The following is a 288,358-nucleotide window of genomic DNA, read 5'->3' on the forward strand; positions in this document are numbered from 1 at the left end:
GTAACGCCTCAAATTCCCTTTTAACGCTTTCATTAAATTTTCCCTGATTTTCAACATGTTTATTTATATACTGGTACTCTTCTGTTTCTGCAAATGGCAATGGAGCTGTATCATCTGAATCTCTGTCGCCATTTAAACTAAGACTTGTCAATTTATCTGAAATCTGCTCAACTCTTTCCGATAAGTCACCTATTTGTTCTTTCTGTTTATTTACGTCCTCCGTAAGTGTCGTGACTCGGGTTTCAGCATTGACACATTTAGTAGTTAACTGTTCATATTGTTGTGTTAGGTTAGTTATTCTGTCATTTGGTACGGATTCCTCGATTCTTTCAAATATTTCTTCCTTATCGTGTGCACGTTGTAAATTTAACTCTGAAAATTTCTGTACTATCACGCGATCTCTTTCTTCCTGTTCTCTATCCTATTCCTTTTCTCTAATTTCTATTGAAATTAATCTATTATTGTGAGAATTCAAAATCGGTTGTACTTCTTCTCTAATTCCTTTCTTTAATTCATCTTTCATGTTTTGAAACATGTCCCTATTCATGAGTCTAACCGTGTTGCCAATGTTCCCATCTCTGTTTTTAATTCAGTTCTTAACTGTGTTTCCATGGTTCACATATCAGTTCCTAACCATGTTGCCACTGTTTTTAATTCAGATTCTAACTGTGATCCCAAATTTAATATTGCACTCATCAACTGCTCCATATTAACTGGTTCAAAATCCTTTTCGCCCCTAACATTTCCCGTAAAACCAACTTCCTTCGTCATAGCTGTAAAGCTATCTGTGTTCGATACTATTTCAGAATCTTCTATCGTTAATCTCATATTCTGACAATTTTCCGATTCTGAAAAATTTTGAACTGGTTCCGGACTATTTTCCCGACTTATTAAATTGTTTTCTACTTCATTATTCATCCTACTGTTCTCCTGTGTTGGCGAGTTCGCCATGTTATTCTGACTATCCATCATTTTTGCCTTTTTCATCGATCACGTAATCATTTACAAAACATACAAAACTCGTCACTATACGAAAATTACACACAATAGAACACTTTATCACCAACAATACCATTCACATGAAAGGCTTCCTGACAAACACGATTAATGAACAATTGAAATCTTTATAATTGCACAAAATTGTCAAACCCGTACACGAGACATCAAAAATTAAATTCTGCAAAAATACCATTAGAAGAATGACAAGACAAGTACAAATGTTCAATTACCAAATCAACACATGCAATATAGACTACAATTACTGAACTACAAATTACTACAACAATACTACTGTCTGCTATTTTTACTGTCAAAAGAATTCCAAGGGACGATCCTGGCAGGGTCGCCACGTGCATGGGGGCTTAATTATATAAATGAAAATACAATAATTTTAGTAGCTGTGTGTCCGGTTATGAAGTCTCGTAACGGGTTGGCCCTGACTAGTATTAGTACGCAATCTGACTGCATAAAATAACAATAAAGAATGAAGGGAAATTTCCGTTAACACAATTGATTAATTAAGTCCTCTGCAACTATAAAAGCTATGAAACAATAAAGCACAAGTGTAACTGTTCTGTGTGTGGTAGTGTGACTCAACGTACATGTATCTGGCAAGGTTCTTCCTCAATACGACAAGAAATTTTAAACACCATTTTCAATGAACTAATTGAAAAACCATAAATACTGTAATTGCACATTGAAACCAGAATTACAAGTCTAATACACGAACACGAGCCAGATGCTTTGCTGACTGAACCTGTAGCCAAGAGGCATTGTTATTTAGGAAATTTGAAATAAAACAATTTTTGTTACCTCCATATATATTGACGAAAAATACACTGTGATCATTGCAACATCTTCCATATATACATTACACCAACCGAACAGCATCTACTCTCTCGCCCAGCAGAACAATAACTGCACATGACATGCTCTCAACTAGTACTGCTCTCGACATCCTCTCAACAAGCACTGCCCACGGCAACCTCTGAACTACAACTGCCCTCGGCATTCTCTGAACAACTACTGCGCCAGTGGAGGCGGCGGAATAATACTCTTTGGCGCAATCTCTGGCGCTGTGACTCAGTGTAGCCACCTTTCACAGTATATTGCTCCCTCCTACGTATATCTCGCGAAGAGACCATGAGGATAAAATCAGAGAGATTAGAGCCCATACAGAGGCATACCGACAATCCTTCTTTCCACGAACAATACGAGACTGGAATAGAAGGGAGAACCGATAGAGGTACTCAAGGTACCCTCCACCACACACCGTCAGGTGGCTTGCGGAGTATAGATGTAGATGTAGATTGGGCGCTGTATGCAAGTGAGTAGCAGTACGAGGGCGGCGAAAAGTTTCTAGCCTAAAAAAATAAAGAATGACAGGAATTTCATAATACCAATTTATTTTTCAATGTAGTACCCGTGTTCACTAATACACTTGCGGCCACGCTCAGATAACTTCTGCAAACCATTCAAATAAAAGGTCTTCGATTTCAGTCCAACCAAGCGTTCACTGCATCATTATTATCAAATCGTCGTCTTTTGAAGTCTTTTTTTAGCTTTGGGAACAGAAAAAAGTCTTTTGGAGCCAGATCTGGAGAATATCGCGGTTGACTAATAACTCGAACCCGCAGTGACGCAGAGTTTCCAATGTTGCGAGGGCTTTGTGCATCGGTGCGTTGTCCTGATGCAAAGAACTTCTCGCGCCAGTTTTCCGCGCCTTTTTTTTTTCTTCATCTCTTCTCTCAAACGGCGTAGGAGGGTGCAATAGTATGAAGCACTGATAGTTACGCCCTTTTGCAAGCTATCCACCATAATTACCCCTTCTGCATCCCAGACGACCGATGCCATCGCCTTACCGGCTGATTTTTGCACCAGGAAGTTTTTTGTGGTAGGATATGAAGACTGTTTCCTTTGTTGTGACTGTTGTTTTGTCTCAGCATCAAAGTGATGAACACGCGTTTCGACCATTGTCACATACCTTGCAAGAAAGCCGTCTTCATCCGTTTCAAATTGGCGAACGATTTCTTCACAACACTGCACACGCTCCCGTCTCTGATCCTGAAAGACTCACCTTGATGAAGCTGTCCCCATTCCCAAAATATCTACAACAATATCATGAGAATACCCATGGGAGATTCTAAATGTGGTTTCAATGTGCTGCAACATTGTTCGACGATCCTGCAAAATCGTATCGTGGATTGCAGTCTGTTTCATCAGTGGCAATGGTTACAGGCCTTGCGCTCCTTGACGCGTCTTCCACACTTGTTCTTACACGTTTGAAGTCGGACATCCAGTTTTTCACTGTCGAATAAGACGGAGCACTGACCTCATGTATATTCCGCATGTCCTCCGCAATTTCCTTGGGCGTCATTCCCTTCAAATGAAGATATTCAATTACAGCACGGTTCTTGATTCTCTCGATATTCGCCATTTTGCGTACACTACGGTATACAACACATCCTAGCGGCAAAACTAACGAAGCTAGAGCCGCGAAATCTGACTTGCATACCCATAAAGAGTCACCATAAAAGTATGTGTTGTTGTTTGTGCGTGACATTACGGTAACTATCTCGGGCTAGAAACTTTTCGAGCACCCCTCGTATTTGTTTGGGTCGACTCCAGCAACAAAATCTGACTAAAGAAGAAGATGATATTAAGCTACGATTTGTAACTACAGTGTTTGATTCTACACAAACAAACATTAAGAAAGTGAAAGAACTGGTAAGTGATGGTTAAAAGAAAACCCTGCCGGTACCTAAGTTGATACGTTTTTCCATGACCGTTCTACTAGAATGAGGGAAAAATACCAGCCAAACCGTAATTGTACGTGAATTTCTCGAACATTTGAAGCCATAAGTAGGGCAACAAGGAGAGTACTGTCCCAAAGTGTGTCACCAATGACGTCGTCGATGAATCATGGGATTTTCTCACCCCCCCCTCCCCTCCTTCTCCCCCCTCCGACACAGGCCATTTGCCCTATGTATAAAATGACGAGAAATTCAAATTCTGGCAGGAAATTCAAATATGGTGGGAAATCAAAAAATAGCCCAATTGCCCCAGTGTGTTTCCTGTAGAAGCATGGTTGTTGCCCTAAGTATAAATTGGCTGGAAATCCAAGATGGTGTATTGTCAATCTGCCTGGCCTGGAATACTGCCCATGGCTCTCTGATGTCCCAATCATGCTCAGACTTGTTGGGTTATTTATAACAGTTTAGAATTCTGGTTCACTGGCCCAGACTTCAGATAGTGGGACAGGTTCTATAACATAAGAATCTAAGTTCTGCAATACTGGAACTGTGACGTCTGAGACAAAGGATGTTTGTACAGGTCCAGGTTCATCTGCTGGGCTACTTGACATGTTTTCACACCTTAAGCTACTTTTCATTCAGAGTGTATGATCACTGCATACACTAAGTTCGGATCTTTCCACTTGCGTCTTTATTTAAACAAACACCGAGAGAGGGCTCTCCATCCCCGCACCATCTCTGCACCACCCCTTTTTTCCCTCGCACTACCCCCGTTCGAATCTTGTGTCACCCACACCACAGCCACCGCCACTGCCACCACACCTCCCACACCACACTGACACCAAGTTGGGTCGGCTTCCTCCCCCCCCCCCGCCCCCCCCAAGACTACTTGTGCTTAAACAACTTCCTCACCTCCTCTGACAAAATGGTTTAAGAAATTCGCCCGTCCACAGCGGTTAGCATAAGTTCAAAATGTTGAGAAAATCCAGTTGTGCCAAGTTTAAAATGATAGGAAGTCTGCTGGCTGTCAAAACTATAGAGCACTCATCCTGACTTTGAAACGGATTATCCCACTGATGCAGCCTGTATGATCGTTATGTCATGTTAGTAGGAGAAGTAATGACTTGTGTCTTTATTAAAACGAACACCACACCAGGTATGGTATCTTCTGGCAAGTTCATTGCCTGCAGACAGTGTGTTACCATCCGCAAACTCACAGGGACCGCGGCAGTCACACACTGCCTTTGAGAGCAGGTTGTGTCAGGTGTTGCCACTGCCACCACTGCCAGAGACAGTGCGGTGTTGCATGACATACCATGGTTATCGTGAAACTGTTGGTAAACCCTGGCAACCCAATGCACCACTGTGAATTCAGCCATTTTGGCCAACAAGTGCAGAGCAGCAGGTGCTGTGTCACGCAGTGAGGAATGCAAGAGAGTATCTCTCACCTTCTGCCCAATGCAGTGTGCATCCCACCACATTTGGTGTGCACTGTAAGTCTTGTGTGTGTGTGTGTGTGTGTGTGTGTGTGTGTGTTTGTGTGTGGATCTTATGGACGCTCAGCATCGAGGTCATCAGCGCCCTTACACTTATCGAAACAAACGATAAACTTGAAAATTTTTGCACACTCGTGCACTCGAAACGACCACAGTCACTCCATCTCACATGTACTAAAACTAATTAGAAAGAGAGAAAGTAGCTATACAAGAAATTAAAATACAGAGAAAACAAAACACAGAAGAGCTAAAAGAAAGGCACACGGAAATACGACTGGGTGATAACTTACAAAATACTTGGGTGAGCCAGTCACCCTGTTAACAAATTAAAAACATCTCCTTAAAATCTTGTTAAAATGTTGGACAATTCATAAAACTTTAAAACTCGAACCACATTCGTTTGAACGTTACCTAATAGACTGCAAATCCGTCGGCAAATCTGCCACGACCCGCTGGTCGGAAAATAAAACGTAGTCAAATAAAATGAGGCGCACCGTGATCTGCACGCTACAAGCACCACACAATGGAGGGCCCTCTCGCTGGAGTAAAAATCCATGTGTCATAGGACTATGGCCTAAGCGAAGACAACTAAGGAGGTCCTCGTTCCGTCAACATGGCTGGAGGGGAGTACGCCAAGGCCGAGTTGTGGGCTTTACGACACAGAGCTTGTACGAGTAGTCAGTCACTTCCAGCCACTCGTCTTCCCATCGACACGTGACTTTGTACCTCAGCAGTGAGGTGATAGAGTGCAGGGGGATGGCACACTGAAATACCTGATGATCACGACACACCTACTTGGGTTGCTAGATCTGCCCTTTCGCTCTCTGCAATACCCAATTGCCCTGGTACCCAGTAGGAAGACACCTCCTTCCCTGGTCGACGTAGTTGTAGGAGGGCATTCTGGATATTCTGGGTTACTTTATCTGCTGGGTATAAACGTTGGAGAGCGTGAAGGGTTCTAAGGGAATTGGAACAGACGAGATACTTAGCTCTGGAAGAGCGTCGTATCTGCTCCAGTGCATATAATTCGCATATAATTCTGCATCAAAGACTGTAAATTCTGGAGGCATTCGGATCTTGGTGACATGACTGGGGGAAAAAACAGAGCAGCCAACGGAGTCCCCCTGCTTACACTCATCTGTAAAGACAGCTACATAGCTGTGGTGCTCATATGAAACGACAGAAAATAGCGAATTAAAAACAGAAGTGGGAGTGCAATCTCTCCTGTAATGCACTAAATCTAAAATTACGCTGGGCCTCTGTAGTAATCAGGGCGGTGAAAGGTGAAGACCCTGGATTTAAGATTGTACTTGCTCCACACCAAGCGATTCCAACACATGCTGCCCGTAGCTCCCAAATGGCACTGTGGCTTGTGGACAGTTGGAGAAAAAGCATTCCAAAGGCAAATGTGCACGAGTATGGTATGCGGGTGAAGCCGGAGCTGCAAGGAACTTCCATGCCTGCTCCACCATGAAGACCTGTCACCAGATGATGAATAGCGGTTCCCCAGCCTCAGCGTAGAGACTGAGTACGAGACTGGTCCTACAAGCACCCGTGGCCGGCCAAATCCCCTCATTGTGGACAGTGTCAGTGATCTTCAAATAGGAACGCCTCGCTGCTCCAAACATTGTGCACCCATAGTCTCCAAAACTGAGGCCCAGGAACCTCACTGAGTTTCTTAAATGTAGGATGGTGTCCCTCATAAGCAAGTCAGGCAAATTAAAAAGATGACAAGAATGTTTAAAATGAGCACATACACACTTATCTGCAGAAGACTGAAAAACCATTTTGCAGCCCACTCCTCTAACCTGTGCAATATAAGCTGCAACTGACAGCTCGCTGTTGCAGCACTGGAGAAGGAACAGGAAACATCAGAATCGTCCACAAATAAGGAACATTGTACAGGACTCCTTACCATAGACGTGACACTGTTTATGGTATTTCTTGGTATGGCAAACAGAGTAACGCTTAAAACGCTGCCCTGAGGGACACCGTTCAACTGCTTAAATCGGTCTGACAGCGTGTCACCAACTCGAGTCCTAAAAAACCGCTGAGACAAGAAATACCATATAAAGATTGTGAGGTGGCCATGAAAGCCCCATTGATGGAGTTGTGTGACAATACAGTGACGCCAATTAGTATCATATGCCTTACTCATATTAAAGAATATGCCAATATAGTGATGTTTATGTAGGAAAGCCTGCTGACTAACCACCTCTAGCACGGTCAGGTTATCGATGGTGGACCAAAACCTCCAGAATCCACACAGAGAGCAGCTAGGATGTTGTCTGGTCTCAAACAACCAGAGCAGACGGCAGTTAATCATTCGCTCCAGGGTCTTTCCGACTCAGCTCGTTTAGGCGATACTCTGATAACTACTGGGACATGTTCGGTCCTTTCCTGGTTTGGTGAGAGGTATCAAAATCGCCTTTCTCCACAAGTTGGGGAAGTTACCTGTCTACCAAACGAGATTATAGCATTCGAGGAGAATGTCCTTTGATGCCATTGACAAATGTCAAAGCATGCAGTACTGGATTTGGTTGTGACCGGATGCAGTATCACGACTCTCAGACAGAGCCGACTCCAGCTCCCACATGGAAAAAGGGTAGCTGTACGTCTCAGAATTCGTGATTATGAAGTCCAATTTCTCCTCTCTTCAGTCGCATGGTAGAGACAAAACGCTTGATCCTGGCTGGCATTGGCAGTAGCTTTAGCAAATTGCTCAGCCAGCGTCTGAGTAATGTCTCTGTGTGTTGTTTGAGGCACCCTGTTTCAGTACTGCTGCTATTGGTAAACGATTGTGTCTACTGTAAATCCTCCAGATGGCTTCTCATACTTTTGTAGAAGAAGTAGAATGGTTGATTGAGTCCAGCAGCGCTTGCCATGACCTTGCCTTCCTCTCCCTCATGACACGTTGAGCCTTGGCCCTCGTGACTCAAAAGCCCCTGAGGTTGTTTGCTGTCAGCTGGCATTTAAAATGTCGAAGAGCTGCATACCTGTTCTGGATTGCTGAATTTCACTCATCCATCCACCAGGGTACATGTCAGCCTTGTTAGATGACCAGACGACTTGGGGATGCATAAGTCAGTGGCATGATGGATCACTCATGTGATAGGGTCCACACATCATTGGACGCTGTTGTGGTGTTCGAACACAGCTAGCTGGCTGAACAGCATCCAGTTAGCCCTGCTGACCATTCATTTTGGTGGCTTCTCTTCAGTTTGTGATCCTTCCAGTAAATGCATGTAAAGTGCGAAGTGGTCACTGGAATGAAACTCACCAATGATTTCGCACTGAACGGAGTCTGCAAGGACTGGAGAGCAGAGAGAGAGATTAATGGCTGAGAATGACCCAGTTGCAGCACAGAAATGAGTGGGAGTACCAGTGTTTAGATGCACAGCTCTTGGGATACCATGAGGCCCTCCAAGACCTGACAATGAGTGCAAATGAAGGTCGAAGCCCACAAGACATGGCGAGTGTTGAAGTCTCCCAAGAGGAGAAATGGATGGAGTAGTTGTTCCAGACGATCTGTGAGAGCCTCAAAGTCTACTGCATCAGAAGGAGGTAAATACAGCGAGCAAACTGTGATCCTCTGACATGTGTGGATTTCAACTGCAACTGCCTGCAGGTCAGTAGCCAGGGGGAGAGCAGAGGAGTGGTTTGCACGATTTACAAACACAGAAACACCTCCCTTCGCCCTTTCCCAAGTCAGGTCACCCTTGTAATAGATGCTATAGCCCCATAGAGCAAGGGCATCAAACACTTTAAAATGCATTTCCTGCAAACAGATACACTCTGGGCGTTCCTGTGCTAGGAGCTTCAGTTCCTCCACATGAGTCCTGAACCCATTAACGTTCCACTGGAGGACGGGAGCCATTTTTCACGAGGGTTACAGTTTCACCCTGTCTTTCCACCTGGGAGGGGAGCCTACCGTATGAGGTGGTTGAGCTTGGAGGCAAGATGATTGCCCCAGCACAGCATCAAGTTCCATTTGCTCCGATGAAGAATCAAGAGACACATAAGAAAGGACAAGTTTGACGTCATCAGACAGTTGATTTCCTGTCTCTGTTAGAGATTGCCACTTTGACTTGCATTTTTTGCCCTGGATAGGCTTTGGGGCCACAGCCATGTTTGTGGTCGTAGCAGCAGCACTGGATGGTGCACCAGGCTGATCCTCCAGAGGGGCAGAAGGCTCCACAACACCGGCACCACAACCTTGTCTGCAGTTCTGCAGCCTTGGGTGGAGGTACGAGCTTCGAAAGAAATGAGATAGAACAAGTGCACTGGCAGAAGCAGGTACTAGTGCTGACGCTGGCAGCCTCCATTTGTGTAGCAGCATTGGTTTATGGACTGACTGATTAATAACAGACACAAAGGAGGTAGGGAACATCAGGGGCTGTATGACCTCATAGATCTTTTTGGTCTCTCTAGATCAGATCAGGTCAGGTATGCTTAGTTGTGTTTATTTCCTGTATCTTCTTTTCTTCAAGAGAGACATTGCAGTCCTCGATCCCGACAGGGTGATCCCCAGAGCAGTTGACGTACTTTACAGGAGTTGAATATCTGGCGCCTTCATGGGTAGCCTTCCCACATTTGCCACAAGTGCCTTTTTCCTTGCATCCGACAGTAGTGTGCCCAAACTCCTGGAACTTAAAACACTGCTTAGGTTTGGGAAATAAGGCCATACACTAGGCGAAGGAAACCAGCTTTAACATGTTTTGAAAGTTTCGTGCTGCTGAGCTTCACTTTAAACGATTCTGACTTCAATAGATCGCCATCTACTCTTTTCATAATGTTCTGCACATCAACAATGCCTTCCTGGAACCATTCAGCTTTCAGTTCTTCTCAGGGAATATCAACTAGATCTTTGCATCTCACAACACCTTTGTGGTAGTTCAAGGTGTGCAGTTCAGTTTCAATTGCATACTCCCCAAGGCACTGTGCTTTTGAAGATTCTTCACTTGTTAGTAACTGGATGTTTCGACCAACAGGGCCCCACTTCACAAGCGCTTGACAGATTTCAGTGATCCAGCAATATCATCCATTCCTTTTTGTATATAAAATGGTGCATTTTTTTCAAAACTGCCCTCTTTTCTTTTATTTATTAGTAACACATTCTGCAAAATAACATGTGTTCTGTTACAAACGACGGTGTCAGGAGTATTGGTTACCCGAACTTTCTCATTTGATTGGGTGTTGTTACCCACCAGTGGCCCACCCATTCCGCCGGGAAGTGGAAGAGAAAACTTTCAAGGATCTATCTAGAGCTCACGAGCAGCTAAGGAACTAAAAGTCCAGCTAGACAGAGCCCTGTGGCCTAGGTAATCATACAACTGAGGTGTGGCAGGTTCCCCAGAGGTTGCCCACTAACGACTGTTCCACCTCAACAGCCATGCATCTCATCAGCGTGCAGCACACCTTGAGATTGAGGGATTTTTTTATAGAGGTTTTTACCATCCTCACGATCTGAGCAGTCAAGCCAAGATCCCCATTCACTGTGACACACAACGCTCCACTGTCGCGCGTTAAGTGGCCGCTGAGGCATGCCCAGAGCTCATAGTGACAGGGGACTGGAGGCGCTTACCAGTCCCCAGCTCGGGAACCCCGGGGTCACCAAGCCCATACTCAGCAAACGAATGCTGAGCCCCTGAGAGGGCAATGTAAGTCGACATAGCTTTTAGACATACTCCTAAGACGATTTTTCACGTAAACATACCCTAATTTTAGAATGTTATGTTAGCAGTTGTAGCCTACGTGGCCCTGCATACTGCTCGCTCGGAGTTCACCATGCTATGCGTAATGTCACATGGCTCCATTAGCAAAAAACCACAAGCCTGCTATCATTTATGGCCACGACTGTCCCTTTTCTCCTGCATTTTGCGGGTCTGAACTGCCCAGCACTATGAGATACAGGCTGTGTGCTCTGCCAGAGTCATCATACTCTATAGTAAAAGGAAATCCATTTCCAGCACCTGGCATCTCTTGCCCAGAGCTCCGAACGCAATGCTTGCAAACTTTAGGAGGATGAAACTACTACCTTGTGCATCAAATACAATATCGGTTCAGTCTGACATAAACCATTTATAGGTTTCCAGTGGAGTATATCATTCCTGAACCACTTGTACACTGAAGTGACAAAACTCATGGGATAGCGATATGCACATATACAAATGGCGGTAGTATCGTGTACACAAGGTATAAAAGGGCAGTGCATTGGTGGAGCTGTCATTTGAACTCAGATTATTCATGTCAAAAGGTTTCTGACTGGATTATGGCTGCACGACGGGAATAGTCTATGAATGTGGAATGTTAGTTGGAGCTAGCGATGCATAATATTCCTTTTCGAAAATCGTTATGGAATTTAGTATACTGAGATCCACTGTGTCGTGAGTGTACCGATAATACCAAATTTCAAGCATTACCTCTCACCACAGACAATGCAGTGGCCGGTGGCCTTCATTCAACTACCGAGAGAAGCGGCACTAGCATAAAGTTGTCAGTGGATACACACAATCAGCACTGTGTAAAATAACAGGAAAAATCGATGTGGGGAGCACAACGAACGTGTCCATTAGTACAGTGCAGTGATATTTGGCGTTAATGGGCTATGGTGACATACGACCGATGTGAGTGCGTTTACTAGCAGAAGGACATAACCTACAATGACTCTCCTGGACTCGTGACTGCATCGGTTGGACCCTAGACGACTGGAAAACCGTGGCTGGTCAGATAAGTCCCGATTTCAGTTGATAAGCCCTGATGGTAGCGTTCTAGTCTGGCACAGACCGCATGAAGCCATGGACCCAAGTTGTCAACAAGGCATATACAAGCTGGTGTCGGCTCTATAATGGCGAGGGCTCTGTTTGTACGGAACTGAACCGATCATTGACTGAAAATGCTTATAGTCGGCTACTTGGAGACCGTTTACAGCCATTTGTAGGCTTCACGTTCCCAAACAATGATGGAATTTTCATGGATGACAGTGTGCTATGTCACTGGGCCAAAACAGTTCGCGATTGGTTTGAAGAATACTCTGGACAATTCGAGGAATGATTTGGCCACCCTGATCGCCCGACATGAATGCCATCGAACATTTATGGGATACAATCGAGAGGTCAGTTCCTGCACAAAATCCTGCACTGGCAACACTTTCACAATTATGGACAGTTATAGAGGCATTTTGAGTCCATACCATGTCGATCTGCACTAAACAGGACAAAAGGGGTTCCGACACGATATTATGAGATATCCCATGACTTTTGTCACCTCAGTGCATGATGTTTGTGAAGACGAAACACCCACAGCCCAATGTGACCGAAGTTAAAATGATGGTAAACGTGAAACTTATAACCCACAAATATGTTCTACCGAGCGAGGTGGCGCAGTGGTTAGCACACTGGAGTCGCATTCGGGAGGACGACGGTTCAATCCCGCTTCCGGCCATCCTGATTTAGGTTTTCCGTGATTTCCCTAAATCGCTCCACGCAAATGCCAGGATAGTTCCTTTGAAAGGGCACGGCCGATTTCCTCCCCTATCCTTCCCTAATCCGACGAGACCGATGACCTCGCTGTCTGGTCTCCTTCCCCAAACAACCCAACCCAAATATGTTCTGCTTGGTACCTGAAAGTCAAGGGATGCACAGTCGTCCTCTTGTGTGATGGATAATTATGATGTGGTTCAAAGCCAAAAAGCAGACTGAGGTACTTTGCTTGTAAAATCACCATACATTTGTGTGGAACAGATCGTGGCTACTTCACTGCCAATAACAAAGCCAGCCACCACAGATCTGTCATGAGCTCCTCATTCTTATATGCAACCATGTGTCAAACACATTTGAGAATGAAACGTTCTTATACTTATTTACAAGTCGCATCATAGCCATAAAACCGTAGCAGATACATACGACCGGAATGTGTGATATTTTGTATGAGATTGTATCCACGATATTTCAACACGAAAAAACTGTTACCAGTATCAGAGGCCAGACCACAGCACATCACATCGACATGGGCTACCGAGTGCAGGCGAATAACACTCCCAAGCATCTTTATAACAGGGGATGCTGCTGTCATCATAGTGGAGCCATGAATCACACGAGTCTGTCGCCAGCAGCACTAAGCGGCTCATCACCAAACTGTCACGTACCACCGCTCCTGTTGCGAAATCCAGCATATATCTAGCCAATTTGTGCTTAAATGTGTGAGAATTGCACCAAAAGAAGTGAATTTTGCTTTATGCCGCTTTGTCTGGACCATACACAAATTTTATGATCCTGCCAGAATGACTGATTTCGCGCGGTATCTGTGTGATGCACTATAAAATTGACCGTACAAGCGTCTTCCTTTACACAGCATCTCCTTACCGATGTGTATGTATGCGTGTTTGTCGTAGGATAGAATAGGGTTGGAGCGTTTATTTATCTGAACAAACACTGCGTCTTGAGATCGCTACTCCGTGCACGCTGACCGTTGCAGAGTCCAACATCATAGCCGAAATTTTCGTAATGTGTGCAGTAGAGTACGAACGTTTATTTGCAGATATTTAAACAGCTGTAGGTGTAGTGACGGACGCTGCTGGCTACGACCCCTCAGCTGGTGCACGAGAGACATGCAAACATCAGATACATCTCCTCCATCCAGCGAACGAAATGCGCTCCATAATTACAATCCAGTGCCGTGACTGTCATTCCCCGCAGCCTGTCGGTGAACTCCAACACAGAAATAATCGTGTGCAGGACAGCAGTGTTTGACATTCGATCTTGAAACAATATGCTACAATAACGTCTAGGACAATAACAGAACTCTAGGTCACCACAATATCTTTCTCACACACAGTACCTGTCATACAAATGGCTCGAGAAACATATGCACAAAACTGTCAGAACCTCTACAAAACTATTTTAATTTGTACATAGACAGCAGATTCCTTGTGTTACTTTCACCTTAGTGTAACGTTGAACCAATTTTGATGGAAATGGAGGACTGGGTATTAATTGTCGAGGCTGAATTGAATGAAATTCTTTACTTCTTTAAACAGTTCCAAATAATAAAGAGATCACGTTCTCCAGGATGACCGGCGACCGACACCCGCTGGATGATGGGAAGATGGAAGGCGCCCTTTAGATCCTGCTGGTGGAATTCTGAACCTCGGTCGAACCTTGGGAGGCATCCCGCAGGACCGGCCGAAACTCCACTATGCTGCAGCAAGACCCCCGAAATTACTCCCTCAATTGCTACTTTTGTCCTGCAAGTGATTTAGTACAGAAAAAATATCTGGTGCCAACAGCAACGACGACAATAATAACAACATTTAAAGTTTCTTTAACATAAAGATAAGCTCTTAAAGTTTACTAAACAGATAAACATTATTCGACCTGCCCTCCTTTAAATAGCACGAGTATGCGCTTCAAGGCTTCTGCTGTGCGACGTCAAGGCCAGGAACCCAACAACTTGACACTGTTGCGTGTTTATGTACCACAGACACCAAGGGCAGCAGGCATCTTAAATACCAGGGCTTCATTTTATCAAACACTTTAAATGGTAGGAGAAGCAGAACTAAAGTTTTAGCAACAAGACTTTGAAAACTTACTACACTTCAAAAAAGGCTTCAGGCTGCCCACGCTCATAACCACTCTGCTCAAATACAAATAAGGCTCCCCAATACGCCTTCAGAATGACAAAATCAGCTACAGATGCCGATAAACTTAACCATAACTGGCCGTGGCCACACAAGCAAGGCAAACACCGGACACGCTTTAGCACAACTGGCCATAGGGTGCTGTGCAGACCAAGTCAAGTAAGGCAGCGCGACCGTATTTAAGACTAAGCACCCATAAATAAAATAACTAACTACTGTGGCGCGCCACTTCGCTGTTCTACATAAGCGAAGCTCCCTACCAATTGAAGACAAAGTCTGTAAATGAGTCCACGACCAATCATGTTTTCATGTTTATGACCTTTATTTGTAAAGATCCGTCTTGATCACACAAGGACGGACATTTAAAAATGAAGCGCCCCACTTCACACAATCGTGCTCTGCAATAATGACTGCCACAAAAGACGAAAAAACAACACTATAAAAACTTTTGAAAATCAAATCAACGAAACCAACACAAGTTGTAAACATGACAACTTACGTCAAAACATGCTGCACTGTCAGCGGCAGTCTGACCATGGCAACACACTCCAGGGACAAGTCAACGTTCCACACGCCAAATTTCGACGTTTTGGAAACCTTACCAAGACGGCAGCTCACCAGTTCTTTCCTTTTTGATTACTGCGGTAACAACAACAAGACAGAGAAAATCGACGCTTACCACACTCTTGAGAGTTTCAAAATGGCTCTGAGCACTATGGGACTTAACTTCTGAGGTCATCAGTCCCCTAGAACTTAGAACTACTTAAACATAACTAACCTACGGACATCACACACCCCCATGCCCGAGGCAGGATTCGAACCTGCGACCGTAACGGTCGCGCGGTTCCAGACTGTAGCGCGTAGAACCGCTCGGTCACCCCGGCCGGCGCTCTTGAGAGGTGACCATTGATTCAGTAACTGACGTTTCCGTCACTTTACGACGGCAGGTACGCATTATAACACCAATTTGCAAATAATAGACTCAAAAAACCAACTTTGCTGTCATAGCCAATCCTTACAGTAAACCACAATGGCAGCGTGCTATATTAATGTTTCCTTCTCACAACTGTAAGTAAACGATTTCGGATCATCTGTCACCGCTTTAAGGCACCGCTAACCACCTATCTGACGAAGAGGAAGCTACATACAACAGAGAGAGATCAACCACTGAACAACCTCCACTCTTGACTACAAATTAAGCGAGACTGTACCCGACTGTGGCCAATGCAATAACCAGAAACAGTGAGCAACAACTTTAGGACTCCGCATACAACGACGTGCTTAATAACAACAGACCGCAGGGCTTATCACCAGACTACAGCCGAGCTATAGAAACCCAGAACCCTGACTACCAACAACTTTGCTTCGTTACCGTAGCGCTCTATTCAACGCTGCGCTCGTAAACACGGGCGGTCAGGAACGGAGGGCCGGTCCAAGCGCGTACCACACCTCGCCGCTACCGCAACGCAGTGCGCGCACATAGGATGTCAAACATTCCGTGGAGTACAGAGGAACTACACAAGGTGGCGCGATGGTGCGAATTCCAAACTGTCGGGGCGGAGATCAACCGCCACAACCTGTTGATGATGTAAACAGGCAGAATACGGCTCTGCGGTCGGCAACGCCTATATAAGACATTAAGTGTCTGGCGCAGTTGTTAGATCGGTTACTGCTCTTACAATGGCAGGTTAACAAGATTTAAGTGAGTTTGAAAGTGGCGTTATAGTCAGTGCACAAGCGATGGGACATAGCATCTCCGTGGTAGCAACGAAGTGGGATTTTCCCGTACGACCACTTCACGAGTGTACCGTATCAGGAACCTGGTAAAACATCAAATCTCCGAAATCGCTGCGGCCGGAGAAAGATCCTCCAAGAATGGGACCAACGATGACTGAAGAGAATCGTTCAGCGTGACAGAAGTGCAACCCTTCCGCCAATCGCTGCAGATTTCAAAGCTGGGCCATCAACAAGTGTCAGCGTGCAAACCATTCAACGAAATATCATCGATATGGGCCTTCGAAGCCGAAGGCCCACTCGTGTACCCTTGATGACTGCACGACACAAAGCTTTACGCCTCACCTGAGCCCGTCGACACAGACATTGGACTGTTGACGACTGGAAACATGTTGCCTGGTCGGGAGAGTCTCGTTCCAAATTGTTTCAAGTAAATGGGCGTGTACGGGTATGGAGACTACCCCTTGAATCCATGGACCCTACAAGTCAGCAAGGTACTGTTCAAGCTGGTGGAGGTTCTCTAATTGTGTGGGGTGTGTGCAGTTGTAGTTATATGGGACCCCTGATACATTTAGATACGATTCTGACAGGTGACACGTACGTAAGCATTCTGTCTGATCACATGCATCCAGTCATGTTCATTGAGCATTTCCACGGACTTGGCAATTCTAACAGGACAATGCGACACACCACAAGTCCAGAATTGCTACAGAGTGGCTCCAGGAACACTCTTCTGAGTTAAAACACTTCCGCTGGCCACCAAACTCCCCAGACATGAACATTATTGAGCATATCTGGGATGCCTTGCAACGTGCTGTTCAGAAGAGATCTCCACCCCCTCATACTCTTACGTATTTATGGACAGCTCTGTAGTACTCATGGTCTCAATTCCCTCCAGCACTACTTCGGACATTAGTCGAGTCCATTCCATGTCATGTTGCGACACTTCTTCGTGGTCGCGGGGACCCTACACTATATTAGGCATGTGTACCAGTTTCTTTGGCTCTTCAGTGTAGTACACATGTGGTGTGCAGAAAACAGTTTAACTCCCACACATGTCGCATACAATACCTGGACTGTATAGCGTGCGGTGAGAGAAGAAAGAAGCAATACCCGAACTCGGGGCAGACCAGTGTGGCGCGGGGTACCGCACTATACATGTGTACAACCTGGAATCCGCTTGCGTTACTGGGCGCTTCGCGGAACAAGGTGGCACACACGAGTCGAGCAGCCTCCCTCCCACACACACAAATGTAAATTTTTTGAGCAATCGCAATCCACACGCGTTTGCACGGACAACTATTCGCTTAAACTTTAGCTATAGTTGTTCTACGTGGCAGATCTGGAAGTGAAAGGTGTATGAAAGTGCCGAACTGCACATTTGCTCATTTCTTCTGTTTGTTTCTGTTTCAATAGTCATACATTCAGTTTTTTGTGTAAATTCACAACCTGCCTTATTACTCTGTGGCATAGATGTATTTGTCTATTATCCAAAATATGTTCTCATTTTGGTGCGATCCCCGATATTCGTAAGTGCGTGTCATTTACGACGGCGGCCGAGTTTAGGTTCGTTCTGTGCATCTGACGTCACAAAACACAGTCAGCCAATGAACAAAGAACGACGTTGCCAGAGCTCGACTGCAGTGCAGAGCATGGACGAGTGTCTTCAGTTTTAGAAACGTTCAGTCATAAATAAAGTAATTGAACAAAAGCAATGTCTTGATAGCAGACTTTCTTTTGTAGAAAGTTTGGAAAAAGCATTCTTTATACCAATTGCTTCATACTCTATTAATTAATTAAACCAAACAAGCAATAAGCCTCCTAATTCAGGCGATAGCAAGGAAAGGTGTTTGTATCATTCTCACTAACCACTTTTTTGCAATAAAGAACAGCGGTAATTGTTTATTTCCTGTTGTACTTCGACGAAACGTAAGTAATTCATAGTCATACCAACAGTGTTTGTCGGTATTTCACGTGATATTTTAAAGTCCTCCAGGAGATCTATTAAAGTGTGTTGAAGCAGTCGAAACACCATGTGTCTGCACAGGCGAGCAGTGCAGTGATGACAAAATCGCGCACAGCACGGAATGCGGGCAGCACGTCTCTGTAGCGGCGAAAGGGTTAATGTGGCCGTGGTGGCTTTGCTGCATAAACTGCGCGCTCCCCCCCCCCTCTAAACGTAAGTTTGTGAACTATACTATGGCGCTGCTTCTCTTGGCGTGTACAACTGGCAACACAGCAATCTCCCGTGTCTGGGCGGGCATGCGCGAACCGCCAAGATAAAAGAATTGAACTATAGTTGTGTATGACCCAACACCAGACGTAGATATAGTTCATGTGAGGTCAACAGTGCGTAGTGTCAGAGCGGACGCACACGAGAGACTTAACTGCAGCGCAGTCATTTCATTCGGTTTTTGAGAGCTTGCATACGATGGGCAACTGTTTCCTGACAGCGGAGCCATTTTCAAGGGTTTTTGTAGTGCAGTCGACCAGTACACAGAGATGGATTGTTTTGAGACTGCAGTGATTTGTGCTCTTATCATTCGACAAACGACAAAATAATGGAAAAGGAAGTACTGGATTCACCCACTTATGTCTGAAAGACAAAATAAAGGGAAATTCACTTTAATATTTCAAGAGCTAGAATGTTATCCTGAGAAATTGTTCAGCTATTTCCCCATGAGTGTAACGTCATTTGACGAGTTTGTCACAATTCTGGGATCTGCCGTCGCCTACTAAAATACAAATGTGCGACTGGCGATTCCAACAGAAGAGAGACTCTGTGTTACATTATGGTAAGTTGCATGAAATTACACATTTTTCATTTAGTTTGATATTATTCATTATTCGAGAAAACAAGTTAATAACAGTAATCGTTACATTTTGTATAAAATACGTCCAAAGCAACTCAGTGAAACGGCAGTAAATAAGTGCAGGTAAGAGCTTAAACACTGTTGCGTGTAGTGACATCGTACATAGTTTCTGATCCATCTGACGGCACAGAAAAATTAGTCAGGTATGAGTTTACTCTGTTGCAATCATGAGGAGAAGCTGTTTCCAGCGGTAGGTTGATTATCAGACATAGATTTTGCAGTAAACACTCGCTCAGGGTTGGAGAAGCTAGAATACCGAACGCCACCACTGAAACTATCACATGTGTCATCTGGTAGACACGTGTTCTGGAAACGTCTTATTACCTGAAGAATCTCAATTTGTGAATCGATAATTCGGTGTGTGGATATTGCTTTCAGCATAGGTGCAAGAAACAATGCAAAATGTGTTGCAGGGTAATCCATTGATGCAGCAGTTTCTTTCTTCTCTCGAAGTATGTCGAGTAAAGTTTCTTCGTAACTCTTCTTCTTCGTATTTGGATTGTAAGAGGTATGCAGAGAACGAACAATGGGTGGCCTTCGAACGTCCTCTGTTTCTTCATGTTCCTCCTTGCTTACTACTGGTTCAGCATTTCCATTTGAATCACATACTTCTACGGTTTGTAGAAGAAATAAAAGTTGATGGAAAAATTTGTACTTTCGGCGCTTTCCGGCTGGTTGTCCTGACTTGACCGATTTTTGCTCACCTAATTCTCTTGCAAAGCATGTCCTTAGATTTTTCCGTCTTCGTTTCACCATGGTTCCTAGCAAACAAAGACAATAAATTGAAACGTTTGACATTGTTGTAGATTTTAATTTATTTTCCTGAAGTAAAAATGAAAACTATTATAATTCAATTACTTTAAATCATTTATGGAGCGTCATAAATTATTATAGCTTCTTTTCAGATATCTAGCAACAGGATCAATTTCAACGATCTTTCATACAACTACTTGCTTGGTGCTAGCACAATCCGCAAAATAGTGAAAGCAACATGCAATGAAATATGGAATGTTTTGCAACTTATGGTTATGCCAGAGAAATGTGTGGAAGAGTGGTTTGCACATTGCTGAACTGTTCTATAAAAGTACCCATTTCCCCAACATAATAGGTACTATAGACAGAAAACATATTCGAATAATACAACCTCAAAGTTCTGGCTCAGAAGTTTTTCAATTATAAAAAACTCTTTTATATGGTGTTGATGGCATGGGGCCATGCAATTCGTCTTCATAGATGTTGGTGCAAATGTAACAGCAGGTGATTCCTCAGTTTTTAGTAATTCGGGCAAAAAGCTGCAGCGTAACCCTCTGAACATACCGAACGACCGAACATTGCCTCACGATCCAGAAAGCAAACCAATGTCTTTTTGTTTGGTTGGTGATGAAACTTTTGGTTTATCGCAGCACATTTTGCGCTCATTTGCTAAAAAAACGATAACCCCATCAAAGAAAATTTCCAGCTGTAGGCAAACAACTGCTCGTCTCATGGTTGAATGCACATTTGGCATATTGGTGAACAAATGGCGTATTTTCCATAGACTTCTTGATGTTACCATCGAATTCTACGACAGAATAATCAAAGCATGTTGCGTGCTCCACAATTTTGTGCGCAGAAGAGATGGAATCAACTTTACAATATGGCTTATGAATGTCCACTGCAGAGTATAGACATTGAACATCAGGCTAGGACTATATCTGCTGTCAATAAACGCAATTATATTTCAACCTATTTTACGTCCCCTGTAGGATCTGTCGCCTGGACTCTGATTTCACTATGACTCAACAACACTGAAAAACTTATTTGTTCTATCCACAAAAACTTATTAAGAAGTGTAATATAATAACAATGTTAAAAATATGTGAATAAAAGCAACTTCGTAAAATAAAAACTTACTTGCTTGTTTCTTTTTTTGTTGTTGTTCTGTAGAATTGTCCCCAGATCATACTCCACATGTTAGTATTGAGACAATGGGGATTCTGCCCCACAGGGTGCCCCAAAAGTTCCGTCACGATGACGTCATCCAAGATAGCGGCGATGACGTCACCCCCACCCCAGGGAGACACCACCTCACAGGCGCCCCCAAAAGTACTATCATGATGACGTCTTCCAAGAGGTGGGTTTTGGTAGGAAGTTTGGTTTTGGTGGGAAGATAGGTCAATTGGGCTACCTCCAATAATCTAACCCTGTCCCCCAGATAATGGCAGGAAGTTTAAATTCCATCAGGATAAGGCAGCCTCTACTAACATAAGAAAAATGGCGGGAACGAAAGGGCAGTTGGGCTACCTCCACTAACTCAGGTCATCCGACTGCCGCCTCTTCCTAGGGATTGGCGTGAAGTTTGAATTTAGGCAGTAAATAAAGGTCACTTGGGCTGTCTCTAATAACTTAAGAAAATGGCGGGAAAGAAAGGGCACTTGGGCTACCTCCACTAACCTAATTCACCCGACCACCACCTTCTCCTAGGAAATGGCGGGGAGAGGACCCAGCCTGTGCTGTACATAAGTCTTCATTTTGCATGCACCAGTCTTCATTTAAACAATTTGATGCAGTACAGCTATCCAGTGTGTTCACCATGAGGTCTGGAGTCCAACTGACCTAGTACAAGTACTCCCACGAGAGGGCGCTCTCATTCATGACGTAATCCAAGATGGCGGTCATGACATCAGCTGATGATGCAAGTACCATTAACCTAGATGGTGGGAAACAGTGCATTTGCCACGAGGTCTGGAGTCCAACTGACCTAGCACACAGTACTGCCACCAGAGTGCGCTGTCATCTGTTCCCTGTTGTAATCCAAGATGGCGGTGTTGGGTGGGGAAAATGGCGGGAAACAATGTGTTCTCCACCAGGTCTGGGCCTAGTACACAGTATCGCCACCAGAAGGCGCTGTCATCCCTTCCATGACATAATCCAAAATGGCGGTCTGGTTGTGGAGAGGAAGGGCATCGTGACAGGAAATTCAAGGTATATTGTTTATTTCTAAAAAATCAGTTTGTGGGGGTTGGATTTCTCTTGCTCATCAATCTCTGCTGTTTGGAAACATGTAGGTCCTGTAAGTAGTAATTACATGGAGGAAACATGTTGCATAACCTAGTGTTCGGCACTGTACTCTGGGTCTCTGAACCTAATGTTTCATCCTTTGTCAGAACTTAACCTGTTGTTGTTGTTGTTGTTGTTGTGGTCTTCAGTCCTGAAACTGGTTTGATGCAGCTCTCCATGCTACTCTATCCTGTGCAAGCTTCTTCATCTCCGAGTATTTACTGCAACCTACATCCTTCTGAATCTGCTTAGTGTATTCATCTCTTGGTCTCCCTCCACCATTTTTACCCTCCACACTCCCCTCCAATACTAAATTGATGATCCCTTGATGCCTCAGAACATGTCCTACCAACTGGTCCCTTCTTCTTGTCAAGTTGTGCCACAAACTCCTCTTCTCCCCAATTCTATTCAATACCTCCTCATTAGTTATGTGATCTACCCATCTAATCTTCAGCATTCTTCTGTAGCACCACATTTCAAAAGCTTCTATTCTCTTCTTGTCCAAAATATTTATCGTCCATGTTTCACTTCCATACATGGCTACACTCCATACAAATACTTTCAGAAACGACTTCCTGACATTTAAATCTATACTCGATGTTAACAAATTTTTATTCTTCAGAAACGCGTTCTTTGCCATTGCCAGTCTACATGTTATATCCTCTCTACTTCGAACATCATCAGTTATTTTGCTCCCCAAATAGCAAAACTCCTTTACTACTTTAAGTGTCTCATTTCCTAATCTAATTCCCTCAGCATCACCCGACTTAATTCGACTACATTCCATCATCCTCATTTTGCTTTTGTTGATGTTCATCTTATATCCTCCCTTCAAGACACTGTCCATTCTGTTCAGCTGCTCTTCCAAGTCCTTTGCTATCTCTGACAGAATTACAATGTCATCGGCGAACCTCAAAGTTTTTATTTCTTTTCCATGGATTTTAATACCTACTCCAAATTTTTCTTTTGTTCCCTTTACTGCTTGCTCAATACACAGATTGAATAACATCAGGGAGAGGCTACAACCCTGTCTCACTCCCTTCCCAACCACTGCTTCCCTTTTATGTCCCTCGACTCTTATAACTGCCATCTGGTTCCTGTACAAATTGTAAATAGCCTTTTGCTCCCTGTATTTTACCCCTGCCACCTTCAGAATTTGAAAGAGAGTATTCCAGTCAACATTGTCAAAAGCTTTCTCTAAGTCTACAAATGCTAGAACCGTGGGTTTGCCTTTCCTTAATCTTTCTTCTAAGATAAGTCGTAAGGTCAATATTGCCCCACGTGTTCCAACATTTCTACGGAATCCAAACTGGTCTTCCTCAAGATCGGCTTCTACCAGTTTTTCCATTCGTCTGTAAATAATTTGCGTTAGTATTTTGCAGCTGTGACTTATTAAACTGATATTTCGGTAACTTTCACATCTGTCAACACCTGCTTTCTTTGGGATTGGAATTATTATATTCCTCTTGAAGTCTGAGGGTATTTCGCCTGTCTCATACATCTTGCTCACTATTTGGTAGAGTTTTGTCAGGACTGGCTCTCCCAAGGCCGCCAGTAGTTCTAATGGAATGTTGTCTACTCCTGGGACCTTGTATCGACTCTGGTCTTTCAGTCCTCTGTCAAACTCTTCAGGCAGTATCGTATCTCCCATTTCATCTTCATCTACATCCTCTTCCATTTCCATTATATTGTCCTCAAGTACATCGCCCTTATATAGACCCTCTATATACTCCTTCCACCTTTCTGCTTTGCTTTATTTGTTTAGAAATGGGTTTCAATCTGAGCTTTTGATATTCATACAAGTGGTTCTCTTTACTCCAAAGGTCTCTTTAATTTTCCTGTATGCAGTATCTCTCTTACCCCTAGTGAAATAAGCCTCTACATCCTTACATTTGTCCTCTAGCCATCTCTGCTTAGCCATTTTGCGCTTTCTGTCGATCTCATTATTCTATTAAGTGATTTTCCATGTCACCCCCTTTTCCTTGAACTATTCTACCGCCTTTGATACCATATTAAGTAACTAATTATGCCCTCTCACCATTTTCTGGTACACTTTCGAATTTCACATGCTTTTGAACGTCACTTCTGGTGAATTCTTTCTCTCCCACACCCTTAAACTATTGTACTGCGTTTTACATAAAAATTATGCAAATTAACATAGTGTTATGCACTTAACCTGCTGTTCTGCTCCATGTCACCCACTCATGTGCACTCTCCCCTTAACTACTGTACCGCTAACAACTCGTTGATATAAAAAATTTATACAAATTAATTAAATCAGTATTTTTCACATGTATGGGTAGCTTTTTAATTTGCAGCATCCTATTGGTCGGTGAAATCGATGGAATACAGTTTAAACTAAAGATCACTAATAAAAAAACACATCCTGCCACTCGACACCCAACGCCACCGCCGCCCCCACTGCAGCCGCCGCCGCTGCTGCCCCTGGCCCCAACCCCACCCCGGTCGCAGCCGCCACAGCATCGCTCTGTCATCCATGGGCCAACCTCCCTCAGGCTAGTGAGCTAAGGCTGCAGCAACCAGGCTGCTTGCAGTGGGCCGATTCTACAGCGTCTCCTCCTCTGCCGTCACGTCCTCACCGATCACGCGAGGTACAGCACACACCCCTATCCACCTCGCCACAGATCTCCAAGGCGCACTCACACCGATCCCATACATGAAACGCCTCTGGGTAGCAAGTGTATTTACCGTTGCTGACGCTATACCTATGGATACTGATGTCACAGATCGCGCTACAGAAATCTGTTCCAGAATATCACAGGCTGTTTTCTCCCTAGCGATCCTAACAGAACATACGAGCTGTGTCCAGCTGTGCTTACCTGCTCCAACGTGAAGGACACCTCGCCGCAAAACGTCTGCATGACCACTCACCATCTAAAAGGTTCTCAATGTTATTCTGACGCCACATGGCTATATAAAATAAGAGCCAAGTCGACCTCTCGGAAATTTTATAGTGTCCCAGAAATAGTTAACGGTCGCTTTTGCAGGAGCTTTTATGATGTCTCAGCTTGTCCACATGGAAATTCTTGTCCTAACAGAACCTGTTTACGAAAATAGCGCGGAACAACGCCTAATGCATTCCTCCTGATGATCCTAACGTGGCACCCGGTCCATCACATCTTACCCTTCCTGCTTTCAACATACACAAACGTTATTACCGCTATGCGGAGACTCCTATATACCAGCACAAAGGATGTCTTGTGAAATGAATGGGGCAGTATAATAAGCTCTTATCGAATTTACCCTCTGAATTACTGATGCCGCCGGTGTAGAAGCACCGTCCACCTTTTTTTTCTTTCTGCGGACCAGACTTTAAGCGGTTATTTTAGACAGATCGCCATACTGCACCGGCAATTAAACCTTACAAACTACGCTACATATCGCCAAAAACGGAAAGACTCTAACTCAATTACACTGCTCTCCCACCGAGAACATGAGATTGAATATTAGAACATGAAACCAACTCCAACCCATCAATATATCACTGCGTACTGTATCGATCTAGTAAACATGCAATTCGTATCCAGAGCCATAAAAAGTCAGCCCTTTTACATCATTCATACATATAACACGAAAACAGACAGCACAGTACATATACTCACCGCAGTAGATACTTACCGTAAGGTCAGGCTGGCATCCATCCCCAACATGTGACCAGAGTGCCCTCAGTGAATCGAAGTCACTCTCAGAACTGTTCTACAAATTTGGCCTCGTTTCCCCCCTCAGCACAAACATGTTACTGTTTCTGGTCCGGACCTGCTTGCTTGCTGCTCGCTTTTCTACACCCATCTCCAGACTCAGGGATTACAAGAACATATCTAATTTTGCATTGCTTGCTAGAATATCATACCATTTTCGCGGTACCTCTCAATATCAAACATATATCAATATCGCTAGCAAAGAAGTACCACTCATGCGATGTAATTATGAGGATATAGACTGGAAATTATTTCAAGATTTTAAACATGGCTGAAACAGCAACTGTTGAAATTCTTCACGGTAAATAATGACAGCCAAAACAGTTGCAGGATAAAGATTTATTAAAAGATAAAGATTTATTAAAATTCTTGACCAAACTTTAAATACCTTAATCAGAAGTACTTCTGTCAAGGGAATCGGCAAACATGTCTTCCACATGCTAGATGCACACACCACAATCGATCTTCTCTCAACTAAATAAAAGCGCGAAATGTGCAGAATCAGTCAACCGAACAATTTACATGGGAGGGAATAATGGTCCAGCGCAAATTCACCTCCATATTCAATCCTCTCAAATTTCCACGCGATCACGAAAGCTATCCAACACATACTAAGTATTAGTTCGCTATTCGGTCATCTAGAGGACAACACTGTTAATTCATCTACATTCCTACACTCCAACAGGCCTCCCCATTCTGACAGCTCCTGTCATTAATGGGAAATGTGAATCACCACCTCAAAGGTCACTGGTGCTGCAGGCCGAGCACGCACAAGTAGAATCATCATCCTAAGAAATCGGTCGCATATATATTTTATCTCTGTACTTACAACTAAATGTTACGATCATGGTCTCAGTTGAACGACATTCAACAATGAGCGAAGTATCGGAAATACACCCTGTTGATGGCTGTGGCTCTGGAAATAGTAATATCAGTACCATTCTTACAACTTAACGTACTCTTCCCTTTGCTGTCACAGTGCTCGATGACAAATCCATACCTTCCTTTCGAATGGACATATGTCAGAACATAAACACATACTTTATAAGCCTGATGCTCAAGGCGAACTTGTCACGCATCCCCTATTACTACTACGCACCTAAGGAAAAATCGATGTGAACCATTCGTTACGTCATTATAACCTACGAAAATAAGTACATACCATACAATGGACATTTCTCTACATAATCCAATCGTCTGTAAATAGTTATAAACAGTACCTTAATTTTGAACATTAAAATAGAAAAAAGTGCAAATGCGTGGTATTCCCCACCCCTGAGGGTAATGACACGCAAAGTACTGGGTAATACAGCGAAGATCGCACTTGTAACCTTTTGGAGTGTTCCAGCCACTACATTCTTCATGACTCCATCTGCTACAAGAAATACATCGGTACCATAGTTCTCCATCTTTCCCAAACTCTCCACAAACTAAACAGACATCTTCTGAAATCGCCAATGGATCAATATCATCCATTTCATTGTCATCACAAATGTTCTGCAAGTCCAGATTTAGTTCATCCTCACTGCTACTTCCACTTTCTTGGTGGTGTTTCTTCTTATATAATGTCTGTTTCTACTTCGAGACTTTTTTAAATTGCAGATTTCTGCACTTATCTGCTTTATCTTTAAGATTTCTTTTCATGTTTCCTTTAGCTTTCTTTTTCATGGCTTCTTTTTGTTTCTTTATTGATAGCTCCATTAGCAGTTTTTCTTCTCTGGAGTTGCTGTAAGGATCACTGATTTTCCCTTAGGCTTTCCCTTGGCTTGTTTCATCTTAGGAAGAACTTGTTTTTGTTTTGGAACAGGAGATATGTCAAATACACTAATGTGCTTGACACATGCACTTTTAGTTGATGTTGTTGTGACCTCTTCTAGGCCTATTAGAAGTAGAACATCTTCTGCTGAAGATCCAGGAATCTGTTCTTGACTGCTTTTGGGGATATGTGGCTCATTTGTAGATTTAACCAGTTCATTTCCATTTGTTGCATTTGAAACCTCTTCATATTCAAGGACAACATCTCTGAAGATTTCACGTTGTTGTAAGTCATCATGCTGAAATTTGCTTGGATTGAAAGCGCAAATCCCACATGCCTTAAACCCTTACTACCCTTTAACCCTGACAACCCTTTGTCCATGGTAGCGACCTTAATATATGCCTTATTAATCAGTTCAGCTAACTCACATGACGTAATTTTTTGATACACCTGTGACTTCATATATATATCACATTCATGATTGAAGGCTGATTTCAAAGAAGAAAAGAATGTAACATCTAGTGGTTGAAGCTTGTGAGAAGTGTGTGTAGGTATGGTTACCATGACAATAGAATGTTTTTTTACAAAATTCAAAAATATCAAGTGGAATGTGGCTGCTGTGATTGTCTAAACTCAGCAGCACAGGGTCATCAATAGTTGATTTTACATTGTTCTGAAAATGTTGGATCCATTCGAAAAATAATGACTCATTGAACCAGTCATTGACAGAACAACCATATACTGCTCCAACTGGTCCACCTTTACTTAAGAGATTTGACATACTCTTCCTGGGGAAGATAAACATAGGGGGATGTAGGTACCAGCAGCGCTGAAACAACATACCACAGTCACGTTTTTCCCCCTTCCCCAAGACGTGGCCCCACCTATTTGTTCAACACCTTTGGGAGCCAAAATTCTCTCGGGCTTTTGTACAGTATTTATGCCCGTTTCATCGACGTTGAACACTCGCCCCTCTTTAAATTTATATTTTTCAAAGACATGTTCTAAGTTTTCAAAATATGCATTAACTTCTTCTTCATTAAATGCCTGTATTCTGTTAAATGCTAGTTGCCTCAGGTTTTCTCATGGTAATACTTGGGTTTCTTTTTAAAAATAGAGCTAGCAAATCCTTTCCAGATAACTTAGATGACTTATCAAAATTGTTTGCAATGTTGTTAGCCTCTGCATACTCAAATGCAATCTTTCGCAGCTGGATGCATGTAACACCATTGAACAGCTTGGCCATTGTAATAACATGATCCCTAATCTCATTGTCCTGTTCTGTCGAAAGTGTTGGGTTTCTTCCAAGTTTTGGACCCTCAGTATTTTTAACGTTCATTCTCGTACGCAGAGTAGCTTCATGAATCCCGAAAGCTCTTTATACTTCACTTATTTTTCTTCCAGATTTGATGGCATCAAGAGCCTTACAAAGTTCCTCTTGCGTCCATATTGCTTTCTGAGTTTTTCTTTTAAAAAATCTACCCATCTGAAATTTAAAAAAAAAACCTCGTTAGTATTGAAAATATAACCTGCAAGGGGGAACACCACGCACTTCAACAGTTGCGTGGCATTACCCCACTGTAAGTTCGATGACTAACCTAAGCATAACTCGGCACCTAATTCAAATAGCGGGACAAATCTACAATTAAATTAAAGGTTTCATCTAGGGTTAGTAGTTGATACGCAGGAATTACATTAAAGCAACTTATATTAGCACTTACCTTGCAAAATACAGCTGACCAACATTACATGAGGCACGCCGAAAATAAACAATACTTCACTGCTTCAACAACGCCACTGGAAAATGGCTGGCGTAAGCCTGGTAGTAGTTGTTACTCCTGCCAGCAGGGTGTAGCACCAACTGGGAACAGCTTGCGCCATTCAAACTCCGCAAATCAGCCTGCGTGGGATTACCCACATGCGTGTAATTCCCCCACCTTCCCCTAAGTATAATACTTTGTCAATCACTGATTGCCTGTGATACGAAATAATACTGACCGAAAATCAACTATGGGTGGACATGTCTCATAAGTTTTTCTTGAGAGTGATACCATTGTGTCTTAGAAAGATAGGCATAACCGTCTCATATGTTAAAAAACCCGATCCCAACAACTACTGTATGTCACTGTCACAAGCTATACCGGCTTTATAAATCCACATATGGCATTACCTACGAATGACGTGGTTTTTCCAGACAAATACCATGACACTGAATATAGTCGGTGATCGCCAGAGTGTATATTATCACACCAGCAGTGCGGTTACAAGTTGCCGACGGTGCACGCTCGTAATAAAATTATCCAATTTTGAAAGTGATTCAGCTAAGGAGCATGGTATGAAACAGGTATTTGCAACCCTCTCACGCCGGCGCCACTACATATTTCTCCAGTATTTGCAACTCATTCTGTCTCGATGCCATATCATATTTCTGGCACTCTCATATCTCGAAACGAGCCACTTTACTCGAATCTATCTGCTACAGTAAAATTCCAACATGGTTTTAGGTAGCCCCTAGGTATCTTGCAACTTCCCCACAGACTCTGTGCTACCGTCCCTACATCTTTGTGCATGTGATTGTTCCAGTGTCAGAACTGAGTAGAAGTTGGAGAAAGCTGCGTCTACCACCATCGGCAACCCATGTAGAAACAAGTGAAGCTCAGTTACTGTTACAGAACTGTGTCTGGACCATTCGACAGAAACGAAGCCTGCTCCTGCAACATGAGGTAGCATAAAAGACGGTACAGGAACTGGGGGAAGGACGTGGATTTTGCTACTGCATTGTGGTGCTTCTCCAAACTACAAGCAGGTACTACAGACACGCGTCCCTCAGGGTCCATTCACGTCTATCACCCCAACATTCTATCATCGTTATTCTGTTCCATCCACCAGAGAAAAATTACGAACTATTAAAGCTCCACTAACATCATACGCTAGAGAACTCGATAAGATTTTTACCGTATCTCTCTCCTTCCATATAACAAAAACAAACACCACATGCATGCCAGCACCGAGCACATGTGATGATCCTTTTAAATATACAGGTATTGATCCACTGCACAGACCAGTTTAAAGTTTCATCACCTGTACTGTAGGAGGATGACCGTAGCCCACAGACTATACAGTAACTCGCAAGAAACGCTCCCTGTGACCATGTGTCGTTGTTTGAAACATTGTTTTTTCTGCTGTAACACACTTTGTACACTGTCATATATTTTGCTTGTCCGCCACGGCTTCGAGGTCTGTGTGAGGTTCTAACCTGACATTAACATGCACTGATCCATTGCCTCTCGGAGAAAACTAGATGTCGCACATTGTAAATCATGTTGTAATGCACCGACCATAACATGACGCACACAATGGATGATTTTAAATAAAAGATAGTTACAACATAAGGAAACTGAAAGAGTTTTACGGCTTTGGCGTGGGTTTCCAAACTACATTTAAACTCATCTGTCACATTGACCGAATAGGTGATGGCTCGGCATTCAGTTTCGACTGATTCCCCATACTGCAGTCATGTACATGATCACTGTTTCGGTGCTGTCCATCCCCAGAAGGTGTTGTGCCTCCACCAAAATTCTTTCTCCAACTCAAACAAGCGATGTCAATCAATCATTATGTGCTAACCAATATCGTACCAGCGGGTGGATGGGATGGAAAAGACATCCCCAATGTACTGAAATAATAAGAATTACAGTTGATTGTGTGAACAATTTTACCAATTTTACAGTAATTTCAACACAGACCAATGATGTGACAGCATGTTTCTCAATTTCAGTATCATAGCTAAACCACCCCCTACCCCGCTTGGCAAGTATCATTGCAAATGTGGATAGATGACTGTACAGTACGCCCATGCATTGTTAATTCTCGAACACATCCATCATCAAAGTATATCAGACAGCGCTCTACATATTTCTAACACTTTGAGCATAGTGCTTAATCTACTATCTATCTCTACGCTGATGGGAGTCACAGAGCATTCTCTCAGTCTTAGGATAAAATTAGAGACTGAAAGACCCCCCCCCCCCCCCTCACACTGTCACAGACCAATCCACGCTGCAGCACCGTTACCGATTTAATCTGCAAACGACCAGAAGTAGGACGCTACATTCCACGTCTCGTAAGTGAATGGAGCTTGCCGAGTCATCGCCCATCCAAGTGCGCAAGATTTCTTGAGATGCATCCATGTCAAGGAGGTTAGCACTCCTTATCGATGTACAGTAACAGATTTGAAAGTGTTGTGACGTAATAGTAGATGGTTAAGAAGAACAAGAAACAGGTGATTTTTATGCTTGATATAGCTCCAGACGGATGGAGTTCGAAGCATTTTTACGTAAATCAACCAAGCTACCAATTTTAAAGTATTATTCCAGAGTCTAGTATCAGTACCTGGAAGGTACTGGTAAGAGAGAACATAAACAAATGCACTCCTAAGGCTACAACGTTCCACACTTAAAACAGGCTATAACGTTAGAGCGCTTGCGTTTCCGACCTTTTAGTCATATAGAATGTGGCGCTGTTAATATTCCAATGTAAGAAATATATTTCAAGTGCAAGACACACACCCTTCTTCCTGGGTTCTTTACGATAAACTATGTTATCGAACTGTAAAACGGAAAAACTACTGCTTTAAAGCGTCAGCACAATATAGCTTTCTGGAGATGTATAGCATCCACGTTCACATCCGATCACGGTTCAGAAATTATACTATGTCTGCCTCAGACCTATATAAAATGATAGTTAGTAACGAGGAATACCTCTTACAAGGAAACAGATAAACACATACCAGCAGCGTCAGACATATGAAAATTACAAGTCATTCTGCCACTAACTCTGTAAACAGCACATCTGTCAGGTAAATGTATACCTTGAGATTGCAGTGCCTCACAAGCACCTATCGCTAACTTAGTTATGAAGCTGAAGTCTTGATTTTACACCCAAGATGCGACAGGGAGATGGAGTACATCGCATAAATCATAGTTTCGTTTAGAGGAATGAGTCACGATTCATCACTCATGAGATGGAAGTCCTCTGATGACCGACAGGTTTATCATTAACGATCGCAAGTAGACAGTGCGTTAAACCACATACAGGACACGTGGCTGTATATGCGTTGAACGCAGGCTTTGTCAAGCGACTGATGCATCCTAACAGAACAGTGGGAAAATGGACCTGCAGCAACTTCTCCCTCTCTAGAATGCATAATCAGTTTACCATTAAATGGTACCTCGTTACAGCTCCACCTCAATCGATCACCTCGTCCATTCCCTGTTATCCTTTAATGCAGATGGTTGTAAGTTTAGAGGCGAATGGTTCTCTGCCTTCCTGAAAAGCCTCAAATACAGTAGTCACCACACAGAATACAGACATTTACGTTGGCGTCATTTCCAGGAAAATACGAATACCCCAATTAGTAAAGACGGCAACTGGAGGTCGGTGACGCAGGCAGAACTCTGCAACAATTTCTGCTGATTTAACAATTCGGCAACTGATAAATTCCTATCACGGTATCTACATCTACATCTACATTTATACTCCGCAAGCCACCCAACGGTGTGTGGCGGAGGGCACTTTACGTGCCACTGTCATTACCTCCCTTTCCTGTTCCAGTCGCGTATGGTTCGCAGGAAGAACGACTGTCTGAAAGCCTCCGTGCGCGCTCTAATCTCTCTAATTTTACATTCGTGATCTCCTCGGGAGGTATAAGTAGGGGGAAGCAATATATTCGATACCTCATCCAGAAACGCACCCTCTCGAAACCTGGACAGCAAGCTACACCGCGATGCAGAGCGCCTCTCTTGCAGAGTCTGCCACTTGAGTTTGTTAAACGTCTCCGTAACGCTATCACGGTTACCAAATAACCCTGTGACGAAACGCGCCGCTCTTCTTTGAATCTTCTCTATCTCCTCCGTCAACCCGATCTGGTATGGATCCCACACTGATGAGCAATACTCAAGTATAGGTCGAACGAGTGTTTTGTAACCCACCTCCTTTGTTGATGGACTACATTTTCTAAGGGCTCTCCCAATGAATCTCAACCTGGTACCTGCCTTACCAACAATTAATTTTATATGATCATTCCACTTCAAATCATTCCGCACGCATACTCCTAGATATTTTACAGAAGTAACTGCTACCAGTGTTTGTTCCGCTATCATATAATCATACAATAAAGGATCCTTCTTTCTATGTATTCGCAATACATTACATTTGTCTATGTTACGGGTCAGTTGCCACTCCCTGCACCAAGTGCCTATCCGCTGCAGATCTTCCTGCATTTCGCAACAATTTTCTAATGCTGCAACTTCTCTGTATACTACAGCATCATCCGCGAAAAGCCGCATGGGACTTCCGACACTATCTACTAGGTCATTTATATATATTGTGAAAAGCAATGGTCCCATAACACTCCCCTGTGGCACGCCAGAGGTTACTTTAACATCTGTAGACGTCTCTCCATTGAGAACAACATGCTGTGTTCTGTTTGCTAAAAACTCTTCAATCCAGCCACACAGCTGGTCTGATATTCCGTAGGCTCTTACTTTGTTTATCAGGCGACAGTGCGGAACTGTATCGAACGCCTTCCGGAAGTCAAGAAAAATAGCATCTATCTGGGAGCCTGTATCTAATATTTTCTGGGTCTCATGAACAAATAAAGCGAGTTGGGTCTCACACGATCGCTGTTTCCGGAATCCATGTTGATTCCTACATAGTAGATTCTGGGTTTCCAAAAACGACATGATACTCGAGCAAAAAACATGTTCTAAAATTCTACAACATATCGACGCCAGAGATATAGGTCTATAGTTTTGCGCATCTGCTCGACGACCCTTCTTGAAGACTGGGACTACCTGTGCTCTTTTCCAATCATTTGGAACCTTCCGTTCCTCTAGAGACTTGCGGTACACGGCTGTTAGAAGGGGGGGCAAGTTCTTTCGCGTACTCTGTGTAGAATCGAATTGGTATCCCGTCAGGTCCAGTGGACTTTCCTCTGTTGAATGATTCCAGTTGCTTTTCTGTTCCTTGGACACTTATTTCGATGTCAGCCATTTTTTCGTTTGTGCGAGGATTTAGAGAAGGAACTGCAGTGCGGTCTTCCTCTGTGAAACAGCTTTGGAAAAAGGTGTTTAGTATTTCAGATTTACGCGTGTCATCCTCTGTTTCAATGTCATCATCATCCCGGAGTGTCTGGATATGCTGTTTCCAGCCACTTACTGATTTAACGTAAGACCAGAACTTCCTAGGATTTTCTGTCAAGTCGGTACATAGAATTTTACTTTCGAATTCACTGAACGCTTCACGCATAGCCCTCCTTACGCTAACTTTGACAACGTTTAGCTTCTGTTTGTCTGAGAGGTTTTGGCTGCGTTTAAACTTAGAGTGAAGCTCTCTTTGCTTTCGCAGTAGTTTCCTAACTTTGTTGTTGTACCACGGTGGGTTTTTCCCGTCCCTCACAGTTTTACTCGGCACGTACCTGTCTAAAACGCATTTTACGATTGCCTTGAACTTTTTCCATAAACACTCAACATTGTCAGTGTCGGAACAGAAATTTTCGTTTTGATCTGTTAAGTAGTCTGAAATCTGCCTTCTATTACTCTTGCTAAACAAATAAACCTTCCTCCCTTTTTTTATATTCCTACTAACTTCCATATCCAGGGATGCTGCAACGGCCTTATGATCACTGATTCCCTGTTCTGTACATACAGAGTCGAAAAGTTCGGGTCTGTTTGTTATCAGTAGGTCCAAGATGTTATCTCCACGAGTCGGTTCTCTGTTTAATTGCTCGAGGTAATTTTCGGATAGTGCACTCAGTATAATGTCACTCGATGCTCTGTCCCTACCACCCGTCCTAAACATCTGAGTGTCCCAGTCTATATCTGGTAAATTGAAATCTCCACCTAAGACTATAACATGCTGAGAAAATTTATGTGAAATGTATTCCAAATTTTCTCTCAGTTGTTCTGCCACTAATGCTGCTGAGTCGGGAGGTCGGTAAAAGGAGCCAATTATTAACCTAGCTCGGTTGTTGAGTGTAACCTCCACCCATAATAATTCACAGGAACTATCCACTTCTATTTCACTACAGGATAAACTACTACTAACAGCGACGAACACTCCACCACTGGTTGCATGCAATCTATCCTTTCTAAACACCGTCTGTACCTTTGTAAAAATTTCGGCAGAATTTATCTCTGGCTTCAACCAGCTTTCTGTACCTATAACGATTTCGGCTTCGGTGCTTTCTATCAGCGCTTGAAGTTCCGGTACTTTACCAACGCAGCTTCGACAGTTTACAATTACAATACCGATTGCTGCTTGGTCCCCGCATGTCCTGACTTTGCCCTGCATCCGTTGAGGCTGTTGCCCTTTCTGTACTTGCCCAAGGCCATCTAACCTAAAAAACCGCCCAGCCCACGCCATACAACCCCTGCTACCCGTGTAGCCGCTTGTTGCGTGTAGTGGACTCCTGACCTATCCAGCGGAACCCGAAACCCCACCACCCTATGGCGCAAGTCGAGGAATCTGCAGCCCACACGGTCGCAGAACCGTCTCAGCCTCTGATTCAGACCCTCCACTCGGCTCTGTACCAAAGGTCCGCAGTCAGTCCTGTCGACGATGCTGCAGATGGTGAGCTCTGCTTTCATCCCGCTAGCGAGACTGGCAGTCTTCACCAAATCAGATAGCCGCCGGAAGCCAGAGAGGATTTCCTCGGATCCACAGCAACACACATCATTGGTGCTGACATGAGCGACCACCTGCAGATGGGTGCACCCTGTACCCTTCATGGCATCCGGAAGGACCCTTTCCACATCTGGAATGACTCCCCCCCAGTATGCACACGGAGTGCACATTGGTTTTCTTCCCCTCTCTTGCTGCCATATCCCTAAGGGGCCCCATTACGCGCCTGACGTTGGAGCTTCCAACTACCAGTAAGCCTACCCTCTGCGACCGCCTGGATCTTGCAGACTGAGGGGCAACCTCTGGAACAGGACAAGCAGCCATGTCAGGCCGAAGATCAGTATCAGCCTGAGACAGAGCCTGAAACTGGTTCGTCAGACAAACTGGAGAGGCCTTCCGTTCAGCCCTCCAGAATGTCTTTCACCCCCTGCCACACCTTGAGACGACCTTCCACTCTACCACAGGTGAGGGATCAGCCTCAATGCGGGCAGTATCCCGGGCAACCACAGTCGTAGTCCGATCGGGGGATGCGTGGGACGAGCTGGCCGTCCCCGCCAAACCCCCATCCGGAACCCCACAGTGATGCCCAATGGCAACAGCCTCAAGCTGTGTGACCGAAGCCAACACTGCCTGAAGCTGGGAGCGAAGGGATGCCAACTCAGCCTGCATCCGAACACAGCAGCTGCAGTCTCTATCCATGCTAAAAACTGTTGTGCAAAGAACGTCTGAACTAATCTACAGAAAGCGCAAACAAATCGACACAAAATTTAAACTGTTATTAAAATACAAGATTGCCTAGTAAATGCAGTAATGCTGCTACTTGCGCACTGCTGACACACTGCTCGGCGGCGGAAGGAGACTACGCGATTTTACACTATTCAGGTACTAAAACGCGATGCTACAACTCTCAAATACTATAATACGCCAGAAATTTATGAATTAGACAATGCAAGTACCAAAAACACGCAAAGAAATTAAGAATTAAACTATGTAACAAATGAGTGAGCTAGGAGTATACGACTTGCTGCTGCAGCTGCTTATCCAACGACGGCACGGAGTATATCACTCAGCAAACGACTATGTAGTATGGACTGTGCCACTGCTGCAGTTTGCCACCATAATTTACCACTGGCTCACCTGCTGGTCATAGTGTTACAACTTTAAATGGAAAGTTATGTTTGATAATTTTGTTCTGCTGCTATTCGAATGAGATATGCAAATGGACAAATTTGGGTTTGGTCTTGCTCTGATTTACAAAACTACGCAGAATAATATGGACATTCTGGGTAATGAAGTGCATGGCACTCGATTTCGAATACATTTCGTAAGCCTTCTGGCTACTTTGATCCAATCCTTTGTGGGAGCAGGCATGGTGGTCTGCTTTACTGGTACCAACCAACAACAAACGAAAAAGCTGCTAGAAAGATTCGAAGGGACCACCAGTGACATGGATTTGGATTCGTTTCGTCATTTAGGGACCAAACAAAAAGAGAACATTACGAAAGCAATGAAAAAGCTATTTAGTATGCATTACATGGAAGCTGAAAAACATATACGAAGGCGCAGAATTTTTTGTGTGTTAATGAACATAGTTTTCAGTTTCTTCTTTTCTGAATCAACAAATGAATTGATTACTGTGTGGCACTGAAGTATTAGTTAACTGCGTTTCTTCTTGCTTCCATTCCCACCAACATACTTCTGCGTTTTCTCCCTAGTAGTCATGAAGTTCTGTTTGTATGTGGCACAAGTCTGCACAGTCGATCGAGGTGCCAAGTGTTTGAGACTAAAATACACGGTAGGGGGCATTGTTATTGTTATTATTATGAAGCTTTTTATTAGTTAAACAATTTTTTTCTATGGTAGTGTATGGTCCCTGAAGAACGTCAACCTCTTTCACCATCTTGGAGCACGCAGTTTTTTTTTCTGGGGAAGAAGCCCACATAGATCTGTAGTACGGAAAAACTTCCTACAATTCATTTTAAACTCTTTTAATTGTATTAACAGGTTTTCTATTCTGGAAAGTTATGTTACAGCTCATTTATTTTTTTCAGCTTTTGTCTTTGTCCACTCTCAGTTCGCGTAGTGCCTTTGCACTTTTTCTGTCTTGTTGGTGGCTTTCTTTCTGATGAAAGATCGTATCACACCAAAAGTCCTCCATTCCTGGTTATGATCAATGGAATTGCCGTGGAACTGTTGGAATTATCTTTACGTTTTCAGAGCGAATTCCTGAAACTTCGTGATCTGTTCGTTTACCATAGAAATGTGCTAACTGGGATTGTGTGCGTTTAACTCTATTAAGTAAAATATCCTACAATCATTTCTAAGAGTGCAACATATTCCTCCATATCTGGAACATTTTCCTCTTCGCATTCGGTTCAATTCTCAAAAAATTCTCCCACCTCTGAAACTTCCTTGTTGTCGCATTCACTTTCCTGTAGATAATGTGTCTTGCTTCTCAGAAGTTGACCGTTCTTCAGTCGTATCTCCAGTTTCCACCTATTTTTTAGCACTTAAAGTAACAAATTGTTTATTCTCTCATGTGCTATGCGATAGAATGTCGCTCGCGTTCACAGCAGTGTTTGTTCACAGCAGTGTTTGTTTTCATGCTAAACGTTTTGTCTAGCAGTAATTTCTTCATTAGTTGGTAGTATATTTACCTGTAAAATATCTTATATTTCTTTTGGTGGCTTCGTTTTTGGGTCCAAATACTTCCCTCATTATTAGGCTCATTACCACGCCATAAATCAGAGTCGGAGGTTGGTAGGGAACAGCAAGAGTCCTCAGCTTGAATTTCGAGGATTATTCAACGGTTCACTTTTCAAATCCCTTTCATAATACGAATCAGTAAGCCATATTGCGCAGACACGAGCATTTTCAACTGAATACGAATCTGCACATTTACAAGCACTTATCTGTTTTAGTTTCGTCTGAGTTTTTAAGATATGAAACTTAACTTACTTACATGGCTGCTGTGGTTAGCATACTGGTGATTGTGCTGCAAACCATTATTTTTCACTTAAAACTTACTCTAAAAATCCCCCAGTACACTGATAATTACAGCGAAACTCTGTACTCAATTGCCAGTTACTAATGAAAATTTACACTGCAGTAAACAACGAGCAGCGGCGAGGCTCGCTACTGCGCATGCGCCTCGTGGTCCTTACCGAGTATTCTAGTATCCATTGTTTGAAATCTTACTGTTCTGTGACGTGTCAAGGAAGGTTGATTTCCAGTTGCCTTTTCCATTGCAAACTATCAAAGAGGGTGTTTTATTCCTTTGTATTTTGGGAAAGTTGTAATCGTGATGGAAAACGATATACTTCAATATTTCACAAGCCGCATGCTGCATGGGTGGAAACTAATATCACTAGCTTTTCTATCTCTGCGTTGACACGGTATAACAACTGCGATAACAGCCCCCTTCTACACCAGAAAGCTTCAAAAATGAGTAATTATACATTAAGTCTAACTGAATGCCTTAAATACAGATAGCTTGAAAGGCTCTGTTGGAAAGTATCAGGAGATAACGCTGCATAGAAACCAAACACGCTCGCGCCTCACTTCGCAAATGCCGTATAACAGGGCTGGCCATGGCGTATCAAACTATGTTGGCCAAGGCTCAGCCTGTTGCAGATGTGTTCATTCCTTCTGTGAAGTACTCGGTACAGCGTGATATTTCAACTAGCATTGCTATACTGTATCGAACACTCTGCACGAAGAATACAAGCGCCAAAACCCATGTGGAAGGAGGCGTAGACAAGCACAAACAACACAACATGGGAGAACACAAACACGACCACAGATTCCGGAACCGAGGAAGGAACACTAAGTGAACATGGCTCAGAAGGGATCAACATGTGAGGGACCAAACCAACAATGCATGACACTGCATGCCAGAACAGTAACAAACAACACAACAATCAAAACAAACAAACACCCGCACCACATATTGAGACTGTAGTAATAAGGTAATGTCGCTTGGGAGGAGAAGGCTCGAAGAACTTTTATTTTGAGGCTCCTCCTCCCCAATGACATACTGCATAGTGTTTAAAGTATACTGCACACAAGCAGTAACGTATTGCTCGTCTTATTGTGTGCAGACAGAAGTATATTCTCTTCTCTATTCAAAGCTACAATCAATGAATTTTATTTATCAGTAATGTATTAAGTTATTTAAGGAATAATGCATTCAAGTAGCAATGAACTATATTCTATTTCTACTAACAAATTACAAACATAAGTGTATTTCTCGTGTACAGCTAAAATACATGTATTCCTTGTATGAAGTGCTCAATCAGTATTTAACCTGTATAATCTGTGTAAACATACATTAGCACAAACCATTTCAGATGAGAATAGCTCGAGGTTGTACCGACACCCTCTCATCTGAAACAGGTAGAAACAGGCCATTATCAACCAACATGCTACTTAGACTATATTACACATCCAAATACAGCATATCACTTCCCTCTACATACTGTAAATTATTTTCACCACACTCATTGTCTTACATTTTTTTAAAATTTTTCTTTGACATTTATATTATATAAATTATAATCTCATCAACTAGGTTGTAACAAATTATATGGAATCATTTTAACAATTGTTAAGCATTCAATTCCTTGTAATCTTAGAGAAATCATATACATAGTTCTTTATATTATTTTTAAAAAAGCATTAACAATTGTATACCAATAAGATTGAAACAATGAGAAGTCTTTGCTGTTAGATTCAGAAGCATCCGACTCACCTTACATTTCAAGACTCTGTACTGTTAGCGAAATAAATAAATTGTGGTGCGCCATTTTTCGGCCAGCACGACTCTCTTCGATTCGGCAGAACCGTGATTTCAGCGCTGGGTGCCACTCGCTATTTGTTCGTGGAATGACGGACATTCACACGTCCAGGGGCAGTTTGCACAAAACGAGGCAGTCTAGCAGTCTATCGCCATAAACCTTTACAAATGAACGCGAAGGACAGAAGAGAGGGAAATTCTCAGTATCACTACGCAGTTGCGTAATCGAAGTGTACTGCAAATCTGCTATGAAACGATAATACAGTACCGTGCAGAATAAAATAAAACAAATATTTGTTAACCATACAGCAAATAGTTACAATGATCGACGGCCACGTTTCATTGCTCTGTACATCAAGAAGCACTTTCTGCTAAATTTGCGAGCATTGAGCAAGCGAAGAAATTGAGCTGAATCTCTGAGTTGCACGCATTATTCCACTGTCTGTTGCAACAGTTTCCGATGGAAGCGGACGAAGATTCTGGACCAGACGTCCAGTATTTTACGGTATCGTCCCTTATTCAGCTCAAGTGTCCCGTTGTCCCGACAGAATAACGTACGGGACGCATATTGTCCCGTTTTTAATTTATCGTCCAGTGTATTTTGAAATAGCGGGCTTTGAAGTAACGTGTGGCATAACCAAATGAAGAGTAAAAGTGGTCATACCCAAAGAATAACGAAAATACATTCTTCGATTAAATAAAATTGAACGAGATCTACGAGGGTAAGTCAATTATTATCCGCAAAGTAGTTATAACATTTTATTGTAATCAAAAAGGAAACTCACAAGAACATAATTTTTCGGCATAGTCTCCTTGCGTTTCAACACACTTGGTCCATCGTTGTACAAGCTTCCTGATGCTCTCATAAAAGAAGGTTCTCGACTGAGCAGCGAGCCAGGAATGCACCGCTTCTTTCACTGCTTCGTCCGAGGCAAATCGACGGCCCCTTCATGCCTGTTTGAGTGGACCAAACAAGTGATATTCAGAAGGGGCAAGATCGGTACTATATGGAGGATGATCCAGCACTTCAAATTTGAGTTTCTAGAGCGTTTCACCAGTGTGGGCAGCAGTATGCGGACGGGCATTGTCGTGCAACACACCTTTTGACAGCAATCCTCGGCGTTTACTTCGAATTGCAGGCTTTAGCCTGGCAGTAAGCATCTCACTATAACGTACACTGTTTATTGTTGTGCCCATTTCCCCATAATGTTCCAGTACTGGGCCTTGTGCGTCCCAAAAATCCGTAAGCGTCAGTTTTCCTGCGGACCGTTGGGTCTTGAACTTTTTTTGCACGGCGAATTTGGATGTTTCCATTCCATACTCTGCCGTTTACTCTCCGGCACGTAATGATGGATCCATGATTCGTCACCAGTAATGATCCTGTCTAAGAAGCTTTCCCCTTCGTTTCCATAGCGATCCAAATGTTTTTTTGCAGATGTCCAAGTGTGCTTGTTTATGCAACTGTGTGAGTTGTTTTGGGACCCATCTTGCACAAACTTTATGAAACCCAAGTCTGTTGTGGATGATTTCGTAGGCAGAACCGTCACTAATTTGTAGGCGATGTGCGACTTCGTCAATAGTTAATCATCTGTCTAAGAGAATCATTTCACATGAACGCTCAATGGTTTCTTCATTTGTAGCGGTAAATAGTCATCCGGCTCCTTCATCGTGTGTAACACTTGTGCGATCATTTCTGAATTTTTCAATCCATTCTTAGACACTGCGTTGTGGTAAAATACTATTCCCGTACTGTACCTTAAGTCTTCGATAAATTTCGGCCCCTGATACGCCTTCGGACCACAAAAAACGGATCACTGAACGTTGCTCTTCTTTGGTGCAAATAGACTGCGAAGCAGCCATGATTAACAGCATGCCACCGATAACTAAACTAACCTAGCAGCTTGAAAATTGCAAAGATATAACAACAAATAAATAAAGCATACGTCATCAACCTAAAACGACAGTACTACCAAAATAAACAAAAATATAACTAAATTGCGGATAATAATTGACTGATCCTCGTATCATCATCAAATTCCTTACATGTCAAGACAGCCGCTGCAAGAATCTGCAGCTCGTTACTGACCTTGTGCTAGCTCAACCTTGCACTAAAGCTAACGTAGAAATAGTGTTCTGGATCACGTACGATTTATGATGGAAATAAGAGATTTATTGTCACAGCCGTTAATAAAATTCATTTTCAGGATACTTCATGTGTTGATTTTCATAAAACTCCGTTTGAAAATGTCATTCTCCTTAATAACATATATTCTTCATCAAAATATAACAAAAAAAGATTTTTCCAGAAGCTACCCACGGCGAAACTTCCAGGCCAGCTAAGAATGAAAAATAAGTAACTTATGTAAATAATATCATTTTCCTCACTAGTTAAAGACATCACTATATCAAAGTGATATCTTGAGTTTGCATATGACGACAATTAAACAATAAAATACTTACTCGGTTAGTAATGCAAGTTATTTTGATACTTTTTTTCATGTGAATTACAAGATATTGGTACGATGATCTACTGTATGTACTTCTAGCACAAACCAAATAGTTCAGCACAAATCTACAATATAGATATAGTATTAATAAAAGTTTCCACGAAGTATCAATTCATTTCAACTTCTAATTTGGGTCCCATATTTTGATTTCACAAATCTGGCCACCTGAAAATCGCATTGAAGAAGGCATGAATTCTGACAAAAAACACAGTCCATGTCCCTAACCAAATAGGCGTAGAGGAAATGTGAGGTTAGAAGAATCCATTGTAGCCTTGAAAGAATTACAAAGATGGTTTTCTAAACGATTCTGAGGACACTGTCAGTCTTACATATGTTTTCGAACTGTTTTCGAGACCGACCGTTTCAGTTGAAAGGGCCCCTGAGCATATGCATATGTAACGAATTGACCTGCAATGTAATTTCCCTTTTAAAGACAAATCCTTTTACGTTAAAATTGTCCAAGTTGTATACATTGTTTAGCTCAGGGAAAGCTTCCACAATGAATTAGCAAATCTGATAAAATATTTCGGCCAGAATATGTGTGACAGGCTTTTTTTCGATTATGAAACAAAGTAAGTCAATATTATGTGGGAACCTTACTGCGAAAGTATGTAAAATGTCTGTTGGTTTGTATGCCGATAATTTGTGCCACGTAAAAATTGTATTACGTCTTCAGAGTGCCAAAAATTATTCAGTGATGCTGAACGTTTGTGATCTGTGTTGTCGAGAAATATGAAACCAAGACGTATGCAGTACGATTGCTTTGCCCCTCTTAAACACGGCGCGTTCGCTTTTAACCCCTCTTCTCTCTCCGACAACACGGCGTGGTGGTGGGGGAAATGTGCATTCTCACTGAGCACAATGGAACGTGGGTTAAGGTTTGGCAATATGGTTACAAATATTTGGCAAACCCTGTAACTGTGTGCTTACTTTCCATCTGGACCTGAACTGTTCCGCTAAATTCGCTTGGCATTCTCTTTCTACTCTGATGAGTTATGCTATACAGTCCTTTCGTAAGATGAGACACAAGCACCGAAAATTTAATTTTTGGACACATGGAATGCCATATTTCACATAAGTAAGAACTGTTCTTATCTTTAACGTTGTGTTAAGAGGCTCCCAGCAGTGGATCGTTAGCTCTGTGGTTCCACATATGTATTGTGATGCAAGTTCTCAGTTCTTATTGCAGTGCAGACAGTTGCACTCTTGGGTCTTATTTTCCGTTTTATTTAATAGAGCTGCAAATTGTTAGAAGAAATTCTTTGACAAAATCTGAAGGAAACCTTTACACATTGAGTCTTCTCACAAGCTCGACTCAGTAAACTGTGTTCTTGGTCACAGGCGTCTGCTTTGTGAACACCAGACTTCTTCACTTCACAAACGTCTGTGAAGAACTTCGACTCGACCGTCAACGACATGAATTTCTTTTGTTCATCACATGGGACACACACGTCAGGGGAATAGTTATGAAGCGAATATAGTTCCTCTGTGCTAAATCTGTGCAACAGCAGTTAAGCACCCCTGCAGACGGTTGCTAACAACGTTACTAACTTCCTTCACCCCTGGGCAGATTCAAAAATTGACAGTTTTGCTGATTTAAAACTAATTAAATACTTAAATATCACTTTCCATCAGAGTTAAGTTCTCCATGGTTCCATACACGGACCTCAAAATGTGCAGTGTGTCTGCGTTGCTACAGAACATGCACCACAAGGTACTCACAAAGTTTATCGCGTACTTTTAGCGCAAGAAATCAAACGACAGTAAAACTCATTACATCACAGTTACGATAAAACAAGAATTCATGACGAAAAAATTGCACGATTAATCGCTTCTAAAGGAAAAGGAAACAAGATACAAAGCATTAATCCTTCCGCCGCTACAGAAGAGCTCTTTGCATTTCGCGCAGAAGCTGCTTTTTGTTCCAGCTACACTGCTCGCCAGTTGTTGGGGCCTATACTGAGAGGCAGCGTTCCGGCCGATATGAAATACTTACCCGATTTTTGAAAACTATTAAGCGAAAATATTTGATTTTTGCACATCGTACAGTCTGATATAATCATTCGATAAAGAACTGAATTTCTTTGCCGACCGTTGTGGCCGAGCGGTTCTAGGCGCTTCAGTCTGGAACCGTGCGACCACTACGGTCGCAGGTTCGAATCTTGCCTCGGGCATGGATGTGTTCAAATGGCTCTGTGCACTATGCGACTTAACATTTGAGGTCATCAGTCCCCTAGACTTAGAACTACTGAAACCTAACTAACCTAAGGACATCACACACATCCATACCCAAGGCAGGATTCGAACCTGCGACCGTAGCGGTCGCGCGGTTTCAGACTCAAGCGCCTAGAACAGCTCGGCCACAGGGCCGGCCATGGATGTGTGTGAAAGTAGTTCTAAGTTCTAGGGGACTGATGACCTCATATGTTAAGTCCCATAGCGCTCAGAGCCATTTGAATTTCTTTTCGCTATTCATCATACTTACTGCGTTGCATCAAGTTAAGTAAAACATTCCACGAAACTTTAAGCGGTTCACATAGGTAAAAACGCATTACATAACCTTTGCTCATGGCTATTTGAGCTCATACACTACAACAGTAGCGGATTCAGGGGGAAGGGGTCTAAGAGACCCCGCACCCTGAAACAAAAAGCATCTGGGTCCACCGATGACAAATCTCAAATTAAACTTCATGTTATCCTACTGTCTTAGTACTGTACTACCTACAGTACAATTTCCATCACTTGTTACGTAATCCATTTTAATGAGGTGTAGTATATTTTCAAATTTTACATTTCTCTAAGAATGGTCTTATGTGACTAGTTTTTAAATCGCGAGCCACCCATTCGGAACGCTGCTACATACACTCACACCACTGCCACCGCCACCCGCCCGCCCGAGTGTACGTTTACACTTCCTGTGACGCGATGCGACGCGACGCGATGCGATGCGAGCCATAATGGCCAAAGCGATGCAATGCGATGCAGCGTTCACATTGCACACGATACAGCGCGCGCGCAATCTGGCCAGCAATTGAGCAGTCTCGGCACTATGTCGTCTTTCCTCGACCCAGTAAATTCTTTTTTATTAGAAAACAGTGCTCTGAGAATTCAACGCAGTCGTGAATGGGTGTATAAAATCAACAAGGAGAGGAGGTCTTTAGGAGAATTTCATCATTTGTACAGTGACTTGAGAAAAGATGAGGATAAATTTTGGAATTATTTCAGAATGAGTACAGAGACATTTGATTATATAGTGTCGCCTGTTTCAAATAGATTACAGAAGCAAAACACAAATTTCAGAATGGCTATTACCCCTGAAGAGAAAGTTATGATCACCATCAGGTAAGTACACAATATTAAGTTTACAGTAATCATTTTATTATGAAAAATTTGCAAATTGTGATAGATTCAAACTTTCTTTTAATACATTTTGACGTAGTTGACAATGAGAAGTTAAACACATCACAGCTCACTCACTTAACTATCAAAGTTTTCAGAATCTTGGTGGCTTGAAATAACAATGTCATCAGGTTGAATTTCAGAAATGACTATTTCATTTTGCGGATTTCCAGCAATTACGATTTCAAATGGATTTTCAGGTGCATAAGGTGACATCAACGAATGTGCAGTGGATGTGGTTGATTGTTCCAATTCTTCCAAAAGAACCTGCTGAATTTTTATCCTGGCTCTCAACTGAGCTGCTGGTGACAGTTTTCGCATTGCTGGCAACAAACTCACTACAAAATGATAGCTGTCATCTTGCGTTTCTGATTTCGACATTTGTTGCTCAATTACCTTCAACTTTTGCTTCTCTATATTTAGCAATTCAGAGTTTGTCGATTTCTTGGATCTTTTGTTTTGGTTTGTGTGTAGGGTGGGTGAGGGAGGAGGCATCGAAACGCTACCCTCTGAACTTACAGACAGTCTGTAAGAGCTGGCTTGGTTGGTTTCATCAGGTGAAACACTCTCTCTCTCTGTAAGAGCTGGTGAAAATGGTACGTCGTCGGGTGCGTCGTCGTGTTGCGATGCTGTTCTTTTACTGTGTCTTCGTCTTCCGTGGCGTCATTATGTCAGTCAGGAAGGTCATTAGCTCGTACCACGGCCAATTGGATTGGAAAGGCGACATGCCACCTTCGTCTCCTGAACGTTCAGCACGAGTTTTTTTGAGTTCAGAACGGAAAGTGTCACGTAGGTTCTTCCATTTATTCTTCAGTACCTCGCCTGAAAATTTAGACGTGAAAATATGCGTAAATAATTAAGTACACTGTATACTTAACACATTTTTGTCCTTAGCACATTAACTGCAAATCCTACACATCCTTCAATTACGCTCATTTCATTCTTTTTCAGATATTTGACGGTAGGGGTGTCTTTCCATGCACTGTCACAGTCGTTTCGGATGGGTCTAACTACAGTCGCACAATGTGTGCATGAAACGTGCGCCACAATATGTGAAATTCTGAGCCCTGTACACCTGCCTTCTCCAACTATACCACTGCTTCAAACCGCTGCAAAACGCATGTATACCAACTGGAATTTTCCGAATTGTGTGGGGGCCATTGATGGTAAGCATGTTCGGGTTAAATGTCCACCTCATTCTGGGACAATGTATTACAAATACAAAAAAATATTTTTCGCTTCCAGAATGAGATTTTTACTCTGCAGCGGAGTGTGCGCTGATATGAAACTTCCTGGCAGATTAAAACTGTGTGCCCGACCGAGACTCGAACTCGGGACCTTTGCCTTTCGCGGGCAAGTGCTCTACCAACTGAGCTACCGAAGCACGACTCACGCCCGGTACTCACAGCTTCACTTCTGCCAGTACCTCGTCTCCTACCTTCCAAACTTTACAGAAGCTCTCCTGCGAACCGTGCAGTACTAGCACTCCTGAAAGAAAGGATATTGCGGAGACATGGCTTAGCCACAGCCTGGGGGATGTTTCCAGAATGAGATTTTCACTCTGCAGCGGAGTGTGCGCTGATATGAAACTTCCTGGCAGATTAAAACTGTGTGCCCGACCGAGACTCGAACTCGGGACCTTTGCCTTTCGCGGGCAAGTGCTCTACCAACTGAGCTACCGAAGCACGACTCACGCCCGGTACTCACAGCTTTACTTCTGCCAGTACCTCGTCTCCTACCTTCCAAACTTTACAGAAGCTCTCCTGCGAACCTTGCAGAACTAGCACTCCTGAAAGCGCGAAAGGCAAAGGTCCCGAGTTCGAGTCTCGGTCGGGCACACAGTTTTAATCTGCCAGGAAGTTTCATATTTTTCGCTTGCTTTACTAGCTGTAGCCGATGCTAATTGCAGATTAATAGCAGTTGACATTGGAGGCTATGGCAAGCAATCAGATGGTGGCACATTTAGAGCAAGTAACTTGTACAATAATATTTTGAACGAAACTGAAAACTGGCCTCCACCGACAGAACTACCAGGTACTTCAGTAAAAGCCCCATTAGTGTTGGTTGGAGATGAAGCCTTTCCACTACTGGAAAACTTAATGCGCCCTTTCCCTGGACTATCACTGACTGAGGAAGAGAGGTTATTTAACAGGAGGCTATCGAGGGCTAGAACGGTGGTGGAATGCACTTTCGGAATTATGGCCAGAAAGTGGCGTCTTCTCCGAAAGGAAATTGAATCTTCTGTAGAACATGCAGACATTATTATTCAGTTGCACAATACAATAATCGATAAAGATGGGCCTCACATTTCCCTTCAATTGTCTATTGACCAGGACATAACAGAACACAGTGCTTGAGTAGCATGCTTCCAAAATGACAGAGCAAACAGTAATGCTTCAAGAAGAGCGAGGAGTGTCAGAGAGGCCTTCAAAAACTATTTCAACAGTCATTAATGCAAAAATATTTCATGTCAAAATTATCAAATACTGTAACTATTGTGAACGTCATTTCATTATCAAAATACTGTAATAGTATCTATACACAATTAAAATTAGAAAATAAACGAAGTTGTTTGTGTTACTTATTTCTTGGAGTCTTGTAGCTATTTATTTTACTTTTTTGTACTTATTGTCTGTTCCACAATCTTCAGCTATTTCGTTCCATGCTTGACGACCAAAATCCCTATTGTGGTAATATTTATTTTTCTGGTCCCATAACACGGGGCCTTCACGCACATTGTTAATTAGTCTTTCGACGTCCATCGCAAGCAAGCAATTACTCCAGACGCAAGCGCAAACGAGCAATCGCTCCAAGCACTCGCGCGAAACGCAAACTCGGTTGCGACTACAGCGGAGTCATCGCATCGCACCGCATCGCATCGCTCAGCCCAGCCTGCAGTCTAAACGATCATCGCTCTGTTGCCACTGTTAAACCAAGCCTGCCCATTGTCACGCGATTTCAGCCCTTCATCGCTCCGCTCGGCTCGGCATCGAATCGCATCGCATCGCGGGCAGTGTAAATTTAGCCCGATACGAGTGTGCGATTTGCGAGTGCGCGCGCCGCGCTGCTGTACACATAGGGCATTGTCGTATGGTTTGTCGAATAAGACACGATAGAATGCCTGTTTAAGTGGTTTTTAATTGTAATCAAGGAGTGCTTTTGTTTGTATGTGTCAGATTTGAACCAGTATTACCTGGAAACAATGTCGGTGACTTATCATTGTCGACTCAACGTTCAGCAGGTACACCTTTCTGATTGTTTTGTATGCACGTAGAGAAATTCGTACAAACACGATTAGTCGAGATTGTGACTTTTTATTGGGTTGAGTTCGTTGATATTTCGGTCGATGTGGTGTGGGTGGCTGTGGACTTGACTTTGGATCAGTATTGCGATGTTAATGATTTTTCCCACTAAATTTGGTGGTTTTGAGTAACCTGTCTATGGTGCAGATATTGCAGTTATTGGCTGGTGTGAATTATGGTGGATTTTAAAAAGATTTGGGTGGTTCATGGTAAAATTATTTTTTAAAATAACTTGATCCATTCTACATACAACAAACAGCACTATCTAATTTGTTAACGTCTAGTAGCTCTTAAATTTATTTCACCTAAACATTTATAATACCACACGGTATTTTGTCTTCGTTTCCGTGTTGTTTTGTGACCCTATTGTTCGGCACGCGTTTTGTTATGTGCTCTAGTAATAATAGATCTGCAATTGCATGCACAGTGCATATCTGTAGTGCCGGTGGTAATGTGGTGTTTCTTAAATCACTTGCTGTTGTTTTAATGCTAAACATATGTAAAGCAGAGGGACATTATATTCAGAAATTTCATGCAGAATCGCTACGTGATTGTAAATTTGCAGACTGGCTAGAAGGAATTCAAGGCGATGACACAGAGCGTATTGTACATTTTGCCGTAGTATTTTGTTAGCAGGTTCTGTCGCAATAAGCCACAGTGACGTAAAATAAAAAAAAAAAAGACTCAAGACAGCGGCAGCACCATTGTCAACAAACAAAAGTACCTTTCAAAACCGTGAAAGAGTATTCAGAAGTGAATCAAGCTGAGGGTTCCCTTGCATTATTTGTTTCCACCATTGCCCGATCATGGCATGTCATCACTTAACTGATTTGTGCAAGAGTAAATTCACAGACAGTAATATTGCCAGAAAACTTAAAATACATATGTAGAACAAAATGTAGTGCACCTATAAAACATGTAATAAGGCGATATATTGTGGAAAATCTGCGGCAATATTTTAGTGACAGCATGTATGTCATTATAATTAATGAATCTACAGACATTAACGTGACCAAATTTTTAGTGCTGTGCACAGAGTCAATGCTTCTAACCTGTTACACATATCATGGATATGATGATGTTGCAAGGTAATGTAGAGAGTCTAGATGGCTCATTATGTGAGATAAGTACAAACTTGTGATGATCCCTTGAAGTTGTAATTTTTTTGTATTATTGTGTGTTAATGAAGAGTAAATTAAGCGCAATGATAGTCAGAGACAGAAGGTGTGTCAGAGCTGGAAGCAGTATGGATATTGTTAGAAAAGATAGCACAGCTGACAGTGGATATTGTGCAGCTACATGGACAGTTGACAGCTAGGGATGAACAACTGGCAATCCTTTAGGTACCTCAGAATGAGGTGGATCTACAAGCCACAGGATTGATTGTCCCCTTTTCTGGATAATCATATGAGGATATGCAGTCATTCTTAAAGAACCTTCCTTCAGATGTCAGTGAAGATGGGTGGTTGGACTGATAGTCAATTGTTACACGATGCAAAATTATGACTAGTGGGAGAAGGGAAAATGTACTTGAGATGTATAGAAGCATTAAAGAATGCAACAAGCTTCGAAAAGTTGGAGAAGGGGCTGATGATAAGATACAACAGAGTAGTGCGAGGTATTTAAGGGAGCAGTTAACTCTTTGGAGCACGGTGGTATACATAGTATACCACCTTTTGAAAATTTTCTTGGCTCTTTGCACAGTGGTTTAACTGCACGACCACCACTCTAATATGCTCACCTAGTTCTCTACTTATCAGACAGATGGCACTCACTGCCTATAAGGAATCAGTTCCCGCCAAGAATTGCATAGATTACAACTGTGAAAGCTGCGTGCTGAGTTGTGCATGGTTTTTGCGTGTGAATAGTGGTTTATAACGAATTTCTTGTTGCGCCTGTGTTTTTTCCATATCTTGGACGTCACAGCTACGGTATGAACCCATGTATACATTCATATGCACAATCTTCCGTTATTTATATACAATTTATTTTGGTGGTATATTATTTGTACCACCGTGCATGTAGCAGTATTCTATTGCATTTCGTTTCCTAGTATAAAATTCGAAATCCTCCGCTACAAAGTTTAGTTTTTAATTGTGTTGTGACTTATTTTAGCTCTTTCTCCATTTTGTTTTGCTTACGTATTCTTTACTTGGATTCAGGCTGTTGTTTGAAAATGAAAATGTCAAGAAGAGGCTTACGAGATGAAGAAATCGAACGATTATTGTGTGAAATTCCATCAGACGAGGATTCCACTGTTGACACCACAGATGACGAATCTGATTATGAAGCAAGCATTGTTGCGGAGGCTATTGTGTCGTCTGAAGGCGAAGTTTCAGAGAGCGAGGAAGAAAGTGAGTCCACTCCGCCAAAACGCGCTGCTGACACAGCGCCAACTTGGGGACAACAATTCAATGCTACCTCAGGAATGCAGTTCGACAGTGAATCAGGACCAAGTGCTTTTATTAGGGACATTGATGATCCAGAACCTATCGATATATTCGAAAAAATATTTCCAAAAGAGCTAGTTGAGCTAATCGTTTTCCAAACAAATTTATATGCGACGCAATCTGGCAAGTCTTTCACTCCAACAACTGACAATGAAATACGAACTTTCCTGGGAATCAACATTTTGATGGGTATAAAGCGTATGCCAGCATACAGAGACTACTGGTCTAGTGCCCCAGAACTTCATGATCGTTATATTGCATCTCTGATGGCAGTAAATCGGTTTGGATGGTTACTGAGGAACATTCATCTGAATGATAACACATTGCATCCAGAAAAAGGACACCCAGGTTATGACAAACTGTACAAGCTGCGACCAGTGATCAAGATACTATCTGAATCTTTTTCCAAGTGTTACCAACCCAGCAAACACCTAGCAATTGATGAGTCAATGATCAAATTCAAAGGCCGCAACAGTATGAAACAATACATGAGAGATAAACCCATAAAGCGTGGTTACAAAGTGTGGATGCTGTGTGACAAGACCTCTTACAACTTGAAATTTGATATTTACACCGGAAAAGTAGGTGACACAGTGCAAACAGGCCTTGGGGAGCATGTAGTGCTGAGTTTGTCCTCTGAACTCGTAAATAAAGGCCATTATCTTTATTTCGACAACTATTTCAATAGCTATAACTTGTTGGCTGGTTTACAGCAGAGAAACATATATGCCTGTGGGACAGTTCAACCAACAAGGAAACATTTACCCAAATTAAAAACAGACAAAGAATTAAGCAGAGGTGAATTTGACTGGAGGGTCAGCAACTGTGGCATCCTCTACTTGAAGTGGAAAGATAAGAGAGCTGTTCATCTCCTTTCAAATTTTCACAGTCCTGAAGTTACTACAGTGACTCGCCGTGAAAGAGATGGTTCACGCATAGAGCTACCTTGTCCTCAAGCAGTGATGGATTACAATGCACACATGAACAATGTCGACAAGTTCGACCAACTGAAAAAATCATATGAAATAAGCCGGAGAAGTAAAAAGTGGTGGCACCGAATATTCTTTCACCTGCTTGATGTCAGTATCGTCAACAGCTATATAATTTGGAAGGAACTAGGCGATAGAGAAAAAATGACTGCCAAAGTCTTCAGGATGAGTATCCTGCAAAGCTTAGTAACCCAGAAAACACCATTGAGGCCATCTAGACTTCATGAGAGTCAAGTCCACGTAAAGAAAAACAAGCCATATGTTTCCTCACGCCAGCGTCTCGACAATTCATCCCACCAGCCAGAGCGTACTACCGCCAGACGTTGTGCGAAATGCAGTACAAAAAAGAAGCAAGTGCGCACTTTCTGGATGTGCGCTGAATGCAAAGTGCCTTTGTGCCTTAGCAAAACAAAAAGGTGCTTTCAAGATTTTCACAAAAAGGAATAAGAAACATATTTTATTTGTAAGGTTTGTAATTTGATTTTGTATTGTAAATGACCAATTGCCAGAAATAAAATTATTTTACATTAATTATACTAATTATTACTGCTTAGAGTAGAATTTAAAGGTGAGTTACAAGCACAAACCAAGATATCTCAAAAACTTTAGGTACGGCCCTAAGTGGCATGGTGGTATATTATATATACCACCATCTAAAACCAAAATCAATACAATAAAAAATTTTAATTCATGTTTTCCTTTATTAGCAACCCCACCAGACATAGAAAATGCATGTTTTATTAAAAAATTAATTAAACATAAAATCTGTGCATCAAAGAGTTAAGCATTGTTGTGAAGAGGCATTTAGCAATGGAATGCAAAGACATTGACATATCAGTGGGGGTATGAGGTAGATGTGAGATATTTTCTGCAAACATTAAGTGTTGCAGGAGTGGACAGAAAGGGCACTTGCAGAGGCAGTGTCACCAGCCACAGGGAAACAGACGGAATGGAAGATATCAGCAGCAGAATTTTGGTAATCAACATAGGGGTGGATGAGGAAGTGGTAAGCAGCTGTTTAACAGAAGGGGGAACACAACGTCCACTTAAAAGCATTCCAGCTAAAATTATATGCAACGAATATGCACACAAAGGTGGACTGTGTGGTAATACAGGGTGTCCCACTCAAATCTCCCTGATTTCAAGGACCCAGGAGAGAAAAACCACAGTAGATACGACAGTGAAAAATGCACCATATTGTAGAGCATCTCAAAGAATTTATATTCCCGCACCAGAAGTGCCAAGTATCATCGCCAGTGTGCAGCATGGTCGCATAAAGTGAAAATGGTGACTCCACGGCACTGTGCGCATGCAGTAGTGTGGTTTGCAGAAACAAAATCGCCGATTACTGTGCAAAGAAATTATCGTCGTGTGTATGAATGTGATCCACCTGATGTCAAAACAATTAAGGAATGGTATAGGAAGTTTCTGGCAGCAGCAAGTGTTCTGAAACATGCTGGCAGCGCACGTTATGGAGTTTCAGAAGACACAGTGGAGGACATCAGACAAATGTTTCTCAGAAGCCAACGTATGTCAATTCGTCAAGCATCTACGCAACTTGATGTACCTCGATCAACATTGCATTGTGTAGTTCACCAGCATTTTCGTATGTGTGCTTACAGAGTGCAAATTCTGCTACATCTGACACCAAACGACAAACCACATCGACAACAATTTGTTGCGGATATGCTGCAGTGTATTGATATGGATGCCAAGTTCCTTGAAAGATGTTGATTCTCAGATGAGATTGTTTTCATATCAGGTGTATCACGTTCATACATATGACAATAATTTCTTTGCACAGTAATTGGCAATTTTGTTTCTGCAAACCACAATATTGCTTGTGCAAGCTGCTGTCGAGTCACCATTTTCATTTCATGCGACCATGCTGCACTCTGGTAACGATACTTGGCAATTCTGATGCGTGAATATAAATTCATTGAGATGCTCTACAATGTGGTTCATTTTCCATTGTCGTATCTACTGTGGCTTTTCTCTCCTGGGTCCTCGAAATCAGGGAGGTTTTAGTGGGACACACTGTATGTGTTGTAAGAAGTAAAGAGTATAGGGTTTTGCTGGAAACAGGAGCACATGGTTCAGTCATCAGTAAAGACTTAGCAATGGAACCTGCCATGCTATAGGTTACATAAGGTCGGGAATAATGAGGTAAGGTCATTGGGGTTGATAGATGTAGCTTTGCATAGAGGGGCTGTTCCATTTAAGCGGTGTGTAGAGGTAGTACCGTATGTAAGCAAGGGCTACGGCATGACCCTGTGGTTAAACATTTTGATCAACATTGTGCAGATATTAAGTCCCATAGTGCTTAGAGCCATTTGAACATTGTGCTAAAACTGACCTTTGGCAATGTACAACAGAACTTAGTGGAGCGACATTCCAGCTAGGGGAAGAACTCTTGCAAGAAGTGTCTAGCACATTGGACAAACCAGTTGAGCTCCATACAATTGCAATAAGGCTTGATTTGCATGACTGTGTGCCAGTTGGCATAGGGAAGTTGGTTTTAGTGAATGTGGAGCCAGAGCTGCCTGTAGGTAAGTTATGTGTTGCAGAACCTCTGGAAGAGAACGATACACTGGATCCAGCAAGGGTTTTCTTTTCTTTTTTTTTAAAAAAAAGAAGTATTGTATGGGTAGAAGAGGGAAATGTTAGGAGAGGTGTACGGAAAAATACAGATGATTTCGGCACTGAGGAAGGGAAGTTGAGGAAGGGGATGCTGACAGTGAGTTTGGACATGCCGGATGAGGATGAGTGGTGCACAGGGAGTGTGAACCACAAGCAGCCATCATCCATCATTAAGACTGCATTACATAGGAAAGTGGAGCATAAAATGGGAGGGGGGGCGGGGAGGGGGGGAGAGAGAGAGAGAGAGAGAGAGAGAGAGAGAGAGAGAGAGAGAGAGAGAGAGAGAGAGGGGGGGGGGGGGGGGTGGGAGGTTGGATGAATTGTTGTTCAAATTTAACGATTTATTTGTTCTATGGGGTCTCTTGCCAGCAATGCCCTTGACTCACAGTGAATACCAACAGGGAATAAAATACCAGTGTGTAGGAAATCATATCATATTCCTACGTGTTTGCAACTGATTATGGTAGATTTAATAAGACAAGCAGTTTGCTGACAGGATAATAGAAGAGTAGTAGTCCAAGGGGTGCAGGAATTGTGGTTGCACCAAAAAAGCCTACGGATCATTCTAGACTATACAGGTTCTGCTGTGATTATCGTCACCTGAACAGCAAGACTATTGATAATTTGGGACGATGTTGGTACTTTTCAGCCATGGATTTGAGGAATAGTTACCATCAATTTGAGGTTGTTCCCTATGATCGGCCAAAGACAGCATTTTTGAAACCGTGGGAACTCTATCAGTTCAAGAGAATGCTGTCTGGACTGAAAAACGAACCTGCAAAGTTTCAGAGGTTATTAGAAAGTGTGTCGAGAGACTGAAACTGTGTCAGGGTCCAGTTTAGATAGATTACACCTTCTTATTCTATAAGGACATTGAGCACCATTGACATCTGATGGAAGTGATTAAGAGATTGAGAGCTGCATGTCTGATGTTGAGCACATAGAAGTGCCAATTTATATTAGAAGAGGTAGAACTCATAGGCCATATAATTAGTAAGATGGAGTAAGGACACACCTGAGGCTAGTACAAGCTGTACAGGAATTCCCAATACCTAAGACATTAAGGAACGGCAATCTTTTTATGAGGATCTAAAATTACTAGAGAAAATTTGTGGAACAGTTTACTGACATAGCATGACTACTCACAAAGCTGCTAAGGAAATGTGTCAAATTCATATGAACAAAGGACTGTTAGGGTGCACCTGAAGAATTAAAGAGATTTCTGACATCCAGCCTGGTTCTAGTATTTCCAGAGTTCCAGAAGGAGTGTGTCCTTTCATGTGACACATCTAATCTTGCTTTGGGATGTTTTAAGCCAGGAGATTAACAGATGCATGTGACATAGAACAACTATTCAACAACAGTGAAAGAGATGTTGAGTCTCACCTTCGGTGTCACATGTTTTGTGTGTTATGTTTACAGAAAAAAATTTTAGTTAGTGACCAACCTTGCTGCTTAACTGATTATTGAGACTGAAGCACCCGTCTCGCAGGCTGACGTGATGGGCCCTGAAATTTAGTGAATTTGACTATGAATTAGTACATAAGCCAGTGAAGAAGCGTGGGAATGCACACACATTAAGCAGGACGGTAGCAGTGGTGAAAATTCTGAGTCATGGTCTTGTGGAGTGGCAATCAAGTGTAGAGTGCTGACAGCGACTTTAAAACAGAACAGGATGCAACAAGCAGATATAGTACTTTTTGCAGACAATACTAGTATTGTAGTCAGTTTACACATACATACAGAAATGGTAACCAATGTTCTTGAAAGTATCGTTGAACGGTTTTCTGTGAATGGTCTCACCTTCAGTTTTAAAAAGACACAACACATTCAGTTCTACACACTTAGGGGTACTACACCAATGATAAGTATAACACATGGTGAGCAAATAATAGAGTGAAACTTGAAATTCTTAGGTGTCCCTACAGATAAGAATTTAAACTGGAAAATGCTTGTTTTGGGACTTCTAAAACAACTTAGTTTAGCCACATTTGCACTTAGAATCATTGCAAATTTTGGTGAAGACAAATCAGTAAGTGGGCGTATTTTGTGCAGATATCTATTTACAGAGTATACTGACAACTGCCTCCCCATGAACCATGGACCTTGCCGTTGGTGGGGAGGCTTGTGTGCCTCAGCGATACAGATAGCCACACCGTAGGTGCAACCACAACTGAGGGGTATCTGTTGAGAGGCCAAACAAATGTGTGGTTCCTGAAGAGGGGCAACAGCCTTTTCAGTAGTTGCAGGATGATTGACTGATCTGGCCTTGTAACACTAACCGAAACGGGCTTTCTGTGGTGGTACTGCAAACGGCTGAAAGCAAGGGGAAACTACAGTCGTAATTTTTCCCGAGGGCATGCAGCTTTACTGTATGGTTAAATGATGGTGGCGTCCTCTTGGGTAAAATATTCCAGAGGTAAAATAGTTCCCCATTTGGATCTCCGGTCGGGGACTACTCAGGAGGTCGTTGCTATCAGGAGAAAGAAAACTGGTGTTCTACGGGTTGGAGCGTGGAATGTCAGATCCCTTAATCGGGCAGGTAGGTTAGAAAATTTAAAAGGGGAATGGATAGGTTAAAGTTAGATATAGAGGGAATTAGTGAAGTTTGGTGGCAGGATGAACAAGACCTCTGGTCAGGTGAATACAGGGTTATAAATACAAAATCAATGAATAAAAAAGTAGGAATGTGGGTAAGCTACTACAAACAGCATAGTTAACGCATTATTGTAGCCAAAATACACTCCTGGAAATGGAAAAAAGAACACATTGACACCGGTGTGTCAGACCCACCATACTTGCTCCGGACACTGCGAGAGGGCTGTACAAGCAATGATCACACGCACGGCACAGCGGACACACCAGGAACCGCGGTGTTGGCCGTCGAATGGCGCTAGCTGCGCAGCATTTGTGCACCGCCGCCGTCAGTGTCAGCCAGTTTGCCGTGGCATACGGAGCTCCATCGCAGTCTTTAACACCGGTAGCATGCTGCGACAGCGTGGACGTGAACCGTATGTGCAGTTGACGGACTTTGAGCGAGGGCGTATAGTGGGCATGCGGGAGGCCGGGTGGACGTACCGCCGAATTGCTCAACACGTGGGGCGTGAGGTCTCCACAGTACATCGATGTTGTCGCCAGTGGTCGGCGGAAGGTGCACGTGCCCGTCGACCTGGGACCGAACGGCAGCGACGCACGGATGCACGCCAAGGCCGTAGGATCCTACGCAGTGCCGTAGGGGACCGCACCGCCACTTCCCAGCAAATTAGGGACACTGTTGCTCCTGGGGTATTGGCGAGGACCATTCGCAACCGTCTCCATGAAGCTGGGCTACGGTCCCGCACACCGTTAGGCCGTCTTCCGCTCACGCCCCAACATCGTGCAGCCCGCCTCCAGTGGTGTCGCGACAGGCGTGAATGGAGGGACGAATGGAGACGTGTCGTCTTCAGCGATGAGAGTCGCTTCTGCCTTGGTGCCAATGATGGTCGTATGCGTGTTTGGCGCCGTGCAGGTGAGCGCCACAATCAGGACTGCATACGACCGAGGCACACAGGGCCAACACCCGGCATCATGGTGTGGGGAGCGATCTCCTACACTGGCCGTACACCACTGGTGATCGTCGAGGGGACACTGAATAGTGCACGGTACATCCAAACCGTCATCGAACCCATCGTTCTACCATTCCTAGACCGGCAAGGGAACTTGCTGTTCCAACAGGACAATGCACGTCCGCATGTATCCCGTGCCACCCAACGTGCTCTAGAAGGTGTAAGTCAACTACCCTGGCCAGCAAGATCTCCGGATCTGTCCCCCATTGAGCATGTTTGGGACTGGATGAAGCGGCGTCTCACGCGGTCTGCACGTCCAGCACGAACGCTGGTCCAACTGAGGCGCCAGGTGGAAATGGCATGGCAAGCCGTTCCACAGGACTACATCCAGCATCTCTACGATCGTCTCCATGGGAGAATAGCAGCCTGCATTGCTGCGAAAGGTGGATATACACTGTACTAGTGCCGACATTGTGCATGCTCTGTTGCCTGTGTCTATGTGCCTGTGGTTCTGTCAGTGTGATCATGTGATGTATCTGACCCCAGGAATGTGTCAATAAAGTTTCCCCTTCCTGGGACAATGAATTCACGGTGTTCTTATTTCAATTTCCAGGAGTGTAGATACGAAGCCCATGCCTACCACAGTAGTACAAGTTTATATGCCATCTAGCTCCGTAACTGATGAAGTTTCAAAATGTGTTTTTTCCCATTTAAATTCTCATCAATATGGACATCTAAGAATTTTGAAGTTTCCACTCTCTGTATTATTTCATCACTATGTGTTACACTTATCACTGGTGCAGAACTGAATATGATGTGTCTTTATGAAATTCATGGCGAGACCATTTGCAGAAAACCAGTCAACGATACTTTTGAGAACTCTTCACCATTTCTGTATGTATACTGGGAGTGATTACAATACAGATGGCATATGCAAAAAGAACTAATTCTGCTTGTACATTAGATGGTATATCATTTACATATATGAGAAACAGTAGTGGACCTAAGTTTGAGCCTTAGGGGACCCCATACATGATTTCTCCCCCGTCAGAATTATGTCCTTGGATTCTGTTGATTGAATTACTACCAACTACAGCTTCCTGCATTCTTTTGGTTAGATATGACATGATCCATTGTTAGGCTATACCATCAATCCCATAAAACTTCAATTTATCTAGGAGTATACTTAATGCTCGTAATATCTGGTGTATGAACATGTAAATGGCATTCTCGGTAGAGCAACCCTTCTGAAACCCAAACTGTGATTTGCTGAGGATATTATTGTTGCCAAGGTGAGATACTATTATAGAACACATCACCTTCTTAAAAATTTTGGAAACTGATGTCAGCAGTGAAATAGGTCAGTAGTTACAGACGTCTCTCTTATCACCTTTCTTAAAGAGGGGTTTAACAATGGCATATTTTAGTCTCTCTGGAAAAATGCCTTGAGTTAGTGATGCATTACATATTTCGGACAATACCGGGCTTATTATATGGGAACAAATCTTTAATACTCGATTGGAAACACCATCGGAACCAGAAAGCTTGTATTCTAGTGAGAATGTATGACCCTCTTAATTTCAGATGTAGAAGTAGCCAGTACATTCACATGATGTAATTTTATGAAAGTTACTTCTTCAACATATTGCTGTGATCTCTCTGTAAAACTGTTGGTCCCTATGCTTTTTACTATGTGTAAGAAATTTTTATTAAACACATTGCTACTTGTGACTCGTCATTTATAACCCTTCCATTCAATTCAATACTAACGTTATCCTCTTCTGTGGTTGGTTGTCCCATCTCTTGCTTCGCTGTATTCCATACTGCCTTAACTCTGTTGTCAGACGTGCTCAAATTTCACAGAAGGCAGCAACAAAGTAAAATATTACACCAATCTACCTGTAATTTTGAGAATGGGGAGGCTTTTCTGTGACACAGCCAGACACAGAAACTATGCAGATGACTGACACAATCCAAGACTGAAACTATATATCAGTGGCCATAAACACAGTAGTGAGTGAATGTTATGACTGCAATTAATGTGCTCTCAAATCAGTACCAATGAATAAAGTCAAAATCATCTTAAACAGTAACACAAACACATAGATATCCAATCAAAGGACTTGTTCAAAAAGTGAGGGAACAGTTTTATTCAAAAATTGGTGTATAGGAGCTTCAGTAATAAGGTATGAACTGCTGATCCACCTGCAGAGCTGGGGCTTTGTTTCCTGTAGAGAGCCATGGCAATCCCCATGTGACATGTTTGACATTATATCAGGAGTTGTGGCAGTTTAAAGCGAAATTATGTGCCATACAAATAACGTCACCACCACTCTTCTTGTTGGCCTCCATACTGCTGGAATGGGGGGATATTAGATCCTTATTCCCTTGAACTGGATGACATTTCTTCTTTTGGTGGATATAGGGGCAGTAGTTTGATCTGTAGAAGCCCCTTCCCCCATTGTCCACTGTTTGTGGTTACGGCCTGGTAGGCTTATTGGGGCAGGCAGAGGTCACATATCCATGCCTCACTGGGGGAGGGGGAGAGATCAGATGCAAAGGAATGTTAGCACGTAACACATGTAAATCTGGCAGGTGGTAGTTAGTTTGCACCTGGGCCAAGTGGGAGGTATAACTGACAAAAATGGTAGTCTTGGATGGTTACTTGGGCTCTGAAGAGGTACTGTCGAGTATATAATATTGTTTAGTGGTCACAGCAGGAGGTGCTCTTGTCCGGCAGTTACTCTGATACTTGATGGCCCCCAACTTTCAACTCCAATGTATGACTGTATACGCAAGCACAGACTAAAGCCTGATTCATGAACTATAGTGGTCTGTGCAGGTTGAGACATGGACAGGCTTTGCATTGTCATCGGTTCCAAGTGACAGTAGAGATAGGTCCATACGCTTGCTTTTCGCTTTAAGAAAGAGTGTATTCTGCAAATTATGTTTTCCACTTCTATTAAATTTGTCACTTACCACTATCATCAGGAATGATAACTCACTACAATAAGAATAAAAATTCACTAAGTATAACTCACATTTAATCGTAGCAGAGCGCTCACCTTCCAAACGCTCCTTGGCTGTTGGAGAATGTGTGATGTAGGTGCGCAGAACAAGCCTAAATTAAACTGCCATTGTTATGACTGAAACTATAATGTACCTGTACATTAGTATGAGAGAGGTTGTGAGAACTGTGGGCTTTCCAGGTGTAGTAGATAAAGATGGGTGGGGTAAATGTGCATCTTGGTTGGGCAATAGGTGTGTGCAGGAGCTGCTCCGTAAGAAGTGAGAAAGCATGTCAGGGCTTCCTCATCACAATTTTGTTAATTTGAGCCCTGAAATTTTAGGCCAGACCTTCCACTTTATAGTTTGATACAGGATAAAAGGAGCAGTCGTCAGACCCTCTGACAAAGGAATGGAATTCACCCAATGTAAAATGTGGACCATTGTTCGATATGTTCGGCACTGCTGTTCTGGTTGTAGCCCCTAATGCTCTGCAACAAGGAAAACTAGCAGCTTGTGATCCTTGACCATAGACACCTTATTCCTCCTGAATACAAATCAGTGCATTAAACCCTGTGCCTGGTTACAGTCACAAAAATGTTGAGTAATATCTTGCAATTTATCTACAAATAAAGTAGGGAAAAGAAATTTTTAATTTATCCCCAAGAAAGGAAGTAATTTATTTTCAGCAAAATAGTTCCTGAATATGTCAAGATATTGTCAGGGAAAATTTTTCAATAGGTTTAAGAGAATAAAAAACATTCCTGTAGAATATTTTATTTATGTACTGTGTTACACAATGTGTTCTCTGCTTGTAACACAATAACAAATAATTTGTTATTGGCATAATTTGTACACCTAGCTTATTGCGCAGAGGTGAGAGTAAAATATTCCTTTTCAACACAAAATATGCCATTAAAGCTTTTTAATGCCAAAAAATTATAACTAAAACTGGATGTATCTCATTTGCAATACAACATGTTGAATAAACTTTCTTCATAAACAAAATTCTGAAGTTACTTGTTATCAACAGAATAGTGATGTTACTTGAGGGAAAAGATGGGAAGGGAGACTACATTACGATATATCCAAGTTCCTGCTTTCTTGAAATGAATGGAAAAAAACTGTGATTACTTACAATGCCAAACCGTTTCATACATTCCACTGTAGCTTTCAGTCAACAGAATCAAATTGCACACTAACAATACTGACCTTGTACTTACATATTAGTTTTTAACGTACAGTGCAAAAATAGTTCATCTCAATAATAATAAGATACAGAACTATTAAGCATTCCAATTTAACTATTCCAGTTCTGAGCAATGTCTTAAGGAATACTTCTCCAGCTGTATTAACACATTTCCTTTCAGTTCAAACCAACTCCACTTCCTTAAAAATTAATTTAAAACTATAAAATATTTCCTTGTCTTTTCTTTTATTTACAAATAATGCATATGCATGCAATAATCTATATTTACAATTTCACTTTGCAACAGTCTCTTCAATATTCATATACACACATTAGACAAGTGAGATACAAGTTATAACAATGAAGTAAATATAGATCTTTGTAACAAAAAACATATACAACAGTTTCAATCAGGAATACATTACACATGTATTAGCACACAATATAAATACCTGTACAACAGCATTTCAGTATATCTTCTTTTAATAATAAAAAAGCTGTTCACTTTATAAACTACACAACTGGTTTTTTGAGGACTGTCAATGAAGTGTATAAAAGTACTTCATGATTTAAGTGCAATCACATCTGTGCTGAGAAAAACCAGCTCTTTGCTATTCACATATTAATGCCTACACTAATTAAGAACTCTTCAGTTGCAATGCACTTTCAGTGTCCACAATGAGGTTAACAATTTGATTTCAAAGCTAACAGAATGAAATTAAACACGTCTTTTCATCTGTTAGGCTGTGTAATCAATACAATTTCTACATAGATTTCTTGTAAATGCATTCACATATACCAGTGTTCACGCAAACAAGTGTGGAAACAAACACACACACACACACACACACACACACACACACACACACAATGTACAAAGTAAGTGGTTTGAATTGGCTTCACATTTTTGTACACAAGACACCATGCAGTAAACTCTTTCATTTTGCTGTCTCCCTGTGGTAAGTTTGTGCTAGAAATAAGACTTCTGAGGAAAGGTGAACGCCTTTTTCTGTATCAACATGAAGATTAGCATGGACTATTGCTTACCCATTTAGAAAGTTATTAGTTCCACTAATTTACAAAGTATACATACACGGACACGGAAACTTGTCTTCACTTTCACTGCAATTCAATTTACATATCAGCCTTCTGAAACAGATGAAAGACTGCTTCGTGTTGAACCAATATTTGAAAGATCTGGAAGATCATTTGGCAGAGAAATGGCAGGTCCATACAGCTGGCACTGTTCTTCAAGCTGCTGTGCAAATTGTTCCTCCAGTCGCTGAAAGCAATCAACACACACTGTGAACATGGCTAATATTTTCAGAATAAATAGGATTGAGGGTATCTGTCCCATTTATAAAGCCTGTATAGTCTCAAACAAAGCATAACTTGTATCTCAATAAATATTGAGTGAATTGGAAACCCCTAAAATGGTGTACACATTATCAATAGTTTCATATACACACTGGCGAAACAAATGGAAACACCAAAAAATTAATGTAGAGTAATGAAATTTTGGGAATATATTTGTCTAGGTAACATATTTAAGTGATTAACATCACAAAACCAAGGTTAATGTAAGCACTACATAAGCCATTGCAAAGATGAAATGCTGACCCATTAATAGCCTGTGTAACTTCCAGAATGTTGATGCAAGCACCCAAACGTGCATGTTTTGTGTTGCACAGGTGCCAGATGCCATTTTGTGGGGGTGGAGTTCTATGCCTTTTGCACTTTGTCTGTCAGGACACTTATGGTTGATGCTGCTTGTGGATGACACTGGAGTTGTCATCTGCTGATGTTCCATATCTGCTCAATTGGAGACAGATCTGGTGACTCAGCAGGCCAAGACAACATGTCGACACACTGTAGAGCATGTTGAGTTAAAACGGTGGTATGTGGGCGAATGTTAACCTGACGGAAAACACCCCATGGAATGCTGTTCATGAATGGCAGCACAACAGGCTGCATCACCAGACTGGCGTATAGTTTTGCAGTCAGGGTACATGGGATAACAAGAGTACTCCTGCTGCTATACAAAATTGCACCCCAGACCATAACCACAGCTGTAGGTCCAGTGTGCCTAGCATGCAGACAAGTAGGTTGTAGGCTCTCAAATGGCTTCCTCCTTGCCAACATATGCTCACCATTGGCACCGAGACATAATCAGCTTTCATCAGAACACACAACAGACCTCCACCCTGCCCTCCAATGAGCACTGAAGTTGCAAACGGCAGTGATTTGGCGTCAGTGAAATGCACATTACAAGGATTCTGTCTCAGAGCTGTCTTTGAAGTAACAGATTTGTAACAGCTTGTTATGTCACATTGGAGCCAACTGCTGCTTGAATTGCTGCTGCAGATGCATTATGATGTGATAGAGCCATACACCAATTGCAATGGTCTTCCCTCTCGATAGTGCCATGTGACCTTCTAAAGTCCAGTCATCTTGCGACCATACATTCTCGTGACCACCACTGCCAGCAATCATGTACAGTGGCTCCATTCCCACCAAGTTTTTTCTGCAATATCACAGAAGGAACATTCAGCTTCTCATCGCTCTATTACATGACCACATTCAAACTCGGAGCCGTGTTGATAATGGCATCTTTGTCACTTTAAAGGCGCTCTTGACTAACACTAATTCACTACATTCAATCTCATAGGTAACTAATACTCATGACCATTACAGAGTGTATTTAAAGCAAACCTGATTTACATCCTTATAGTGGCACTACTAGTGTCACTCTTGTGTGACCAGCATGAAATCTGAACAGACATCATCTTTAGTTGTAAAAACATGCCAACCAACTTTCATTTTGTCGCACAACTCCTCTTTGGTATTGTGATATTTTTCTCGTCAGTATATCTCTATTTAATATTATTCTGCAAAACTCTCACTTAAATAAATCATCAGAATCATTTCAGATGTTAAACAATAATTACTTAGCTCACATTTGAACTTTGGTGTTATTCTCTGCATCTCCTATATTAGGCCAGGGTGTATACATGGACAAGGAAATAAAATTCCCTGATTTCCTGATTGAAAATACACTTTCTCCCGGGTGAAAATATTGTTTTTCTGTGATAAGTGACAGTATACTTTTCCTCGGCATTGTAAAACTTATCAATCCTTTGAATGTTTATGGTTTTATACACCAACGTAGAATTTCCGAGCACTTTAGAAAACTAAACTCAGGGGGGGAAAAACACGTCTTTGAAAGATCTTTAATGTGCAGCAGCATGTACGCTGCTTATTTTCGTGTTACAGAGGTATAAATTCGAAATCCACTAAACAATGCATGTTACTTTATGAAGCATAGAAATCGAGATTGTGACGCAATTTGTAAGCCAATCATAGCTCATGTCATGTGATCTTGCCAGCTGATGACAGCATAGTACACATGACGCAGTCAGCCAATAGCAAGATCATTCTTAAGAAGTGCGAACACACAAAAACACACAAATACAAAAAGTTAATGATTTAAATTAATATACATAGTGTTGCTACAAGAAAAACAAAGCTTTCACATATAATGTTGATCTTTTTTGCGCGTGTTACACTTTAATATACATCACACAAATGTGCCAGTAAAATTTTTAATAACAACGTAAATGTCTGATCTTCTGAGCTCGAAATTCTTCTAGATGCTCGTTCTCAAAGAGTTGATTTTTAAATGAATCAAATGCTCTGTGATTTAATAAATTCATCGTACATTCTTGCACACAGTTCATCTTGCGTAAAAGGAAATTTACTTTGAAAGTATCGCTTTTCAAACCATCATTAGCAATGTTTTCCCGTGACCTGTTAGAAATAGGTTCGTTTCAGCAGTTGCCGGAGAGCACCAGGTAACAGGCATCACTGCGCTTACGCAGCTATGATGACGCAGAAAGCCTGCGCATGTTCGTACGTGTAGAACATTAAAAGATCTTGCATTATGTCGTAAAAGAAACAAGACATCAGAGGATACTTCAAGAGCATCGGAATTTCGTGAACCATACTAAAATGCATAACTCGGCTTGAAGTGCACATTCGTATAACCAGAGTCGGATGCACATTTTCTGGAGTACCAGTACGGTATTATCTCATGTTTTGTTCTTTATTATGGCATAATGCCACACGAGCTAGAAGATGAAAATCGTACACTTGAAATGCACAGTTGAAACAAACCAACAGTGTGAAATTAAACACTTCGTTTCAAATAAATTGACTGCCTCAGAGCAAAAGATTAATAAAAGCCTAATCTCTTTAGCAAACCGACAAAAATAACTTCATTGTTCTGCAAGGCGATTAATGCTTGACTGTCAGAAAGGTGGAATTAAATCCTGAAACTAATAACATATCTTAGCCTTCCGTAATTATGCGAACGTATTTTAATTCATTTGATAGCTCCCGATCACAGAAATCCATTTTGTTTTCATTTAATGAGAGAGCAATAAAAATGAAGAGGAAACAGCAAAATCACTAAACGTAAACACGGGTCACGTGGAGACTACCCACCTCAATTCAGACTGCTCTGTGCATCAGCCCCGGATCTATGATATTTCCGAACGGCAGCAATACTAGATAGTAGCGCCCAGCCACACCTCTGCAGCCAGAAGTGGGAGAAGGTAGTAGTCATACACGACCCAACTGCGCATGCGCATGAACCTGCCCGCAACTGCTCAAATGAATCTAATATAAACAGCTGTCACATCAGGCTCATCAGAGGCAATTTGTTGTTAGGAAGCATTGTAGTCTTCCTAAAGCCTTTGACACACTTTGCTTTTGGCAGACACTTGTATGAGCACTGTATTTTATTGTTGTATATGGCGTATTTCTTTTTTGTTTTTTTTTTTTCTGTCGTTCATGTTTTGTTGCTGCAGCATTATTCTGCATTTGCGGGATACAGTAATATCCTTTGTTAGAGTATTGGTTCTTACCAGTCAAAATCACAAAAATTTAACTGAAAACTAAAACAATGAAAAATTCCCGGAATTCAAAAAAATTCCTGGGTTTTTCCCGGTTTTCTCCTGGATGACAAAAATTCCCAGGTTTTTCCCGGATCTCCCGGTTGTCCCAGGTCGTGTACACCCTGTAGGCGAACTGTGGACTATAATTAATAGTATTGTACAAATGAGAAAGTGTTATCTTTCACTCTTGAACATCAGACATTCTGATAAGGTCCTGAGATGACTTTTGTTGATCATTGAGTTATTCTGAAAGGTCATAACTCGGATAGTAACATTCTGCCAACCATACTAGCCAGTTATGCTCCACTGACTGCAGCGTCAGCCGGTCAAAACTTGTCACCTACTGTTATTAACTTCAACACTACTCATTTCCTGTGATGGGAGTGGTCATACTAAGCACCACACAATATTATCCACATTGAAAAAAAAAAAAAAAAATAATAATAATAATAATATGAGATGCTGGCAATACTAAGGAATTTGTCAGTCATTACATTATGTAACTGTTTTTCAGCCATCCACAGTGACAAGTTTCATCAAAACTGACCAATGCAGTGGCAGAGGACAAACAGTCTGATAATGTCTTGTGTAATGCTGGAAGGGTCAAATGTGGAGCTCTTTGATGCTTCACTAAAAGCAGTATGCAGAAGGAACCACTGAAGATGTGTGAATTGAAATTGGCCATACTTTGAAGGCTAACACCATAAGGCTACACATCAGTTCATGAAGACACATTTCAAGGTTGAAAAAAAGTTGTACACTGATTCTCTGTCTGTGACAAATAAATCCTTAGTAACAAGAGGAACATTATTTCTTTTCTTAACAGACCTCATATTGGCAAAACTTTAATACCTGTTAGTTTCTTTCCAGTATTCTTCCACGTACCTGGTAAGAACAATTTTCTCCATTTAATCTCTTTTTCAGGAGAGTGGACAGCAGGTAGATAAGGGAAAATGAACAGGGATGTATAATGAGAATAAATGGAAGACGAGGTTAATTCAACCAACACCAACAGATTAAAGAAAATACACCCTTCAGCCATTTATGTGAATGTTTACACACCATTAATTGATTAAAATGCTCAAAATAATGACAAGAAAGGCTCCAAGAATACATATGGTTAGGCAGTGAATCTTCCTATGACCACATTAGTTGCAATACAACAATTTTACACAGGTGTTAAGGAATAACAAATATAATTATTCTGATTAGTTAATTACCAAGTGAATCAGTGTGATCAGCTAAATGTCTGATTCTTTTTCTCCATTGCAAAGAGATGCTGAACACCCCAAAGCTGTGTTGGATAACACACAGAAATCAGAGCGAGCACAAGGTTTCCTAATGAATAGCCATCTCTTACCTTTTAATCATCAAGGTGTGTTCTGATCAGTGTTACACAAATTTTACAAAATGTTTTGTAAATGCCTAATAAAAAAATTTCATAGCGATTCCATTATGCCACTGGAGAGCTCGTGAAAAACTTAAGAAGAGAACAGTATTGGATAATTGAATCATCAGAAATCTTTAACATTTGTTTCCCCAAAATAAACTTTGTTCATAGTTCAAATTAGAAACAAATAATTAAATGCAGACTAACACAAACTATGACCAAATAAGCTAGATGATACTAACTTGCTCCAGAATATTTACAGTATCAAATAGTTAAAATCTTTGGCAGCAATGCAATAATGTTTGGCAAGTCTGAATGAGGTAAGTGATGAAATTTAAAAATGTACCAACAGAGCTTACACTTCAGCACCAGCTATGGTGCTAGACAGCTGTAAAAATCCAGAAGTAACATTGATAAAACTTCTTACATGTCTTTATTTTATCACTCAATAAAGCAAAATAAATGTGAGACAAATTATTGAAAGATAAACAGGTTAATAGGAAGAAAGTAACTGGCACAAAAAATGTCTTAGCCATAACAAGGACTTAAAATGTTCTAAAAATATATTTTTCATCACAAATATGGCACCTACAATATTACATGTTCTATGGAAGCTGACTATGCCAACAGCAAAAATAATGCAGAAAGCATATTTCAACAGGTCTTCCTGTGTACAGTAGCAGACTAATTACATGTTCTTGACTATGACATATATACAGAGGAAGTGAAAGCTGATGAATAATTATTTGACATCACTATGTCAAATGAACAATCACAAATTATGAAAAAAAATTCCAAATTGCAGAATACAATGGGGTGAAAATTGAATTTTAAGCACAATAAAGCAGATAGCAACCCCCCCCTCCCCCCCCCCCCCCCCCCCCACACACACACGAACAACATGCACATACAAGGCAGTTTAAAAAGCAAAGGATAGAAGACAAACAAGAAGGGAATTACACCTACATATGAGAAGCATTAAAACACATTACATGATAAAAAGTGTAATTTGGGTATAATTTGAGATATGTTACTGAACTATATTTTGTGAAGCTGTGGGGTGCTAGCACTTAAAGATCGTAGAGATGCTGATGATGATCTACTAAGCATTGGGAACAAACGTGGAAGCAAAAAAGGGGATGATGGTGCAGACACAGGATCTTTTTGGTCAAAGGTTGGTAAGGAAATAGGTGATAAGAGGGTGGTTGTGTTGCTGGTTGCACCGTACTTCAGCTCATGCTCGGCCATCGCATTAGCAAATTCTTGCTCCAGTTTCTATAACATGCAAGTACAAACACAAAACTTCAGTTGGTAATCTCACCACTGAGAAGAAAGAAAGTTCATGCAAGTTTATGTCTGGACAGGATGTTGTAAACTATAGAACATATCTACATTTACTACTTACTAACACTCTACAATCATTTTACATAAGTTATTTTGTATTTAGACAGAGCAACTGATACATTAAAAAATTAGTACTAGTACAATAGTTGTCTAGCAAGAGATCCCTCTAGTACAGGTCAACAAGGCAGTCAATATATATAAGACAGAATACAGAGCTTAATAATATTTATGAATTTTAGTTTATGTGAATAAGGAAAACTTAGAATAAATATACATGTAAACATGCTTTCAGCAACTGATCACCAGGGCATGCTTTGGTCAATTATTAACAATTTATACAAGAAACATTAAAGGAAGGGCAATATCTATCTCCAGACTTAGGACTCAGTTGCCATTCGGATATGTTATTTCAATGTGACAACAGGAATAATACACTTGCTGATAAGACGTAAGAAGACTTCCCTTTAATAAGGAAAACAATTCTTTGAAATTTGTATTGATTCTGTTTTTGGTACATTTTTCTCTCTTTTGTTGCTTGTTTACTGACTATATTTTATCTCATTACGAATTAACCTAGATTCTGAAGTCCAACTGGAGAAACATTGCGACAGGTTGTCTAGCAGTTCACTGAACCATTTAAAAGTTAACATACTGAGTAATATGAAATTGTCACTATAGTTAAGTCTGTCTATAAAATATTGTCTTCTTAGGATGGAAACATACTCTATGTCAATAAGCTCCTGTAGATCTTACAAATACGGAAAGATGAGTGAAAATGTGAATAAATGACCGAAGGAAAAATGTTAGGTTTCTCAACATTAAAAAAGCCGAATCTACAGTTATGTAACAATATTTTTTGTTCAGAATATAACTTTCTGTTAAGTGTACTGTTATATTGTACAAGCAAATAACACAGAATACAAAGATCATCATTTACATAATGATCCTGTGTGAATAATGTGTTTTATTACAAAACTCATAAAATTAAACATTTATCTCCAACATTTTCGACTCCTCTGTCAATAGACTGTTGTATGTGTGTCTTCCACAGTTCGAAGCAATGTTATGGTTCAGTGTCTGCCAACCACAGTGACAAAGCTGCCACTTTCCAGTGCATTAGATGGCATTTAGTTTCCACGTTGTAGTGAAATTCCTATGTTTCATTAACTACATGAGCATCTTGCAGCAACTGCAAGTTTTTAGTTATAATTTGATGATATCAGCGGATATTTTTTTCTTTAGCTGACAATGCGAGGTAGTGATCACTCAGGTTTTCTCATTGTCACTGATTAATGGGGTGCTTTGGGTGTTCAGCAACATTCTTATTTCCATTCTTGACAATACGTCAACACCCAAGTCAGTAATCATCTTCAGGTGAGTTGTTCTGTTACGTGAACTCGCTGCTTGGACTCACACCAAGCGTTAGTGTATATGAGTGTATGATCATATGAGACACATGAAACACTCTCCAACTTCAACAAAAATGCAGTACTCTCAATACTAAAGAATGAAGGAATTAACAAATGTCAGCGTCACCAAACCATCAGTTACATAAAGTATGGTTACAAATATTAACACCAATATAGTAACAATGCTTAATCTCAATTTCGGCACCCAGGGGTACCTATGATGTACTGCACTCAGAAATAGGAGGTTAGGGTTTTATACTGCACACAAATCATTAGTGGTTGGGACAAGGTCAGTTAAACAAAATGAAAAATGAAACCAGCAAATTTTTTGGACATGCGTTGAATAGAATATGTGTACCTAGTGCCACATATTAGTCACTCGTGTGTGATATTCGGTGTAGGTTATTTTGCAGCATTTCGTGTTGTTTATTTTGTCAAATTCAACGGTTTTTTTTTGTCAAAGTTTGTAGTTTTCCATGCTTTTTTTTTTGATAATTTCGTTGCTATTTTTGTCGTCATACTGAAGTTTGTTATATGGGAAATTAGTTGACAGTTTAAGATTATACACAAACATTAGCCTTGAGAAGATTAGAAGTCAAAAGACATTTTTAACATTCAGTAACTATCAGCTACACACACTAGTAAACTGCTGTCCTCAGATTTATAAAATTTTTATATGGCAATATTAAAAATTTCACAATCTTATAAAAACTGCCGATTTCATGTTATTTCACCAAAACTACTAATTTTCATAGTTGTTTTAATGAAATTTTATTTGTGCTATGTGTGACAAAGTACATCTTTGATGCAATTTTGTTTCTTAGTGTTATGCACCATTTTTTCTTCCCCAATGTTAGAGAGTTTCTAAGAGCACCTACAATTTTTGAACATATTAAAAAAAAAAAAAAAAAAAAACAACACTTTCAGAAAATACTGTGTTGGGAAGAAGTGGTTCATTGCTCATGTTAGTACCCAATCTAAAAGCATTACAGCATGATTCTAAGTATTAAAATACACTCTGCAGATAACATTTAGTACTGTAAAGGAGAAATCAGTGTCTGCATTAGCTGATGGATCAGATTGTACATATTATTGATGTAGTAAAATAGGAGAGCTGGCATTTTGTTTGCATCACGTCAAACAATGGCCAAATATAATTTGGTTTCCAACACACACAGCAGTTGAGTTGTAGAACAAGCGGGTAATTGCTAGTCAGTTTATGTTATTAATAGGCAACAAGTCGTGGGCTGTACTTAAATGTAACTTCTAGGTTATGAATGTATTTTACTAACAATACTCCATCTCCAATCACAACACTTACATTTTCTAATTACTATGCAATGCGCTTCAGAGCTGTAACTTCATTTATAAGGACTGTACAGACATTATGGTTGTTGCATTTGCTTCAGTTTTTCACCTAACAGTAACAAAATAGCTGTGTGATTGCTAGCAGATGGCATAATTAAAATTTGTTAAGAGTAGTGAAAATGATACCACCCACAAAACTAAATTACAAGTACTCCTACTCCCCTCCCCCTTTATAAACACGTGTCTTCTGTGAAAAGTATTCACTGTATACATGTCATAAACATGACTTGGTGGCTCAGTAGTAAAGTGCCAGACTAGGGATCTGAAGGTCTCGGGGGTCGATCCCTGGTTAGTCACTTTCTCTGTCACAATTTCCTTCACCTCTGATAGTGCTAGTTAATAAGAAAATGACCAAGTTGTACCTTGATTCAGAGATCAAGTCCATGTTAAACTGTACATCTCCTATAACTACCTAGCTAAGTCAATTTAGAAGTCACTGCCAATAGGACCATGCTTAGTAAAGCACTGAAGTGTTCAAACCAGCTATCTAGTTGATGACAGCTTTACTTGTCAGAAATATGAAACAAGGTTTTTTATTTTGTTCCAACTTATTTATACTTATTTCTGAGCAATTTTTGATAATTATGTCACTTCAGTGGTTTGTGCTGCCTGTGGAACTTATCTACCACAAACAAGAAAATTAATGGCAACTGCTTTCTAACTTCACAGGTTTTCTGCTGGATCAGCCAACCGCAGTGCTAACACAACGGTAAATTAAAATACAAATCGGAAAATGTAGCCTGACAATCAACCAGCAGGAGGAGGGCAAGTAAACAACAAACAGAATTATGGATATTATGATCATGAATGTCATATTCCTCTCTGAAACAGAAAGACTTGAGCATGTACACTTGGTGGCTTGTGCACAGAAAGTTAACAAATGCATCACTCTGCATTGTTATGAGAACTGTATTGCCTCCGTGTGTAATGTGTGTATGCCTGTTGTGTGCATCAGGTGGAAAGCATCAAAAGGAATTCAGTGGCACCTCGCCCTCCTCCACTTTTCCATTATCACAACAATGGAGTACCTTCTTGCAAGCCAAGAAGAGCATATTAAAATAAATCATACCTGTGCAATGATCAGTATCTGCAAAAACCAGCAGAAATAGCTATCTATAAACAAAGATAAGAATAATATACAAGAGATGCCACAGGACAAAATTTTAATTACCCTTTTTCGTGGTTGCAGTTGACCTTTCCATTCTTTCAGTTCACGACTATGACCTTCTTCCTGTTCTTTCAATTTCATTGTCTCATGCTCCATCAACATTTTACCTGTTCACATAAAAATATTAACATCTAGATTAATATGACATAAAGACAGTCATTCATTTATTTGAATATTGGTTTCACCCACTGATTTCATAAATAACTGACTGAAATAGCAATTAACAGCAATATGTGGTACTAATGTTCGAAAGAGGTGGCGGCTTACGCTAAGTTTACATAATTATGTTCTTACAAATAACACATTTATACACACAAAATAAAGTGAGTTTGTGTGTGTGTGTGTGTGTTTTGTGTGTGTGTGTGTGTGTGTGTGTGTACAAAGCAGAAGCACTGACTGATTTCTGACATGGACTTCACCATGGCCATGTACGATGAATAATTTCAGCATTTGCTTGGTTGAGAAAGCAGAGATTAATGTGGTTTGATCATGCACTGATTACTGCTTTTTAAGTGAACTTCATAATTGGTGTAATCTTCTTAAAGGTGAAGATCCCAGTTGGGTATAGTGGTTCAATTACGTATTTTATGTTGAGTTAACAAGTGCACTAGAACACTACACCCAAAACAGTTTTATGAGCAAAATTCATAGCCACAGGCCCTTGGCTATAATTTCAGGAGTTCAATTTTGTGTTGTGAACACACACATTCAAGCTATTACTCTCCTTGTTTTTGCCATATATGCAAATGACTATCTCTTGAGTTCAGGCAGTGCCTAGGCACTGAAGCTGTGGTGTGTCATTCTACCCTCCAGTTCAGCCTCCAGAAGAACCACAGGAGATATAGTCAAAATGCCATATTGTGAATGTGAGTCCAGCAATGACATGCTTTCCTGTAGCCCCGTGACAAGTATTCTAATTGCTATAGCCCATGTGGACCCTCCAGGCATACACACGGCTCACATCTGTGCGGAGGAGGCCTTGCACTCTACCATTAATATCCTCATAACAACTCGAATAGGCATGTGGCTGTGTCAAGATATCTTGGTCTATAGCTATGAGAAATATCCTCTATCACTGCCAGTGCTACTATCCAAGTAGTGCAATAATTCTCTGGAGGAATGATTCAGTCTCTCAAAAGGCCCAAAATATGACTTCTCCTCTCCTACCCCAAAGTGTCCAGTCGGCTGAAAGAAGTTAATGTACACTGTCTGAACAAGATGCCTGTTCGCCCCTTTACTGCCGCAAGGGCAGATCTCTTTGCAGTACGTGTTGACATTTAAAGCTCATTTATAGATAGCATACTTCATTTCACTATCACTGTATCATTGTGACAGCAGTGTCATAACACTTTTAACACCATGCTTGTCCTGGTGTTCCCAACAGCACCTGTCTCCCATTTAGGCGAATGTCTACTGGACAGCTGAATGCAGTCTAAACATCCATCCTCTGTTCAGGCAATGTTACACAACACCAGTCAGCATGTGCAGTTACTTGGTTGTGTACAAGGAGAGTTTGATTATTCTCTAAGAAAGCCGAGTGAAATTTGTCAATGTTAGTTGCTGTCACAACTGCTGCCAATATTCCAGCAAAAACCGGGTGTAGCCTTTCAGTTTTCAGATGCCAATGGGAGTTCAATAATCTACATCTATACTTTGTAAGCCATCTTACAGTGTGTGATGGAGGGTCCTTTGTGAACCAGTGTCCTTTCACACCAATGGCACACTGCTGCTAGAAGAGAGGTAAGTCCTTTCACATGTTCTATGTAGAATCGAATTGGTGTCCTGTCAGGCACAGTTGGCTTTCTTCTGTTGAATGATTTCAGTTGTTTTTGTATCCTCTGGTCATTTATTTTTATATCTGTCATTCTGTCACTCTTGTGAAGATTTAAAGGAGGAACTACAGTGCACACTTCCTCTGTGTAACAGTTTTGGCGAAAGATGCTTAGTATTTTGGCCTTCACTGTTTTTTCTCGGTTTCAGTGCCATTATCATCATTGAGTGTCTGGACAGATGCTTTTGAAACTTCTTAGGATTTTCTGTCATGTTAGTATTTTATTCATTTCTTTGATGTCTGCATGATCTGACTCACCAAAAGTGAAATGATTCATAAGCTGGTAACACTACTGCAACAAAGAAAATTTTAAAATGAACTCTGTATGGCATAAATAGTTTGTAGTTAAGTTACATGAAAGTTACTGATTTTACAACATTATTTTGCATATGTGCAGCCTCATATTGCTAAAAGTCAGTTATTATTAAGCAACACTGTCATTTTTGCAGAGTACTTGTGAATAAATTGCTGGTTCATGATTGATTTTGAGCCATATCATCCACTGACCTATGCATTTCCAGTGCTTCCAGGATTACCATACCAAAAGTAATTACATTTGAATTATATAAGATACTCTCAGTTACATGTACAGGGAAACCCCATGTTTTATGTTTTCATGCGGTCCAGACTTAAAAAACGCAAAATTGGGGAAAATGTTAGAACTCCCCAAAATACTAGCAAAAACAGATGTAATTGCATATACGATTAAAAATCACAATCCTCTACAATACTTTGCATAATATCTCTCTAAGTGTATGAAATTAAACGTACAATACAATGTTTATACAATAACTCGTGGTAATGAATTTCATCAGTTCTTAAAAAATCACAATGTGTAACAGCAAGTAAAAACTCGTGAAAAAATTGAAACTGGTATCTGAGTACAAGGTAATCGAGCTATTTTGCTACAAGCTATAACCACAAATTGTATGTTCAAAACAAGCATTTTTGAGAGATTATCCTTTGTGCTCACCCAGAAAATAGCAAAAATTGATGAACATGTTGAATTAAACATAAACATTACAGTGGCTTAAGTGGTCAAGCCATAAGCATATCTGCTTGATGACAAACTTCATCACCATTGCTGTTATTGTTTAATGCTTTTCTTACCAGCCGCACTTCACTTCATATGCTCACCACCATTAAAGTGCTATTTTAGGCTTGATGACAGAAACAGAGACATGAAAAAATGAGTTTATTTCCCCAGTTGGTGTTACAGGCTTATTAGAAGTTACCTCACTGAATTTCTGTACACTGTGTAAAATATAAATTTGAAAGAAAGCTCAAGTGCTATTTTCACTTCATGCCCTCTATCACTGCTGCCAACCTTTATGACCTACAGTGTGTAGTGTGTGAGTGGTGCAAAGTATGTACGGGAGCAGTGTGTGTACTTGTTGCAATTGTATTGTGTCAGATTTGAACACAAAGGTCCTTAAAATGTGCTATCACAAAATCCTTGTTCTATTTCCATGTGACATCTCTGTCATAGCACATCATCTGCATGAAAAGTATATTTTCGGCACTTCACAAAATGCTTTCACCCCCACTTGCACTCCCATGATTGAAGGGCCATTCCCTGTCTCCACACATCCAGTGTGTTGGCGTGGTGTGGCGTGGTGGCTGCCCGGCTGTTGGGTGACTTAACAAGTTGCCAGCCAATAAGAGTTCACTAACCGGAAATGGGCGACATTTCCTCAATTATGACCAAGCATATTCCTTGAGACTTGTGTTTGAATTTAAAAGTTGACAACTGATATCGGAAATACAAGCACAAAGATGAGACTGTGTCACAAGTGGCACAAGAAAAGCTAGTGGCTGGGCCCCTTTGTCAAGAATTTGCTCATTCCGGAACACTTCACGCCAACTGTCTCGTTTTCCCATTACTGCTACTATGTAGCAGTAGCTGTATCATAATTGTGCGGTGGAGCTAAACGCTGCAAGCTGTGTTGGCTACACTGATCGTGGATTATGTCAGCATTTCCTCTCTCACGCCTCCCATATCCACAACAGCCTAAAATATTCCCTTAACTCCCCCACCACCCGTGATGCGAACCATCTGCCTTTTTTGCCACTTCTAACTCATTCAGTCACATCAAATTTCAAATAGGAAGGAAACAGGACGATGTCCAAGTATGAACTTCCAATCATGGCAAACCTTACTAGGAAGAAATGTAAAACCGGGGAATTTTTAGCATTGATCTTATGGGTTTTTCACAAGGGTTATGAATTTATGGTATAGAATGCAAGAAACGTAAAATTGGAGAATGTAAAATCGAAGTTCCATTATACTTATTTTCAACCATTCCTGTACTATTTTTGTGAATGCAGCCAGAAAAATAATTGTGTCACACACACACACACACACACACACACACACACACACACACACACAGAGAGAGAGAGAGAGAGAGAGAGAGAGAGAGAGAGAGAGAGAGAGAGAGAGAGAGAGAGAGCATGTAAATCTTTTTTCACAATTTTCATGTGTTTCTTGTTCTAATTATATTGTCAATATGAATTGAGTATTATAAAATAAACTTATATTCCTATAATGTAAAGTGGAATCTCATTAGTGCCTCCCTCATTACTGCATTTTCCTGCAAAGTGCATCCAGTTTTGGAAGTACCGGTCCTTATTGCATTAAGCATATGTTAAAATGACTCATTTATACATTCTTGCCCACTGTTTAGTACGTTTAAATTTGGAGGATAGGTGATGTTTGGCTCATGACTTTTGCCACCAAGAGTTCTGGTAGTAGGACGATTACGGCCATGGGGTGAGGAAATACGCAAGTAAACAGTGCTGTTCGGTGCCAAAACTTTAAGACTTCTACCATCAAGTACAGATTGGAAGCAGGGAAGAAATTGAGCCAAACAATAAATCGAATATTTATCAGAGTGTAACTCAGTCTCTGATGTTCTGTGTGTTTAGCATTTAACTGACTCTGTGTCCATGTTTACTTATTTATTTTGATGTCAAATGGGTTTACTTATACATCTTGGAGAAAGACAGTGAGACAGTTAACACATGAAGAAAAGTGGCCAAAAATTCACACATGAAGCCTGTTTAATATTACACGAGGATTGAACATTCCTCCATCAGCATTAAATGCAACAGTGAGCAAATGAAAAATAATTGAAACAGCATGTTTGGAAGGAGGAAATGGCAAAAGAAACTGAGCGTGCGACAGTTAGTTTCCACAACTGGAAAACATACTACTGAAGCATATAAGACCAGCCCATGCTTTGAAGATTTCAGTGGATGGTACTGTGATTTGTGCTAAAGCAACATATATAGCACGAAAGATGGGACTCTCAGATTTCAAAAGCAGCCAATGGTTGGAGCAAAAGGTTCAAGAAACATCATCATTTACTGTATAAATATGTTCAAAGTGAGGCCGGAAGTGTAAACATTAACACCATTCAGTCACAGAAAAATACTCTTTCATCAATCATAGAAAGATGCAGGCCAATTTTTTTTTAGGGAGATGAAAGCAGCTTATTTTTTCCACCTTACAGCTGAAAAACTCTTGAGTTTAGAGGAGAAATCCCACAGCAGAAAATTTAGCAAAGAGAGGCTAACTGCCTTATTATGTTGTAATGAAAGTGAAACAGAAAAGGTAGTGCAACTAACAACTGGAAAGGTGAAACATTCACAAAATGTGCGGACATATCCTTGTAAAAATATGCCTAATATGAAGACTTGGGTAACAACTATGTTCAAACAATTCTTGTGCATCTGGGATTCAAGGCTAGGTTGTTAGAAACAAGAAAATCATCCTGTTTACCAATCAGTAAGCAGCAGCCCCCCCCCCCCCCTCCAAGATAAGTCATATCTATGTAATATACATGTAATTTTTGTTCCTTGCAAACTGTACAATCCACCTTCAGCTACTTGACCAAGGCATTATAAAAATGTGTGAAGATTCTTGTAGAGAATTGGCTTCCCTCAAGTTAATTCAAAGAAGGTTGGCTTTCATTAAATACTTACAGAGAGCATCACACCAGAAAACAAAGGAACTGCAACTAATAGCTAGAGAAGGCACCACACAAGAAAACAAAGGAATTGCAACTGGGCAATGGCAGCAAATAATGGTGCAAGAAGAAAACACCTTAGTTCCAAAACATATACTGAATGTGATAAAGGCATTGCTGTCTGTCAGCCCACAACTATTGCTGAAGCCTTCTGGGAACAGATGGCAGAGAAACAAGAAGAAAGTGAAAACGAGGATGACCCAGAACCTCTGCCAGTTCTTACAATATCAAAAGCTATTGAAGCACTGGGCACAGTTAAGCACTATGTTTTGAGTTTTGAAGTCGATGAAGAAATGATAAACATACTAACTAAAATGGACAATACAATATTACAATTAAGCCAAATAAAACAGCCAACTATTTCTATGCTTCTCCAATCTCTCTGGAGACATGATTACCTACTATATCGTATTGTATAGTGTAGTTCAGCTAAGGTGTATGATATACCAGTTAGCTTGCTGAAATGACAACCCCTACCCTATTCAATTACCAGCAGTAATTCACTAACAGAGAGGCGCTGAACGAGTAGTGTTTCATTAATGAATATAAAAACCTACCCGGTTTGTATTTTGGATGCTAGAGGCTATGTCTCACATCACATGATTTTCCTGCATTCCTATTGGCTGATGGAAGAAATGTACTTGCCTGGCATATTGGACTAACCAGTATCACTGTGTTCAAAAAGTATTTGCTTCTTGCATACTAACACACAATTCTGAGAGTTTCTGGGTGTGATATCCCAAATGCGTTCTTGAAATGCGCACTTCGAATTATAATTTATAGCGACAGCATGTGAGAAAGTATGGTGTACAGAGATAACATATTACCCCAAACTGCCAAATATGGTACCCTTAATTCTGCATTTTCAATGATGAAAAAAATCAAATTGTTACCAAAGTATGTATATTTTGGTAATACATTTTCCTGCTTTCAATCTTTGTCCCTCCAAAAATGTGCTAACGAGATGCCACTGTACTTAATTTTCCCTTTTAAATAGCGCAAGAATCTATTTCTGCCACATGCATGTGTTTTGCAATGTTATTTAAAACTAACTCAAATTATGCTTGTTCACAACCAAGTACCAGGTGTGAAGAGGCAAGTGTTGAATGTGCTGGACATTTGTTAGCCTGTTTATTCCTTTCAGCCAAACAAATCCTGTAGGCTGATCAAAATTAGTCTTGTCCTTCAAAGTATTGCACTGTAAGCACACTTCACAATATAGAATCTCATTAATATAAAAGCTTTTCTGCTTTAAATGCCTTTTCTGCCCAATTCTGCTCTTCTTCCAAACTGTTACCAAAAATATAGTTTCTGAACATATTAGTCATCCAAACAAGGGTCCATACTTCATATTAACTGTTATAATACTTTTCAGGTCTGTATATCCAATGCACATTTTTACATTTTACAAAGAACATAACGAAAAAAATTCTTACAATGGTACGATATGTCTCTAGCATCAACGTTATGTTGGGTTTACACAAATATCAAAATCGCGCATGTAGGTGACGTTACTTGGAATTATGTTATTGTTTTTGCTATGTGAAAATACTACTAAAGTTTCATTATGTTCTTGTTACTTCATAAAGTAAATAGTTTTCTAGAGGCATCAACTATTATTTTTACATCAAACAATCATGCAAAACAGATACTAACGTTTTTCATTTTGCAGTTGTTCCAGCTCACGAATTGTTGCTTCAGATGTAGCACGTAGCTCTTCCAACTGTCGCTGATGTTTAATCTCAGCTCTCTGCTGTTCAGCACGATATCTTTTTTTTTCATCTTCTTGGAACTGCAGGAAGATTAGTATAATTGTAAGAGAAACACTCTGTATTGAAGTTAACTTAAATGGGAGGGGGGATGAGGGGGGGGGGGGGGAGGGGGAGAGAGGGAGAGGGAGAGAGAGAGAGAATATCAATTGCAACTGGAGCTGTCATACTCATCATTAGTAGATTATGCTTGTGGATTAACTCTCTATTCTTATTGTGGAGGCACTGATTAAATCAAACATTTACTTATGTTTTATAAGAATGCTGGAAATTTAATAGGGTGATATATAAATATAAACTTGATCCTGCCCACAAATAGATTTTTGTCAAACACTGTTCTGGCCTGTCAAAACAATGGTTTTTACCCCCACACAATTTGGAACTGTGAACAAGGGCAGATTAGATTACAGTTTGCATATTCACATTTAACATATTGAAAACAATTTTTAAAACATAAAATACAGGGTTATTCTAAATGATGGTCCCATTTTCAGAAATGCGTATGTATTCAAGCACAAATCCAAAATGAACAAGCTCAATACCAATGAAAAGAAGAAGTTTCAAAGTTTTTGGCGGGTGGTGGTGGGCAGGCGGTGATGGTTTCAGAAGCAGCTGGTGGAGTTCGTGCGGCAATAGGACTGTCATTCCATTTCACAGTCATCTGTGAGTGAGATGGCGACTGTGGAACATAAGGTTTTCTGCATTCTTGAGTTCGCAAAAAGTGAGTTGCAAATTGCAGTGCAGCGGGCATTTCGTACCAAATTCAGTACTCAAATGCCAACTCACAAAAGCATTAGCTGTTGGTTTAAGCAATTTAAACAGACTGCGGAATGTGTGCAAAGGAAAAAGCACAGGCCAACTGCATGTGTCAGAGCATCATGTCTGACGGATTCAAGAAAGTTTTGTGGGCAGTCCCAGTCAATCTACCAACAGAGCCAATCGAGAACTTTGAACACCCCAACCAACTATATGAAAAGTTCTGAGACGGCTTTTGCTGTACAAGGCCTACCGATTACAACTTGTGCAGGCTCTCACCCCCAATGACAAAGAGAAACGTTAAATTATAAAGAATGTAGCAACCAGTCGCGGAAACATAATTTATTTATCTTGTTGCAAATCGATTTCGACTGATATGTCATCATGTACTGTCCTTGGCAGATTTCTATCATGATAGAAATAAGCATCGACATATCACTCGAAATCGATTTGCAACAAGATAAATAAATTATGTTTCCACGACTGGTTGCTACATTCTTTATAATTTTATATTCCATGGTCGCTGCACAGAAAGGGATGCATTTTTATAGCGTGCAATTTTCGGTGATGAAGTGACATTCCACCTTAGTGGAAAAGTCTACAGACACAATGTTTTCATATGGGGTTTGGAAAATCCACATTCACCATTGCAACATGAAAGAGACTCACCGAAGATCAATCTGTGCTGTATACTGTACAAAGGTTTATAGACCAGTTTTCTTCGCGGAAAGAACTGTAACGGAAATCATGTACCTGGACATGATGGAACAATGGCTGATCCCTCAAGTTATGGAAGATTCCCAGGAGTTCATTTTCCAACAGGATGGAGCTCCGCCTCACTGGTACCTTGATGTAAGAGGCTTTTTCAATGACTCCCTTCCTGAGCACTGGATCAGTCACAGTGGACTTGAGGACCTGGCTCTGCACTTTTGGCCACCTTGATCTCCTGATCTCACACCCTGCAACTATTTCTTATGGGGTTATGTGAAGGAAGCTGTTTACTCCCACCTCTACCAATCTCTCTGAATGATCTGCGCAACCAGATCACTGCTGCCATGCACTCAGTAACAGCAGATATGCTTTTGCATGTGCAGGACAAGTTTGGCTACCGCATTGATGTTTGCTGTGCAGCCAATGGTGGCCACATTTAACATTTATCACATTTCTGATTATTAAATTAACTAATTAACTAGTTAATTACAAATCATTAAATTTATTAAATTCATATCACACAGTATGAAAAAAACTTTGAAACTTCCTCTTTTCACTGGTACAAAGCTTGTTCATTTTGGATTTGTACTTGAATAAATACGAAGTTTTGAAAATGGGTCCATCATTTAGAATAACCCTGTATAATGAACAAAAATGATTATTGTATTACTTTTAAATCACTTTGGTAGAAATAATTGTATCTTATTTTGCATATTATTTTCCTATAGGCAAAAAGATCCCCTGTGTTGACAAACTTAAGAGGAAACAAGACCACTGGTCTATCAATGTGAAGCAAACACTTTTAAACAGTATACATGAACAACAGAATTAGTCTGCATACTGCTGGATATTGATGTTTGGACAAACCTTAAATATAATACCCAACCTTCAGAAACACATAATGACAGCTGACATACATCTCACATTAAAAAATTACTTACAGCCTCAAGCTTTATGGGAAACAGATCATTCCAATAACTGTAACCCAAAACATATGGAGATAATGGGTTAAATGTTTTCTTGAGAATGGCTAAACAGTCGAAATGTCTTAGAACACAAAATAAAAATAAAATGGAAATTAATAATGATGCATGAAACTCATTTCTTTCAAGAAGACAAATCTGTTCAAACTTTCATTATTCTTATAATGCACAATTAACTCTTTCTGTGGAGTCTCTTTCTGTAGTAGGGCTGTCAAATTATCTTTGAGTGCTGGAGGAACAGCAATCAATTACTCACTGTTCTCAGTACTCACCTTTCCATTTCCCATGGCATTCCTAAATTAATTTCTCACCCATATAGTCCACTTTAATGTAACTGCTCTGGGAGAAACCTTACTGTAATTATAGTTACTGATTTTTTACATTAAAATAAATTACATTTCTCTACATACTTGCATAGCTTCATTACCTTCAGTGTTAAATATGAATACTTTATCTAATACTGGGCAACTGATACTTTAACCAACATTAAAAATGCAACATGGGAAAATAATCAACCAAACAAACATATTTAGAAACATAACACAAGTCAAATTCTTAAATAATAAGCATACCAATGTCACAATATCTGTATAAAACACGTAACCCTCACAACCTGATTTAACAGCATTGATTTATATAAACTTTTGAAGTAAACACTGAAAGCTTGCACTTACCTTCTTAAGCTTCTCTCTCTCATCTTCAGGGCTGGGCTGAATAGTCATACTAATGCGCATTGATTCACGGAACATCATTTCCCTGGCTTTCATCTCTGCTCGAATGCGTTTTGGTAATGCACGTTTCTCAATGGCTTGACGTTTTAATAGTTCCTCTTCTTTCCTTTGATTCATACGCTTTATTTGTTCCAATTCTTTTTCATGTCGAATCAGCATCTACAAAAAAAATTGTCACATTGTAAATTGTAACCACACTACAGACCAAATCCAAAAACAGAATGCTAGTATTTACATAAACATTGGATATTTGATATTGCACAAGATACAAAGCCTTACAAACATATTTCAAGAATCTTTCAGAAATGAGAAATGATAAACACAAAGTGACAGGTAATTGCTTGCTACCGGGTTTGAACTGTTGACCCACAACTCATCAGTCAACAAAGCTAATCACTATGCAGATATCTTGTTTTTTAAAAAACTGCAATTAGTTTTGATCTTATCATAACTATTAGGTAGTAAATGACATCACCATCTGCAAACACTCTGAAACTTGGTTCCACCCATGTGAACCCAGTTTTTGTTTGAGATTTTTGATTATAAATGGAGATGATTTGCCTGAGATCATGTTATCTGCTCTCTAACAAACTACGCAACAGATTTTATCAAGTAGCCGGTGCAACATGTCAAACATATATTTCACATTTCATTATTTTACTGCACCATACTTGCATGTCACTGCAGATATCAGAAACCATCCGAGACAAAACAATCACTAATATAAATGTCTCCAGTTGTTAATAACCAGCGTGTAGCCTTTCCTTAGGTTATGTTAGTCATTGGCAATTAGTGTTTTACTTTTGTAAAAAGAAGCCAGCAAAAAAGCATCAACAAACATACATTACTGGCCATTAAAATTGCTACACCAAGAACAAATGCAGATGATAAACGGGTATTCATTGGATAAATATAATATACTAGAACTGACATGTGATTACATTTTCACGCAATTTGGGTGCATAGATCCTGAGAAATAAGTACCCAGAACAACCACCTCTGGCCATAATAATGGCCTTGATATGCCTGGGCGTTGAGTGAACAGAGCTTGGATGGCGTGTACAGGTACAGTTGCCCATGCAGCTTCAACACGGTACCACAGTTCATCAAGAGTAGTGACTGGCGTATTGTGAGGAGCCAGTTGCTCGGCCACCATTGCCAAGACGTTTTCAATCGGTGAGAGATCTGGAGAACGTGCTGGCCAGGGCAGCAGTAGAACATTTTCTGTATCCAGAAAGGCCTGTACAGGACCTGCAACATGCGGTCGTGCATTATCCTGCTGAACTGTAGGGTTTCGCAGGGATTGAATGAAGGGTAGAGCCATGGGTCGTAACACATCTGAAATGTAACGTCCACTGTTCAAAGTGCCATCAATGTGAACAAGAGGTGACCGAGACGTGTAACCAATGCCACCCCATACCATCACGCCGGGTGATATGCCAGTATGGCGATGACCAATACACGCTTCCAATGTGCGTTCACCGCTATGTCTCGCCAAACACGCATGCGACCATCATAATGCCGTAAACAGAACCTGGATTCATCCGAAAAAATGACGTTTTGCCATTCGTGCACCCAGGTTCATCGTTGAGTACACCATCGCAGGCGCTCCTGTCTGTGTTGCAGCGTCAAGGGTAACCGCAGCCATGGTCTCTGAGCTGATAGTCCATGCTGCTGAAAATGTCGTTGAACTGTTCGTGCGGATGGTTGTTGTCTTACAAATGTCTCCATCTGTTGACTCAGGGATCGAGACATGGCTGCACAATCCGTTACAGCTATGCGGATAAGATGACTGTCATCTCGACTGCTAGTGATACGAGACCGTTGTGATCCAGCACAGCATTACGTATTATCCTCCTGAACCCACCAATTCCATATTCTGCTAACAGTCATTGGATCTCAACCAACGGGAGCAGCAATGTTGCGATACAATAAACCGCAATCGCGACAGGCTACAATCTGACCTTTCTCAAAGTCGGAAACGAGATGGTGCATTTCTCCTCCTTACACGAGGGCATCACAACAACGATTCACCAGGCAACACTGGTCAACTGCTGTTTGTGTATGAGAAATCGGTTGGAAACCTTCCTAATGTCAGCACGTTGTGGGTGTCGCCACCGGCGCCAACCTTGTGTGAATGCTCTGAGAAGCTAATCATTTGCATATCACAGCATCTTCTTCCTGTCGGTTAAATTTTGCGTCTGTAGCACGTCATCTTTGTTGTGTAGCAATTTTAATGGCCAGTAGTGTATGTGCAATGTTTGGTGATAATACTAAGGAAAAGTGGAGCTGCAGCTGAATTTCATTTGTACTACCTCCAAGCTTTTCACACTTATGTACAAAATTTAGACATTTAACTACTACTTTCCCTATGCGATTTTGCTTCCTTCATCAGAAACAGTGTGCTTGTATGAAGAAAAATCCTCTCTGAATACTAAAATTGCACTGTGGCCCTAACTATATATTGTTATTTCCTGTGAGTCAAAAAACAATAATACAGCTTTCATAGGCTGTGCTCATTATCTCTCATTCTCTTTCATTGCTTCTAGCGTAGATGTTTGTTCACAGATACAAGTGAAGGGTAGTGAACACTGAAACTCTCTGCAAACGCTCGTTCTCTTGTGTTTGCTTCCACTTGCTCTAGTGTAAACTAGGCTTAAGAGAACTGTTCCAATTGTCTCCTAAATTGTTGATGTACATTAAGTTCCACAGAGGGTCTATAAACTTCCAAGGAGAACCCCAGTTGTCACTGCAGTTTCACCAGATGACTTCCCTTCAATTACTGTGTCTTTTCTGGCAGGAAATCATGTATCCAGTCACACAACTGAAATGATAATTCATATGGATGCAATTTTATTAGGAGCTGCTTGTGGGAAATGGTATCAAAAGCCTTTTGGAAATCTAGGAATATGGAATCAACTTGAAAATCCCTGTCAGCAGTACTCATTTATTTGTGCGAATAAAGAGCCAGTTGTGTTTCACAAGAATATTTTCTGAACCCACACTGGTTTGTGTGAACATATTGTTTCTTCAAGGTATTTCATAAGGATGGAACACAGAATATTTTCCAAAAACCTTCTACAAATTCATGTCAATGATATGGGTATATAATGCAGAAGACTACTACTATTTTCTTTTTTTGTAATAATGTGACACAATATTTGGTGTTCCTACAATTTGGTTCATATTATGAGAACACACAAATTAAATACCAAAAACAGTTTCTCCATGTCGAAAATTCAGTGACTCTGTCAAGAAATATATTTTCATAAACTTTTCATTTGTTATTATGAATAAAAAATACCATGAAAACATAGTGCAGCCCTTCCAGGAGACACTGATGCTAGTTCCATCTTTATACATCCAACAGTTTCCAAGTTTGAGTGAGTAAAAATTAAATGTGTTATCATGTCTGTGTTCTGTGCAGGAGGACATGGCAAGTCTGTTTTGTACCACCAGGTGGCTCCTGCCAAAGTGTCAATCCTAAAGCAGTTTTGAAGAGATTATAGTAATGGGAAGCATGGAGAGATTAACATGGGAGAGAAACGAATTGAGGATAACATCAAACACTTGCGATACTATTTACAAGCATGACTAAAAGAGCAGGTACTGTTGATCATCCGCAGCTGTATGAGTTGAGATACTAATAATGGATACAAAAAAGTATTGATTCTGTATTAATTTCTACTAATTTGCTAACTGAAAGAAAACTTTTAGAAGATAATCAAGCTACTACAATCCATGTAAATGGATTTTCTGGGCATTATGAAACAGCATAAAGTTGAGAGGGAGAAATGTATAAACATTGTGTATTTGGAACACATTATTTTGATGTGGATGTGGTGACTTCAGAAATTGTCCCCTTCTATCAATTTTTAACATGAAATTTAGGATGACGGAAGCCCTTCTTGTCACTAATACAAGACAAAACCATGAAGTGAACATTTGTACAAATAGTGCACAATTTGGTCCTTAGCTAAACTGGCAGATATGTAGTGTATCAAAAAGAATCATCCGTATTTCTGAAACTAGTAAACATATACAATTAATTTTGTTTTTTGATGAATGGGAAAACTCAAAAAAGTTTTTTCATACCTTTCCACAGGTGTTTAAAATGACCCCCCTTGAGATGTACAGCATACGTCAATGCGGTATTCAAATTGTTCCCACAGTCCAGTGAGCTTGTTTTGAGTAACACAATCCAGTGAACTTGTCTTGAGTAACAGCTTTCACCGAAGCTGTTATGCTATGTCTCAGTTCATTCATTGTTGCTGGTAATGGAGTCACATAAACACAGTCTTCTATAAACTTCCACAAGAAATAACCACATACAATCAGGTCCGGAGACCTTGGAGGCCAGTAATGTAAGGCTGAATCATTTGGCCCGCTTTGCAACTGATCCATTGTTCAGTAATCCTTTGATATAAAAATTCCCGCACTTCCAGATGCCACTGTGGCAGTGCCCTATCTTGTTGTTAAATGAAGTAGTTCGAATCAGTCTCCAACTGTGGGAAAAGAAAACTCTCAAGCGTATCGAGATATGTGCTTCCTGTAACAGTATTCTCAGCAAAGAAAAAGGGACTATACACCTTTCCGCATGAAACTGCACAAAACACATTAAATTTTGGAGAGTCCCTCTCATGTTGTACAACTTCATGTGGTTGCTCCGTACCCCATATTCTCATATTATGACAGTTCACCTTTCCATTTAAATGAGATGTTGCCTCGTCACTAAATACTAAGCGTGGAAGAAAACTGTCATCCTCCATCTTGGCAAAACTGAAATTACAGAACTCCACATGTTGTTTGTCACATTCACGGAGAGCTTGCAGTAGCTGAATTTTGTATGGTTTCACGTGTAAACGTCGATGCAACACACACCTGACAGACATCGGGGGCATGTTGAGCTGCAAGGCAAATGGATTTCTGCAGACTCCTTGTGAAACTGTGGTGGATACGTTTGATGCTTGTGTCAGATACTCAACGACGGCCCAGTGATTTGCCTTTACACAAACAACCTGTTTCCCGGAATTGTTCATGCCATCATCTAATGCTCTGTGCTGTATGAGGATCCACACCATACCTAGTATGAAAGTCCAGCTGAACAGTTGTTACTGACCACTACTGCATAAAACATAGAACACAAAACACTTTCTGTTGTCCCAACACCATTTTTACTAGAACTGAAGAGGGTGCACAGCGGGGACCCTGTAAAACTTGAGAGTTTGCTCCTTCAAACAGTATGTTGTTCATGCACATATCTCAAATAACATATTAGTTATGATTTTATTAATCAGATGATTCTTTTTGATACACCATATTTTTTAAACTCTTGATATATGTGTGGTCATACCTGATGCCTCTGTAAGAAGAAAACATCCTTAAGTTGTCGTTTGGCAAGCTGCTGTTTCTCAAGTATTTGTCTCTCTTCCATGTCCCAAAGTGCTGATTCACGAGCACGCATTAACTGGAAAGAATTTTTACACACTTACAGCATGAGATACACAAGCTATTTTAAATGTACTGAGAATTAATACATAACCTAGGATTATAAAACTTGATGGCTGCATGCCGAAGAAAGAAGATACGGAGCAAATTTAATAATAGTCACCATTTTCACCCCATTTTTCTTTCTTTACCTCTGTCATGTTATCAGAACCTGGAAACAGTTTTATTGGGAATTTCATATTTTCAATGTTAATAGGATGCAAGTGAACAATTGTGTGTTAACTTGACTGTTGTGATTTGCAGAGTAACATTTGTCTCTCCCTAGCCATACAGTAACCTTTAGTTCAGTTCTAACATTCCAAATACCTTTAGCCAGTCATATGCATTTGAATGCTGTCATTTTGTTAATTACAATGTGAAGACTGTCAGAGTGTGATAAATATTTATGCAGCCAAACACATTTTAACACCAAGGACACAAAATTATAGTTTACTTTCCTCAGATGTCCATCTTGTATTGCATTAACTAACAGGGATTGACCCACTCTTTCTTCTCTCATAGCCTTCATGCTTGCAAGCATACTAGTAATTAAGTCGCAAAACATGTTTGGAGAAGACACCATTCTTCATTGTTCAAACGAGGGCAGGCATCAGCAGGAGTCTGCTAGATCTAACACCTCTCATACTTCCTGTATTTTTTTCATATACAGGGTGGACCATTTTAATGCATAATGGGGAGTAATTCAGGATAGAGATGAACATAGCAAAATGTTTTAGGTAAAAGTTGTAGGTGGCAAAAAAAGTCATGCATTGCTGTAGATGGCCGTGACCTTGAATGTGACTCATGATAATTTGGATGTTAAAGTGATTTTTTAAAATGGAAATCCTAATACTTGATTTATGATTTGGAAAGCATGGCAAATTTTACATGCAAAATGATGCATTATACATGGCAAGCCCCAACAGAGGTCAAATAAGCAAATATGTTTTCAGTACTACTAGGGATTAACTCATAATACAGGAGGCATACAGAAAATACAATGTTAGATACAAATTGGAAGGGGCAACACGAGTCACTTTTGACTGCCAATTACCATAACCTTAAAGTTAATTACAGAAGGTCATTCGAAGGCTGAGTCTTGTTTCACGAGAACCTCTATTTCCGACTCGGTTTTTAAAGGAGGGAAGATAGATTTGAATTTTAAGTTTCAGTTAATGTACTTATTAGTAAAAATAATTACATTGAAATGTGTAAACATTATTTTGTCATTTTCAAGAAAAACAACATAATAAAAATGTAGATCATTGATTTACAAGTCACACAACGAGTTCCCACACCTCTCATTCCTCGCAATGTCCCTTGCAATTTGTATCTAACATTGCATTTTATGGTATTCTTCCTCTATTCTGTGTTAATCCCTACTAGAACTAAAAACATACACTCCTGGAAATGGAAAAAAGAACACATTGACACCGGTGTGTCAGACCCACCATACTTGCTCCGGACACTGCGAGAGGGCTGTACAAGCAACGATCACACGCACGGCACAGCGGACACACCAGGAACCGCGGTGTTGGCCGTCGAATGGCGCTAGCTGCGCAGCATTTGTGCACCGCTGCCGTCAGTGTCAGCCAGTTTGCCGTGGCATACGGAGCTCCATCGCAGTCTTTAACACTGGTAGCATGCCGCGACAGCGTGGACGTGAACCGTATGTGCAGTTGACGGACTTTGAGCGAGGGCGTATAGTGGGCATGCGGGAGGCCGGGTGGACGTACCGCCGAATTGCTCAACACGTGGGGCGTGAGGTCTCCACAGTACATCGATGTTGTCGCCAGTGGTCGGCGGAAGGTGCACGTGCCAGTCGACCTGGGACGGACCGCAGTGACGCACGGATGCACGCCAAGACCGTAGGATCCTACGCAGTGCCGTAGGGGACCGCACCGCCACTTCCCAGCAAATTAGGGACACTGTTGCTCCTGGGGTATCGGCGAGGACCATTCGCAACCGTCTCCATGAAGCTGGGCTACGGTCCCGCACACCGTTAGGCCGTCTTCCGCTCACGCCCCAACATCGTGCAGCCCGCCTCCAGTGGTGTCGCGACAGGCGTGAATGGAGGGACGAATGAAGACGTGTCGTCTTCAGCGATGAGAGTCGCTTCTGCCTTGGTGCCAATGATGGTCGTATGCGTGTTTGGCGCCGTGCAGGTGAGCGCCACAATCAGGACTGCATACGACCGAGGCACACAGGGCCAGCACCTGGCATCATGGTGTGGGGAGCGATCTCCTACACTGGCCGTACACCACTGGTGATCGTCGAGGGGACGCTGAATAGTGCACGGTACATCCAAACCGTCATCGAACCCATCGTTCTACCATTCCTAGACCGGCAAGGGAACTTGCTGTTCCAACAGGACAATGCACGTCCGCATGTATCCCGTGCCACCCAACGTGCTCTAGAAGGTGTAAGTCAACTACCCTGGCCAGCAAGATCTCCGGATCTGTCCCCCATTGAGCATGTTTGGGACTGGATGAAGCGGCGTCTCACGCGGTCTGCACGTCCAGCACGAACGCTGGTCCAACTGAGGCGCCAGGTGGAAATGGCATGGCAAGCCGTTCCACAGGACTACATCCAGCATCTGTACGATCGTCTCCATGGGAGAATAGCAGCCTGCATTGCTGCGAAAGGTGGATATACACTGTACTAGTGCCGACATTGAGCATGCTCTGTTGCCTGTGTCTATGTGCCTGTGGTTCTGTCAGTGTGATCATGTGATGTATCTGACCCCAAGAATGTGTCAATAAAGTTTCCCCTTCCTGGGACAATGAATTCATGGTGTTCTTATTTCAATTTCCAGGAGTGTATTTGCTTATTTGACCTTCATTGAACCTTGCCATGACTTTAAATAATGTATCATTTTACACATAAAATTTGCTACTTTTTTTCAAATTTTAAATGAAATATTGGGATTCCTATCTTTAAAAAATCATATTGATCTCCAAATCACCATGAGAGTCACGTTCAAAGTCATGGCCGTTTGTAGCATTGGGTGACCCACTTTGCCTCATTCTACTCTTAGATAAAACATTTTGCTGTATCTCACCTCTATCCCGAATTATTCCCCATTATGGATTAAAATGGTCCACTTAATTTGGCTTGAAATTTGGATGTTGACCAAACCAGATAATAACTTTCACATTTTTTACTGCGGAATCAATATTTTAAAAATTATGCATATTAGTGGGTGCTCACTCACGAACTGTTCTTCAATGACTGACAAAAACACACACACACACACACACACACACACACACACACACACATATATGCACGCACGCCTGTTCCTCACAAACCAAAGATGATTGATGTCACAAGTTCTTGATAGTGAAATTAATAATTAATGAAAATCTGGCCCTCTGCTTTTTGACAAGGGAGAGAGCAGGATTCCTTGCAGTATTTAAACAAAAACCGTCATCACTATTTATAAGGATTCTTGCTAATTTAATTTCAACAGTGTCCTTAATAACACTATCACAATAACTACTAGTGCATGCCAGAATCTCCGTATTGTTACATTCCATTGGATGACCGGTGTTGAGACAATGTTGTGCAATGGTGGATTTGCTTGGCTGTTGTAAGTACGTGTTCTGCTTATGCTCAGTACACCAGTCTTCCACAGTCCTGATAGTCTGACATGCCACAAGTGCAAGGAATACGATTGACGCCAGCCTTAAGCAAACCGAGATCGTCCATTACAGAACCTAAAAGGACCCTATGGTGATTGAGAAACACACTTCACACCATATTTTTGCAAAATATGACCAACCCTGTTCAAGATGCTTCCTGCATATGGCAAAAAGGCCAGAGAATTTGGTACCACCTCAGTATTATCGTCACTCACCCACTGCACAGTTGGTTGTTAGTACAACATGCACCTGATCTGTCTTTCACTATAACCATTCTGACAAAAGGTGACTTCAAGGTGGGCTGGCTCAGCTGATGAACTACAGGGTCCGAGATGACGCGTGCCCTGTGAATAAAGGTACAAAGTACCTTTTCACTTTGAGTCAGATGATGACAACTATCAGCTGCATGTACAAGTCACTGGGAGTAGGCTTCCTATAAATGGCATGTCTTTATGTACCATCTGCCTCACCTTCCTCCTGACCATCACACCAAGGAAGGGAATACAGACATCCTTTTCCACCTCCATTGTGAAAGAAATATTCAGGTGGATTGAATTTAGGTGCTCTAAAGTCTTTCAAATTCTTGCAAAAATAAACAAAAACCACCATACAGGTTTCAATGCAGCCAACTCCAAGGTGCTTCCTCAAAATTTCCCATAAACAAATTGACAATCATAGGTGACAACAGGCTTCCCATCACAACTCCATCTGTCTGCTCAGAGTGCTGGTCGTTGTTTATTCAATGACCAGTACTATGAGCAGACAAATGGAATTGCGACGGGATGCTCACTGTTAACTACTATTATCTATTTATGAACAATTTTGAGGAATGTGCCTCGGAGTCAGTGGCTTTGAAGCCTGTGTATCTTTCAGATGTTTAGATGATATGTTTTTTGTTTGACCTCAAAACAGTGAGAATTTGAAAGACTTTTAAAACACTTGAATTCAATCCACCCAAATATATATTTGACAATGGAAGTGAAAAAGGATGGCTGTATTACCTTCCTTGATGTGTTGGTCAGGAGGAAGGTGGATGGTACACTGGAGTAAGCTGTTTGTATGAACCTTGTACCTGAAACCTACTCCCAGTGACTTATACCTGCAGGCTGTTAGCTGTCACCATCTGGCTCAACATGAAGATGTACTTCATACGCTGGTTCACATGGTCCATGTCTTCTCTGACCCTGGGAGTTTGTCAGCTGAGTTATCTTGAAGTCACCTTTTGTCAGAAGGGTTATAGTGACAGAGATATCAGATAGTCAGATGTGCGTTGTGCTATCGACCAAATGCGCACAGGTTGAGTGCAGACAATACCACACAGGTTGAGCGCAGACAATATCAAGGTGGCACCGAAGTCCATGAACTTTTGGCCTTACGCAGGGGAGCATTTTGGACAGGATTGGTTGTATTTTGCGAAAATATGATGTGAAGTGTGTTTTTCAATCACTGTCTAACGTTAGAGTTCTTTTAGGTTCTGCAAAGGATAATCTTGGCTTGTGTAAGGCAAGTACCTACCGTATTCCTTGCTCTTCTGGTACATTATACATTTTTCAGACTATCAGGACTGTGGAGGACTGGTGTACTGGGCGTAAGTGGTACACACATTTGCAACAGCCAAGCAAATTCACCATTGCAGAACATTGTCTTGGCACGGGTCATCCTATGGAATATAACAACACGAAGATTATGGCAAGCACTTCCAGTTATTGGATATTATTTGCAAGGAACCTCTTTAAATTGAAACTTATACACAGAGATCCCCCCCCCCCCCCCTCCCCAAGAACCATGGACCTTGCCGTTGGTGGGGAGGCTTGCGTGCCTCAGCGATACAGATAGCCGTACCGTAGGTGCAACCACAACAGAGGGGTATCTGTTGAGAGGTCAGACAAGCGTGTGGTTCCTGAAGAGGGGCAGCAGTCTGGATGATTGACTGATCTGGCCTTGTAACACTAACCAAGACAGCCTTGCTGTGCTGGTACTGCGAACGGCTGAAAGCAAGGTGAAACTACGGCCGTAATTTTTTCCGAGGGCATGCAGCTTTACTGTATGGTTAATGATGATGGCGTCCTCTTGGGTAAAATATTCCGGAGGTAAAATAGTCCCCCATTTGGATCTCCGGGCGGGGACTACTCAAGAGGATGTCGTTATCAGGAGAAAGAAAACTGGCATTCTACGGATCGGAGCGTAGAATGTCAGATCCCTTAATCGGGCAGCTAGGTTAGAAAATTGAAAAAGGGAAATGGATAGGTGAAAGTTAGATATAGTGGGAATTAGTGAAGTTCGGTGGCAGCAGGAACAAGACTTCTGGTCAGGTGAATACAGGGTTATAAATACAAAATCAAATAGGGGTAATGCAGGAGTCGGTTTAATAATGAATAAAAAAAATAGAAGTGCGGGTAAGCTACTTCAAACAGCATAGTGAACGCATTATTGTGGCCAAGATAGACAGGAAGCCCACGCCTACTACAGTAGAACAAGTTTATATGCCAACTAGCTCTGCAGATGATGAAGTAATTGAAGAAATGTATGATGAAATAAAAGAAATTATTCAGATAGTGAAGAGAGATGAAAATTTAATAGTCATGGGTGACTGGAATTCGGTAGTAGGAAAAGGGAGAGAAGGAAACGTAGTAGGTGAATATGGATTGGGGCTAAGAAATGAAAGAGGAAGCCGCCTGATAGAATTTTGCACAGAACACAACTTAATCATAGCTAACATTTGGTTCAAGAATCATAAAAGAAGGTTGTATGCATGGAAGAACCCTGGAGATACTGACAGGTTTCAGATAGATTACATAATGGTAAGACAGAGATTTCGGAACCAGGTTTTAAATTGTAAGACATTTCCAGGGGCAGATGTGGACTCTGATCACAATTTATTGGTTATGATCTGTAGATTAAAACTGAAGAAACTGCAAAAAGGTGGGAATTTAAGGAGATGGGACCTGGATAAACAGAAAGAACCAGAGGTTGTACAGAGCTTCAGGGAGAGCATAAGGGAACAATTGACAGGAATGGGGGAAAGAAATACAGTAGAAGAAGAATGGGTAGCTTTGAGAGATGAAGTAGTGAAGGCAGCAGAGGACCTAGTAGGTAAAAAGATGAGGGCTAGTAGAAATCCTTGCGTAACAGAAGAAATACTGAATTTAATTGATGAAAGGAGAAAATATAAAAATGCAGTAAATGAAGCAGGCAAAAAGGAATACAAACATCTCAAAAACAAGATCGACAGGAAGTGCAAAATGGCTAAGCAGGGATGGCTAGAGGACAAATGTAAGGATGTAGAGGGTTATCTCAGTAGGGGTAAGATAGATACCGCCTACAGGAAAATTAAAGAGACCTTTGGAGAACAGAGAACCACTTGTATGAATATCAAGAGCTCAGATGGAAACCCAGTTCTAAGCAAAGAAGGGAAAGCAGAAAGATGGAGGAAGTATATAGAGGGCCTATAAAAGGGCGATGTACTTGAGGACAATATTATGGAAATGGAAGAGGATGTAGATGAAGATGAAATGGGAGATACGATACTGCGTGAAGAGTTTGACAGAGCACTGAAAGACCTGAGTTGAAACAAGGTCCCGGGAGTAGACGACATTCCATTAGAACTACTGACGGCCTTGGGACAGCCAGTCCTGACAAAACTCTACCAACTGGTGAGCAAGATGTATGAAACAGGCGAAATACCCTCAGACTTCAAGAAGAATATAATAATTCCGATCCCAAAGAAAGCAGGTGCTAACAGATGTGAAAATTATCGAACAATCAGTTTAATAAGTCACAGATGCAAAATACTAACGCGTATTCTCTACAGATGAATGGAAAAACTGGTAGAAGCTGGCCTCGGGGAAGATCAGTTTGGATTCCGTAGAAATGTTGGAACACGTGAGGCAATACTGACCCTATGACTTATCTTAGAAGCTAGGTTAAGGAAAGGCAAACCTAAGTTTCTAGCAGTTGTAGACTTAGAGAAAGCTTTTGACAATGTTGACTGGAATACTCTCTTTCAAATTCTGAAGGTGGCAGGGGTAAAATACAGAGAGCGAAAGGCTATTTACAATTTGTACAGAAACCAGATGGCAGTTATAAGAGGCGAGGGGCACGAAAGGGAAGCAGTGGTTGGGAAGGGTGTGAGATAGGGTTGTAGCCTCTCCCCGATGTTATTCAATCTGTATATTGAGCAAGCAGGGAAGGAAACAAAAGAAAAATTCGGAGTAGGTATTAAAATCCATGGAGAAGAAATAAAAACTTTACAGTTCGCCAATGACATTGTAATTCTGTCAGAGACAGCAAAGGACTTGGAAGAGCAGTTGAACGGAATGGACAGTGTCATGAAAGGAGGGTATAAGATGAACATCAACAAAAGCAAAACAAGGGTAATGGAATGTAGTCGAATTAAGTCGGGTGATGCTGAGGGAATTAGATTAGGAAATGAGACACTTAAAGTAGTAAAGGAGTTTTGCTATTTGGGGAGCAAAATAACTGATGATGGTCGAAGTAGAGAGGATATCAAATGTAGACTGGCAATGGCAAGGAAAGCGTTTCTGAAGAAGAGAAATTTGTTAACATCGAGTTCTGATTTAAGTGTCAGGAAGTTGTTTCTGAAAGTATTTGTATGGAGCGTTGCCATGTATGGAAGTGAAACATGGACGATAACTAGTTTGGACAAGAAGAGAATAGAAGCTTTCGAAATGTGGTGCTACAGAAGAATGCTGAAGATTAGATGGGTAGATCATATAACTAATGAGGAGGTACTGAATAGGATTGTGGAGAAGAGAAGTTTGTGGCACAACTTAACTAGAAGAAGGGATCGGTTGGTAGGACATGTTCTGAGGCATCAAGGGGTTACCAATTTAGTATTGGAGGGCAGCATGGAGGGTAAAAATCGTAGAGGGAGACCAAGAGATGAATACACTAAGCAGATTCAGAAGGATGTAGGTTGCAGTAAGAACTGGGAGATGAAGAACCTTGCACAGGATAGAGTAGCATGGAGAGCTGCACCAAATCAGTCTCAGGACTGAAGACCACAACAACAACACAGAGATAGTAGTTTCTGTTTAAATTCTGCATGGAATCCTGTTCTATTCCTTGTCAAAAAAACAGAGGGCCAGAGTTTATGCCACATCACCTGCTGATTATTAATTTCACTGTGACGTCGGTTATCTTTAGTTTGTGATGGCGCTAGTGTTTATAGTGGTGTGTGTGTGTGTGTGTGTGTGTGTGTGTGTGTGTGTGTGTGTGAGAGAGAGAGAGAGAGAGAGAGAGAGAGAGATCTATAAACTCCCTTGCACAGCACCTACTTGCAGCCAATGACCCTTGAAAATGGCAGGGCGTCCTCCTGTCGAAATATTGACAGTTATCGACAATGTCACCCGACTGCATTCCAGTATATTATTTGAATACTGCATATGCCACGAGAAACTTGGATATCACATAACTACACTTAATTATTTAGTCAATATATATGGGGAGGGGAACGCTGGACCACACTGTTTGCAGGATGTAAGTATTTACTTTTAGGCACAGCATTCAACTAAGACTATAATTACCTGTTGCTTTTGCTGCAGGAACTGTCTTTCCATTAATGCTATCTTTTCCCTATGGGTTTCACTCAGTCTTCTCAATGACGACTCATGATTTTCATTCAGTTTTTCAAGGAACAATTTCTCCTGTGGCACAGAAATTGCTTGGATAAACAAACCTGATATTAAATCTAGATAAAAATATACATAATTGTAATGAATTAAATTAGATTAATACTAGTTCCATGGATCATGAATACGATATTTCATAATGATGTGGAAAGAGTCAAATTTTCCAATACATGACATAATTAAGTTAATTTAACAACATAATTAAGTTAATTTAACAACATAATTAAGTTAATGTAAAAAGTTTTTAAAAATTTTTTTTATAATTTTTTTGTTTGTTTGTTTTTTTTCCCTTTTTTTCTTAATTTATATCTAAAAATTCCTCTATGGAGTAGTAGTAGTAGTTGTCATTCAGAAATTCTTTTAATTTCTTCTTAAATACTTGTTGGTTATCTGTCAGACTTTTGATACTATTTGGTATGTGACCAAAGACTTAAGTGACAGTATAATTCACCCCTTTTGGTGCCAAAGTTAGATTTAATCTTGAATAGTGAAGATCATCCTTTCTCCTAGTATTGTAGTTATGCACACTGCTATTACTTTTGAATTGGGTTTGGTTGTTAATAACAAATTTCATAAGAGAGTATATTACTGAGAAACTACTGTGAATATCCCTAGATCCTTAAATGAATGTCTGCAGGATGATCTTGGGTGGACTCCAGCTATTATTCTGATTACACGCTTTTGTGCAATAAATACTTTATTCCTCAGTGATGAATTACCCCAAAATATGATTCCATATGCAAGCAATGAGTGAAAATAGGTGTAGTAAGCTAATTTACTAAGATGTTTATCACCAAAATTTGCAATGACCCTTATTGCATAAGTAGCTGAACACAAACATTTCAGCAGATCATCAATGTGTTTCTTCCCATTTAATCTCTCATCAATAGACACACCTAAAATTTTTGAATATTCTACCTTTGCTATATGCTTCTGATTAAGGTCTATATTTATTAATGGCGTCATACCATTTACTGTACGGAATTGTATGTACTGTGTCTTATCAAAATTCAGTGAGAGTCCGTTTACAAGGAACCACTTAGTAATTTTCTGAAAGACATTATTGACAATTTCATCAGTTAATTCTTGTTTGTCAGGTGTGATTACTATACTTGTATCATCAGCAAAGAGAACTAACTTTGCCTCTTCATGAATATAGAATGGTAAGTCATTAATATATATTAATGAACAACAAAGGACCCAAGACCGACCCTTGTGGAACCCCATTCTTGATAGTTCCCCAGTTTGAGGAATGTGCTGATCTTTGCATATTATGAGAACTGCTTATTTCAACTTTCTGCACTCTTCCAGAGGTAAAAATTAAACCATTTGTGCACTGTCCCACTCATGCCACAATACTTGAGCTTGTCTAGCAGAATTTCATGATTTACACAATCAAAAGCCTTTGAGAGATCACAACAAATCCCAGTGGGTGGTGTTCAGTTATTCAGATCATTCAAAATTTGATTGGTGAAAGCATATATGGCATTTTCTGTTGAAAAACCTTTCTGGAAACCAAACTGACATTTTGTTAGTACTTCATTTGTACAGATATGTGAAGCTACTCTTGAATACATTACTTTCTCAAAAATTTTGGATAAGACTATGAATGAAAGACTATATTAATCATTTTGAGGACAACACAATAAGTGTATAAAAGTGGGCATTACAATAAAGTGTTTGAAATTTTATTGCTCTTTGTAGCAGAGAACTTGATATATAGAGGTAAATTACCCACACTACATATGTGTATTATTATCAGATGAAACGTCTGGTGAAAAATCAGTAACTAGACATTTAAATACTTTAAAGTATTCAAAAGTATAGTGATGACAGATAAATATGTTATGAGGGAATGTGAGAAAGGATTAACAGTAAAAAAAGGTAGTATACTAAATGCAATGTATTGCTAACCTTTTCTTCCTGTTCTGCTTCAAGGCGTTCTTTTTTAACACGGAATGCATTCTTACGTTGTTCCTTAGGCATCAAGTCTACTTCTTGTTTCAACAGTCTCAGCTCTTGTTTCAGTCCCTCTCTAAACTGTTTCAGATCCCTCTCCTGAAAGCAACATTTTTAAATAATCATGTTCCTCCATTTCACATACTGATTAAAAGAAAAAGAATAACATGGAAAGAGACAAAAAGGAATAGTATGTAAAGTAACTCATGAAAAGTTCCAGGTTTTTCTTCTAACAATAAACAAAAGCTTGCAAATTAAGTTTTGTATGATCATTCTAAAGACAGATGGAAGAAGATAAACACTTTGGCAATAATACACATACTTCTATTAGGTCCTTTTGTTAGTATCTTACAACAACTTTCCCTCGAAGTGGTAGAAGAATATGAGTAATTAATATTACAGCTATTAACCTGCTCAGCACGAATCTTCTTTGAAGCAATTCGAAGATCTGCCTCCTGCTGTGCTTCTGCTCTTTCTACTTGCTGTTTCTGTGCTCTCACCAATGCTTCATAGTCAGCTTCATAGTTCCGAACAAGTGTCAGCCGTTCTTGTTCAAAGCGTTTATCCTGTAACGAAATGTGTAAGTCACAGAGTGATTCTACAGCCACTGCTGTCAAATCTGTCACCTCTTCGTATCAACAGTATGTACAGCTACAATTATTTTAGAGGTTTCCCATCTTCACAACTTTTATATGTGAAGCATTTTTCAGGTCTTGTGTTCAAAAGGTGCCAGTTACTTATTAAACAAATATGAATATACAGTTCTCATCTCTGCCATTGGAACACACTGTGTAAATCTTGCAATATTTTATTAAAGCAACTGCCTGACATGCTGCTAGTGTCTAGGAACTGACATCAATCACCTTAAGAAACTTGGCAGCTGCCTCAATGAAATATCATGGTGCACACACAATCTCACCTGACATCAAACCTGACATACATATATCCTAAATAACTCCCAGAAAAGCCAGAAGTATCACATAAAGTACACCCTACTGAGCATAGATTGTGGCAGTTTTGTTTTGGATGTAGAACACTGCCGTCAAATAAAAAGGGAGGTTGGATTCTTCTGATGGAGGAGTATCAGAAGACATGAGAGCGTTATGAGGAATCAACAGAGTTTTAAGTGTGGGCTCTTTCCCTTCTTCAGCCACTTGGGCCTGTATTACACTGTCAAAGATATTTGATAAGTCTTTTATGAAAGCTACCACCACACTCCAACTTTCATAAAAGGTATCATACAACCAATGCAGCACACTGTCAGAGACTTTATATGACATCTTTCATTAAACATCTTTGACAAAGCTATTTCACACTGTAATATGGACCTTGAGCTGCTCACTGAAATCATAATTTCTATAGCTGCTTGTCACAGGGAAGTCTTAATGTTTAAAGTACGTTTCATGTAAAATGTAAGTACATAGTCTTCCCAGTACTCAATCGTTTCAGTTTCTCCATTACTCCTTAATCTCTGATGGTCATCTTACAGCTGGAATATGTTGGTAGCTCATCTTTACCCATATAATGAGATGATCACATGAATGAGCCAGTGCTGATTTTTGTTTCTTTGGTTGATTATCTGGAGCAGATGTCAGACAGCTTGACTACTACATTTATGTCATAGAGATGTACTAATCTCTCAGGTTGTCTTTTGGATCAATGATGCAGAAGGTATCATGAAAGTTGTAAGTAATGGGATTTGGAAATAAATCTTCATATCAATTCAAACAACGGATAACTGTCAACAAAAATGGGGCACAAAGGACATGAACACAATATAAAAACATCAGTTTCCAGAATTAAGTTTCTGTGCTTCCAAAAGATTTAATCTCACTGTCTGCTTCATTGCACCACTGCTCTATTAGAGTCGGTACTATCTGACTGCAGCACTGTGTTATTCACTGCCCCAGGTTTTACTTTTCTGTTGGATCTAAAAATCAAACCAGCTACTTACCTAACAGTTACAATAAAAAACATGTGGCAGTTATAAACAAACATCTAGTGGTAAAGCGCATGTCTGGAAACTGAAAGGTAATGGGATCGAATCCTGGTTGGACCACAGAATATTTCAGTCTGCCTTTAAACACATCTTCACCTTTCAATTATGTGAAGATTCACCAAGAAAAAATGTGGTTCAGATTCCACATTAAACTGTCGGTGTCCTTTCCCAAATATGATTACCAGGGCCATGCAGGTTGCTGAAGTGATGTCCATTTGAATTGCTTGCACCAGGCTACTGAGCCACACAGAATAATAATAATAATAATAATTTAATATCTTTCATTTCTCAATGATTTTATACGCAATTCTGTCACTAGGAAATAAGAAACTTAATATGAGGAGAAGAAAGGGGGGGGGGGGAGGGATGGAGAGGGGGGAGGAGAACAACAACCAGCTGTAATTCTGCAAAAGACTTCTGGTAATTGAAGCACGAGACAAAATTCTGGACGTTTCCATATTTACTGTAACTTTCAAATTATTCTGCATGTGGGAAGGCACACCAAGTCTTGAGTTTTCTGACTTCAGCATACTGACAACAAATGCATCGCATAATGGGTATATTGTACTACAGGAAACCTAACATAAATACGAATGCCCAGTTATGACAACATTCACAGAGTTCAAATTTCCTTAGAGACCAGACTGAGAAGAAACCAATTATTGTGAGGATGACAGGAGAAAATGATCATCAACAATTATCTTAATAACAACAGGCAGATGCCTCTCACCAATTAACATTCTATATTCTCTTCCTTGCAAAAGTTGAGTCCTCTCAACTTGACTGCAAGCAGTGGGCACCTCCTTTCAAACCTATTCCTTTTTTGACCATAATAGTTTCAAAAGCTAGTTATTGTACTGGTACTAGAAGGAATTTCGTCTCTTGAAGGTAAGTACTGGTCAGGCATTCCTTATGATTTTAAAGATTTCTGAACTGAATTTTCCTTCTGATACATCAAATAGTAAGACAAAGTCAAATACCAACCTGCTGTTCCCTAGCAAATTGTGCCTTGAAGGATAGATCTTGAAACTGTTTCTGCTCCTGTTTTTGCAACATCTTCAGTTCACGCAACTCTTGCTTCCTTTAGAGAAACAAAACAATAATATTAATACACAAACAGTACACAGATTCATGTTACTGTACTACTATCATGCCACTAATAGAAAACAAACCTGAAAATGTGATCATCATAAACCCTTCCATTTTCTTCATCACCATATATAACTTTACTAGTTGTTGTTGTCACAACAACTCCATCAATCTCAAATTTGCGTGTTCTTTTTCTAGTTTTCTTTCGCAAATTCATTATTTGGATATCTTCTTTTGTTCGATTTGCCCGGTTCATTTCCTGGAATTATATGTACAACGTAATTGAATGCTCTGTATCAAAACACTTGAGCAAACAGTACTAATGTTTTTTTTACAGGCAAAATCAAAATTTAAAATCTAACATCTCTGAGATACTGTAGCATTGCTCACCTGTTAACTACGAAAACGGTGTAGGGAGTTAAAAACAACCAGGACAACACATCTCATCTTCAGTTCTTTAAAAAACTAAATGTACCTATTTAAAGATAAAGGCAAAGGTAAAGATAATAAAGGTTGAAATGTATCAGTATAGGAAAGGGATGAAAGAGGAGGGGGGCAGGGAGAGGGAGAGGGGGAGGGGGAGGAGAGAGGGGGAGGAGAGGGGGGGAGAGAGGGAGAGAGGGAGAGAGAGGGGGAGAGAGAGAGAGAGAGAGAGAGAGAGAGAGAGAGAGAGAGAGAGAGAGAGAGAGAGAGAGAGAGGGGGGGGGAGGGCTTCAGCAGTTCCTCCTCCTCCTCCTCACAATTATGCAATTTTTTCCCACACGAACAAAAGATTTCTAATATCGTACAACGTCACTGATAAATACAATGTTGTTAGAGGAAGTCAAAAGGATGATGATAAATTTCACTTCAGCACTCTATATTAGAAATTACAGTATCATCCTTTCCATACTACATAATGATGGCAAACAATGTGAGATAAGTTACGCTGTCAAGATATAGGTGGAACACTAAATTGAAATGAACTTGGGTGGAGAAAAAGTTTGTAAAGGAATCATCACAGCTTAACTGAAGTTTCAATATACACATTTGTCATTCTAGGCAGCATGAAGTCATAAATGCACAGAAAAGACTTATTTCTGATCTCTATATTGCCACTCAGATTAAGAATTTCAGATTAGGAAAGTTCTCACAACACAATGCATGAAAGTTTACTTTTGTCTTATTACAATTCACCTATTTCTTGGAGCTAACTAGGGTTTTTGTATATACGTTCATCACTCGTGTTTTAATTCCAGCAATTAAAATAGCAAGAAATGGATTTTTTTTCTTCTGACCACAGCAGAAGAAAGCCATGCACAGCACAGCTTCTCAGTGTGTAGAACCTGTGTTACTTCTTTAATGGTGACAGCAGGTGTAATAGTGATGTTTTAAAAAGTTTGTCTGGAGTAATATGAAAGTTACTGCCTGTTACCAAATTCCACACATTTATTTTCAAACAACCTTTCACTGGATGCATTAACAGAGGTAACAAAGTCAGTGTAGTTAATCTGTTGTCACTTATTCTACATGATGACCAAAGATTATCAAACAGCTTTTGAACATTGCTACAGAAACCACCTAAAAGAGATTGATCTGCATTGTCACATTCACTGGACTTTCTGAAAATATAGCAAAAGCACCATTAAAGGCTAGAAAACTAGAATTAATCATTTGTTCTTTTTACAACACTAGTGAATTTTTATGTTCAGGTAATTTTTAATTCACGATATGTCCACTTTTCACCAAAATATAGTTAAGTACAATTTAGGATTATTGGAGGGTGTCTTATCTAACGCTGGTACTAAATTTTAAAAGTGCTGCCACGCCGTATTACTAATATGTTTCAGTGTTTAAAGATAAAACTTCATTATACCTAAAAGCATGAACTGGCCAACAATATTACACACAGTTACTCTGGCTTCTCTGCTGCCTTTCTAACCTGAGAGTATCTACCAAGAGTTACTCAACTCCCAGTGCAGCCCTCACAATCATTTTATCACATTAAAGGTATGGGCTATTTATGGTTGACATTGAGGTAATCAAGACACTGAACTATCATTTAGTTACACAAGGATGAGAAAAGCTGTCTACTGTGGCTCTCTTTTATGAATCACCTCATGTAATTTCCTGGCAGCACACAAATCTAATATTGGGTAGACTGAAAAGATCCCTCATAGAATTTAGATTCTTAAAATTACTAACCCTCATATAATCTGGCTTCCGCCTCAGTACTACTTCCTCCAAGTCATCCAAGTTTGTGGAATCACGGTTTGGCTGGTTTTCCTTGTTACTACCATGGCTGTCCTGGCTTGCAGTAGTTGTTACACTGTCAGCATCCGACCTGGAACAAAAATCTTACTGAAAATGATGGCTTTGTCCACCTCCCTCTTCTTTATTTTTAAAAGAAAGAATGTATTATATTATGTACACAGCAGACAAAAAAAAAAAAAATTAAGCGTCCAGAAGACATGGTCGCATGTCAATGTAACTTCAGTGGACGTGTAAATGATTTAGTCGCAATTTTTTGTGACAAAAATAATGCCCACCACGGTGCATTAGTGTTGTTACCATGCCTGGTAAGTTACATAAGGGGTGTGAACAGCTTCAGATGTTAAGTGACCATTGTGGAGGACACAGAGGCTGAACACTTGTGTGAGACACCATTAACAGCACCTGACAGAATTTGGAACGGGCCCCATTGTGGTCTTCATTTGGTTGGCTGGTCGAATTCTACAACACACAGATTTGTGGGGCATTCGGAAGTGACAGAGATCTAATGTTCAACTGTACAGGAACGTGAAGGCAGGTACTCGCCATCAATGTTCTGGTCGGCCACGTCTAACCATCACAAGGGAGGATCATCATATTGCACACCATGCACATTATAACCCCTTCACATCTTCATCTGCACCTGCCATCGAGAACAAGTAATGGACTCTCTGAACACTGCACATCATCCTGCACCATTGGTTGGACAACAGCAGCCAGACTAGAGAATTACCATCCCATGCATAGGCTGCCGTAACCATCCCAATACAAACAGCTGCGTTTGGAATTGTGCCATGACCAGGAAGCATGAACTGCTGGTGAATGGCATCATGCTGCGTACAGCGATGAATTGCGGTTCTGCTCTGCTCTGGATGACCACTGTCAGTGATTACTGCAGAGACCTGGGGAGAGGTCCCATTCTTATAATGTTTTGGAGAAGGCCAGCAGTGTTACTCCTTTGCGCAGGGAGCCATTGGATGTGATTTCAGATTACAGCTGATAGTGATCGAGGGGTCTCTGGTGGCACAATAGCATGTCACTATCATCCAGTGTCTTCATGTGTTACCTCTCATGCAACAGTATCATGATGCCGTTTTTCAACAGAACAGGGTTTTTTCCACACAAGGCACATGTCTCTGTGAACTGTTTGCATAATGTTGAAGAACTCTTGTGACCAGCAAGATTCCGAGCACTGTCCCTGATAGATCATGGATATGACCAGCTTGGACATAAATTCCATCACAGTGAAAGTATCTGAGATACCACAGACCAGTTACAACAGTTGTGGGCCAGAGTGCCTAAGGAGAGGATACAGTGGTTTTGCGACACCCTTCCAACTGAATTAGTGCATGCAACCAGACCAGACAGAGTGCAACGTGACACCTCCCCTTGTAGGTGCTTCAGACTTTTTGTCAGGCTGTGTGTGTGTGTGTGTGTGTGTGTGTGTGTGTGTGTGTGTCTCATCAATATGCATGTAAACAAGACTGATAATATTACTGAGTTTTCACACTATGTCCTGCTTCACAGTTGACTACAGAATTCAAGCACACCGACAAAGACATGCAAGGCTACACTGTCACAGCCAGCTATATGGTAGTGACACAACAGCACATACTGTGCGAAGGGTCATAATGGGCAGGACATGTAAACAATGAGGTGAGAAGTGAAGGGAGGGGGAAGGGGAGGAGGAGAAGGGGGGTTGGAGGCAATGGTGGCTGATGACTGGGAGGGAGACGCAGCAACTGCTCAGTATAGGAACATGGCACTAGGGGGGCAATAGGAGGGCATGAGAGCAGCCCAAAGTAATTTGAACAGAATGGATACAGGAGGTGGGTGTGGGACAGGAGACAGTGGAATTGAAGCTAGGACGACTATGAGTTTGAAGGCTGAGTTGTAGGGACAATACCCATATCCAAAGTTCAGAGAAGATAGTATTGGTGGGGGGGATCTAGGCGAGTCAGGCTGCGATGCACGCTTTTATGTCGAACATGTTGTGTTCAGTGCATGTTCTGCCAGTTTGTGCTCAACACTGCTCTTACCCATCACAGTCGCAGTAGTCATTCATAAAGGTGGACAAATTGTTGGTGATTGTACTCATACAGAAGGCTGAGCCAAAGTTACAGCAGAGTTGGTTTATGATATGGCTGGTTTCACAGGTGGTCCTGCCTTGGATAGCAAAGAATATGTTTGTGATGGGACTGGGGTATGATGTGCTGGATGTGTGCACAGGACAATCTTGCATTTCACCTTCCACATTCATTTGCTATCCTACTCCCAAACCCTTGCCACATGACTAACACACTACGGAAGAAAGCATTCTGTGGAGAAATCACTTAGCCCTAGTCAAAGGGACTGTTTCCACTTCACATTCTCCTGCAGAGTGAAAGATTAATTCCAGAAACAGTTCCTATGCTTTGAGGAGCCCAAAATTTAGGCAAGACAACATCTGTGAAGTTTTGGAAGTAGGAGAGAGATTCTAGCAAAAGTGAAGTTGTGAGGGGAGGTTGTGGTTCATGCTAGTTCCACTCATTCACTAAGAGCACTGCCCATGAAAGGCAGTGTTCTGTGGTTGAGTCCTGGTACAGCAGATATTTCAGTTCTTCAGGAAGTTTAAACAGAGTCCACAATCCACTGCAGAGTTAAAAATTCATTTTGCAAATTGTCATATTTGGTGACTCTCTATTTCTGCTATCCACTAGCTCTGTGTCACTGAAGATCTGTTTCTTGCGTTGTTTCTTAGTAGTGGTGTTCATGTTTCACACCATTTGTATGACAATATGTGATATTTTTCGATCTCTACAGTTTCCCTTCCAGTTGAATGTGTTGTCTCCAGAACATATACTATCTTTACCATGTTTGAAACTGTGTTCCACAAGAGTTAACTGTTCATAAATAATAGTCTTTGGGTGATTTCTGCAACTTGTTCACACACCTTTTATTATTATTGTTATATGCGCTGTACTACTAAAAGCAGCTCTTTACATTTTAGGAGTTGGTAATGTGTCACGTGCTTCCTTGGCAGTCCTTAACATTCACACTTTCTCTTCATTTATCTTTTACTATTGGCTTTGCAACATAATTTTTGAGGGTGATCCTCATACAGTCTGTCATATGATTTAAAAAGAATGAAGGACATTTTTCTATGATTTCTCATTGCTGGATGCAGAAGCATTAGAATTTCTGTAGTACAGTGCTCTTGTGAATCCCATATTTGTGTAGCTCGGATGATCATTCATCACTTTGCTGTAGGAACTCCTATTCTGAAGATCTGTGTTTATTAAATCATTGAGGGATAAATTATCTGTTATAACAGAGTAATAATGCCACCCACTATACAATGCAGGCAATTGTTACAAACCTCACATATTCAAATTTATTGATAAATTCATTGATGTGTAAACTTACCTGTCAATAAGCTTTCCTGTGCTGGAAAGTGGTGTTACTGGCTCACTGCTTTGGGTTGAGCTAGTATCAGAATGTGATCTAGAAACTGAATGGAAGCTGTCGTCTACATCATTAAGTGAAGCAGGGACTTTCTTTTCCTTTATTACCTAAGGAAAAGAACATTTTGTTACAGTTTTAACTGCAAACCTAAGGACAAACACTCTACAAAAATAGTGAAAAGACAATAATGTGCCAGCGAGTAACAAAGTAGGCAACTTAAACCATATTCTTAATATTCCTAATTTCACAATACAGTTCAGTTAGATAACAAGAAAGAAAATTATACCTTTTGTATGTTGGTTGAATTATTAACAACAATGAGGACTTCTTCACTGGTGCTTCTTTCTTTCAGAACTTCTCCATTAACTTTCGCACTCCTTGAGGCACTGTCTCCAATTTTGTCAACATCTGTTGACTCTACAGTAGTACCTTTGACTAGAATTGATGTGTGGCCTATATCTTTTTCTTGACCTGTGAGAATTACAAAGCCATCAACATAGCTTGTGAAATTTGAGGTATGCTTTCAAAGTATATCTTGTTCAATGCTAGTATAATGAAGTGTCTCAATTCAGGCCACATCCAAAATTCAGCTTCATAAATGGTATAGATTATTCATCAGCCCTTTACAAAATTCTATACAACACCTAACAAAAAAAACAGCACCTCTATCTAAAAAAATTACAGTATGAAAAATGTTCAAGTCAAGTAGCTCACCGTACAACTGAGATGTAGCATCATGTATTGCACTGTGTAATTTACTTAATTTTTCCTTGTTTTTTAATAGAAAAAGGTCTTACATCATATCAATGTTTAAGCATTTGTTCATATGTTAATTACAACACTATCCAATAAGCATGACTAAAAACTGTTTTGCCTCTCGTAACTACCACCATTCCCACTACACTCACTATCAGAAGTATCATCACACTGTCAGTACCACTTATAACAAAGCCAGTCCACAGTTCATATATTTATTGCCGCAGTGTTTCCTATTTTAAAAGAAGCATGGAAAACAGAAATTTGCTGCCTACTGTTCTGAGCATCACCCTGACATTTGATCAGATATGTAAACGTATGATGTACAGAACAAGACTATTAATTCATTGGCTGATGTGAGATATCCTACTCAGTCCCACGGTCAAAAGCCATTGTTAATATCTTCCACAGCACATGAAAAGGAATTGGGAAAACTCATAACATATTGCAAAGATTTTCTTCAACTGTCTTGAGGGTTTGCCTTCAGTGCTTAACTTCGAAAGAATTCCAGCCTTATCTGAAGTATCAATGTGGCCTGAAGAAGACCAATCTTATTTTAACATTTGTCATCAGACAGCAGTAGAAGAACTTATTAGCGCCATTAAAGCACCTTATATGGTTCTTCTCCATTGCAGGGGTGATATAGTATAACGATTTGGGACTATTCTTACTTGTCGTTGTTTGGAGGCAGCTTTATTAGTATATAGTTGTTTTTTCAACATCAACGGTATACTGGATTTTTTGAGCACTTCTATACTTTAATACATTACTCCAACAGTAAACTAACACAAAATAACAAATCATATATAAAAATTAGATACAAGAAATGCAGAGGTTTTATTAAGAGTCAATGCAAAAATTATTCTAATGTCACAATATTAATCAAAGTTGAGAGGAAACAAACTATTAGGTGGTGTGATTTTCATGAACAAGAACAACCTCAAAAGTTACAGACAGTTCAAACTAAGATCAGAATGATCTTTAAAAAAACATGCTGCCTCTTACACATAAAACTGTAAATGATGAAATGACTGCCTTTCTGCACTCACCTGAAATGTTTCTATTCTCCATTTGCAATGTAGAATCATGAACTTGTTCATCATCCCCCACTGTTACTACTGAAACATGGCTTGTATCACCTAAATTATCTCCTTCATCTACACCACCGACATGACTTGTTGGGCTCACTATTAGCACTTCACTTTCATCAAGACGTACTGGTTTCTCTGTGACAATACTAATGGGCAAATTCTCTGAGCCTGTCTCTAAAGAATCTAACGAATGGTAAAGATCTTCATCTGTCGAGGATTCATTTATGAGAGTCTTGTTTGTTTCATTAGACACTATTACAACCTCCCCATCATCTGTTGTCCTGCCTGCATATGGTATGTAAGGGCCTTCCAAAGGAGGTAACAACACAGGGGGATGGGTGGTAACAACAGTAACTTGTGTAACATTTCCTGAGGCTGTACTCATATCTTCACGCATGTCTGTTGTTATAGTCACTGTTGATTTGTTTAGCTTAACTTCTGGTTGGCTGGATGGCTCAACAACAGTGCTGGGCCCTGAAAAAAAAAAGTACCTAAATATACAAGGTAAGTAGTAAAATAATGTTGTGCTATTTAAAAGAAGAGAGACGAAGTAAAATATCCAAACAACTATTATCGACTACAAATTATCAAATCAGCTGATGGTGCAACAGTATATTCATTTCTCACAACAGACTGTTCTTATGTCAGGATATGACCGAACACTGTCACATTTAATGTAATTAACAATCACAATAGGACTGGAGAGCTCGTAGCAACAGATTAAGTAGTGAGATTACAGAATGATGTAAAATGACAGGTTGCTATTTTATCACATTTTCAGAGAAATTCTGCACGGAGGATGATGGCAGAGTGGTCTGCCTCTAGGTTACTGACAGCTTGGAACAAGTCTGAGTAAAGTGAATTTTCTTAACTGTACCCCTTTCCCTAAGCCTCTGCAGTCCTTTTCCTTCACCCCTTTTCCTTCCCCTTCAACTCTTCTGCTGAAGGAGCCACTAGTTCTGGAAGCTTGTAAACATAAAATCCTTGTGTGTGTGTGTGTGTGTGTGTGTGTGTGTGTGTGTGTGTGTGTGTGTTCCCCTGCTGCTGATTGGTGAGTAGATTTTTTTATCTATCCATTTACATTATGTTAATACTACTAGCAACACAAAATCCTTGTATCTAACTGCTTACAAATTACCTGACAATGGCAACCCCAGTACCTAAACTATCATTATAAAAATACTCTGAAAATTTTGTGGTACACTGATCTACTTCTTACTATCACTTTTAACCTTACAGTAAGAAACATATGTAAGTGTTTGACAATCATTAGAATGTTGGAACTAACAATGAATTGTGGGGACCATCACTTTTCTGTGCTCAGCACTGTGACATACAATGCTTGCACCAGCTTGAAAACGACGCTCATCAGTTATCACATATGTTGGTATGGGACTAATCCTGTAGCTATCTGCTCTTAATCTGTTGCTGCTGCAATCCAGAGGTGGTTTTAAATGAGGCAGTAATATGGAAAAAGTACACTACTAGCTATTACAATTGCTACACCAAGAACATGATGTGCTACAGATGCGAAATTTAACCAATAGGAAGAAGATGCTGTGATGTGCAAATGATTAGTTTTTCAGAGCATTCACACAAGGTTGGCGGCAACACTCACAACGTGCTGACATGAGGAAAGTTTCCAACCAATTTCTCATACACAAACAGCAGTTGACCGGCGTTGCCTGTTGAAACGTTGACGTGATGCCTCGTGTAAGGAGGAGAAATGCGTACCATGACGTTTCCCACTTTGATAAAGGTCGGCTTGTAGCCTATCACGATTGCGGTTTATCGTATCACGACATTGCTGCTCGCGTTGGTCAAGATCCAATGACTGTTAGCAGGATATGGAATTGGTGAGTTCAGGAGGATAATATGGATTGCCGTGCTGGATCCCAACTGCCACGTATAACTAGCAGTCAGATGACAGGCATCTTCTCCGCATGGCTGTAACGGATCGTGCAGCCATGTCTCAATCCCTGAGTCAACACATGGGGACGTTTGCAAGACAACAAGGATCTTCACGAACAGTTTGACGACGTTTGCAGCAGCATGGACTATCAGCTCGGAGGCCGTGGCCACGGTTACCCTTGACGCTGCATCGGAGCGCCTGCGATGGTGTGGGTGCACGAATGGCAAAACGTCATTTTTTCGGATGAATCCAGTTTCTGTTTGCAGCATCATGACAGTCGCATCCTTGTTCGGCAACACCGCGGTGAACACACATTGGAAGTGTGTATTCGTCATCGCCATACTGGCGTATCACACGGCGTGATGGGATGAAGTGCCATTGGTTACACGTCTTTGTCACCTCTTGTTCGCATTGACGGCACTTTGAACAGTGGACGTTACATTTCAAATGTGTTACTACCCATGGCTCTACCGTTCATTCGATCCCTGCGAAACCCTACATTTCAGCAGGATAATGCACGAGTGCATGTTGCAGGTCCTGTATGGGCCTTTCTGGATACAGAAAATGTTTGACTGCTGCCCTCGCCAGTACATTCTCCAGACCTCTCACCAACTGAAAACATCTGGTCAATGGTGGCCGAGCAACTGGCTCGTCACAATATGCCAGTCACTACTCTTGATGAACTATGGTGTGTTGAAGCTGCATGGGCAGCTGTACCTATACACGCCATCCAAGCTCTCTTTGACTCAATGCCCAGGCGTATCGAGGCCGTTAATACGGCCAGAGGCGGTTGTTCTGGGTACTTATTTCTCAGGATCTATGCACCAAAATTGCGTGAAAATGTAATCACATGTCAGTTCTAGTATAATATATTTGTCCAATGAATATCCGTTTATCATCTGCATTTCTCCTTGGTGTAGCAATTTTAATGGCCAGTAGTGTACAATTCCATAAATAGCAGGAAAGACAAAACTTCTTGTTATAGTCCTACAAAACTTTCCCTGAGAACTATATAGAATAAATGTTTTAATAACCCAGTGTGTATGGAAATATAATCAACATTTAGTGATAAATGGACTTTACTTCCTTATGGATGTCAGTGGAGACTGAAAAATCTCAACTGGCACGCTTTTGAAGAATATTTTATATCTTGTGAAAATCCACTTCACAACTTACCTGACTCATCCACGAACAGAATAGGAAGAAACTTCAATATGTTTTGCCACACACCTTCTTATGATTTGCTAATGGTAAATTTATTGCAAAGGGAAAATGAACAGAGGCATCCATACTTTGATAGTCAATAATAACAGAACAAAGTGACATACCATTACAATTCTTGCTCGGGGGAAGGTTATTTTGCGTGTTCAAAATGACCCCCCCCCCCCCATTAGAACTCAAACAACGTCGATGCCGTTGAACTGTTGACCGACCTATAGCTGCCTACTGTTGCCGGAGGGATAGCCACACAGGACATCTCAAAATTGCAATATGTGTCATTTTGTTCCAAAGATATTAACTATCAACAAGTGCCTACATTTTTCTGGACCCTTCTGTATGTATGTGCAGGATTTCTTTAAACACTATTAAGTTATTGTCAAAACTCAGTCTGCTAACAAAACTTAAATAATTATGACTTATATGCATTTCATTTCAAGTCAAGCCAAGCCAACAAAGAATTTACCATAAAGAGCATGTACTTGTTTTGGGCTCCTAATAGAGTCCTTAAGGACGTCTCTCATCAAATGCATGATTTGAATATGAGTAAACAGAGTTTACATTAAGGAGAACGCAAATAAAACTCCAATATACTATTACAATATACTCACACAATTTTATACACTATTACAAAATACTCACATAACTCTCTCTTATCTCTAGTTAAAGCTTCAATGAAATTAATTTAAAAAATCCAAAATATACTGGACAGGGCTAATTACTGAAGTGCTACAATGTGTGTCCCATGCTCAAGTGAAAAATTGCTTTATACTCCATATTTCAATGCTCTATACAAATATGAAGACCATACTGAAAGTAAATTGTACACTGTGAAACACAGTTAACCACAAACCCAATTTTAAGCAATGCTCCAAATTTTTACCAGTAAAAAAACACCACCACAAACTCCTGAGAGTTTCGAACACACAAATCAGGCCTGTAACCACTGGCAAGACAGTCAGTTCTTTCTTGTGGTGAAGCACATATAGAAAAATCCTCTAATGAATTTTTTTGCACTCTTCAAATCTCGTACTCCATCCTGAAGCACCATGTGACTACTCTACACCAGCCTTTAACTCAGCTTACAAACCTATTACACAGTACAAAGTGCAAATATTTGTTTCCATTCTACTTGTAACTGTTTCATGAACTACCATTTGCAAAAATGGCAATGTAAAGAAAAGAGAAAGATTCTTTACATAATTCAGTTATCAATCATGCTGTATCAAATACAAACAGGCAGCTAAGGTGTTGAGCACGTTCAACTCAAGACATAGAGCAGGTTGCCCACTCCCATAGCTCTAGTAGTATCTTACCTAAGGATGTTCACATACAGGATACAGAGAAGAGGATTTATGCAACCTTTCATAAGTTGGCACACTGAATCTTCAGCAATTAATAATATTCAAGTAACCACAAATCTCATTCTATGCTAGTTTTAGTGATATTACTTGTCCAAAAATTGTCATATTAACAAAAGCATACATGATGTATAATTAATATTTTGAAAAGATGATTTGTCTTATCCAGCAGATGGTAGGCTAAAGGTAAATGGCAGCAAATAAATGAAATATACGAAGGCTGTTTGTAAATTAAGGTCTCCAGTGCTTTTTCACATAGTAAACATCATTACAGATTCAGAAAGCTTGGACTTTTAGCTATTTTTCAACATACTCCCCATCATGATAAATGCATTTTTTGAGATGCTCCGTAAGCTTTTTCACACCCATGTTGAGCCCCTCTCCCGCTGACTCATGCAGTGTTGTTTCAAGTTGGGAAAAAAAATATTTGTCACTGGGAGCCAATTTGGGCTGTACGTAGGTTTGTCAATGATTTCCCACATGAATTTGGCAATTAGATCTGTTGTCGTGCTGGTGATGTGAGGGTGGCTATTGTCATGGTGCAAACAAACTGCCTTTGTCAACCAACCCCTCCTTTTGTTCTATATAGCCTGGTGTAGCTTTGTTAGTAGTGTCTTGCAGCCCCTTGCTGTGCTGACTGTAGTACTTCCCTATCCCAGAATACCGAAGCCATCACCTTCCTCGCTGATGGCGTTTGCTTGAACTTCTTGACATTTCGAGAACTGGAATGCTGTCATTTTTTGATTGTTCCTTAGTCTCTGGTGTAAAGTATTGGACCCAAGTCGCGTCCCTGGTTACAACTGAATCCAGAAATTTCTCACTCTCTTCCCGATAATGGCACAGAAACTTTCAAGCACTTCTGATGAGCTTCTTTTTGTGTTCATCAGTGAGCATCTGTGGCACCCGCCTGGTGAACACCTTGCAATACTTCAAAAGTCCATCAAAATCTTGTCCACAGTAGTTTCAGAGATGTCACCAATCAGTTCAGCAATCTCTTGCATAGTCACACACCAATCTGCAAGCAAAACTACTTTGACTTGTGTCACTGTCTCGTCAGAAACTGATGGACGCCTGTGACCAGCCTTGTCGCACATTTGTTCGGCTGTCTGCGAACTGCCTACACCATTTATGCACATTTTTATATCCATCGACTTTTCTTGATACACATTGGTCAACTGGCGGTGATGGATTTCAATAGGGACAGACCCCTTAATCCACAGAAATCTAATCACAGAATGCAATTAACATTTGGCGAGAGTGTCAATTTTCCCTTCCATCGTTAATGGCTACTATGCCAAGAATGACTTCACAGAGAGATGGGGACTGGCAAGAATAGTGGTGTGGGAAGCAAGGAAAATGGTGCTGTTGTCAGATTTACGCTAGATCACTCTGTCCCGGTGGGAGCTTGTTGGAGACCTTACTTTATCGACAACCCTCGTAAGTAAGTAGTTTGTACCAAAAGCTCTCATGGGGAAAGAAAGTGAGAGCTTGCATTCTTTGGCATGGCTGTTTTAATTTGCAACAAACCAGCATCTTTTACTGGCTGACTGAATTATTACAAATTCAGACTCACCTGAAAGTATAACAATATCTCCTAAAGAACTTCGTGAGGATCTACGTTTTTCTTTTTCCAAGTTGTCATCCTGCACAGCCCTCACTTGGGCTATGTTTTCTTCAACTTTGTCTTTGACACTGACATCACTAGAATGATCTATAGTTTCTTCCCTAGTGGAATCCCTGTTAACAGTAGGACGGACTGGGGTTGGGGCCAAATCACTTTTGTCATTTGGCACTGGAATATCTGACTGAGGCAGTAACTCCTTGTCTAGCTGTTCTGGGACTTCTGGCTCAGATGGGGAGAGAACTTCAGAAGAAACTTTAGCACTAGGTGTTACTGGCAGAACGTCGTCGGCATCCTCTGATTCATCCTGTGTCACACCACTGATGAGAGACATTGGAGGCATTGGTGGAGGGGGTGGAGGCTCATTTTTTGTTTTGGCTTGCTGAGCTGTTGTAACAGGTGGTCTTGGGGCAGGACCTTTATCATGCGATGCCCTCCGTTCGCTGCCTTCACTATTTTGTCTCTTGGGCACCTAAAACACACCATTTACACATCACTGGTAGATTATACGGCTAAACTAGCTTAACATAAATAAAGTTTATGATATAAATACAGATATGAAAAGTCCTTGGTGCAACATAAATGATAGGAGTAAAGGTAACAACTCACTATTCAGCTGACACACTGATAGGAATAGAAGCAAAAGTGACAACACTGCTAACTTTTAGAAGAAGCCTTCAGAACAATAGAAAACACATTCATGCATACAAGCACACAAGCTCACACGCGCGCGCACGCGCGCACACACACACACACACACACACACACACACACACACACACACACACACACACACACACACACACACACACAGAGAGAGAGAGAGAGAGAGAGAGAGAGAGAGCAGTGCAACAACCCTCAAATGTGATGTTGCTGTCTCTACGGGAACAGCTCGGCATAGTGCCATCATGCCTCTCTGCTATTGTATTCAGTAAACCCATACAAGATGTGCGTATCAAATAACTCTTGATCAGTAAACCAATCCATGCTACTGTACTAACCTTGAGACAGAACCAAGCAGTACCAAGTTTGTCAAGTTTGAGGGTGGGGAGGAAAATAGGCATTATTGTTCCCTTTAGCAAGCACCATGAATGAATGGAATAAGTTTGTTTCCAAACAAGACACAAAATGTACACTGTCAACATTTGTACTGTTGTGCAATATTTTTGGTGCAATACAGATACAAAGATAAATGGGTGTGACAAATCAAAGGAAATGCAATTACTCTATTATAGGCCACCAGAGACCATGGCAAGAACCTCGTATATCAATGTATTCACAAAATTTCCCTTGAACAAACTTTGAAATTTTGTTGATGGTGTTCAGATTCAACCTAAAAAGTAAGACTGCAATACTTCTGTTGTGACAGGGCTGCTGCCACTAACTGAATGGCCTCTAATGGGATAGGATGTATCAAGGACTATAACAATATTCATATTTTAACCTTAATGTTGATTATGGTCCTGCAGTCGTTTGATGTTGTCAATGAGTAGCCAATAATAAAGAGCTTCTCACCTCATACTGAATTTTTGTGTGTTAAGAGTAACTATAGGTTAGTTCTTTCCTGTGTTTGTATGAAACAGGAAGGTGGTATAGACTTTCACTACGTTTTACTGACAAAGCTATCGTCTTTCAATTTTAAACTGCCTTTGGAGAGAGATTATTCTCATGGGAAAACAAACACTTGATTCTGCTTGGAGGACAATGTAGTCAAATAGAAATGGGGTCAGAGCCTATTGCAGCACTCCAAAATCAAACATGGCCATGAAATATCAAAGTGGCTCCCCACTCCCCAGTGACTGGACCAACTGTTGCCATTTTCTTGACGTTACGTTGATAACCACCAGTATGGGGGATTAGCTCCACTTTTGATATCTTTGGGTGTGGTAACACGTTCTTCATAAACCCCCTCCAACACAATAAAAAAGCACAAACAAGATGGTGTCCACACAGCTCATTACATGGAATTAGAAAATAGTAGAATATCTTAGGTCACTGCTACTAGTTCAAATCATAATATTCAATAGACTGCTGCAAAGTAGCATTACAATGAGTGCAAGAGCATGAATGCAACATACATGCTTCCTGATACACTGTCCATCAATGAGCAATCATCGTGGAAAGGTTTTCAGTGCGAGTGCCTGTAGGATGACAAATGTGTGTGTTTTTGACAATAGGGTAACAATCTGACCTGTTTCAATATCTTCCACAAACCAATTTGAATATATCTTGTATATCACGTGATGCTTACAGGCTTTTTATCAGGGATGTCTCTCTCCTCTTCCTTTTTAAACTTCTTTCGTTCGTTTTCATCATTTTCCTTCTCAAATTCTCTCTTCGGCCCTTCTGTATCTTTGTTCTCAGATATCACAGCTGTGTCTTTGTCTTCAGGAATTGTTACAGTCTCTCTGTCCTCAGGAGTCACAACGTCAGGCAGCACTGTAACAAGAACACACTTCATCAGATTTTTCCGTTTCTCACAACCACCATCCCATTTTCACACTTATGTTAAGTTTCAATCAAATAACTGCTGGGCTCTAACAGTGCTGGTATATTCTCAAAACAAAAATGTGTGAACAGCAAGTAAAAACAGAGGAAGTAATTATGAATGTTTAGTTCATCAAAAGTTATTAGAATATCAGTCTTTACACTGTAACACCAATATTACACAGCATTAATCATTAACAATAAAGGTTTGTGCTATTGCTTCATACTGATAAATTACCTACTTTTCTTGCTTAACTCATGGGTTTGTAATGCTGTACTTACTTTTTACATCAGTGTCACTCTTGTGGGAGGAAGAATCATCTTCGTTTGTTTCCAGGCCCATTGGCGGCAGGGAGATGGGCCGCTCCTGCAACAATAAATGAAGTTTGTAGTTGCACTATAAGTGAATTTATTTTCTTGTGTAAATGGCTAGTAATATTTCTGTCAATATTTTTAAGCAATGTCATATCAAATACCTATCAATTAAGAAATAATAAGCTAGTCTATCCATAATACCTAATCAAGACATCATCTTAAAATTAATATAACATTTATAAAATTAATACTGTTTACTACTTTTTTTTATTTATAATCAGTGTCAACACACGGCATAGCAAGCCAATACTGGCCAAACTTGTTCTCGAACACTAGAATCCATTATTCTTGAAGTGAGGCCAGTGACAAGCATAATTAAGATGCACCTATAAAGAAGGAAACCAAAGCAGCAGACACAATTTTTTCTTAACCAACTACAGCACTGAAAGATTATGAACTCGCAGCCTTATTTTAGTTGCATATGGCCAACTATGTGTTTCACATGCCCACAGTATGTTGAGACCACAATTTCTAAATCTAGGGCTTAACACCGCAAGATTATCCGTGTACAGAACATATCACATATTGCAATTGATCATGTTTGAAAAAATATTTTAAGAGTGGAAAAATTTCACAGTTTGGTGGGCCACACTTCAAACTGCACCACTACCAAAAACTACTTACTTCTAGTGAGAATGGGCTTGGGGATTCAAATAATGCCTGTATTTCTGAATCAATGTGTGCATTTATGACCTGTCCTGTTGGAGATTAAACCAGTAGCCAACATTGTGGTCAAAACAACTAACAGCAATTTAAAAGTATGATGAGAAGCATGGTGCAATAACTTGTAAAGAAGCATTACTAAAGTATGAGGCACAAATCTCTAAGCACAGCAACACTTCCACAAGGGTGCCTGCATACAAATGACCCACATCCTTGTTCAGACATCCTACCTATTTACAAGGAAATGTTAAATTGTGTCACACAATGTATCCATGATTGTTAAAATTTTATGTACTACTTTCATAATAATTTCAGTATACAATGAAGTCTATTCATGCGTATTACATGATAAACATTTTCTATGTAACTTTTTACCTGTATAAAGTTTTAATAGGGAACATATTTGTACTTTCAGGTGCCATGACTTGAAAATGGATGTATTCTGTCACTGTAATGTATTTGAAACTGTGACAGAAAATAATTTATGAGGTGAGTCAATAAATTCTTACAAAATCCAAGAGATGGCACTCATAGTAGCAAAATGTTTTGCCGGCAGTAAGTGTCATCTGTTGCTAGAGGGCAGGTAAAGTTGCCACAGTATCCATCACATGGTTTCATTGTCCCAGTTGATTTAAGCAACAAGCTCATGTTTATTTCGCAACATGGAAAAATGCAAGTTTCAAGTGTGATTAAACACCTCTGCTTAAAAAAAGAAAAACATTATCTATTTAAAAAGAAAACACTGAAGAGAGACCAAAGCTGATTTGAATCAAGTTCAGGGCACATCTACATCTGTCTCTGCAACTTTTTACAATTGGTTAAATGAGATTAAATGTGGCTGTACATGCACAAAAGATGAACAGTGTTCAGGACGACCAGTGAAAGTGAGCATCCCCAAGTAATTAACAAAATCCGAGATATGGTCTTAAGTGATCGATGAATCAAAGTGAGCAAAATAGTTGAGGACAAAGTCATAGTGCAAGATACAGTTTTCAATTTTGCAAGAGAAAGAGGGTGTACAAAAAAAAATCTCAGCAATATGGGTGCTCTGTTTGCTCCTAGTGGAGAATAAACTCAACTGTGTGGCCAATTCTGATGCTGTTTTGGCACTTTTCCATCAAAACCCTGCTAGGTTTCAGTGTCAGTACATAACTGTGGATGAAACATGGCTACACTCCTTACACTGCAGAGACTAAGAAACAATCAAATCAGTGGGTTTCAGGGGCAAACTGGCTCCAAACATCATGAAGATGGTGAAATTGACCAGTCCTTTGGGATGCATGCAGAATCACCTATGTGGTGTGTCTAAAAAGTTCAGTGAATGCTACCAGACAACAAACAAAATGAAAGATACAAACAAATGTTCTTTATTGCCCTTTAAAATAGTCGCCATCTGCTACAACACACTTTTGAGAACGTTCGTACAGACACTGTCATTGCTTTAACACACGGCCTAATTGTGTAACATTTATTTCACTGTTAAGTTGAGGCAATGTTGTTGTTCTAACCAACACAGGTTCCTCATCTGAAACTCAGCAGTGGACTGACTGTCTTGTGACCAAAAATTGGGCCCTTATATATCCTCACAATAATAGGTACTGAACTTACACAATCATTAAATTAACATATATAGATATGCAAACAATACTTTTGATAAATCTGTTAATTACTTTGGAATTAATTAAGGGCTGACTTTGCTAACATGTTTTCGAATAGGGCCAAATAAATACTTAAAGAATGCTCGTGTTTCGTTTTCCAAATGTTTATAATTAGTACAGAATTTATGTTTGTTTATGCATCAACAATAGAATTTAAGTTACAAAAAAATTCCTGATTCACCCTATAATGAAAGATACTAACTAGTAATAGTCAAAATACATTAGAAAATCAATTACATACATGAAACTAAGCACAACATTAGATCTGGTGTTATATTTTTTAAAAACAAGGGCCAACCTTTCTTTATAAAAATACAGATTATACTCATGTATGTTAATGGTAATTAGTTCTAAAATGAAAAAACAAATTTAAGTAGGCAGATGGAAAATCAAGAGGAGAAGAAAAATATCTCAGCTTGCTTTGTCACAAAGCTCTCCAAAACAATTTTTTCTGGTTGCTGTAGTCTTTATGAGCAATAATTATCTTCCACTGCATGATTAAACTTCTTTTATAATTACAGGAACAAACTCTTTTGCACATGCCTCACTCTATGAAGAATTCCACAGATAATGACGGTACACCACTCTCAATTACGTCCCTTCATAACAGTTATGATTTACACAAATCACATTGCTTCCACAGAAGGTGCACAGCAAACTGGCCCTAACACGGCACAAATATTTACAATGAACATCTTTTGGATTGTATCTTCATTTATTAGAGAACAACTATGTCATGAGGAAATTTGATTCTGTGTTTAACGGCCTCTACTACATTGTGGCTTGTCATGTTTTCATTTTATTGTTAATAATGTACAATGTTGTTTTCAGTTTTTTTTGTGTAAGCACAACATATCACTTTTTTGTTCTTAACTGATATGAAACATCTGTTAATAGGATGGAAATGATTTTTTTTAATTAAATGGTCTGTATAACAGCGTAGATAACTTACTGCACAGGCAGTATCCACAGTACCCATGTATGTGGTGATCTGCGTATGTGGTGAAATGGTACAAGATGCATTTTTGATACAAAGAAACATTCTGTGAATTTTATCACAACTATTTGAAAGACAATATGTAAACTGTAATGGCAAAACGTCAGATCATTAGGACATGAGACATGGGCTGCAGTGCCCTATTTATTCATTGTTTGGAATGCTGTTAACACACTGCTGAACTTCCACAGAGTATTAGTCGTGTATACAGGGCAGTTTTTTATCTCACTGCACACAGTGCTCACACTATTTAGTTTCATGCAGTAAGATGTGGGTCATCCTGTGCCAAATTCTGAGTGCTTACTGTGATAATCTTGTCTTCAAATTTTTTTTTCTCTATTTCTTGGTAAGTCGAATAATGTTAGAAGCAAAAGATATTTAAGATTTTTAGAAAATATTTGTATAAAAAATTCTGTACTTTTAAATCCCCTCAGGACTATAGCTTCATGTTTTTGCATGACAGGACATGGCAAGAATGTTGTAAGATAAGGAGATACTGGAGTTACTCTGGAGGATTTTCCATCTGACACTGATACACCAAATGATGAAAGAAGTGATTTTGCAATAAAATATGTTCTTGAAGAATTCTAACTCAACAATTTATACACCAAACAAAGAAGAAATAACACCATCAACAGAATACTACGAAATTATATTTGAAGTAACCAGAGACAAAAAGAAATATCTCCCAACTCTTCTCAGAATGAAAGAAGGGATTTTCACTTTCAAAGGAAATTTGAACTCAAAATCTTTACGATCATGGCTATTTTTATTGCTAGTCATGGGACATGTGGAAAGTCTGATTTTTACTATATACAGTGTGGTTTACAAGTCACGTCCCATGGAACAAAGTCTGCATTGGAGTAAGAACATACGCTTCCGCGGCCAGTGTCATAGTGACTAAAATTCTTCTGGGTATTATGCCGCATCATTGCTAAAAAACTAACAACAATAATAAACTAAAACTGACGTTTCCGCCGAATTGCAACAGCCTTCCTCAGGGCATGACTGGTTTTGCAAGGGGATAGGTGCTTCTATTTATTACAGACTATAGATGTCTGACATCACTGTTGTAAAACTTTTAAGTGGCCCTCTAATATGACTGGCTAGTCATAACGTAAGGGAAAATGGAAGGAAAGAGGCTATTCATGGATGTCCATGTCGTCAACGATTAGTAGCTGTCCGCCAATCAGCATTCGGCTTCTGGTCTGCAAGTTTTCCTCCTGGTGTGTGCGGAAGTGGACCTCTACAAGTGTTTGTGCTGATACGTCTGAGTCCCGTGTAGCTTCTGCCCCGCGACCGCTCATGGCCCATTGGACTGGGATGGCCAGCAGCCAGGACGCCGGGAGTTTGTAGCCATCTTCTCTGTTGATGTTGTCAGGCTGCTTAATAATTTCGATCGCCTCCCGTATTTTGTGTTCTCGCATCCACAATTCTTTAGTTAGTACTCGGACTTCCTGGAACCTGATAGGTTGTCCACAGTCACAGTGGTGTTCCGCTATTGCCGATTTATTATGTTGTTGTAATTGTACATAGCGTTCGTGTTCTGCTACTCGTAAGCTGACAGGTCTCCCTGTTTCTCCTATGTAGGCAGCTCCACACACACACCGTAGTTCGTAAACACCTGCAGTGTTAAGATTGTTGACTACATCCTTGGTGGAACCTACCATTTCGTGGATCCTGTGACTGCTTCGAAAAATCTGTTTGAAATCTCGTCGGCGGAGGGCATTGCCTAGCCGTTCACTGAAGCCTTTTATGTCACAGGACGCGGACATACCTGCACAAATACTTGTAGAACAACTGTCAGTCCACTTCTGCGCACACCAGGAGGAAAACTTTCCGTCCAGAAGCCGAATGCTGATTGGTGGACAGCTACTAATTGTTGACGACATGGGCATCCATGAATAGCCTCTTTCCTTCCATCTTCCCCTACGTCATGACAAACCAACCATATTAGAGGGCCAATTAAAAGTTTTACAGCAGTGATGTCAGACACTGATAGTCTGTAATAAATAGAAGCACCTATCCCCATGCAAAACCAGTCGTGACCTGAGGAAGGACATTTCAAGTTGGCGGAAACATCGGTTTTAGTTTATTAATGTTGTTAGTTTTTTAGCAATGATGCAGCATAACATCCAGAAGAATTTTAATCACTCTGCATTGGAGATTCAATAGCCTCGGCCCATGGAACACAGACGTATTCAGGGATATGACAGTAAAAATTGTTGTTGTTGTGGTCTTTAGTCCTGAGACTGGTTTGATGCAGCCTACATCCTTCTGAATCTGCTTAGTGTATTCATCTCTTGGTCTCCTTCTACGATTTTTACCCTCCACACTGCCCTCCAGTACTAAATTGGTGATCCCCTGATGCCTCAGACCCAGTCCTACCAACCGATCCCTTCTTCTGGTCAAGTTGTGCCACAAACTTCTCTTCTCCCCAATCCTATTCAATACTTCCTCATTAGTTATGTGATCTACCCATCTAATCTTCAGCATTCTTCTGTAGCACCACATTTTGAAAGCTTCTATTCTCTTCTTGTCTAAACTATTTATCGTCCATGTTTCACTTCCATAGATGGCTACACTCCATGCAAATACTTTCAGAAACGAGTTCCTGACACTTAAATCAATACTCGATGTTAACAAATTTCTCTTCTTCAGAAACGCTTTCCTTGCCATTGCCAGTCTACATTTTATATCCTCTCTACTTCAACCATCATCAGTTATTTTGCTCCCCAAATAGCAAAACTCTTTTACTACTTTAAGTCTCTCATTTCCTAATCTAATACCCTCAGCATCACCCGACTTAATTCGACTACATTCCATTATCCTCGTTTTGCTTTTGTTGATGTTCATCTTATACCCTCCTTTCATGACACTGTCCATTCCATTCAACTGCTCTTCCAAGTCCTTTGCTGTCTCTGACAGAATTACAATGTCATCGGTGAACCTTAAAGTTTTTATTTCTTCTCCATGGATTTTAATACCTACTCCAAATTTTTCTTTCGTTTCCTTTACTGCTTGCTCAATATACAGATTGAATAGCATCAGGGAGAGGCTACAACCCTGTCTCACTCCCTTCCCAACCACTGCTTCCCTTTCACATCCCTCGACTCTTATAACTGCTGTCTGGTTTCTGTACAAATCGTAAATAGCCTTTCGCTCTCTGTATTTTACCCCTGCCACCTTCAGAATTTGAAAGAGAGTATTCCAGTCAAGATTGTCAAAAGCTTTCTCTAAGTCTACAAATGCTAGAAACGTAAGTTTGCCTTTCCTTAATCTTTCTTCTAAGATAAATCGTAGGGTCAGTATTGACTCACGTGTTCCAACATTTCTACGGAATACAAACTGATCTTCCCTGAGGTCAGCTTCTACCAGTTTTTCCATTCGCCTGTAAAGAATTCGTGTTAGTATTTTGCAGCTGTGACTTATTAAACTGATAGTTTGGTAATTTTCACATCTGTCAACACCTGCTTTCTTTGGGATTGGAATTATTATAGTTCTAATGAAATATTGTCTACTCCCGGGGCCTTGTTTTGACTTAGGTCTTTCAGTGCTCTGTCAAACTCTTCACACAGTATCATATCTCCCATTTCATCTTCATGTACCTCCTCTTCCATTTCCATAATATTGTCCTCAAGAACATCGCCCCTGTATAGAACCTCTATATACTCCTTCAACCTTTCTGCTTTCCCTTCTTTGCTTAGAACTAGGTTTCCATCTGAGCTCTTGATATTAATGCAAGTGGTTCTCTTTTCTCCAAAGGTCTCTTTAATTTTCCTGTCGGCAGTATCTATCTTACCCCTCGTGAGATAAGCCTCTACATCTTTACATTTGTCCTCTAGCCATCCCTGCTTAGCCATTTTGCATTTCCTGTCGATCTCATTTTTGAGACGTTTGTATTCCTTTTTGCCTGCTTCACTTACTGCATTTTTGTATTTTCTCCTTTCATCAATTAAATTTAATATTTCTTCTGCAGTAAAAATTAATTGAAGCAAAAAATTCTAGAAAACATGGGCTCTAAAATGCATAACTTCAAGAGGTGTGAGCAGTGCTTTATCTCTTCTACAGCAAACTCCTTGCTTTCTGTATTTTGAGAGGTGGTAGTATGGACCAAAACTAGAAAAGGAAGTCCAGTAAACACAAGAGTCTAGAGTGCACACTTTAAGAGCTATGAGCACATGTTCATTTTCACTTCCATGAAACACATCTCTTCTACTGCATAAGTACTCATAGTTCTTAACATATGCGCTTTACAACCCATCTTTACTAGAGTTTTTTCTTATTATGATCCATATCTTTTCCTCTCTAAAAAAGGAAAGCAAGAGATTTGTTTCACAATACCGAAGATGATGAAGTGCTCACAGCTCTAGCCAATGTTTACAAGACTTTTTGCTTCAATAGGTCATTCCTGTCACACCCCTGAATATAACTTTCTTCTATGGGCCAAGACTACTGAATCATCAACATAGACTTTGCCCTGTAGGACATGTCTTTAGGTTCACTCATCAGAATCAAGACCTCACTGAAAGTGTTCCCAATGTTTTTGCGTGTGAATTACGGCAAATTTTTTTTTATCTATACCACTTCTTGTGAAGTACCATTGTCAATGACTATAACATTATAACTTGACGGGACTCTCAAACCCTTTTGAAAAAATGAAATTAAGGCCCAAAAACCGCATTTCTCTGGTTTTCTTTCTACTAAATCAATTTCCAACTTACTATGGCAACGTAAAAAGAAATGAGAATTGTCGAAGTCAAAGAATAAAAACTGAGGCCTTAAAGGGTTAATAAGGCATGTATGTAATTTTTGTGTACGATTTTTGGGTAACATGCGCCACTGTCTGGTAGCAGGCGACAGAAACAGAACAATGTTTGAAACAAAAAAGCTCAAAATCCTCCACATTACATTGAGCCCTGTACTAAAACAGAGGCGCCTTCTTTCCCTGCTAACAGACAATGCCGCAGGTTACCCAGCAGTTGCATATAAAACACATATGTGCCTTATTAAATGACATAAATCCACCCAATGACGGAGGTTTAACTCTTCAAATTGTTCAGTGGGAACAAAAACAAATTGTAACTGGCTACAATAGCTCGGGTTTCGACTAACAAATAATTAATGAGCTATATCTACATTGACAGAAAAAAAATCACAACACCAAGGAGGAGTTGGGCAACTTAAATGAAATTTGGGATCTGACAGATGTATCTATTCAAATTTCAAGCCAGTTGCATAAGAGAGGCACTAGTAGTGGCACTATGAGGATGCAGATCAGGTTTGCTATAAATACATGCTGTAACAGTCATGATCATTAGTGGCTTTTGAGACTGGAATTGGTCAGTTATGTTAGACAACAATTCCTTTATCAACACCTCACTGAGTTTGAACAAGGTCATGTAATAGGACTACAAGAAGCTAGATGTTTCTTCCGCGATACTGCAGAAAAGCCTGGCAGGAAAGTAGCCACAGTAACATGACTGTTGGTGGCGGTGGTCTAGGCTCTGGATGACCACTTGGCACTACCCAGAGAGAAAACCATGTTCGGCTTATGGCTCTGGCACATTGTACTAAATTTGCAGCAGCATTTTGAGCACCAGTTAGCACCACAATGACACAACAAACTGTCACAAATCAGTTACTTCATGGATAGCTCACGGCCAGATGCCCTGTAGCATGCACTCCACTTACTCCAAACCACTGCCATTTGCGATTTCAGTGGTGTCAAGCGAGAGCTCATTGGAGGGCAAGGTGGAGATCTGTTGTGTTTTATGATAAAAGCTGGTTCTGTCTTGGTGCCAGTGATGGCTGTGTGTTGTTTAGGAGGCCAGATGCGGGCCTGAAACCAACCTGTCTGTGTACTAGACACACTGGACCTACACCTGGAGTTATGGTCTGGGGTGCAAATTTTGTAGGACGGCAGGAGTACTCTTGTGGTAATCCCACTCACCGTGACTGCAAATTTGTACGTCAGTCTGGTGATCTGACCTGTTGTGCTGACATTCATGAACAGATTTCCAGGGGATGTTTTCCAACAAGGTAATGCTCGCCCACATACTGCTGTTGTAAATCACCATGCTCTACAGAGTGTCTACTTGATGTCTTGGCCTGTTCAGTCGCCAGATCTGTCTCCAACTGGTCACATATGGGACATCACTGGACAACTCCAGTGTCATACACAAACAGCATTCATTGCCCCTACACTGATCGACCAAGTGAAACAGGCACAGCTCTCCAATACACAAACTGGCATCCGGCATCTGTATGCTTGCATTCAACATTCTGGCAGTTACACTGGTTATTAATGTACCAGCATTTCACATTTGCAATGTCTTATCTCACACTTTACATTAACCTGTGATCTTGCAATGTTAAATCAATGAAATATGCTACCTAGACAAATGTATTCCTGAAATTTTATCACTCTGCATTAGTTATTTTACAGTGTTGTTTCTTCCTGTCACTGTACATAAAGCAATGAGTATGGAAGATATCACTGTATATATTAAGATGAGCTACATTTTGTATCTCTCTTCTCAGTAAGATATAAATTCAGCAAGAAAATGCAAAACAGTTTTGTTCACAAAACTGGATTTTGTTTTGTATCTCATTGAATACAAGCTCTCTAACTGTTAGTCATGTGACAAACTGCCTGCCTGATTATATGCCACCATTAATTGACAACTTCGACTGCGTGCAAACAAGTGAGTTCACTTATATTGTGGAGAGAAACCTTGTGTATTGTACTGTAAATAAAGGCATATTCCACACTATCAGTGTCAATTTCCCTTTCTTTTATTACATACACAATGGCAACTGATGCAAAATGAATGGTAAAATCTATTCAAAATGTGAACTAAACTGTTGGCACTGAGAATGTTACGCCACCAGTTGTCAAATGTGCAATTTTTTTACCACAATATGTTTCAGGACTATGTTATCCCTTTCTCAAATGCTATAAAACAAGGAAAACCAATCAATAAATCATAATACTACATGTACTGACGACCATATAAAAATATTTTTTTCATCCTGTAGTACAACCTTCCTTAAAGCTTGTATGCCATTAGCAAAAAGTAAAAATCCGGAAGCAAACATGCATTATCAAATAAAAAACTCTCCTTAGAACAACTCATGCTGGTGTGTTATACTCTCAAGGTAAAGCTCTGACTAAAGGCAAAAACTGTTTTCACTTACTGAAGCTAGTACCTTCCTGCACGGCATATGTCACAGCCCCTAAAGATCTATAAACACTGTATGTCAAGTCCTGGTAAATTCTAAAATCCAGTACTACGTGTAATGTGGGCAGCCACATAGGATGTCCAACAGAAAACATGAAACCTAATGCCATTAACTTGAATAAATTGATGGCTACTTCTCAAGGACATCACTAAAGTGGGCTCAGAAATGGCCCTCAGACACTTCTGTCTTCTCATTTAATGCATTGATGCATTCATTTCTTAAAGTGCAAAAAACTCATCGCCTCTGCAAAATCTGACAACCACCACCCTTTATCCTCAAAGTGCAATACTCTCGTGCTGTCTGTGATGTCACTCAATGAATGCTACTCACTCTTGCACTCTTGAGGTGCTTCATCACCACCAATGAGCCATTTTCTATCTTATTATGTTCTTTAAATCTTAGTTCAAAGTTTCTTCCTGTTAGCCCTACAGTGCTACAAATACCACACATTTGACAACTGGTGGCATAATATTCTCAGTACTGATTCATGAGACAGTTGTAATACAGCTTCACGACAGATGTCATAAACCCCTACAGGAGAACAAGAGAGAGTTTACTTGAATCCACATCGACATTCAACAAGTATGTTACTGGTTGATTCATATTTTATATATTACTACTCGAAAATTCTAATTAACACATGGTTGACATCTCTTATTTGTAATCAGAAGACATTTCATGATTAACAAACTGCAACGTGTGTGAACACAGTATTAAGCCATACTGAATGCATGAGTTATAATCAAACCAATTTCCAATTCAAATTTTTACTCCATCTGTAAACAACACCATATGTTACATTAGTTTAAACATACCCACAAAATTTACGTGAAATGAAACTGAGTCACCACGTACAACATGGAAGATTGGTCAAAAAATTATTGTGGTAATCCAAGGCTTTGCACTAGCATACCCCACTGAAGTTATAAGGTTCACCAGTCACTTGAAATCCACTATTAATTGGGTGGTTCCTTAAATGCAGGAAGCATGTTCTCCCTTAACATTCCAAGTGAGGCAGAACGTCGTCATCTATGTGACCTCTCTGAAAAGTTTAACTGTTCAAATAGAATAAACACTATTTTTTTGCTACTAGGTCTTCTTTTTATTAAATGGGTTCTACAAGATATTGTGAATTAAGTCCCTCTCTAGCTGGCCCAATCTCAATACATTTATTGATAATACCAAAAATGTGTGAATTCCTACATAATAATAAATATCCTTCACACTCTATTCTGTGACAAAAAATGAAACCGAATGAATGGATAAATAAATAAATATGTTACACTCACATATTCAGATTGCTAATGACTGAAATTCAAACATTATTTATGAGTTTTCATCTTCAAATATTATATGGAAAATAACTGACATAGTGTAAGTAACAAAAGCAAACAATTATTTACACAGAAAAATAAAGAACAGTTTACGTCTTCCCCAGAAATCTTAGCCCACAAATTAAAAAACTAACAATAATTTCACACGAGCTACAATATGCATCAAAGTACAGGAGGAGCCTGGCAGTACTTAAGAGCGCAAGGATATAAATACTTGTACCTGTGACCTGAGTGAATTAATGGTGATGAATCTGTTGGAATGTGGTACATTTATATTGATAGTATCAAGATGGCTCTCAACAATAAGTGTAAATGTACTACATTAAAATCAGTCAGCTCCATGTGTTCACTGTATAAGATAGTTATGCACTGTATTTATCTTGCCATTAATAAATATTCTTAATATGGTAGCAGTTTGCATTTTTTAAGTAAAAACATATTTTTTTTTTTTTTTTTTTTTTGAAAAGTATTGGTTGGTTGTGAACTAAAAAGAAAATTGTTAATCGAAAAAGTGCTGTGTGAAACTGGACATCTCTGACATTAAGATACTGGTGTTTGATGGAGAAGACTATGGGAAATGGATATGGGGATTAGAAATGTAAATGAAAATGATGAAATGCTGCACAGTTGCTTCACGAACAAAAACGAGCATGGACAAGGCAGGCACTTGGGATGAAAAGAACCTGACCACAACAAACTATAGAGCAATTTTGAACAAGAAACTGGATTTTATGAGTTTTAAGGAAACTGCATTTGAGATAGTGAAAATATTCAAAGAATTATTATACTCCAAAGAATAAACAGCACCGAAAATTGTGGGCACAAACATTTTGGATAAACCCACGTTAAAGGACTACAGTGACACAGAAACATACTTCAGTATTTTTGAAACAACAAATCCTTGCCTGAATCTCAGAGATATACTGGGGACTCAATCAGGATTTTGAAAGAAGAAGATCAGAAGTCGAATACATTAAAAGTATAATTCAAATGATGGATTTAAAAGAGATGGATGAAAGTGGAGGTGAAAAAAATTTAGCTTACTTCATAGTGAAAAGAAAATCAATATGAGCTACCAGGAGCATTTATGTTACGGATGTGGCGAACCAGGTCATTTTAAGAGGGACTGATCAGTCAGGAACAAGCAGAGATTCATAGATACACAACGGACATTTTTGAGGAGATGGTCAGGCAGTTGGAAACCCTAAAAATGTAGCAGCATAGCAATGATATCAACTGGCAAGAAGCAGTCATCATGAAGGGTGCCGAGGATATTAACAGAACGAAAATGGTATTAGCAGTTTCGTAACAGAGGTATAACTAATGATGGCACGTAATAATGTTGACTCAGGTAATAATGTACAGACTGATTGGTTATTGGAGAATGATTGCACCGATCGTGTTTTTAATAATGAAAACTATTTTTCTGGATGCTTAACTTTAAATGGACCTATAAATGTAAAAATTGCAGATGGTAAAGTTTTGCAAGTTAAAAAAAAAAAAAGAAATATGATCAGTTATTTTCCAGTTTATGACGACATGACTCCAAATGAAACGAAAATGTGTTTTATGACAAAGATATGAAAAGAAATTCAATTATCTATGCTAAAAAAATCTATTTGTAGGCAATAGCTCAATAGCTTTTGAAAATTACAATAACTTACTTGTGATTGGTTTGAAAGAAGATAAGCTGTACAAAATGCAAAGTTGTATTTTATGGAAGTGATTACTGTAAATAGTCTAAGTAGTGAAGACAGTATTTAGTACAGAAGAAAAGGCATCACATAGTTGGACTGTAAATTGTAATGATTAAATGTGTTACATAAACATCAGTTTGCAGTTGGATTTACAGCAAATTTGGAATCAGAATTTATGAAGTATAAAATTTGTATTCAAAATAAAACGCACAAACTGTATTTTGAAAACAACAGAAGCAAAGCAAAAGAAACGGAAATTATTCATACTGATTTGCATCAGGCATGCACAACTCATGATTTGCATAGGGAAAGATACTTTTCGCTTTTATTGATGGTTGTCGTGATGTTAACTAGAGTCTATGCTATCAAATCTAAAAATGAAATTTATGATTGTTTTGTAGAATATGTTAATGAAATTGAAAATTTAACTGATAAAATTATAAAAAAAATTGAGATGTGACAAGGGAATGGAATATTTAAATTCAGCTGTTTATCAACTAGTAAGGCAGATGGAATCATTTTAAATGGGCGTCCAACTTTTGGCTAATACTACTGAGAGCAAATCTCCTTATGAGATAGTGTTTACAGAGAAGGCTTATGTTACACATTTCAAGTTGTATGGATCACAAACTTTTGTACCGGTACCAGAATAACGGAGAAAGTAAAAGAAATTGTGGATGATATTTATTCACCTGTTGCTCTGATGCAATCATTGAAATTTCTACTGCCATATTGCTGTCAAAAGGACTAAATTGTAGATGAAATAGATAGATGTACAGACTGCATTTCTAAACTGAAAAGTTTTCTCAGAATATTTATGTGAGGCAACCTCTGGAACATGAGGATTAAAAAGTCAGGGTTTGTAAGTTATTTAAGGCATTACATGGCTTGAGAGGAAGTCTTCGACCATTGTATGAATGTTAAAAAGAGTTTTAAAAAAGTATATGCTTTAAAAGAAATTAATATCATTATATGATTTATATAATGAAGTTTGTTGATGAATTGATAATTTGTGATAAAAGTAGAGGGAAAATACAACCAAAATCAAGAATCTTTTGTCCAAGTCATTTTAAATGAAGGACTGAGATGAAGGAAAGAATTATCTTCCGGAAAAATATTAACAATAATTATGCAAACAATGTACTGAATCTCAGTAAGGAAAGCTATATTGAAACTCTACATATAAACTATCAGATTTAACATTCAAAGCATACAGTACACCAATGGAGGTCATGATATTTAGTGCAGGAGCTTGACAGGTGCTCTGTTATTTATAAGCTCTGATATGAGTTTCAGTTTGAACTATTTGAATCGATTTCAAAATTATTACAATGATACTCACTATGCAATGAGTACTGAAGTATTAGAACTAAACAAATGTTTGAAGTTAACACGTGGAAGGACTGAAAATATTAATCCCTTAGATTGTTTTGCAGATGCAGATTGGGCAGGTGATTGTGTTTGGTAGGTTTGGAGATATACATAAAATAAGGGAAAGGCAACCACTCACCTACAGCAGATTGATGGGTTGAGCACAGAAACATGTAACAGAAAACTGCATTGTTCACTCCAGCTTCTTTTTCTAGAAAAAGTACACACACACACACACACACACACACACACACACACACACACACACACACACACATGGCCATGCAGAAAGGATGTAAGGAGGGGTAGAAGGAATGAGGCAGGTCTTTGGGCAGATAACTCCACAGCCGCACAACAAGACAGAAAGAGTACAGAGAATACAGCAAAAAGATGTGTAGGAAGAGGGAGATTGGGGAAAACGGAAGGGGGAAAGGAGAGAAAGGTGAAGATGAAGAAAGAGGAGAGAGAGAGAGAGAGAGAGAGAGAGAGAGAGAGAGAGAGAGTGAGAGAGTGAGTGAGTGAGTGAGTGAGTGGGGGTGGAGGAGTGGTGTGGACAGAAGAGAGATGGGAAAAGGTAAGGTGAGGCAGTGAGGAAAAGATCAGTAGAGATTTCTCTCCAGCATATCTTACACCGACCTCATCTCACCGCCTCACCTTACCTTTTTGCTTCTCTTTTCTGTCCACACCACTACTTCTCCATCCACACTGTGCCCTGTCTTCTCCCAACACTCTTCCTTTCCAACCCTCATCCCCTGTGCTGGCACTCACCCCCTCTCTCCCTCTCCTCCCACCTCTTTAATCTTTACTTATCTATCCTCCCCCCCCCTTCCTCCCCCCTCAGTTTTATTCTCATCTCCCTACATCTATTTTTGCTGTATCCTCTGTATTCTTTTTGTCTTCTTGTGCAGCCATGGAGTCATCTGTAAAAAAACTGCCTCTATCCTGCTACCCCTTGTTGTGTCTTTCCCTAACCCCTTCCCACCTTCATCAGCTTAGGCAACTGCTTTCAATAAACAGTGTTGCCGTGACCACAGGTGTGTGTGTGTGTGTGTGTGAGAGAGAGAGAGAGAGAGAGAGAGAGAGAGAGAGAGAGAGAGAGAGAGAATGCTGTTTTCTGTTACATGTACCTGTGCTCCATGCATCAATCTGCTACAGGTGAGTGGTTGCCTTTCCCTTACTTTATGTATTGCTTCATCCAGAAATTTCCATTTTGTTATTGCTTGGGAGAATGACATTTTGGAAATCTAAGGACTTTTGATGATTATGTAGCATTGTCAGATGCTGTCACCGAGGTCAAGTTAATTCTGGATATTTTGATGCAAAGTCTGAGTGTCTGTTAAAGTATATGAAGACAACTGAGGGCCAAGTCAATATTGCTATATATGGGAACTCTCCTAAAAATAAAAATATAATGAAATACATTACCATTCTGTGAACGATGTTATATCAATGGAGTTTGTAATGTAGATTCAGAAAACAATGCAGTAGACATTTTTACCAAATCTTTGAGCAAGAATAAATTTGTAAAATTTCAAGCAATACTGAATGTAATTCAACTGTGATATAAATGTAAGGAAGCATGTTGGAATGTGGAATATTTATACCCACAGCATTGAGTGTCGAGAGGTCTCTCAACAATGAGCGTACATGCTTATTGGTCAGTCAGTTCCGTGCCGTTTGTTCATTGTGTAAAGACAGATAAACATTGTATTTATCTTGTCATTAATAAATGTTTTTTACAGTGTCAATGGCTCTCTAGAACATTTTAATCACTCTTACACAACACTCTTATACATTTAAAAAATGTAATACTGTCTCACTAACTAAAAGTATCTTCTAGCCCAAGAGACTTAACTATCTAACAATGCAGCCACTAATCCAAAAGGGAAGCAGGAAATAGTACTTCACAGTCCAACAGTACAGTTTTTACACATGTCAACCAGTGCCAAAAGTAAAAGTTCCACTTGCAGTGCCTTTTGATTAATCTGAGATAAACTGAAAGGACAAAGTATATAAGTGCAGATCAAAATTTAAATCAACCAACCGACTAATCTGGTCGGAATAATGATCAAAAATTGCATCCAGTTTTAAGGAACAAAAAGTATGTAACTACCTCATGGGCAACCTCTGTGCATTTTTAACATTTCATAGCCACTGCTGGGATTTGAATATCACGCATTGACAAATATGAAAGTAATACCTTCCTCTCCTGAAAGGGCTTTTGAAAAATCCAGATAAACTCTCAAATTGGTGTGACATTACCCAGGGATTTAACATAACATTCCAGCTAATATTAAACTAAAATAGAAATGTTACAATTCTCTCAACTTGCAGTCCTTTGGCTTTAATGATTTCCTCTGCAACAGCTTCTAATTTATTAGAAAATATATGGAACACATGGGGTACAATGGAGGTCAGGAATGGTATTTCTCATATAATTGTCGTACACAGCAATGCACCACATAAAAATGAATAGCATTTGGTACAAGAGGCCTTACAAATAACAAGGAAGAACTTGGTTATTTTTATAACATCCAACACACATATGCTTTACTTCATTGTTCTATAATACATTACTGGAAAGTTCTGGGTGGAACACAAATGGTGAGAGGGCTCACTATATAACTGAGGCACTAAGCGACTGACAGGCAAATAAACAAGACAGAAAATATTGTTAAGCTGTAGGGCATCGGCTGAAGGCTTAGCAATGTTTTCAGTCCTGTTAATGTATTTGCTGACTGCTCAGTGCCTCAACTATATGATGAGTTTATTGCTTCCACTATGTACTATTACTTAACATGAAGATGACGGAAAGTTCAGAAAAGCAAACATATTTTGTACTGTACATACAAAGTGGTATCTCCATGCATTGTGGCTTATGATCCGTGTAATAAATTTTTTACTAGATCATAGAGGCACACAGACAGACAATTCTCAGCATGCGTTACAAAGAGTAATGCTAGTAAGACCAAAAATTAAACAAATACCAACATAAAAAATAAGACTATATATGCCTTAATGTCATAGTCACAACTGGGCTAACAAAAACGCGATATCGCAAATTCATTCACACTTTTTAGAAACCAAGGTAATTCTCTAAAGGTCAAATCATAGTGCCAATAAAAGTTGAAAACCAGCATCAATGACAATTATGCAATTCCAATGAATAGAAGAATTAAGGAAGTACTATGTGATAACAATTCTAGTAAGATGATAATTCTAGTAAGAGTAAGAATGGGTCATCTCTGAAAGTGGCTAACTATTATGTATTGTTATCCAAATTCATTTTCTCTTCCCTACCACACAGAGTACATATTAAACAAGAATTTTATTTTCATTATTTTCTCTCTCGATTCTTTTATGTCCTGAATGCAACTTTTCCCTGTGAAAGTTTCAATAATTTTTTACAATCAATCAGTTTGCCAACAGTCAAGTTTCCTTTTAACATAAGAAGTAAAATGTATCCAACAGTGCAGCAATTTCGTTACATATTGTGACACTAAGTTCATCAGTAACATAACCTGTTCTGTTCTGCAATATATCCTACATTCCCGAAACACTCGTTAACCTTTGCTAGTCCCTTTCCTTCACTTACTTAACCCCTTCCTGCTCCCACTCCAGCACTTCATGGCCTTCTATTCTACCAACAACCCACTAGTTTTCTTTCCCCTCCTCCTCTTTCCTACTTTTCCACTTCCTCCCCCCCCCCTCCCCCCACTACATACCTGACTGCACACAGCGACTGTGCCCTGTCTCGAGGCATGTCCTTGCATGCGCACACAAGCAGCACTAAACCTTTCTTCACACCTACCCTGCTATTCCTCCATCTGCCCCTCCCCCTCCTCATTATCCCCACCACCTACAGATTGCTTTCACATCAAGCATGGATGCTATATGCAGTCTGGTCTCAGTGGCCCAAGACAGTCATCGTGTGTGTTAGTTATGCTTTTGTGTGTGTGTGTGTGTGTGTGTGTGTGTGTGTGTACTTTATAAGAAGGTGTTCTGGGAAAAGCTCAAATGTATAGCTGTCTTTTTGTTGTGTGTGTCTGCAACTCAACGTCCCAATCATAAAAGTGAGGAGCAATGTATCCATGATCCATGGTTCATGGTGGGCAGGGAGGGGGGGGGGGGGGGGGATATGTTTTCCATAATATTGTCATTATTCATCCTGGATTTCCCATTTTTTAAGACTAACAGTTACTTACTAATACTTACTGAATAAAAGATGAACTGAACATCATGTCATGTATAATATGGTGAGAAAAATGGAAGATGTTCCATGACAGATGTTGTAGAAGCAGTATAAATAGGATTAAATGTTCATACTTACAGGAAAGCTACTTCATCAATGTTATGAACTGATACCTTACTCATATCAAAATTGTTTCAGGATCATTCTTCCTTCAAGTGAAATTGCATGGGTCCCCCAGAATTCATGTACAAATTCTTGCTCTACCACATGACTTGAATTTATTAATGTAGATTTTCTGTACCATCGCTATCAGTTTTCATAGATATTTTTATCATACAAGTGTTTACATTATTTATGTTAAGTATTGACATCAGAGTGCACTTAATGAACAATTGCTAAAATGTGAACATCTCTGTGTAAATCAAATTATATGGTAGTGTTTATTAGTTGGCTGCTTGTTCCCGAATTGTCTTTACCTAGTGTGCTTAAATTCCCTAAGCAATGTGCAGACCAAGTGAGAACGTCATTCATTAGTTATGTTACTAACACTGTTAACTTGTGGCAGCAACACAGATTAAGCCAGAAAATTACCTATCCCATAAAATGGTTAACACACCAATCTGTTTGGAATTTCCATGTATGTAATCACAGAATGACATGGGTATGCAATAAATGGATGGAACAAGTGCAGCAAAGCTATCAACTACATAAGGTTTTATATCACTTAAAGTCTTCCTATACAATGGAATCTACAGAAGACTAACCAAATGTGAGTTGAGATCCTACACAAAGTGGAAATAACATTGAATGTTTATTTTCTGAAAACTCTGGCTGTAAAGTTATATAAACAAATACAGAGTAATGTCATATGGCATGGTTGAAAAATTCTTTATCTCAATGTCTACATGTGAATGGTCCAAGTCAAATTAGCAATAGTGGCCTCCACATTTGTTACCACACTCTTCAAATTTTGTATCGGAAGGGTTCTATTAATTGTTATCAAAATAATATAATATTGATAAATATGTGTTCATTGGTTTCTCAGCCATGCTCTGATCTACCAGTATACCTGTCTTTTCTAACTTCTTAAATTTACCATCAAAATTTCAGATTTTATTTCATACCAGAGACACTAAATGGAAGATGACATCTGTGTCAGCAAATTCATGACACAATTTATATGTTTAAACACAGACTAAGCATACTGGCTTAGGAAAACATCGGGATTGTCTTGTAATCCTTTTGTTATAAAATGTGTTGGACAGTCACTGTGCACTGGGCTACGGATGGAGATCATGTTCGAAACAAAGCTGGCAGAGCACAAGATAGCAGAACATTTTTTCACAGATACGTAATTTTTTTTAATTCGAGCTACTGTTGCATAACATTTAACTATTTGGTTCAGGTGATCAAAACTATCAAATTCAATGTGTAGTATTTAGATGTTTAGTTTGTTTTAAATCAGGGTGTTTTCAGTTGAGGAAAGTATGGTTTTTTGTTGAACATGTTTTGATAATGCTATAAATACACAGATTTGGTGCAGAAGGCATTTGCCGAAAAATTTCCAGAAACAGCTGTACCTCTCATCACAATGCAGTTTGTCGACTTAACTTAATGAAAAGCAGTTGGATATTTTTTACTTTATGCAGCATATGCCAGCAAAATCACTGAGCAACAAGTTGCAACAAGTAAAAAAATATTGGGCCTGCAGCCGTGCATAAATCGGTTAGGCAAACATTGAAATTGTTCCCACATAAAGTGACAATAGTGAAAGAATCGAAAGATGCAGATCATGAAAGCCGAATTTGTTACTGCAAGCAGTTTACATATTTTATTGAGAGAAATACAACTGATATTCTTGATGTCGCCTTCTATACAAGCAAGGCCTCGTTCCACCTCTTCAATCATGTTAACACACAAAACAGAGGGTCCTAGTGCTGTGCTTTAAATGCCAATGCCTGAGAAGAAAACTGGAGTGTAGGGAACAATATCCAGACAGTACATTATGGGACTCTCTATTTTTCTGAATCATCCATGAACAGTGAACATTATTGTTTAGTGATCCACCATTCCACTGACCAGCTAAAGAAAGACAAAATCAACGACTCATTGTTTCAGTAGGATGGCAGTACTGCACACATCACTAAGAACACTATGCATCTTCTGGGAGAGTTTTTTGGGGAACACGTAATACCAAAAACTGTTTGAGCCCCTTGCTCACCGGACACCACCCCGTAACTTTTTTTCTTTGGGGAGCATCAGAACCTGTAGTGTATTGCAATTGCCCTCAATCACTTTGTGACTTAAAAACTGAAATAACTGCATACGTTAGAAGCATATCACTATCAAATCTGCAGGAAGTGTTTTCCAATAAAATTTAGCAAGTTTGGATTTGTATAGCCACCCATGGACATAATTTCCAATATATAATTGCACAGCAACTTTCTGAACATCCTGTATGTTTCATCCTCAGGTCACATAAGTGGTATCATTACTGGTTTCAGCTGCTTCTCAAGTCGTCATCGTATGATCTGGATATGTACATAGTAATCGTTGGAAGTCAAACTGATCATGTTGGGAAAGGCAATCGCGTGAGCACGAGATTTAGAAATCAGCACTGGTAATGATGCCATTTGTGTGTCCTGTGGCTGAAATGTATAATAAAAACTATATGGTTTTCATGTCAGTGAGCAGTTTAACTTAAGGTGGTTCAAAAGAATGTTTAGAAGAAAACAACTGTAAATTACTGTCGACATCATCTACAAATCTACAAAAGCGGTAGAAAATTTGGTTCGGGGGGTGGGGGGGAAGTTTATATGAAATATTATACAAGCCTCTTCAAGTGGCATATCAGATTAAGGTCAAACCATTAGACCGCATTATGATCAAATAAGAGAGATTTCATATGCACAGTTCTCATTACTCAAACAAGGACAAAGTGAAAACCTCACGTAAAAAAATAATATATATTATTTATTTACCACCTTATTTCATGACGAAACTAGGTTTCACAGGTGTTCAGGCAGAAATAGTGTGTCCATTTTTTAATTGTTTTACATTACTGAACTGCTTTCCTCCTCTGCACTACTCAGACCAAGACACACAAAATAAACTGAAGTAAGAAAAAAATGTCTGTGTTTCCGTTCAGTTACGCTCTTTCCATCAACATGTAGCCATGCATGAATGAGCAATTACACACATGCATACTTGCTATTACACATGCATATATATTATATATATATTATAGACACATATATAAAAATACAAGACTATGAAATGAGAACACGCTGAGTGTGTCTGTTCTGTAAGGTTAAATGGAGACGCCAAACTGTGAGAACTGTCAATCATCTTTGCTAAACCTAGCTCTCTTCATTAACAACAATGTAACATCAGGCAGAGATAATGACGAGACATTTTTCTCCTCGTCAGTGATAATATTTCATCCCCTAATATCCCCTAATTACATACATACAAATAATAACAAAGGATGCATGTTTATTTTTTAATCATTTAGATACTGAAATACACAAACAATAAGTTAAAAATAGACTCAAATACGAAGAAAAGAAGATGAATGTTTTTGTGGGAGTGCCTGAATAACCCACGGCAATGTGTATCTGTAAATTCATTAAGACCTACCGATATTTTAACGGATAACCCTGTCATTTTTAAGATTCTGCAGAGCATCTACAGGTTAGACTGCAGTTATATCTTGAATCTGATGGTGGGGGTTGCATATCGAAAAATCAGTAGTTTCTTTAAGAAGTAATCCAGCTGCTTTCCCATGAGTTATTCAGACTTTGGTAAGCTAGGAAAAGCTTACATGTACTCTATTCTTAACAACAAATGGGGGTCACAAAAATAATAATAAAATGATCACAGAGAACACTAGTAATAAATATGGATGATTTTACATAAACACAATAAGGCATGCACTTCGTTAAAAATGAATGAGGGAACTGTGAATAGCAGAAATAAAAATGAAATGTCTGTACACAGATCATTATCTAAAGCTACTGATGTCTTACAAAAACAACAACTGTACCATGTAAACATTTATTAAAAATTTATAATAAGCTGAACTTTTAATATATTTCTGTCAGCAACTACTTTAGTCTTTCACATTGTTCTGGAGCAGTTTCTCAAACTAGGAGAACAGACGTCAACTACAGCTGCAAATTTTGAGACGAAATAGCCAAAATGTTTCATCTTCGATGAGGAATATTAAGTTCTTTGAAAACAAAATTTGGGCAGTCTCTCTGAATAGGGCATTGAATTTTATTCAATAATGATTGAAACAAGAATGAAGCAATGCAAAGAAGAATGGGGATAGCTTTATTTCAACAGATATAACATTGCATATGTTTTTTTTGTGAGCACATGTGTATCATTATCTATTGGGATTACTCCATTTCACTAAATTAAAGTCATAAGTTGTAATTAAGTGCTGTGTGTTATATGCACCTTCTAAAACCTTACTACAAAAATGTTTTCTTAAACTGAGAGACATATTGTCACCCCTCATCAAGCACAACATAGGCATCTAATAGCTAACTGAGGTGAATGTTTCCAGCACATATTTATGCTTCTAAAAATTAATTAAACAAGAATAGAAGGGTGCTAGTATCAAATCCATTTTTAATTTAATGTACTGGGTGATGTTGTTGTTGTGGTCTTTAGTCCTGAGACTGGTTTGATGCAGCTCTCCATGCTACTCTATCCTGTACAAGCTTCTTCATCTCCCAGTACCTACTGCAACCTACATCCTTCTGAATCTGCTTAGTGTATTCATCTCTTGGTCTCCCTCTACGATTTTTACCCTCCACGCTGCCCTCCAATACTAAATTGGTGATCCCTTGATGCCTCAGACCATGTCCTACCAACCGATCCCTTCTTCTGGTCAAGTTGTGCCACAAACTTCTCTTCTCCCCAATCCTATTCAATACTTCCTCATTAGTTATGTGATCCACCCATCTAATCTTCAGCATTCTTCTGTAGCACATTTCGAAAGCTTCTATTCTCTTCTTGTCCAAACTATTTATCGTCCATGTTTCTCTTCCATACATGGCTATACTCCATACAAATACTTTCAGAAATGACTTCCTGACACTTAAATCTATACTCAATGTTAACAAATTTCTCTTCTTCAGAAACGCTTTCCTTGCCATTGCCAGTCTACATTTTATATTGTCTCTACTTCGACCATCATCAGTTATTTTGCTCCCCAAATAGCAAAACTCCTTTACTACTTTAAGGGTCTCATTTCCTAATCTAATTCCCTCAGCATCACCCGACTTAATTCGACTACATTCCATTATCCTCGTTTTGCTTTTGTTGATTATCATCTTATATCCTCCTTTCAAGACACTGTCCATTCCATTCAACTGCTCTTCCAAATCCTTTGCTGTCTCTGACAGAATTACAATGTCATCGGCGAACCTCAAAGTTTTTGTTTCTTCTCCATGGATTTTAATACCTACTCCGAATTTTTCTTTTGTTTCCTTTACTGCTTGCTCAATATACAGACTGAACAACATCGGGGAGAGGCTACAACCCTGTCTTACTCCCTTCCCAACCACCGCTTCCCTTTCATATCCCTCGACTCTTATAACTGCCATTTGGTTTCTGTACAAATTGTAAATAGCCTTTCGCTCCCTGTATTTTACCCCTGCTACCTTCAGAATTTGAAAGAGAGTATTCCAGTCAACATTGTCAAAAGCTTTCTCCAAGTCTACAAATGCTAGAAACGTAGGTTAGCCTTTCCTTAATCTTTCTTCTAAGACAAGTCATAAGGTCAGTATTGCCTCACGTGTTCCAGTGTTTCTATGGAATCCGAACTGATCTTCCCCGAGGTTGGCTTCTACTAGTTTTTCCATTCGTCTATAAAGAATTCGTGTTAGTATTTTGCGGCTGTGACTTATTAAACTGATAGTTCGGTAATTTTCACATCTGTCAGCACCTGCTTTCTTTGGGATCGGAATTATTATATTCTTCTTGAAGTCTGAGGGTATTTCGCCTGTTTCATACATCTTGCTCACCAGTTGGTAGAGTTTTGTCAAGACTGGCTCTCCCAGGGCCATCAGTAGTTCCAATGGAATGTTGTCTACTCCGGGGGCCTTGTTTCGACTCAGGTCTTTCAGTGCTCTGTCAAACTCTTCACGCAGTATCGTATCTCCTATTTCATCTTCATCTACATCCTCTTCCATTTCCATAATATTGTCCTCAAGAACATCGTCCTTGTATAGACCCTCTATATACTCCTTCCACCTTTCTGCTTTCCCTTCTTTGCTTAAAACTGGGTTTCCATCTGAGCTCTTGATATTCATACAAGTCATTCTCTTATCTCCAAAGGTCTCTTTAATTTTCCTGTAGGCAGTATCTATCTTACCCCTACTGAGACAACCCTCTACATCCTTACATTTGTCCTCTAGCCATCCCTGCTTACCCATTTTGCACTTCCTGTTGATCTCATTTTTGAGACGTTTGTATTCCTTTTTGCCTGCTTCATTTACTGCATTTTTATATTTTCTCCTTTCATCAATTAAATTCAATATTTCTTCTGTTACCCAAGGATTTCTACTAGCCCTCGTCTCTTTACCTACTTGATCCTCTGCTGCCTTCACTATTTCATACCTCAAAGCTACCCATTCTTCTTCTACTGTATTTCTTTCCCACATTCCTGTCAATTGTTCCCTTATGCTCTCCCTGAAACTCTGAACAACCTCTGGTTCTTTCAGTTTATCCAGGTCCCATCTCCTTAAATTCCCACCTTTTTGCAGTTTCTTCAGTTCTAATCTACAGGTCATAACCAATAGATTGTGGTCAGAGTCCACATCTGCCCCTGGAAATGTCTTACAATTTAAAATCTGGTTCCTAAATCTCTGTCTTACCATTATATAATCTATCTGAAAACTGTCAGTATCTCCAGGGTTCTTCCATGTATACAACCTTCTTTCATGATTCTTAAACCAAGTGTTAGCTATGATTAAGTTGTGCTCTGTGCAAAATTCTACCAGGCGGCTTCCTCTTTCATTTCTTAGCCCCAATCCATATTCACCTACTATGTTTCCTTCTCTCCCTTTTCCTACACTCGAATTCCAGTCACCCATGACTATTAAATTTTCATCTCTCTTCACTATCTGAATAATTTCTTTTATTTCATCATACATTTCTTCAATTTCTTCGTCATCTGCAGAGCTAGTTGGCATATAAACTTGTACTACTGTAGTAGGTGTGGGCTTCGTATCTATCTTGGCCACAATAATGCGTTCACTATGCTGTTTGTAGTAGCTTATCCGCATTCCTATTTTCCTATTCATTATTAAACCTACTCCTGCTTTACCCCTATTTGATTTTGTGTTTATAACCCTGTAGTCACCTGACCAGAAGTCTTGTTCCTCCTACCACCGAACTTCACTAATTCCCACTATATCTAACTTTAACCTATCCATTTCCCTTTTTAAATTTTCTAACCTAGCTGCCCGATTAAGGGATCTGACATTCCACGCTCCGATCCGTAGAATGCCAGTTTTCTTTCTCCTGATAACGACATCCTCTTGAGTAGTCCCCGCCCGGAGATCCGAATGGGGGACTATTTTACCTCCAGAATATTTTACCCAAGAGGACGCCATCATCATTTAATCATACAGTAAAGCTGCATGCCCTCGGGAAAAATTACGGCTGTAGTTTCCCCTTTCTTTCAGCCGTTCGCAGTACCAGCACAGGAAGGCCGTTTTGGTTATTGTTACAAGGCCAGATCAGTCAATCATCCAGACTGTTGCCCTTGCAACTACTGAAAAGGCTGCTGCCCTTCTTCAGGAACCACATGTTTGTCTGGCCTCTCAACAGATACCCCTCCGTTGTGGTTGCACCTGCGGTACGGCTATCTGTATCGCTGAGGCACGCAAGCCTCCCCACCAACGGCAAGGTCCATGGTTCATGGGGGGGACTGGGTGATAAGGAAAGAATATTACAAATTTTCAATTTAAAAAAAAAAAAAAAAAAAAAAAAACGAGAAGTTATGATTACTGAAATTCGAATTTTTGAAGTCCATAATGAAGCAAGATCTCACATAAAATTGATTTTCCGTTATATCACATCTCTGCCTTGGCACAGTACGCTAATGAGATTACACGCATTAAAAAACATAGCATCAAAATGTAGTTACATGGTGAAGGAAGAGAAAAATAAATGGGAGGAATGAGACAGATGTGAGAGGGACAGAAGAGAAGGTAAGGAAAATAGGACAGCGATATGGGAAAAAATATAACACATAAAGAGAATCTCAAGTTTAGACTCAAGCCACTCCCAGTTTAAGTCAGGATGAGCAACATTAGTGCTACAGTGTCCTGTTTGTGCAATTAGACTTCCTCTATCCTTTATTAATGCTTCACCACTATTTTTTGAAAATGTCTACAAAAGCTACTGTGGTGTATCTATGTTAACTAATTCTTGTTTTTATGCAGTTGTGTGTGTCCAGCTGCCTTATGCCATATGCACAACACAACATCTTTGCTTTTTAGCACTTATGAAAAATAACCTGCGAAACACTGTTCACAGAAACTGTCATTCTATCATAGTCAATACACTGAGCGTAAAACTGTATGATTTAATAATATATATGATTTTAACCTCATCACATGCTGCCATACTACTGGTGTTAGCTGTACAGTTTTAATTATACATATCATATCTTCACTCACAAGGTACCATGCAAAAGGTATGATTTATATAGGTCATGTGCAAAATACCATTATGACAATATTTTTGATCATTGTTTGATGACTTAACAGTCAACAAAAGTACTTAGGTATTTGAAAACTTCTACAGCTGAAATTATATCTTAGTATAGAAAATGAACCAAAACTGAAAGTTGCAATTGAGAAGGTATCATTAAAAAAAATTCTTAGAACCTGTGGCGATAGGTTCAAAGAAAGTCAGAGATAGTAAGGAGCTGCACATCTCTGGTGGAGCAGTCCATGACACGACTGATTCCAATGAACAATACGTTAGACAGCTGTGACTGTTATATCATAGTGATGTAGTTTTTTTTCCTCTTTCAATCTACTATCTAATTTATAACATTACTTGGGCATGCCTAATGCCAGTGTAGTTCACGGAAGGAAAAAGTACATAGCTACAGCATTACTGAGCTAAGAAATGTTTACTCAGAATATCATCCAGTGAAGAATAGCGCAGGTCAGAAGAATTTAATTGTCAATTAGCCTTCAGACATTTAAGGAAAATGATCTGAGTTTTTCACTGCACATGGAAAATCTGATACACAACTAACTGTATCCCAAGTGGGAATATTGTGCCAAATTTCTATAAATGGTTCAGTAGTAATTGTGGCCACAAATTAGTTATCAAAAAGCAATAGTCTATCGAGTCCAGGTTTTTCATATTTTATAGGTCAGCGACATGTAGCAACAGTCTAGCAGGTGAGCCTTTACAGAACAAAAACTTTACCCTGAATAAAATCTATGGATACAGATAAAAACAATGTGGAATATTAATTATAAAAACAATTATGGCCATCTCTGTGTCACCAAACTATGGTCTTCAAGATAGCTACCAACCTGACTGACTGGCACTTCATCTTCCTGATGTGTGAAGCATTCTCAAGCCCATTGCTTTAGAGTATGCCTGTTCCCTAATTTTATCCTTATTATTATAGCCTTGCTTTTTTGTTCTTTGACAGCTAAATCATGACACAAATGTTTCATTACTTTAACTGTTACATATCTACATCATGCTCTTTTTACAAAATTTAACATTTATTGTTGAATTAAGAACGTCTAGGGCAACAGGTAATAGTAACACTAAAGATAAAAATTGTGCAGTGTAGGCAGTCACGTGCACTAAAAAACTTAAATCAGCATAACGACATAATACAATAAGTTTTTAAAAACTGAAACTGAAATTTCTTCCTTAGCTATGGAAGGGACAATACAAGTAACCCTACAAAAATTTGTGACCGATGCAAATGCAATTGTGATATAAACAATCCTATACATTCTTAGGCATAAAAGGGCATAACTAAATGCCATGCTGAGCATCAGCAGCTACACACTGAACAAAGAAATACCTTCCAGAGAAGAAACTTACCAATTCGCTGGTACTGTTCCCTGTGCTTTTTCTGTTTCCTACCCCGCTAGACATAATGCAAGCATGAAATTAATTTACAACAGTTACACCATTTTTTCTCCACATGTTTTCACAAATATAATGGTAGGAAGGTTAGTTAAGAGAGCACAAGAATGAAGAATTAGTGTGGATTTAAAATGGAAACGAAAAGGGAAAAGATAATCCAATTTTTCTTGAAGTCCACGAATGGTAACAATCGGAAATCTCAATACAAACTTTAATTTTTGTACTATCTATTGTGTATTAAACAGAACAGAAGAATCTACTAACAGTGTGCTATGCAGGACTTTAGTAAATCAATGAGACAGAACACGAAAAATATAACTTCTGTTCTGAATATGAAAATACACTTGTAAAACATTTCGCAGTCAGAATAAATTTGATCCCTTCCATCAATTTCTGATATTTTCTTGGACAGTAAAGAAAATTTAAATCTATAAAATGAAAGATATATCGAAGGCTATTTATGAAGAAAAAATAAATAATTAAATAAATAAATAAAAAAGGAAGCAAGAAAGAGCTAAATGAAAGCTCTGCAACATTTAGTCAATTGATTTGGTGATACAGATTTTGAATTTAGCCTGAGAAATCTGCTTTTTCTATGTGTCTCTTTTATGCAGATATAAGAGAAAGGGTGATAAGGAAGTAACAATGGGAATAGTAACGGGTTTTACCACAATACCTGGTTCACATAAACTATAGTAACTGGCAGTGCAAAAATCACAATGAGCTATGTACAAGGCTGCAGCATGTATCAAGAATGCAAGAAAACTGACTAATACCTAAAAGCATATTCTAATTTTATTCTGACAGTGTTACATTTACAAAAGTTTTCAATGAAAAAAAGAGCTTTTATGTACTTCCTGACTAAACAGGAAAGAAAAAAATAAAAAATATCCAACATTCACACATTTAAATTTTTGTGGTTCATATGGAGATACCATTTTGATAGCAATCTGTTAATACAGTCTTATCTTTCTGAAAAATGGCAAATATGTATTATGTTATTGTAAGAAAAAGCAAACATCACTGTAATTAACCATCACATATTCTGAGTGTGTGGTGCAAATACCCTCTGATTTGTTCCTATATGACTTAGAACTGTTTCATTCTATAAAATTCTACTGGTAGTCTGAACATATATGAATACAAATTTTTCTCCAGCTACATGTAATGCACAAGATTTCCACGAAACCTCTCTTCTGGAGTCAAATACTAAATAAACTATTAGTTTAATCTGTATCAATTTCTGTACATTGGTGTATGATTTGAACATTACTTCTACCAAATGTAGAATGAATCAACCATAGATAGAACTTTTGAAAGAAAAACTCTATGCAACAGCAATCAATAAACTCAGGAAACGCACATTTTGTGGTTATTACACACATTCTTCAAAATTATCTCTCAATGGTTTTCATGAGGCTATTTCAAATCCTTTACGCTACAGATTACCTAATTCATTTTGACATACGCTAATCTAAAACAAACATATAAGACACCTCTACAGATGAACCAAAGACCTAAGAACATCTGACATATAAGGGTATTTCTTATGCTGTCTTCGAAATGTGAGACTGCTTCACATTCAAAAACTGAGTGTTCAGTAGTATCTTCCAAAAACCATATGCCTCTACAGTGTAAAACAATGATAAAATGATATGCATGATTACAGAGAATGCTGCAGTTCATTCCAGTCAGTGCTTGTTAGTGTGATGGCAGTTATTTTGATATATGGGCTGCACGAGTGAGCAGTACTGTCATTAAGAAACCATGTTCTAATTGATCATGCAAGAGATGGTTTTCACAGTGTGTTTAAAGATTTGACGCAGTAGAGCGCAAAAATCAAATGAAGCAAGCACTGTCATCATGAACAAACCTTCACATTAACCCCTCCCCTCTCTCTCTCTCTCTCTCTACACACACACACACACACACACACACACACACACACACACAGAGAGAGAGAGAGAGAGAGAGAGAGAGAGAGAGAGAGATAATTTTGGAAATGGAGGGGGGGGGCAATTACAGTTTTACATTTCATCATTTGTGACAGGACATTAAATTTGACTGGTCACATATGGAGAAATGTCGTGTGGCTAGGGCCTTCCATCAGGTAGACCGTTCGCCGGGTGCAAGTCTTTCGATTTGACACCACTTTGGCGACTTGGGCGTCGATGAGGATGAAATGATGATGATTAAGACAACATAACACCCAGTTTCTGAGCAGAGAAAAATCTCTGGCCCAGCCAGGAATTGAACCTGGGCCCTTAGAATTGACATTCTACCACGCTGAACACTCAGCTACCAGAGGCGGACATGGAGAAATGATAAAGCTGTTGGAGAAATTATTGTGTCACTTATTTGAAGTAGTGGAGCAAATCAGTGAAAAAATTAAAACAAGATGACCAGATGGGGATTTGAACTGCACTCCTCCAAGACTCTAGCCCATATACTGCACCAACTAACTATTTGGAAATGGTGATAATTTGCAAGAATTTAAAAAGGAAACAGGACAAAAAGAGAAAGTACAAAGTTGGTATAATGAGGTGAGAAACTGGAAGGTTATTTATTACATGTAACAACAGTGCCGAGTTCTCTCTTCTCTAACATTTGCGTCCACAAGCTTTATCATTTTGCAGTATCAGTCACCCCTACGTGCAATTCTGTTTTATACTCGTGTATTCAAGGGGAGGGTAAGGGAGGAGAAAGAGAGAGAATTGGTGCACAATTCTGTTTTATACTCGTGGATTCAAGGGGAGGGTAAGGGAGGAGGAACAGAGAGAATTGGTATTCTGGAAGCTCGGGAGTCACTGTTGTCTACTGTGTTGCTGTTGGATGAATCAGAATTCCATCAGTTTCACCAGAGCATTGCTGTTTTTTCAAGTTATTGGGCATTTTATTACTTTTTATCTTTGAACTCACTTATACTAATTAGCACAGACAGCAATGATTGTAAAGAGCAATGACCAATATTAACTTTCACTAACACTGAACAAGCATGCATACCACATCATAATACATAAACCAAGTACACATTAAAATCTGAACATTTAATTTAAAATATTTTATAAATGTGATATTATGGCTAAAGATTTCTGAGGAAAACAATGTGGGGAAAAATCTAAAAGTAAATGGTTTGAAGCAATACACACTGAACATTTACTAAGGTAACTGTGTTACGTAAATAATATGTAGCTCCTTCAACTAATCATTATATGTCCCCCCCCGGTGTGTGTGTGTGTGTGTGTGTGTGTGTCACAGACAGAATCTAACCAAAAATCTAGTCTTTTTGAAGAGACTGGAAAATTATATACATAGCTTTAGGAGTAATCATAACAACAAACTATTGACCAACTGCTTCTACTATTTTACAGAGGACTATTTCCCAGTGGTTTGTAACAACTATCCACTGAAATGGAATACTGGCTTCCCTAGTTACACTGCAGTGTTTTCATTGCCCCCACTCATGCCACACAATATGTTACTGGAAGTAAATGAACAGAAATCAACATAGGACAACAAGGGACTCCAATGACTGATAATGAAGTTTAACAACAGGAGTGGGCAGCAGTAACAACATACTTGCATCTTGAAAAGCAACACAGGCTCTCTCTCTTGTACTGGTGAGGTCTGTTGGTGTCCTTTAAAACTTGCTCCTCAACTTCGGTGCAGACCACACAACCTAAAGTACAGCTGAAAGTTTTGAAAACAGCTAATGGAGACTATTTGGACCAGTACCTTATTTTCCAAATGTCTGATTTAGTAAAATTACAAGATGAATTCCTTCAGCAGTAAAAAAATTGTGTTACTGCTCCATATTACATGACCAAGAAAAATAGATGTAAGTTCAGAAGAACATTTGATTCAGACAAAAGCATCAGCACTTTAATTAGACTGGAGACAATATATGCCTATACACACAACATAACAAAGTTATGTGCAGTAAAAATTGGTCTCTTGAGTTTCTTAGTAGGTAAGTTGAATTGTTTAGTATTTGGACACACACTGGCATTAAATATTTTTTTAAAATGTACGTTTCAATGTTTTCTGGCATACAAGTTATTTCCGGTAACAAAAACCTGTTCTTTTATTATGTAATAGTCTCCAATAAAGTGAATGGTGCAACAATGTCAATGAACTTGTATCAGATGAACAATAGGAATGATGATCATTACATTTCATTTAAATGTTATCACACATATTATCAAGAACCCATCCACTGATTTTAAAAAATCAATAAAGTTATACTGTTTGGACGTCACTATGTACTGGATGGATGAGCCTTGCTGTGTTGGTACTGGAATGGCTGAAGGCAAGGGGAAACTCCAGTTGTAATTTTTCCTGAGAGTATGCAGCTTTACTGTATGGTTAAATGATGATGGCATCTTGGATAAAACATTCTGGAGGTAAAATAGTCCCCCATTCGGATCTCTGGGCGAGGACTTCTCAGGAGGACGTTGTTATCAGGAGAAAGAAAACTGGCGTTCTGCGGATTGAAGTGTGAAATGTCAGATCCCTTAATCTGGCAGGTAGGTTAGAAAATTTAACAAGGGAAATGGATAGGTTAAAGTTAGGTATAGTGGGAATTAGTGAAGTTCGGTGGCAACAGGAACAAGACTTCTGGTCAGGTGAATACAGGGTTATAATACAAAATCAAATAAGGATAATGCAAGAGTACATTTAATAATGCATAAAAAGATAGGAATGCAGATAAGCTACTACTAGCAGCATAGTAAATGCATTGTTGAAGCCAAGATAGACATGAAAGCTCACATTCACTACAGTAGTACAAATTTATGTGCAAACTAGCTCCGCAGATGAGGAGATTGCGGGAATGTATGATGAGACAGAAAATATTCAGATAGTTAAGAGAGACGAAAATTTAATAGTCGTGGGGGACTGGAATTCGACAGCAGCAAAAGGAAGAGAAAGAAAAGTAGTAGCTGAATATGGACCGCGGGTAAAGAATGAAAGAGGAAGCTGCCTGGTAGAATTCTGCACAGAGCATAACTTAATCATAGCTAACACTAGGTTTAAGAATCATGAAAGAAGGTTGTATACGTGGAAGAGGCCTGGAAGGTTTCAGAGAGATTATATAATGGCAAGACATAGATTTAGAAACAAAGTTTTAAATTGTAAGACATTTCCAGGGGCTGATGTGGACTCTGACCACAGCCTATTGGTTATGAACTATAAATTACAACTGAAGAAACTACAAAAAGGCAGGAATTTAAGGAGATGTGACCTGGATAAACTGAAAGAACTAGATATTGTAAAGTGTTTCAGAGAGAGCATTAGGGAACGATTGACAAGAATGGGGGAAAGAAATACAGTAGAAAAAGAATGGGCAGCTTTGATAGATGAAATAGTGAAGGCAGCAGAGGATCAAGTAGGTAAAATGATGAGGGCTAATAGAAATCCTTAGATAACAGAAGAGATATTGAATTTGACTGATGAAACGAGAAAATATAAAAATGTAGTAAATGAAGCAGGCAAAAAGGAATATAAACGTCTCGAAAATGAGATCGACAGGAAATGCAAAATGGCTAAGCAGGAATGGCTAGAGGACAAATGCAAGGAATGTAAAAGTATATATCACTAGGGGGTAAGATAGATAGTACCTACAGGAAAATTAAAGAGACCTTTGGAGAAAAGAGAACAGCTTGTATGAATATCAACAGCTCAGATGGAAAACCAGTTCTAAGCAAAGAAGGGAAGGCAGAAAGGTGGAAGAAGTTCATAGAGGGTCTATACGAGGGTGATGTACTTGAGGGCAATATTATGGAGATGAAAGAAGACATAAATGAAGATGAAATGGGAGATATGATAGTGCATGAACAGTCTGACAGAGCACTGGAAGACCTAAGTCGAAATACGGTCCTGGGAGTAGACAACATTCCATTAGAACTACTGACAGCCTTGGGAGAGCCAGTTCTGACAAAACTCTACCATCTGGTGAGCAGTGTCACATTGTTAATTTGCTCTTATTTTTTGGTCAGATTCAATGTTTCTTTTGCCAAATTCGGTGGAATCTTTTGAGAGATTCAACACTTCTTTTGCCAAATTAGGAGTTCTTTGCCAAGCTTTTTCTTTCCTCTTCCCCCCCCCCCCCCCCCCTCAATGTCACTTTTTTTTTGGCAATTTTGATGCTATTTTTGGTGTCACATCATAACTCCTTACACAGGACATGAACACTCATGGATTATACACGTACCAAAGCTGCGGGAGTGTGAAAGTAAAATGTAATTTCAACCATCAGCAAATATTAGTTTCGAATATTGGTAAACTGTTCTCACAAATTTCACAGTATTTCGTAAAAACTACTGATTTCCCGTTTGTTTAAAAACCAACAATCTTGCATTATCATTTTTATGAAAATTTCCTGTCTCTAACTATAAAAAATTCAATCTATTACTGTCCCTTGGCTACATTTATAACAATGCTTTAAGAACTTTTGCTGTATGGTGTTCGCTTCCCATAATAAGTACTTTATCTGTATACTGCTACAATATGATAAATTCTTTCTAGTTTGAAACAAATAGCTCAAATTTCATATGCCACAAATATTGTATTGTCAACAAAACAGAGAGAAATTAAAGGGTTAAAAAGAGTCATCCACAAGGAGATGTTAGAAGAAAACATAAATGGATAGATGAAAACGTGCAATGACAGTGTTATATATGGAGAGGGAAAAGAAAAAGCCAACAAGAATTTAATTCCACAAAGATAATGTAGAATGTGCCAATGCATTAACAAAAAATACGTTTTAGCATAAGACGAGTACATGGAGGTGTACTACATATGTCAGGATTCTGAGTTTAAAATGTAATCTCAATTTTCTATTCACTTCCTCACTGACCGATTTTGGATAGGGTAAGGTGGTACAATATCGATATAGGTAAAATTCAGATCAACACAAGGTTCCACACCATTTTTCTGTTTCGTAGTGTTGGTAACACTTGCCTTTGTGCGGCGTTGCAGTTAGGAAGATTTCTGCAGCTCCTCCCTGTCTTTTCCCTGAATACACCTGTTTGTGATACAGAGAGAACTTTTTTCCTTGTTGAGAGGTAAGTGAAGTTACTTATGTTTGATGCACTCTTATTAACTGACTATACTTCATTCCTCATAAGAATAAACCTGATGTAAACAAACACAACATGATGATTGGTCAGCAGCCATAACTCTTATACACTGGTGTTGTTCCGCTCTTAGAAGTAGGTCAAACTTATGTATTAGATGTCTTATTACAATGTCATTGTAAATGAAACTTTGAGACGTTGTGAATTAACAGCCATCAATGTTTTTCTTAATCATACTTTAGCTACGTAATTTTTATTTAAAAAGCCATGTGCAGTCACAGTCACAGTCTCCGTAAATGCTACTTGTGCTCCGATTGTCTCGCTGTTAATACATACTGTGAAAATGGATGACACTGCTTTCTGCTTCTTAGTGAAATACGTGCACAGATCACCGTTAATGACAAGAAACAAGTTGTTCTTACTGTTTTTCACATGCTTACACAGAAAAGTCAGCTCTGATGTTTTATTGAGAAACACATGTAATAACTAGGAGATCAAATTCAAAATCATATGCGGGGCACAATCAGTAGGTCATAGGATGATAATTATGTATCCTTTGTAGTGGCAGTTTGAATCTCTTTGTGGTCTATAATTTTTTCGGTTTGAATACTTAGACCATTTAAACATGAAATTCATCAAATATATGTTAATTAACTCGTACTTAACAATCATTTCCCAGAAAAATGCACGTCTTCTAGTTTATAATTACACATCGCATGCAAAATTTTGGTTTTCACTGCAAATATAAATGATTAAACATTGATATTTTATAAAAGCTGTTAAAGATTGCTGAAGTTAAAGAAACATTACACAATCAATTTGTTTTGGAGGAACATGAAAAATCAAATACTCTTTATATGAATATGTCCACTGGTTTGTAGGACAGATATGGCCTCACATGAGCTAGAGTGATAAGCCTCGTAGAAACATGAAAACAATAATTTTCACAGTGTCGCGCACAGCGTACAAACACTGCATTTTTACAGTTGTCACCGTACCACTGCTATCTGAACCCACTAGAACTGATCTAGACCCAAGTTAAGGAATTTTTCGTGAGAAGTAACAAGACATTCAAGCTGCCAAACATACTGGAACTAATTCACAAAGCTTTGTGACATATCACTGCCGAATGATGGCAAAATACAGAACAGCACGTCATAAAAGAGGTGGAGGAAATGTGGACTTTTTGGTGGCTTGGAATTCTGTTGCTAATCACTTTGTTATCACTGTAGCAGTACTGAAACGTGTTCCTCGGAGTCCAATATGAAAGTAGTTCAGAGATTACCAGATGACTGACTGCAATACCTTCAGCGGCTTCAATAGTTAACTACATGGGAAAGCAGCAGTGCGCTTTTACGCTGTTCATAGCTTATGCAGAAAAATTACTATGGTTAAAGTCAGAAATTTTCATCACTCTTGTTTTTAATCGCAACGCTATGTTAACTACGACCAAGGACATGTTATGTTTCAGTCAGGTCGCCTAAGAAGCATATTGCTTTTGCCATGTGTAACTTACTTCTGTTTAAAAATTAAATGATATTCAAAGCTGCACTGTTCTCTGCTCATCCCTTTTTATGTCTTTATTGCACGTCATTATTGCAACTGTTCCCATCACTGCATGTTAGTTTGATCATTTGCCTGGCCAGTGCTGTCCAAGTTAAATGTTCCAGTAAAGCTGTTGTCCCGTTTTATCACTGAGTCGATGAATGCATAATGCACAGTGTAAAACATATCCTCATTATCGTACTTGAGATGGATTGGCTTCTGCTCCATGTGAAATGAAATCCAATGATGTTCCAGAAAACGCAGGAGAATACACAGTGTACTGTTTACATGAGGTTTATTCTTATGATGAACAGAGTATAGTTTCCGTGTACTTGTAAATTCTATATTAGTGAGGTTACAGACTTTTTTTCCACTCCCACGTGTTCTGAGGAATCTATACAGAAAGACTGTGTGACATGCGCTGCCATTTCTTGGTACAGTTCAGTACTATTTACTTGTGATTTCACTCTCACTAACTGTACATTTTTGATCAGAAAAAAAGTACAATTTTGATACCCTAGTGCAATTTCGATCAATGCAGTTCTTTAGTTTAGTCCATCAAGACTGGTTACTGTACACATATTATACTCAATTACTACAAATAAGTTCTGTACATTTAAACATATTTTCTCTCTTGAATTTTTAAAGCCTTATTTTTTCTCTTAGATGCCCCAAAAAGACCAGAAAAGAAAACCTACAATAAATGGAGTCCAACTGGATTATATGAGGCAATAAAGAGTGTAAATTCTATATTAGTGAGGTTACAGACCTTTTTTCCACTCCCACGTGTTCTGAGGAATCCATACAGAAAGACTGTGTGACATGCGCTGCCATTTCTTGGTACAGTTCAGTACTATTTACTTGTGATTTCACTCTCACTAACTGTACATTTTTGATCAGAAAAAAGTACAATTTTGATACCCTAGTGCAATTTCGATCAATGCAGTTCTTTAGTTTAGTCCATCAAGACTGGTTACTGTACACATATTATACTCAATTACTACAAATAAGTTCTGTACATTTAAACATATTTTCTCTCTTGAATTTTTAAAGCCTTATTTTTTCTCTTAGATGCCCCAAAAAGACCAGAAAAGAAAACCTACAATAAATGGAGTCCAACTGGATTATATGAGGCAATAAAGAGTGTAATGGATGGAGGTTTGAGCCTTTGAGGTGCATCAGAATTTTACGACACTCCTTTCAGCGCTCTGCATGGTAACGTACAAATAAAAAAGAAAATGTAGCCCAGATTAGCTGCGATTATAGAAAGGAGAACTGGTCACCCAATGCTACTCAATTCTGAAATGGAGGATGGTATGGTCCAGATAGCTGTATTTCTAGAACAGTGAGGATTGAATCTGTTGCTATTCCAGTTAAGAAGAGCTGCACTTCGTTTGGCCGAGAAAAATAATTTGGAACATCCATGGAACTTAGAAAGCAAGTTTGCTGGGATCAATTGGTTTAGAGTATTTATCAAGAGACATGCTAACCTTAGCCTGCGAAAACCCAAGCGCCTTTCTTGAGCCATATCTGAAGGCTTAAATAAAGCGAAAATATGGACATATGTGCAGAATTTAGAAGAAATCTGCAAGGAATATAAACCATAGTGTATTTATAGTATAGACGAGTCCAGTTTTCCTCTTAACAACAGACCCCCCCCCCCCCCCCCCCCAAAATAGCTAGTTGTAAAGGTACACCTTCACTGTTAACAAAGGCTCGTGCTCTTTCAGTACCTACCGATCAAGCTACTAGTAGCATCCTGTACCATTTCTCAGTATGATGCTGTCAATGACATTCTGTCAATTCTAGAGAAAAAAATATTATCTCGGAAAAGGAAACACAGACATCAGTTCGGCTCACTTCCGATGAAAACCTGGAAAACCTCTGCAACAAGAGAAATCTTTGCTGTCCCTAATGTAATGTTTGACACCACAAAGTTTGCGTTGGTGCCAAAGGAAAAAACTGCTTTTTATGTGGAAGATGTCAATGATCAGAATTGTACCAAGAAGTGATCACACAATTGTACCTAGTGTGGTACATTTTCAAACAGTTTTACTCAATTCTGTAACCTCTTCTTGTGTTTAAACCAACACTTGTAATGGTGTAATATTTGTGTTACACATTCATCAAACATCAAAGAAAGTACCGTCATTTAAATTATTTCTTTCCTCAATATGTTTGCAGTTACAATAGCATTTGTCTGAAATGATCAAAATTGTGCCACCATACCCTACACAGCACAAAATGAATCAGTTCAGTTTTAGGAAGACACTCTTTAAGGAAATTCATACTTAACAAAGTTTACCACCACATTCTTCATCACTCTATACTGTGCCAATGCACATTCACTCAGTTTCTCCTTTTACTGCACACAGGCAATTCTGTTATTAACATATGTAACAGTTTTGTACTATCTGCACAGAAACATTATTAAAGATTACATCTCAGAAGCAGACTGAACTGTAGTGTAGCATGAGGTCTAGGTTAGCTAAAGAGGTCACAGTTGGTTGAGAGTTGGTGAAGCCAATGAATGTGAATACTAAATATAGGTTGTGGTGAGAATCTAATCTGCAATGTAGCTAAAGGTCTATGTTAGCTTGGAAACTCACAGTTTCATTATCAATTATTTCAGTTTACTAGTGTCCAAAGCCCTGCAGTATGTTAGAAATGACAGATTTTTGTCTTGAGAGTTTTACATTTATTTATTTATTTGTTTATTTATAACCAAAATTTCAATATAAAATTTCTGAAAAAGCTCTATGTATCAATAACAGACTGTGGCAAAAGCGGAAGTGTAGTGATCCACAATGCAAGCAATTCATAAGTGTTTCTGGGTAGTAACAAAATTCCGTAGATTTCACAAATTACTTTATATGAGTAGGTCCTGGCAACCAAAATTCTGTGTTTCAAATAAATTCACGAATAACTATTTAAATTTAAGAAGTGCAAAAATGCTATAAATGTATTAATAACTGAAATGTCAACATGAGACAAAAGCAGGAAATGAAAGCTTTAAGTTACTTCATTTATTTGTGTGTATGTTTTTACCCTTGTAAATGAAATGCTTTTTATCCAAAAATTTAGTCTTACCACATGCTAGGACATGGTATGTTAAATTGGTTGTTATGTTAAATACTTATGATTTCTCTCATGATCAGTACAAAAGCATATCATTACATTATTGGCTACACAAATCAGTTGTCTTGCTTTTATAACTTCCCATGATCACTCATGACAGGCACTACCAAAATACACGTCAAGGTTACAGCATGAAGAGCCTCTCAGATTTTTACTGAGAAATTTTCTACTGAAGTTTTATATAGAAAAATTACCTAACACCACCTTCTGATATGTTTCTTATAGTATGATGAATAACAACTTTGCCAGATTAGTCAATGATGGATGTGATCCTGTTACACTGTCAGTTCCAACACCAGATGTGATGCTGATTGACTTTCTTACAGCTTGGTGGACTGAACAACTGCTGAGAATATGTTACACAGTGATACAATGCTGCACACTTTTGTTACAATCACATGCCTTAACGATGTTTCAAAGAAAGTAGTACACAAGTCAATGTTAACTCTGTCACAGTTTTCTTTGATAAGTGATGAAGTTTTTTCCCTTCCTTGTTACCTGTTTGTAATGGAGTAAGATGGAACTGTTCCACTTGTTCTTGTTGCACACTGGATAACAATATATAAGAGGCATTCAAAAAGAAACAAGCTGGAGGCATAATTACAGAAACCAGTACCTGTATGTTAGAAGTATTGACCCTGGCTGTTGAGACACTTGTCCCACTGTGTGATCACTGGGAGAGAGGTCCGGACTGTATGGAGGGTGGCCGAGAACCTCCCATTTGAATTTCTGCAGGAGTGCTGCGACTGTGTTGGCTGTAAAAGGCTTTGCATTGCCATGGAGAAGAATGACCCCACGTGTGTGATTGCCTGGATGTTTTGATTTTATTGGTTGGCGAAGTGTGGTCGAGGTTTGCAAGTAATGCTGGGCATTCACTGTTGTCCCTGTGATTACGATATTTTTGGTCCCATTAAAAAGGCTCTGAGGGTCAAATTATTCACCTCGGACGACGAGTCCAGCTGTATGTGCAGAACTGGTTAACAGCGCAGACCCAGGAATTTTATATTCACTGCCTTGTGTCATAGGGAACAAGTGTCTCAACAGCCAGGGTCAACACATCTAACATACAGCCACTGGTTTCTGTAATTATGCCTCCGGCTCGTTTCTTTTTGAACACCCCTTACAATATTTTTTTTTTATTTGATCTAGTTTTATGAATGGATACATATATGACAGTTATACAAATTAGTTACTTTCTTATCCAAGCAGGAATTCTGTGTAGTTTACCAATTACTAATAACAATCTAGTTAGTTTATATGGAAATAATTTAGTAGATAGATATCAATAATTGAAGATTCATAAGGAACATGTGGAATTGAATTTTTTTGTGAAGAAGTAGTTGTATGTTTATAAATTGATATAACCTCATATGAAAATCATTCTCCTTTTCTCTGCAAAGAGCTTACTTTCTTCAAACATGTTCTACTTCAAAAATTATTTGTAATCAAAGTTCTAGTGTTCCAAAACATTTGAGTCTTAAGAAATGATTATTTCCAAAAAGAGTATCATAGTTTTGCAGCTCCGATTTTTCTTATTCCACAAATTGTGTACTTTCACTATGAAAGGTTTGTTTGCCAATTATTCAATTTTGAAAGTCTAATTTTTTAGCAACTTTTGGTGGGCTTTGTGAAACTCAGCACACATATAAATTATGTTCACAAGATAGTTCCCATAATTTTTCCTCTTTTGTTTGAACAAACAGTTTACAGTTAAATAATGTGTTGTATGGTGTACTATGATTTTATGTCCTCTTACTTTGCTTCCTTCTGTGGTACTATTAAAAATATAACAACAAATTCTGATTTTTAGTCTTACGGATGTCAGTAAGGAGTTGTACAGGACAATGATCTACGCAGTCTACAGTAGTCATTCATATCATCATCATCATCATATAGTCAGTTTAGTGTTAACAAGTACAGAGCTTACTACCCATCCTCACAGCTTTACTTCCACACCAGTAACCTTTATCCTACCTTCCAATCTTACAGAAGTTCTCCTGCCTACATTTCGAGACTTGTACTCCTGAAAGAAAGGATATTCCAAAGGTCTCCGGTTTGAGTCCCAGTCCAGCACTCAGTTTTAATCTCTCAGGGGGCCTCAACTCAGTGCATACCCTGATGCAAGGTGAAAATTCATTCCGTGTAGTGTCCATAGCCAACTTGATACCATCTTTAGTTCACTACCAGACAAACTGTACAATTATGTTGTGAATCACTCTGCAGTTAGCTAGCAAACAGTAAACATCATTTATTGAGTATTTTGTACTAAGATATGCTATGTGCCATGACTAAGTAACTAAAATCAATTTCAATGTTGTTAGTTCATCAGAATTCGACAATGGAAGTGTGCTGTAAGTAAGTTGCCACACTGCCAAATCAATTGCAGTGGAGTTTAGGTCCTGGTCTGTGATGTGTGAACTATATAAATCTATAAATACAAGAAGATCATCTTAATATTTATGGTGTCAATAAAGTAAAAAGATTTCAAGCTAACTTCTACATTGCTTTGACCATCCTTTAACAAACTGGTCAATAAAACAAACAAATGCAGGAAGAGTGATGCCAAAAAAGCACCTACCAAGGGCAGAAAATCCAGGTCAGTAACCTAGCAGATTCCAGGGCACTGTTTGGCTATTCACTGTGTAAAATTATGTTTATCTGAAGTATTTTCTCCCTCCTTATGAGAGAACCTTCAAAATTTACTAGAGAATTGTAGTTCACTTCTTCTGGAACAAAGTTTATTTTTCCCCTCAGTTACTGCTCACACATTTATATATTAAATAGAGGACCACTTCTGTATCTTCAGGCTTAATTATTGCTGCTTTTATGTTTACTGTGATATGATGCTTATTAATATATGGGTCAAGTGCTAAATTCTATGTGCTGAGGATACAAAACAGAAGAACATTCTCAAACTAAAGAAAAGAATCCTCGTATCTCTTTCCTATTGCAGGAGACCATTGCAGATGAGAGAAGGATTAAAAGAAGCTGCTGAGTGAAGGATTAAATGTAGCTGTCCAGCATGGTAGAAACACCAACTGCTATAGCACAAAAGCACAGTGTGTCATGTATACAATTTTTTCTACCTAGGTGATACCAGGGAAATATTTTGTGGAATAATTTAGTCTACACTTACCTCTGGTTCTTCATCCATAACTTCTTCTTCAACAACTTCTGCTTTATACTCCAGCAACAGATCACGTATAGGCTTTGAGTCCAGAGTGCAGTTGATGAAGGGATGCTAATGAAAGAAACATCGTCAATTCATAGAGCTGAAATCGAGGTATGTTTACACCGCATAATTAGAGAAAATGGTTGGGTCTGAATGACAGCATGGGATGTAATTTTAAATATATGAATTATTATTCCTTATTTATATAAATGACTTGGCATCTCACAATGTTCACATAGAAACAATTATTTTTGCTTATGATGCAAGTATCACAATTAAGTCCTTCAGCGTTGCACAATCATGAGGGCAGTGAAGCAATCAGTAAAATAAATGATGGCTTCTCTATCAATGGATCACCACTTCACTTTTATAAAACCATATTTCATACAGTGTTGTACAAGGCAGAGCATGACTTTGATGTGAAAAGGGCAATTTGTAAAAATTATGTTAAAACTTTCTGTGCTGCGCATGTAAATCCCGTATAATACATCAAAAGTTCAGCTCTTTTGCTCTGCGTGTTAGTGTAAATTCTGGTGATCAGAAAGTTAGTTTTATTGGCATATTTAATTAGTAACATCACACGGAATATAATTCTGGGGCAAATCTACACTTACAATTCCATATTCATTGAATAGAAATGTTGAGAAAGGATAGTGTGCATCATATATCATGAAGTATTTTGTAGACATATTTACAGCAGTTATGTGTACTACCATCGTCTTCAAAATACATTTAATCCCTTGCTATGTTTGTTGTCTACACATATTCAGTACGTGAAAACAACAGTAGGGTTCATAAACATAACGGTTGGATCAAAGTAAGGAAACAAATATACAAGGAAAGAATTAGACATGAGATAAACGAGGGTAAGTCAATTTTTATCCGCAAAGCAATTATAAAATTGTATTGTAATCAAAGAGGAAACTTACAAGAACATCATTTTTTGACATAATCTACTTGCGTTTCAACGCATCTGGTCCATTGTTGTACAAGCTTCCTGATGCCCTCATAAAGGAAGGTTCTTGGATGGGCTGCGAGCCAGGAATGCACCGCTTTTCTCATTGCTTCGTACGAGGCAAATCAACGGCACCTTAATGTCACTTTGAGTGGACCAAACACGTGATAACCAGAAGGGGCAAGGTCAGGACTATATGGAGGGCGACCCAGTACTTCAAATTTGAGTTTCTGGTGCGTTTCAGCAGTGTGGGCCAACAGTATGCATATGCTCATTGTCGTGCAACAACACAACACCTTTTGACAAGAATCCTCGGCGTTTGCTTCGAATTGCAGACTATAGCCCGGCAGCAGCATCTCGCTGTAACATACACTATTTATTGTTGCGCTCCTTTCCCCATAATGTGCCAGTACTGGACCTTGTGCGTCGCAAAAAACCGTAAGCTTCAGTTTTTCCTGTGGGCCGTAGGGTCTTGAACTTTTTCTTGCACGGCAAATTTGGATGTTTCCATTCCATACTCTGCTGTTTACTCTCCAGCTCGTAATGATGGACCCGTGTTTTGTCACCAGTAATGATCCAGTCTAAGAAGTTGTCAACTTCATTACCACAGTGATCCAAATGTTTTTCGCAGATGTACAAGTGCGTTTGTTTATACAACTGTGTGAGTGTTTTGGGATGCATCTTGCACAAACTTTATGAAACCCAAGTCTGTTGCGGATGATTTCGTAGGCAGAACCATGACTAATTTGCAGATAATGTTCCACTTCGTCAATAGTAAGTCGTCAGTCTAAGAGGATCATTTCATGTGAAAGCTCAATGGTTTCTTCATTTGTGGCGGTAAACGGTCGTCCAGCTCCTTCATGTGCATAACACGTATGTAATCATTTTGGAATTTTTCAATCCATTCGTAGACACTCTTTGTGACAAAACACTGTTCCCATACTGTACTGAAAGTCTTTGATGAATTTCGGCCCCTGATCACAAAAAATGGATCACTGAACGTTGCTGCTCTTTGGTGCAAATAGACAGCGGAGCAGCGATGATTAACAGCATGGCAGCAATAATGAAACTAACCTAGCAGCTTGAAAATTGCAAATATATAACAACAAATAAAAAGCATGCATCATCAAGGTAAAATGACAGTACTACCAAGCTACACAAAAATATAACTAAATTGCGGATAATAATTGACTTACCCCTGTATTACAGATATAACTACATAGAGCACAAAGACGTAAGGAACAAGTTCTGTGAAATGTCAGAAAATGTTCCCAAAGCTAGCCTTATATGAACAACCTTCATGGAGAAGATCAGCAGGGCAGACTGGAGACAAAATAGTGAAACTGGAAAAGGCCAGTCTTGACCTAAACCTTGAGAAGAAGAAAATAATGCACACACACGCACAGCCTAAACCTTGAGAAGAAGAAAATAATGGGCCCAAGTGCGCGCGCACTCGTGGGTGGGGGTCGGGGCGGCGACGTAAGCACATATGACCACTACACAAATTTCACTTGCATGTAATGTGATACCACTATCTAGTGATGCAGTGGTCTGAAAAGAGGAGGAGGAGCTGGAATAGAAGGAAGAAGAAAAGATTAAAAGGAAGTAATAGAAAGGATGAGTTGTACCTTTATAAGGTCACCAGCTGTTGGCCTCTGAGTAGGATCCTTAATAAGACACCTTGCAATAAATTCATTAAAGTCCTTTGACCACTTGGAAGGTTGGTCTAACTTTGGAGGGTCGGACTTTTGAATTTTCAGTAACACTCTCATTGGTGACATCTCATGATTTGGTGGTTCCATTTGTGCAAATTCAATTAATGTTATTCCAAGTGACCAAATATCCACCTGCAAAAGAATGAAGCAAGAATATAAAATGAATTACGCTGTGGGAATATCATCTGACTGTCCTGACTAATATCATCTGACTGCCAAGACTACATTACAATACCATAAAATTATGAGACAATGAATGGCCGGTATACTTACTTTCACCAGGTGAGATAAATTAAAGGTAAAAACAATGTCCTATCTTTTGGAACTGTTAACATTCCCTCCCACCACCACACAGAACCCAGAACCGTAACGGACACAAAACTCAGTCATAAACATTTCCTCCAAAAGTCTTAGACCCACAGAAGTATCAGTCCTTTCCAAAGGCCTCACCTTTTGACCCACTCCCAAATTCAACCATGCAGGGCTTCTTAAAGACCTTCTCTCCTTCTCCTGGTCCCTATAATGAAAACACTTTTTTGCCACCAACCCTACCAATCAGACTCAACCAAAGACCAATGTTGAATCCTGCCTGACTCAGTTCACTCCTATATCCAACTGTGATCCACCCCCACCGCCCCCTAATCACCCCCTGTTAAATTTGCAAAATTTCTTAACCTTGAACCTTGCCTCATCATCATTTCCCAGATCCCTCACCATGGAAACTAACCTTACATCTGGAGAAAGAATTGCAAACCACCACCTAAAAATTGACCCTGACCTCATAATCATACCTGCTGACTGTTGTTTTGAACTGCAAGGATTATCTGACAGTAGGACTCCCTCGACATCTCCCCCATTTGCTTCACCTGGACCTACTCAACCCAACAAGTCACATTCCTCAATGTTGATCTCCATCTCAAAGATGGCTACATCAGTACCTCTGTCCATATCAAACCTAGCAACTACCAGCAACTCCTCCACTTCAACAGCTACATACCAAGAAGTTCCTTCCATACAGCCTAGCAACCCGTGGCCATCACATCTGCAGTGACGAGCAGTCACTCTCAAAACATATCGAGGGTCTCAATGAGGCCTTCACAGACTGTAATTGCCCTTCCAAACTAATGTAAAAACAGATTTCCTGTGCCTTATCTTTCCAGTCACTCACCACCTTCCAAAGTCACACTGTCCGGCCAAAGAGGGGAATTCCCCTCGTGACTCAGAACCACCCTGAACTGGAGCAACTGAATTACATTGTCCACCAGGATTTCAGCTACCTCTTGTCATGCCCTGAAATGAGAGATGTCCCACCCACTGTCCTACCCACCCCTCCTACAGTGGTATTCCGCCTACACAATGTCCTCGTCCATCCCTACACAACCCCTGCTCCCAACCCTTTACCTCATGGCTCATATCCCTGTAATAGATCTAGACGCAAGACCTGTCCCATACATCCTCCCACCACCACCTACTCCAGTTCAGTCACAAACATCATCTATCCCATCAAAGGCCGAGCTATCTGTGAAACCAGTTATTGGATTTACAAGTTAAGCTACAAACACTGTGCTGCATTCTATGTGGGTATGACAACCAACAAGCTATTTGTCTGTATGAATGGCCACCGACAAACTGTGGCAAGGAAACAGCTGGACACCCAGTTGCCGAGCACGCCGCCCAACGTGATGTTCTTCATTTCAATGACTGCTTCACAGCCTGTGCCATCTGGATCCTTCCCACCAACATTAGCTTTTCCGAATTGCACAGTGGGAACTCTCCCTGCAATATATACTACATTCCCATCACCCTCCAGGTCTCAACCTTTATCAGTCATTGTCCTTGCCGATCTAGCCCCTTCCGTGGTCCCATTTCAGCACTACACAGCCCTTTATTTCGCCAAGGCACCCAGTCTTTTTACTTCCCCCCTCCCCCTCCCCCTCCCATGCTTTCCGTCTAACCTCCCAACTGCACATAGCTGCCCACTCTCTCTCCACCTCGTCCCTGCTTGCTCTCGCAAGCAGCACTTTACCAGCCCCCACTCCTTCCTTGCTGTCCCTCCCCCTCACCACCCCAGCCTCCTCCTGCCCCACCACCTGGTTGCCTCTCTGGGTGCGGTTTGGCTTCAGCTGCCGCAAACTGTGGCGTGTGGCGTGTGTGTATGTGTGTGTGTGTGTGTGTGTGATCTATTTTCTACATAATAGTCTTATTATGTGCCTATCTGCAACTCAGCATCTCCGCTTTGTGGTGAGAAGCAACTATTCTTTTCATAATATTATTACATTCCGTCCTGGATTTTTCATTGTCTGATCTGTTTGTTCTTTCCTTAGAAATACGTCTGAAGGTTGGGATAAAGTGAGTGGTTACTCAGATCCCAGGTTGTTACTTACTCACAAAAGAAATTTATCTGACTAAGTCAGATGCATATGACATGTAGGAACAGCATTACAGTTTTAAAAAGTTTTATAAAAGTGACTGTTTTTATAACAAATAATTTAACAATATATAATGACAAAACTAATGACACAAAGGAATTAAAAGAAAGGAAAACATATCCAATTATTGTTTTAAGTGTTTCCCCACTTCAATATTTGAAGTGGCTACTTTTACTTGAGGGATTTCACACATTTTCTTTCATATGCTATAAAATTTTATAATGGTAAATGCACTTCAATTAGCCATCCAAGATTGAAATTTTGATTTCTCAGCAGTGTTAATGCATTCTTGTGGATGTCTGGTAAAACAAATGAGTTTATATATAATAGTCTATTTTTTAGAAAGTACATAGCACACACATTCTAAATTAGTGGAATGAATTCCACAAAACTGTTGTGTTCTGAAATACTAAACTAACAAGGGGCCTTACAGACTGGTCCTTTTAGATGTGCTTCCTACTAGTATGATTTTAATGCATGTCCAGAATGTGAAAACTTTTAAGGCCTGTTAACTACAAAATATTTTGAGCATACCAATAGAGTCACTGGGAGCCAAGAGCATAGCATTTAGGTCTTAATAGCAAAGACTCTAGTTCTGTTCTCACTAGTAGCAATTTTTTTTTTTTTTACATTTACATGAATAATTCATTAATTATAAAATGAAAATGTTAATAACGAGTATGGAATCATAATTTTCAATAAAAATAAAATCTGTCTACCTTTAAATATTCATCTCATGAAATTAAATTAAAATTTGAGGCAAAAATGTGAAGCACCATTTTGTTAAATGATATGCTGTTCAATATCTAGAAATAAAAAGGTGTTTTATTTTCTATTCATTTCTTTTTTCTGTATTGCATTTTAATTAATTGTGAATATTTGTATATTCCTGCAATTACTATTTAAAAGCAAAAAGATTTATGATTCAATATTGCTATGTAAGGACTTGTAGTCAGCAACAGAACAGACCAGTGAAATGGGTGGCTGAAGTGTGGCCTAGTAGGTGCCTTGGCAAGTCAAAGCAAATAGTTCCAACAGTCGACAACAAGAACAGTTTGTTATCATGAGAAATTCTGGCAGCTGCCACTACAACCTGGGGTAGGGGTGCCTGCTTCATCAACAGGCGACGTACACTTCATCATTAGGAGGTGCGATTATTGTGGCCCTACTTGCGCCTGCTGCGACATTATGTGGGCACAACTGGGGAATTAGTTCAAGTCATATCATTCCACTACGCCTCTATTTAGGATGTCACCTGAATGATGCCAGTTAGTTGCAACCAACACACTATCCTGAATGCCTTTGCCAATGAGCCACCAGCAGTCCTCCATGAGCTACACTCTGCAACAGTGGTCTCAGTGGACTCCAACCCCAAATCGATGCAGGATCCGTTACTGCTACAATTAACTTGACCACTTATAGGGAGCTAGTCTCACTGACACTACAATCTTTTGTAAATCAACTGAAGAGCTACAGTAATGATAACATTGATGTGCTGGGACAGTTTTGCTCTACGTTAAAAAAATCAGGAAAATTCCCTAATGGATTGCGAATTAGTTGTAGCCATCAAGGGCGCTACTAACATTTTAGGTTTAGAGCTTTTTAATTCACTCAGTTTACAGGTTCATGGTTCTACCAAGCAAATTCAACCACTCCTACCCAGTGCACATCACAAGGACCTCTTGGGAAAGCATGACCCAATATTTTCCAGACAATCTACTTGTGTACCAGTCATGAGGTACATATCACATTGAAGTCATCAACAGTGCCCAAATTTTGTGAAGTACAAAACATGCCTTTCTGCCTTATGGGAAACACTATAAGCGGAAATTCAATAGTTGCACAGTGAGGGAGTCCCGACTTTGGTCACAAATAATTATGACACAACCAAATTACTAATTATGGCAGCTTACGCATCAGTTACAGCCTCGAGTTGGTCCTCTCTTGCAAAGTAAATGGTGGAGAGCGCCCTAATGCTTTCACATAAAGAACATTGATGCCTGCACAGTGCAAACATAGCCACATCAAAAAGAAGGCATTGGCCATTTTATTCACTTGGAAAAAGTAACTCAATTATGTGCAAGGACTCTAATTTTTTTGTTCTTACAGATCATAAACCACTGCTGCCCTCGTTCAATGCAACCGTGGGCATATGTACCAAACAGCTAGGTGACTCTAGCACTCGGCCATGTGCTATCAGAATACACTTAACAATTTTTAGTATTGATCCATGACTCAAAATCCAAATACGGCCACACTTCTGCGACTTGCACTGGAGCAAGAGCCAGACTTCGACAACATTCTAGAGATTTGCTTCCGTATGGACTGTGAATCAAAACAAACATTCCAAGATTCCCTATCAATGCCAAAATGATCACCAAACTGATGCCAGAAAATGTCGCCGTCCACGACATCATGCTGTATGGGCAACATGGTTGACCAGCAGATAAAACACTCTTGTGAAACCCAGAAGTGCTTGCCTAGTGGCACTGTCACCATGAAGTGTCATTGCTTAATGGGTTTCTTGTCCTCCACAATGAAAATGTAAAAGGCAAGAGTCATCTCCTGAAAGTCTAGCAGTACCATATTTTAATCTTGCTATGCCAAGGCCATTGGGGTACAGTAATCACCAATCAGATGGTCCGAGAGGGCATGTTCTGGAGTAGTATCGAAAAAGATACTGAACATATAATCACAACCTGCCAAAGTGCCAGCACAATTATACAGCTCCAGCACACAAATACTTCCAATAGCCTCGAGCAGTGAAACCATGGTTCAGGCTCTTTCTTTACTTGTCAGGTCCGTTCCTGGCATCTCATTGGATCATACTAGTCAATTCAGTGAGCAAATTCCCTTACGTTTCTCCCATGCATTCAGCAATGATGACCATAACCATTCAAACATAAGCAAAGATCTTTGCTATTAAAGTCCTCCCAGAAACTGTTGTGGCTGACAATGGCCCGCAGTTTACGTCCCTGGCATTGCACCAATTTTGTAACTCAAACAACATTTAATTTGTGCAAATGGCCCCTTTTCGTCTAGCATCCAACGGTAGAGCAGAATGCTTTGTTATGACTTTCAAATCTCAAATGGTGAACTTACTTATTACCCAAAGTGTTGTTGATGCTCTCACACTCCTTTTGGCATAATATTGTTCTACTCACAGAATCGGGCGAGCACAGAAGAGAGTGTACATGGGTGCCCTCAGCACTTTCATCTTTCTACTCTGAAAACTGTGGCCCATGACCCTCTCAGAGGCCATGCCATTATTCCTGTAAGATTCGCAATGAAGTGTGGACAATGTTTTCTTTATGGGGCATAAGCACCTCTGGGCACCAGTGTGCATTATCAACATTCTCAGCAGCACTATGGTGGAAATCCAGCTGCAGGATCAATCCTGGCCCCACAAATGCATCAATCCACCATACAGCTATCTAAACAGTTTGACAATTTTCTGACTGACCCAAGTAGTCTAACTGTGTTATTGTGACTTTATAAATTGCAGCCCTTGTGGCTTAATTTGAAGTGTCTTTTATGTTATTATCAATAAAGTGTTTGTTTTTTCTTTACCTGAGATCTTTTGCTTGCATAGCGAGTTCTTATCTGGTCACTTCACATATCCATCAACTAACATTTCCATTTCATACCAAATACAGAAATCAAATGACAGTAAAAATAAAATAAAGTTGTTACTAACAAGAATTGAACTAGCAACTTTGCAATTACAAATATTTGCTTAACAGAGACCAGGACTCTACAAAGTAGTAGTGTATTTTTTTTTTTTTTTTGCTGTGTATTACTTTATGGCATTGATATCAAGCCATGGACCTTCACTCTGAAGAAAGCCAAGAAAGCCAAAGAGGGCAGTTCGTAAGGCCCCCTGGTGTGTGTGTGTGTGTGTGTGTGTGTGTGTGTGTGCGTGTGTGTGTGTGTGTGTGAGGGAGGGAGGGAAGGGGGAGGGAGGAGGGAGGAGGGGGAGGGGGGGAGAGGGGAGGGGGGAGGGAGGAGGGGGAGGGGGAGAGAGAGAGAGAGAGAGAGAGAGAGAGAGAGAGAGAGAGAGATGGCAGAAATGGCGGAAATCAAGAGTACAATCACCATTCACAGTTCAGAAAATAGGGGCCCAGAGCACAATTCCAGTAATGAGATGATACTTTTAAATACGATGAACAATGATGTGATTGATAAGATTACAGACACTGAACTCACCTTAAAATCATAGGGGTTGTCTCTAAACGTTTCGCACAGTACAACTTCAGGGGCCATCCAATATGGAGTTCCAATAAAAGTATCGTGCTTCTGTAATGTATATTTATTTTTTGCAGATACTCCAAAATCCGCTGCAAAAACATTTACTGGGTTACATATAATACTGTAGCAACAACAACAATTAAATATAATGTGAATCAATGAATCTGGTTCTTAATAAAAGCTTTGACTGGATAGTATACTTTTGATGACATTATCAGTTATGTTACTGAAGGTCATATACAATGAGCACATACCTAGTTTCACACCACCAGCCATTGTTAGCAGAACATTTCCAGCTTTGAGATCACGATGAATAACCTTTGATTCATGCAGAAAGTCTAGGCCTTTGCACATTTGCTGGCACACATAAGCAATTTGTGGTTCTGTAAGTGGTTTCTCTAATTCTACCATAATTGAATCTAGTGCACCACCATCACAATATTCAATAAGCATCTGTGATAAAGAAAAGATCCAACAGAATTTAGTTCTTGAGGCTGATTACAAAACAAAGTATAGTTGAATTAATCTTTTCACACACACACGCACACTCACTCAAAGACGAGGGAGGGAGGGAGTAGATGACATACAGCAAAATTAGCCCCTAACCAGTAAAATTAATAAAAAGTTTGGACCTCTGTAAAACAGAAGTTTACACATTGGAATCATGGCTCAAATTCATATGAAAAATAGAAGAAACCATCATAATGGGACATAGCAGTATGATAGAACTACATGGTGATTATGGCTCATTAAAAAAACTGAAGAACAACTCCCAAGAATGGATGTCTGACAATAATTCAATGAGCTACAGAACCAAATGAAATTACTATTCCCATTATGGGATATAAGATGAGCTTCCAGAACATTCCACACCTACAATAGCTAAGATGATAATGGGATGAGATCACATGAAGACAGCTTTCCACTCATTCGTATTTTATGCTTAGAAGGATATACAGGAATATACTTGCAATAGTTGACAAATGACAACACAGGTGACAATAATTTTTGCACCAGAGGAAATGAAAACTGGATCAAGCATCCACAATTGCAGTCCTCTAATATTCTGTGTGCCCATCATTAACAGTCATTGTTGCTTTACATAGTGTGGTATGAATTTGGTAATTACTGGCAGATTTCACAGTAATTCTGTCACTCTTCAATGAGGAAAATATTCAGATGTGACATGTGATGGTCTACCTTTCAAACTTCTTTCAATCAAATGTGGGATATGTCAAATATGACAAGTCAAACAACACACTAGTCACAGCATTTGAATGATAATTTCATCTTGTGGGATGCTACACACCAGACACACTACGTGGACAGCATAGTACTCAAAAAAAAAAAAAAAACAGAAGTGTAAATAGCTCCAGCACACTGCCCAACAAAAGGCAAGACAGTATATCTATACTATAAGGTCACTGAAGAATCATTATGGATTATGCGAAAATGAATATATCTGCCAGTGCTGAGACTGGTGCACAGCATTTATTAGCCGCCACAATAATAGGTAAACAAATATGAGTGGCTCTACATTCCATGCTACAATCACATTTAATTGCATCGGTTGTTAGGTTTGACAAATAACAACACATCAAATAAAAAAAACACAGCTTTATACAGTATTCCATCTTCCACAGTATACCTACACCTAAAGTCTACATAAATTACAATTTTGTATTATTTGTGGTACACAAGGTCTGCTCAAAAAAATTCTGGAACTTTCTCCACAAAATTTTTCTACAGTTATCTTTCACTTATTGTGCTTGGTCTTCTTCGAAATACTCTCTTCCACAATTTATAAACTGCTCCCAATGCCATTTTCACTTCTGGAAACAGTCTTTATATGCCTCTTGCTGGATTGCGCGAAACATAGTCTGCAAATTTTCTTTTATTTTGTCTATCATTGCAAATCTTTGTCCTTTCAATGTTTCAACATCATAGCCACAGACCCACACCTAACCATCAGTTATGATTTCCTTAAGGAACATCTTGTTCTCATTTGTGCGATCCAAAAGCTCTTCACAGATTGCGAGGCGAAGGACTGTCTGATTTTGACTGGGGCGAACTTCGCAGCAACACGATGCGTTCCACGATGTTGTGTTAGGATTTCATGATATGATCCAATGAAAATGTTACATTCTTCAGCAATCCCTCAGACAGTCCGTCTTCATGTAATACGCACAATTTTGTTGACGTTCCTGACATGAGCATTGTTGGTAAACATCGAAGGGCGTCCTCAATGAGAGCTGTCTTAAACTTCCGCCCGGTCATTATTATACCATATGAACAATTCGTAATACTGAGTACGGCTTAATTACTCATCACCGTAGGCTTCCTGCATCACTTAGTGTGTCATGTATAGGTTTTCTTGAGTTTCATACAAAATTTAATGCAGATGCATTGTTTCTCTAACTGTGCCATCTCGAAATTCGCAAACTGTGCAACACAATGTTCTACTCAATACAGCACTGAACAATAACTAACATACATACAACAATGAAACTTCTGGCAGTTACACATTAACACACATGTGTGCAGGGATGCCACCAGCGTTTCACTCCAACTCACCGTTGGTGCAAAATTACGGTTGTTCTGGAATTTTTTGAACAGGCCTCATACACAACATGGACCCTTAGATACAGAGGTCATCTTCATGAAGAAGACTGTAAGTAGTTTACATTGAATTCTAATGGTATTTGTAAGGCTTTTTGCAGATGACCTGCATCCTAACAAGATAAAGAAAGTATGTCGCCTGTGTCAGACAAAAAATTGAGTGGAATCAGTTCTGAAATTTATTCATTAAGAGATGCAAATGCAGATATTTGAAGTATATTTTAATGACACCTCTGAATCTACCTTTTGTCTTTTTTCTCCATTATGAATTACATTTTAATGTCTGCAATTAGGGGACAACTACAAAAGTTATGCACCCTGAATGCCAATGATTGCTTCTCTTCCACAGCTTGTCAGCAGAATCTGAAGTGGAAGAAGTTATTGTTGGTCTTACTGTGTTTTAATTATTATAAAAATGTTACATTTTGTTGCTGATGTTGTTTTATTGTTGGTCATTGGATGAGAAGATCTGGTTAATGCTCTTTCTTTTTGTATATTACAGCATTTCTGAAAAAATCATTCCAAACATTTACATAACAACTTATGTTGGAGAGAACAATCAATTATTGATAAAATTATTTAATTGTATCTAAAAACAAAGATGATGTGACTTACCAAACAAAAGTGCTGGCAGGTCGATAGACAAACAAACAAACACAAACATACACACAACATTCAAGCTTTCGTAACCAATGGTTGCTTCATCAGGAAAGAGGGAAGGAGAGGGAAAGACGAAAGGATGTGGGTTTTAAGGGAGAGGGTAAGGAGTTACTCCAATCCCGGGAGCGGAAAGACTTACCTTAGGAAGAAAAAAGGTCTTCCCACTAACACCAACCTGTCAGAACTCCGGAGATGGGAACTTGCCCTTCAGTATATCCTCTCTTCTCGTTATCCGCCAGGCCTCAATCTCCGCTAATTTCAATTTGCCGCCGCTCATACCTCACCTGTCTTTCAACAACATCTTTGCCTCTGTACTTCTGCCTCGTCTGACATCTCTGCCCAAACTTTTTGCCTTTACAAATGTCTGCTTGTGTCTGTATACGTGCGGATGGATATGTGTGTGTGTGTGTGTGTGTGTGTGTGTGTGTGTGCGCGCGCGCGAGAGTGTATACCTGTCCTTTTTTCCCCCTAAGGTAAGTCTTTCTGCTCCGGGGATTGGAATGACTCCTTACCCTCTCCCTTAAAACCCACATCCTTTCGTCTTTCCCTCTCCTTCCCTCTTTCCTGATGAAGCAACCGTTGGTTGTGAAAGCTTGAATTTTGTGTGTATGTTTGTGTGTCTATCGACCTGCCAGCACTTTTGTTTGGTAAGTCACATCATCTTTGTTTTTAGATATATTTTTCCCATGTGGAATGTTTCCCTCTATTATATTCATATCACAAATTATTTAATTGGATAGTGGCTCCTTCTTCAGGCAGAAGGGTTGAAGGGGAAGGAAGAATGGTGAAGGAGAAGGACTAGAGAGGTCTAGGAAAAGGGGTAGATTTTGGGAAAGTCATCCAGAACGGTAAATCTTTCCTGACCCACAGTTCTAGGCGACTTTCCCAAAATCTACCCCTTTTCCTAGACCTCTCTAGTCCTTTTCCTTCACCCTTCTTCCTTCCCTTTCAACCCTTCTGCCTGAAGAAGGAGCCACTGGTTCCAAAAGCTTGCCAATCACAACAGTCTTTTATGTCAGTGTTCTGCCGCCACTTGGTGAGTAGATTTTTTACCTATATAATAAAATAATTTTATGTTGAAGAGAGAATTATTCTGGCAATAGTTGATCACCAAATGGTACAGTTTCAGCAGTGGCAGTACTTTTACATTATATCGTTAGAAACATACACAAAAAAAACTTATTATGAATAAGTGATCACTGATTCTCTATGAAAACAACAGTTATCTGTTTGATAATAGCAAACTTCATTTTTAATTTTTTTTATTTCAATGAGACACATGTTCACATATTAATGAACATTGTGGTGTGCAGAGTAAACTGCTACGTTCTTGTGTCTAACATTTCCCTTCTCCACAACTATTTATTTAAAAATGTGAACACTTCACAGCTTCTTTACCCTAATCTTTTTTCAAAAACTGATCTCTCACCAATGCCCTCTCCCCCTCGTTAGACAGTAACCTAGGCTCAGTAAGAAGTTTTTTTGAAGGGCTCTGTTTTATGACACAGCTGCTAGGGCTATGCCTCAAATGTCCTAGTCACAGTGTGGTAGGAGTCCAAACACTGACCGACATCTGATGCAGGCAACTAGGGGGTTAGTTGAAATACTATGTATAGAAAATAAACTTTGATGAAAATTCACAAATTTGTAAGCTGTGGGTCTAATAGAAACTGATGCCATTCCTGAAGTGCTATCTAGCAATGGTGCACTTTAGTTTGTCTGGAAAACTCTCTCATATATCCGAGTATGACTGCTGCAACAGAAGAACATTTTTTATTATTACTATTATTATAAACTCCATAAGAAACTTTGTTTTTAAGAGTGTAATTTATTTTCATAATCTTTCTTGTAGAAGTTGGAGTGGACTCTAAATTCATTGTATGCTTTTGATACTGACAGTAGCATATACCAAAATGCTTTTTATACAGAGCTTACTACACAGTTTCTGCTACATGTACAAAGAAATTGTTAAAAAAGCTTGCCACATGTCTGCTGTCATAGATCATTTGGTCATCTAATTCCTTGAGAGCCCTCCAGGATATGCAATAGCTGGGACAATATAGCCAGGTATATGTGTGTGTTTTTTTATACTAGTTAGGTCAGAAAAGGGGCACTGTCAGAAACCTCAATAATTAAACTTCCTGACAAATTAAAAATGTGAGCCAGACTGACTAACTCAGGACCTTTGCTTTTCATGGGCGACTGCTCAACCGACTGAGCTACCCAAGCATGATTCTCGAGCCGGCCTCACAGCTTTACCTTCCCCATTACCTCATCTACTTTCCACACTTCACAGACGTTCTGCAAAACTTGCAGGAAAGCAAGTCAAAGGTCCTGAGTTTCAGTCTTGGTCTGGCACTCAGTTTTAATCTGCCAGGAAGTTTCATATCAGTGTACACAATGCTGTAGAGTGAAAAAATCATTCTGGAGGTCATAATGTTTTCAATCTTATTTATGTGTCTGTCAATAACTCAGTGTCTCAACTATTAGCAGTGAGTGGTTATCCTTAGCTTTTATAATACACAAAAAAATGCAGATAGTCCTACCATATTACTCCCCCCCCCCCCCCCCCCAGTCATATTATTAATGAGAAGCATAGCATGTGATGTCTCCAAGTAACATTTTTTCCAAATATGTCTAGCGGCAACTGTGCACGAGAGTACATTTTTCTTGAGTTGTTCACTAGTATGAGCTTACCTAAGCATATTGTAGGTTCTTGTACTTAGTACTTACTTCCATTCCTGATGTTACATTATCTGATGACGATAAATTGAAACGCATTACAAATAACGTTTTTAGCAATCAAGAGATTTCCATGGAATTAATACATGCCAGATCTATGAAGTTTAATAGTTATGACTGTACTGTTAAGCAGTACGACAGGTGACACACTACTGTTATCAATGTTTTCTAAACAAAATCTGAAAATTTCACAGTGAGAATCTATAATTATGATTGTACTGTTAAATATTTAAAACTTCAAATGCCCATCCTTCTACATGCTTTTCTGTGCAAAAACTACTTTGTCTGCAGTACTGAATTTGTGATGTTTCTCATAGAAGAAACTTCTTCCTCCTCCTCCATGTTGGTTGTGGAATAGAAAGCTGCTAATTTATAACCTCCACATTTCTATTTCTGCATTTAAATAGTGCTAAGTCATGCACAGTACATGGACTAATTTTCCATTTCCTGATTCACTTAACATAACAATTTGATTATTAATTCTGTTTTTCATTCCTGTAATATTATTTCTGTACATGACATCAAATGTACTGTCCAATTCAGAAGGTTAGAGGAACAGAACTTCCAAAACAAAGTTGTGGAAACCAAAGTATAAAGGGAAGCAGAGATAAATTTGTTAAGTAGTCAAAATTCTCATATGATAAAACACACTGCATATAAATTAGGGGAATGTATTCATCCAATACATATTTACCAATGTTGGTGGCTTTGAGGTGGGGGTGGGTGGGTGGTTGGTTGGTTGGTTGATTTGGGGAGGAGGGGGGCGGGGGGGGGGGGGGGGGGGGAACCAAGCAGCAATGTCATCGACCCCATCAGATTATGGGAGGATGGGGAAGGAAGTTGGCCGTGCTCTTTCAAGGGAACTGCGGAGTGAGAGGGAGGGGGGGAGTGAGAGGGAGGGGGGGAGTGAGAGGGAGGGGGGGAGTGAGAGGGAGGGGGGGAGTGAGAGGGAGGGGGGGAGTGAGAGGGAGGGGGGGAGTGAGAGGGAGGGGGGGAGTGAGAGGGAGGGGGGGAGTGAGAGGGAGGGGGGGAGTGAGAGGGAGGGGGGGAGTGAGAGGGAGGGGGGAGTGAGAGGGAACGGGGGAGAATGAGGGAGGGGGGGATAGCAGACTAAACAGTGAGGTCATCAGTCCCTCATTCAAGAGTTACTTCACTTGGAGTTAGTGATGTCGGCCAAAAATTTGATGGAATAATGGCAGTTTGAAAGAGTGGTAAAAATCAAGGAACTGAAAACAATATTGACATCAAAGTTGAGGAAAAAAAGAAAGAACTGTAAGTACATGGGCTGGGTCGGAATTAAGGTCAGAGTGGATGAGGGCCCTCCAAGGCTCACCTGTGTCAAGAGAAACTTCACATACATCTGATCCCCCACTCCCACAACCCCATGAAGGGCTAAGAAAGTAACAGAATAAATACTGTAATACTGTCTAGCCAGGAAATTCATAACAGCAAAAGTTAGAAGGCTAAAAATGTAATGAATAGCAGTTGGACTAATAATAGTAAAAATAATGCATGAGAAACAATCAGGTCAGTAGGTGTATGGGCACAGCTGAGTGTCCATTGGGACTCAGCACGCAACAGGGGACATTCCTCTCACCACTGTCCTATACCTGATTCATTATAGGTAAAGTGTCAAAGATGGGAATTAAGCATATACTCTCAGAAGAAGCATAAAAATCTGTTCAACTACTCCTTCGTCATCAGGTAATACCAAGGATGTTTTCATCAGAGCGCTACTCCTTAAAAAAAGTAAAATGTGGTAAAGAAACTGGAAGACCAAGCTTGGTGTGGAAAGACAGAAGGCAGGGGCTTTTCACTAGGGCGTGAGCTACTGTCTGTAAGGCTCAACAACCACAACAAGGGTTAAGCTGGTATGACCGATTTGGAGAAAACGTAGGATGGTGGATTCTTTTCGGCAGGAAAGGAAGGAGGAGTCTCAAGCTGCCATAGGCTCCTGGGTAGTGTGGAGTTTGTTACAGAGGGAGAAGCCCACATAATGCTCCATCTCCAAGTGAGAACAGGTCTTATTGTACTCACAAAACCGCATTACACACACTCACAAAACTGCACCTGGGATTGTCAAGGCAAATGATAGCAAGAAAGCTTTAATACATTAGCAAGTAGGCAACAAATGCAATAATAACCAGAGTAACAGTAAATTACTATTGTTCTTCTGAGGAGTAGATGCAGGGGAGTAATTTTTTTTTTACAACTAGCAGGAAATAGTACGCTACTGGACATTGGCTTTATTCAAATGAATATCTACCCAGCACCTTTACATGTGTAAGGAACTTGTACAGGGAACTACAAAAAACTCTGTATATGGTAGAAGCAAACATATCCCACTAGTCTTAATAATCTGCTTTAAGTCAAAATTTCAAGAAGTTTTAAGAATGGATCCTCTATTGCTTACTGGTTTGGCGGGCAGGTACAGGCAGGGTGCGGAGTGAGTCATTGCCTTTTCCTTGAACACCCTCTGACAGGAAACTGGATTTTCTTTATTCAATTCTTTGTGGCAGCTGGTTGAGTGAGGGTCTGTTAGGGCTTGCTGCTGGATTCAGTTTGCGTGAAAATGAACGTAAAAACGGAGCAACGAGTTTGTGTGAAGTTTTGTTTTAAAACCGGGAAATCGGCTTCTGAGACTTATGAACTATTAAAAACAGCTTTTGGAGATAATTGTACGAGTCAGTCAAATGTTTTTGTCCGGTTCAATAGATTTAAAAACGGTCATGAATCATCTGAAGATGAACCACATTCCGACCGTCCTTCCACCTCAAAAACGAACAAAAATGTTGTGAAAGTTCGCGACTTAGTGCGCTCTGATCGTAGACGTAAAATTATAGAGATAGCTGATGAAATCAATTTAAGTTTCTATGCAGTTCAGTCAATTTTAACTGAAGATCTGAAAATGCATTGAGTGTCTGCAAAATTCATTCCAAAAGTGTTGTCAAGTGACCAGAGACAATACCGACTTGAAGTGTGACAATAACTGATTAATCAGACTAAAAATGACCCATATTTGTTAAATAGGGTAATAACAGGTGACGAATCATGGGTATATGGATATGATCCTGAATCGAAAGTGCAGTTTTCGCAGTGGAAGACTCCAGATTCACCAGGACCGAAAAAAGCACGGCTAAGTCAATCGAAGGTGAAGATAATGTTGATGACTCTTTTCGATTCTGCCGGTATTCTGCATCATTAATTTACCCCTGGAGGACAGACAATTAACCAGGAATACTACAAATGTTTCCTTGAGCGTTTGCACAAAAAGGTGTGGAAGAAAAGGCCTGCATTGTGGAAAGACAGGAGTTGAGTGCTACACCATGACAATGCTCCAGCTGATTGTGCCTTCTCCATCATTGAATTTTTGACCAAATTCAAATTCCTGTCCTTCCACAACTGCCATATTCCCTTGATTTGGCCCCTGTGTTCTTCTACCTGTTTCCTAAACCGAAATTTTCACTGAAAGGGAAGCAATTTGACTCGATTGAAGGCATCCATGCAAATACAGAGAGCGTCCTTAACACACTTCAGTAAAAAAATTTCCAGGAATGTTTCTAAAACTGCAAACACCTTTGGAGTCGGTGCGTTCAGTCAGAAGGGGACTATTTTGAAGGACATGCATCACAGTAGCATGTAAGTACCACCACTGTACAATTACAAACCCATTCTTAAAACTTTCCAATAGCACCTCGTATATTTCAATTGAGCTTTCTGGAAGTACACTATGGCAGAAACAACTTTCTGTACCATTCTCCAATGTTGTTTGAATGAATGAAATCCTCACACATAAAGCCTAACAGCAAAGAGACAGAGAGTACAAAAAGCAACAACTGAGTTGTAAGTGGGTTGCTCAGATACAAGATTTTAAGCATAATTCTGATTTCCTTTACACTGCAGGTATAAGATAAAAGCACCAAGGCAACTTCTGATAATATTGTAAGTGTACAATCTAAAAGTAATCAATATATGGCTGCCCAATTAGATTTCACATTGGAATTGAAAATTGGTACTGTACCTTGTGTGTGTGTGTGTGTGTGTGTGTGTGTGTGTGTGTGTGGTGTGTGTGTGTGAGAGAGAGAGAGAGAGAGAGAGAGAGAGAGAGAGAGAGAGAGAGAGCATAAAAAAATGTTTTGCATCAATGGCAAGAATCATATTATATTACTCATTTAGTTTCATAAGTAACAGGTAATTTCAGTTAAATAAATACATAAAAGCATACCTAACCAAAACATATTTTTTGTCTCTTATCACAAGCTGTTTCCTAATATGAAGAACATTATTCTAAAATACATACATACCATAATTACTTACAGGTTGTCACTGAAAAAGAAGTACTTGAAAAGTGAAAAACTCACCCATAGCTTTCCTTCATAGAAAAATGCTTCATGCAGATCAACAATATTAGGGTGTTTGCACTCTGATAGAATGTCTATTTCAATCATAAAATCAGACAGATCATCTTCTCCTTCAAGAGCACACATTTTGGCAGCAGCAAAGATATTTTTTTCTTGTGAGTGAGCCTGGAAACAAAATATTCAAACAATTCATTCATAACTTTACAGTCTGTGTGTGTGTGTGTGTGTGTGTGTGTGTGTGTGTGCGCGTGCGTGGGGGGGGGGGGGGGGGGGCGTGTGTGCGTGCGAGCTTGTGTCTGTCTATTGTTGGCAAGGCCTTAATGGCCAAAAACTATAATTGTGAGAGTCGTTTTTGTTGTGCCTATCTGCGACTCATCATCTCCGCTATATGGCGAGTAACAACTTTCCTTCTCAATATTGTCACCTGAAGCAATTTAGGAAAAACAGAGACAACTTATATAAGGATGATTATATGGACCAATAACTACAAATATTTTATTTACACTTTATAAGAAAATAGCAATTTAAAGTCTTTTAAACATTACCTTCACAAACCTCTGTATTTTTGTAACATGAATGGGATGAAGCTTTGATGAAATCTTAACCAATTCAAATTTTGGTAATTTTTTTTATAATGTACGCAAAAGACCTAGACTGTCACTAAAAAAAAAACATGATGCTGATTCCAACATTCTTCTTTCTTTGAACAAAGTCATTGGCATTTTCCAAGTTCAGGGAAGGAAATAATAGTTCATCTTACAAGCAAAGAAAACTATGTTTAATGATTTTGCACTACTTTAAGATTACAAATACTACTTTTCAGAGACAATGAGAAGTTAGACATGTACGGTTTACAAGATTAACAAAAATTTCTGCCACTCTTGTGTATTTACACAATATGCTCAAAAAAGAAATTTTGGATGATATTACCTTCTACAAGCAGTGCCAATCTCTTGACATAAGAAATAAATACATGACAAAATCAAGAAGACATGTGCAATGTGTAAGTGTTTTCTCTATGGTAATGTTTAACCTTTGGTGATAGCAGTCAGTCTTCATAAGACAATGCCTCACTAACTGAAAGCCAGTGAGCAAATTCAGGGTTACCAGAAGTTTCTCCAAGTGAAATTCCCTGATTTCCAGACAAGTTTTACCATTTTTCCCTGATAAATTTTCAGGTCTCACAAATATTTAAGGACTTGTGTATTTCTCAAGTGTGAGCAAAAAACTTAAGTATTAACATCAACATATTTTGTAATGAACTGTGTTTGGATGGAGAAAGCAAGCCAAATGGTGCATGTGTTTCATTAAGACCACTCTGTTATTTTATTTCAATATGAAGAAACAAATTTGGTGACCAAAATAAGCATTTCCTTGGAGTCGCAAGACAGGTCTACAATACCTTCAATGTTTTCAGAAATAACCTCAGACAAAAGTAGGCCTCTTGAAAGAAGCATATAAGGCAGGGAAGAGTTGTGTAAACCAACACTATGGGTGACCGCCAATAAAACGTTGGTTCTACTAAGTTCGTTATTGCTGGTTATTACCCACAGTGTCATGTCTATTATTCTACAGGTATTGTGTGATTTTTCTTTCGAGAAATATATGGGTGCATAGGGTACAAACTGCCAGTGACTGCCACAATTTTCTTCTTCTTACTGTTCATACTTTCAAAGTGCCAAAATGTACTACAATAAGTAAAATCTCTATAAAATACAGCACTGTACAATGTTAGTGTGGTGAGACAGTTGCAATACTTGAAATCCATTGCCCACGGTCTCTGGCTGTTGAAGAGCACCGCAGTCCTGGATCTACGGATAAACCACGAAAATCCGCCACATTACACCACACACAGGCAGACCCGGTCTGTGGACAGATCAGTGAGACTAGATCAGACTGGCAGGGCTTGCACATTAGTGGGAAATGATGGGCTTCAGATTGGCAGGCCTGACCCTTTAGAGATACCTGCAGAAATGGCCTGCAGTTTTTGCCCATTGCGAAAATCTACATGTGTAGATTCACGAGTCACAAACAGCATGTTGATGAAATGAGGCTGCGGTGATCAATCCATGCAACAGATAACTTGTGCAATAACTCTGAGAATCAGTAATAATGAGGATAGGTAGCAACTCATTGTAAAGATGATCGCTGAGCTGCTGGTAGGCACGTAGAAAAGACATTCCCACTCTCTCAACTAAATTTTCGGCCACAGCCTTTGTCATAAAATGAGAGCATGTACACATTCACACAATCACTGAGACACAACTCATGCACACATAACTGCTGTCTCCGGCCACTGCATCTACAGTATCTGAGAATCAGATCCAAACACACCACTCTTCATGCCTTCCTGCCTCTTGTTGGCAACTGATAGGTTAGCTGCAAGAAGTGGTGGCATCCCTGACTGCAAGCTGAGGGGAGTAGCAGGAAGGGGAGAAGCAGTAGGAATGAGGGAACAGGGAAGCAACACACATACTAAGCTGTGCCCAGCCAGCAATCATGCGTGACATCTCAGTAAACAAACCACTTCATCTATGAGACAAAACCTAGATTTTTTCAGCATTTTTTTTCCAAATTTCCTGATTTCCCCGACGTGTTTGAAATTCCCTGCTTTAAAGAACTTCAGGCAATCCTGAAATTAATAAATGGCACAGGAATATTCACAATATCATGTTTTTCATCTGGAAATATGAAATTTTTCTATGAAGCAATGACAGCTAAATTTATTAACATTTTAATTAACAAATGGGGAGGGTCTAGGAATGTGCATAATCACATTACAAGGATTTTAACTGCCTTCTTAACAAAGAATTTAAGTTAGTTTATTTTGTCATTTCGGAGTAATAACACTGCCTCCAAATTTTCAAGAGAAACGAGCTCAATGCCATGCAATTTGGGGAGGGAGGGAGGGATGGGGGAGGCAGATCACAGGGTGGGGGGAAGATGGTTGGTTAAAAAGAAAGTAGAAATAACATGAATATTTTCAGGACAAAGCATGTTTCTTGAGTTGTTGGGGAGTAAAGTGGAGAGCAGCGCAAAGAGGCAACAGGTGTACAGAAAATGCCAGACTTTGAAAATATTGCAAAACTATTGGATAAAAAAGTTGAGGGAAAAGTTCTGTTGCTAGATGATACTTATGGATATTGTGCGACTGGAAGAAACAGGAAAGGTATAAAATCAGTACCAGATCACTATAGAGGTGTGTGCACATAAAGAGGTGTGGGGTGATACATAGTGGCAAGCCAATAGCAACATTCTGTCATGCCCCTCTGTAGTGAGCGCTTACGGTGCAGGGTGCCTGAAGAACATTCAGTGTTAATTTTTGTGTTATTTTAAGTATTCTGAGATTATTTAACCGTTATAGTGTTCGTAATGGATGGCACTCTTTTTATTTTATTTTTATTTATCTTTAATCATCGAAGGATCATCTCTCAATGATACAGAATTTGTCCAGGTAATACAATACTAATCAACAGGTTAAAGTATATGATGTCCTGGGGGAATGAATGATAGTCAGGGATAATATAGGAACGATCGTTGGAAGCAAAATACTTCGTATGGAGTTATACTCTATTCCAAATGGTTTCCAAAGTAGAACATGTTTATCGCACACTGTATTATTCAGTGCAATGTTAGGTTTACACATGTACAACAGTCAATAGACATTACAAAAGTCTCAACTGAAAAATACATATTTTTAACACATTCACCTCTAAGAATTATTTTACAAATCACATTACAGCTGTTGCACAGTTGACAATAAATGTTCGAATAACCACCATTAACTTCAGTGCATTTGTGCACTGCTGGGAAAACATGTTAGGTTGGCTTGTCCGAGTGTCTCTGCTCATTTCCTAAGGAGAGCAGCAGTATCCACGATGCGACTTGGCAGTTTTTCTCACATAGGCACCGTGCACTTGTATGCCACAGACTTCATCCAACCCAATAAACGAATATCTAATGGTGTAAGGTCTTATGATCTTGGTGGCTTGTTAATTGCACTATCACAACCAATCTAGTGGTTACAGTAAGTGTGGTTCACGTGTTCCCTCACATGTCAGGTAAAATGCAGGAAATATTGGCTTGGTGCATAAGTTGTCACACTTTTGTTTTGTATGTTGGTATTCTGGTTGCTATGGGTTTCTGTGTCGACTATAATTTTTTATTGTAGTTCACTGTTGCTACTTGACTTCACATAATGTCATTTGGAGACAGTGAGTGGAGCTGTGGATGCTAGAAAAATGGAATGCCGAGAAATTGGAACATTTCCCACCATATTCTTCTGTTACAAGTTCAACAGAGGTGTGACAGTATTGGAGGCAGCCGGAAACATTTGTGCCATATATGGGGATAATGCCACTGCACAGAGCACACCAAGAAAATGGTTTTATCATTTTTTGGAGAATCGTTACTATTCATGTTCATGAAGATCTTCAGGGTTTGATGAAGAAGATCATTTAAACGCATTAATTCACAACGATTGTATCAGTGTACTCAAGAATGGGCAAATGTGATGAACTGTGATCATTCCACCACCGTGCAACATTTTCCTGCAATGGGTACTGCACGCTCAAAGCCAAAATCACAAAAAATATACATGTAGCAACAAGTTCATCTCTGCTTGCTTGTTATCAACTGGCTCGTGAACAAGATTAACCATTCCTACTATGTATCATTACTGGTGACAAGAAATGGTGTCTTTATGGTAATGTAAGGAAAGCAAGCAAAGGTTGAGCCTAAACAAAGCACCAACTTCCCGTAAAAAGATATAAGCAGATCCACAAAAGATAATGCTATGCATCTGGTGGAACTGATGGTGTGGTGTATTATGAATTGCTTCCCCCAGAGTGTGACCATCACTTCTGATGTTTACTGTGAACAACTGAGACCCCTTGCAGACACAATTCAAGAACAACAACCAGGAAGACTGCGTGAAATGATCCTACTTCACACTAAAATCTGCCAGCATTCTGCTAGATTGACAAAAAACACTACCAGAGTTGGTTTGGAAAGTTATTCTGCATTCACCTTATTCACCTGGCCTTACGCTCTTAGATTTTCACCTTCTTCACTTTATATCGAACAACCCTCAAGGGACATTCTTTCTTGGTGAAAATGCACTTCAAACATCGCTTGACATGTTCTTCTCCTCAAACCCATGTGATTTCTACAGTCTCGGAACGGGAAAGTTACCCCCAGCATTGGCAGACTGTTGCAAATAGTGAATGAGAATATATTATTGATGACTGAAGTCTCTGATACGTGTATATGCTGTGTTTATTAAACTTATGGAAAAAGTCTATGAACTTACACACCAACCCAATATGTTGCAGTCCACATGGGCAAAGGAATATCCTCAGGGTGTCCAATTGGTTTCTGTAGACTACTACTCAGTAGATGTGGACCCTTCACACATCTATTGATAACTCTTTGTCCGTCTCCTCCTCCTCCTGCCCTCTCTGTCTGTCTCCTCCTCCCTCCCTCTCCCTGTCCATTTCCTCCACCTCTTTGCCTATCTCCTCCTCCCCTCTCTGCTTAGCCATTCCGACCACACCTATAATGATAAGATGCATTCTAATACTACTCACACTACCTCAGTCATGCAGGGAAGCCTAAATGTCATGTGTTACCAACATTTTTCATCTCCATTCATTTCGGAGCCATTTTTAAAATTTCAAGTCTCTACCTCATCGGAAAGCTAGTTTAAAATAAATTACAAAATCTGTAGCAAACAGACACAGACAAAAAGCGACCTAATAGAAACATGGCAAAAATGTGTAAATGCCAATAAGAAGTAAAAGAACATCTGTGGTGCATGTAAATTCCCAATATTTGAATGTATAAAATAAGGTAATGGAAGCCTTGTGTACTTTAGCAAAAATTATCTTACTTTGTATCGTATGCCCTTGCTGCCTTCACGTAGCATCTATGGAACCGGTTAAGGGGAAGGTGGGGTGGAGGGGACAATTTTAAGTCAAAACCAAACTATAGTGCAACACAGCATTTTTCTCCACATACATTTAACAATCCCCATACAATACTTTTAAAAAATTCTAGAACCAACCAAAAATGTAATTAAAATCTTTTGGGATCTGTTTGACATAAATTAATACCGGAAATAAAATATTAATCATTTTAGTAATGAATATGAGTGGTTGACAAAAAAATTAAAATTATCTAGCCATGCAAGACTGTAAAATTACACAGCATTAATGTTACATTGATCATCCAATATCATGCACTGCATCTTGCAAGGATCATGTTATTTTTAGATTAATGTAAAAGTATGGAAACTAACTGTCTTCTGTGTCACTGTTCAAACATTTAAAAAGTCCTGCAGACACAAGACAGAAAATTCACATATTTTAAGGGTTTAAAAGTTAAAATAACCATTAATATATCAAACAATTAACTATCTGCAAAGCTGGATTTTGTGGCTGGGAAACCTAGAGAACAGAAACATACCTTCACTGACATTAGTTTTAATACTTAAATTTCCTCCGCTTCAGTTCAGTAGCTCTTCATAAGGTACTCATTCAACCCATATAATATTCAACATTCTTCAGTAGAACCAAATTTCAAACGCTTCTATTCTTCAATTGTCCAACCTGTCACCCTTTTTTACTTCTGTCCAAGACTCCACTCCAGACGAGTATCTTCAGAAAAGACTTCATAACACTTTAACTTCTTTAGCCTTTTTCTTACTAAGTCAAGAGCGGCCCATAATACTTCTATTGGTGACTAGTTTAGAAAATTTTTGTACATTCTCGAACCATTACCTGCACATGTAATGTTTGACTGTACATAATAAATTTGTTTTTACATCAGATCATAAACGTTTTTGACTGTATTACAATTGTCTTGGTAGAGTCAACATGAAATACTTTTCTTGCAACTGAAAGTCTGTGTTGTATATCCTCTCTAATTTGGCCATCATCAGTCATTTTGTTCTCCAAAGAGCAAAACTCATCTACTACTTTTAGTGCCTCATTTCCTAACCTAATCGCCTAAGCATCACATGATTTAATTTGGCTATATTTCAATTATGTATGTTTTACTATTGTTGACGGTCATCTTGTAATCCCTTTTCAAGACGCTATCCATTCTGTTCAATGCTCTTCAAAGTCTATTGCAATATATGACAATTACAATGTTATCAGCAAGTCTCAAAGTATTTATGTATTTTCCTTGAATTTTAATTTTGTTTCCAAATTTCTCCTTGGTTTCCTTTACAGCTTGCTCAGTGTACAGATTGAATAACATCAGGAATAGGTTACAATTATGTAACATCCCCTTCTCAATTACTGGTTCCCTTTCATGCCGCTCGACTCTTATAACAGCAGTTTTGTATCTGTACAAGCTGTGAATAACACTGCAAAAAGCTTCCTATAACTCTACAAATGCCATAAACGTATGTTTGCTCTTCTTTAACCTATCCTCTAGGATAAATCTTAGGGTCAGTATTAGCTCGGGTGTTGTTACACTTCTTTAAAACCGAAACTGATCTCGCTAAAGTCAGCCATTACAAATAATGTTACTGAAACATCATGGAATACAGTAAATAAGGAATAGGGGGAAGAGAGGATAGGCAAGCTACTGTGATACAGTAATAAGAGAAAATGGAAAATTGGTGAGCTAGCTGAAGACAGTATGTGAGAGGTTTGCAAGACTTACATAGTTTACACCCCCCCCCCCCTCCCCCTCACACTTCATATATACAGGGTGGAGAAAAACTGTCACAAAATTTTAACCCTGGACAGCTGACGCTAGTACGAACCAAAATTACTAATGTTGTGTAGGTCGACAATGCACCATTTTTAAACTATGGAAACTTAGCGCCACGTGCTCTGATTGGCCATGGGATTGCCCTGGTGCCATTCGTTGGTTGATGGGCAGTGCTACGGTTGTCAGTTCACACATACAAACATCCCTTGCCCCGTCACTGCCCTAACATGATACGTACATGTGTCGAAAAGGTCTTGCTGTTTGTCTCCACCACACGTCAGAGGTATTCACACTTAAGCTTCACTTCGGAGCACACAAACGTCAACTGTGATTTAGTCACACAGTAAGCATGGTGGCACAGTATTCGTTGAAGAACGAGATATGGTTTTTGTTTAAGGACTATCTGTAAAGTAGTAGATGAGTTCCGCTCTATGGAGAACAAAATGACTGATGATGGCAAAATTAGAGAGAATATACAACGCTTGAAGTTCAACAGTTGTTTAAGGAACAGTACCTAGCACCTTCCATCAGGCTGGCCTTTGCAACACTCTAAACGTTCATTACTGGGCATCGGGAAATCCTCAAGTCATGCATGTCCACGGACACCAGCAACAATTTTCGCTCAACATTTGGGCAGGCATTGTGGGTGACCATCTGATTGGGCCGGTCCATCTACCTCCTCGACTTAATGAGGCAAATTACCTTCACTTTTTGCAAGAAACTCAACCCAGCCTGCTGGAAGATATTCCCTGGGCATAGCAGTCATGCTGTGTGCAGATATTTAAATGAACTCTTCGATGGCCGGGTAACTGGCAGACGTGCCCGTAGGACACGGCCCCCACGATCACCAGACCTCATGCCACCAGACCTCATGCCACCAGACCTCATGCCACCAGACCTCATGCCACCAGACCTCATGCCACCAGACCTCATGCCACCAGACCTCATGCCACCAGACCTCATGCCACCAGACCTCATGCCACCAGACCTCATGCCACCAGACCTCATGCCACCAGACCTCATGCCACCAGACCTCATGCCACCAGACCTCATGCCACCAGACCTCATGCCACCAGACTTTTTCCCGTGGGGACACTTTAAGGTTCTAGTTTACCTACCCAGGCGCGAACCACCTAGAAATGAAGAGGAACTAATGGATCACATTCAACACGCCGCCAATCACATCAGGACAATGTCAGGAATCTTTCAAAGAGTTCGGCAAAACACCGATAGACGTTACCAAGCTTGTGAAACATCAGAGGGTCGCCAGTCCGAGCACCTGCTTTAAGTAAACAATGTCTTAGCTACAAAAGAGGCCCTTTTCAGGACCAACACAATTTCTAAAAGACTTTCTGTATGCGAACTAACAGTTACTGACAGGTTTGTTCCCAGTACGTCTTATCTTGAAACTACAATGGATGTGTCGGGACCCCGGATTCACCCCCAGGCCCCCAGAGTGAAAGGCTGGTGTGCTACCACCGCATGTGGATGCATCGCAATCTCTGACAGGCAAAGCATTCGCGGTCATGCATTGTTCAGAGCATGTGGCAACAGGACAATCCCGCAGCCAATATGAGCACACAGTGCCAAGTTTCCGTGGTTTAAAAATTGTGTGTTGCTGACCTACAAAACATTAGTAATTTTGGTTCCTAATGGCATCAGCTGTCCATAGTTAAAATTTGGTGACACAATTTTTCTCCATCCTGTCGAAGTATATCATAACTCAAGGGCAAAAACAGTCGCAATACATACGTCTATAACATATTTTAGGATGCAATTTTGGTTTTTACCGTGAGATGTATGACAAATATTGTGTGACTATACACTGAAGAGCAATCTGTTACCACAATCTTTAATTCACATTGGTTGGCTAGATGAACACGCTGCCTTCCAACAAAATTTAGACCTTCAGCTACATTATAGATTAGTCTATCACCACAACCAAGACTACAGAGGGAGAATGTAGCACAGTCAATGAAGGGGAGGGGGAGGGGTGGGAGCTGGGAAGCTAGAATAGGGGGAAAAATTGTGTAGTCACAAATCTTTGTGCAGTGGTAGGAGGGAGTGTCATGAACAACATACTAAAAATCTCCACTGGCGCAAAACTCCTATGGTCATTAGCGCCCGGTCCATGACTTAGGAAACAGTAAAAAGCCGAAATTGAAAACCAGCAGCAATGGGAACGAAAGTCATAAAATTGGAGAAACTAAAAGCAGGAGGAGGGCTTAAAAATCCACTACAGAAAGGGGTTGGTTGTCCCCAAAAAAAAGCTTCAAATGACTGATGTCACTTCACTGGCACTAATAAACTTGAGAACGCGGTCGGCTGAGCGCGTGTCATCTGCTAAAATTGACGATATATCAGGCGATAGCCGTAGACGGGAGCGTAACGGATTAAAATAGGGGCACTCAATTAAAAGGTGTCTTACCGTCCACAGCTGAGAGCAGTGGGGACAGAGTGGGGGAGGATCGCCGCTTAAAAGATGTCGATGGCTAAAAAGACAGTGCCCTATCCGGAGTCTAGTTAAAATTACCTCCTCCCGACGACGCGTTCGGGAGGAAGAGGTCCAAGCACAAGGAAGAGCTTTCATGTCCTGCAATGTATTATGGGTAAGTGTCGACCAATGCGTGTGCCATAAATGAACAACACATCGACATAGAACGCTACGTAGATCGGCGAAGGGAATCGATTGAATAGCTGGCCGAGGAAGAGAGACTGCAGCCTTGGCTGCAATATCGGCCACCTCATTTCCACAGATACCAACGTGTCCCGGGAGCCAGAGGAACGCCACTGAGACGCCCCCCAGGTGGAGCAAGCGCAGACAGTCCTGAATCCGGTGGACCAGAGGGTGCACAGGATAAAGAGCTTGGAGACTGAGGAGAGAGCTGAGAGAATCTGAGCAGATAACGTACTGTATCCGCTGATCGCGGCGGATGTAGTGGATAGCCTGGAGAACAGCGTAAAGCTACGCAGTATAAACCGAACACTGGTCGGGAAGCCGAAAGTGATTTGGGGTGTCGCCAACAATATGGGCAGTCCCTACACCTAACGATGTTTTCGAGCCGTTGGTGTAAATAAATGTGGCGTCCGTCATTTGTGCACATAGAGCAGCAAATGCCCGACGATAAACAAGTGAAGGGGTACTATCCTTGGGAAATTGACAAAGGTCACGGAGCAGGCAGATCCGGGGACAGAGCCAAGGTGGTGCTGTACCCCAAGTTGTCAAGAAGGTTTTAGGAAAGCGGAAGGAAAGAGAATGGAGCAGTTGACGGAAGCGGACTCCCGGTGGTAGTAGGGAGGAGGTACGGCCTACATACCCTACATCAAAGGAGGCGTTGAAAAAAATGTCATGGGCTGGATTAGCAGGCATGGAAGACAGATGGCTAGCATAACGACTCAGAAGGACTGCTCGCCGATTGGACAGCAGAGGTTCAGCAGTCTCAGCATAAAGGCTTTCCACAGGGCTGGTGTAAAAAGCTCCAGACACTAAACGTAATCCACGGTGGTGGATAGAGTCGAGACGCCGAAGAATAGACGGCCGAGCAGAGGAGTAGACTATGCTTCCATAGTCCAATTTCGAGCGCACTAAGGCGCGATAGAGGCGGAGAAGGACCACTCGGTCCGCTCCCCAGGAGGTACCATTCAGGACACGGAGGGTGTTGAGGGATCGCAGACAGCAAGCCGAAAGATAGGAAACGTGGGAGGACCAGCACAGTTTTCTGTCAAACATAAGACCCAAGAATTTAGCGACGTCTGAAAACGGAAGGTTGACAGGACCTAGATGTAAGGAGGGCGGAAGAAACTCCTTACGTCGTCAAAAATTAACACAAACGGTCTTACTGGGAGAAAAACGGAAGCCGGTTTCGATGCTCCAAGAGTGGAGGCGATCGAGACATCCTTGAAGACGTCGTTCAAGAAGGCTGGTCCATTGAGAGCTGTAGTAGATCGCAAAATTGTCCACAAAGAGGGAGCCCGAGACATCAGGAAGGAGACAATCCATAATTGGATTGATGGCAATGGCAAACAGTACAACACTCAGCACTGAGCCCTGGGGTACCCCGTTTTCTTGGGAGAAAGTACGGGAGAGAGTAGTGTTCACCCGCACCCTAAATGTGCGCTCTGCCATAAATTCGCGAAGAAAAAGGGGCAGCCGACCTCGAAAGCCCCAAGAGAACAGTGTGCGGAGGATGCCTGTCCTCCAACAGGTATCGTATGCTCTCTCCAGATCAAAAAATATTGCTAATGTTTGGCGTTTCCGGAGAAAATTGTTCATGATATAAGTGGAGAGAGCAACAAGATGGTCAACTGCAGAACGATGCTTTCGGAATCCGCATTGGGCAGGTGTTAAAAGACTGCGGGGTTCCAGCCACCACGCTAAACGTTAATTCACCATACGCTCCAAAACCTTACAGACACTACTCGTGAGAGAAATGGGGCGATAGCTAGAGGGGAGATGTTTGTCCTTTCCAGGTATCGGAACAGGAACGACGATAGCTTCCCGCCATCGTCTGGGAAAAGTACTGTCGGTCCAAATTCGATTATAAAGGCGAAGGAGGTAACGCAGACTACAGGTTGATAAATGCAGCAACATTTGGACGTGGATACCATCCGGTCCTGTGGCGGAGGAGCGAGAAGAAGAGAGTGCATGTTGGAGTTCCCGCAAGGAGAAAACAGTATTGTAGCTTTCGCGATTTTGAGAGGAGAAAGCAAGAGGTCGCACTTCCGCTGCACGTTTCTTCGGGAGAAACGCTGGCGGGTAATTTGAAGAGCTCGAAATCTCAGCAAAGTGCTGACCCAATGAGTTAGAAATTGCGACGGGGTCCACTAATGTGTCATGCGTGACAGTGAGCCCAGAGACCGAGGAGAAACTAGGCGCGCCTGAGAACCGTCGAAGCCGACTCCAAACTTCCGAGGAGGGAGTGAAGGTGTTAAATGAGCTAATAAAGAATTTCCAGCTTGCCTTCTTGCTATCGCGGATGACACAACGGCATCGCGCTCGGAACTGCTTATAGCGGATACAGTTGGCCATAGTAGGATGGTGGCGGAAAACGCGGAGAGCACGTCGCCGCTCACGTATTGCATCACGGCATGCCTCGTTCCACCAAGGAACTGGGGGGCGCCGGGGCAATTCGGAGGTGCGTGGTATTCAATGTTCCGCAGCTGTAGGAATAACGTCGGTAATATGTGTGACCTCATCGTCGACGCTGGGAAAGTGACGGTCCTCGAAAGTCGCTAGAGACGAAAAAAGTCTCCAATCGGCTTGGGCAAACTTCCAGTGTCGCGGGCGCATGTAGGGCAGTTGAGGCTGCAGTCTAAGGACACATGGAAAGTGGTCACTCGAGTGTGTATCATCAAGGGCGAACCATTCGAAGCACCGAGCTAGCGGAACAGTACCGACTGCAAGGTCCAAATGAGATAAATTTGTCGTGGAGGCAGACAAAAATGTAGGGACCCCAGTGTTGAGGCAAACTAGATCTGCTTGGTGGAAGACATCTAGCAATAGTGAGCCACGTGGACAAGGATGAGAAGATCCCCAAAGCGGGTGGTGGGCATTGAAGTCCCCAACCAGCAAATATGGGGGTGGAAGCTGACCAAGAAGATGAAGGAGATCAGCTCTTGCCATTGGTGTGGACGATGGAATGTATACAGTACAAAGAGAGAACGTGTATCCGGAAAGGGAAAGACGGACAGCGACAGCTTGGAAGGAAGTGTTTAAATGGATTGGGTGATAATGGAGAGTTTCATGGAGAAGAATCATGAGTCCTCCATGTGCTGGAGTGCCTTCAACAGAGGGGAGATCATATCGGATGGACTGAAAATGAGGGAGAACAAAGCGGTCATGGGGACGCAGCTTTGTTTCCTGAAGACAGAAGATGACCGGCGAGTAGGATCGTATGAGGACCGACAATTCATCCCGATTGGCTCGAATGCCGCGGATATTCCAGTGGATAATGGACATAGGGTGAACAGAAAATGGAGGAATGTGACCAAGGTTGCTGTCAACTCAACGACTGCTCACAGCTTGCGACCGACAGCATGGAATGGCATTCAGCCGAAGGCAGAAGATCCTGATCCATAGGTTGGTCAGGAGCAGCTCCTGCCACCAGCGATCGGCCGGTTGATTGGCCGCCAGCAGTGCGCCTCGGCGACACAGAAGATGGCCGAGGGCGATTTCCGCCAGGTGGTGCTGTAGATGGGACACGCCTTGGCGGAGAAGAAGAGGAACTGGGTTTCTTTGTAGCCTTCTTGGAAGTATGATGTTTAGAGGAAGGAGGAACCGATGGTTGTGAAGTTGGGGTACGTAAACACTCTTCACGAGTATGCTCTTTTTTCGAAGTCTTGGTGTCTGACTTTTGGGCTCGAGATTTAGCAGAACTCGACGAAGGGTGAGCCAGAGAGTGGGCAGGCGAAAGTGGTGAGGTTGAACGGGCGATCTTTGCGCTGGCCGATCTGACGACCGTCGCACTAAAGGTGAGGTCGCAAGTCTGCATGGCCGCCTCCTTTGTTGGCCGAGGAGAAGCAAGGACAGTGCTGTATTTTCCTTTCTGAGGCACGGTGGGCTGTCGACTGGCGAATAATTTTCGAGCAGCAAAGGTCGACACCTTTTCCTTTACTCTAATTTCCTGGATGAGCTTTTCGTCTTTAAAAATGGGGCAATCTCGAGAGGAAGCAGCATGGTCACCCATACAGTTGATGCAGCGAGGGGATGGAGGTGGACAAGCACCCTCATGGGCATCCTTGCCACACGTAACACATTTGGCCGGATTGGAACAGGACTGGCTGGTGTGATTGAACCGCTGACACCGATAGCAACGCGTAAGGTTTGGGACATAAGGGCGAACGGAAATTATCTCATAGCCTGCTTTGATTTTCGATGGGAGTTGAACTTTGTCAAATGTCAAGAAGACAGTGCAGGTTGGAATGATGTTTGTGTCAACCCTTTTCATAACCCTATGAACAGCCGTTACGCCCTGGTCAGACAGGTAGTGCTGAATTTCTTCGTCAGACAATCCACCGAGGGAGCGTGTATAAACGACTCCACGTGAGGAATTTAAAGTACGGTGCGGTTCCACCCGGACAGGGAAGGTGTGTAGTAGTGAGGTACGCAGCAATTTTTGTGCCTGGAGGGCACTGACTGTTTCTAACAACAGGGTGCCATTCCGTAATCTGGAACAAGACTTTACAGGACCTGCAATTGCGTCGACACCTTTCTGAATAATGAAAGGGTTGATCGTGGAGAAGTCGTGACCTTCGTCAGAACGAGAAACAACAAGGAACTGTGGCAACAATGGAAGAACTGACTGTGGCTGAGACTCAGTGAACTTACGTTTGTGAGCAGACATAGTGGAAGGTGAGGAAACCATTGCGGAAGAATCCCCCATGATTACCGGCGTCTCCGATGGCGCGCTCCTCCCTTGTGGGGGCCCTCTCTGAGGGCACTCCTGCCTTAGGTGATTGTTCACACCTCAGGTCACACCTCCCGACAAACGGACGGAGGGACCAATCGGCACTTTCGGAAGGTATCAGCTCGGGTAATCACCCCTCCCTGGGCCTGGCCGTTACCAGGGGGTACGTACGTGTCCTACCTGTCTACCCGGGGCGGGGAATTACGCATTACCCCGTCACCGGCTACGCATGGAAGTGCGTGGGTCGGCCTTCAGACACGCACAGGGAGGAAGAAAGAGAAAGGGAAAGGAAAGAAGAGAGGTCTCAAACGCCGCAGCGGAGAAAAGGGTAAAGAGAAGAGGTAAGGAAAAGAGAAGGATGAAGACATACAAGCAAGGAAGGCGAAGAATGCGGTACATTTACAAGCGTCCGTCTCCGGACGTAGGCACAAACCATACTCCCAGAGGGGGAGAAAGGGAAGGAAAGTGCCAGTGGGGGGGGGGGGGGGGGGGGGGGGGGGGGGCGAAGATGGGGGATGGGGAAGGATGCAGAAAGGGAAGGTATGCAGCCCGGAAAGGAAGGAAGGCCACATTAGCTCGGGGTCCCGTGCTCGCTACGCACGTATCCACGAAAGAGTTGTGGATCCCTGGGGGGTCCACTGGTCAGTTGTACATGTGGGGGAGTGGGGGTCATTTATTTATATTTTTCTTGAATAACTCAGAAACTGCAGCTTCTAATGAAAATGTTTCCCAGTACAAAATTAAATTACATTAAATTTCCTAAAGAAAAGGTTCCTATTCATTTCATATTAAATGTGTGTACCGCGCCCAACAGCAGTAGAGCCATATTAAGGGATTAACTATTCTCTGTGGTCTTAGCATGGTGGAAGGGGTTGGTTGGTTGGTTGGTCATGGGGAAGGGGGGAAAGACCAAATAATGAGGTCATCAGTCCCCCGCTCCAAGGGTAGTGCATCCAGAAGTACACACATCCACTGAGAACATTTTCTGGTCTAGTTGGGAGATTCACAACGGTAAATGTGAGAATGCTAAAAATGTATTGGATATCTTCTATAGCGTAAACAATAAAAGCAAGAAGAAGGAAATACGGAAGCAGCAGCTGGGCATCCCCTGGGCTCTGCATGTGAAAGGAAACTTCTCATTCACAGCTGTCCCACCTCTGATTCATTACATATAAGAGTACACACTGTTCAACAAAGTGCAACACCCAGAACAGAAAACTGTGAGTGGCAGAAAGGTGGCAAACCAAATCTAGAAGCAATTAAAACAGAGTAAAAGAGGGATGAAAGAGTAGCCTGGTCATGAAAGTAGGGCTTGGGCATCCCCCAGACCTAGCATACAGTGAGATGTGCCCCATACCCAACCACCTTGGCCCTGCTCTGGAGGTAGATTAAAACTTCATAACTGAGAATAACACTCACTTTCATGGAAAAAACTGAGAACTGGTTCAACCATCTGTGAGTCTTTTGAGGAAGTCCATACTTTGAATGGAGGCCAAAAAGAGGGTGTGTTCTACCATGATATAAGCTATGGCCGGCAAGGTTCCACAACCACAATGTGGTGTGACTCACTACACAAAAGAAGACCATGGGTTAACCTGATATGACCAATGCGGAGATGACACAGGACTGTGGATTCCTTCTGGAGAAAGTGGAAGGACGAGTGCCATGCTGCAGTGGTCTCCCTCGTTGTGCAGAGTTTATTAAATCGGGCAGTAACCCACCGGATACTGTTCCATTTCCGTGCGAGCAGATGTCTCTTGTGCACCTACAAATCTGCGCCTGGAGTCAGCAAAGCGAATGGGGAGCTAGTAAGTGCTCCTCTACCCAAACAGTCGGCCAGTTCATTCCCCAGTATACCTGCACGACTTCTGATCCACAGAACGCCAACTGTGCACACAGTGCGACAACTGTCAGTGAGAAGGCCATGAACAAAGGAGCCCAAAGGGTGGCAAGAATAGCATCGATCAACAATCTGGAGGCTGCTCATTGAATCAGTACATGTCAAAACATGTCACCGGAGGCCCATGTAATAACATGGAGATCTCTGCCAATGGCTGTCAGCCCTGCCATAATCACACCATATGTTCCGGCAGTAAACGGTTTTGCATACCAGCAGGAGATGCAAAAGCATATCCCATCCCATATACAGTTTTAGAGCAGTCAGCGTAGAAGATAGTAGCACCCTGGAATTCTTGAAGAACTAGACATAACAAATGCTGAAAGGTCATGGGAGAAGCTGAGGCTTCAGGACTTTGGAAGAGAGTGGTTTTAATATGTGACCTGGGCACCATCCAAGGTTGAGTCCACAAGACAATATAGGAAGAAAAATCCAGGGAGGGGAGATGGAGATCTCAGAAGAGGGAAATGAGGCACATTCCAACTGGTAGTCCCACCCAAAGAAGGGTATCAGGATGACAACACCCCTCCTGTGTAACAGAGAATTGGATATGATGGATGATCAGAGAATTGTCAAATTGTGATTTCGTAGGAGATCCAGAGTTATTATCATCGAATCTGAAGGGGGAAGTTCCCACTTTGGCAAGCAGATTGCCTATCGGACAAGTCCAAAAGGTAGGAGGGGTTACAAGTGATGGAGAGAAGTGCAAAGGAAGTAGGTCACCCTATTGTTGCCAATCAAATCCCTTCCTTCACAGATTTGCAAACTAAAGAGTGAGCGGGTGATTCCTCACTCTATCTACCCCACTACGTCACAAGAAGCATATTGACCCTCTGCAGAGCACCTTATGAAACACTGACGATCCAGTGTGCAGCCATGCAAAGGGGGTGCTTATTTCCACAAAGTGCATTAATAATGTGTAGAATATAGCTATGAGTTACTAACGATACAGTGCAAGAAATGCATATGTACAGAATATATGTAAATCTCTACTCTATTCTACACTGCTAGAGGGGAAATAGATTCTTAGTCATCCTGTACGGCAGCTACAGCATTCCTCCCAGAAAGGAAACTTCCCTGGCTATGAGCACTGCTCACTTTTAATTTTGCAGACAAACTATAGCTCCCAGCATTTTCTGCCCAGTTCTCTTATGTGAGTAGACAAAATAACTTCACCGAGTTCGCGTTTATACAGTAGAGATATTTTCAGTTCACTAAATAAGTTGTTAAGAGACTTGTTTTGCAAAAACGCTTATCAGCTGGACATGTCAGCTGTCTACTATACTGAAGAGCCTTTCCCAAGTGTAACATGCTATTACTATGTGTTCGGCAAAGTAGCTTTCATTGTCTCCACTATCACTGGATGGAACACTTTTCACAACATGACAAGTCTCAAATCCATCACCCCAACCTAGCCTCTCCCAACATCCGAAGATGCGCAGAGACAAACTGTCTCCCTCCGCAACAGAAGTAGGTCACCTAGGTGTTTTGGAACTTCAGATATTTCAAAATAAGCCAAGCAATGCATTACAGCACATTGCTGTTCTAGACTTGAACACATTAGACCCGTTCCATTAGATATATTCGCAACAGTCTTGGGTGGCATACTGTGAATGGTGGTAAGTGGTTCCACTCAGTGCAGCCCACTCTAAAAGTGTCAGCAGTTCCTGAATGGAAGAGATTTATGCAGTCTATCAATAACACAATTAATGCTGAGAGAAGTTCAGTAACTCTTTAGTCATTCATTAATGCAGCAGCAAGTGACTACAATATGGTTACACAGCTTTACAATACACTGTCAATGACCGACAACAGCAAAGTGCCACATTTACCAATCCAATCACTTTCTCACGATCGCACCTACAAATTACAGATTTCTCAGTCATTGCTTATAGGAACGGATTTTACATAAAAATTCACTTAACAACTGCAAGTACTCATTTAATAAACTGAAAATAACTCCATTATATAAACACAACATCAGTGAAGTTGTTTTGTCTATTCACATAAGAGAACTGAACATGAAATGCTGGGGAGGTATAGTCTATCTGCAAAATGAAAGGCAAGCAAAACTCAAGGTGAAGGAAGTTGCCTTTCCAGGAAGAATGTTACAGCTGCCATACATGATGACTACAGATCAATTTCCCCTCAAGCAGTGTAGAAAAATGCACAGAGATTTATGTAGATTACGTGCAGATACTTTTATTCCATGTAGTGTTAATTCCCTTTGTGGAAAATAAACACTCCCTGTGCACTGCATTTCCAGTGATCCATAAGGTGCACTGCAGGCTACCAGTATACCTTTGTGAAACATCCTGTATTTGCTTCTTGTGGCATAGTGAAGTAGACAGAATGGGGAATCGCCTGCTCGCTCTTCAGTTTGCAGACCTTTGAAGGAAAGGATCTGCATAAGAAAAATTGGGAAACTAACCTTCCTTCACGCTTATACCCCACCACCTGTTAACCCGAAGAGCACAGTTTACCACTTAATACAGCTCCGTTGCCGTTAGATGTGGTACATCATATAATGTTTGTTCTTAACCAATTTCATTTAACAGTAAACATTAATTTTGTATCATTAAAATACTATTTTTAATAATATGCAATTTTGCCATCCCACACACCGAGGAAACTATTAGTCCCTGAGAAAATATTAACAGGACCTTTTCCGTAGGAAATATAATGTATTTTATTTTTGTACTGGGTAACATTTTCACTTGAAGCAGCGGTTTTCGAGTTATTCAAGAAAACATTGATAAAGTGACCTGTAAATGACCACCACACTTCAGCAATGGGGGATTTTTAGTATGATGTTCATGACACTCCCTCCTAGCACTGTAAAAAGTTTTGAACTACAAGATTTTTCCCCCTAACTGTCCTTCATTGACTGGACTAAGGAACATCATCATACTCAGTCAAGACGTTCAATTCCTCCTATCCTAAAACAAATCTACTGTGGATTAATCTACTCATCTGCAATGTGGGACTCACTTTGGTGTGGGGCACTGCAATAAACATGGGTAACATATTTAGATTTCAGAAGAGTGAAGTTAAAAAAACTGCTAATATAAGTACACACCGACCTTGTAGAGCTAACGCTTGGTTCAAGAATCATGAAAGAAGGTTGTATACATGGAAGAACCCTGGAGATACTGACAGTTTTCAGATAGATTATATAATGGTAAGACAGAGATTTAGGAACCAGGTTTTAAATTGTAAGACATTTCCAGGGGCAGATGTGGACTCTGACCACAATCTATTGGTTATGACCTGTAGATTAAAATTGAAGAAACTGCAAAAAGGTGGGAATTTAAGGAGATGGGACCTGGATAAACTGAAAGAACCAGAGGTTGTACAGAGCTTCAGGGAGAGCATAAGGGAACAATTGACAGGAATGGGGGAAAGAAATACAGTAGAAGAAGAATGGGTAGCTTTGAGGTATGAAGTAGTGAAGGCAGCAGAGGATCAAGTAGGTAAAGAGACGAGGGCTAGTAGAAATCCTTGGGTAACAGAAGAAATATTGAATTTAATTGATGAAAGGAGAAACTATAAAAATGCAGTAAATGAAGCAGGCAAAAAGGAATACAAACGTCTCAAAAATGAGATCAACAGGAAGTGCAAAATGGGTAAGCAGGGATGGCTAGAGGACAAATGTAAGGATGTAGAGGGTTGTCTCAGTAGGGGTAAGATAGATACTGCCTACAGGAAAATTAAAGAGACCTTTGGAGATAAGAGAAGGCAATACTGACCTTACGACTTATCTTAGAAGAAAGATTAAGGAAAGGCAAACCTACGTTTCTAGCATTTGTAGACTTGGAGAAAGCTTTTGACGATGTTGACTGGAATACTCTCTTTCAAATTCTGAAGGTGGCAGGGGTAAAATACAGGGAGCGAAAGGCTATTTACAATTTGTACAGAAACCAAATGGCAGTTATAAGAGTTGAGGGACATGAAAGGGAAGCGGTGGTTGAGAAGGGAGTGAGACAGGGTTGTAGCCTATACCCGATGTTATTCAATCTGTATATTGAGCAAGCAATAAAGGAACCAAAAGAAAAGTTCGGAGTACGTATTAAAATCCATGGAGAAGAAATAAAAACTTTGAGGTTCGCCAATGACATTGCAATTGTCAGACACAGCAAAGGACTTGGAAGAGCAGTTGAACGGAATGGTCAGTGTCTTGAAAGGAGGGTATAAGATGAACATCAACAAAAGTAAAACGAGGATAATGGAATGTAGTCGAATTAAGTCGGGTGATGCTGAGGGTATTAGATTAGGAAATGAGACACTTGAAGTAGTAAAGGAGTTTTGCTATTTAGGGAGCAAAATAACTGATGATGGTCGAAGTAGAGAGGATATAAAATGTAGACTGGCAATGGCAAGGAAAGTATTTCTGAAGAAGAAAAATTTGTTAACATCGAGTATAGATTTAAATGTGAGGAAGTCGTTTCTGAAAGTATTTGTATGGAGTATAGCCATGTATGGAAGTGAAACATAGACGATAAATAGTTTAGACAAAAAGAGAATAGAAGCTTTTGATATGTGATGCTACAGAAGACTGCTGAAGATTAGATGGGTAGATCACATAACTAATGAGGAGGTATTGAATAGAGTTGGGGAGAAGAGGAGCTTGTGGAACAACTTGACTAGAAGAAGGGATCGGTTGGTAGGACATGTTCTGAGACATCGAGGGATCACCAATTTAGTATTGGAGGGCAGCGTGGAGGATAAAAATCGTAGAGGGAGACCAAGAGATGAATACACTAAGCAGATTCAGAAGGATGTAGGCTGCAGTAGGTACTGGGAGATGGAGAAGCTTGCACAGGATAGAGTAGCATGGAGAGCTGCATCAAACCAGTCTCAGGACTGAAGACCACAACAACAACATAATTTACTAAAGTGTGCTCCATGTATGTTCTACAAAGAACTGTTTGTAAAGGAAGTAAAAATAAAAATAATGAACGGAGGAATTGTGAATAACATTTGACGCAGGGATTGGCATTTCACCCTCACATAAATAGGTGTAAAGAGCTGTTATTCTATAATTACGTGATTGCTGAATGATCAATTGAAGCAGGCATACTATTTATACTATTTAAATATATGGAAGTACGCGTGTGGATAAATTTCAAGTGGAACAGCCACATGTAACTAACTGTAGGAAAGACTAAGATTCGTCGTAACTATCCTCAGGAAGTGCACAGTCCCACTCATGGAGTAGGCAGCTTACGCAATCATTGTTTGACTGACACTCGATATACAGTTCATTCATTCACTTACATGACTGTTCTGTAAAACCCGTAAAGAAGGGGAGCCTTTAGGGATGTTGACCAAGTCTTGACTACACATTACCAGCCAGAAGCAACCACTGCTGTATACTTCAGGGAGGTATACTATCAAAAATTAATACAAGTACTAATCTATTAGAACTGACAAATATGGTAATTACTTCCAGATTATTTTCTATATGTAGGTTGGCACAAAAATAACTAGTTTTGGAAAAACCCACTGATTCTATTCCAACACTACTCAGATGCTGTTATTATCTAATACTTCAAACAAAGCATTTATGTAATTTTACACTAATCTCTATGAGCTGTATATCATCTGACAAAATGAGGCTTTATCTAATACAAATATTAGAGTTTGGCAGAATTTATACTTTTGGGAACAAATAGCCTGAGAAATTGTAAGAGGAGCAGAAAATAAAGTATTCTTTTAAATATCTTACTTTGTTTTAATTTAGTTGGAGATTTTCAATTTCCTGCCTTATACCCATTGGTAATTTGTTACAGACTTCTGCATCAGAATACAGAACTTCATTCTGAAGTCTAGAACAGAATGCATGGTCTAAATGTTATTTCTACTTCCAGCAATGTGGTTGTGGATTGCTGATTTTACAAGAAATTCGCTCTTGTTATTAAGAACACATACCATTGGGGAGTACTTGTATAGCCATGTATGTGTAAGAGTCCCAGAGTCCTTGAAGACACTTCTGCAAGACAGTCAGTTGACAACTTCACATAAGTCTTATTGCACACTTCTGTAGAATAAATATATTTTTCAAATTAGCTGGCTTGCACCAAAAGATTGTGCTACAGGATAGAACTGATTGAAAGTATGCAAAGTATACTAGCCATCATGTCTCCAGGTGACAACAGTGAAAGAGATTTCTGAGTGCAAAAGCAGACAGAACTGGGCTTTTTGGTGCCACCTGAGTTTATTATCTGTCTGAATGTCAGTGGGGCCTCATACTGGGTATGCTCATTGATCTCTACTTCTAGTGCCTCTATGTCATTTTTACTTGTTTGGCTCTCAATAATATGAACTTTCACAAGATTAAGGATTAAGCTGTTGGCTATAAGGCAGTTGTAAGCATGTTAAATTATTGTCCTGGTTGTGTCTGGTATAGATGTGTTTGGATCCTTTATCAATATACTTGTGTCATTAGCAAAAATTTTCAAAACTCCTCCAATGTCCCCAGTAAATCATTTATATATACCAAGAACGGGAGCGAGTCAAGCACTGAACCTTGCACCATACCATAGTTAATGTTTACCCACTTTGAATGTAATCTGATTGCTGTTGTATCATCTGCTAATGTGATCCTCTGTTATCTGTTGTTAACAGAGGACTCTCTCCAGGAAAGTGGAAGACCTTTAATGCCATATCATTTTAGTTTTCCAAGGAGAGTTTTATGATCTCTACAGAGGCCAATGCCAACAGGATAATTTTTGGTGTTTAATTCTACAAAAAATGAGTTTAAGAGATTATGTATATTACATTCTCAGTGCAGAAGCCTTTACGGAAGCGAGACTAAGCTTCTGTCAAATGGTTACTCTCAAAAAGATGGTACAGTAATTTATTGTAAGCTATTCTCCTAAAAGTTTTTTGAGAACACAAGAAGATGGGCGATTGGTCTATAATTAGAGGTTAGTCACTTATCATCACTTCTGTGCATAGGTGTTACTAGTGCTTACTTCAGCCTTGCAGGAAATACTTCTCAAGACAGTGATTTGTTACAAAGGGAACTTAAGGGTAGCACACAAGATTTTAGTAGTTTGGCTGAAATATCAATTTAGTGGCCAACGCTTTGAGTTTCACATCATCTACCTTGCCGCTACTTTCACTGAGAGTTCAATATAATTTGTTTTGCCAGTTTATTTGTTTCATGACTAATAATGCTTTAAACTGCCCTTACCTTGTTACTGGAAATTTGAATTCTTGTGCACATGGTTTTGCCCCTTTGATGATATGATAAACAATTCTGCAGTATTACACGTAGTGCACTTTAAGTCCTATTTAAACAATGGAAACTCCAGGCAGGAATATCAACAATGTAGGAAAAAGACAAATTGCTACTTGCTGTAAAGAAGATAAGTTAAGCTGCAGACAGGCACAATTAAAATACACTTACATAAAGCTTTCAGCCACAGCCTTCATCAGCAAAAGAAAAACACACTCCATTCATACACACAAGCAAGCATACCTCATGCACACACGACCACCAACTCCAGCAGCAGCCCAAGCTGCTGGAGATGGCAGTCGTGTGCGTGAGGCGTGCTTGCTTGTGTGTATGAATGGTGTGTGCTTATCTTTTGCTGATGAAGGTTGTGGCCGAACGCTACATGTGAGTGTCTTAATTGTGTCTGTCTGCAACTTAACTTATCTTCTTCACAGTGAGTAGTGATCTATTTTTTCCTATGTTGTTAAGACCTTATTAGTCACAGGCATTAAATAAAGCTCTACTTTACATCTCTCCCTTCCTTGCACAAGTTATTTTGATGTCACATGTTAATCAACAATTTTTTAGAAGTAAGGGGAAAAAAACCTGTAAATGTCTTTGACCAGTTTTGAGAGAAAAGTCGAATATTGATTTTAGAAAATTTTTGGGAAAGAATTAAATTTCTTGTCTTCTATACATTCTTGTTAAACTTCTTCCCATTTTCCACTACGTAACTTTTCTCTGAACTGAGTGTAACCAAGTCAGCATTTACAATACTGTGAAATTTTCCTTTTCCTTTCTTAATTAAACACGACAAAGTGCAATGTAACACACACTTCAATGGAATACCATGTTCCACTTTTATTCTCTTAAGTCAACAAAACATGCTCATGGAAACCCAAAACGATGTTTAGGTACACTATGTGTACCAAAAGTATCTGGACACCCCCAAAAACATACGTTTTTCATATCAGGTGCATTGTGCTGCTACCTACTGCCAGGTACTCTATATCAGCGACCTCAGTAGTCATTAGACATCGAGAGAGAGCAGAATGGGGCACTCTGCGGAACTCACATACTTAAAACATGGTCACGTGATTGGGTGTCACTTGTATCATACGTCTGTACATGAGATTTCCACATTCCTAGGTCCACCTTTTCTTATGTGGTAGTGAAGTGGAAACATGAACGGACACGTACAGCACAAAAGCGTACAGGCCGACCTCGTCTGTTGACTGACAGAGACGGCCGACAGTTGAAGAGGGTCATAATGTGTAATAGGCAGACATCTGTCCAGACCATCACACAGGAATTCCAAACTGCATCAGAATCCACAGCAAGTATTATGACAGTTAGGCGGGAGGTGAGAAAACTTTGATTTCACAGTCGAGTAGCTGCTCATAAGACACACATCACGACGGTAAATGCCAAACAACACTTCGCTTGGTGTAAGGAGTGTAAACATTGGCCGACTGGATACTGCAAAAACATTGTGTGGAGTCACGAATCACGGTACACAATGTGGCGATCCGATGGCATGGTGTGGGTATGGCAAATGCCTGGTTAACATCATCTGCCAGCATGTGTAGTGCCAACAGTAAAATTCGGAGGTGGTGGTGTTATGCTGTGATCGTGTTTTTCATGGAGGGGAGCCTGCATCCCTTGTTGTTTTGCTTGGCACTTTCACAGCACAGGCCTACATTGATGTTTTAAGCACCTTCTTGCTTCCCACTGTTGAAGAGCAATTCATGGATGGCAACTGCACCTTTCACCACGATCAAGCACCTGTTCACAAAGCACGGCCTGTGGCAGAGTGATTACGCTACAATAACATCCCTGTAATGGACTGGCTTGCACAGAGTCCTAACCTGAATCCTATAGAACACCTTTGGGATGTTTTGGAAAGCCAACTTCGTGCCAGGCCTCACCTACCGACATCGATACCTCTCCTCAGTGCAGCACTCCGAGAAGAATGGGCCGACATTCCCCAAGAAACCTTCCAGCACCTGACGTAACGTATGCCTGCGAGAGTGGAAGCTGTCATCAAGGCTAAGGGTGGGCCAACACCTTATTGAATTCCAGAATTACCAATGGAGGGTGCCACGAACTTTTAAGTCATTTTCAGCCAGGTGTCCGGATACTTTTGATCACATAGTGTAGTTTTAAGTATGGGACGTTCCAATGTATGCACTTTGGCTTAACATATGTGCAGATTGGGTTTGAAAGCCATTAGCTCAGGACACTGACAAGCTATGACAATACGTGTGTCTCCAACTGCTACGAAGGCCTGCTAATGCTTTGGCATCACAGCTTGATGGCACAGACAACAAGCCATGGGCACAAATATCGACACCAAAACAAATGAAGAAGACTTGAGAACTGTCATTCGGTCTCTGATGTCAAAGCACTATATATACATGTTACAATCTATTGTGAGCAACACGTTATGAGCAATTTGCATAACCCACAATTGAAAAAGTAATTTTACAAAGGAAACATTGCTGTTGTAATACAGAAGAATTATTGCAAACCTGATTACATCATTTCAGTAGCTTAAATAGAACTGGGCTCTCTTTCAGTACCCACCCCAACAGCAAAGAAGAAGTCACACGGCACAGTTTAGTGGCACTACATCGCAGGCTCATTCATGTAATTAACTTTAAGAACAGTGACTGCAAATTATTTGCAAGGTAAAGTTGGCACACACAAGCAATCAGGTCACAGACTGTACATTGTGTGCAAGGCAACACCTCTACTTGCACTCTAATGGGAACCTTTATAGCTGCCATTTGACCATCATAGTCAGATAAACCGTTTATTATGAGGCTGAGACATTTTTCATGAAAGGCAGATAGATGCAGAAATAAATTATCAATTACTATTGCAATTGTCATTCTGTACCTGCTGGGACTGTTACTGTGGGGGTCAGTCAAAAGCAGGACATATTTAACTCTAGGTGTCCTTGATCAGAATTATCCAAGATGAAACTGATATTAAAATCTCCACATACAATCACTTCCTAGTTACTTCTACTCTTATTAATACCCCCTCTAACTGCTTAACGAAGTTCATAACATTTCTTGTTGGGGGCCTATAAACTCAGAAAGCTGCTATTTGTGACCCTTACTGACAGGACTGATAGAGGAAGTAGAGAAGATCAAAGAATGGCAGCATGCTGCATCACAGTCTATTTAGCAAGTGCAAACATGTCCCGGGGATGCTCATCCAACTAGAAAATAGGTGATGTTTATTACAGCATTGAAGTTTACTGTTAAAATTCCAAGAATGTACATTCCAAAAAAATCAACCAATATACTGTGTCACCCTACATAAACCTCATGAAACAACAATGAGGAAAAAAATAAAGATAACTGAGCTCAGTCTAGGCTTACCAACAAAATTTCTTCCCAGGCACCATTCGCAACTAGAAAAATGGGCGAAGTCACAGTGGACACAAAGTACACCTCCCCGTACACTATCTGATGGTTTGTGGAGTATAAATATACATAGTGTTAACTTTTAAATGGTAGAGTTCTGAGGAGGGGAGCAGGGAGTGGAGGAAGAAAACCTGCCCCACCCATAGACCAATGAAGGGTGAGGAACCACTGGGATGAACAAGGCACATCTTCCTCCTGCAGTGTACACTCCACTAACTGCACATCCGCAAAAGCACAGGTCACATATGAAAGTAAAAATTGCTTTAAATGTAAACTGAAATAATGTAATGAATTTACGTAGTTAATGAAGATCCTAACTGCAGCAACAGCCTCATCACTCATTTTGGCAACATACTGCACAATAAAGACCTCAGAACAGGGTCATTCCATGTCAAGGGGACCAGGGGTCCCCACTCGACCATCTCCAAATCTAATGAAATTTGGTGTAGAGGTTGTACAGGGTCTTTGGTGGCCACATACCAAGTATCAGTTCAGTATCTTCAGTGGTTGAATTCTTAGGGGATTTTAAAGAGAGGCTATTCACCTCTGCATTACGTATGATGGTGCAAATGTGTCAACTTTGCTAGGCTTTTTTAGAAGTTCTAGCAAACATTTGGTCATTTGCTTCAATATACAAACACACAACTTTTTATGCCAAATCAGGCCATGAAAAAATTAGGGATTTAGCCTTACCTAAATATAGATACAAGCCTCTAAAGTGGCTAAAAAATTCGTTGTGCTATTCTGAGAGCCATGGTTTGACCGACCACTGCTACTTTTCATATGAACCAATCACACCAAAACTTCAGAGGGTTATTCATATCTGTGATGTCTATATATTGACCAGATTTAATTAACATTGGATGCCCAGATTGAAAGATATGCGTCTGCAAAGTTGACCAAAATTTTCTAATTGAAAATTTTAGGGTAGTTTTGGGGAGCAATATCTCAACTGTGTCTTCTTCAATCCTCTTTTTCTTGCTACAGCTGGAAAAGGCATGCTTTACGCTTTCAAAGAAATGTTTAATTTCTGGATCTTTCAATTTGATGAGTAAGAGTACATTTCAAAAGTTATTATCTTAGCACTTCGAGAAGATTGAAAAGTCAAATATTTTACTCATTAAGTTCCATAATTCATTATTTTTATTCGAGTGTCTAAGTCAGTTTCAAACATTAATTTGACACATGACATAATAATAACAACTGTAGTACAAAACACAGCAAATTTGCAGAACAAAAATACTAAAGAGCCAGTTTCATTTTTGGTTAAGCACTTCTACAATTTTGTCAATGACAGATTGTGGATAACTGTATTGTCTTCCTGGTGATGATGTTGATGGGGCTTCTAACGTCATGAAAATATGTTGCTCAGGAATCCAGAAAGTATCTTTAGCAGTCAGTCAATGAAAGGAATGAGCATGACCATGTGGGTGCATAAAGCTGATGAGGAAGTCTTGTTGTTAAGGTAAAACTTCACATGTTTCCAATCCACCAAAAACTGCCATACATACAAGTAACATACTGTCCTGGTTGTAAACTTGGAATTGAGACTGCTGGAATTTCTTCATCTGCTTCGAAGGTGTTAACTGTGAATGCTGTAGCACCATTGGAAATTCTGCTTACTTTGAACTGATTACAATTAATTGATTTTCTCTTGTTCCAGGTACTGTATATCTCATGGCAAACCTTTTTTCTTGATCTGGGTGGATTTTTTCAATTTCTTCTTTTGGTTAATAAAAAAGCTTTATGCCTGGAATACTACCACCACAGAATTTGAATATATCATATAGAGTCAATACTTGGTTATTTAAGGCCCTCTGCAGACTAGCACGGGCTGCAAGTATTTTTGCTGTTCCCTCATTGCCATCACAAGGCAATTTACCCTGGCTTCTTCCAAAAAAATCCATTTGGCAGTGACAGCAAAATCCTTTTCGTGCTGGCATAAATTAATGAATTTCTTATATTGAGCAGCTGAATAATCACTAAAGTAGTAAATGTTCTTAATGTTTTCAGTCCTTGTCTTTAGATATGCTATCAACTTTATTTGAAAGGCATGGACAGCAATGGTATCGTAATAGAACAATGGCTGACCATACGAATGCTAATACTCTGACATTCTTTGCCATCAAAATAAGACATCAGACAGATGTATTGTAGCCAGACTATTCTCCCAATGGAATCCTTGCACAGTATTCTGAACAACAAATGAATAATTCTCAGTAAAAATCTACCAATATATATAATTCATTTTCTGCAAGATTTCTTTTTAGTTGCTTAAGATATAAACATTGGTGTTCTGACACAAAGCGATGGCTTCTTAAACCAGTAATTTTCAAAATCAATGCCTCCATGAAATCTTCAACAGTTCTCTGGCAAGTCTCCAATGTGTATCTGCCAGTATGGACCCATTGCTTGTATTCCATTGTTTCTTCAGGGTCATAGTCTTTAAAAGAGTTTTCAAGAAAAGCCTCCAGTCGCACTTTTCATGGACATTCCACACAATATTGGAGCATACAATTTTTTTGATTCCAAACTGCATACAGTTTTCTTTTTCATCAAATCCTTGTAGTCATCTTGAATGGATGTTGCTGAAGCCAACTTTAATTTGACATTTTGATGAATTGCACATACACATACTGAATGTGATCCAGAAGCACCAGCTGTACTACACCATTTCGGCCTGAGCTCACAAAATTTTGAGAAGCTTAGTTCATTTCCATATTGCTTACAATAAGCAATGAACATTTCTTTAAGGTTACAAATGAGCACGAATTTCTCCTTTTGAATCTTTCCCCATTTATTCTTACTGCAATGCAATCCATTTTGCCTGGGCATAAACACGAAAACTCATAATCTCCAAAGAAAGTGAGGAAATTTTTTTTTTATTTCATCAATGAGCTTTTTCCCCTTTTCGGTTTGCAGGTGTTGCCAAAGTTCCATCTACTATCTTTAGTTTCCTAGCCTTCTTCACCATCTTAGTTGAAACAGCAAATTATTTTGCCATTTTTTTCAATAGTGCAGCTATTTGGGGCCTGGGTCAAAATTTGAACTTTACTGCTATTTCTTGAAGTCTGAAGTTTAATTTTAAGTTGTGCAATTAAGATGCCCATACCTTTACATTTATGGCACTCTTCCATTTGTATCTGAGCAATAACTACTTGGCTCACACCAGCAGCTGTGGCAATTACCTTAGTAATGCTGCATTGGGCTTTTAGACATTTGCACTTTATGTACCCTATTGAATCCCTTTTGCTAATCCGTTGAAGCTTTAGTAGTGATTCTCCAAGTGATAATAATGAAGTGTTAGCAGTAAAACAAGCATCAACAATACCCATGTCTTCCCAGTGGATGGTGATTCTTGCGTATCCTGGCGGGACAGTCATTTTTGGGTATTTCATGTCTAGATTTGGTACAAATTTTAGGACCTGGTTTAAAAACTTCGTTAGTCAGTAACTTCAACATATCAGACATTGCAGTGTTTATTGGTGTTCAAGCCTTCTTGGTTAGACTATATGTTTTTCTGTACCAAATGGGTTGCAGAAATTCTGCAGGAATTGAAATTTTGTCATCAACGAGGCATTCTGGTATGAACAAATTTGGGCGTCTTCGGTAAAACCAAGAATACACCTACAATGAAGAAGCTCGTTGTCAATTGGTGACATTTCCTTAACTGATTGTAGTTCCCTCTTGCCATGATAGAATGGTGATGACTTCAGACAATTTTCAGTGTTGTTTTTATATAAAATATACAAATAAGGCTATCAAAACATATTGTTTTACTGCTTACCTTCAGCTACAATAATAATTACTGATTACTGCAACACTTAGTACTCAACACTAAGATTGTACAGTGCAACATCAAAGATTACACCACACAAATAACTGAAAGTGTGAAAACTGCCAATAATGAAAGCAGCAACTGAAAGTGGTGATTCAGCAATGTATATCACTGCTGTGATGATACAGCCTTAAAAAAACTATTGCTGCTTTAAAATACCAATGGAAACCGAGTGACAATGCATTGTAGGGTTACAACCTTCTAAAGCAACATAGCAGTCCATCATGATCTTCTAGATTTTATAATCTTCAAGGCACTTTCTGAGGTTTTATCAGATTTATAGTCTACACTGTAAAATAATGTAAAAACACTTATTAACATAGTTACTTTCCCTAAACCACAGGAAAATCTTATACTATTAAAAGACACTGCACTTACACATTTTTTGATTTACAACTTCAAATTGTATTAATTTTTGCATTTATTAGTAATCCATGTTCCTTACTTTTGAGAGACGTATTTTTACTCATCAATATGCAAAATCCAGAAATTAAACAATATAGCTCTGAAAGCTTAAAGGTTGCTCTATCTAGCTGTGGTAAAAAAAAAAAAGGATCGAATAAGACACAGTTGAGATATTCCTCCCCAAAAATACTGTAAAATTTGCAAGTAGAAAATTTTGGCCACTTTGTAGATCTTTTCATCTGGGCATCCAGTACTAATCAAATTTGATTGATATATAGACATCGTAGGTAGGAATAGCCATCTGAAGTTTTCGCATGATTGGCTCATACAAAAAAGTTGCAGTGGTCGGTCAAACCGTGGCTCTCAGAATAGCATGACGAATTTTTTAGTCACTTTAGAGGCTTGTATCTATATTTAGGTATGGCTAAATCCCAAATTTTTGCCATGGTGTGATTCAGCATAAAAAATTGTCTATGTATATTGAAACAAATGACCAAATGTTTGCTAGAACTTTTAAAAAAGTCTAGCAAAGTTGGCACATTTGCACCTTCGTACATCAGGTGGAGGTGAGAAGCCGCTCTTTAAAATCCCTTAAGAACTCAACCATTGAAAATAATGGTCTGAAATTTGGTATATAACCATCAAAGACCATGTAGAACCTTCACACCAAATTTCATTAGATTTGGAGATGGTCGAGTGAGGACACTTTTTAATATTAGTCCCTCTGCTGTGGAATGACCCAACAGTGAAGTGCAAAACAATAACAAAGCAGATGACAATGGCTACTTCATACGATGTGGTCAGCTACCTTACACTGGCTGCAGCCAAAAAAACAAATGAGTGCTGGTTGAAGGCTTCTGATGTCTACTAACTTCTATTGACTAAGGAATAGGGAGTGATCTGGCAACTAAAAGTTAACACCCTGGGAGTAGATATAAAATAAAAAAAGAAAAAACTATCTGATCACAATTGGCAGACATTTTTTTAACAGGTTTTCCATTTTTCTAGAGCATCTCTGTGGAAATATTTTTAAAAACTAATTAGCAATTGTTAAATGAAAGACATTTATACTCACTTAAAGATTTCTGAACTCTTATTATCTAATCTGCTTTTTGTGTGTGTGTGTGTGTGTGTGTGTGTGTGTGTGTGTGTATTTCATTCCAGCGTATTAATGGCAGTACATATTTACTTAAAAATGTCTCAACAATAATATCTAACAAGCTAAATTAAATCAGGTGATGCCAAGGGCTTTGCTACTAGGAAATTAGCCACTAGAAGTAATAGAGGAGTTTTGTTACTTGGTCAGCAACATAATTGTTGGTGGCAAAATCAAACTGCGATATGAAACATAGATGAACAAATAATGACAGCAGAGTGTCTGAAGAAGAGGAATATAAATTACATGTTAATAACATTTTTTTTCTGAAAATACTGCCCTTCGTGTTGCTTTGTGGAAGTGAACAACAAGTAGCACAGACAAATAAATTAGTAGCTTCTGAAATGTAATACTAAAGAAGAATGGACAATTAGACAGGTGGGGCACATAATTAAAATTTTCTAATTTGGCTTAGGCTTACGCAGTAAATCAAAAAACATTAGGGAACTTTACCTAGACATAAATGGGTATAGGAAGGGGTTCAAAGCTAGGACAAATGCAATTCGAGGGTATGCCGGGGGAATACTGACAGATCCCAATGCTATATTAAGTTACTGGAGGGTGTATTTTGAGCATCTATTAAATGTACACCAGGAAGCAGGGAATGAGCAGGTGTACGAAATACATACAGCAGAACCCCAGATACCTGAGCCAATGTTAAAGGAAGTAAGAGATGCAATCAACAAATTGAAAAACCATAAAGCACCAGGATCAGATTGCATAACTGCAGAATTAGTTAAAATGGGGGACAGAAATTGGTGGAAGTAGTTCACAAAGTGATAACTAAAGTATGGAACTCAGAGATGACAGCTGAAGAGTGGCAGGAGTCGATTCTGATCCCAATTTTTAAGTAGGGTGACAAAATGGATTGTAGTAATTATAGACGAATATCGCTATTACCAGTATGTTCCAAAATTTTCTCGAATATTCTGCTAAGCAGGCTTACACCATATGCAGATGAAATTGTGGGGGATTAGCAAGCTGGCTTTCGGAGGAACAGATCAACTATAGACCAAATATTCACCCTGTGTCAAATTTTGGAAAAGAAATGGGAATACGATAAACCAGTTCATAATCTTTTCATAGATTTTACAAAAGCATATGATTCAGTATTGCAATCAAAATTGTACAGAATTCTTTTGGAACTTGGAATACCAAAGAAGTATGTTAGACTTATAGAAGCGAGTTTGAAAAACATGAAAGGTAGAGTACACGTGGGGAAATTGGAGTCAGAAGAATTTGTAATAAAGAATGGACTTAAGCAGGGAGATGCCCTGTCTCCGCTACTTTTTAATTTAGTCCTAGAATATATTGCACGAATGGCAGCAGGTAATTCAGAGGGTATGGAGTTAAATGGAAATATTAAGATATTAGGGTATGCAGATGATCTAAACATCATTAGCGATAGGAAAGAATATGTAACAGCAAATGCAAATGAGTTAATCAAGGCTAGTGAAGGTGCAGGTCTAAGGATAAGTGAAGACAAAACTAAATACCTGGCTACTACTAGAATGCCAACAGAAGTAGATCAGGAAATGTTAAGAGTTGGAGACATGCTGTTTGAAAAAGTGAACACACTTAAGTATCTAGGCGTGGACATCACTTTGAGAAATGAGATTGAACGAGCTAAAGAAGAGATTATGGGCAGGAAACACATGCTACTTCTTACTGAATAGATTACACCCATCACAGATATTGTCTAGGAATTTAAAGATTAGAATATACAAAACTATTATTCTACCAGTTGCATGTATGGGTGTGAGACTTGGTCACTCACTGTGCAAAATGAAAAGCCGTTTTGAGTATTTGAAAACAAAATTTTGAGGAAAATTTTTGGAGCAAAAAGGCATGACATTAGCAGAGTGGCAAAAACTGCATAACGAAGAGGTTCACAAACTCTATTCAAGCCCTCACATAATCAGTATTATTAAATCACGTAGTCTGCGATGGGCGGGTCATGTAGCTCGGTAGCTTGAATGGATGAGGGCAGGGCAGCGCACAGAGTACTGGTAGGGCACTTAGAGGGAAAACGTTCTGTGGGGAGACCGAGGCGTAGATGGGAGGACAATGTGAAGGCTGATTTGAGGAGCCTAGGTATTGGAGGTGAATGGAAGGAAATAGCCCAAGACAGGGACAGATGGCGAAAATATGTTGCTGCGGTAATGGGCCTCTCGAGTCCGGTATGACCAGTGAGTGAGTGAGTGAGTGTGAGTGGGCTTAGGCACTAAGCAGTACACAATTTGGCAATGAAGAATGATGGACAGATGAAACTTGTAGAGGGAGACCAACACTTGAATACAGTAAGCAAGTTAAAGTGAATGTAGGTTGCAGTAGTTATGCTGAGATGAAGAGGTTCACAAAAGATAGACTAGGAAGGAGAGCTGCGTCATCAAAACTAGAAGCTTTTGGTAGTGTTTGAAGTTTGTTCATTGCTTATAGTTATTTGTTGGAAAAGCAAAACCAGAAGTATTTGTTATGTTGAGACATCAGGGTTTAATAATATTTGAAAGGGTGGTATCAAACAATAATGGGTGGTCAGAATACATGCACCACAGTCTTATCTGCAGAGTAAAACATCAGTGTGGTGAAACTTTATATTAATCCTAAGAGCAATTAATTTAAATTCCAACCAACAAGATGAGTATGTTTAATAGACCTAAGGGTGTCACATGTTGCTGACAGCTCTGCTTTCAAATATTTTGCATATCATGAAGCTTAATCACTTTGGGACTATACATACTGTAATTAGCACATGAGATACTGGTATTGGCATAAAGCATTAGCTGTCTGTTATTCTTCCATCGGCTACTAAGAACCATCTCTTAAAACACCCTTAGCTTTCTTATGACACTTCACTGTGTGCAGCACCAACACAGCTCCACAAAATGTGTAACAGAAATTCTCTTACTCTTAAATTTTGATCTATTTTAATGCTAGTGGCTTACTTATTTTTCCAAAGATCATCTTACAATGGTATAGGGTTTGTGGTGGCAATCAATGGACCAAAATATAACACGCAGCACAAGTAAGGGCTTTCAGATGGTAGGACATGTAGCCTATGTGAACAGGACAGATGGTCGGCTGTAGCGCCCAGGAAAACCAAGGACAACCCAAATCAGGATGGCTGCACAGAGCAATTCCATCCTTCCGAATACGTCAGTGTCCTAACAGCTGCACTGCCTCCTCTGGTAGTTCTTTAATGAATAATTTTTCTTCATTTACATTTTTTTAAAATATTCATTATAATGCCACCCTACACCCCACTGAAGCATTAAAGAGTAAATCAAAAGAATATCACTGATATCATGAAGTAATAACTAATTAATATTCATTAGTAACTACTGCACATTTCTGGCCATTAAAACTGCAACACCAGGAGGAATAGCATATAACAAAATTTTATTTATTGTGCATATACCTTAGGACTATAATAGGAAGAATGTAAGAGGTGGCATTCTATTCTCTTGTAAACACTTGGGCAGATGTTTTTAATGGACAAAAGATATGGGGAATATGTTGGCTATGGCAACAAACATCCTTCCACACTAAGGTGGGTCAGGGCAGTACGGACAGAAGCAGTTTTGGTGAAAGAGAACACCAAGAAGATCTTAAAGGCAGGTACAGCCATCAGCCTTAAGGCATCGAAAATGCAACGCCTGCTGTCTAAATTATCAGCCATGCAAACCACAGGTTTGTTGCGCATCCAATGGTACCTATACCATCACACCAGGAGCTCAGCCCTTATGACAATAAATGCATTCTGACAATGTTCACTCTCATCAGAGCTTACACACACACACACACACACACACACACACACACACACAGTGAGGCTATACGCCGAACTGGGACTCGTTCGAAAAGAAGATGTGGTTGAGCCTAGTGTCATACCTGAGTGCACCACTGTCAGTGTGCCTCTCTGCAGCAGTGCCAATGGAATACATTACAGTGCTTTAAGTGCTGACAATTGTGCTCCAAACATCATTGCACTGTTCGTGTGGATCTTCAACTTACTGCAAACATGCTTATTTCCTAAATCAGGGGGAAATGACATGACGGTATAAGTCTGCATGGCCAAACAAATAATCTGACCATTCTCTCAGGTGCTAGTACTGGGGGCATTGAGATCCTGTCCGGTGTTGAGTATGACCTCTCGTAAACTCAGCAATTCCATATTCACATAACTCATTGAATCCCAATCAATATGAGTAGAAATACTGCTGAAAGATACAGCACAATCTCAATCGGTCACAATCATGCCACTGTCTAATAGAGACATGTGCTACAGTTGAGTCGGCAAAAGTTGATCCCTAACAGTCGCAGTGGGCTGGGTGCGGCAGCTTCGTGGACCAACCTGCACCAGTATGTGACACAATTCTGAAAATGTCTCTACAGCAACACCTCAGTCTGTAGGTAGCTACTGTTTCCACCTGCATCCATTAGTGTTTCGCATTTAAAAGCTGGCGATAGCATTGCGAGCCATCAGGAATCTTCTTATGCCGTCTCTACCATGGCAGATGTTTCTCTTTCACACATGAGCCATAACACAATCTTCCCACAAACAAACATCATTAAAATGTTGTTTCTTATTAAGAGACCTGTTGTATAATGTTCTCTTATCTACCTATCTATTGTGTATGGTTGTAATGAAATTCTAGTCATTTGCAAATCCAAGCATGTAGTACAGCTCATGGAAATTTGAAGTTTGTTACATGTGGTCTTCATGTCTTGCCATTTTAATGGGTAGCTGCGTACTATACAAAACAACTGTACTTCTAATCAGGTGCTAACTCATTCCATTTCCATCAAGCTTTCTTTTATAATGAGTGAGAATAAATGTGCACAATACAGAAATTAGTGCAGAACCCACATTGAACTGTGAATGTTGATGATACTAGCCCTAAAAGCCTACATCACAAATGTACATTAACTTGTTACCATCTAGGAAGGTGATCTAACATCGGGGTCATTTGAAAATACATAAAAAAAAGTAAATTTCACGACACACGCCCATGTATGGCTACTGGCCTGGTTGCATGCAGAGTGCAGCCATTCTTTGCCTTGGCAGGAGGAAGGGGAGGGTGGTAGGTCCATCACCCCAGCTAACTCCTGAAAAAGAACTCCGATATTCATCTGATAGCAGCCTGTGGCAGCTCTACAGAAACTGGAACAAGAACAAATCCCCACCCCTATCTAGAACTGAACCTGGGATCTCCAGAGCTGAAGTCTAGTGCTCTGCTCACTAGACCACCATGGCCACCTCAGGTGTACACAGCATTTCCAAAGGGGAAATACTGTTGGTTAAAGGAACTTCTAAGGTGACACATTAACAAAGTAGATACAAATAAAGTGTAGCAATAACTTAGACGTAACGGTAATAAATTAATTACATCTAACAAACATGGAACAAACTTATTACATGGTTAATGTGAGTACTGACCTTATATACTTTGCCAAAAGCACCATCTCCCAATTCTCCAACCATTTCCCAAAAGTCTTCTGGATTGCAATCCATTCTTATGTTGTTAAATACTTTCTTCTTCTTTGCCTCATTTCCACCTCCCAGGTGGAGAACTTTTTTCAAGTTACTTAGAAACGACATTGTGATAGGGTCTTAGAAGTCACACTATTTTCAGCAGCACCACATTACACTAGTCCAAGACACACTACGATCAAACGCCACAGATGTATGCACATAAAAGAAAAAAGATTTAGTAACTATCCACAGACTACAAAAAAATGGAATTTTCTCCATTTGCTTCACTCTACATGAGTTTTTATTGTTTTATAAGAATAAATCAGTTTTTTGTTTGATCACATCACTACCATTCTTGCATTCATGTACACGGTGGTTTCATCCTCCTGCAAACAGAAAGGAGAGAGAATGTGAGCGGGCACTTGACAGACTTCAGCAACATTTTCATGGCTTCCCTAGAGGATATAACTCCATTCACGACAAACCCATACAAACTATATAAAAAAATGTGTTTACTTGTTGTATAACATACAAAAGCTCTGTTCACTCTAATATGATGTTATCCGGAAATGGCTAATAACGATCTGTTGACAATTGATGGAGAAAACTCATGTTATTGATCTTACTAGAACACTTCCGGTTTTTCTGGTGCTTCCAATTCTTACAACTACACAATTTAAATCATGAAATGGAAACACAGATGGGAACTAATTTATTATAAAATATTTAAATGCTTATAAAAATACCAAGCTGAACTGATAAATGATAGTGTGGTAGCCGAGAGATTACAGCTTTTTTTTCATTAAAAAAAATCTATAATGATGATTGAATGGCTTACAAAATGATTAACAATATACATAAATTGTTTTAACACTGCAGTTTAGATTACTCCAAAATTCTCACATAGTATACACTGTAAAATTATATTAGACATGCAGTAGGGTTGAATCACACATATTTATCTCGTAGATTTGTTTCTGAAAAGTGGGTTGTTTATTTGGAAAGCCATTTGCTAGTTCCAGGAAATTCAGGATATTAAAATACCAACTTTATAAAAACCACACACACACACACACACACACACACACACACACACACACACACACCCCGAAAGGGACTGCATGCCACATTTTAATTTGGATGGTAAACACTGCTAAGACTTTTACGTCAATTTACAGCATTTTAAGGAATTTTGAAGTGGAAAAAAACTTCTTCCACCACGACCCTAATTTTTTATGTTGTTTTATGACCCTTACAGCAAGTATAACACAGATAAGGCAGAATTTTTTCAAACCTTTTTTTTATTTTAAAAAAAAAAAAAAATATTTCTGGGATAGGCCTACTTGTATAAATGAAAATTTAGGTGTCTTTAGCAGTGAACTACTGATCTCTACATTCAATTTACCCAGGTTCCAGATCTCTAACTGCATTTGAGACTAAATGGAAGATAGAATGTTGTGTGTTCCCTAGTTCCTCAAATCTCATGACATTGTTTTATAAACAGTAATAAACAATATGAGACTAGGTCCAATACTTCTTTACAAATTCTATAGGTAGCTGCTAAATACTGCTGGTGGGTTTATTGGGCACTGGCATCAACGAAGGTCAGGACCCTACAGTAATGGATCACAGACACAGTCACAAAACTCAATTTCCAGAAAGGATGTTTGGCAGGGTCAACTGAAGTTTGGAGTAGGCTACCACTTGCTGGCTTTGGCCCCGATGAAGATAAGTTGTGGTATATGATGTCATGTTTCCACAGAAGGTGACAACCTGGTTGCAAGTCAGCAAAAACAACAAGTTTGAATTTAACAGTTATGGTAGCCTGATATTTATATTCATATTGTATAAATCTCATATGAGCTTTTTGTTTCATATTATGTGCATATATTGTACTATGAAAAATGAATGGGGGGCACCACTATGTAGCTCTAAGTACGTCCTTCATGTATTTATTTATTTATTCATAAGTTGACCATGACTTTGTAAGCAATGAAAAGTCTCGCACTTCTCACTTAAGTAGATAAAATAACTGATTATTCGTGGATTCATCCTGTGGTTTACTGCCATCTTCCCGAGTTTCTTTTAATTTTTTTCTTTTCTATAATTGGTTACACAATTCTTATTAGATCTTCAATTTGGTATCGTTATCAGAACACTGCCAAATTCTTTTAAATCTGCACCAGTAATGCATTAGGGTGGCCTATTAAGAAAAACTCTTATACAATTAATTCAATAATCTATTTCAGCATTACAATGCACATTATCATACACAACTTAATAATATATAAGTAACTTGCATAATATTACTTGAAAGATTTTTTGAATGATGAAACTTCATTGCTGACATTGCAAAATTAAAATCTTATAATAGCTTTGTACATATTTCATGTACTGTACTAACTGCATTCAGTTTTCAAATGAGCTTTTCTTTTTCGACACACTGACTAGCTTAGTGGAGAAGTAGGGACTGTAAACCACTTGCTAAACGAATATAAACATTGGCCTGGTCCCTAATATGAAATGCCCTTGAAAAATCATGAGTACCCACAGCCCTAATACTGCGTGGGCGTGTGCAGTACTTTCTGTACTTGATACGTGACTGCACTATTTATCGCGTTCATAACAAAAATAAATTTAGAAGCCCATGATAAAAAAATATGCAAACACCTTCTGTACTGCAGCATAAACGTAACGGTGAGCATGTCTTGTATGGCATAGCGCACTGTCAATCTAATTTTCATCTCACTTTACTGCTAGAGGAGTGCCAGGCCCAATGAACTAAAGAAGATTTTTATATTCCTTAAGACATGGAATCTCTCTTGACTTTAAGCGCTGATGGTGGAATCTGCATTGAATAGATAATGAAGTAAGCACTAAATGGCCTCCAACATAGCGTAATTTAACAAAATACTTTTAGACTACTGCAAAACCTGTAAAGCAGGTAGATTATGTTTTTTTACGTGTGAGCATAAACTGACACACTGCTTTCAAATGTTTATTCATACGTCGCTCCTTCACCTTAATTATGTTTTCATGTTACTCACTTTCATGTAAAGTTGTGTTGTGAAGCGTCACATAGAAAAACATATTGACAGGCATATGTACACAGATTTTATCAGCCATATCAACTGAATAAACCTACGATAGCACCATATCTCGGCAAATATATTTAATCTCTCACGAAAAGTCAAAGAGGAAATAGCACAGCCATCTTCACCACGCCTGGAAATGACGTCACCAAAGAAAGCGGCGGTAGTACCAAATGGCGAAACTACGGGAGATGATCATGGATTTAAACTGTAATGGTAGATTATGGATGTACGGTGACTGATTTTAAGGAGATACACCGCAGCTCATCCTTCGTTTAGTTATAGTTGTCTTAATTTTTTATGCGTGAATCAAAAGAATTTTAGTATTTTGGGATTATTTCCTTTGTGTTATCAGTGAGCTAGTTGCGCGATAGTGTTTTGCGAATAGAACTAGCTCACACTGTCAATTCTAATTGTACTTATGTGTGAAACCCCTGATACCGAAAAAAATAATCAGAAATTGGAGTGTGCGATACGACAGATTTTTTCGTATTTGTTTTAGTAATAGAGTTTGAGAAACTGTCGTAAGCTGTGTTGTCACGATAAAATATTTTATTACAGGCAAACTGACATTCCTGCGCTTCAGTAAAGCTCTAATCGGAGTTTAGATCACTTACTGTCGTTTCCTTTAATTTATTTGCGCGGAGATATGTTGTGAGATAATGTATTGGCGGAAATAGTTGAAAACATGGACCATTTTTTCGCGGTGGGGCGTTAAAAGTGTTGTCTCAGTACTGCTCTCATATGTATATATACTGGAATCGTGACTAGAAGTTTACGTCGCATAGCGTCGAAGGATTTTAGGTTTTGAAACGATGACACACATTGAAATGAACGTAACTTTTGTATTCAATTTGAAAACAAGCGTAGTTGGATCAGTATATTGTTTGATGATTTTAAGCGTCGTCTAACTTAACAAAAAAAACTAGGAAACCAAGAAGATGGCTTGGTAGACTGTATCATTCAAATCTGTTGAGTCGTGTACACACGTTACAAATAACTGTTAAGGATGGCACGCAGATTTTAATTTGACACATATTGTGTAAGACTACATATGTATTATGTAGTATAGTTTTTGTGAGTTCTCAGGAACATAAATTAAAGGCCTGATGCATCTATTCATCACTCATATTGGCAAAAGACGTGTATTTTATATATATATATATATATATATATAAAATTTTTTTTTTTTTTTTTTTTTTTTTTTTTTTTTAATGAAATTGCATTACCTGACTTGAGTGCCTTTCAGGCAACCAACAAATTGCTTGAAGACTGAGAACAGGATCTAAATAGCTACATCTCGAAAAAAATTTACAGTGTTACACAACTGATATCTTCAACACTTCATTGATACATACACCCAAGAGACAGTTCAAAATGTACCTGGAGGTATCACTTAAGAAGTAGTAATAATCAAACTTACTGGAACTACATCATCATTAAATGAATTGCAACAAATGCCATGTATTATAAAATATAACAGAAAATCACAGTAGTATCACTACATTACTGTATGCAGTTACTTGGGTAGCTATCCCGTGCTGTGTTAAAGGGTACGAAACTGAATCAAAGTACACTGCTGTAACTTGGAGCTGATAATCAACACGTCTCTACATGACAATAACCAGAAGAAATATTTGATATGATGCTACAAAGACAAGGTTTGCAGTAAATTCAGTTATATCAGCTGACACCATGGTTTTCAAAATTTTTGGGCCAACAGCTGCTTTTACCTGAACAGAACGACCTGTACCTCCTTTCACACATGACATCCTGCTGGAAACATGAGTTAAATAAACTTATGTTTCGAAGAACATTAATAGTGATAATAATTTCTTCTGCAAGTAAGGCATAACACATTTTAATGAACCTTTTATGTTATTACTTATTATTCTTGCAGTGAAATCAATGGGAGGGATGAACTTGCTTCATCATCATCATCATTATTATTATCATTTCAAATCTTGGCACAAGACTGGACGTTGTGACTTTAGTCTCTTTCTCCACATTCATTTAAGATCTATATTTCATGTTGATGACTGCCAATACTGAAAAACCTATCTCATATAAGTTGGTGGTTTTAAAATGTATCAAAACTTCTAAAGCTTTGCTACCTACCTGAGGATCTCCTACTTCATTAAGTTCCGAAACTCAAGCAGTAATGATGAAATGAACTTTGATTTCAGTGTAGAGTCCAAAGAAATATCACTGAATTACTGTTGTTCTTCAGTCGTAAGTGTGGATGTAAGTTAGGTACTGAAAGGATCTATGATCAATTTGTGTTGAACTTCATCTCCTGGAAAACACATCAGAAAGTAATCACTGAGTTCATTTAAACGGTCTACAAACACACATTTTAATTCTTCACTGAACTAAGTCATTGTCTTCTACACAGAAGAGCCAAAGAAATTGGTACACCTGCCTAATAAAGTATAGGGCCTCTGTGAGCATGCAGAAGTGCCACAGCACGACATTGCATGGACTCGACTAATATCTGAAATAGTGCTGGAGAGAACTGACACCATGAAACCTGCAGGGCTGTCTGTAAATCCCTAAGGGTATGAGTTGGTGGTAATCTCTTACAAACAGCACGATGCAAGGCATCCCACATATGCTCCATAAAGTTCCTGGGGAGTTTGGTGGCCAGCATAATTGTTTAAACTCAGAAGTGTGTTCCTGGAGTAATTCTGGACATGTGGTGTGTCACATTGTCCTGCTGGAATTTCCCATGTCTGTCAGAATGCACAACGAGTATGAATGGATGCAGGGGATCAGATAGGATGCTTATGCACATGTCACCTGTCAGAGTCATATCTAGACATATCAGGAGTCCCATATTGTTCCAACTGCGTCCAGCCCACGGCACTACAGAGTCTCCACCAGCTTGAACAGTCACTTACTGACACGCAGGGTCCATGTATTTATGAAGTTGTCTCCATACCCATACATGCCCATCCACTTGATACAGTTTGAAATGAGACTCGTCTGACTAGGCAACATGTTCCAGTCATCAACAGTCCAATGTCGGTTTTGACGCGCCCAGGCGAGTCATAAAGCTTTGTGTCATGCTGTCATCAAGGGTACACGAATGGGCCTTCGGCTCCAAAAGCCTATATCGATGATCTTTTGTTGAATGGTTCACACACTGACACTTGTTGATAGCCCAGCATTGAAATCTACAGCAATTTGTGGAAGGGTTGCACTTCTGTCACATTGAATGATTCTCTTCAGCTGTCATTTGTCTCATTCTTGCAGGATCTTTTTCCAGCCACAGCTATGTTGGAGATTTGATGTGTAACCAGATTTCTGGTATTTATGGTACACTCGTGAAATGGTCATAGAGGAAAATCCCCACTTCATCACTGCCTTGGAGATACTATGTGTGCCATCTCGTGTGCTGACTATAACACCTAGTTCAAGCTCACTTAAATCTTGATAACCTGCTACTGTAGCAGCAGTAACTGATCTGACAATTGTGCCATACACTTGTCGTCTTATATATGCGTTGCCGACTGCAGCGCCGTGTTCTGCCTGTTTGCATATATCTGTATTTGAATACGCACGCCTATACCAGTTTCTTTGGCACTTCAGTGTAAAACCATGTGAAGAGAAAGAAATGTGCAATGTAAGTCTTTATTATTGAACTTTTCCTTCCACAATGCTAGACTGCAACTTACATTTTTGCCATAACAATAACACGATGCCCCTATGAGAGACAATGCAGTTTGAAAACCCTTGAGCTAACTTAAAATTGTCCACAGTTGCTTGCATACTGGGCTAGCTTTCAGCAAGTGTGTGTGTTTCAAATCCTCATGCAGTCATCTAGATTTAATGTTTCAATGGTTTCTTGAAATTTGTCAAAGCAAATGCTAGGATTGGTTCTTTGAAATGATCACAGAAAAATTCCTTCCCTGCTCTTGTTCAATTTGTATTCCACCACTAATGACACTTATCTTGTCAAGGTGCTATTTACCATCATTACTTTCATGATTTAAAACAGTCCAATTATAAGCCCCTAAAACAGGACAAGGATATCCACAACAAAATTAAGTACAAAATAAAGTGTATGTCATACACTCTGTATGTTTTTCAAATTTTAGTGTCATTGTATGGCATACTTAAGAGCTTTTGTAACACAAGAACAGCTATACTTATTCAAAGATTACTGAACTACTTCATATAAGCACTTCAACACAGCTCTCAAACATAATAAAGTAAAAATGACAATAGGTACAGGACATAAACAACACTGGAGCAAAAACTGTCAAGCAACTGTCAAAACATACTACATAAAATCACTAAAAGTCCAATACAAAAGAAACTACATGAATTATAATGACAACATATTACAAGACAAGAAACTCACTCTAAAATGCATTATGGACGTCATTCCCCCTAGATGTAAGTACAATATAGTGAATATTGTGTAGAAAATACATAGACTTAAGAATATTATTGCATCTCAACAGGAATACAAGAATGGCATTTCCTCTTAAACGAGTTCATTGTGAGTCAAAGTAATCATCACAAATTAAAAAAAAACAATTTACATTTAACATTGTACCAGTTGAAAGACAAAGTCATCTTTTATACAGTTTTGTCACACCACTCGTCACTGTAAGGAAGTCCTTGAAAGATCCCAATAGGCACACGCAGGAAATGTTGATACATGAGCAAATGTGTGTCATTCAACACTCAGTCACAAGATTGTGATGAAGATTTGCCCCACTTGAGAGTACTTGCACATCTTCCACTGCCTGTTCGGATGTGATTCGGAGTAGTTCAAATACCCGGGGACTGATCAAACCCAGGGGGCTTCTCCTACATGCAGGGCAGTTTCAGGCATTACGGAGAATATTTTTGCTGTTAACAGTGTTTCCAGTTATCAATGACATTGAATTCATTTTCAGTAAGAATCCTGACTGTTTCATTTTCAATAAGAATTTTGACTGTGATAAGAGTGGGATGTCTTGACCTCAATCATTTTTGCTCCACAATGAACGCATCATTCAGTATTGGAAGATTGGGGTTATCAGCAATCTTCTGGTATTCACATAGTAGTGTACTCTTCCATCTGATATCAGGAGGTGGAATGTGACTCAAGTAAACCTGTGTGCGGGAATAAATCATATTGACTTGTTGACACTGCATGTGGCTGTTGAGTATACCATCCAAGTGCCAGCACTCAAAGAGTGCTTTGTGTTGTTCCCAACAAGTGCCCCGGGCAATATGAATGATGTAATTTCTGCTTTAGAGCTTAGCAGATGTTTGTGTCCATTACTCCTTAAAAGAAGTATCCTGTCTAACATGATCCCAATGTATTTTGGATGCATGTTACGGTGAAGTTTGTCTACCTCAAAATGAACTCTGTGTGCCAATCTATCGGACTGTAGAACATGTGCAACTTCTGCTATGTTTGAGTTAGGTTGTAACCTCCATTTATACCAATAATGATTTTGGGTCTGTAGATCATTAGTTAGGATTTTTTCAATTGTTTTGAAAGTTTTGTGTTGTGTAGCTGTTGACCAGTCATCTGCATAGCCAAACTTTCTAGACTCTGTTGCAGTAAGTCATTATTCAATACTGTTTGACAGCTAGAGTCTTTTCCTGTAGTTACAGGAAATGTCTTTCCAGCTAACATGTTGTCAATTAGAATGAAATTTTCACTCTGCCATGGAGCGTGCACTGATACAAAACTTCCTGGCAGATTAAAATTGTGTGCCAGACCGAGACTCAAACTCAGGACCTTTACCTCTCATGGGCAAGTGCTCTACTGACTGAGCTACCCAAGCACCACTCATGATCCGACCTCACAGCTTTAGTTTTCCGAGTAGCTCATCTCCTACCTTCCAAACTTCACAGAAGATCTCCTGCGAACCTTGCAGAACTAGCACTCCTGGAAGAAAGGATATTGCGGAGACGTGGCTTAGCCACAGCCTGAGGGATATTTCCAGAATGAAATTTTCTCTCTGCAGCACAGTGTGCGCTGATACAAAACGTCCTGGAAGATTAAAACTGTGTGCCACACCGAGACTCGAACTCGGGACCTTTGCCTTTTGCGGGCAAGTGCTCTAGAGCATTTACCCATGAAAGGCAACTGATCCTGAGTTTGAGTCTTGTCTGGCATACAGTTTTAATTTGGCAGGAAGTTTCATGTTGTTAGTTTCGTTGCTTGTCTGCATTGAAGAAGTTGTAATAATTTATAAAGCAACTCCTGCCTCCAAACTGTATCATGTGCTGCACATAGATCAGTGAAAGTAACTGATGTTTTCTGCTTCATTTGGTATCCTGCCTCATTAAGTATTAATGATGAAAGCAGACAAAAGAAACTCTAGGGAGAAATATCAACAATGTCGGTAAAGAAGACATTAAGTTGCAGACAGGTACAATTAAAAGGACTTACATAAAGCTTTCAGCGAAGGAGAAGCACATTCCATTTGTACATGCAAGCAAGCACTCCTCATGCACACATGACTGCTAACCATGGCAGCTCGGGCTGCCGGAGTTAGCAGTCGTGTGTGCATGAAGTGTGCTTGTGTGTGTGTATGAATGGTGTGTCTTTCTCTTTTGCTGAGGAAATCTGTGGCCAAAAGCTCTATATAAGTGTCTTTTACTTGTGCCTGTCTGCAACCTGACATGTCTTCCTTACGGTAAGAAGCAATCTCTCTTTCCCTATATTGTTGTTATTAACGATAAGATTTGAACACTGCAACTCTGTCCGAGTATGAATCCAGCTTGCTCAAAAGGAAGGTTGTGAAAGATCACTCAACTTGTCTGACTGTATAGAATTCTTTCATGAAATTTGAAAATGGAGTGTCTGGGCAATAGTTCTTTGGCTAGTCTGATGAATCGCCAATTTTGAGTTAATTTCTATGATTTTTGATTGCTTCATCTTTTGTAGGATTGAATCAGACATCATAATGTCAGAGAAGAAAACCACTACCTATTTTCTTTTGCATAGTTCACAGCATGCAGAAGAAATTCGAGACGGAGTCCATCCTTGCCAGTACATTTCTAGGGTTTAAAGTTTTCAACAGAAATTTCAGATACGGAGAAAGTTCTGGAGAACTGCAGTTTGTTCAGCAGCATTCTTTTTGAGCAATAGAAGTTTACATCTGATGTGCCTTGTACGAGCTTTATCCCTTGGTATTCTGGATGTTGACAGTACATGTGACACAGGCCTATTAGTTGATACACAAGTGTCGTCCTTACTTTTATTTTTTTCCACCCAACTTCCTAAATAATGACCACGCATCTCTTCTTGATGTTTGGAAATTGGATGGCTCAACAGTGTCTATCCACCTAATAAGTCTGACTGTATATCAGTGTTATAAAGTAGGTTATCCGCTATTTATGGGTCACCACTTTTTAGAAATTTGTCATACTGTTTCTCATTAGTTCCATTCCAGCTTGGAATATGTTACTTGTGATAGCCCCTATAGTCAAGTTGGTGTATGAAGATACCTGACAATTGCAGAGGGCTGGATCTGGTTGCTTGTGCACTTACTTCAACCAATCACGTAACACAGTTTTGTAACTGTGTCTATGGCAATGTCTCAGTGTTGCTGGAGCTCTATAAATGGCTGTTGCTTTCACCTGGAGCTTTTTGCACGCTGTAGTTGAAAGCTGGCAACAGCACTGTCAGCTGCTAGGGATCATCTTATAGTGACTTGATTACAGGGATTGACGTATTTTCTGCAGTTACTATACCTCTAACAAGCATCTAATATTTATTTGCTTTTGGGGAAATCGATCCAAGACATTTATTCACATTGTTAGCTCATATATTCTACTTAGCTTTTATGAAGTCCTATCTAAGTCTTGAAAAGGATATATGAGTGGGGTACTTGTCCCAATTTCAGTCAAAATTGGACAGTGTTGGCTGTTGGGAAGTCTTGTAATATAAACCTGGAACTTTCAAGATGAAGTTTATCCTCAGTAGTTGTTGTAAAGCATAGATCAGGATTATACTACTGTCTCCATGCCACTGATACAGAAGTTCCTTCATCCTTTGCACCAAACACTACATATAAGTTGTGTTCTTCTGTTCAATTTATAACAACTTCGCCATTTTCATCATACTTCTTTTGAGTATGGTGACAGTTAAAATCTCCAAGATATATGGCGGGACATTGTGATAATGGAATGACATGCAGACATGAAGAGATAGCTAGAGGTTTGTATGTATTAATTGATTTTAGTTCTGTGACATTATTATGAAAAGGATAGATTGCTACTCACCATATAGAGGGGATGTCAAGTTGCAGACATGCACAATGAAAAGACTGCTATACATTAAGCTTTCAGCCAAAAGGCCTTCTTCTGAAGTAGAAAACCCACACACAAGCACGACACACACACACACACACACACACACACACACACACACACACACACACACACACACGACCCCTATCTCTGGCAGATGTGGCTAGATGGTGGACTGCAACTGCACTTGGTGGGAGAAGCAGTTTGGTATGGGTGGTGGCGGTAGGAGGAAGCTGGGATAGAGAGGGCGAGGGATAGCAAAATAGGGGTGGGGGAAGGTGTAATGCTTCTTGGGGGAGCATGCAGGATGTGGTGGGATCAGGGTAGGTTTGCTAGTTACAGTCAGATGGTCCGGTGGTGGTGGTGAGGGGGAGAGCAGCATCTTCAGTAACTGGGTGGTCTAGTTGTCTCCTGATCACAGTTTTTCACTGCCCATTCGTGTGAACAGACAACTTGTTAGTCCCACACAGAAAGCAGGACAGTGGTTGCATTTTAGTCTGTAGATCACACAACTGCTTTTCACAGGTAGCTTTGCCTTTGATGACACAGGAGATGCCTGTGACCAGACTGGAGTCAGTGGTGGTGGGAGGGCAAATGTTGCAAGTCTGGCCTCTAGGTCTACTGAAGGGTTATGAGTCATCAGACAAGGAGATGGGAGCAGGGGTGGAGTAGGGATGGCCAAGAATATTACGTAGGTTCAGTGGGTGGCATAATAGCACAGTGGGAGGGGTGGGAAGGTTAGTGGGGAGGACATTCTTCATTTCAGGCCACAACAAAAGGTAGTAAAAACACTGGCAGAGAATATGATTCAGTTACTCCATTCCTGGATGGTACTGAGTCACAAAGACGGTGCACCTTTGTGGCCATATGGTAGATATGTAGGAGATGGTAGATGACTGGAGAGAGAGGGCATGGGAGATCTGTACCTCTACAAGTTTGAGAGGGTAATTACATTCTGTGAAAGTCTCAGTGAGGCCCTTGATATATTTTCGGAGGGACTGCTCATCATTATAAATGTGCCAACTATGAATGTCTAGGCTGGAAGGGACTTCTTGGTACGGAATTGATGGGACTGAGGTGGAGGTCAACATCAAGGAGGATTAGGTAAAGAGAATAGGGGAGAATGTGTTGAGATCCTGGAGGAATGTGGATTGTGTGCCCTCACCCTTGGTTCAGACCACAAAGGTGTCATCAGTGAATCTGTACCAGGTGAGGGGTTTGGGTTTCTGGGTGGTTAGGAAGGATTCCTCTAGATGGCCCATGAATAGGTTGGTGTAAGATGGGGCCATGTGGGTGCCCATTGCTGTACCATGGATTTGTTTGTAGGTGATGCCTTCAAAGGAGAAATCATTGTTGGAGAGGATGTAGTTGGTAATTGCAACCAGGAAGGAGGTTGTAGGTTTGGAGTCAGTCAAGCATTGCGAAAGAATGGGCACTGGGGATATTAGTGTAGAGGAAGGTGGCACCAGTAGTGACAAGCAGGGTGCTGTGTAGTAAAGGAACAATAATTGTGGAGAGTCAGTGATGGAAATGGTTGGTGTCTTTTATATAGGAGGGTAGGCTATGGGTAACATGCTGAAGGTGTTGGTCCACAAAAACAGAGATTCTCTCAGGCTCACATCTCTTTCTGACTATGTCCTTGCCCTGCCCTTGGAGCACTACTTCCCTTTCCGTGCTGCAAGTCCATCCTTCTACTATTCTTTCTTCCTCTCTGCCATTAAATTGGATGACCATCTTGGTGCCCAATGTGCTTGGATCTGGTTTGTGATTTTGGACACTCATTTTCTTCCCTCCCAGCATTCTACAACTTTTTATTCTTAATTATATGGTTCCCTTGTTGGCTTTGACTTGCTACTCCTTTTCCAAATTTTACACAAGTGTGGATTGTGCAGGGAAAGTCACCAGTGCATCATATATTCCACTTTTTGGGCCATTACCTCTTTGTATCCTTTCTTTCTTCTGAAAGTACTATTCAAAAACCAGCACAATGGCTATTCAATTGTAGGGAGGTTGTCAAGTACCTGCACGATGGTAGCACCCTGACCATTCAGGAATCGCAATGTTGATGCTTGAGCTGGAAACCCCACACAAGCCAGGGAATATGTGCTCATCATGACTGGGGTGCAGGGCCTCCGCGTAACAGTTTACTGGCCAGATAACCATTGCTGTGGCTGGGTGGCATCCGTGGAGAGAGCCGCCATTCAGTGTGGGTGATACCATGGCGGAAGATTTGGACATGAAGTGAATTAAACTTTCTCCTGCTGGTGGCCATAAGGCTACAGCAATCTCTTGAAATGGGAGAGATTATTATAATGCAGGTAGATACAATCCCATGACAATTCCTTCCCTGGCTACACTATGGGAAGAGGGACAAGCCAGATGTGTGGGTGTAAAAGACTTCACTCAATACTTGGTTTATCATCAGACTGATGGAGATACTTTTTGTTGCAGAAAATAATTATTTTTTGTCGAACATGTTGGAGACAAATTTGGGGAAGTGAAGTCTCTGGGAAAAATGCCAATTGGTTTGTTAGTAATTAAAACTTCCTCTGCTGCTCAATCTACAGTTCTCCAGGCATGTGATTGTCTAGATAACATCACAGTGACCATTGCCCCACACAAAACCTAGAACATGGTCCAAGGAATCATCTTCCACAGAGATTTTGCACTTGAAACATTCACATTCACTGGAATTGTAATGGGTACGTCTGTCACCTGCTGGAACTACAACACTTTATTTCCTCTTCTTCTGTAGTTTGCATTGCCCTCCAATGAACACACTTCACTGACGACCATCTTCCAATGCTCTGTGGTTATAATGCATTCATTCAGAGCTAAGCTGGTTTGGAGAATGCATCTGGAGGGGTCTGTATGTTGGTTTGCACAGATGTCAGTGAATGGTTTCCGCTTCATACCAGATTGGTGCAGGTACAAATGACCTCAGCAATCACCATTTGCTATTTCTACTTACATCCAGGCAGATCAGTTACATATTTTAAATTGACCACCTTACTCTAACAACCCCCCCCCCCCCCCTCTTTCCCTTTTCTCCTACTTGAGGACATCAACACACACCACCCCCTGTGAGGGAGTAACACTTTGTCTTGTAGGGTGCTTCTAATTGATCAGTTTCTCACAGACCCTAAACTGTGCCTCCTCAATGATGGTACTCTTACCCAATTCAGTAACACATTTTCAGCTATCAATCTAATGGTCTCTCTCCCTAATCTTGTGGCTTTGCAACATTGGTTACTGCATGACAAATTTTGTGACAGTGACCACTTTGCAGTGATACTGTCATTTCCTTGTCACTGCCACACAGGCAGACTGCCACATTGGGTGTTTCACAGAGCCAACTGGCCTTTGTATGCCTCTGCTGTTACATTTGCCACCTTTCTGTCAGATTGTGTTGATGAGGTTATGCAAGTTGTCTCAGACATGATCATCCACACTGCTGGAACTCTTATCCTCCTTTCTAAAGGCCCCCTGCCCCACCCCCACATCCCATCATCGGCTGGTGCCATGGTGGTCCAAAGACAAGTGCAGTAGCTATTCAGGATAATTGACGAGCCCTGCAATGATTCAAACAGCATCCTAGCAGAGGCTCACTATTTAATCAAACACAGTAAGAAGGAATGTTGAGAGTACTGTCTCCTCCATAGGGACATACTCGGTATGCCTCTTCATCTCAGGTGTACATCAAGGTCCATCACCTTATGGGCCACCAACTATCACCTTGTTACCTACTTTGTGACAGCATAAGCATGTTCTTCCTACCCGTTCTACCATATCTGCTGCAGAAGCAACAGGTTGAAGACATGTCCTTATGTATCACTCACCATCAATCTGAATGCTACAATGAACGCTTTACTGACTGGGAACTGCTTTAGGCTTATGTCTCATTCCACAACACAGCATCAGGCCCTGATTCAATTCACAATCAAATGATCCAAAACCTGAATGTTCCCCAAAGGCAGTACCTCCTCAGGGTCTTCAACTGTATTTGGCTCCAAGGTGCCTTCCCCTTGCAACAGTGAAATAGCATACTTATCCCAATCCTTAAGCCAGGCAAGAACAGAAATACTATCGGCAGTTACCAGCTGATTGGTCTGACCAACATACTCTATAAGCTGCTTGAGAGGATGGTTGCCCACAGATTATTCTGGGTTTTACAATCTCCATGCCTTTTGTCCCCATATCAGTGTGGTTTACAGGAGAGATGGTCCACAGCCAACCATCTGCTTCAGTTGGAAGCAGCAATCTGACAGGTAATGCCAACACCTTATGACATTCAATTTTGACCTGCATAAGGCATACAACACCGTTTGGAATCTTCTCATTTTACTTAGCCCCCATGACTGGGTCTTTTGAGGCTGCCTACTGCTTTTTTTGTTAGTTTTTATCCCACTGGTTGTTATGAGTTAGACTGGCACTTCACTCATCTGCCTATGGGCCCAAGAGAACTACATCCCACAGGGATATGTGTTGAGTGTCACACTCTTCCTCATCACCATCAATGTGCTAGCGACCTCTGTTTGGCTACTGATCACCGCTGTGTTGTATGCTGATGATTTTTGTGTTTGGTACAGCTGCCCATTTTGTAGCCTCTGTTGAACGCCAGCTCCAAAGTGCTGTCCAGCGGGCCTCTGCATGGGCTCTTTCCCATGGTTTCCAATGTCTCGTAGAAAAAAGCAGGTAATGCATTTCTGTCATCATGCCACGGTCTATCCTGACCCAGAACTCTACTCAGCACCTGGAAGTTGTAGCACAGTCCCATTTCTTGGGCCTCCTTTCTGATAAAAAGCTGACCTGGCTGCCCCATTTTCGTCATCTGAAGACTAGCTGCATACGAAAGCTCAACACTCTCTGCTTCCTTGCCCACACATCTTGTGGTGTGGGTCACGCTACTCTCGTCAGTATTTACAAGACTCTGGTTTTGTCGTGACTGGACTATGGTTGCCAGGTTTTTGGTTCGGTGGCACCCTCAGCCTTAAAATTGAGGGACCCAGTCCACTGTTGTGGCGTGCATCTGGCCCCTGGTGCCTTTCAGACTAAAGTGCGCGTCATTTATGAAACTGTTAAAAAGAATCAATCTTCAGCTGTATTCAGTTAATTGAATGAGTTAAGTTTTAATTGTAATTTCTGTAAATTTAACTTTAAACAATGTGTAGTTTCAGTACCTATTATTGTAATGATATATAAGGGCCCAATTTTTGGTCAAGAGACAGTCAGGCCACGGCTGAGTTTCAGATGAGGAACCTGTGTTTGTTAGAACGACAACAATGCTTCGAATTAACTGTGGAATAAGTGTTAAACAATTAGGCCATGTGTTAAAACACTGACAGTGTCTGCTCCATGCGTACATGATTATTCTTTAAGAACTGTAAACTTCGTGGTTAGGCTTTTACTGCTCGTAGATGTTCAACAGTAAACTATTGTAGCAGTATGTGGAGGTTCGTCTGCTAACTATTAATGAGGCTTATCAAAAGTTATAACAGTAGTGCACTGGCCATATAACTGTGTTTTATTAGGGGGGTTGTGAAAAGTGAAATTAAAGTATTGTGAAACAAAACTGTCCACCTGTCGGTTACATTATTTACCATAGTCAGTGTCCAAATTACAAACCCCAATTTTCAGCCAGTGTAGCAACGCAGTACATTGACACTGAGGACAACAAACGAAGAAATAAAAAGCAGGTGGAACCACTACAAGGTCAGAAAATGTTCTCAGTGTACCATCCAGCCAACAGTAACTGGTCTCAATGGGGCATCCTGGGTGTTTGGTTTTATGGACTTTAGCAAGCATGTAGAAGGTAGGAGTGAGGGGAGCTGTATGGCCTATCAACTTAATAAGATATCTGCTAAGTCAGTGCACCTCTGACATTTTTATTCTATCTCACCAACAATTTGAACATGTTCATATAGACATAGCTGCCCTTTTACCACCATATGAAGACACATCTACTATTTAGCTGCCATCAACCACTTCCCCCATTGGTCTGGAGTTTTTCCTGTGATTGATGTCACCGCTCAGATGGTTGCAAACATGGTTTTTCATGGGTGGACTGCTTGCTTTGGTGGGCCACTGTCAAAGGCAGGCAACTTGAGCCTGTTCAAATCATTCACTGTTTTGTTAGGCATGAAGCATATTTGAACTGCAGCTTATCACCCAGCAGCAAACAGCTTAGTTGGACATTTGCACCATCAGTTAAGATTGTTTCTGAGATGCCATGAATTGCCACATCCCACAGAAACTCTGCTAATTGTGCTACTGGGCCTCTGTGCTACCATCAAGAAAGGTGTTAACACCACAGCTGTAGAACTGGTCTATGGTCAACTAGTTCAAATACACAGTGAATTCTTCAGCGATAAGCCTAATGACCTTACTGTGGCGTTAGACTGTGTTCAAAAGTTATGTTTGCACATTCGCCAATTATGTCCATTTGTATCAACAGATTGCATACTTGTTGCCATTTCATTTTTTCTAACATGTATGCCAGGTTTTATACTTGTAACCAGGGTTTTTTTAAAGTATGATACTGTGTGCAAGCCTCTGCAGTCACCATTTACAGTTTTTAGTCAAGATCAGAAGACATTCACAGTTGATGTTAACGGTACCTCAACTATTGCCATCAGTCGCCTTAAAGCTACTTTCTGTGCCTCTTATACTGGTACCTGCAAACTCAATAAGCCACAGGGGATGCTGCACAAAATGTCTCATGGAGCTATGACAGACTTGCCAGAATCACCTAACCCTCTGCCATTTGTCACACAGTCGGTGCTTACCATGTCCGTTTTAATAGAAAATACTGTTAGAGTGTGGGAGGGAATGCGAAATAGTGATGATGATGCTATGTTATTTTGAGCAGGAACATGTATCACTGAATACTGTTTATTCTTTGATTTTAGTTTTCTTCGATGACTTTTATAAATGTTCTATTCGTGTATGTATGGTATAAACGTTGTTAATAAAGTATTCATACTAAAATGCAACACATTCATCCACTGTTATAATTTATGTTTATGAAACAATAATTGTTAAAGAATCTGGCTGTGTTGTGTAACTGCCTAGGGCCAATAACAAAAAATAACAATAACAACAGTAAAAAAAATAATAATAATGGATGGCTTTGAGTTCCTACAGTGCAAACTTATAGTGGATGGAACATAAAAATAGTGTTGCTTTGAAACTTGTCTGCTTTGATTCTTGATCCACATCAATAACATCCCAAGAACACTTCCAGACTAGAAGTGTAATGTTTCTTTATGATGGAAGTACCTTAACAAAGAGCCCATGCTCAACTATAAAGGCCACAGTCAAGACAAACTCAAGCAGATTACAACTGTATCATGGCAGACAATTCAAGCCTTAAACCTTACAAAGCTGATATATTATGCACATTCAAACAAATAAAAATGAATTACATATAGCAGAGGTAGACACCAGCTTGCATTATCTAAATGATACTGCTGCTTCCACCTCTGTTTTTCTCATCTGTTGTCTTACACATTAAAAATGTAGTTACTCTGTAAAGTGAGTGGTTACATTAATGCAAAAAAGAAACCTCTTCAAAGATCTATAAACTGCTACATTATTTGTCAATACATAGAAGCCTTTTAGTACCTCACAGGATACTTATCTAATGAGTCAGCTATGTGAGTGGTGGAACAGAGTGACTGTGCTATGATCAATCCAAAGTCCATTTAGGGCTATGTTATCTAGAGCAAGCAAAATTTCCAAACGCTTCATGAGCCTACACACTACCAGAAACAAAATCCACATTCATCATATGCCTGAGAAAAACAATATCATCTAAACCAACAGAAATCTAGGTAAACAGCATGGTTGATGCAGTAAGACTATATTATGCTTCATGACTAAAGGGTCCATAAAGAGTGAACTGATTGAGGTCTGCTGAGATGCCCATGTTTTTGTGCATGTAGTATGCCATATAAACTGCAGACTAAAGTCATCTAAAAGTGGGAGCCTATAGAACAGGTACACGCCAGCTTGATTGCCTCTCTTCACCAATACAATCTATAAAGGTCATATAATAATCATACATATAATGTAAATGTCATGTGACTAGGGCCTCCCATTGGGTAGACCATTCACCAGGTGCAAGTCTTTCAATTTGATGCCACTTCGGTGACTTGCGAGTCAGTGGGGATGAAATGATGATGATTAGGACAACACAACACCCAGTCCCTGAGCGGAGAAAATCTCCAACCCAGCCGGGAATTGAACCCAGGTCCTTAGGATTGACATTCTGTCGTGCTCACCACACAGCTACTGGGGGCGGACATTCTTATAATAATCACTGTCTAATAGGGGTGTGAATGGTTCCATTTCCCTGTCACCAACCACTGAGGGTACCAATTACTTCTACCCTTTACAGGCCCTACAGGTTGGTAATACTGAGGATGTTGCTTGGACCAGTGACACAGAACATACCACAGATGACATCATCCCTGTCTGGGCTCAGGCATCGTGGGATATAATACACTAACAGAGATATCAGACATATTTTTGTGAGGCAACATGGGCAGTATTGGGAAGCTCTTGGTGTGGTAGTGTGCTATGCCTTGCCTTTGATGACAATTGTCCATGACTGCTCACAAGTAGCAGGACTGATGTGACTTGCACTGGTTCACTGCACTCATCCATTCATCATGTTCTACAGGGCATACTTGCTGTATCAGTAGAGAGGTTGCCAGTAAATACAAGCAGACAACTACAAAAATGTTACACATTAATACGTTTATTTACACTAGGAACACTTAATAATTGAGTTATACATAACTCTGAATGCTGTAGGTTCTCCTGTGATGCTGAGATATATACAAGCAGAGTAATGATCTTGATAGCAACAAAATATTCTTGAATGCTGCTTCACATATATAAGCCTCTGAATATCAATAATACTTAGTAGCATCATGTTATTTTAATGTAATGTTCCTCATTGCAGTCTTCCACACTGATGTTCATAAATCTATAGATGCACACAGCTTAGGGGTGAGTTCTGAATTATGGCTGCTTAAAAGGATGTGTTGGCCAATCAGAGTCTCAAAGTGAGGTAATGTGGATTTATGTCCACTGGTGGTGTGTAAGTGTGGTGCCTCTCATTGGAGACAGCGAGTGATGGAAGGGTGGCATAAATGGTTGTGCCCTAGTGGGAGATTTAAAAAGCACCATCTCTCATGTAACTGTGAGCAGCACACCAGGTGCAGTTGATGGGATGCTGTCGATACTGTAACACTAACAAGCAGAATACTCAAGGGTGTGGAATAAGTCAAGGTATACATTATGAAAGTCAAGCAACTTGTAGAAACTTAATCTGTACAACGTCTTAACAATACACTTCCACTATATTTCTGAATGCTGTTTGTGCTTATGCATGCTAAATTTAACTTAGTAAAAAATTTCTGCTTCCCTTGTTATATTAAACAATTGTTATTTACCTTTTATTGGTAGACCACAAACTATTGTCAAGCTTTACATTGGTCACTGCTTCTTGCCACGCGGCTGTCAGGAATTTTCAGTCCTTGAACCTTCTTAACCAGATAATTTGTAGGAGTGACTAATGAAGCATGGTTCTCATTTCCTTTGGAATTAGTAAGAAGTTTCAATTTCTTTCTTTGTGTTAGATGGAACTTTACATTTTTGAGTACTTCTTTATCAAAGCATATAACTTTGAAACAAATTTCTGTTATCAGCAACAAAAACTATTAAGATGTAAATAACTGATGATTGATCATAAGTTAAGTCCCATAGTGCTCAGAGCCATCTGATCATAAGTATTTCAACATCCTTAAAAAGCCCTCTGAAAGATATGCAGTTATCCACTTTACACGATATCCTTATTGCTCACTTCTCCTGAATAAATAATTTATTTACTTTAGCTGCACTGTTCCAGAAGATAATTCCATTGAGTGAAAAAACGCAAAATGGGCCAGGACTGCTGCTTTAGGCCTGCACATTTAAACTACTTCTACAAGCAAAACATGCAAAACTGAGTAACTTGATTAGTTGTAACATATCATTTCATGGTTGCCCATTTGCTCATGTATGCTAGACCTGTATGATACCATAGTCACTTCAGCCAGTTTCTAGCTTCAGGGGAAAGTGGGTTTATGTGCAGCCTGAAATGATGGGCCAATGTTCCCCTAATCCAGGGCTTCACAACATACATGCTCGCGGAGCAAGCTGTGAGCAGCAAGGTGCGAGCACGGAGCAGCGCGAGCACGCTACCCCCACTACCGGACCAGAGCCAAGAGTGAGGAGATCACATGGGGCACACAACAGTTGCCACCAGTCAATGTAAATCCGCGGCCACCTGCAGGGATATCACTCACGAATTATTACTGTGACAAATGAAACAAATAAAGGAGAATGTACACATGCCACATAATTTTATTAGCTTAGTGTATGCGTCTACATTCGTATTAATTTGTGAACTGTTACACAGCAAAAGGTGTCACTGAAGTGTGGGATTCTCGGTTATCTTGTACTTTTTGCCCTTTACAACTGCGTCTATGTTCGTAGTAATTGTTCTTGTGCATTGTAGGCCCAGTGTGCAGTTTAAATTTCGATCAGATAATGCGTTTCTCAGGCGTGTCTTGTTACATTCATTGCAGAGAACAGTTGTTCAAAAACATACGTGGAACCGAACACTGATATTATTGTAGCCGCCAGTTTGTGCAAACGAGGGAATCTATCCTGAGGGAAGTGTCTGTAGAATTCCAAAATATTTTTCTTGTTCTCTGTATTCTCTGTCACACTGCAGGTCAATAATTTCTAGTTGCAGCTCAGGACCAATCTCTTCAGTATTCGCTGAATATGGAGAGGAGAACAGATCAAAATCACTGTCTACAGCTTTCAGATCTTGAAAGCGTTGATCAAATTCTTCCTTAAGGGCAACTAAACTATGTGAATAACGTTCACAGTCTTTGTGAAAATCTTGCATGGATGATAATTTAGGAAAATGAGCTATATTTCCTGTTTCCAGCTGACTCACCCAAAGTGTCAATTTCATTTTTAAAGCTCATATTCGATCTATGAAATGAGTAATTAGCAGATCTTTACCTTGTAGTGAAATGTTCAAAGCATTCAGATGGCTAGTTAAATCTGCTAAGAACGCGAGATCACATTTTCATGACGGCTCTTTTAATTCAGGAACACACGTGTTATTTATTTCCATGAACATATTTATCTCATCTAATAGGCAAAAAAATTGATTTAATAATTCGCCACGACTAAGCCAGCAGACCTCGCTGTAATAAGGCAGGCTACCATACCGGCTTTCTACTTCCTCAAGAAAGCTTTTAAATTGCCTGTGTTGTAGCCCATGCTTCCTTATATAATTGGTTGTACGAACAACAACACTCATCACATTTTTTAGAGTGATGCTCTTTGCACATAAGTTTTCCTGGTGGCTCACACAGTGAACGCCCCTTATTTCATTCGGCACGGTCGGTTTTTGCATTTTCTGCTTCAACAGCGCAACGAAACCTGATTTTTTCCCTGTCATCGCTGGTTCACCGTCTGTAGACACTGAAACTAAAGAATTCCACGACAATCCTATATTTTCAACATTTTCTTCAACACTACTTAAAATATCCCCTCCGGTTATAGTGTTCTTCATGGCTACTGCATCGAGGAGATCCTCGCTCACCTGAAGATCTCTGTTAACACCTCTAATAAAAATGGCAAGCTGCGGTGTTCCAGTGATATCAACACTTTCGTCCAGAGCTAGAGAATACGCCATAAATCTTTACAAATATTTGCAAGCTGGCTCTGGACGTCGTCTGCCATGTCCTGTATGCGACACATAATGGTCATGTTAGATAATGGCACAATCCGAAACTGTTGAACTTGAGATGGACACAAATGTTCCGCTGCAACTATCAAACATTCTTTTATTAAATCGCCATCAGTGAAGGGGCGCTGGGATTTTGTTAAAAGCAAAGCAATTTTGTAACTCGCTCTGAGGGCTGCCTCAGTTGATTTTTCTTCATCGTCCAGGTCATCTTCGGATAGCTTCCTTTTAAGTTTAATAACGTCCTGTGCATGATCTGGTCCATCACATTTTCCACTTCCGTAGTCTTTCGCGTGGTACGACATATAATGTCGCTGCAAATTAAATTTCCTAAAAGAATTCAGCGTTTTGTGACATGCTAAACATTTTGCAACACCATCTTTTTCTGTAAACAGATACAATTCCTCCCAATGGGGGTTGAACTGCGAAAGCATGGTTGGGGTTACACAACGGCGACTTGACATGATTCGTAACCAGCGAAGTGGCTGTTAGAGCTGATCGTAGTACTTTAAACGTTACACAGTCGGCGCGAATTCAATAGGCACCCTGCGGCCCTATTCAAACGTGCGCGCGCATTTCCCTCCCTCCCCTCCCACCGTACTCCGGGACCTTGCACCTGCTCGCGGGGCACGTGCCTGAGCAGACGCGAGTACTCGCGCTCAAAACCGGCAAGTTGTTAAGCCCTGCCCTAATCCTTCTAAATGGCTGACAGTCTGAGCTGACTAGGCTGATTTTGAGGACGATTATGTTCCTCATTATGTCTGGTCACTTGTAGCAAGCATTCTGAAAGTTCCTGACAAGAAACGGCACTTTGCAGCTCTATTAGCTGGAGAAGGAAATGACCAAAGAAAATGCCTATATTCTGCCCCAGATTTGGGTTGGCTGAAGGAACAGAAACTTAAAATTGAGTGCTCGAGCTATCTGAGGTGTTCCAGTCAGTGTTTCTCTGGAGCAAAGATGCTGATTCAAGAGTATCTATAATCATCCTGTGAGGAAAGTAGAAAGAACTGGCAACTGCATTCGTGTGAAGTGCTCACCATTTTTACAGTTTTGTTAGGAGAATGTTGCCTTTTAGCAGCTGAGCACATGCTCAGTAGCCAGACTCCTCAAACTACATTGTGAAGCCAAGTGGCCAGTTGAGCAATTGGTATTTTTGTACATGAAAGAGTTTTCAGAGAAGCCCATAAATTATACCCATTTCCATGGAAATTTGAATGTGATGTTTTTGTGTCACTCTTCCCCTTTTGACTTTGAACTGTATTCATGTTTTTGCTATAGTGCAGATCAATAAAAGTTGCTAGGAACCACTTGTAGGTTGTGTCTGAAGTGTTGGCAGTGTATAAGGGACTGTCAAATGACAACAAAACACATGGGAAAAGGTAAGTACACTGCTTATTATTTCAAAATTAATTGTCAATACATTTATCCCACTGTGACATAAGATAGTCAGTGCCTTCATGGATATATGTTAGTGGTTGTCCATGTAACAATTATTGTATCCAAGCATGCACCTCTTCATCCAAAGCAAATCAACACCCACAAATATCTTTCTTGAAGGCTTGAAAAATATGGAAATCACTTGGGAAGAGATTGGGACTGATTGGAAGATGTGCAAGGGTTTCCCAGAAAAAGTTTTGCAGTTTACATGAAACAACCTTGGCAACCATTTTCTTTGACTGTAATGGACCACTGCTCATTGACTTTTTGGAACATGGCACCACAGTTAACACACAGCAGTATGTGGACACTGCAAAAATTGAAGCACACCACCAGATCCAAACACCCAGGAAAACTGATGGATGGCATCATTCTGTTGCAGGATAATGCCCTTCCACATGTTGCCAGGTTGTTTTGGATGCAGTGAAGAACTTTCACATTCTACATAGAGTCCTGATCCCTCCCACCGAGTGAGGTGGCAGAGTGGTTAGCACACTGGATTCACATTCAGAAGGACAATGGTTCAAACCCATGTCTGACCATCCAGATTTAGGTTTTCCATGGTTTTCCTAAAACACTCCAGCAAATGCTGGGATGGTTCCTTTAAAAGGGCATGGCTAATTTTCTTCCCCATACTTGACCCAATCCATGCTTGTGCTGTCTCTAATGACCTCAATGTCAGTGGTACCTTAACCCAATCTTTCTTCCTTCCAATATTGTCCAATGTGATTTCCATATTTATGGAACCCTGAAGAAAGGCGTTCATGGCAGTCCAATTGTTGCAGATGAAGAGATGCACACCTGGGTACAATCATGGTTTCATAGATAACTACAAACATTTTTCATGAAGATTTTGACCATCTTCCTTCCAGTAGGATAAATGTATTAACAGTTATGGCAATTACTTTTGAAATAATAAACAGTTTAATTACTTTTTTTCCATCTGTCTTGTTTTCATTTGTCTGCCCCTTATATGTATTCCAGCCCAGTGCTCACATTCTAGAATGAAAGTATTGGATTGCTACAAGACTTTTAATTATTGATTTGACGGGGGGAGAAGTTTAACACTGTCTTGTGGGTCAAAGCAAGGCTTGCAACCCTTATATATGACTGAGTTTACAATGCAGTAGGCAGAGAATTTATCTGAGTGCATATATAAATGTTGTCAGTTAAATCTGTGGAGCAGTATACCATTTAATTTGTTTCACATGTCCCAGGCTGCTAAAAGTTCTTGTCTTCTGGCCACAGCTGCTAGTGGGATATGGTGTGATGCTATGGAAGCTATGGGGACAAACTAGAAGTCATCTTTCAAAGTTTGCATGTTCAATTCATTAGCCAGCTAGACCCCAAGAGCCCGCATCTCGTGGTCGTGCGGTAGCGTTCTCGCTTCCCACGCCCGGGTTCGATTCCCGGCGGGGTCAGGGATTTTCTCTGCCTCGTGATGGCTGGGTGTTGTGTGCTGTCCTTAGGTTAGTTAGGTTTAAGTAGTTCTAAGTTCTAGGGGACTGATGACCATAGCTGTTAAGTCCCATAGTGCTCAGAGCCATTTAGACCCCAAGAAATTTTTAATGTATTGTTCATTTAGTACATGATAATCTGTGTTTATAATTTAAGAAGGCCTCCTTCGCTTGTTTGCAATTACGTATGAGATTTTGTGAGATCAAAACAAACTTTTATCTGTCAACTGTTTGTAGACCTTTTCAGCTACCATAGAAGTTATGTATGTTAAGTTAGAACTTGGGCCGTTGATTATCTAGTTTACATCATAATCAAATATCATGATTCTTTTACCACCCATTAAAGACCCTGGAATCTCATTTACATTGGATACCAGCAAGAGTGGACCCAGTACTGATCTTTATCAAACATAATGTGCTATGTTCTCGTATTCTACAGTTATTTTCATTTCTATTACAGTCTGTCAATGTGGAATTGTGACTTCGATTATGGAGGAAATGCTCCATCCATGAAAGAAGAGTTTCATTAATGGCACAACACTGTAGTAGAATTTTGTGGTCCACACAATCAAAGGTTTTAGTGTGGATTTCTCCAGACAAAATCTTTCAGCAAAATTAGTCAGTATCCTATTGTGTCACTTTCTATAAAAATGTTTAAAAAGCTTTAAGAAGTGAGATGGATCTGTAACTGCGGATGGTTTGCTTACCTCCAGTTTTATACATGGGTGGTACTACAACATGTTTAAGTCTGTATTCCCCTGAGTCACACCCCCAACTGTTGCTGCATGGTGGATAACACGACAGGGAATCACGTGGCATGGCCAGGTTCAACATACATGGGCTCACTGTCTCTAAACTATTGCATTGGCATATGGTGGCTGCAAGGATGAAGGTTGTTGCTGCACAACAGTCGAGGCAGAGGCTTTGGCTGGTGGCTCACTTGAGGTCTGTATCAGCAGTACAGTGAGGAATCATGCTGTTTCCACAGTCACAGGTGATTACAATGATTTATCAGCTAATTCTAATCAACAACTACCTAATTTGTCTGATGCTCTCCATTGACCAAAGACAGAATCATATGTGTATCAAGTCCCCAACATGCAAGCCATTTGATAACACAGGTGCCATGGAATGCTCACTGACTCAGGCACAGGTAACTGAGGGGAGTATGATCCTTGCATTTGTATTGCAGCTCGGCAGGGCTGTGACTGTGGGGAGGGGGCCAATGTGTTGCAATGAAGATTGCCAGAACTTCTTGGGTGTCATCAAGAGCAATGACTAGAGAAGAGAAAGCCCAGGAGGGGGTCATACCTTCACCTTCCACTGTCATCTCAGCTCCCTCAGGTTTCACCTTCTTTCCCTAAATTGCATCCATTCTGTAGTTCTAACCAGTTGCTCCACATTAGAACTGACACATATCATCTAAGTCTGAAACCAGTTCCAGGACTGGGACAGTTGTACTTTCCCTCCACAGGGTTGACAGCTCACCTTCACACCAGATACAATTAAAAGCTCCACATATTTGATGTCATTAATCCATGGATGGATGTTGTACCATTTGATAATAGATTCTATAAAGCCTCTATTCTGTCATGAGGAAGGGCGAAAGTCTTGAGGTTTTCTCATTCAGTGAAAGTGGCAGTGTATGGTTCCAGATGATGTGGAAGACAGGTTGTTATCCTTCATTTTCCTTTTGTGAAAGCGGAAGGCAGAGGGGTAGTTGGAGATAGATGCTTGAGCAAAAGCTGCAGCAAAATGTTGTGCAGTAACATTAGCATCAGTACCAACAATGCCTTCTAATAAGATACCAGGAAAATTGGTTGCTAGCTGGAGGGTTTAGATAAAACACAACTTGGTCCAAATCTGTGAAGAAGAGGCTCGAGTTCCTACGGTAGCAACATTTTTTCCCATCATGCATTTTCTAGTGTTTTATGGGGTAGCTTTACCAGGCACAGAACCTTTTGATGGTGAAAAGGTTTTCCACAGGTGGACGATGCCTATGTCATTGGTGTATCTGTCTACAATATTTGATGGCAGTTTCCCATGTCCATTATAGGACTGGTTTCCAATGAGGAGTTCCCAAGGAAATGGAAACTATTTATTCTGGTATTTTTAGTATTTTAGTAGTTGTATACTGTGGTATGTCAATGGCACTTCCTTATTGGACAGCATCAGATATCAGGGCAATGTTGAAAACAGGCCAGTCAGCTTTGTGGATGGCCCACCCTGGGAAGCACTTGGTTGGGTAACAGTGTGGAAGGGACACGACAATTGAGAAATGATCACTCTCATAGAAACTGTTGCGTACTCTTCATCAGATTGAGGGCAGGAAGCTGGAAATACGTATCAAGAGTTCTGTGGCCGAATAAATATCTTGCACTACACTAAAATTAGTGTGGGTTCTATTGTTCAATAAACATAGGTGAAGATCTGTGATCCTCTGTTCAATAGGATTATCTAAGTTAAATGTTCTAACACCATTCTACAATGAGTTATGGCCAGGCAATGAAATTACCCCTTAGCAGATCAGTTAAAAGTAGTGGATGGATCAGGTACAATACATCTTGATATTTCAGCTTGCTCTCTCCGTCTCTCTTCTCTCTGGATGTGGGTGGACGTTACAGAAAGTAAAATGCTTAGCTGTCCACATGAGAACAGCTGCATCCTCTAATTTTGTATCAAGTGTTATCTGATCTCTAAAATTGTTTGCAATAACCAATGCACAGATACTGTCTGATACTTGTACAAATCTAATTCCATTTTTTACATGTGGATAGTAGTTATTTAGGGTAGGTGTATATGTTTTGTTGGGCCAAATTTCCTGAAGACCTGTACATACCTCTGGATAAAACAATAGCATGTGTCTGAGTTCCACTAGATGATGAAAATAACCATCACAGTTTTATTTGATGATTGCTGTAGGTGTACCCAGAGGTGGTGAGAAGGAATTGAGATGATGAGTTATGTCTCAATCTCTGTCGCACCACCTACTGACTGGGAACATGCATACTTTCACCACCAGTTGTGGGTGGATCGAGAATTGTTGGATCCACCTTTATTGTCTTATTTCTATCCTTATTTCGATTATGGAGTATCACAGTGGGTTGGGGGGTATCAAAGGGTGTATCTGCAAGAAAAGATAGGGTGAGTCAAATGAAAACCTCAAATTTGTAATAACAAATCGAAATTTCATGCCATTATCCTGTAAGTTGGTAAGCAAGCTACAAACAGCGTGCAGAATGGCCTGCAGGTGGCAGCATAGTGCAGGTGCACACATACCGTTGCAGTATCAGTATAAAGATGGCTGCCCAACTTGCGACTTGCACCAGGGAAGAACAGCATTCTGTTATTCGGTTTTTGCGTAGTGAATGTGTGAAACCTATTGAAATTCATCGATGAATGAAGGTTCAGTATGGTGATGCATGTTTGTCACAGCAGTGAGTCTATGAATGGAGTAGGAAGTTCCCAAATGGCGTGACTTCAGTGGAAGATGCTCCTTGTCCAGGTCAGGCACAACGAGTTGTCATTCCATAGAACATAGCAGCAGTTGAAGCCATAGTGAAGGAAAACCAGCAAGTGACACTGAATGACATTGCAGCATGTTTACAGATTAGACATGGGTCAGCACACTACATTGTGCATGATGTGCTCCAGTTTCACAAAGTGTCTGCAAGATGAGTGCCACAGCAGCTGACTCCTGAAATGAGAGAACGACGTGTTGATGCTTGTGAAGAACTTCTTCAGCTCTTTGAACGAGAAGGTGATGGCTTCCTTGCATGAATTGTTACTGGGGACGAAACCTGGGTTCACTTCCACCAACCAGAAATGAAGAGAGCGAGCAAGGAATGGTGCCATTCCTAAACACCAAAACCAAAGAAGTTTCGAACAGAACCATCAGCAGGAAAGGTTATGCTGACTCTCTTTTGGGACATTAAATGCCTAGAGGGACCACTGTCACCAGTGCATCATACACAGATCTCCTAAAAAATCATCTGCGGCCTGCAATCAAATCAAAGCGAGATGGATTGCTCTCAGCATGTGTCCTTTTGCAACATGACAATGCAAGGCCCCACACTGCCCGTACAACAGTTGCAACAATCACAGACCTGCATTTTGAGTGTCTTCCTCATCCACCATACTCACCATACCTTGACCCATGTGATTTCCATATGTTTGGACCACTCAAAGACACAATGGGAGGAAAGGAGTTCCATTCTGATGAAGAGGTATGCCACACGGTGCATGAGTGGTTGCGTGGACTACCAAAAGAATTTTTTTCTAAAGGAATTTATGCACTTTGTAATCGCTGGAGGACTTGCATTGAGTGTGGGGGAGGTTATGTTGAAAAGTGAAACAGCTTTGTACCACTTCTGCATAATAAATAACACTTAAAGAAAATAGTTAAGGTTTTCATTTGACTCACCCTCGTACATTCAGATGGCCAGCAAGGCCCAAAATTAAGGGAGACATGGGCATCTTGCTATAGATGGAGGGTTTAGTCACCATGTTCATAAGTTTGTAGTCATTTGAACTGGATGTAGACATTTGTATTCTTTTTTGCTTCAAAATATGAGAGACAATCAAAGGCTTTCGTCATTAAAATGGGCAATTCAAGATTTTTGCTCTATACAGTTGACATATATTGGCTTGGTCACAAGGAGCATTTTTATGCAGTCTCTGCAGTCACCACAAATTGGGTCCTCTGTGCAGAAAGAAATTGTTCACAAAATGTAAACATTTAGAACTCCAAATGGGGGAGGGGATTGGTAAGGGGGGGAGGGGGGGAGCAGAGAGAACAACTACATGTTGCAGTGGTATACTATTACTCCTACCTTTTCAACTGGAAGTCCCCTTTCAAAGCCAAAACAAAAGTAACAATATCCAGTCTGTTATCTTTTTGCTTCCATTGGCTATGGTGGATAAAGGGTACACCCCACTGCTCCAGGTTTAGTTATAGTTCTTAGACTGCAATGTCAGAATTTGATGGACAATTACACCCTGGACCATGTTAAGGACCTTGTGCAGAGTAATGGTGATGGGAATGTCATTAAGCTTGTCACAGAAGAGCAATGCATATGACTCAGTAGGGTTCATCGCTTTAATCAGGACAGCGCTACTTTACATTTTCTGATTTGTTACTTCCTTAAATTTTTCCTCAACATAACAAAAAAAAAATTTGCGATCAAAAAGGACTCACCATCAGTTCAGATACAAATTAGATACTGAGGGTAGTAATTCACCCTGTTTCCTTTGAATCCAATTTCCTCCTGTGGTGCAATAAGGGAAGAGAAAGCCCTGGAGGGGGTCAAACCTTCACCTTCCACTGTCAGCCCAACTCCCTCAGGTTTCACCTTTTTTCCCTATACTATATACATTCTGTCCTTTTTGTAATTTTTCCCAAATTTTTTTTTCAAGTATTGTCCTGCATATTTTGAAAGTATTGTACACATTTTAAGTATTTTTATCCTCCACTATGGATCCTTACTCCTTCAATCTGCAACAATACAAAAACATTTCCCTATCTGTAGCACAATCCCAGTCCCACATACTGCTTCTGTGTTGTTGGCTAGCTCATAGAATATCCCCACCCCCAACTGGCCTGGTCAACAAATTACCTATCTCTGGCTGCAACCTCTCCTTCCAAAATTACACCTATCTGTTCAAATTCCACCACTCCACAGCCCTCCCCAACCCAGTCCTGCAAAACCATGTAAATCAGGACCAAATATACTTGCAATACAGCCTCTCCATCTAGAAAATTATCCTGCTCTGGAATCCCAAGGACTACCACTATTCACCACCTCTACTAGATCCTCCAAGCTTTCATATATCCCCTCAAACCTGACAAATCCTGCCTATCAGACCTACTACATTTAGCACAACCTCAGAAACTCCCTCTCCCCCACCATACAGAATCCATACCTAATCAGATGTGAAACACAATCATGAACCTTTCATCCCAGAGCCTTAGTGCTACAGAAAGATCAATCCTTTCCAAAGGCCTTACCATTTGCTGCACTCCGAAATTCAATCATGCTGGACTTGTTAAAGACCTTCTCTCTGTCTCCTAGACCCTACAGTGGAAACACTTTTCTGCCACCAAACCTACCAATCAGACTCAAGTAAAGACCCATGTTGAAACCTGCTTGGCTCAGTTCACTCCTCCATCCAACCATGATGCACCCCCACTACCTTCAAATCACCTCTTGTTAACATTCCAGAATTTCTTAACCTCAAACCTTGCCACACCATCATTCTGCAAATCCCTCAACATGGAAACCAACTTTGCAACTGCAGAAAGAGCCACAATCCATCTCCTAAAAACTGATCATAACCTCAAAATCCTACCTGCTGACAAAGGCTCCTTGGATTTCCTAGCGGAGGGACTCTGCTACCTGTCAGATTCATCCATCTACAAACCCTGCCATATTGATCCCATTCCAGGAAGCCAACAGGATCTACAGTCCCTCTTCAAATCCTTTGGCCCATCCCAGAACACACAATTATGCACATAAATAAAGTTACTAAATACAAATCAGCATGGTTTCCAGCCAGGTAAAAATACAGAACAGCACTAATGTGCTACACTGAACAAATAATCAAAAATCTAGAAAAAGACTATTGCGTAGTAGGAATAAATTTAGACCCCTCCAAAGCATTTGACACTGTCAAATATGGCATCATTTTAGAAAAACTGGAAGCATTAGGTATTCATGGGACAGGGAAAAACTGGTTTGAATCATACCTACATAACAGAACACAGATTGTACGACTGATGTCAGATCATTCCAAACACAATAAATTTCGTATCAGGTGCAAAAAAAGTGGAAATAGGAGTGGTGCAAGGCAGTATTCTATGTCTCTTATTGTTCCTTGTCTACATAAGTGACTTTCACACCTCAGATTTAGCAGCAAAGGCCACACTATTTGCAGATGACACTAGTGTGAAAATAGGTGCACCAAAGAAAATGCTGCAAACAACTACTGATCAAGTAATAAAGAATCTCCACACTTGGTTCAATGCAAACCTGTTGACATTAAATGCAAATAAAACAAATTATATGCAGTTTGCAAAAATATGTCAAAATGTAAATCTTGATCTGTTGTTGAGTGACAAGGCCATAGACAGAGTGGCATCAACAAAATTGCTGGGGATTCATGTAGATGAAAATCTTAATTTTAATGACCATGTAATGAAACTTGTGCAGAAACTTAACCAAGCCTGTTTTGCTCTTAGAATTATTGCAAATGTGTGTACTGCAGAGAGTGCCAGGATGGCATATTTTGACTATTTTTCAGTCTCTTGCAACATACAGAATAATATTTTGGGGTTCCACCACTTGCTGTCTAAAACAAATCTTTCTGTTACAGAAGAGGGCTATCCGAATAATAACACACAGTCATTCACAAACACAATGCAAACTCTTATTCAGCAAGCTTAAAGTTCTAACAGTATCTTCCTTACATATATACACAAATGTGTGTTATATGTTAGGACCCACCTCGTAGATTTTCAGACAAATGCTGGCTTGCATAATTACAATACCTAAAACAGTGCAGTACTCCACCCAGCTAGCACTCAAGCTTATTTCAAGGTGGATATTAAGTTTAGGTTCAGTTGAAAATTCAAGATTGAAAAATCAACCTGTTACACAGTTTACATCAAGCTGTAAAAATTTAGCTTGAATTAAAATAATTTTCCGAAGCTTGAAATAAACTGTAATTTCTCTGGGAGGCTGTACAGCAGATGCGTGCGCAGCATAGCTTCCATAGACGTCCACGGGAAGCGCCACAAGTGTTTATAAGCCTTGGAGTTGCACTGACTCTGCTAGGTTTACGGCCATTTTATTTTTGTGACTTGCATTAATGATTGTTGACTTCTGTGAAGTTTGTTTTATACTGGAAAATAGTTCGGAAAGTGTGTGGCGTCCCCTGCCTTACTGCTACACCGGGTCTGAAGAAGATATATAGTGTATTACAGGTACGCTGGTGCATTTTTTTCTCATATTACAAATGTTAAATATTATTACGTAACGTAAAGAAATATCATATTCTTTTACGTAGAAAAATTGAACCTGGATGAAAGTGAAATGGATTACCAGCTAAGAAAACATATTACAAGTTGTTCAGCAAAAAGAGGTCATTTTAAACTAGCTCTCTAGTACGTGGCACTAATAAATTAAAACTTAATGCTATTTTACCTTTTTTTTTAAAAAAAAAAAAAAATATATATATATATATATACATATATATATACACACACACACACACACACACACACACACACACACGTGAGTATTTACAAGTAAACAAATGTAATAGGGTGATATATATATATATATATATATATATATATATATATATATATATATATATATATATATATATAAAAAAAAAATCAAAGATGAGGTGACTTACCGAACGAAAGCGCTGGCAGGTCGATCGACCTGCCAGCGCTTTCGTTCGGTAAGTCACCTCATCTTTGATTTTCTATATAATTTTTCCCACGTGGAATGTTTCCTTCTATTATATATATATATATATCACCCTATTACATTTGTTTACTTGTAAATACTCACGTGTGTCACACCATGAATGAATAATCGTGAAGCGTGAAAAGATTCTTTGCTAATACAAATAGTAATGACATGGTGAACGGGAAAAGTGCATCAAGAACCAGTCACTACATAGGTGTCAGTATTTTTTATTTACATAGCTTTGACTGGTCTTCAATTGCTCTTAATTTTGTTGTTCCCTAGGTGAAATAATACTGCAAGGCCTACTGGTACTTCTTACTTTTATTGTTATTTGTAATGTGGCTGAAATCTAATAAAAGGCAATATTAAAATATGACAAGGAGAACATTTTTTGTTCTTTTACATTTCAGTTCCACTGAACTGGTAATTTCTTAAATTCATTTCGATTTCATCTTTTATTTCATTTTGATTCAGTTTTAATCACCAAAATATAATTGTGAATAGAATAAACCGTCTACATTTTTGTAAACGGTAGTTTCCTTATAAGCTTACAGTATGTGGTGTATATGATTTCAAGTAATTGTTTCTTTATGATTCAGATTAAATGGCCCTGAAACTGTTAGAAATAGTGATGTGTGACTTCTTCATGAAGTCATCGCAAAATTACCCAAATGTCATCTTTACTTTCAAAATTTCAAACAAAAAGTTATTTCAAATTACTTAAAAACCCTTTGGAATGAAGTCACCAGAAGCAGCTGCTTACTCAGTGACGTTTATACTAGTTAATGATTCTTACTACATCAGTGAGTTTGAAGTTATTTTGCTAATCTGGGGCATAAATTATATTTAGGTTGATCAGTTTCAACTTTTTACATTTTTTATGTTTAGGTATGGCTGACATTTTCTTTTACCTGTTAGAGGATCATTATACCAGCAGAAGTCAGCGATATTTGATCCTGCTCTGGTCTGTGTGCTGGGGCCGGAGGGGCTTCAGAATAATTAAATTTTAAAATAAAACAATTTTAAACACTTTGAAAATAAAAATTTTTAAACATACATGTCTTGATAATTTTTTTCACACCACTTCCATTCTGATATTTATTTAATTAATTAGGTTCAATAAATTCAGATTAATAATTATATAGTTTAAAACAAGCTGTAAATACCAGGCTGTATTCCACGTGTGTAGATACAGCTGGAGCCAAACTTGATAAGTCAAGCTTGAAATATAGCTTGAACTCTGCCAACTTTGATGTTTGTTTCAAGCTTGAATCCAACTAACAGGCTTGAATATTCCAGCTTTGATCAAGCTTATATACTTGAACTTTACATCTGGAAACAAGTTTAAAACTGGCTTACTGTGCTATCTGGGCATACTCAGTGAACAAAAAGAACACACACACAAAGGCATGTGAGCCATATTAGTACAAAACTATACAACATACTGCCAGCCAACATTAGAAAGTTAGAAGATGAGAACAGATTTAAAGTAGAATTTAAAGAATTTCTACTTGAACAATGTTTTTACTTGGTAAATGACTATTTAGACCAATAAATAATTCTGATAGTGTTTATTTAAGGCAAAACTGAAAACTCTGTCTTTCATCCCCTAAAGTTTCTGTTAATTTTGTATACCTTATGGACAGCTGTTGAGTGTGGTAAAATCTTTAGTGAATATAGGGGCTTCCTGGGAACGAAGTTTTTCTCATGGGCACTTATATGTAAAACATTCTCGGTATTCTTGCTGCATCAGTTCTGGATAAAATATCCAGCTTTCGATGATTACCTCCATCATCATCGTCAGCTCCTGATAAGACCGAGACATTTTCTTGTACAATTTTGTACATATTATTCTTTGCACTATTTAATGTGAAATTTTGTCTGTGCCTTTTCCATAAATTGTTTCCCATAAATTTACATGTACTTTTGGAGAACATCCATACAATATTTATTGTCTATGGATGGATAAATAAATAAATAAAAAATAAAATTCATACATTACCCGCTTTACTAAGTTACCCATTTGGACATTGTATTTCACTGTTCTATTGAACATATTGTAGAATGCCTCTTAATTGCTGTGATTAATTATTAACATAATTGTTAACATCATTTTAGGTAGCCCTTTACAGTATAAAAAACTTTTCTAAGCATATTACTCAATTGAAGAATATCTTGGAAGTAATTTGAAAGGAATGTATAAACAATGAAATAATGCAACATATTACTCAATTGAAGAATATCTTGGAAGTAATTTGAAAGGAATGTATAAACAATGAAATAATGTAACTATCATTAACTAAATGTATAAAACTGTATAATTCTTGAATGTAAACTGTATAATTATTATTGCTGAAATTGTCTGATTAGTAAGAAGTTTATGTGTTTCTATATATTTATGTATACGTAGAATGATGATGTGAGTAAAATGTACAAATTACTAACTACTAAAAATATGTATGTATATGTTTGCATAATGTATAATGTAAAAATTAGAAACAACTTTACTTATATGAAATATGTAAGATGTATTTAACGAAGCCATTTGCTTCGTAAACATGCTGAACAGCTAATAAATAAACATACAATAATTTTTTCAGGGTATTTGTGATGGCATGTATTTCACTGTTGTCTTTGATCTCTTGTGGTAGTTTATTGTATAGTTTAATTCCATTATAGAGCACACTGTTTTGGATTTTTGTTTTCTTTGTTCCATTGAGATGTGTGTGGGAGCTGGATCTGGCTCCATGTTCATGTAGAGACATGTTCACTGGGTATTGATCAGTGTCTTCTTTAATGTGGATCACTGTTTGACATATGTACTCACATGGGGCAGTCAAGATTCCCATAAATTTAAACAACTCAGTGCAGTGGGTTCTCTTGCTACTCTTTGTCATAATTCATACAGTCCTCCTTTGTACCTTAAAGATTGTTTGTCTGTTCTGTTCATTTGTCTCTCCCATAACATTATCCCATAACACCTTACAGAAAGAATGTAGGCAAAATATATTGTTCTGGTGCATGAGCCACTATGCATAGAATTTATTATTCTAAGCGCAAAATATGCTGAAGCTATTCATTTCCCAAGGGCAGTAACATGCTTAGTCCATTTTAGTCCTGTGTCAACACACATCCCTAGAAATTTTGTTTGTGATACACATTCTATGAGTTCATCTTTCACTTTTAACAAGTTATTTTCAGGTTATCTGCATATGTGGAAACTAAAACTGTTGGTCTTTTTTACATTTGAAGTTAATTTGTTGTTGCCTACTCATCTAGATACATGTATGATTGTTTCTTCAGCTTTGTCCTTTAGTACCATTGGTGATGCTTCACTGATTAGAATGTTTGTCATCAGCAAACAATATTTTTTCACTGTGGTGACACACTGGGGAAAATCATTGATATATACCAAGAAGAAGCATGCTTCCTTGGGGCTGCAATATTAATGTATTCTTTCAGGAAGGTGTTTTATAGTATGGTTGGAGTTTATTTGAGAGATCTCTACCCATTGCACTCTATTCTTTAGGTATGATTGAAACCACTTATTTGCTAATCCTATTACACCTAGAGCTTCCAGTTTATTTAACAGAATTGTGTGGTCTGCGGCGCTGAAGGATTTGCTGAAGTCAAGGAAGTTACCGGTACCTATTATGTGAGCTCCTTTATCTAGTGCTTACAGAACAACATTTGTAAAATGAGCTATAGCTGATTGTGTGCTTTTATCAGGCCTGAACTCAAACTGTTCTTTACACAGAAGATTTTACTTTGTTAGGTACCCCATAAGTTTAATTTTCATTACAGTTGAGGATGATGACAATAAAGAGATTGTCCTGTAATTTTCTGTGTTTTTGGGATCTCCTTCCTTATGTTGGGGCAAGACGTTTGCATTCTTTAGTGCCTCTGGGAAACAACCTGTGGTGAATGATTCGTTTATGATGTGTGCTAAAGGATCCTTGGTACTGTTTATACAGTCCTTCAGCAAGCACACAAGGCACTTCCTCCTATACATGCTGAGATTTTATTTTTTAGGTTCTGACCAAAATTGCTTATTTCTTCTGAGGTGGTGGGTCACAGCATCACTGTGTTTAGAACATCATTCAGCATTTGTAACAGCTGTATTTTGCCAAGTTTGAGTTGTAGCTTGGTAGCTATGTTGCTGAAATATTTATTTAGCTACATTTGCAATTTGCAAGAGGTGATTGAAATTAGGTTGGCTGATAATTTAATCAACAGAGACAATGGGTTTCCTCTTAGCAAGACGTGGAATCCTGTATTGTCTTGCATCAAAACTGAATGTTCTTCGGTGCGGCCTTGACTGCGATATATCGTTGCCAGCAGCGTTTCACTAAGGGCGGCGCCACCTCCCTGTCTAGGAACGCAGAAACTGTGATGGGCGGTGCATGTGCCGTGTACTGAACGGTGGCCTATATAGGACGTCGATTTGCAACCTGGCGTCAGTTCTCAGCGGGACTCATCAGCAGAAGCAGTATTTTCCTGAAGATGGCGACCAGTTGGATCACCGAAATATCAAGTCAAGTTGATTTTAGGATCCGGCAGCAAACACGAAGAGACTTTCAAGACTTATTACACCGGGAAAGCCTACGTAATTGCATTTGCAATTTTCTGGCGATTGTATATTGTGGTACCATTGCCCTGTGATTGTGTTTACCTGTTTTGTCTTCTTTTTTTTATTGTCTCCTGTTTGGCGACATTCCAGGCTGCTTTTATTTTATTTTCTGCCTCTTCTATAATTTTGTCATTTTGAGACCTTTTTGCTGTTACTAAATCTTTTGTATATATGTTTTTGTATGTTTGGTAGTATTTTTGAAATGCTATATCATTTTGTTTTTTTTTTTATACTGCTGAGGTGTTTAAGGGTTATAGAGGATTTCTCTATCCCACTGGTCACCCAGTTACTTTTGTTTTGTGTTTTAGTGGCTCCTAGTACTTTTATGAACACTTCTGAATTTTATTTTCAATAGAAACTTTAAAAACTTCCTATCTGTAGTAGTCTCCAGGTATGCTTCTACTGGTGTTTCATTGTTCATTTGCATGGTAAATTCAGCCCTTTTTTGCTTAGAGAAGGCCCTTCTATATGTGAATTTTCTTTTCTTTTTTGCCCCAGATGTCTTTAATTTTAAGAGCTTACTGGAATTGTAGTTGCCTACAACAACATCACACTTTTCTTTTTCCAAGTCAGTTTGAATAAGGGCAATGATTGATGCTGAGCACTTAGTTACCCTTGTGACTGTGTGAAACAATGGTGACATTGTACAGGGTGTCCGAAAAGTCTTTCCCTGATTACATAAATTGATAACTCAGGCTAGAAGTAAGATACAAATATGAAACTGGTGTCTAATTGTTTACAAACTATTAAAGCTTTTTCCACACATCAGTAAACTTCCACATGAGCACCCTTGGCAGTACGTAGCACATCTAGGCGATATTCAATTTCTGTCCACACATTAGCCAACATCACTGGAGGGATCGATTCAACGACTGTCATTATCCGTTGCCGCAGGGTTTCAAGATCTGGTACATGTGTTTGGTAGGCCTCGTCCTTGACATAACCCCATAAAAAGAAGTCTAATGGGGTTATGTCAGGAGATCGTGGAGGCCAAACCGTTGGCCCATCACGACCATTCCATCGCCCAGGAAAGGTCATATCGGGATAGGCACGGACGTCCAAACCTCAATGAGGCGGGGCTCCGTCTTGCTGAAACAAGACATCAGGGTGATTCTGAAGCAGCAGAGAAACAGCATACAGTTGCAATATGTCCAGATACACAGCAGATGTGATGGTAGCCTCAGAGAAGAAGAACGGCCTGATAATTCGATCATGCAATAGCGCGCACCAAACATTCACCTTTGGTTGCCTCTGGTGCACTCCATGACCTCGCCAGGGGGTTGTGAACCCCAAATGCGCACATTATGGCGATTCACTACTCCACTGACAAAAAAGGTTGGTTCGTCAGAAAAGGCAATTCGTCTGAGATAACCATCATCGTCCTCAATACATGATAGCATTTCGACTGCAAACTCATATCGACATGTACTGTCATCGGGCAACAAGGCCTGAACGATTTGCACTTTGTATGCATGAAAGAATAAATGTTTGTGTAAAACGTCATGGAGAGAGCTTTTTGGCATCTGTAATTCACGTGAGGCCCTGCGCACCGACTTCTTCGGACTTTGCAGAAAAGACTGCCTTACAGCTTCCACCCTGTCTGCTGAGGTTCTTGGTTGACCAGACCTCGGAAGGTCAGCAACCGATCCTGTGTTCTTGAACCTCTCATACCAGGCTTTAATGCCCTTGACATCAGGTGGATTCCTTCCAAATGTTGTCTGGATGTGTCTCTGCACCATGGTACCACAGGACACACTGTGCCTTCTCCTGATTGGTTAACATGGCCTCTTGGGCACTGCACCTCATCCACTGCTTATGTTTACTATGAACCTGAAACAGAAAAAAAACTTTGATAGTTGTAAACAATTCAACACAAGTTTCATATTTGTATCTTACTTCTAGCCTGAGTTATCAATTTATGTAATCAGGGAAAGACTTTTCGGACACCCTGTACAACTGTACATAACGTTCAAAGATGAACCTGTCTGGGTTCAATGTATTGATGTTTAAATCTCCATAAATTAGAATTTTGTCCTTAGAATTAGTAACCATGTCCAATACTTGGATTAGTTTTGTATGATTGTATCTAAGCCACCACTGGGAGAATGTTAACTACATAGTTAATTAATCTTTGGGATGTAGGTGGTTTTCTTATCTCTATAGCTGATATTTCTACATGTTTTTCTTTACTTAAAGAGATAGTGTCATTTCTAACTTTATACATAATCCCTTCCTGTGCATATATAAATGATCAACCACCTCTACTACAATGGCACGCTAGATTATATGAGCTTAGAGCTACAATGTAATTTCAGGTCCCATACACCAATGTTCTGTTACACAAACAAGTGAGCTATCAATAGTCTGCAGTTACACTTCTAGCTGTTACCTTTATTTTTTATGGACTGGGTATTGTGGTGGAGAACTGAGAAACACAGCACTTCTTACCTTGGAGACTTCTCATTTTTCTTGTCTTCATCTAAAAAATCATTTGGATGATGGGGAGCTATAGTTTTCTTGTCACTCACTTCACTATCTACTGTTGCTTTCGCTGACTCCTCTTATTTTTTTGTATGTTTTGCTGCTACTTCTGATAGTTCTTTCTCTTCTACATTTTTTTGGATGTTTTTGTTGTTCCTGTTGGGTTTGGTGATGTTGCATTTGAATGAGGTATCTGGATACAATGAAGCTGTAAATCAGATGGGTGTACAAGGAGCTTTGCAGCTTGATATCATGTTGATGTGCCAAGGTGAGTGCTTCATACTCAACTTCACCTGTCAATTGGGTATATACAGAAAAGGGTGTCTGTTGGTGCATTCAGCTTCAAATTGATAAGGAAAATACAAATTATGAATTGTGCTATACAGGGTGAGTCAATATTGCCACGTAGAATAGCTCTAAAAGTATGATAGTAGAAGTTTGTGGGACAAATGTTGCATGGGACAATGGGGGCCAGAATGTGACATTGGTTTTTTGTTGCTAGGTGGGGTCGCTTCAGAGATATGGAGGTCACTTTTTTTTATTTTTTTTTAATTTATTTTATTTTATTTTTTTTTTTTTTATGGGATGCTATAGGTATTTATTTTTGGATAGTGGCTGTCAAGACGAATCCAATGTGTAACAGTAATGTCTAATGTCTTTGAAGGTCAATGAAGGTCAAAAAGGTGGCATGAACGTCCATTTACAGAACATGTTTGAAGTGAAGACCATTGGTGTAAATGCAATGCTGCAATCTTCTTATCATGGATTGAGTGGTATTCCTTATCACTTCAGGACTTAACCAAGTACATGCTATGAAAATTCTCTCTTGAATATCTTCAGGTGTAGTTGGAATGTCTTTATAAACAATGTCTTTTATGAATTGCCGGCCACGACACATCTCCTCCATGTCCTTGGGAATTGTTTCTACAACCCATTTCTAGCATGTTATGCAAATCAACATTTCGATGGTTTGTGAATGTAGCCTTGTCCGTAAATAAAATAAAATTCATAAATGTGTCATCCCTCTGAATCTGAAGTTGAGCCCATTGGCAGAATTCAATGTGATGCGTACAATCCATACCAGTTAATTTTTGGTGGAGATTGATATGGTAAGGATGCTATTTATGGCGATGCAGAACACGAACAATACTACTCTTGCTCATGCCAGATTCCCTCACGATTTGACATGAACTAACACAAGGATCTCAAACCACAGTGGCAAGAGTACCAATTTCCATTTTCTTGTTAGTAACTTTCCTTTGCCGGATATGTTCCCGATGAGTTAAAGATCCAGTTGTTCTCAGTTTATCATACACATATTTAAATATATGATGTATAGGGTGAATCTGTTGAGGATATCTTTCAGTGTATAAGTCTATAGCTCTCACATAATTTTGTTGACATTCTCCATAAATGAGAAGCAGATTCAGAGGGGACACATTTATGAATTTGGTTTTATTTACTGACAAGGCCACATTCACAAACCATCGAAATTTTGCTTTGCGTAACATGCATTACTGGGCAACTGAAAATCAATGTTGGCTGCCGCAAGTTGTGCACCAAAAACCGTGGTCGGTGAATGTATGGTGTGGGATTCTGGAGGACAGAATTATAGGGTCCTATTTCATTGAAAGAAATCTTAATGGTAGGAAGTACACCACATTCCTGCAAGAAACATTAGGTCTGTTATTGGAAAAAATACCTTTAGGAACAAGGAACAGAATGTGGTATCAACATGATGGGTGTCCGGCACAGTTTTCACTGATGGCTAGAAATGAGTTGTAGAGGCAATTCCCAAACTGTTGAATTGGACACGGAGGAAATGTGTTGTGGCTGGCTCATTCACCAGACTTGGCGCCTCTGGATTTTTTCTTATGGCGATCCATAAAAGACCCTGTTTATAAAGACATTCCAACTACACCTGAAGATATGCGAGACAGAATTGTCATAGAATATGCTTCAATAAGTGCTGATGTGATGAGGAATACCTCTCAATCCATGATAAGAAGATTGCGGCATTGCTTTAATACCAATGGTCATCACTTTGAACACCTTCTGTAAATGGACGTTCATGCCACCTTTGTGACCTTCGTTGACCTTCAAAGACCTTACTGTTACACATCATGGGGGTTTCATCTCGCTATCCAATATCAGAAAATAGAACCAAACCATAGCAACCTATTAAAAAAAAAAAAAAAATAATAATAAAAAAAAAAAAAAAAAAAAGACCTTCATATCTCTGAAGTGACCCTTCCTAGCAACAAAAAGAACAAAAAGCCAGCGTCATATTCTCGCCCCCATCGTCCCATGCAACTTTTGTCCCACAGACTTTTCAGTTCCTATCATACTTCCAGAGTAATTTTTGGTAGCAATAGTTAGTGACTCACCTTGTATGATCTAATAGTTGCTTTGATGTGGCAATGCTTTCTCTGGTTTGAGATGATTAAAATCTTGTGTTGACTTGATAACACAAACCTGGAACTGCCTTTGTAATCAGTCAGTGATTCAAAGTATATTTCCCATTGGACTTTTTTCTGGAGTAGGCACAAGCACCAGAATGAAGAGGAAGAATGCAAGACCAGAGGAGGTGGTGAGACGATGCCGGCCAATAGCACGCTGACCAGCATGTCACCATGATATGAGCAGCATCCAGTCAGAGTGAATAGAAGCACTGCTGCTAGCCTCGGCCAGCCATTAGTGTACAGTATTTGCAGAGTACGGTATTAGCAAGGCCTAGCAGAGAGTGCTCCAATGGCAGTTATTAGTGCTCCACAAACCGTGTGTCAAACTTGCATGACCATTATACATGGCAAAGGACTCAGAGTTGTGTTGCATGTCGCCCATCGATTGCGACACCATTGTTATTTCAAAGTTAAGTATTGTCATTCTGCTTTATTGAAATAAAACTACTAATGTTATTTGCTTGAACTGTTGTATAGTACTGTGAGAATGCAGCATCCCTTAGGCACCCTATACATGACCCCAAAAACTTAAAGATCTCTTAGTAACATCAGTCTATAAAACATATGTAATCAGATCAGTTATAATTTGACTCATTCCAATACCTTCAGAAAATTATAATACAGAACCCCACAACAGAATACTTATTGATTTTTCTGAGCAGAACTTGGCAGCTACCTCTCAGTTTGCAACACAATACAAAATAGTTTCCATTAAAATGTAGTGCATGTTCACCCATGCCTCAAACGGTACACCAAATTTTGGAGATGTATTTAGAGCACCTGTTCTTACCTCACTGGCTGGAAAGAATACACCATGGTGGTATTATAGATTTTATCAACTGCTGCTTGTTGACCATCATATCAAACCATTCTTCATCCCTTTGGCATATGACACTGGGACTGGGGAATTTACACTGTGCTACACTAAATACAAGGCACGCCTCCACAACAGCAGCTTCTGCCTGTTTGCTACTCTGCAGCTTTGCAAAAAGCTGCTATTATCTTAGTTACAAAATTTCTCAAAAAAGGCAATGCATTACCTGCATATGTGCATTTGTATGTCAGATTTTGTCTAAAAGGGAGCACGGAATAAAGGAATACATTTTTGGAAACTGTAAAACAGTAACTTTTCTGTAATATTAAAAGAAAACAATAATGAAAACAAAGGCAATGTCTTTGTGCATTTCTAGAATCAAAATCTGTCACTGGACTGCATTCCATACCACATTTCTCTATCTCATGCATTGTAACAAGCTTGGGTCCTTCTTGGCATGCTGTTTACATTGAGGTCATAAGACTGCTATTTTAGGCCTCTCCCCCTCTTCAACAGCAGCCCTTCTGAGGTCATTCAGTGTGTGAAGTGGTTTCGTATGAAGATAAACTGCAATAGAACCCATGTAATTTTTAATATATTTATCTTGATTGTACTTATAAGACTGTATTTTTATGAAATGTAGACTTTCTTTGTAATAGATGTCCAAGGAAAATCACATGGATACACATGCCTTCATCTTAGCCTTTGAAGGAAATGTCCTCCAGGAGAAAATTAATGTAATGGTGTACAGGTGTGATGTGAAACCATATGTCCGATTGCCTACAAAGTGCTTCAGATGTTTAACCTTTGAGCATATGACACCCTGCTGCAGAGCATACCCAAAATGCAGCATTTGGAGGGTCTGAATCAGAGGCTGAGACGGTTCTGCGACTGTGTGGGCTGCAGATTCCTCGACTTGCGCCATAGGATGGTGGGGTTTCGGGTTCCACTGGATAGGTCAGGAGTCCACTAAACCCAGCAGTCAGCTACACGGGTAGTAGGGGCTGTGTGGCGTGGACTGGGCGGTTTTTTAGGGTAGATAGCTTCGGACAAGTACAGAAAGCCTCAAAGGGGGCGGGGCAAAGTCAGGACATGCAGGGACCAAGCAGCAATCGGTATTGTAATTGTAAACTTCGAAGCTGCGTTGGTAAAGTACCGGAACTTCAAGCGCTGATAGAAAGCACCGAGGCTGAAATCGTTATAGGTACGGAAAGCTGGCTGAAGCCAGAGATAGATTCTGCCGAAATTTTTAACAAAGGCACAGACGATGTTTAGAAAGGATAGATTGCATGCAACCGATGGTGGCATGTTTGTCGCTGTTAGTAGTAGTTTATCCTGTAGTGAAATAGAAGTGGATACTTCGTGTGAATTATTATGGGTGCAGGTTTTACTCAACAACCGAGCTAGGTTAATAATTGGCTCCTTTTACGGACCTCCCGTCTCAGCAGCTTTAGTGGCAGAACAACTGAGAGAAAATCTGGGATACGTTTCACATAAATTTCGTCAGCATGTTATAGTCTTCGGTGGAGATTACAATTTACCAGATATAGACTGGGACACTCAGATGTTTAGGACGGGTGGTAGGGGCAGAGCATCGAGTGACATTATACTGAGTGCACTATCCGAAAATTACCTCGAGCAATTAAACAGAGAACCGACTCATGGAGATAACATCTTGGACCTACTGATAACAAACAGACCCGAACTTTTCGACTCTAAGCGCAGAACAGGGAATCAGTGATCATAAGGCCATTGCAGCATCCCTGAATATGGAAGTAAATAGGAATATAAAAAAAACGAGGAAGGTTTATCTGTTTAGCAAGAGTAATAGAAGGCAGATTTCAGACTACCTAACAGATCAAAACGAAAATTTCTGTTCCGACACTGACAATGTTGAGTGTTTATGGAAAAAGTTCAAGGCAATCATAAAATGCGTTTTAGACAGGTACGTGCCGAGTAAAACTGTGAGGGACGGGAAAAACCCACCGTGGTTCAACAACAAAGTTAAGAAACTCCTGCGAAAGCAAAGAGAGGTTCACTCCCAGTTTAAACGCAGCCAAAACTTCTCAGACAAACAGAAGCTAAACGATGTCAAAGTTATCGTAAGGAGGGCTATGTGTGAAGCATTCAGTGAATTCGAAAGTAAAATTCTATGTACCAACTTGACAGAAAATCCTAGGAAGTTCTGGTCTTACGTTAAATCAGTAAAGGGATCGAAACAGCATATCCAGACACTCTGGGATGCTGATGACATTGAAACAGAGGATGACACGCGTAAAGCTGAAATACTAAACACCTTTATCAAAGCTGTTTCACAGAGGAAGACCGCACTGCAGTTCCTTCTCTAAATCCATGCACGAACGAAAAAATGGCTGACATCAAAATAAGTGTCCAAGGAATAAAGAAGCAATTGAAATCACTCAACAGAGGAAAGTCCACTGGACCTGATGGGATACCAATTCGATTCTACACAGAGTACGCAAAAGAACTTGCCCCCCTTCTAATACCTGTGTACCGCAAGTCTCTAGAGGTACAGAAGGTTGCAAATGATTGGAAAAGAGCACAGGTAGTTCCAGTCTTCAAGAAGGGTCGTCGAGCAGATGCGCAAAACTATAGGGCTATATCTCTGACATCGATCTGTTTTAGAATTTTAGACATGTTTCTTGCTCGCGGATCATGTCATTTCTGGAAACCCAGAATCTACTCTGTAGGAATCAACATGGATTCCGGAAACAGCGATCGTGTGAGACCCAACTCGTTTTATTTGTTCATGAGACCCAGAAAATATCAGATACAGGCTACCAGGTAGATGCTATTTTCCTTGACTTCCGGAAGGTGTTTGATACAGTTCCGCACTGTCGCCTGATAAACAAAGTAAAAGCCTACGGAATATCAGACCAGCTGTGTGGCTGGATTGAAGAGTTTTTAGCAAACAGAACACAGCATATTGTTCTCAATGGAGAGATATCTACAGACGTTAAAGTAACCTCTGGTGTACCACAGCGGAGTGTTATGAGACGGTTGCTTTTCATAATATATATAAATGACCTAGTAGATAGTGTCAGAAGTTCCATGTGGCTTTTCGCGGATGATGCTGTAGTGTACAGGGAAGTTGCAGCAATAGAGAATTGCAGCGAAATGCAGGAAGATCTGCAGCGGATAGGCACTTGGTTCAGAGAGTGGCAGTTGACCCTTAACATAGACAAATGTAATGTATTGCGAATACATAGAAAGAAGGATCCTTTATTGTATGATTGTATGATAGCGGAACAAACACTGGTAGCAGTTACATCTGTAAAATATCTGGGAGTATGTGTGCAGAACGATTTGAAATGGAATGGAATGAGAACTGTGGCCAATCACCCCATGAAGATAGTCATTGTGAACATTCACCTTTGTCTGTGAGCTGCATGGATCATCATCCTCTACATTCACGTTTGGCCAGTTTTCAAGAAAGAAAAGAAGGTCCTGGAAACTAAATCTCTTGATCACCTCTCGTGTCTAGAGGCATGTAAGAAATATGAGCACCTACGTCCTGTGAACACGACATTCAATCACACAAAAATTATGACAATCACACCTCCTCTGCCCAACTCAGCCTATCCCAAACCAGGTCTCCCACCACCATCCTCTTCTGTGTTATCACTTCCCACACCCTGCTGGAGAAGCATTCTCCTTTATCATATACCTGTAACAGGGCTCCCTCTTGTGACCCTTCTCCCTTGCAACCCCAGGTCAGAGGCCCAATGCAAAACAGTGACTGAAGGAGCCACAGCCTGTGGGTCCCAGGGCTGTTGTCCACTCTTCTTCTGCCCCTACATCTACATCTACATTTATACTCCGCTAGCCACCCAACGGTGTGTGGTGGAGGGCACTTTACGTGCCACTGTCATTACCTCGCTTTTCTGTTCCAGTTGCGTATGGTTCGCGGGAAGAACGACTGTCTGAAAGCCTCCGTGCGCGCTCGAATCTCTCTAATTTTACATTTGTGATTTCCTCGGGAGGTATAAGTAAGGGGAAGCAATATATTCGATACCTCATCCAGAAACGCACCCTCTAGAAACCTGGCGAGCAAGCTACACCGCGATGCAGAGCGCCTCTCTTGCAGAGTCTGCCACTTGACTTTGCTAAACATCTCCGTAACGCTATCACGGTTACCAAATAACCCTGTGACGAAACACGCTGCTCTTCTTTGGATCTTCTCTGTCTCCTCCGTCAACCCGATCTGGTACGGATCCCACACTGATGAGCAATACTCAAGTATAGGTCGAACGAGTGTTTTGTTGATGGACTACATTTTCTAAGGACTCTCCCAATGAATCTCAACCTGGTACCCGCCTTACCAACAATTAATTTTATATGATCATTCCACTTCAAATCGTTCCGCACGCATACTCCCAGATATTTTACAGAAGTAACTGCTACCACTGTTTGTTCCGCTATCATACAATCATACAATAAAGGATCCTTCTTTCTACGTATTCGCAATACACTACATTTGTCTATGTTAAGGGTCAGTTGCCACTCCCTGCACCAAGTGCCTATCCACTGCAGATCTTCCTGCATTTCGCTACAATTTTCTAATGCTGCAACTTCTCTGTATACTACAGCAACACCGCGAAAAGCTGCATGGAACTTCCGACACTATCTACTAGGTCATTTATATATATTGTGAAAAGCAATGGTCCCATAACACTCCCCTGTGGCACGCCATTGGTTACTTTAACGTCTGTAGATGTCTCTCCTTTGATAATAACATGATGTGTTCTGTTTGCTAAAAACTCTTCAATCCAGCCACACAGCTGGTCTGATATTCCGTAGGCTCTTACTTTCTGTATCAGGCGACAGTGTGGAACTGTATCGAATGCCTTCCAGAAATCAAGGAAAATAGCATCTACCTGGTAGCCTGTATCTGATATTTTCTGGGTCTCATGAACAAATAAAGCGAGTTGGGTCTCACACGATCGCTGTTTCCGGAATCCATGTTGATTCCTACAGAGTAGATTCTGGGTTTCCAAAAACGACATGATCCGTGAGCAAGAAACATGTCTAAAATTCTAAAACAGATCGACGTCAGAGATATAGGTCTATAGTTTTGTGCATCTGCTCGACGACCCTTCTTGAAGACTGGGACTACCTGTGCTCTTTTCCAATCATTTGGAACCTTCCATTCCTCTAGAGACTTGCAGTACATGGCTGTTAGAAGGGGGGCAAGTTCTTTCGCGTACTCTGTGTAGAAACGAATTGGTATCCCGTCAGGTCCAGTGGACTTTCCTCTGTTGAGTGATTTCAGTTGCTTTTCTATTCCTTGGACACTTATTTCGATGTCAGACATTTTTTCGTTTGTGCTCACTGTGGATAGCCACTTGAACATACCGTGCCCACCAAAGATTATCAAGGAGAAGGAGAAGAAGAATCAAAATCAGGAGAAGGCTGATATGGTGCTCCTGGAGCCATCAGATTCCCCACGCAGTCGAATTCTGAGCCAATGTTTGTGGATGTAGTTCCATCCCCACTGATGACAAGCAGTGATTCTGGTCCTTTCATATCTAACCTGGCCACCAATGATATGATCATTCAATGGAATTGTAGTGGGTATTACTGTCACTGCTGGAACTGCACCACATTATTCCCTCTTCTGTGATTTGCTATGCTCTCCAAGAAATACACTTCACTGATATCATTCTCCAACACTGCTTTCTTTTGGATCTGAGAGGGCTTCTGGAGAGGCTGTACATTGGTTTGCACAGGTGTCATCAGAAAATGGATTCCCCTTCACACCACGTTGGAAGTAATAGCAGTGCAAATGAACTCAGCAATTACCAATTGCAATGTTTACTTCCGTCCAGGTAGTCTACTTACTTATTTTGAACTGACCACCTTAATCCAATGACTCTGAACTGCTTTTCTCCTACTTGAGGACATTAACAGACAACACCGCTGTGGAGGAGTACCACTTCATCTGGTAGGATCCTTCTAATTGACTAGCTTCTGACAGATCGTAATCTGCGCTTCCTCAATGATGGTTCTCCTACAGATTTCAGTGCCACACATGGCATCTTTTCAGCTATTGATCTACCTCTCCCTAATTTTGTGGCTTTGAAATGATGGTCATTACATGATGACCTTTGTGACAAGGAATACTTTCTTATGATTCTGTAATTTCCTTACCACCGCCAGACAGACTGACTACCACGCTGGGCACTTCAAAGAGCCAGCTAGCCTTTGTACGAGGGTAAGTCAATTATCATCCGCAAAGTAGTTATAAAATTTAATTATAATCAAATAGGAAACTTATAAGAACATCATTTTTCAACATAATCTCCTTGCATTTCAATGCACTTGGTCCATCATTGTACAAGCTTCCTGATGCCCTCATAAAAGAAGGTTATCGGCTGAGCTGCGAGCCAGGAATGCACCGCTCACCGTTTCTTTCACTGCTTCGTCCAAAGAAAATCGACGGCCCCTTAAAGCCTGTTTGAGTGGACCAAACAAGTGAGAGTCAGAACTACATGGAGGATGATCCAGCACTTCAAATTTGAGTTCCTGGAGCATTTCAGCAGTGTGGGCAGCAGTATGCAGATGGGCATTGTCGTGCAACAACACTACACCTTTTGACAGCAATCCTCAGCTTTTGCTTCGAATTGCATGCTTTAGCCTGGCAGTAAGCATGTCACTGTAACGTACACTGTTTATTGTTGTGCCCCTTTCCCCATAATGTTCCAGTACTGAACATTGTGCGTCCCAAGAAATCTTAAGCATCAGTTTTCCTGCAGACGGTTGGGTCTTGAACTTTTTCTTGCACAGTGAATTTGGATGTTTCCATTCCATACTCTGCTATTTACTCTCCAGCTCGTAATGATGGATTCATGCTTCTTCACCAGTAATTATCCTGTCTAAGAAGTTGTCCCCTTCGTTACCATAGTGATCCAATTTTTTTTTGCAGATGTCCAAGTGTGTTTGTTTATGCAGCTGTGTGAGTCATTTTGCGACTCATCTTACACGAACTTTATGAAACCCAAGTATGTTGTGGATGATTTCATAGGCAGAACCGTGACTAATTTGCAGACAATGTGCCATTTCGTCAATAGTTGATCAGCTGTCTAAGAGAATAATTTCATGTGAACGCTCAATGGTTAATTTATTTGAGGTGGTAAATGGTCGTCCAGATCCTTCATCATGTGTAGCACTTGTGTGGCCATTTTGGAATTTTTCAATCCATTTGTAGACACTATGTTGTGGCAAAACACTTTTCCCGTACTGTACCGAAAGTCTTTGATGAATTTCGGCCCCTGATATGCCTTCTGACCACAAAGAAACGGATCACTGAATGTTGCTCTTCTTGGCGCAAATAGACAGTGGAGCCGCCATGATTAACAGCATGACAGCGATAACGAAATTAACCTAGCAGGTCGAAAATTGCAAAGACATAACAACAAGTAAACAAAGCATATGGCATGAATGTAAAATGACAGTATGACCAAAATAAAAATATAACTAAATTTCGGATAATAATTGACTTACCCTCATATGCCTCTACTGTTATGTAGACCAATTCTCTGCCCGACTGTATTGATGAGGTTGTGAATGTTATCTCAAACGTGATCATCCATGCTGGTGGAACTGATATCCCCGCACGTCCCCCATCAGCTGCTGCTGTTGTGAACCAAAGACATTGGAATAGCTATTCAGGATCAGCGATGAGCCATGCTACCATTCAGATGACATCCTCCGCGGACCTACCTTATCACATTTAAGAGACTTTATGCTAAGGCTAGCGCTATCTAATCAAATGCGGTATGAAGGAATTCTGGGAGCGCTGTGTCTCCTCCATGGGGATGTATACCTCTACCTCTCCAGTGTGGGCCAAGTTTCATAGTCCTCTAAGCCACCAATGATCAGCAGCTGTTCCTGTTCTTGTCCCACAGGATGGTTTTTGTATGAGTTCATCAGTTCTTGCACAACACCTTTCAACCCAATTTGTGACAAACTCAGCATCCTCCTTCTATCCAGCTACCTTTCTGTTGCAGCAATGGTAAGTTGAGGGCTTCCTGTTTGTTTCACTCCCCACCAAGTTGAATCCTTTAATGAACCATTTCCCGACTGGGAAATACTACTCTTGTTAGATGACACAGCTCCAGGTGCTGGCTCAGTTCACAATCAGATGATCCAACAGCTGAAAATTCCCCAAAGGCAGTATCTACTCATGATTTTTGACCATATTTGGCTCCAAGGTGTCTTCCCCTTGCAATGACGAGATAGCATAGCTACCCCAGTCCTTAACCCAAAACCTCTCTACAGCTAGCACCTGATTAGCCAGACCAACATACACTGTACTATGCTGAGTTCTCGAACTTTGGGGCCTTTTGTCCCCTGTCATTGTGTTTGCCAGAGCTATGATCCACATCTGACCTTCTGTTTATGTTGGAAGCAGCAGTCTGACAGGAATTTTCTAAATGCCAACACCCTGTTGCATTATTTTTCGACCTACATAAGGCATATGACACTGCTTGGCTTCATCACATTTTACTTACTCTCCATGACTGGGGCTTGTGGGACTCTTACCAATTTTTATTCGTTAATTTTTATCCAACCAGATGGTCTGGGTTAGAGATGGCACTTCACTCAGCTCCCCAAGAGTCCAAGAAAATGGTGTCCCACAGGGTTCTGTGTTGAGTGTCTCTTCCTCATCACCTGACCTGGTGACCTCTGTTGGGCCGCTGGTAACCTCTGTGTTGCATGCTGACAATTTTTTCATTCAGTATAGCTTCCAGTTTGTAGCCTCTGAAGAAACCCAGCCCCAAGGCCATATGGTGGGCCTCTACATGGGCTCTTTCCCATGGTTCCCATTTCTCTCCTGCAAAAACACAGATCAAACATTTCTGTCATTACCCGACAGTCCATCCTGACCCTAGCTCTGCTTAAGTGTCCATCACCTGGATGTTGTAGCACAATGTGTTTCTTGGGCCCCCTATTTGATAAAAAGCAGTTTTGCCCCATATTCATCAACAGAAGGCTAGCTGCATATGGAAGCTTAATGCTCTCTGCGTCCTTGCCCACAGATCTTGGAGGTGCGGATCATGCTACTCTTAACCACATTTACTAGGACCTGGTTTCATTTCAACTGGACTATGGTTGCCGGGATTGTGGCGTGGCGGCTCCTTTAGCTTTGAAACTGTTAGACCTAGTCCATCATCATGGCATGTGTCTGGCCACTGGTTCCTTCTGGTCTAGTCCCGTAGACAATCTCCTTGTTAAAGTGGGGATCTTCCCTCTTCAGATTTGACAGTACCAGCTCTTGGTCCCTTATGCAACCGCCATCCAACAATTCTGTGATCATTTCATGTATCCCATTCTCTTTGCATATGAAGGGTATCATATTCCTGATTCTGCCCTCTGGTGGGATTACCAATTGGAAATCACCTTGCTTCCCTTTGCCAAGATCTCCATCTCCCCTCCCTGGAATGTTCTCCCTGTGTTTCCTTGCACATTTGCCCTTGGATGGTGCCCATGCTACAGATTAGGATCTATCTCTTCCAAGGTCTTAAAGTCTCAGTCAACCACATGACATTTCAGTGTGTGTTATGCCCAGTTCTTCAAGAGTTCCATGATGCTACCATCTGTTACAATGACAGCTCTAGAACCACACACTAGATGGGATATACTTTTACATCTACTGCCAGTATGGAACGCCATTTGCTGTTGGGAATATGTAGTATGTTTATGGTAGAGCTGACAGCTGTTAGCAGAGCGCACCATTTTATCACATGGGCCTCCAATCATCATCTTTAATATGTACTGACTCAATGAGCAGTCTCCAGGCTACTGGCCGATCCTCTTTTTGTCACCCTTTTTTCTCTGCTATTAATGACCTTCTCACAGACCTTCATCATGCGGTCTCCTCAGTTGTCTTTCTCTGGGTACCAAGTCATGTGAGTATACTGGGGAATGAACTAGTTAGTGGAGCACTTACTCACTCTCCTCTCACTTTGATGGTCCCAGGTGTGGATATGCGGAAGCACATAAGATCTCTGCTCACTCAGAAATGGAATGACATCTGGTAGGCTACTGCCCCATCTAATTAACTCCACACAATCAGGGCGATTGCTGCAGCACGTCACTCTTGCTTCCGTTTCTCCCGGAGGGAATTCACAGTCCTATGTCATCTCCACATACCAGGTTAACCTACAGTTTTCTTTTATATGACAGACTATCCCCAGATTGTAGTTGTGGAGCCTAACAGACAGTAACTCATATCTTTGTGGAACACACACTCCTCTTCACCCTCAGTGCTAACTAAGTATGGACTTCTAGTTGGACAATCCATGAACAGTTAGATTGGTTCTCAGTTTTACCCATGAAAATGGTTTTTATTGTTAGTTATAAATTTTTAATGTATCTTTGGAGCAGGGGCAGGTTGGTTGGGGATGGGGCTTCTCACACTGTATGCTAGATCTGGAGCAGCACTGACCTCACTTCCTTGGCCTGACCACTCTTTCATCTCTCTTTTACTCTGTTTTAATCACTTTTGGATTTGTTTTGCCTCCTTTCTGGTGCACCCACTTTTCCATTCTAGATGTTGCATGCTATTGAATATTGGGTGCTCTCAACTGTAATGGATCAGGGATGGGATAGCTGTGGGTAGATCATTTCCTGTCACATACAGAGCCCAAGGCACACCACCTGCTGACTTCCCTATTTCCTTCATCTTGCTCTTATTATTGACTGTACAAAAGGTGTCCATTACATTTTTAGCCATCTGACCTTTACTCTTATGAGTCTCTCCACTAGGTCAGATCATGTTCTCGATGGACATCTCTGCTTCTGGATGCATGACTGTTGGATCAAGGGATTTTTGTCCTTGCTGTCTAGTCCCTTAACGTCCCATCCACACACACCCTCCCCCAACTTCCCAAATCAAAAAACCAACGAGTAGTTTGAACACGGGACGGATCACACACATCTACATTTCTACAAGAAGAGTAGCAGAAGTGATCCACAAAACTACTGTCTAAAATCATTGACATACATCTGTTCTAGAACTGCAGAACATTTCAGTGATCATGTATCTCAAACAAAATAGCCTCCTGTATGGATTGTTTAAAAAAATAGGCATGTGAAACACAGCTAGTGCTTTCCTCTCACAACATCTTTAAAGCAATGGATCAGATAGTCTGGTGAATGCAGCATCTCTTAACTTCCAAAATGTATTTGTCTCAGTACCACATTAATGTATATTATCAAAAGTACAATCATATGAGTTATCAAGTAAAATTTGCGACTAGCTTGAGGTTTTATTGGTAGGGAGGACACAGCTTTTTATATTAGATGGAGTGTCAATGATACATGTAGAAACAACTCGAGGCATGCCTCAGGGAAATGTGTTCACTTTGCTGTTAATGTTTTGTATGTTGATGACCTTGCAGATAACGTTAATAATAACATCAGACTTTTTGCAGATGATGAAGTTGTCTGTAATGAAGTACCAGCTGAAACGATCTGCTCGAATATTTAGTTACATTTAAAAGTGGAGTAAGGATTGGCAACTTCCTTTAAATGTTCAGAAATGCAGAATATCTACATTTACATTTAAACTTTGCAAACCACTGTGAAGTGCATGGCAGAGGGTATGTCGTATTGTACCAGCCATTAGGCTTGCTTCCTGTTCCGTTCACATACGGAGTGCAGGAACAATGATTGTTTGAGTGCCTGAGTGTGTGTTGTAGTTATTTTAATCCTGTGCTCATGATCCCTGTGTTAGTGATATGCAGGGGGTTGTAGTATTTCCTAGAGTCATCATTTAAAATCGGTTCTGGAAACTTTATTAGTAGATTTTCTCAGGATGGTTTACATCTATTGTCAAGAGTCTGCCAGTTCAATTCCTTGAGTAACTCTGTGACATTCTCCCATAGATCAAATAAACCTGTCACCATTCATGCTGCCGTTCTCTGGATATGCACAATATCCCTTGTTAGTCCTATTTGGTATGGGTCCCACACCCGTTAACAATATTCTAGAATGTGTCACATGAGTGATTTGTAAGCAGCCTCCTTTGTGGACTGACTGCACTTCCCCAAGATTCTACCAATAAACTGAAGTCTACCATCTGCTGTATCTACAACAGAACCTACATGATCATTCCATTTCATATCCTTACAAAGTGCTGAACCCAGATATTTGTATGAGTTGGTCAATTCCAGCTGTGACTCATTGATATTATAGGCATAAGATACTATGTTTTTTCATTTTGTGAAGTGCAAATTTTTACATTTCTGAACATTCAAAGCAAGTTGTCAATCTTTGCACCACTTTGAAAGCCTATCAAGATCTGACTGAATATTTATGCAGATTCTTTCAGACAGTTATAGATAACTGCATCACCTGCAAGAAGTCTGAGGTTACTATTAATATTGCCCACAAGATCATTAATATACAACATGAACAAGAAGAGTCCCAACACACTTCCCGAAGTTACTTCTACATCTGCGATGATTATTCATCCGAGATAACATTTTGCATCCTCCCTTAATTTAGTCACTAATTTCACTTGATACCCCATATGATCGAACTTTTGACAAGCATAGATGCAGTACTGAGTGAAAAGCTTTTTTGAAATCAAGAAATACTGCATCTACCTGACTATCTTGATCCAAAGCTTTCAGTATGTCATATGAGAAAAGTGCGAATTGAGTTCCACACGGTTAATGGCTTCAAAATCCATGCTCGTTGGCATGGAGGAGGTCATTCAAAGCACCTTGTTATATTTGAGCTCTGAATATGTTCCAAGATTGTACAACAAATTGATGTCAAAGATATCGGATGGTAGTTTTGTGGATCACTTCTACTACCCTTCTTGTAGGCCTGTGTTGCCTGCAGTTTGTTCCATATACTAGGCATGGTTTTTTGTTCAAGGGATCTATGATACATTGTAGTTAGAGGGGGGGCTAACTCAGCCAAAAATTTGGTATAGAATCTGATAGGCTTTCCATCAGGGCTTGGAGCTTAGTTCAATTTTAAAGATTTTACCTGTTTCTGAACACCATTGACACAAATACTGATTTTAGTCATTTTCTCAGTGGCATGTTGATTAAATTGGGGCATTTCTAATGGATTTCATTTGTAAAGAAACATTTGGAAACACAGATAAGCATTTCATCTTTTGCTTTGCTACCCTCAGTTTCAGTTCCTGTCTCATTTGCTAGGGACTGGAAACTAACTTTGGTACCACTAACAGCCTTTGCATATGACCAGAATGCCTTTGGGTTTTGTGAAGGATCACTTGACAGTACTCTACTATGGTAGTCATTGGAGGTGTCATGCGTTGCTCTCATGACAGCTAAACACGTTTCATTCCGCATCTCTCTATCTGTAGTGCTATGGTTTATTTTACACCTATTATGCAGTAGTCTCTGTTCCTTTAGAAGTTTCTTTCCAGTGACTGTGAGTGTCCCTCACATTATGAACTGTTCTACTTTTTATGTATCTATCAAGTGCATGGTTAACTATTCTTTTAAACTTGAGCCACAGTTCTTCAACATTCTGCTGCCCTGTGCTGAAAGTTTCAGTAACCTCTTCAACATTTTGAATGAGGCCCCCAGGCGTAAACACTGAGTGCACCTGGTGTCCTTTCTTGTCTCTAGCTGCCATTTCGCTAAGGGGTACCATTATTTGCCACACATTTGAATTGCTTATGATTAATAAACCCCTACCCTTTTGTGTTTTCCTCCTCTTGGTGCCAGACAAAGCAGGGTTCCCTAAAACAGGTGATGTGAGTCCCACTAGCTCAGTTTCAGCGGAAGACAGCATCTCGAACTTGTTAATGAGGGGGTTAGTGTAACACCCTGAGTCCTCCCTGGGCCGCATCAACACCGTAAGGATGCCTAGATCTATCACTGAAACGCCACTCGCAGTCAGGCGGACTAATAATGACAGATTCCGTAGTCTCTGCAGAGGAGTCAGGATCCACAGGAGAGGATAGTAATGACTCTTGCGAGCTTTTCCAACACACCTATTCCCAGCAGCTGACTATCATTTAAAAATATGATTTGCGACTGGATTCAAGACATCCTTCCAAACTGAACTCAACACGCCGCTCTTAACGGAACCAAATCGACAGTTATGAAGGTAATTTCTGGAGTACTCCAAGGAAGTGTGATAGGACCGTTACTGTTTACAGCATATGTAAATAATCAGCTAGAAAGTGTCGGCTGTTTAAGCTGTTCACAGATGATGTGGTTGTCTATGACAAAGTAGCAGCACCAAAAGATAATGACGATTTGCAGAATGACCTCCAGATAATTCACGAATGGTGCCATCTCTGCCAGTTTGCCCTTAATGTAAACAAAAGAAAAGAAAAAGAAATTCACTGCTGTACTGATACACTACTGATGAAAAACGGCTAGAAACGGTACCTATCGTGGAATATATAGAGTAGCTATCCACAGCGTCCTTAAGTGGAATAACCACACAAAACAGATAGTGGGAAAAGTAGACATCAGACTCAGATTCATAGGAAGAACTGTAAAGAAATTTAGTTCACCGAGAAGCAAGTGGCTTATAAGGCGGTTGTTCGACCGATTATTGAGTATTGTTCATCTGTCTGGGATCCCTAACAGGTAGGATTGATAGAAGAGAGAGACAAGATCCAACGAAGTGTGCACGGAGAGATTTACTACTGAAATTTCGAGAGAGAGCACTTTCTGGGAAGAGTCGGGGAGCTAGTACGAAGGCTTACCGACAATCATTCTTCCCACGCGCTATTCGCATGTGGAACAGAGTTGGAGGGCTCCGTTAGTGGTAAAAGAAGTACCCTCTGCCACACACCAATAGATGGCTTGCGGAATATGATGCAGATATAAATGTAAATGAATATTAAGGGCGATTTCCAGCTGCTTCCGAACGACAGTCAACTCTCCGTCCACGTTCTTCTGGCTTCTGCTTCAAGCTAAGTAATGAAGGCTTTACTCTGGCAGCACTCCCTTCCTCACCTGATGGGTATGGGTAACTCATCCCGTGCTCGAAAACAGCATTCACAGTGTGGCTGCATTTCGGCTGGTACAATGCATTACAGGAGAGTGAACAAATAATTTTAAACTAAGCCTGCTACTATCTTTTTATGTTTTTTGAGCTAAAAATGACTACTAATTCCCTATAAGGACTGGAGCAAATACACAAAACGAGATTTCTATTAAGACAACAGGAAAACATGTGGTAAGAATTACTAATTTCCTAAAACTTTTTGAGTTTCATTATAGTTATTAGCAAACTCGAAAAAAGAGTTAATTTATGATAAGTGAAGATAATATATACCCCTCTTTAAGGGAAAACTAGATGTAGCACAGTATGTTAGAATATCTTCTACAGTAACTAAATCACAAACACCTATTCACTACAAATTAGATTATGCATACGACAATGGCAACTTCCAAAAACTCTCATAAATGCACATTTATTTGCGTTGATATACAATGTAATTCGGGGCGATCCAATCTATGGCAATAGCTGTGAATCACAAATGCTAGTTTACCTCGGAGTAAGTCATCCAAAGACACTGGCACCGGTAACTTACGAAAATATAATTTTGTAAGTGTCCGAAAATTCTAAAAAATAACTTATTTCTCATGTAATTGTACAACGAAATTAGAACGATTGTTTTGACTGAAGATAAGCCTGCTGTTCTAAAAAGTCTAAAAGAGCACAAATAAGTTTCAGCCTGTAGTAGTATCGCGGCAGTCGCGAATGTTCAGATTTCACAATACAAACAGGTATTGCTATAATTGGTGAAAGATTACGCAGAAACGATGTGAACTTTAAAACATTATGCGAGTCTACAATTCAAATCGGCTTATGCGATCTTGCACAAAGGAAACATCTACATCCACATGGCTACACTGCAAATCACACCGGAGTGTCTGGCAGAGGTGTCATGGAACCACCTTCAGAATAACTCTGCAGCTACTCGCAGTCGCCTACCACGTGTGTGTGTAATCGCCAGTGTCAAATTTGCGTGCATGCGTCAGTAGTTCCGTGTGCGCCGCCAGAGGCGCTGGGTTTATTCGTGCGAAGCGCGGACCATTTATTCCTTGTTGTTGTTACCTTTTGTATGTTAATTATTCTCTGCTTCATCGAATTGCACAAGTTTTTTTGTACTCAAGTTGATAAGATACACCAGAATACGTTAAACTAAACGATGGAACTTTATTTTTGAGTGAGACGATAAAATACAGAGCTCACGACTCTAGTATTGGGCAATAGTCTAGTCCACAGCTCGTGGTCGTGCGGTAGCGTCATCGCTTCCCGCGCCCGGGTTCCCGGGTTCGATTCCCGGCGGGGTCAGGGATTTTTCTCTGCCTCGTGATGACTGGGTGTTGTGTGACGTCCTTAGGTTAGTTAGGTTTAAGTAGTTCCAAGTTCTAGGGGACTGATGACCATAGATGTTAAGTCCCATAGTGCTCAGAGCCATTTGAACCATTTTTTGCAATAGTCTAGTCGACGTCAGTAAACTCCTCGTTGCTAGCGTTACTAAACACAAATGAAAGGAACATACACTAGAGAAAGAGAGATAAAAAACGTAGAATAATTAACATACAAAAGGTAACAAAAACAAGGAATAAATGATCCATGAATAAATAAACCCTCTGGCGGCGAGCACGGAACTACTGATTTGACTGCACGCTGGGGGCGGCTCGTGGAAAACGTAGGCCGGCTTGACTCTGTCGATAGTGATAGTGGTACGTTTCCGGTCCAGGAGGAGTGTCTAGTGTGCAGTCTCCTCCACTGACAACATTGTATGGATCGGTGTAGGGTGGTCGGAGAGCCGGTTTGATGCCGTCAGTATGTAGCATCACTTGAGAGCTTGAGCTGAGGTCCTTGTGCCTTGTGCACGAACAGTGGGCCTGTGCCGTGCCTGGATAGCTGTAGGGGGGGGGGGGGGGTATCTTCTGGATGTGCTCTCTGAGACACCCAGCGAGCGTAGAAGGTCCATTTCTTGTGTTAGATCTGCTTCTATGAAATCACAAGGTCGTCTCAGCAATTCCCCTACAAGCTCGGCTGAGGAACCACCCAGGTCAGGTCTGTATGTGTTTTGGAGTCCGAGGAGGACGATTGGTAAAGCCTCAGTTCACCCAGTCACATGGCACATTAGGGATGCTTCTGGGGTGCGATGCCATCGTTACAACATTCCGTTGCTTGCCGGGTGGTAGCTGGTTGTTCGAAGATGGTTCATGCCGCAAAGTGCTGACAGTTTTGCGAACAATTTGGACTCGTATTGTCTTCCTCTGTTGGTGGTGATGTGGAGCGGTCAGTCGAAGCGTGATATCCAATGTGACACAAAGGCATGTGCGGCATGCGCCAAGGTTTCGGCCGAAATATTATCTATTGGTACTGCTTCCAGCCAACAAGTGAATCTGTCGATGATGGTGAACAGGTAGCATTGGCCGTTTGAAGACTGCAGTGGTCTGATAATGACACCATGAACATTTACGTGTCTGCCGACTTTACTGTGTTGGCACTGGAGACAATACTTCACCCACTATCTACAATCCTTCTTTGCCACCAGCCACATGAAATGATCTAGAACCAGACGAAGCGTA

At 40.1% G+C, this 288,358-nt stretch overlaps 2 protein-coding genes across 3 annotated transcripts; one reads left to right on the plus strand and one right to left on the minus strand.

The window, feature by feature from the left end:
* Positions 1 to 52,873: 52,873 nt before the first annotated feature.
* Positions 52,874 to 54,577, plus strand: LOC124578252 (piggyBac transposable element-derived protein 4-like). Its single transcript, XM_047131231.1, has one exon. The coding sequence runs from the start codon at positions 52,874 to 52,876 to the stop codon at positions 54,575 to 54,577; it is 1,704 nt and encodes a 567-aa protein (XP_046987187.1).
* A 9,505-nt stretch (positions 54,578 to 64,082) lies between these two features.
* LOC124606678 (serine/threonine-protein kinase 10) lies at positions 64,083 to 229,049 on the minus strand. 2 transcript variants are annotated; one of them, XM_047138704.1, is made up of 24 exons: positions 228,879 to 229,049; positions 225,796 to 226,217; positions 187,270 to 187,434; positions 177,142 to 177,340; positions 176,846 to 176,976; positions 170,124 to 170,342; positions 167,505 to 167,609; positions 123,208 to 123,292; positions 122,690 to 122,877; positions 120,391 to 120,910; positions 114,285 to 114,800; positions 112,766 to 112,950; positions 112,441 to 112,586; positions 108,970 to 109,108; positions 106,869 to 107,044; positions 106,681 to 106,777; positions 104,108 to 104,263; positions 103,653 to 103,796; positions 101,634 to 101,753; positions 92,310 to 92,423; positions 86,900 to 87,115; positions 83,663 to 83,798; positions 76,148 to 76,251; positions 64,083 to 65,792 (listed from the first exon to the last, which is right to left on the minus strand). In XM_047138704.1, the coding sequence occupies exons 2-24, from the start codon at positions 225,955 to 225,957 to the stop codon at positions 65,652 to 65,654; spliced, it is 4,164 nt and encodes a 1,387-aa protein (XP_046994660.1). In that variant the 5' UTR covers positions 225,958 to 226,217; positions 228,879 to 229,049; the 3' UTR covers positions 64,083 to 65,651. The 2 variants fall into 2 exon arrangements, with proteins under 2 accessions (XP_046994660.1, XP_046994651.1); XM_047138695.1 differs by lacking the exon at positions 64,083 to 65,792 and adding an exon at positions 71,742 to 72,130.
* Positions 229,050 to 288,358: the final 59,309 nt, after the last annotated feature.

The sequence above is a fragment of the Schistocerca americana genome, chromosome 1 (genome assembly GCF_021461395.2).
Source record: "Schistocerca americana isolate TAMUIC-IGC-003095 chromosome 1, iqSchAmer2.1, whole genome shotgun sequence".
NCBI lineage: Eukaryota > Metazoa > Arthropoda > Insecta > Orthoptera > Acrididae > Schistocerca > Schistocerca americana.

Bases quoted from the DNA above. Each gene is read 5' to 3' on its own strand.
- LOC124578252 (XM_047131231.1), top strand. From the start codon at position 52,874: ATGTCAAGAAGAGGCTTACGAGATGAAGAAATCGAACGATTATTGTGT.
- LOC124606678 (XM_047138695.1), bottom strand. From the start codon at position 225,957: ATGTCGTTTCTAAGTAACTTGAAAAAAGTTCTCCACCTGGGAGGTGGA. The intron at 109,109-112,440 runs GTAAGTTTACAC...TTTTTGTTCCAG, and splicing joins ACAGGAAAGCTTATTGACAG to GTCGGATGCTGACAGTGTAA. The intron at 92,424-101,633 runs GTAATTATAGTC...AATTCTTTCCAG, and splicing joins TCCTGCAGCAAAAGCAACAG to TTAATGCGTGCTCGTGAATC.